The 287401-nt window shown below is 38.2% G+C and overlaps 1 pseudogene across 1 annotated transcript; it reads left to right on the top strand.

The window, feature by feature from the left end:
- The first annotated feature begins 61613 nt into the window (after nucleotides 1-61613).
- Nucleotides 61614-239124, top strand: LOC308632049 (stress-70 protein, mitochondrial-like; annotated as a pseudogene). The gene is made up of 2 exons: nucleotides 61614-61740; nucleotides 237199-239124. The product of its transcript is annotated as a stress-70 protein, mitochondrial-like (transcript).
- The last annotated feature ends 48277 nt before the right edge of the window (nucleotides 239125-287401 follow it).

Genomic DNA, 287401 nt, shown 5'->3' on the forward strand with positions numbered 1-287401 from the left:
CCCCAATGTCCTCCTTCCCCTCCTGCAGGTGCCCTTGGTCTCTCTGCTCTGTCCTGGCCCTCAGCTTGCTCCCCAGGCCTGCCACTATCTAGGCTTCCCTCTGCAAGGTGGGGAGGAGCCTAAGAAAGGGAGGAAGCCAGCTAGGCAAGCAGGACCTCACCACCAGCCCACACTGGCCTCTGGTATCAGAAGCTGAGGGGCTTGGTCCCCTGGCTGGGAGGCAGGGAGCAGGCTGTGCCATCCTTCCACACTCCTCACCCACCACCCACCTGCCACTCACCCACATGCTAGTGCAGCCACCTCTGCTGTCATTAGTAATTGACAAAACTCCACCAGGTGCCTGGCCAGGGGAGTGCAGTGGGAACTGCTGGGCTGCTTGGGTTACTGCTGGGGCAGGTGGGCCAGGTCCATGAGCCCCCATCCCACACAGGCCCCTGGTGGTGCCCCAAGTTCCTCACCTTTCTGAGGGACCAGAGACTGGGCTTCCTTGGGCAAGAGAGGGGTGTCTGCAACTGGGCACTGTACCTGGAGACACTGATCCTACCATCCCACTGATGGGGGAAGAGGCACAGAGAGGTGAAGTGACTTATCCCAGCACACAGAGCAGAAGCCTGAATTAGAACCTGTACACAGCTGTCTCCACCAGGGCCAGGAGCTCCAGGCAAAGGCCTTCAGGTGCTTCTCTGAGGAGGCAGTAGAACAACCCCCTGGGGGAGTGTGCTAGGGATCTAAGGGGAAGATTGGCTCCCCTGCAGCCTGAGCTGGCCTTGAGGCCCTGCAGGGTTGGCTCCAGGAGGCCCATGGCTCTAGTGAGATGTTGAGGAAGGGGCCAAGGGGCCCAGCTTGACCCTCTCAAGCAGCCCAGTGTCTGGGGGTGGGGTAGACAGAAGCTGGCCTTGGGCAGATCATACAGGCCACTCCAGCCCTGGATGGAGTTCCTGAGGTCATAGAAGAGCCCTGAGGGGTTCTAGGTGAAACCCAGAAGCCAGCTAATCCACTGCTGAAAGTCACCCCCTCCCAGTTCCTAGGCAGGTTGGGGGACTGGGAAGAAGCACAGAGGCCAGCAGGTGAACTGGAAAGTCTATTTGGATCTGACTTGAATTAATAAGAGTTTCAATAATATTCTTAGCCCTAAAACCACTTAGCTCATGGTGGCCTATAAGGCTCTGTAGCAAAGAGCTTAGACCCCTGAGTGCTGCTCCCACAGCCCCAGGGGAATGGTCTGCCCTACAGTTCCCACCTGAGGCCTGCTAGCTAGAAAGCCAACACCTGTGGCCTCTGTGAGCCCTGCTTCTCCAAACAGCCTTCCTCACTGTTGGTCACCATGTTTCAGGCCTGAGCCAACCCTTAGATTCCTCCCCTCCTGGAGTCTTTTCAGTCCCAGGGAAGGTGAGACAGTAATCATTCCCACCTGATGTCTGAGTTGTGCCCAGTTTATTAAGAGAAGCCATCAGATCCCTGACAGCTATTCTCAGCTTCAACCCTGTTCTTCCAATTTCCCTGACCCATGGTCCTGATGGAGGTCTGTCCAAATCTGGAAGAAGTTAGGAGGGCAGTTTCTGGGGCCACCTGCAAGCTTTCCAGTCTGGGCTTCCATGGGAGTGCCAGGGAGTACAGTGTTTTTTTTTTTTTTTGGTTTTTTTTTTTTTTTTTTTTTGTGTGTGTGTGTGTGTGTGAAGTTTGTGTGGGGTGTGGTGGGCAGCTGGACAGGGCTGTTCCTCCTGGGGACCTTGATAGCCTGGGGCACTCTGGCAGGGGTTTGGGGCACCAGCTCAGGCCCACCCCAGCAGGTAGGTGGACTGAGATGACAGTTTTCCCACCCAGGGGGAGACAGACAGGAATCTGGACACTGATAGTGTCTTTTGCAATTAGTTGCTCCCTGATCATGTCCCCTGGAACCCCTATACCTCCCCACCTGGCTCTGCCCCATCTGCTGCCAACTTAGGTGCCTTCTCTCCTTAAGGGACAAGCAAGTTTTTCCCATCCTCAATGGGAAGGGGTCTCAAAGCTTGGGTGAGAATGCGACCCTTTCCCTAGCTCTCCCTGTGTGCAATGCCTGCCCAAGCCTATGGCAGTCATGTGTCCCCTGGAGAGCTTTTCTCAGGTCTGCATGAGGAAGTGACATAAAATTTTAGGGGGAGAGCTCTGGGTGCTTTCACTATGGCCCTGTTCTCTTCACACCCTTGAGAGGATTCCAATGGGGGACCTGGATATGGGGCTGACCCATGTTCAGGTGCTCAGTGGGCAGGTGCAACCCTCTGCCTACCATCTTGTTCCTGGGCCCAGCCTTACTGGGAATTTCCTGCATGTCCAAGAGACTTCATATGTATTTGTACATATAATGCCCACCAAAACTGCTGGGGAAAACATGTTCTAAGTGAGAGCTGGTGGTCAGTTTTCTCAGAAGCTGCTGTAAACCCACCCCAAGGGGGTCCTCAACACTCAATGCACACTGGCTTGAGTGAGGGGCCTGGCATCTGGGCTGCATCTAGTCAGGATATGTTGGGCTATCCCTTGGGCTCAGCAGGAACCCATCATTGAGCATGTGGCTGAGTCTCTTTCCCTGATGCCTTTCTGTTTGGTCCACAGCCCAGCTGCACTAGCGTAATGTAACAGGTTGCTGAGAGACCCAAGGAAATATCCACAGATGGCATGCAAGATATTGGTGTACTTTTTCTTTTGGTACCAGGAATTGGACACAGAGATGTCTCATCACTGAACCACATCCCCAGACCTTTTTTTCTATTTTATTTAGAGATAGGGTCTTGCTAAGTTGCTGAGGCTGGCTTTAACTCACAATCCTCCTGCTTCGGCCTCCTGTGCTGCTGGGATCATAGGTGTGTGCCACCATGACCAGTGAAATTGGTGTATTTAAAGCTGCTCATTGAGAAGGCTCAGGGTAACAGATTGGACAGGCAGTGGCTACCCCAGTATACCTACTGCAACTCCATCCCTTTTCATACCTTGTCCAATGGAAGCTGGCTAACAAGAGGAAATTGTCATCTCCATGGCACCCAGGGAGAAGGATTTACTGGTCAGGCCACAGTAGTGACATTATTAGAGTCCTTTATCTGCTTTGATTCTTTCATGACCAGTATCCAAAGAAGAAGCTGTCCTAGTTTGTGTGCAAAAAAGCAGCTCCTACTGATAATGCTGGTCTGCCCTATATACAGGTGTGAGAGTCAGTGTTCCTTAGGATGCCATTTACCTTTACATTCTGGTCTGGGCTTAATGTGTCTTGGGAATAGACTGGGGCACTTCAGGGACATGGTTTGTCACTGTCCTCCATTTCTTTAAAGATGACACACCTCCCTCCTTTTCTCCATTGCTGGCTACCTTCTTCCATCTTGATCTGGAACTAGGGAAATGGGGCCCAGAGGATCTGGCAGCCACCTACCCTCTGCCAACTCCACTCTGGGAGCCTAGAGTCTGGGAGGCAAACTGGCATATGAATGACTGGGAATGAGGCAGGTCACAGCTGGGCCACCCATTGTGTCCTTCCTCTAAATTGCCACTTCATGCCCACACCAAGAGAGGAAGTGGCCAGCTAGGACAGGAAACAAGTTGCCTTTCCACAGTGGAGATGGGGCTTGAGGCTGTTCCTCTGGGTGAGGGTGGCAGGAGTGTCCCTGGCTCTCTGGCAGTGGGCATGGGGCCTCACCTGCTTTCCTGTTTGTTATCCTCTGAACCCCTGGCAGCCCATGCCTTGGCCTCATTCCAAGCTGAGGATAGACTTATGATTGCTGAAGCATAGCCACACCAGCATGGACTCCCTCTGTGGCTCACTGTGGCTGGTGGGGCACCAGTTAAAAATGAACCCTCAAAGAAAAGACAGAACAAGTGGAGGCAGGTTTATATTCAAAGGAGTAGACTGAGCAGGAGAGCTATGATGTTTGCACAGCTTTGGGTCCATTGGGCACATGAACCTGAATCATCTTCACGTGTTCTAGGAGGGCAATTGCAGACACTTTCTGGTCTGGAACTGGCCCTGGGAAGGTCTGTCCTATTGGGGCACTGTGGCCACATCCACCAGACAGTGCTGCATAGGATAGGCTGCCACTGGCCATACTAGGTGTTCCAATGGGCATGTCCAGGATCCTCCTCCATGTTCTAATGGGCCTCTGCTTGTGGTTGGGTGGGTGAGGTCCTCATAGCTGCTGTCCTAAGGCTGGAGTGGGATGTCAGCAATCCAAGTGCTCACAGCACTCAGTTCTCTCCATCTGCCTGTCCCTGCTTCTCCTGGGAGCCTCCAAGCCTGTCCGGGGCCTCTGCTGGGGTACTAAGGAGTCTACAGGCTCTCCCAGGCCTCTTTTGGGTCATGCCGTAGGACTCTGTGCCTTCTGGTTCCTGGTAATGACATGGAGAAAGGGATACCATCAAATGCCAGAGCCAGCCTAGAAGACACTGTGTGGTCCTTGGATGGCCCGAGGATGTGCCTGGCCAGAGCTTGACAGGGCCGCCCTGCACTTATATTGGCCAGCTCCATCTGTGAAGCTGGGCAGTCCCAGTGGCCCATCTCTCAATTCTTAAAGCAGCTTAATAAGGCCTAGGAACAGTCACCAGAAAATGAGAATAGAGAGGAAATGAGCAGAGGGTGCACAGCCCTTGAATGACTTGTGCTGTCCAGGCCTGGGTACCACACCAGCATGGATCCCCACTGTGGCCCACTATGGCTGGCTAAGAACAAGTTAAAAATGATCCCTGAAAGAAAAGACAGAGTCAGGTTTGTATTCAAAGGAGTGGACTGAGCAGGAGAGCTGTGGTGTTCACACAGCTTCCTTCAGGAGAAAGAAGTGCTGGAAATAGGGCCTGGAACCCAGGCTGCCACTGCAGCCTGCACTGCTGCTTATTAACACACTAGGCCTGAACTTCCTCAACTATAAAATCCAATACCTCCCTCCTGGTGAGACTGCCATCAGGCTTTGCTAGCCCATCTACAGTCCTCACAACAGGACTGTGTTGTGACACCTGGGACCAGAACTACTGTGCTGCCTCACAGATGAGGAAAAAAGGACCAGGATGCATGTGATATAGCTAGTTGTGAAGAGCTACCAGAGGCCATATCATTTCTGTGGAACCCAGGCCAGGGTCCCTTGAAGGTAAAGTGGACCAAGAGAAGAAGCTGCAATAACCCTGCTGGGAGACAAGCCTTGGGTCAGTTATTTCCAGAGAGTTCCTACCAATCCAGGAGTCTATCTCACTCTCCTCCCCTTTCAGAGACCTCTCCTGTATTTCTGGCCAATTCAGAGCCACAACACTGCAGCAGAAAGAGGCTGGCCACTGAAAGCAGCCACCTGTGAGTGGCCTGAACTTCTCTGGTGCTCACCTCTCCTGCCTTGGTGCAGATGGCCTGAAGTGACAGAGATCTGCACAAGTGTTCTCAAGAGCAGATGTCAGCCTGAAGGAGACAGAGCTCAGTAAGATGTGATGGGTGATTCTGAGCCAGACTCTGGACACACCCTTCCTGCCCAACAGTCTGGGAAGCCCTCACACCTCAGGCCCAGCTTTCCAGATATTAGGAACAGCAGCAACTGGTGTGTGGGTGACAAAGATGCCAAGAACCTTAGTATTGAGGCTCTGAAACAGAGGAAGGGGGTCCTAGGGTCCTCCCCACATGAGCAGCTCTGCCCGGCTTTTCTGAAGAATTCGCTCACTGTGGCTGGTGGGACACCAGTTAAAAATGAACCCTCAAACCACTGCTCTGTGACCCCAATTGAGCTGACAAATAGTGATAAGTATAGGAGCATGTGCTGGACCCCACCTGTTGCAAGGGCTCTGGGATCTGGAACCTGCAGCAGCATCAGGTTAGGTGCATGGCTGTCTCCATGTTCATCTTTTGGCCCACAGAGATGTAAAAAGGCTTGGTGCTATGGCTGTGACTCTTCAGGGCCTATAGCATGAAAGGTAGGTCAGAGAGGTATGGGACACATGCCCTTGGGTCCAGGCCAGCCACAGGGGCTAAAGGCTCTGATGAGGTCCTGGGTGGCAGCAGGGAACTCTTGGACTCCTGGCCCTTAGGCTCCTTCCCGGTGCCTGTCCCCAGGCACAGTGGGCAAATGCTGACAGCAGAGGGTCTGAGGTGCATGTGTGTGAGTGCATGCACTTCCTCTGACCTGGCAGAGTAGGGTGAAGGTCCAGGAGAGTCACCATTCCCAAGACAGTACCAGAGTCTCCTGAGAGAGGGAATGCATCTCCTCCAGTCCACAGAAGCTGAATCTAGAAAATGGGGAGAAAACTTCCAGAAAACATTTTTTCTTGCTGAAGGGCTGACGTAAGCCTCTTCCTCTTAAAAACCCAGTCACTAGCCAGGAAATAAAAGGGCTCTATCTTGGATGGATGCTGAATCTAAGCAAAACCATCTGCTAAGATAGCCCTGAGTGTGCCTAAGGCCCTCATCTGACCTCACAACAGGGGCTTTGAGATGGACAGCAGCTCACCAGGGAACACAGCACTGGTAAACAGAGGAGTGGACTAGGACCACTGGGCAATAGGCTGTGGCCAGGAATGAGCTTCTACCTTCCTTCTGCTTCCTCTCCTACTAGGAAATTGGGCATGTGTGGGTCACCTCCATACTTTCCTTTGGAGGGGAGATGGTGGGGCCAGAGTGGGTCACATTGGCCTGGGTAGAGTCTGGACCTCCACACCCTCCACTGATGTTTATAGAGTGAGTGCACCACATAGGTGCCTGAGCTGGAGGAAAGGACAGATGGGGTCTCTGCTCTTGGAATTTGCTGCCCAATGGAAGAGCCAGAGTGTTAATGTCACCTCCCCAGTTCTGACTGCAGGGCCAGAGGAGGGAGATGCAGGGGTAAGAAAGGGTGTGGATGCAGTCACAGGCAGGAGCAGAAATCCAAAGCACAGGCAGCCCCATGAGCAGGGTCTGGAGGCTGAGCTATGTGAGCACTCCAGGGGGACAGGCAGCTGGGATGGCATGGGGGTGACTGGAGAACATAACCTACAGTAACCTACAGAGGTGGAGATGGAAGAGATAATCACAACAGGGGGAGGAGTCCAGGAGCCCCAGAGGTTGAAAGCTATAGGCTTGGATGTACCACCCAGGGCCTCATGGAGGGAGGCACCCAGAGAATACCAGGTGTGCTTTACTCCAGGCCGGATCCAGGGACACAGGGGTATGCAGGAGGTAGCTGACCCATCCTTCCCATCCCCAGGGCCATTCCAGGCACATGCTGGCTGAACACAGGCTGTTCAGGCCTCTTTACCTTCCTCTTGTGCAGGTAAATACCATCTTCTCCAGCCCATCTACCTGCAGGAGTTTCTTGGCCACTTCAATGCAGAGCAGTTCTGTGAGAACGCTGAAGTAATAGGCCACCTCAAAGGTTGGCAGTGGGCAGAGGAGGGTGAACTGGGGCAGTGAGGTTGGCCAGCAGTAAGCTATGCTGCCTGCAAATGGGCACAGGTTGAGGGATGAACAGAATCTCACCATCTGCAGAGGAGCAGAACACTCAGAGACCAGACTCCAAGACCCTCTCTGCCCTGACTTCATTGGTGAGGATGGTGCAGAGGAAGCCTTCTGCCTTTACAGGTCCAGTAGCCCAATTAGCAGGATCACAACACTTCACCCTGTTCTTCCTTTCATTTTATGGCAATTTCCTTCTTCCTCTCCCCTTTGCTGCTGCCCTCAGTCCTATGCATTTGTTTCCATGGCCTGGGTGCCCATGCCCAAGAGCAGCCTGCTGGTCCCAGGACTAGCATCCAGGTCAACATGAGTTTACCCTTTGGCTTTGGGGCCATGGGGTCCAAGGGTAGTGGCCAGGATGACCGTCAACCTCAGCACCTTCCTGGGACAAGGTCCCGGCATCCACAGGAAATGGCACTCCTGTCTGATTATGGACAGAGGCCTGACTGTCCAGCTCAGGGATGTTAGTGAGGGTGGGGCCCTGAGCTCAAGCCCTGTGACTCTTCACAGTGGCCAGGTTGGCCCTGGACCATGTAGGTTGGCAGTGTAGGGCTGCTGTGGAGAAGAGAGGGTAAGCAGTAAATGTGGCATAAAAGGGGGGCTCTTCTCTGGGTGGGGGATCTGTCCTGTGTCTCATGGCCTTATGGTGAAAACGAGTCCAGAAAGGAGCCATCAAAGCCCTGCTGGCAGCAGGTGCTCTTTCCATGGGGTTGGAAGTGCCCTCTCTGGTCCTTCTCAGCACCCACCCTGACCCCTTTTGGGAACAAGATTACCTTGGTTGTAGAGCACCAAATTTCCATCCATAAGGAGGACCTACAGAACCACAGGGGAGTCAGTCAGCTAAGCTGATCTTCATTCCTCAGTATGGGCTGTCCTTGGGGCAGCAGGAAGAGGAACTGCCACAGGGATTCAGCTTTTTAGAAAATTCTCTTCTTTTCTGGTTATGGGTGTTGGTGACTCACAGGGGCTTCCCCCTTTGACTATGCAGAAGCAGAGGGGCCACTTTTCTGCTCTGAGATGAGGCACTTGCCTGGGGCATGAGGCCTGGCTCCTTCTCTGTAGCCATTGCACCAAATACACCAGGAAGGGCAACTCTTGAAAGGCCATGAGGCCACCCATTCAGCTCTCTTCATACACCACCTGCCACCAGGCATGCAGGCCAGCAGGTGCCTGAGGCCATCTGCTTCCTGCCTCCATTTTCTCTGCCCTGTTGCTCACTGCCAACAACCAACTTCCCATCTCTGCCCCACCCATGGCTTCCTTCTCTGCCTCACCCATGGGTGGGTCATGCAAGGCAAAACATTTGAAGGAAGTGACAAGATAACCTTCCCCAAAAATGGTGTTGGGGATCGAGTACCATCTCAGTTCAAAGGTGCCCACCTGGGACCTTGTGTGTGTGAGGATCCCTAACCCCTTTTCTTAGGAGCTCTTCTAAAGGTGGTGGTTAGCCTCACCCCTGCTTGCCCCTTCCCTCCTGGCCTTCTTTTAAGTCAACACTGACTCCTCCACCACCTGAACAGGCCACCGGAGGCTCAAAGACAAGGCACAGGAAGGCACTAGCATGAAGGCAACATCATGTGGACACTGAGAGAGATGGGGAAAGCCGGGTCTCCTGGAGACTGTGACAGTGAGGTAACCACACTGGCTTTATGAAGAGACCTCTAATCATTTATAAAGGTGGGCATGACCTCAGAGCTAGGAAATCTGAGAGAATAGGGGTTTCCAGGGACAGAGCACTTAGAGACACTGAGGGAGGAAGGGAGTGCATATTGGTGTGGAGCCACAAGAACAGCAAATTAATTGACTCTGAAGAGTTTGCACATGTTGCTAGGAGGTGTGGATGTGGAGGACAGAGAGTCCAGATGGCCCAGGCTTTCTGGAATAACTGGGAACAACCCAGAGAGCTTTTAAAGTTCAGCTCCTTTTCTTAGGACTTCTCTGGAAAAGAGACTGTTTCAAACCCAAAAGACCCTGCCCCACAGTGGAAGAGGGTGGCTGGTTATAACTGTAGAGCACATAGGTCAACCTCTGCTCTAGAGCATATAGGTCAACCTCTGCCTAGAGCACATGAGGGTGGGGCTCTTAACTCTGTCTTTTCATTATTCTCACTGGCTGGAGCTACTTTGCAGCCTGGTCTGTTTCATTCCCCACAGTGACATCTGTAACAGGCTCCTCTTATGTCATGGGCATGGGAAATGAGAGGGGCTTTCCTTTCTTGCTCTCTGGGTTTTGGAGGTCGTGTGGAGAAATTCTAAGCAGTCACCATCATCCTATGGGGACCCAGGATGCCCCTTGTGTTCCTGTGGAAAGTCATCTGTAGGCTTCAGCAGTCCACCCTGCTTGGGTTCACTAAGAATAAGTTTCTCTGGTCTATCATTAGAGTGGACCCTCCCCACTTTGGGTCATTTGCAGCTAAATTTATTACCAATTTACTGATGAAAAGGGTAAGAGACAAGTCAGCATCCAGGCTAACAGAGAAGTCAGTTCTCTTAGGTGTTTTTTTTTTTTTTTTTCAGTTGCCAATCCAGCCTCCAGAGAGTGATATACCTAGCCTAATTCTCTCTTTAGATCAGGATCAAGCTTGTCACAGTTACAAAGGATTCATTTCTGTTTTCTGAAAAAAATATTAGGATTTCTGTATAAACTGGCCATAATTTAATGTTGTTAAGCTGCTTGGAATGCCTGCCCATGCCTTGAACTCACCCCTGCCTGGTTTTCCCTGACCGGATAACAGCCCTCTCCAAAACTTTAATGGTGTCTCATAAATCTTGGCTTTCCCTGGCCAGATAATGACCCTCTCTGAGGCTCTCATGGCCTTCCTTCATAAATTCTGATGTCAGGGCCAGCAAAAAATATGTACTAGCCTTTGTGTTATGCTTGTCATAATTTTTTTATCTGTAAGATCCTCGAACATCCTTCTGTGTAACTTTCTGGACTATAAAGCTGGGATTCTATAAAGCTTAGCTGCTGTCTTTGGCTCCCATGATTGTTGGGAGAGGCAGCCCAGCTGGTTGAAATAATAAGCTTGCTTTACTTTGATTTTAATTGGTGTCAGTAGTCTTTTCTTGTGTCGTGGTCTAACAAGGGGACTCCTGTCTCAGAGACAGTGATTCTGCCCATCATGGGAAACAGGGAGTTTTTAAAGATGTTATTCAGAGAAAAATGAGATTAGGGAGGAGAGATCAAGGAGGATAAAGGTCAGGGAAAAGAAGTTTTAGAAAAAAAACATAAGTTTCATAGCAACAAGGGATATAGTCAAAAGCATCAAGTGAACCCCTGTTACACCACCATTTGCAAGGAAGTTTATCTTGCAGGCCCCATACATGGGTGAGGCAGAGAAGGGAGCCATGGTTGGGTCAGAGAGAGGAAGTTGGTTATTGGCTGTAAACTGAGCAATAGGGCAGAGAAAATGGAGGCAGGAAGAAGTGGCCTCAGGCTCCTGCTGACCTGCATGCCTGGTGGCAGGTGGTGTTTGAAGAGCGCTGAATGGGTAGCCTGATGTCCTCCTATGCGACAGGCCTTTTTGGCCTTCTGAGAGTTGCCCTTTCTGGTGGATTTGATACAGTTGCTATAGGAGAAGGAGCCAGGCCTCATGCCCCAGACAGGTACTTCCTCCCAGAGGCAGGAAGTGGACCCTCTGCTTCTGCCTGGGGTAGGGAAGGCTCCCTGGAAGCCAATATCACTCAGAGTCAGAAAAGAAGAGGATTTTCTAAAAAGCTGGACCACTGTGGCAGTTCCCCTTTCTTCTGCCCCACAACAGCCCAACCTGAGGAGTGAGGGTCAGCTTAGCTGACTGTGATTCCCCTGTGGCTCTGTGGGTCCTTTTTCTGGGTGAAAATTGGGTGTTCCATCACTGAGGTAATCTTGCTCTCCCAAAAGAGAAGGTCAGAGTGGCCACTGGGAAAGACCAGAAGAGGGCGTGTCTGACCCCATGTAAGAGCATCTGCTGCCAGCCGGGCTTTGTTGGCTCCTTTCTGGACTCATTTTCACCATTGGCAGTAAGACCACAGGACAGACCCCACCGAGAGAAGAGCCCCCCTTTCACCCCACCTTCACTACCTACCCTTCTCTTCCCCATAGCACCCTACATTGAGCCATCTCCAGGACCATGGTCCAGGGCCAACCTGGCCACTGTGAAGAGTCACAGGGCCTGAGCTCAGGGCCCCACCCTCACCACCATCCCTGAGCTGGACAGTCAGGCCTCTGTCCATAATCAGACAGGAGTGCCATTTCCTGAGGATGCAGGGACCTTGTCCCAGGAGGGCTGAGGTTAACGGTCATCCTGGCCACTACCCTTGGACCCCATGGGCCCAAAGCCAAAGGTTAAATTCACGCTGACCTGGATGCTAGTGGTAGGACCAGCAGCATGCTCCTGGGCATGGGCACCCAGGCCATGGAAACATATTAATAGGCCTGAGGGCAGCATCAAAGTGGAGAGGAAGAAGGAAATTGCCAGAAAATGAAGAACAGGGTGACATAGTGTGACTGTGCTGATTAGGCTGCTGGGCCTGCCCCAACCTCACCCATGAAGTCAGGGCACAGAGGGTCTTGGAGTCTGGGCCCTGAGTGCTCTGCTGGTCTGCAGATGGTGAGATTTTGTTCAACCCTCATCCTGGGCTCACCTCCAGGCTGCATGGCTTACTTCGGCCCAACCCCACTGCCCCAGTTCACCCTCCTCTGCCCACTGCCAAGCTTTGGGGTGGCCTGCTACATTGGTGTCCTCACAAAGCTGCCCTGCACTGGAGTGGCCAAGAAACTCCTGCAGGTAGACATGCTGGAGAAGAGTGCCCTGCAAAAGGAGAAGGTAAGGAGGCCTGGACAGCCTGGGCTCAGCCAGCAGCTGCCTGGAAAGGTCCTGGGAGGAAGGACAGGTTAGCTACCTCCTGGACACCTCTGTGTCCCTGGATCCTGGCCTGGAGTAAAGCACATCTGATGTTCTCTGGGTGCCTCTCTCCATGTAGCCCTGGGTGGTGTATCCCAGCCTGTGGCTTGCAACCCCTGGGGCCCCTGACTCCTCCCTGTGCTATGATTGCCTCTTTCATCTCCACCTCTGTGCTGCTGCTGCACTCATGTAGATTACTGTAGGTTATGTCCCCAAGTCACCCCCATGCTATCCCAGGTGTCAGTCTTTGGACCACTTCTCCTGCCTATGACTGCATCCATACCCTTTCTCACCCTGCATCTCCCTCCTCTGGCCCCACAGCATGAACTGGGGAGGTGACATTAACACTTTGGCTCTTCTATTGCACAGCACATTCTGAGAGCAAAGACCCCATCTGTCCTTTCCTCTGGCAGAGGCACCTGTGTGGAGCACTCACTTCATAAACATCTGTGGAGAACATGGGGGTCCAGACCCTTCCCAGGTCAATGAGGCCAATCCTCTCCCCTTCAGAGGAAAGTGTGGAGGTGACCCACACATGTCCAAGTTCCCAGTAGGGAGGAAGCAGAAAGAAGCTAGTAGCTGAGTCCAGGTCACAGCCTGCTGCCAGGGTGGTCCTGTGTGCTCTAATCCACTCCTCTACTTACTAATGCTGTGGTCCCAAGTGAGCTGCTGCTGCCCATCTTAAAGCCCCTGTTGTCAGGTCAGATGGGGGCCTTGGGCACACTTGGCTTTGCTTAGGTACAGTATCATCCAGGATAGGTCCCTTCCCTTTCCTGGCTTGTGACTGGGTTTTAAAGAGGAAGGGGCTTGCCTCAGCCCTTCACCAAGAAAATACAGTTTTTACAAGTTTTCTCCCCATTTTCCAGAATCAGCTCCTGCAGGTTGAGGGAGATGCGTCTTCTGACAGGAGGTTCTGGAACTGTCCTGGGAATGATGACTGGCCTGGGTCTTCACTCTACTCTGCCAGGTCAGAGGCACTGCATGCACTTGCATGCATGCACCTCAGACCCTCTGATGCCAATACACACTCACACTGCCCAGGAACAGGCACCAGGAAGGAGCCTAAGGGATGGGAGTCCAAGAACTCCCTGCTACAACAACCAAGGACCTCGTCAGAGCCTCCCTGTGGCTGGTCTGGACCTAGGGGCATGTGTTCCTGCAGCTCTGACCTCCTTTCCATGCTGTAGGCCCTGAAGAGCCATAGCCACAGCAACAAGCCTCTCTACATCTCCATGGGCCACAAGATGAACCTGGAGGCAGCTGTGTACCTGATCCAATGCTGCTACAGGTTCTGGATCCCAGAATCCTTGTGCCAGGCAGGGTCCAGCACATCTCCTCTAGTTCTCACCATTTGTCAGCTGAGCTGGAGTCACAGAGCAGTGGTTTAAGGACAAGATGGCTCTGGGCTGAGGGTAAGTCCATGAGCCCCTTGCTGGGGAACCTTGTGTGGACATATTAGGCCCTGGAGGCAGGAGGGTAGACAGAAGGATGCAGAGTTCCTAGGATTCTACTTGAGATTTCCTGCCTGTGCCTCAGAAGCTACTTAGCCTAACACTCAACTTCTCCCTTACTTGAGCCTCCGGCACCTGGGTACCAGGTTGTCTGGAGGATCATTTTATGTCAGCTCTAATGGCAGAGTGCTCCACCAGTCCCCAGTCAGGAGCAGCCCTCAGCTGGAGACCCTTGCAGAAACACTGGGGGCGAGTGCTAAGGAAGACCCATGCTGGCATCAGGAACTCCAGGGTGTTGCTATGCCAGGTACCCAGCACCTAAACTGGTGCTCAGGTCAGGGGATCAGCACTCTGGTGAGCCAGTTGGCTCAGCTGTGTTAGAACTCAGCCTGCAGCTGAGCACACAATGCTCACAGCTCACCTTCACATTCATGATGAGAGGACACCAGTCACATACTAGTATGTGTTCCACAGAAGCTGTAAGGTGAAAATCCATGAGAAGCCATCCTGAGGAAGAGAGAAATCCTGGCTCAGGAACAGTATTTGCAAAAGCTCCAGGGCAGGTAGGAGTTTGATGTGCTCAGGCAGCTCAGCCAGAGCAGGGAGGTGTAAAACCAGGAGCCAGTTTGTGTCTTAAGCTTTCAGATTGCAAATATCACTGCAGAGACTCAGAGCCAGTGTGTGGGGCTTCAGATCTGCCTTCTTCAGGCAGCAGCACCCTGTGTGCTACCAGGACCTTGGGCCTTTGGGAGGAGCTAGGGTCATGGTCTGTACCCGAGGCCCTGCCTTCCTCAGCCCAGCCCTGGAAACTGCTGAGGGGTTGGGCAGAGGGTCCAGAAGCCTCCCTGCTGTCTGATGTTTCCTGCTTTCCTATAGCCTGTGCTGGGCTGATGGAGGTAGTCATCCAGCAGAGGGGCCACAGGCTACCCACACTTGAGTGGGTCTCAGTCCTGCTTTGGCCTGGTTGCAGGTGTGCAGAATGGCCTCCAGGTGGCAGCAGCAGCCTGCATACCACCAGGCACAGGCTCCTGGGGCAGATGTGCCAAGAGGTGGTGGATGAGTGGGTTTGTGGGTGTCCACCAGCAAGAGCCTTGCTCTCTCCCCATCCAGGCTGTTGCTGGAGTCTTAAGCATATGGGATGCCAAACCTGAGTGTGTTGTCAGCCCTAAGAGGACTTTCCTCTTCCATTCTGTCCCAGTGGCATAATGAGAAAAAAAAAAAAACAAAAAAAAAAAACAAGGAGATTCTCTCAGAGGCCCTCAGCCCCAGAACTTTGGGCTGTGCTCTCCCAGACCTGCTGGGCAGGCCTCTGTCCTCTTCTTAGCTTACTACAGGGCGGCCTCCTGTTCTTGCAGGTGAGGGGTCAGCCACATGAGATGTCCTTTGACCACCTAGAAATCAGCAGGGTCATGTGCCTTGAGCTGAAGAAGAGCCCACCAAGTCCTGGACCCACACTTCAGAGACAAGCCACCTGCTTGAATGGGTGAGTGTCCTACAGGCTCGACATTTTCTTCCTGGGCCCACTGGCCTCTCAGCCCTCCTAGATAGTGTGAGAGAGGGTCTTGGAGTTGGGTCTCACTCCCGCTTCTCTGGTGGGCCCCTGGTCATAGATGCTGCTCCTCTGCCAGTGCCAGGTGCAAATGCTCCTGCCACGCTGTGCTGCTGCCTGCCAGACACCCACCACCCACCCCAGCTACTTTCTCAGGAGCCATCTGGGGATTAGCTGCTCCTGCCCATGAGTCACGAGGCCCCAGAGGTCAGCTAAACCAATCTGAGCCAGGATCAGGAGGCTTCTTGAGGCCAGGGTCCCACTTGGGACTCTTCCCTGTTTCATATTCCTCCCCATCTGGGTTGTCCCAATCTCCACCTGCAACCCACAAGCCCTCTTTCACTGTGGTAAAAGGTAACCTTGCTAAACTTTCTAGAGATGGCAGGAGGCACAAGCAACACTAGTTGGAAGGTCAGACTAGCTCTGCTGGGAGTCCTTCGAAGAGAGTGAAGTCCCCAGTAAAGCCGGGCAGAGCTGCTCATGTGGGGAGGACCCTAGGACCCTCTTCCTTCATGTCAGGACCTTAACACTGAGATTCTTGGCATCCCTGTCACCCACACACCAGTGGTGGCTGTTCCTAATATCTAGAAGTCTGGGCCTGAGGAGGACTTTCTGTGGGAGGTGTGAGGGCCTCCCCAGGTTGTGGGGCAGGTAGAGTTTGTCCAGAGTCAGGCTCAGAACCAGTCAGTACATGTCACCAAGTTATGTCTCCTCTAGGCTAACATCCACTCTCAAGAACATTTGCAGGACTCTGGGACACTCCAGGCCATCTGTACCAGGGCAAGAGAGGTGAGCACCAGGGGACGTTTAAGATGTCCATAGGTGGCCTGCTTCCAGAGGCCCAGCCTCACCCTGCTGCAGTGTTGTGGCTCATGACTGGCAGAGAACACAGGAGAGGTCCTGATGGGGGAGGAGAGTGAGATGGACTCCTGGCTTGGTGGGAACTCTCTAGAAACATCTGGCCCAAGTCCTGTCCCAAGCAGGGCTACTCCAGCTTCTCATGGCCTATTTTATCTTCAAGGGACTCTATCCTGGGTTCCACAGAAAGGGCATGGCCTCTGGAGACCCTTCACAGCCATCACATGCATGCTGGCCCTCTTTTCCTCACCTGTGAGGCAGCACAATAGTTCTTGTCCTTGGTGTCACAAAGCAGGCCTGTTTAATGACTGTCAATGGGTTAGCAAAGCCTGATGGCAGTTTTACCAGGAGGCAGGTATTGGGTCGCACTTTATGATTGAGGAAGGGGAGGCCCAGGGTGTTGATAAGCAGCAGTGTAGGGCCACAGTGGCAGCCTGGGTTCTAGACCCTGTTTCTGGCACTCCTCACTCCCTGAGGGAAGACTGTGTGAGGTGTCCAGGGATGGATGGCACAAGTCATTCAAGTCCTGTGTATCCTCTGTGCTCATTTCCCCTCTGCCCTCATTTCCTGGTGACTGTTCCTCGGCCTTATTAAGCTGCTTGGAGAACTGCAAGATGGGCCCCTGAGACTGCCCAGCTTCAGTCAGGTCTGGCCAACCCAAGTGCAGGGTGGGCCTATCAAGCTCTAGCCAGACCCATCCTCAGGCCTTCCAGGGACCTCATAAGGTCTCCTGGGCTGGCTCTGGCATTTGATGGTAGCCCTTTCTCCATGCCATTACCAAGAGCCAGAAGGCACAGGGTCTAAAAGCATGCCCCCAAAGAGGCCTAGGAGAGCCTACTGACCCTTAAGGACCACAGCAAAGGCCCCAGGATAGACTTGGAGGCTCCTAGGAGCAATAGGGCTAGGGTAAGAGTAAACTGGGTGCCATGAACACTTGGGATGCTGGATTTCTATCCCAGCTGAGGACCTCACCCACCCAACCTCAGGTAGAGGCCCATTGGAACACAGAGGAAGACCCTGGACATGCCCATTGAAACACCCAACATGGCCAGTGGCAGGCCATCTTCTCCAGAATTGGTTGATGGGTGTGGCCACATTGTCTCAATAATACAGACCTTCCAAAGGCCAGCTCCAGGACCAGAAAGTGCCTGCAATCTCCCTCCTAGAGCACATGAAGAGGATTCGGGTTCACGTGCACCATGGACCCAAAGCTGTGTGAACACCACAGCTCTCTTGCTCAGTCCACTCCTTTGAATATAAACCTGCCTCCACCTACTCTGTCTTTTCTTTCAGGGTTCATTGTTAACTGGTGCCCCACCAACCATAGTGGGCCACAGAGGGGGTTCATGCTGGTGTGGCCATGTTTCAGCACCCACAAGTCTGTCCTCATCCAAGAATGAGGCCAAGGGTAGGGATGGGCAGCTAGGGTTCAGAGGATGCCAAAAGGGAAGGCAGTTGAGGTCCCATGCTCACTGCCAGAGAGCCAGGGATACTCCTGCCACCCTCCCCAGAGACACAGCCTCAAGCCTCGTCTCCACTGTGGGAAGGCAGCCCTTCCCCCACCCCATCTGGCCACTTCCTCTCTTGGCATGGGCTTGAAGAGGCAACTGAGGAAGGGCATAGTGGGTGACCCACCTGCAGCCTGTCTCATCCCCCATCTTTGTTTTCCCCTCAGACTCCAGGCTCCCAGAGTGGACTTGACAGAGGGTAGGCGGGGCTGGCTGCCAGACCTGTGGGCCCTGTTTCCCCAGTTCCAGATCAAGATGGAAGAATGTGGCCAACAATGGAGAAGAGGAGGGAGGTGTGCTGTCCTTAAAGAAATAGAGAATGGTGAGAAACCATATCCCTGAAATGTCCTGGTCTATTCCCAAGCCACATTAAGCCCAGACCAGAATGTCCAGGTAAATGCCATCCCAAGGGACACTGACTGTCACACATGGTAAATAGGGCAGACTAGTGTTATCAGTAGGATCTACTTTCTTGAACACACACCAGGACAGCTGCTTCTTTGGATGCTAGTCATGCAGGAATCAAAGCAGATGAAGCACTCTAATGACATCACTGCTGTGACCTGACCACAAACCCCTCTCCCTGGGTGACTGGCCTGGTGTTGGCACCAGGGAGATGACAAGTTCCTCTTGTCCAGCCACCTGCAACTGGACAAAGTGTGGAAAGGGATGGAATCCCAGGAGGGGTGGGTGCTGCCTGTCCTGCCTTCTGCCCTGAGCCTTCCCCAAGAGCAATTTTCAATACACTGATATCCCTGGGCACAGTGGCACATACCTATAAGGCTCAGGAGGCTGAGGCAGAAGGATTGTGAATTCAAAGACAGCCTCAGCAAACTTAATCAGGCCTTAGCTCTAAATAAAATATGAAAAAGGGCTGGGGATATGGCTGAATGGTATCTGGCTTCAGCCTCTAGCAGGGAAGGGGAAGAGGAAAGGGCCTGAGGGGCCCAGTGGGGTGGGCCTCACTCCTCCCTCTACCACTGCTACAAACCCTGGGCACACACTCTGGCCTATGCTGCCTCAGTCCCTTCATTCATTCCAAATGAAGGGTGGCCAAGAGAGGGGATTGACAAGGGAAGGAGCAGTGCAGAGACAGCTGTGCAGGCAAGTGGTGTTTTTAGCTCTGTAGGAATCAAGGGTGGCAGACAGCATCTTCAGGGCAAGGAGGAGGGCAGAGCAGGAGGAAAGGAGGAGCTGGGCCCAGGGACAGGGTGGCATGGGGCTGGGTAGGCCGTGAGGTGCAGAGAAGTCCTGGCTTGGCTCAGAGACAGGCTACCCCAGGCACTGTGCCTGAACCAGGTGTCACACACTGGCAGACCAGAGCAGGGTCTATCCTCTGCTGCTGTAGGACTGAATCAGCTTCTGAAAATCTTTAAGAGCCTTGTTTTCTCCTCTTAGGATGGGGATGCTAAGCCCAGTTCCAAGAAGTGCTGTGAACATGAACAGGGTACCCCAGCAGGCACTTACTGAACTTGGTTTCCTCTCCGCCTCCCATTGGTGTGGCTTGCCCCCCCCCCACACCTGGTGAAGCTCAGTGGAACATTCCTATGTCAGAACCAGGGACCAGGGTGCATTCCTGTGGGCTGGTGAGCTGGCACTTGGTGGGCAGAGACCAAGTGCCAGGTTTAACCCTGGCACCTTGGACCAGTAACACTCATGCTCTGGGTGCCTCTGCTGGATGTGTCCCCCAGATGAGGACCAGTGACTATATCCTCACATGCCCTACCCCTGACATTGATCATGGTGGAGCTGCTGCATGCCCTCTGGTGCAGTAGATACCCCCACCCTGGTCTACTCAGAAAGTGACTGGCAGCTGCCACTTCCCAATCCTCCAGTCTCATGCCTTTTCATGACACTGACATATGATACCTCCAGGGTGGCAGAACAGAGTTCCGAGGATGCTGCCAATTGCTAATGCAGCGTGTCCCCATTTGTCTCGGGGTAGATGGCTGCCAGTGACTAAGTGTGTGCAGGAGAACGGGTGCCACAGGAACCCCTTCCTGCAAGGAGTGTGGGGAAGGAGGTGCAGGCACCCACTGGTGGAGGAACAGGGACCACATCAGAGGGAGGGGCCTGGGATCACATGGGCTCCATGGTTGGGGCAGGACCCAGGAGCCAGATCCTGAACACGGGGCTCAGGGAGCTTGGGCCCAGCCTCAGAGAGGGTGCAGGACTCTGTAGTTCAGGGTTGGCATGCCCCTGTCATGCCTAGCTGGGTAGCTGTAGGCAAGTCCCTTCCCTCTCAGTTCCTCAGGGCCTGAAAGAGAATGTTTGGTGTCTTCAGTCGCCTTCATTTCCTGAGCCATGAGCTTAGCAGGACGAGGGCTTCCTCAGCACACAAAGGCCTGCTATCTGCAGGGGTCTCTTGCCAGGAGGTGATGGGGAGAGGGGACAGGGATCCACCTGCCATGCTACACCCTACCAGACTCTCCTAGGGTGCATGGGCAGGGACTCCACCCTGCACTCAGAGGTTTAGTCTCCATAGAGTTTGGGATGGCTATCAGTGAGGTCCCCTTGAGGAGCAAGACCTCTTACCAGCTTTCCTCAACCACCTAGATTGCAGCAGGAGCCACACATTGAGGGGTTTGGCCAGGCTCCTGGGCAGGAAGCTGACTGAAGTAAGAGACCCTGCCTGCCTTGGCTGCCCTCAAAACCTAGTCCACTGGACCCAGAACACCTCAGAGACACTGGGCCCCAAGGAAGAAGGTGGTGTGGAATGTCACTGAAGAAATAACCCAGTCACCAAAGCCTTGCTTTGGTTGGGAGGGCCTGGCAATGGAAGGAAGGCCCCATGGGCACCCCCAGAATCTCTGCTCTTGAGTAGTGCTCACCCAGGCCAGGAGGCTTCTCCTTGGTGACAGAATACATAGCAGCATAGCCTGTACTCAGTCCTAGTGTACTGGACTTGGATTCCCAGGCTTTCAGCCTCCTGTAACCAGCAGAGGCATCCTTGGACTCTGGTCCTGGACTAGAGTCCAGGAGCAGCCCCTGTCACATTAAACAGACAGGAGACTGAGGTGAAAAAGGCCTGAGTGGCTGGCCCTGGGGCTGCTTAGTGCTGAGCTGTGCTGTGAACCCAGTTCTGCTCAGCTTCTGGGCAGCTGGAGGTGTGTAGATATGAAACACCTGGTTAGAAGAGCCCACATTCTTTGGAGAGTCTGCTTACTGCCTCCAGAAGTCCAGGGGAGCATGGCAGGAGGGCCCCTTTCCCCACTTCCCATCCTCTTATACTACGGCTGGCTCCCACCCCCAGCCACTGACCATGGGCCACAAGCCTCTGCCTGCTGTGACTCAGCCTCCCGTTTGCTGGTTGTTGTCCTTTTTTAAAAAAAAAAATTTTCCAGAGTATGACATTGCCACAGAGCCATGGCAGGGTAATTTCTGCTGCACTGTCAGGGAACTCCTCTCAGGCCTAAGTTCATGAGTGCCCAGGAGGATCCCTGGCTTGTTCTGGCCAAGTGGTTGATAATTAGATCCTGGGATGAGGCATCCTTGGACTCTGGTCCTGGACAGACTCTGTCACCTCCAGGGCCAGCAGTCTGCACCTCAGTTCCACCTGACTCAGGCATGGTGCTGGGACACCTGACCAAAGTCCCACCCCCCCAACTGCCTCCCAAACCAAGGACCCAGTGTCCTTGATGTTGTAGATTAGGGACCTAGAGGCTAGAAACCCTCCAAGAGAGGGGTGTCCCAGAGCCCTGCTTCTTAAGGAAGGGGTAAGAAATGGAGATTTGTCCTGGGAAGGCCCAGGAGGTGGGTCAGTACTATGCGTGGCTTGGGGGTCAAGTGGAGAAGGGCTCTCCCTGGAGGAAGACAGCTTCCCTCACACTGGGCAGTAGAGGCTTTTGTTTTGTTAGGCACTGAGCCTGGTCCTTAGGAGCAAAACAGGGAAGGACAGCCCTGATGCGGATTGGGCCCAGCATGGGTCAGTTGGTGGAGTGTTAAAAGTGGAGGTTGGCCATGCTGGACTTGAAGCCTGGGTTCAGTCTGTGTGGAGTCATTTAGATTTTCTCTCTCTCCTCATCCTGAAATGGAGTTAGCACCCCCTTTGAGGGCAGTGCTCTGGTGCAAAAGAGACAAAGTGGGAGCCACCAAGTGTAGACCTAGTTCTGACCCCTACATTTGGAAGGTTCTCTGTCTTTGAAAATGTTCGCTACCCACAGGAGCCTGCTTCAAAGCAGTGGCCTATACACCACAGGAAATCTGGGAGGACAAAAATAAGTGCTTCAGTGATAAGCACTGAGGAATTCACTGTCTTTGTTTTAAATACAAAATCCCAATGAGATGCAAATAAAACTGGACATGACAAAAATAAATAAATAAAAGATATTTGTTTTGCAAATATCTTCTCCCATTCTGTGGTTTGTTTCTTCGTTCTCTTAACACTTTCTTTTTCAGATCATAAGTTATTGATGGATTGACTGATGGATTATTTATGATCGGATCTCACTATGTTGCTCAGGCTTGTCTTAAACTCCTGAACTTATGTGCCCAGCCTCCCAGGTTCTTAAAAGTTTTTAATTTTATCAAAGTCCCAACTTACCAGTACTTTCTTTCATGGATTTTGAGATTTAATTAAAAGAACACCATCAAATTTAAGATTATCTAAATACTTTCTCATGTTATTTTATAAATGTCTTATAGAGTTTTAAGCTTAAACTTAGGTCTTCAAGTTTAACTCATAGAAGTAAAGAGTAAAATAATTGTTACCAGATTCTGGCATTAAAACAGACATAGAAGATGCAGAGATAAATCAACACATGTATAATCATCTGGTCCTTGACAAGATGTCAAAAGTGTATGTTAAAGAAAAGACATCCTTTCTAACAAATGCTGTTGAGAAGACTGAGTAACATGTATAAAAGAATAAAATGAGACCCTTATTATATATTTTTATATTTCAAAATAAAAGTAATTTTAAAATGTTTCACCACAAAAATAACATAGATCAGGAAAGGACTAGATAGATATGTTAATGAGCTTGACTTTTTAATATTCCACATTGTATACATATATTAAAAAAATCACATGGTTCTTCATAAATATTCATAATTATAACTGCTCATTCAAACAATGTTAATAAAAAAATGTAATAAAAATTAGATCTAAGATATAGGCTGAGAAAATATTCATTGAAAGGAGAAAGTCTCTATTCTATTCTATAGATCAATTTGCAAGTCTACAACTTTTTTCTTCATCTCAAGTATTGTTGACTAGTATGGGTGTTTTTCCTTTCTATACAAACTTTAGATTAAGTTTGCATCTATACAACACTTCATCCAACAACAGCACAATTCACATTCTTCTTAAGTGCACATAGAATGCCAATCAAGATAGAACACATACTAGGATACAAAACATAACTGAACAAATTAAAAGAACCTATGTGGGTGAAGAAACAAGAAGACTCCTCTAGCCCTTTGTTACGTGAAAACAATAAATAGATTTTCCTGAGCATTACAATGACAGGCAATAGATGCAGTACAAGATTCCTTCCACTGGGGAGACATGCTACAATGGGAGTGGTTAATCAGATGTTTATGGGCTTTGGGATATTAAATGCCACCTACCAGCTCTCCTGCAACCACTCTCTCTACACCTCCAATAACTCCAGAAAAGTGCTACCACCACCCATCTTACAACCTGATCAACACTGGGGATCATACTCAGGGGGAGACTGGAAACAAGATTTCACCCATATGCCCTAGTACACAGGATATAATATCATAATAATCCCCATATATACATGTACAGGGTAGCTACAGATTTTTCTTTTAGGGAGAAAAGGAATAGGAGGTGGAAAAGGTATTCCTAAAGGAAATCATCCCCAGTTTGGCTTCCAAAGATCTCTACAAAGTGACAATGGTCAAGATTTCAGGGCACGATTTACCCAGCTATTTAGCAAAAGCACTGGAGATATAGTATTCTCTACATTACATTAAGCACCATTTTCTTCCAGCAATATAAAAAGGGCCAATCATTCCCTTAAGAGGACTTCAGATAAGTTGTCAGGCAACATTCACAACTGAATAAATTTATAAACCATTGGCCTTAAGAGAGTTAGAAATACTCTGAAAGTTAATCCGATGTTACATCCATATGAGCTATCAGCAAATATAATCATAAACCCAGAAGTGAATCAGATTCTGCACTACCTGATTGATCTGGGATGAGTTCACGCCACAGTCCAAGAATGAGGAAATGCCTGTTGTTCATGCTCAGTAAATCCCATAGAGATCTACAAGAAAGGAAAGCCAGGAGACCAAGTTCTTGTTGAGACCTGGAAGGATGTGATGCCATCAAAACAGCTACAACCTAGATGGAAGGTACCTTACACCATCATCTTAGCTCCCTCTATGGCCATAAAGGTACTCAGCATAACAAGTTGATCAATCTCTCTTGGGAAAACCCCTCCCTCAGGATCCTAAAGATATTCCAGGCTCACACGCAGCTTCACAGAATTTATCCTATGCCCTGTGAACTTCCTGAAGACCTCTACTTACTGATCTGGCATTATAACTCCTCAAAATTATGTAATTCATAATTATTAAGTGAAGTTTGCTTATTCTCTTTGCTACTTCACTTCTGCCTTATTACAACTTCTCCAAGTATGAGCAGTGACTAAAGCCTTTAATTTCTCCTCTTCTTGGCTGTGCCCTTCTGAAACCAGACCAAAAGTAGTTTTTACTGAGTCTCTGAAGACAATGAGTTGAGAAACAACTTTTCAACTTCGTCTCAAGTTATAAAAGTTCCCAAATGAAGCTACAGAAAAAAATTCTATCAACATCACTTGCTTTTATGGAGCAATATTCCATATCCCATCACTAACTTTAGCATCCCAGATCTGGTGTGGTTTTTTTTTTTTTTTCTCACAGCCACCTTCCCAGTGCCTTCCTTACATCCGGGCCTCCCATTCTCATGGATGAGCCCACTGGCCCTTTCTAAGGCAGTGTACTCTCACTTCACTTCACTGACTCCCCCTGCTGTCTACTGGGTGTCTTCTCCAATTCTCTGTTCCTAACAAGAACCTGTAACTACAAACAATCTGGCAAGAACACCTTTTCATGACTAGAAGTCCAAAACAACTATATAAATAAAAGGAAGAAAAATAGCTGGGTGTGCTGGAGCATACCTATAATATCAAGCTATTCAACAACTGTGGCAGAAAAATTACAAGTTCTAGGCCACCCTGGATCCCTTAACCAGACCCTGTCTCAAAATACAATTTACAAAAGACCCGGGATATAGTTCTGTGGTTGGTATAATTATGTCTAGCATGTGTGAGGCCATGGGAGCAACCCTTCATATTGAAAAAGAAAGAAAAAAGAACACACACACACACACACACAAAAAAAAAAATAAAATAAAGACCACAAACTGGAAAAAAAACACAGCTACCCTATGTAACCCTATGTAACCAAGAACCTATATAACCAAGAAGACCAAGGATTTATAAGCTGAAAACTACATAACAATGAAGGAGATATAGAATGACACCAAAAAGTGAAAGACATTAAATACCATGGGCAAGAACACTTAAATGTGTTAAAATAAATTTGTCTTTGTAGTGTCAACACTACCCAAAGCAATCTATAGTTTCATTGCTATCCCTAAGAAAATCCTAACTTCTTTTTTTATGAATACCATATTCATATTATAGTTTCATATTATATTTTATTTTTTCTTTTTAGTTCTACATGACAGGAAAGTATATTTTGACATATTTACACAACTACAGACTACATCTTATTTTAATTAGAATCCCAGTTTTGTGGTTGTACATGAAGTGAAGATTCTTGGCTGCAAAAATTTTAAAATCCATCCTGAAATTAATGTGAAATACAAAAGCTACCAACTACCAAAACAATTCTGAACAAGAACAACATTGGAGGTCTGACACTTCATCATTTCAATATTCTCTGCTGAAAAGCTACAGTCATAACAAATGGTGTAAAAATGAAAGACAGAAATGTAGGTTAATAAAAAATATTAGAAAATCCAGAAACAAACAAAACAACCCTCAGGTCTGGGGCTGTAGCTCAGTGGCAAAGCACTTGCCTTAGCATATGTGAAGCACTGGGTTTTATCCTTAGCACTACATAAAAATAAACAAATAAAATAAAGGCATGTTGTCCATCTACAACTATAAATTTTTTTTTTAAACAACATAAGTTCTCAAGTGATTTCTCACAATACCATTCCATGGAAATGGACAGTCTTCTCAATAAATGTTGTTAAGAAAACTGGATAGACACACAAAAAAACAAGAAAGTTGGACCCTTATCTGACACCATAGAAAAAAATTAACTCAACATGGATAGAAGACCTAAATGTAAGACCTTCAATTATAAAACTTATAACACACAACAGAGACAATCTATTACAATGGATTTCACAGTGATTTTTTTGGACAGAACACCAAAAGCACAGGCACCAAAAGAAAGAACAAACTACATCAAGCCTGAAAGCATGATTCATCATGGGACACAAACATCAGTGAAAGGGCCATACCCTGAATGGAAGAAAGCACTTGAAAATCACATTTCTGATAAGATCTATGATATAAAAAGCCCTTATAGCTCAACAATAAGGAACAACAACCCAGTATTAAAACAGGCAAAGATCTTCCACAGATGTTTCTCCAAAGAAGATATGCAAATAGCTCAGAAGCACACGGGGAAATGTTCAACATCAATAATCTGTGGAGAAATCAAAATCACAATGAGATCCAGCTTCGTACACATCATGAGGGCTATCATCAAAGAAACAGAAAACACCAGTGCTCCTGAGAATGTGAAGAAACCAGAACTCTCATGCACTATGGGTTAGAATGCAAGTGGTGCAGACTCTATGGAAAACTGATTGGTGGTTCCTCAAATTATCAAAAGTAGATTTACATGATCCTTCAATTCTACTTCTCAGCAAACACCTATAAAACATTACAAGAATGAGCTTGGAGAGATATTTATACACACACAATCACTCCAGGTTTGTTTATTATACTCAAGGGTCCACTGAGGAAGAATTTTAAAAAATTTTTAGCTCTGCATCATAGTTATACATATGCATGGAATATAGTTTGTTCCACTTCAGTCTCTAGAACTTGCCCATTCCCTCCCCTGATAACTAGCTCTGTTTCCTTTCTTCTTGTCTTCTGGTTTTCCTTCCATGCACGTATAGTTTTCTTAACTAGTGCTTTACAAACATACATAAAGATAACATTCATTGTGGTCTCTTCATATAAGTGCATTGGATAGTTTGGTCAAATTCATTCCACCACTTCAGCCTTTTCTTAACCCAAGGAAGAATATTTTACTTGTAGCATATGATGGAATATTATTTGGTCTGAAAAACGAAGGAAATTCTGGCCTATGCTAGAACAGGGATGAAACTTGAGAATGCTAACTAAAGGAATATGTACTGCATGATACTACTTCTATGAGGTACAGCACACAGAGAGATTGAAATAAAACACAGAGGAGAACAGTGGTTTTGTAGGGCATGAGGAAAATCGACAATTATAGTCTAATAAATAAGCTTCAGTTTGGCAATATGAAAAAATTTCTATGGCTGCATGCTGGTATCAGAAGAATGGCAAAATACGTGAAATGAACACTACTGATGTGCCTTCCCAAGTAGTTAACTTGGTAAAATTTTGCTGTATTTGATCACATATAAAAAAATTAAATTCCTTTTATTTATTTCAACATAAATAAAAATCAAAGAAGTTCTCCACTAGTAGAACTGATCAGTAAGAGATGTGAAAGGATTGTTCAGGTTGAAAGGATGAATCACTCACTCAGTCCTGCCAAGAAATGATCAATTACAATGAGGGTAGCTCCTCGGGAAAATTTATAGCCAGTATCATTGTACATTTAGTTTTTTTCTTTTATTTTTTTATTTGTTTTAATTAGTTACAAATTACAGTGCAATGATCTTGACATATCATACATTTGAATCAGATGGGATATAGTTTCTCATTTTTCTGAGTGTACAGGTTGCAGAATTGCATTGGTCATGCAGTCATGTATATACCCACAGCAATAATAATGTCTATTTTATTCTACTGTTCTTCCATTCCCCCCTTCCCCTCCCTTCCCCTCCCATTACTTCCCCCTACCCAATCTAATGTGACCCACTTCTTTTTTTCCCTCACATTGTCATACCTGTATTCTATATAACAAAGGGGGTCTCCTTCCCTCTTCCATGCAATTCCCCTTCTCCCTCCTTTTCCCTCCCACCTCTCTTCCCTATTAGAGGTAATTTTTTTTCTCATGCTCTTCATCCCTATCCCATTTTGAGTCACCTCCCTTATATCAGAGAAGACATTCGGCATTTGTTTTTTCTGTGTGTGTGTGGGGGGGGCGCAGGGATTGGCTAACTTCACTTAGCATAATCTGCTCTAATGCCATCCATTTCCCTGGAAATGCCATGATCTTGTTATTTTTTAGTGCTGAGTAATATTCTATTGTGTATAAATGCCACTTTTTTTTATCCATTCATCCATTGAAGGGCATCTAGGTTGGCTCCACAGTCTACCTATTGTGAATTGTGCTGCTATAAACATTGATGTGGCTATGTCCCTGTAGTATGCCAGTTTTAGGTCTTTTGAGTGTAGTCCGAGAAGAGGAATAGCTGGGTCAAATGGTGGTTCCATTCCCAGTTTTCCAAGGAACCTCCATACTACTTTACAAATTGGCTGCACCAATTTTCAGTCCCACCAGCAAGGTATGAGTGTACCTTCCCCCCCACTTCCCCATCCTCACCAGCACTTATTGTTGTTTGACTTCATAATGGCTGCCATTATTACTGGAGTTAGATGGTATCTTAAGAGTAGTTTTAATTTGCATTTCTCTGATTGCTAGTGATAGTGAGCATTTTTTTCATGTATTTGTTGATTGTTTATTCTTCTGAGAAGTGTCTGTTCAGGTCGTTGGCCCATTTGTTGATTGAGTTATTTGTTTTTTGTTGTTTAACTTTTTAGTTCTTTGTATACCTTAGAGATTAGAGTTCTATCTGATGTGTGAGGAGTAAAAATTTGTTCCCAGGATGTAGGCTCCCTATTCACTTCACGTATTATTTCTCTTGCTGAGAAAAAACGTTTTAGTTTGAATTCATCCCATTTATTGATTCTTGATTTTAATTCTTGTGCTATAGGTGTCTTATTAAGGAACTTGGGCCTAATCACACATGATGGAGATTATGGCCTACTTTTTCTTCTATTAAATGCAGAGTCTCTTGTTTGATTCCTAGATCCTTGATCCATTTTGAGTTAACTTTTGTGCATGGTGAGAGATAGGGACTCAATTTCATTTTGTTGCATATGGATTTCCAGTTCTCCCAGCACCATTTGTTGAAGATGCTATCATTTCTCCATTGCATGCTTTTAACATCTTTGTCTAATATAAGGTAGTTGTAATTTTGTGGGTTGGTTTCTGTGTCCTCTATTCTGTACCATTTGTCTACCAGCCTGTTTTGGTGCCAGTACCATGCTGTTTTTGTTACTATTGCTCTGTAGTATAGTTTAAGATCTGGTATAGTGATACCACCTGTTTCACTCTTCCTGCTTAGAATTGCTTTAGCTATTCTGGGTCTCTTATTTTTCCAGATTAATTTCATAACTGCTTTTTCTATTTTATGTTAGGAATGACATTAGGATTTTGATCAGAATCACGTTGAATCTGTAGAGTACATTTAGTTTTTAACTCCTCTCCTAATGTGACTGAGGTGCAACTATTTAATAATTATACAGCTCATGGGTTTGCCAGTGAATGTACACCAAGAGTTCAGACATGTGCACACATAGGCCACCAACAGACCCAGGGTGTGAGGGGCCTGTGGAGACTTATACTTAGGATCTTGGTCTTTGTCTTGGTAGAAGGAAAAACCCAAGGGAGGAAAAAACAGGTGGATACACATAAACAACTCTCTCAGCAATAGTCCTTGGATTTATAAATTTCCCAGTAACTTTCTTCCTGAGTCAGTACCTTTGAACCATTCATAAGAGGAATGGCCATATCTCACATTTTAGATAAAAAGCTACCCCAACCACTCCAGAGGGATCACCCCTCATTGGCTTCCATCCACCAGCCCAGGAACCTGGAAGCCAGCACCACTCAAGCACAAGAGGCACATCCACCCACCAACAACTAATGTAGCCAGATATCAGATAAGGACGAGAAAACAAAAATCACTTTTGGAGCTCCAGATCAACAGGAACAAGGGTCAGTGCACATGAAAAAGGTTTGCCATTATCATTAATGTGCTCCTGCCACCCCTTATAGCCACGGGCACATACATGCCACCTAGCCACAGAGATCACCCAGGTACTGACAGACATGCAGCTACAATCTATATTTTTCCAAATGCAGGCTTATACATTCCCATATACTGTACACTCCCTAAAATATGTGCACATGATATCACCAAACACTGAATTTGCACACATAGACAAACACAAACACAAACACACACACACACACACACACACACACAAACACACACACACAAAATCTACCTGTTAACAAAAGTCCCACAAACCAAGTACTAAATTTTCGGGAAAAATCACACAGACTTGATTCTCAAGAGAAATACACACTCAATAAACATAAGTAATATTGCTTCATCCCCAAAATACACAAAAATCCCTTAAAACCTTACCAAGATTGAATACAACCAGGTACAACTTAATTATAAAAATGTAACATCCATAACCCTAAAGGACATAGGCACAACCCCAACATACACACATAAACATGACTCTACATCCCCCAAATCATTTGATCTGCAAACACTTATTCCCAAACACACATAAAGTTTCCTAGGCCTTCTCCAAGTGTACACATCAATGAGTCAACTACAATCTAGCTATCAGCATTTCCCAAATACAAACGTAACACATGTGTGGCCCGAATACATATATTTTACCAGTGAATTCTCTAATCTCACATCTTCCCAATCAAACAAACAAATAAAATACATATATTCACAAAAACACTCCATTCAAACACTCCTCTTAATAACTAACCACAAGTCCCACCATGCAATAATTACCATATATACTTTCAGTACCTAAGCCTCCTCACTCGTATTCTCATATAAACATAACTCCTATATTCCCACTGTGGAAACAAACACCAGCTACTTCCAGCTCAAGAATGAATATATAGCCATCACATATTCTAAATGCATTCACAGCCCTAGATTACACGAGCTTGAGAACTCAGATGTCTGTCTGAATCTACATATCCACAGTACTCTCACAGACCCAAAAGCACATGCTGCCACTCAGTCACTATGAACAGGTATGTACAGGACTGCTCATATCTCCTAATGTACACAGTCACAAGCCCACAACACTGTGGAACTCTGAAAATCCTCAATTGCATAAACTTCCTATCTGCCAAAATGCTTGACTGTATACCCAGAGTTCTTCATGCCCAAATCTAAAACAAATACACACCAAAACCCAATTAAATCACAATCAATGATCTTTCTTACAAAATCTCATAATTCCAGTCACCCCCAAGAAACACTTAAAATAGATATGAAGTAGAACAGAAGAGGGTGGACATCAGAGGAATTTTCAGGAAGCAGGTTTATTGGCTGTAGTTGACCTATCCAGAGTATGGTTCATGCCTAAAACATTCTCTGGAAAGATATTTTGGAAATATTTTGAACTTTATATCCCATGGCAGGTGTGGGCTTGAAGGTTCACTTGACAAGTGCTTTTCATTCTATCCACTAGTTCAGACACAGGTTTCACAAGTTTTTACCAAGAAAACAGAGACAATATCTTTTGTACAACAAGTTTACCGATTTTAACTTTACCACACCTTTTGTGTGTAAGTCTGGCATTTACAAGAAGGAGGATGCTCCCAAGCACAATAACCTCTTCAGACATGCTGTTGATCTGACAAGAGGAGAGGCTTAATTATGGCAAGAGTCGTTTGGATGAGGGTATTTGGTGTGTTTCAGATACACATAAACTCATACCCTAGAAAAACACATACCAGTCACTATTACCCAAAATTCAATCACACAAACTCTCCCTCAATAACTGAGTAGACTCGGACCAAACAAATATACTTATTAACATATGACATCAATTTCTATTCTCAAATGAAAACATATACAATCACCTGTAGGTTGAAAATATGCACATACACAGAATGCCTCAGAATATGAAGTTCAACAAAAATCTCAGATACACAGACACTGCTAACTCCACCTACATACTCACAAAGGATACCCCTTAATTCCCAAGAACAACACCATCATCTCAAAGCCCTAAATAAGACATACACAGCAGTCCCTCTTAAGACATTATCAACAGAAACTGTACACCTCCATGGGCCACGTACACATAACTTCTAACACCCCAACACCCTTAATCCCATTCTCTCCAAATCTCTGTACACCAAAGAGTATGTCTCAAAATTCTCACCGAGGCATCATAAACATACATATACATTCTAAGATCTGAAAATGCATAGATCCAACACTGAGTGGTAAAATAACATCCTAGCTCTTCTCAAATGCACGCACACGTTCACAATAGGCCACAATGCCCCAAACACCTACAGAACCAGCAATAACACCCAAACACACATTCTTCTAGAAAGGCACTGACCCAAGAAATCACTCAGACACAATCTTTACACATGACAATCAAACACTCACACATAAGATAATTCATGATGTCCTGTTTCATGTTCTTTCATATCTCTACACATGAAACACACAAGAACACAAAGTCCTAGTGCTAGAAGCCCAAGTTCACAAACACACACACAAAGACACAAAGACATACACACACACATACACACACACACACACAAACACACAGGATAGGATACCCCATACACAGTCTGAACACAGACACATCCAATTAGCAATTTGTTCAATGCTATTGATCTTCTAACATTGCAGATAAAAGTGGAGGGATGAAAATGCACATTCCATTCACACACCTTGGTGTTGAAAATATAAGAGAATAGAAAAATGCAAAGCAGAGAGCACATTCCCTCCTATAAAACAAAATGTTCTTAACATTCACTCAATGAGTGCTCAATATGAAGAAAACATTTCAAATAGAAAGAGAGCCTTCTCAGGTAAATATTCTTCAGAGGAAGCTCCTTTGGGACACTGAAGGGGTACCTAAAGGAGAGGATCATCCCAAATAGACCCTTTTGAGTACACACTGTCAGCCCAGACAGATGTCTTCTAGCTGGGAGGCCACACCATTGTGCAATGTGTGTTCCCATGCCAGGCCCAGGCTTGTTCACCTGGGGTCCCTTTAGCCACATCCACTCCTATTTCTGAATGGGGTCTACAGTGCTCTCACACAAGAGGTCATGGGCATCCTTACATGACCCAATTATAAACTGGGTACATTACTGTCATGTTTGTTGCTCAAAAGTTGAGTGAAGGAAGTATCAGCTGCTCCCTGCTATTTAGAAACATTGGAGGTGGGTTTGATTAGAGGATTTTGACAGAAGCTGTCCTAATCACTTTCCAACACTGACAATTTACCTGAGATCAACACTTTCAAAGAACCAGAGATTTATTTTGGCTCATGATTTCAGAGGTTACATTTTATGATTGCTTGGGTCTCTTCCATCTGGACCTGTGGCAAGGCAGAACATCTGGAAGACACTGTGTTCTGCTCACCTCATGAGAGCTGGGAAGCAAAGAGAAACAGAATAGAAAAGAGAATAGAGACAGAAATGCACAGAGGTCCCAGTACCCCTTTAGGTGCACATCCCCAATGAATTAATTTCATCAACTGAGCCCTACTTTCTAAAAGCTTCCCACACCTCCCAATAGTGCCATCAGGTGGGAAACACAGGTATAATAGGTGAATATTTGTGGGAAACTAAAGATCAATACCAGAATATCTACCTCTTGTCCCCAAAAGCTCATGTCTGTCTCCACAGAAAAAAAGAAGCATTCAGTCCATCTAAAAGACTTCACCAATCTCAACAGTGCCTTCCTTTCTCAATTGTCCTCACCCCAAGTTTCCTCTGAGACTCAAGGGATCACAGTGATGCTGAACCCTAAATTAAAAGTTATTTTTTTCCTCCACTCTCTTCTTTTTGATTTACAAACATAGCTTTCTTTCTCCCCACACCCTCACTCTATCATAATGACTAACCATAGAATTAGTTAAAAGTACTAACCCTTGCACTGGGCACTTCTCCTTGATAGTTCACAGGAAATGTCCAAATGAAAAGATATGGGTAGAAGTGTAGAGCAGAGACTGACTAGAAGGGAAACCAGATGCTCACACCTTCAGAATGCAAGCATCTAAACAATCATGTTATTTTAGAGTCACAGATCCAGATGACGCATTGTCCACTGGACCCAGAAAAAGCCCATACAACCCCAGATTGTCTAAAGGACATTCTGTCAACACTAGTGAACTGCCCTTGTGCCCACCTGCCCAAGACTGAGAGAACAATACCTCATGACACACTGTATACATTTCACTCAACAGCACTAAGCACGATGAAACCAGGAGCTAGCCATTCATTTCTGACAAGCTGGATTGTTGAAAAATGAAGCCTTTCTTCTCTCACCTCTCTGGCTGTCCCAGGCAGAGCAAAGCAGCACAAACATTTTATAGTTGTTGTGATGTGTCCCAGATGCCCCACTCACAATGCTTGTGCAATCTGTAAGATATGAACACATTGTTGCCTGAGCATATTTACTTCACGCAAATGCCTGTTCAAAAAAATGGTGCACACACACACAATAGAAATATGCTAGTAAATAATTCAGAGGTAGGTAAGAAAGCCTTGACTTTTAGTGTACAATGTATATCTATCTCAAGACTAACTTCAACCTAACAACCCAATGCTTCTGAACACCAAACTGAAAGGGATGAGCAGCATCAGCTACCATAGCTGGTTACTGGCAGCTCCAGCATACAAAAAATCTGTGCACAAAATTTACCTGCCCTAGGGTACTAACTTGAATTCCAATCCCAAATACACAAACAAAATCGCATTAACACCTCCAGACAAAAATACACCTCATGGCTTCTGAGCAGATGAACATCTGATATATCCATCCCAAACACACAGAAACACCACCTATTACTACATGAATTTTTGGAGAAAAATACCCTATTCAAACTAAATGTTCAAGCACATCCCTACAAGTTTTCATACAGGTACAACATTGGTTGGACACATACCTGTACAACAAATACACTGCTCATATATACCCAATGAATATCTTACAGGCACAGACTCTAGAAAACCAAAAGTATATAACCAGTCATCTCTTGAACTAACAATAGACCCACATGAAATCCCGTAGTTCAAAAATATACACATTCCATAACATCCAAAGATACAATATATTTCCAAGCACACAATGAACCTCTCACATCTGCCAGAGTACACATCACAAGAGCCCAATGAATTCAAAATACACTCAGACACCAACAATTTATACTTCACAAATGCATGAGATTAAACATAATTATATACCAGAACCACACATTCTATGAACATCACCAAAATCATCAAGAATTACATGCCACAATAAACACAAAACACAATTCCTGAGAATCCTGTATACACAAATTCTAAATACACACATCCACAAATCCATGAACATACACCTAATAACTTGGGTGCCTACATATAAAACACAAAAACGCTAGTCTTGCATGCAATCAGACAGGGAGTTCAATACCAGAACACTCGAAAAACCATGCACACATTAATCTCTATCTATGGATCAATATATACATAATTTCTGAACAGGAGAGAGAGACACATAAATATATCCAAATCATGGATATAGACAGTCTTTAAAACACTACACAGTATTCCACATCTCCAGAATGCAACTTGCCAACCTGACCACACCTAGAAATGACACAGCATTCTCCAAAGAAATATACTTTGAATACTCCTAGCAACCTCATTCCCAATGAAGAAATTTATAGAATTCAACCATTCATTTACAAATCCAGAAACCAATTTGCATGCCTGAGACACAAAAAATATCTCAAGAATATCATTTAAAATACACATAAGCTCACTTACAAAATCTAAATTATAATGGGCGAGTAAAACACATTTTGTTTTTACTCAAATACTAACAAATTACTATATCACGTATCCCTAAAACATATATAAACAAAATGCCCATAACCTTCATATATATGCACAATGTCACCTCTTCATCACATACCAGTTACAAATAACTTTCTATTTGAGAAAGTTACAAATAATTTCCTCACCTCCCAGTTACAAATAACTTTCTACTTCATACATATATGGCCCCAGGAAGCAGACATCAACTGCCATGTCCCTTAAGCACACATACTAATCGACACCTAAATATTCTCATTCTCACAACTATTACTGATACATGCAACACAAATACACCCACAAACACCTGAGCTGTGGTAGTTAATACAAACTGAAGACACAAGTAACTCTCCATATGCATCTAATTTCTACAGTTACCCATTACATAAAAATATGCAAATATATGAAATTATACACAAAACATTATACTATCTTCATATACAAGTTCACACTCTCCCAAATATGAATAAATCCTTGTCTATAAAAATGCAGAACCCTACCAACTCCACACCACAGTTGAACATATTCGTCCTACTACTCCACAAAATTAGTAACTGACCAGCCTTCAAGCACACAAGTACATATACATGAATAAAGAAAATAAATTTTTTTATAAAACCCCACATAACCAAGTATATCCCATATCCCAAGTATACAAATACCACTCCTCCATTTCCCAACAATATCAATCACATGGCAAACCCATAGATTTAGACCCAAACACATTCATTAACATAGCCAATAGGCAAACACACATATTACACCCAAACATCCGAAGGTGCGTTCATGAGCCTAAACAAATAAACAACGGCCCTCTAAATACACCAAACCCTTCACAGTCTCACAAAAAACATCATGACTTTCCCTTGGTCTCAAATAGCCACACAGACAACATCACACACACGGGTGAACACATATCAGATTCTCATGGGTAAGTTTAAAACAAAACAAACCCTAAATTTTGAATGCCTATCAACATTTTAGGGAAACCAGCATTCCAAAAAAAAAAAAGACTATAAAAAAACACTGAATCCCTCTGAATTCTTACCATCCCTCCAGGAAAAGCACAGCATCTCATTTTCTCATACAAATAACCACCCCATGATTTTATGCCCATGAAAATGAAAGGAAAACTTCCTGGCATCCAGAAATTCATACAAGGCTGCCCCAACAGCTCACCAATACCACATAAGAGCATATCGCCAATTTCACTGCACAATACATGAGAAACACAAAAAATTGATAAGAAAATATGAATCTTTTTATTGCAAAATGCCTTTTGGTCAAATGGCTCTCTTATAATAATTATAATGAAAGAAACATCATGAAAGAACACATAAGCCTTTCACCCAATGAAAATCCAATTCTCTTAGCTTATACCTACCCTGTCTCTCACAGATTATCTGCACACTATAAACCCATCTAGAAATGCACAAGATGTTCCCCCTTCTTGGAAACTCCTAGTCCAAAGTTATGGGAGAAGGTCAGACCTGAAAAGATGCTTGCCAGAAATGTTGACCATGACAGGCATGGTGGTGCACATCTGTAATCCCAGCACCTTTGGAGGCTGAGGCAGGAGGATCGAGAGTTCAAAGCCAGCCTCAGCAACAATGAGGAAGTAAGCAACTCATTGAGTCTCTGTCTCTAAATAAAAGACAAACTAGAGCTGGGGATGTGGCTCAGTGGCCAAGTGCCCCTGAGTTCAATCCCCAGTAACCATGACCCCCACAATAACAGAAAAAGAAATGTTGACCACAACAAAACCCACAAACCACTCTAATCAAGAATTTTAACAGAGAAACTTTGATCACTTAAGTCTTGTTTAGACCTACTGGACTGGAACTCTTGGTGACATACATGAATAAGATAAGACATACACAGCCCACACTCCATAAGAGGCTACTTTTCTGAAACACTAGACAACTGATGCACCCACCTAGGACCATCATATGTTCCTTTGAGCCTACCATCTTCCGTTCCATCAGGCCAGCTTGTTGCTAATAAAGCTCATTCTCACTACTTCTCGAGTCATTGACTCTATTGGGATACAGTGAGAAAAACACACACATGACATAAAATGCTCAACAAAAACTAGCAAATTTTCTCCTGAAATTCTTTCATTTCAAAAATGTATATGCTAGGGGCTGGGTCTGGGGCTGGGGTTCAGTGGTAGAGAACTTACCTAGCTTATGTAAGGCACTGGATTCTATTCTTAGCACCACACAAAAATAAATAAATAAAGGAATTGTTTGCATCTACAACTGAAAATTTATATATATACTAGCTTTTAACCCTCTTGTACACAGTTCTCACAGCCCCTAAATTGATACATATAAACCTAAACATATAAACCTAAATACTCTGAACATACATAAAACACTCCCACAATCCTGAACACAAATACACATTTGTTTTTTCCTTCCTCAGAATAGAAATGAAAGTAATAAATTTGAGCTGAACAGAAGTAGACTATGTTGGATACTGACATCTGCAACTTGAATCTATTATCAATAAAGGGACTTTTTTACCAATTTCTGGGAATGCTGCTGGAAACTACCTTGACCGTCAGCTCCCTTGACATCTGCATCAGCTATAGAGAGCACCCTCAAGAGCTCTTACAACTTTCTAGGGAGGTTTCATGGATAAATGTGTAATAAAAAGCTGAGCTAATGACAATATTAATCCTCCACTGACACAAGAGGCTAGCTGAGACTGTTTGGGGGCCTGGGTCATATTTTAACTTCTCCTCAGCCTTATTATGCTCTCTTTGAATATTTAAACAAACAAAAATGAACAAACAAAAAAACTTGCTTACAAAGCTGTCTCAGGACTGAACTGCAAGGAACTCAACATAAGACAGCATTCTTTGATTCCTTCAATGATTACTCATTAAGCACCAAGAGACACTGAAAGACCATCTCAAATGGTGAAGAATTATGTTCCTGCTTCAGGAACAGACCTCACTGAATCTATCCACACAAAGAACAGAAATCAAAATTTAGGAGGATTCTGTGGCCCTGAAAAGAAAGTCAACTAACCCAGCTTGGATCAATGCAGTATCTTGGCATAGACACAAGGGTCCATAACCCCTGATGCCCAACTCACAATACATGTAGAGAATCCAAATAGACTGTTGCCTGAATGTGTTTACTTCACACAAACATGTACACATACATACTGAACACACACACACACACACACACACTCACACACACACACTTACTCATGCACACATTAGAGGTGTGCCAGTAAATATTTAGTAAGATATCCACCAGGAGAGGAAAGCAATACTTCACTTTTTAAAAAACAAAATATTTATTTTTGTTGTAGTTGGACACAATACCCCTACTCCATTCATTTATTTCTATTTGGTGTTGAGTATCTAACCCAGGGCCTCACACATGCTAGGCAAGTGCTCTAGTGCTGAGCCACAACTCCAGCCCCCATGCCTTCACATTTAATTTATGTGCTCTAACCACCCTGCCATGAGTAACTTCAGCCTACCAACCTGATGCCACTGAACACAGAACTAGACAGATTTGAGCCATCACAAGCTAGTGCCAGCCAGCTCCAGCCCATATATGAATATGTGCACACAGTCCACCTGTACCCCAAGTAGGAACTTCAACTCCAACCCCAAATGTACAAATGAAACTACATCACATATCTCTAAGATACACTCCTCATTAGACCTGCACAGTCACAGACCTATGAAATAGGGAACAGGATAAGTAGATGTCAGTGGGTCCTGGGTTAGCAGGCTACTTGTGAGCTGCTCTTAGTTAAAAAAGATATCTGCAGTTTCAGGCATCCTACTCAACCATAAATATCCTACTAGCATCTGACTGGAAAAAACAGTATTCTACCTAACTACAAAGCAACTGCAATCTTGAGCAAGCTCAGGCTGGTTCCTCATGCAGATGCTCCAGAGACATTCCTAACCCTAATTTTCACCTTTTTACTTATTGAGGCTTATTACCACATGTACATATACACCCGTTGGTTGCATAAATAGATGCTAATGAAACTAAGCATAGATCCACAAAAGACCTCCCAAATCAAGAGAATCCCCTTCATATACAACCCCTGCTTAAAAATACTATTTCCCCTGAACATTGTAAGCCACCAACCATCTGCCTGGGAGGCTAATTGGCCTCTAAGTATGGCCACACTCAGCCTTTTGAGTGTGTACTTTTGCTTTGCAAACAAGCTCTTTCACTTTCTCTAAAATCTGGGTCTTAAATTCTTCTCTGCCAAGAAACCTGAAGGTTTGAGTAGAGGATCCTACATTTCTGAAGACATTCTCACACCCTTCACTGGTGACACATGCACCATCAACACATAGACAAATTACTAGTTTCTACCTAAAATAGAAAACCCTAGTTAGTACCCTGAATGTTCACGTCATTCCTATAACTATGCACACACATACACATGAGCTAGATACAAACGTACAACAGACACACTGTCCATATGCACACTGTGAAAATACTATGGGCACAGACTCCAGAAAACCACCTAGCATACACAAGTTGTCTCACACACCACCCCCAGCCAAGACTGAAGCAAAAGCTTAAAGCTCTAAAATTCCTGTAATCTGCTATTCACATATACACAGCCAATCCACATGGCTTTTCTATTTCTAAACACACACAACGAACCTCCCACAACCCCAGAATACTTACCAAAAACCCATGAGTTAAATACTCACATGACCTCCAATATCCTACAGGTTTTGAATACATAAGACCAAACACAAACATCAGGACCACTCTTTCAAGCAAAATCACCAATCTCTATAAACATTACATTCCAGAATAAACAGAAACACGACCCTTGAGCCCAAACATACCCAAACACTCTTATGCCTACATACAAAAACATTAATTACACAAGTGTGAGGCCCTGGGCTCAAATAAGAGTACCAAAACAATACAGACAGAAGAGCAAACACATGTACAAAGGTACAATGACTAAAACAAACATAATTCCCACACACTAACACATATACACAAACATTCCCAATACCTGAATATACAGACCTCTCTCAAACACTGCCACATTCCACATCTTCAGAAGACAACATAAACCTTATTCCCAAATATTTCCACACACATATAGACACCCCAGCATTCTCCAAAAATACACTTTGATATAACAACCACATTTCTGAAAATAATCTTACATGATTCATCCACCCCACAGCTCAATATACACAGAGTAGTACACATGCCAAAGACACACAATATTCTCTAGCATACCACTTAAAAATACGCATCAAACCACTCATAAATTTTAAATTTTTTTTAATTTTTAAAAATGGAAACCAGCTCCTACATCCCCCCAATACTAAGAAATACTTGTAGCATATTACCTATCTGTAATACTTACAAACATAATTCCTACTTTTTTGGCATAAATGCACAAGCCCGGCATTCCATCAGAATCAGACAGCCTTACTTCCTAATTACATACTAGTAAGTTCCCACTTAAAACACATTCCCCCAGAAGATATTCATCAAAACTGCCAGACCCCTCAAATACTTGTTACACATGTCCCCTGAACAATCTTACTTCACACAACTCAGATCCTAAAACACCCCACAGACACCTGAGGAATGCTAGTAACTACAAATTCAATACACATGTAAATCTCCACAAGCATCAAATAGCTACATATTAATATGCAAATATCCTATTATCTCACACTACCTGCATATACAAAGTCACACCTTTCCAGATATTCACAAAGATATAAATTTTCCAACTCCCAAAATGGAGAATAACATACACTTCACAATCACACATATTCATTCTGCCACTCAAGATTAGTTATAGACCTGACCTCACACAAGGAAATACAAAAATCCATAAAACAACAACAAGCAAACCCACAACTATGCATGATATCCTGAATAGGCAAACATTCCCATTGCATTTCCCAAAATAGACTATATACCCACCAAAAATACACCCAATGATGTTATTTAACATTGCCCATATGCACATGCACATACACATATCTTTTCCAAATAACCCATGATACAAACAAAAATTGCAGCATTGGGGGGAAGGGGGACTGCAGAGAACCACAGGTGAAATATTCCAAAGCCAAAATACAAACACCTACACCAAACTCCCTGAGTTTATATGTATTATTTCCTACACCCTCCAAATGTAATCAGTCCCACTCTCTCATTAGAAATACAACTTTCTCTCAATAATCCATCCAGACACATACAAATCTCATATTCTCACCAGCCAACTTGAAACATAACAAACCCAAAACTATGAATGCAAATAAACACATTAGGAACACCATCTTCAAAATGGACATGCAACCAAAAATTCTCTGAATTTCCACAATTCCCAAGAAGGAAAAAAGTCTGCAACATAGTCAGATGCAACCATGCACCCCACAATTCTTGCACTGCAGGCAAAGGCAAAATCAAAACGTATTAGCATCCCCAAAACCAAACTTTGACACCCCAGTGGCCAATGAACATTTACAAAAAAGTACACATAACTTTACTCATGTAAAAGACGAGTACCATAAAATTTAATACTAAAACATGACTCTCTTTGTTGCACACGACTTGTGGTCACACGGTTCTCCCATCATCATTCAAGTGCTCTGTCCAGAGGCTCGCACCAACAGCCAATCTATAACAGCATGTCAGTCATAGTGTGACCACATCCCACTCAGCAAATTGGGCTCAGTATATTCCCTTGTGCAAAGCCACTAAGATCATAGGAAAAGAGCGTCCTTCACTAACAAACCGGCCAGCTGACAGTGTCCCCAACATTCACAGCTTTCACAGGGAACAAGAAGATGACCTTCACCACTTTGTCTGACATCGACAGGAGACAAGCCGGAGATTTGCTGACTGGGACCCTGCTTCTCAAGCACCGCACAGGTGCCCTGGAGCCCAGGAGCCACACAGCCTGCAAAGGACACGGATGGACGACGCCTCGACATGGGCGTCGCACTAGACAACACACTCCTCACTTCTGGCCTGGTGCGGGTGTCCGAGGAGTGCGTGGAAGGAAAGGATTAAGGACCACAGAACACATTAATTTACATGCAGAGTCTCCAGACTTTCATCCTGACAACCCAGGGTCTGTGCAAGCCAATCAATATTATATGAAGACATCTCCTGCCAGCATGGAGGGACAGCAGGCAGGGGCTCCAGGCTTCCTTTGCCAAGGAGAGAGTGGGGGGCACAGGCCTGCATGGCCCTGGGCATCTCCGCGCCAATGCCACCTATCCTGAGGGAGGCCCTGTTCCCTCTCACTCCAGGCTAATCTCCCCTCCTCCCTCCAGATGTGAGCTGACAATGGAAGGGAGTTTTCCTACCATCCAGCTCCTCCAGGTCACTGGTACCCACACAGGGAGTCCTGCACACAAAGTGTGCACGGATGGACGCCCAAGTGCATCTTGGTTCCAGCAGGCATGTAGCTCCAGCAGCCCTGAGAGCTCTCCTGGGCAGACATGCCCTGGACAGGGCACAGTGAACTGTGCTGGTGTCTCATGTCCCCAGAGGCCCAGACCCTGCGGTGGAGGCCACATGCCTCTCCTCTGACTGTCTGTGGGCCCCACCTGTCCCCTCCAGAGATGCCTTGGCACTGCACCTCCCTGGCTCTTCACCAGACCTTCAGGGGCAGGGGGAGACCTGCTCAGCCCCTGTCCCTTCCACCACCACCAGCCTGGCCTGCATCCCCCTGTCAAAAAGAAGTCACTGGAACCCAGTGCACAGCCCCCCACTCTGTGAGAAGCACACGAGGCACACGGCCAGCACAGGGCACAGGAGCAGGGGATCCCGGGCACCCTGGAGTGGAGCTGTTCAGCTGAGGCTTCGAGGTGGGTTGAGGTCTTGGAGTGAGAGGGGCAGCCATAGGAAGACCCACCATCTGGGCAAGAAACATGAGACTCTGGGCACATCAGGAAGGGTGGGAACCCTGGACGTGGGGGACAGCCTGGAGTGTGGTGAGGGTCCCAAGAGGGCCAGCTAGTGGGATGAGGAGCTCCTTGTTGGAGTAAGGACCTGTAAGTGTAGTCACCTGAGAGGTAAGTTGCTTTTAAGGAGACCAGGTACCTGAAGCAGGTGAGCTACAAGGGCCCTCAGCCTGAGCTCAAGTCCCTGTTCACCAGCTGCTGCAGGTGGGCCTTGGGGGCAGGGAGAAGGCGGGCCTCCCTGGAAAGACCCTGGGCAGAGACTTGAGAGGGTGCCCCTCAGAATTGGGATCAAGTGGTGTCAGGCTACACACCCCTGAGGATATGTGGGGGCAATGGTTGGGGCTTGCCTAGAATTGGGGTCGGGCCACCAGGTCCCCTGTAGAGCTCGCCCTGTACTATGCTGAGACAGGTCAGGAGCTGGGCCTTCATTTCCCTGGTGGAAGCACATTCACAGACCCTCTGGGCTGTGGCTCTGGGGTGGGGAGGGTGAGAGAGCAGCCCCGGGCCCCAGGTCCTTGGAGCAACCCCCTCCCTTCAATGGCCTACAGAAACTCAGTGCTGGAGGGGTCTTAGTAGGAGCAGGTGGGCACTCCCTCCATCAGGCCCCCGAATGGGCTCCCCAGCTATTGCCTGGCACTGGAGGCCCCACACCTCAGCAGCAGGACCTTCCCAGGGCCTGCCTCATGACCTCTGACCGTCCTGACCATGTGGTCCCCAAATAGCAGCAACCCAAGTTCATTTGCCTAGGCACGTGGTGCAGGAGGCCCTTCAGGACCCTGTGTCTAGTTCTTCCCGGCCCCTTGACCCAGCCCCCTCATCCTGTCCTGTCCTCCTGAAGGGCAGCAGGGGGCAGACAGGGCAGGTCCTCATCCCTGGCCTGTCACCCCTCACTCACTCATTCGTGCCTTCATCCAAGAGCCCTTCTCAGCCCTTCTGGAACATGCAGCTGCCCCATGTGGCCCACAGGGAAGGGTAGACCGAACCCAAACTTGTTTTATGGAGGAAGAAACAGAGGTGGAGGCCTGTATTCCTCTCTGCTCCCAGGACTCACCTGACTCCAGAATATTCCATAGCCCTGGCCTGATCTTCTTTTCACGTGATGCCCAGGGACAGAGAGCTCCCAGAAGGGCTTTGGGGCTTGGCTGGCTGCACTCTGGGCCCTGTATTGTCCTGGGTTCTTCTCCAGATGCTGGGGATACCTGGAGAGGCCAGTCAGTGTCTGGAGGAAGGTGTTGGCTGCAGAGCCCTGCAGGGCTATTGCCAGTTTCCTGCCTGAAGGAAGGGCACCACTCAGCCAAGCCTCATCCAGGTACTGGCTAAAGCCTTGTATTAGTCTGTTTTCTGTTCCTGTACCTGAGGCTGGGGACTTCATGGAAAAAGGGGTTTGTTTAACTTATAGTTCTATTTGTTCTGGGTATGGCACAGGTATTTGTTGACTCTGATGAGGACCCTATGGTGGAAGGCTTCACAAAGCAGGAGCTGGTGCAGGAGGGGACATGACAGGGTGAGCCAGGAGCCAGGGAGAGAGGAGGGGCCAGGCCTGCTCTCTGGCACCCCCTCCCCTGAACTAACAGGTCCCTGGAGAACTCCAGCAGTGCTTCCAGGAAACCCAGTGGCCACATGACTGGTCGCACTCCTGAGCAGTCCCACTACATCCAGATGGCACAATGGGGACCACACTGCCACACACGAAACTTTATGGAGACAGACTGGGGCAAACCAGCGGGCCTGCTCCCCATGGACCCTGCTCCCCCAGGGCCTGCTCCCCCTGGACCTGCTCCCACAGGGACCTACTCCCTTGGCCCTCCTCCCCCTGGCCCCGATTCCCCTGATCCTGCTATCCCTGGGTCCTGCTCCCCCTAGCCCTGCTATCCTTCGGCACTGTTCCCCCTGGCCCTGCCCCCTAAGGCCATGGTCCCCCTGGGGCCTGGACCCCCTGAGACATGCTCCCCCGGGTCTTGCTCCCCCGGGGCACTGCTCTTCCAGAGCCCTGCGACCCCCTGGCCCTGCTCCCTGGACCCTGCTCCCACTGGGTCCTGCTCCCCCTGGGCCCTGCTTCCATGGGCCCTGCTCCCTAGGGCCCTGTTCCCCATGGCACTGCTACCCTGGGCCCTGTTCCTCCTGGGCCCTGATACACCAGGAACTACTCACCTGGGCTCTGCTCCCCCTGGCCCAGCTCTCCCTGGGCCCTGCTTCCCCAGGGCCCTGCTCCCTGGCCCTAATCCCCTGGGCCCTGCCACTCCTGGGCCCTGCTCTCCTGGCCCTGCTTACCCTGGCTTTGCTCTCCCTGGGCCCTGCTTCCCCTGGTCTTTCTCCCCTGGGTCCTGCACGCCCTGGCCTAGCTCACATGGACCCTGCTCCCACTTGGCCCTGCTCCCCCTGACCCTGCTCCTCCTGACCCTGCTCCCCTGGGTCCTATTCCCCCTGGTCCTGCTCCCCATGGTCCATCTTCTTCGGGTCTTGCTCCCCCTGGGCCCTGCTCCCCCTGGCCTTGCTCTCCTGGGCCCTGCTCCCCTGGGCCTTGCTCCCACTGGCCCTTCTCCCCATGGGCCCTGCTCAACCCTGGCCCTGTTTCACCTTGCCCTGGTACCCCTGGGCCCTGGTACCCCTGGGCCCTGGTACCCCTGGGCCCTGCTCCTCATGGCCTTGTTCCCCCTAATTCTGCTACCCCCGGCCCCTGCTCCCCCTGGCCCTGCTGGCCCTGGGTCCTGCTCCCCCTGGCCCCATTTCCCCTAGCCCTGCTACCCATGGGCCTGCTCCCCCTGATCATGCTCCCCATGGGCCTTGCTCCCCCTGGTCTTGCATCCCTGGGCCCTGCTCCACTGGGCTCTGCTCCCCCTTGGCCCTGCTCCCCCTTGCACTGCTACCTCTGGGCCCTGCTCCCCCTGGGCCCTGTCCCCCCTGCTCCATGTGGCCCTGCTCCCCCTGGGTCCTGCTCCCCCTGGGCCATCCTCCCCCTGGCCATGCTCCCAATGGCCCTGCTCCCCTAGGCCCTGTTCCCTCTGGTCCTGCTTCCCCTGGGCCCTGATCTCCCTGGCCCTGCTTCCCCTGGCCCTGCTCCCCTGGCCCTTCTCCCTCTGGTCCTGCTTCTCCTGGGCCCTGATCTCCCTGGTCCTGCATCTTCGGGCCCTGCTCCCTGTGGCCTTGCTCCCCCTTGCCTGTTCCCCTGGGCCCTGCTGCCCTTGGACCCTGCTCTCAATACCCCTGCTCCCCTGGGCTCTGGTCCCCCTGGCCATGTACCCACACGGCCCTGCTCCCCTGTGTTCTGCTCTCCCTGGCCCTGCTCCCCTGAGCTATGCTCTCTCTGGTCCTGTTACCCCTGGACCCTGCTCCCCCTTGACCCTGCTCTTCTGGGCACTGCTCCCCCTGAGTCATGCTCTCCCTGGTCCTGCTTCCCTGGGCTCCGCTCCCCATGGTTATGTTCCCCCTGGGCCCTGCTTTCCCTGGGCCCACTTCACCTTGTCCCTGCTCCCACTGGACCCTGCTCCCCCTGGTCCTGCTCCCCTGGGCCCTGCTCCCCCTAGCCCTGCTCCCCCTACCCCTGTGCCTTGCTCCCCCTACCCCTGCTCGCCCCAGGCCCTGTTCCCCCTGGTCATGCTCTCCTGAACCCTGATGCCCCTGGTACTGCTCTCCCTGGGCCCCTGTACCCATTTCCCCTTTCCCGCTGTCCCTGCTTCACATGTCCCTGCTCCCCTGGACCCTGTTCTACCTGGCCAAGCTCCTCATGGGAACTGCTCCCCCTGGCCCTGCTCCTCTGGGCCCTGCTACCCATGATTGTGTCCCCTGGGACCCCAGCTTCCCTGGGCTTGCTCCCCCTGGGCCGTTCTCCTACTGGGCCCTGCTTCCCCTGGTCCTGCTCCCCATGGTTCTGCTCCCCCTGAGCCCTGGTTATCCTAGGCCCGCTACCCTGGCCCTGCTCACTCTGGCCCTGCTCCCCCTATCCCTTCTCCCCCTACACCTGCACCTCTGTGCCTTGCTCCCCTACCCCTGCTCCCCCTGGGCCCTGCTCCCCCTAGTCCTGCTCTACTGAGCCCTGATCCCCCTGGTAATGTTATTCCTGGGCCCTTGTCATCTTGGCCCTTTTCTGCTGGCCCTGCTTCACATGTCCCTCCCCGGGGTCCTATTCTACCTGGCCAAGCTCCCCATGGGACCTGTTCACTCTGGACCTGTTCACTCTGGACCTGCTCCTCTGGGCCCTGCTCTCCCTGGTTTTGCTTCCCCTGGGACCTGGTTTCCCTGGGCCTGCTCCCCCTGAGCCCTTCTCCCACTGGGCCCTGCTCATCCAGGTCCTGCTCCCCTAGGCTCTGCTTCCTCTGGGCCTCCTCCCCTGGCCCTGATCCCCGTACTCCTGCTCACCCTGGGCCCTGATCCCCCTGGACCTGCTCCCCTGGGGCCCTGCTCCCCCCTGGGCTTCATTCCCCCTGGGCCATGCTCCCCCTGGACTTGCTCTGCCTAGTCCTGTTTCCCTGGGCCCCTCTTTCCCTGGCCCTGCTCCCCCTGTCCCTGTTTCCCCTGGCTCTGTTCCTCTTGGTACTACTCCCCGGGGCCCTACACCCCCTGGGCCCTGCTCTTCCTGGCACTGCTCCTCTGGGCCCTAATCCCCCCGGCTCTGCTGCCAGGGCCCTTCTCCCACTGGTTCTGCTACTCCTGGCGCCCAGTCACCCTGGGACCCGCTGCCACTGGGCCCTGTTCTCCCTGGGCCCTACTACCTCTGGTCTTGCTTCCCTGGGCCCTGTTCCCACTGGCCCTCCTCCCCCTGGCCCTGCTCCCCCTGGCCTTACTCCCCTGGGTTCTGCTGCCCTGGGCACTGCTCCTTCTTTTCCTGCTCTCCCATGGCCCTGCTCCCCCGGGGCCCTGCACCCATTGTTCTTCTCACCCTGGGCCCTGCTCCTCCTGGGCCTTGCTCCACCTGGGCCCTGCTCCTCCTGGGCCCTGCTCCTCCTGGGCCCTGCTCCACCTGGTCCTGCTCCCTCCCAGGCCCTGCTCCCCTGAGCCTGCTCTCCCTGGCCCTGCTCCCCATGGGACCTGCTACCTCTGGCCTTGCTTTGCTTGGCCCTGCTCCCAGTGGGCTCTGTTCCCTTGACTCTGCTCCCTCTGGTCCTGCTCCCCTTGGGCCCTGCACCCCCTGGGCCCTTCTCCCCCTGGCCCTGCTCTACATGGGCTGTGATTCCCTGGCCCTGCTCCCCCTGGCCCTACTCCCTGTGGGCTCTGCACCCCTTAGCCCAGATCTCCTGGGCCCTGCTCCTCATGGTCCTCTTCTCCCTGGGCCCTACTCTCCTAGTCCTGCTACCCCTGGGCCCTGATCCCCTGACCCTGCTCCCCCTAGCCCTACTCCCTTTGGGCTCTGCTCACCCTAGACCTGCTCTTATGTGCCCTGCTCCCTCTGGTCCTCCTCTCCCTGGGCCCTGTTCCCCTGGCCCTGCTCCCCTGGGGCCTACTCCCCTAGTCCTGCTACCCCTGGTCCCTGATCCCCCTGGCCCTGCTCCCCCTAGTCCTGGTCCCCTGGGCCCTGCTTTCCCTGGTTCTGCTCATTCTGGCCCCTGGTCCCCCTGGGCTCCGTGCCCCCTAGGCCCTTCTCCACCTGGTCCTGCTTACCTGGGCCCTGTTTCTCCTGGTCCTCTTCTCCCTGGCACTCCTCTCCCAGCCCTTCTCCCCCGAGTCCTGCTCCCCGGAGTCCTGTTCCCTCTCATCCTGCTCCCCACTGGCCCTGCTCCCCCAGGCCCTGCTCCCCCTGATTCTGTTCCCCCTGGGCTACACTCCTTCTGGGCCCAGCTCTCTCTGGGCCCTTCTCCACCTGGTCTGGCTACCCTGTGCCTAGATCCCCCTGGACCTGTTCCCCTGGCCCTGTTCCCCCTGGCACTGATTTCCTGCACCCTCCTTCCCCTTGCCCTATTCCCTCTGGCCTTGCTTTCCTGGGCCCTACTCTCCCTGGGCCTTTCTACTCCTAGGCCCTGCTCCACCTGGTCTTGCTCCCCATGGGACCTGCTCCCTGGGGCCCTTCTGTCCCTGTTGCCTCCTTCTCCTGGGCCCTGTGCCCCCTGGCCCTGCTCCCCCTTGCCCTGCTTCCCCTTGGCCTGCTCCCCTGGGCCCTGCTCCCATTGGCTCTGCTCCCCTGGCCCTTTTCTCCCTGGCTCTGCTTCCCCTTGCTCTGCTCCCCTGGGCCCTGACCCTCTGGGACCTGCTCTCCATGGCCCTGCTCCCACTGGTCCTGCTTCCCAGAGCCCTACTCCCTGTCACCCAGCTCCCCCTGGCCCTGCTTCCCTGGGCCATACTCCCCCTTTCAATGCTCCCTTTGGGCCTTGCTCCCCCTGGGCCTGCTCCCCAGTCCCTGCTCTCCCTGGTACTTCTTTGTGCCCTTCTCCCCCTGGCCCTATACCCCCTGGCCACGCTCCCCCTGGCCCTGCTCACCTTGGTCCTGCTACCCTGGGATCTACTCTCCCTAGCCCTTCTCCCCATGGACCCTGCTCCCCCTAGCCCTACCCCCTTTGGGCTCTGCTCCCCCTATACCTGCTCTTATGTGCCCTGCTCCCTCTGGTCCTCCTCTCCCTGGGCCCTGCTCCCCCTGGCCCTGCTCCCCTGGGCCCTACTCCCCTAGTCCTGCTACCCTGGGCCCTGTTCTCTCCCTGGCCCTGCTCCCCTGGGCCCTGCTCTCCTAAGCCCTGCTTCCTCTGGACCTGCTCCCCGGGGCCCTGCTCTCCTGTGTCCTGCTCCCTGAGGCCCTGGTCCCCCCAGGCCATGCTCCCCTGGGCCCTGGTCCCTCCAGGGCCTTCTCCCCTGGGCTGTGCTCCTTCTGGTACTGCACCCCCTGGGGCCTGCTCACTCTGGTCCTACTGGCCCTGGGCCCTGTTCCTCCTGGCTCTGTTCCTCTGGGCCCTGCTTCCCCATGGTCTCAGCTCCTTCTGAACCCTGATCCCCCTTGGCCCTGCTGCCCTGGGATCTGCTCTCCTGGGCCCAGCTTTCCCTGGCACTGCTCTCCTGGGCCCTTCTCTCCCTGTCCCCTGATCACCATGGTCTGGCTCCCCATGGGCCCTGCTCCTCCTGGCCTTGTCCCTTGGGCCCTGCTCCCCCATGGGCTCCATTCCTCCTGGCCCTGCTCCCTTGGGCCCTGCTCCCCCTGGGCTCTGCTCACCCTGGGCCCTGATCCCCTTAGCCCTGATCCCCCTGGTCCTGCTTCACCGGGCCCCACTCCCTCTGGCCATGCTCCCACTGGCACTGTTCCCCCTGGCCCTGCTCCCCTGGGTCCTGATCCCCTGGGCCTGGATCCCTCTGGTTCTGCTTTCCAGGGCCCTGCTCCCCCTAGACCTTCTCCTTATCAGCCTTCCTCTTCCTTGCCCTAATCCCTTGGCCATACTCCCCCTGGCACTGCTCTTCTGGGCCCTGCTCTCTTGGGGCCCTGCGTTACCTTGCCGTGCTCCCCTGGGCCTTGCTGCTCCTGGGCCGTGCTTTTCTGCACCCCATTCCCCCTGGGCTCTGCTCTCCCTGGTCTTGCTCCCCATAAGCCCTGCTCCACCGGGAACTGTCCCCTGGATCCATGCTTCTCCGGAGCCCTGCTACCCCTGGCCCTGTTTTCCCTTGGGCCTGCACCACTGGGCCCTGATCCTCCTGGTACTATTCTCCCTGGGCCCTTCTCCACCTGTCCCTCTTTCCCCTGGCCCTTTTCTACTTGGCTCTGCTCCCCCTGTCTCTGCTCCCCTGGGCCCTGCTCCTCTGGGAACTGCTCTCCCTGGACCAGCACCCCTGGTCCTGCTCACCCTGTAACTTGCTCTGTCTGGCCCTGATCCCCTAGCCTTGGCACCCCCTATGTCCTGCTTCCCCTTGCCCTGCTGCCCCTGGGCCTGCTCCCCTGGGCCCTGCTTGCACTAGTACTGCTCTCCCTGGGCCCTTCTCCACCTGGCCCTGCTCCACCTCGCCATTTTCTCCCTAGCTAAGCTCCCCCTGACTCTGCTCCCCTAGGCCCTGCTACCCTGGGCCCTGCTCCCTCTGGTCCTGCTTTCCTGGACCTAGCTCCCCCATGGCCTTGCTCCCCTGGTCCTGTTTCCTGGGCTCTACTCCATATGGAACTGGTCCCCCTGGGCCTCCTCTCCTAGGCCCTGCTTTCCTGTGCCCTGCTACTCCAAACTCTGCTCCTCTGGGCCATGAACCTCCAACCGCTGCTCCCCATGGGACCTGCTTCCCTGGGCCTGCACTCCGGGGCCCTGCACCCCCTGGTACTTCTCTCCCTGGGCCCTTCTCCCCTTGGCCCTTTTCCCCCTGGCCCCACTCCTCATGACCCTGCTCCCCTGGGCCCTGCTCTCCCTGACACTGTTCCCCATTGGCCCTGCTCCCTGGCCATGCTCCCCCTGGCCCTACTACCTGTGGGCTCTGCACTCCCTAGCCCTGTTCTCCTGGGCCCTGCTCCCCCTATTCCTCTTCTCCCTGGGCCCTGCTCCACCTCATCTGGCTCCCCCTGGACCCTGCTCTTCCTGTCCATGCTCCCCTGGGCCCTACTCCCTCCAGTCCTGCTCCATTGTGTCCTGATCCCCCGGGTTCTGCTCCTCCTGGGCCTTGGTTCCCCTGGACCCAGCTCCTCCTGGGCCCTGCTCCCCCTGGCCCTGCTCCCCCTGGCCCTTTTCTCCCTGGCTCTGCTCCCCCTGTTCCATGCTTCTCCTGGGCCCTACTCCCCATGGCTCTGCTTCCCCTGGGCCTGCTTCCCTGGGCCCTGCTACCCCTGGTTCTGCTCTCCCTGGGCCCTTCTCCCCGTGGCCCTGCTCCCCCTGGCCCTTTTCTCCCTGGCTCTGCTCCCCTGGGCCCTGCTCCTCTGGCACCTGCTCTCCCTGGCGCTTTACCCCCTGGCCCTGCTCCCACTGTGTCCTGCTACCCCTGGCCCTTCTCCTCCTGGACCTGCTCCCCTGGGCCCTACCTGGCCATGCTCCCTGGGCCCTGCTCCTCTAGCACCTTCTCTCCCTGGCCGAGCTCCCCTGGGCCCTTCTCCTGTGCCCTGCTCCCCCTGCGCCCTGCTACTCCTGGGCTCTTCTCCCCCTGGGCCCTGCTCTCCATGGTCTTGCTCCACATGGGCCATGCTACCCTGGGCCTAGCTCAACCTGTTCCCTGCTTCTCCTGGGCCCTGCTCCCCCTGGCTCTGCTCCCCCTTTCCCTGCTTCCCTTGTGCTTGCTTCCTCGGGCCCTGCTCCCCCTGGGCCCTTCTCCCCCTGGCCTTGCTCCCCTTGGCCCTTTTCTCCCTGGATCTGCTCCCCTGGGCCCTGCTCCTCTGGCACCTGCTCTCCCTGTCCCTTCTCCCCTTGGCCTTGCTCCCAGTGTCCTGCTCATCCTGGTCCTGCCCTCCTGGGCCCTGCTCCTCCTGGACTTGCTCCCCTGGGCCCTGCTCCCACCTAGCCATGCTCCCTGGGCTTTGATCCCCCTGGTTATGCTCCCCATGGGCCCTGGTTTCCCTTTGCCCCACTTTCCCTGGGCACTGCTTCCCCTGGGCCCTGCTGGCCCTGGTCCTGCTCACCATCGGCCCTGCTCCCGTGGCTCTGCTCTCCCTGGCCCTACTCCCTGTGGGTGCTGTTCCCCCTAGTCTTGCTCTCCTGGGCCCTGCTCTCTGTAGGCCTACTCTCCCTGGGCCCTGCTGCACCTGGTCCTATTCCTCCTGGACCCTGCTCCCCCAGTCCTGCTCCCCTGGCCCTTGCTCTCCCTGGGCTCCACTCCCCCTGGGCCCTGCTGCCCCTTGGCCCTTCTTTCCCTGGCCCTGTTTACACTGGCCTTTTTCTCCTGGCTCTGCTCCCCCTGGCCCTGCTCCCCTTGGCCCTGCTCCTCCTGGACCTAATCCCCTTGCCCTTCTCCTCCTGGCCCTGTCCCTTTGGCCCTGCTCCTCCAGGGGTCTGCTCCCCTTGGTCCTGCTCCTTCTGGGGCCTGCTCCCCTTGCCCCTGCTCCCCCTGGGCTGTGCTACTCCGGGCCATGCTACCCCTGTTCCCTGCTTCTCTTGGGCCCTGCTCCCACTGGCCCTGCTCCTCCTGGCCCTGGTCTCCTGGGCCCTGCTCCACAATGAGCTCCTCTCCCCCTGAGCCCTGCTCCCCCTTATCCCAGCTCCCCCTGGCCATGTTCCCCCAGGCCCAGCTCTTCTGGGTCCTGCTCCCTCTGGTCCTGCTTTCCTGGGCCTTGTTCCCCCTGACCCTGCTCCCTGGGCCCAACTCCCTATCCTGCTTTCCTGGGCCTTGTTCCCCCTGCTCCCCTTGGCCCTGCTCCCTCTGGTCCTGCTTTCCTGGGCCTCGTTCCCCCTGGCCCTGCTCCCCATGGGCCTTGCTCACCTGGCCCTAATCCCCTGGCCTGCTCTCCTTGGGCCCTGCTCCACCTGGTCCTGCTACCCATGGGCTTCACTCCTCCTATCCCTAATCCCCTGGCCCTTCTCCCTTTGGCCCGGCTCCCCCTGGCCCTGCTCCCTGTGGTCCTGTTTCCCATGTGTCCTGCTTTCCCTGGGTCCTCTTCCCCTTGCCCTGCATGCCTGGGTCCTATTCCCTGGGCCCTGCTCCCACCTGTGCTTTTGTCATCCTGGGCGCTGCTCCCCCTTTGAACTTCTCCCCCTGGCCCTGCTCCTCCTGGCCCTTTGCTCCTGGCTCTATACCCCCTGGCTCTGCTCCTCCTTGCCCTGCTCCCCTGGGACCTGCTCTCCCTGGCCCTGCTCCAATGGGCCCTGCTCCTCCTCCATTCTGCTCCCCCTGGACCTGCTCCCCTGGGCCCTGCTCCCCTTGTGTTCTGCTCTCCCTGGGCCTGTTCCCCTTGGGCTCTGCTCCTCCTGGCCTGCTCCCCTGGGGCCTGCTCCCCTGTGGGCTCTGCTCCCCCTTGGCCTTGTTCCCCCTTGGCACTGCTCCCCTTGTCCTCCTTCCCCAGAGCTCGCTTCCCCTGGCCCTGTTTCCCTGGATCTGCTACCCTGGGCACTGCTCCCTCTGGTCCTGTTTCCTTTGGGTCCTACTCTTCCTGGCCATGCTCCCTTGGGCCCTGGTCCCCCCTGGGTTCCGCTGCCCCCTGGACCTGTTCCCCCTTGACCCTGCTCCCCTGGTCCTGCTTCCCTGAGCCCTGCTCCCCCTGGCCCTGCTCCCTGCAGCCCTGTTGCCCATGTGTACTGCTTTCCCTGGACTCTGCTCCTCCTTGCCATGCTCCCCTGGGTCCTGTTCCCTGGGCCCTGCTCCCACCTGTGCTTTGGTCATCCTGGGTGCTGCTTCCCCTTTGCCCTTCTCCCCCTGGCCCCTTCTCCCACTGGTCCTGCTCCTCCTGGCCCTTTTCTCCTGGCTCTGTTCCCCATGGCTCTGCTCCTCCTTGCCCTGCTCCCTTAGGACCTGCTCTCCCTTACCCTAGTCCCCTGGGCCATACTACCATTGGGTCCTTCTCCCCCTGGCCCTCCTCCCCTGGGTCCTGTTCCCCCTGTGTTCTGGTCCATCTGGCCCTGCTCCCCCCTGGGCTCCAATCCCTCTGAGCCCTGATTTCCCTTGTCTCTGCTCCCCCTGGTCCTGCTTCCCCAGGCCCCACTCCCTCTCGCCCTGCTCCCCTTGGCCCTGTTCCCCCTGGCCCTGCTCCCCTGGGCCCTGCACCCCCTCGTTCTTGTCTCCCTGGGCCCTGGTTTCCCTGTGCCCCACTTCCCCTAGGCCCTGCTCCCCCTGGTACTGCTCCCCATGGGCCCTGCTCCTCCTGGCCCTAATGCCCTGGTCCTTCTCCATCTGGCCCTTCTCCTCTGGGCCCTACTCCCCCTGGGAACTGCTCCTCCTTCCCCTGCTCCCTGGGTTCTGCTCCTCCTGGGCCCTCCTCTCCCTACCCCTTCTACCCTGGCCCAATGCCCTCTGGACCTAACTCCCTGTGGGCTCTGCTCCCCCTAGCCCTGCTCTCCTGGGCCCTGCTCCCTTGTACCCAGCTCTCCCTGGGCCCTTCTCCTTCTGAGTCCTGCTCCCCATGGTCTTGCTTCACATGGGCCGTGCTACCCCGGGCCCTGCTCCCCCTGTTCCCTGCTTCTCCTGGGCCCTGCTTCCCCTAGTACTGCTCTCCCTGGCTCTGCTCCCCGTGGCTCTGCTCCCCTGGCTCCTGCTCCCATTGTGTCCTGCTCCCCCTGGACCTACTCCCTTGAGCCCTGCACCCATGTGTCTTGCTCCTCCTGGTCCTGCCTCCCGGGCCCTGCTCTACCTGGCCCTGCTCCCCCATGGCCACACTCCCTGGGCCCTGCTCGCCCTGATTCTGCTCCCCTTCAGCCCTGATTTTCCTGTGCCCTGATTGCCCTGGGCCCTGCTTGATCTGATCCTTCTCCCCATGGGCCCTGCTTTCCAGGCCCTGCTCCACCTGGCCCTAATCTCTGTGGGCTCTGCTCTCCCTAGTCTTTCTCTCCTGGGCCCTGCTCCATCTGGTCCTGCTCCTCCTGGGCCTTGCTCGCCTGGGCCCTGCTCCCCTGGGCCCTGCTTCCCCTGGCCATTCTCCCCTGGTCCATGTTTCCCCTGGCTCTGCTCCCCGTGGCTCTGCTCCCCTGGCTCCTGCTCCCATTGTGTCCTGCTCCCCCTGGACCTACTCCCTTGAGCCCTGCACCCATGTGTCTTGCTCCTCCTGGTCCTGCCTCCCGGGCCCTGCTCCACCTGGCCCTGCTCCCCCATGGCCACACTCCCTGGGCCCTGCACGCCCTGATTCTGCTCCCCTTCGGCCCTGATTTTCCTGTGCCCTGATCCCCCTGGGCCCTGCTTGATCTGATCCTTCTCCCCATGGGCCCTGCTTTCCAGGCCCTGCTCCACCTGGCCCTTCTCTCTGTGGGCTCTGCTCTCCCTAGTCTTGCTCTCCTGGGCCCTGCTCCATCTGGTCCTGCTCCTCCTGGGCCTTGCTCGCCTGGGCCTGCTCCCCTGGCCCTGCTCCCCCGGGCCCTGCTTCCCCTGGCCCTTCTCCCCTGGTCCATGTTTCCCCTGGCCCTGCTCCCCTGGAAACTGCTCTCACTGGCCCTGCTCCTCTAGGCACTGCTCCCCTGGGAACTGCTCTCCCTGGCCCTGCTCCCCTGGTCCCTGATCCCCACTGGGCTACGCTCCCTCCTGAGCCCACCTCCCTCTTGAGCCTGCTCCCCCTGGTCCTGCTTCCCCAGGCCCCGCTCCCTCTGGCCATGTTCTCACTTGGCCCTGCTCCCCTAGGCCCTGCTCCCCCTGTGTCCCACTCTCCCTGGTCCTTCTCCCGCTGGCCCTGCTCCCCTGGGCCCTGCTCCCCCTGTGTCCTGCTCTCTCTGGCCCTGCTCCTCCTGACCCTGCTCCCTCCTGGTCTCCACTCCCCATTGGGCCTGCTTCCCCTTGGCCCTGATCTCCTGGTCCTCTTTCCCCGGGCCCTGCTCCCCCTCGCCCTGCTCCTCCTGGCACTCTTCCCCCTGGCCCTGACCCCTGGGCACTGCTCCTGCTGGCTTTGCTTCCCTTGGGCCCTGCTCCTACTGGCCCTGCTCCCCCCTGGGCTCTGCTCATCGTGGACCTGCTCCCCCTTGGCTCTGCTCCCCTGGTCCTTCTTCCTCAGGCTCTGTTGCCCCTGACCCTGCTCCCCTGGGACCTGTTCTCCCTGTGTCCTGCTCTCCCTGAGACCTGCTCCACCTGATCCTGCTCCCCTGGGCCCTGCTCCTCCTTGCCCTGCTCCCTTGAGCCCTGTTCCCTGCTCCTACCTGTGCTTCACTAACCCTGGGCACTCTTCCCCCTTGAACCTTCTCCCCCTGACCCCTTCTCCCACTGGACCTGCTCCCCATGGCCCTTTTCTCCTGGCTCTGCTCCCTTGGGCCCTGCTCCCTGGGACCAGCTCCCCCTGGCCCTGTTCCCCTGGGCCAATCTCCCTCTGGACCTGCTTGCCCTGGGCCCTGCTCCCCCTAGCCTTGCTTTCATGGGCCCTGCTCCCCCCTGGGCTCCACTCCCCCTGAGCCCTGGTTTCCCTTGTCCCTGCTCCCCCTGATCCTGCTTCCCTAGGCCTCACTCCCTCTGGCCCTGCTCCCCCTGGACCTGTTCCCCTGGCCCTGCTCCCCTGGGGCCTGCACCCTGCACCCTCTAGTTCTTCTGCTCCTGGGCCCTGATTTCCCTGTGCCCCCTTCCCCTGGGCCCTGCTCCTACTGGCCCTGCTCCTACTGGCCATAATACCCTGGCCCTTCTCCCCCTAGCCCTGCTCCCCCTACCTCTGTTCCCCTGGGCCCTGTTCCTCCTGGGCCCTCCTCCCCCTACCCTGCTCCCCTGGGCCCTGCTCCTCCTGGCCATTGTCCCCTTGGGCCCTCTTCACCCTGAGCCTGCTCCCCCTGGTGTTGCACTCCCTTGGCCCTTCTCCCTCTGGCCCTTTTCCCCCTGCCACCCTCCCCCTGGCCTTTCTCCCCTGGGCCCTGCTCTCCTTGGCCTTGCTCCCCTAGCACTGCTCCCTCAGGCCCTATTCCCTGTGGGTCTTCCCCCCACTAGCACTTGTCTCCTGGGCCCTGCCCCCTCTGGTCCTCCACTCCCTTGGCCTTGCTCCACCATATCTTGCTCCACCATATCTTGCTCCACCATATCTTGCTCCCCCTGGGTCCTGTTCCCCCTGGTCCTGCTCCCCTGGGCCCTACTCCCCCCAAACCTGTTCCCATGGGCCCTTCTTCCTCTGGTTCTGCTCCTCCTGGGCCCTGGTGCCCCTGCGTCCTCCTCCCTCTGTACCAGTACCCTTGGCCCTGCTCACACTGGTTCTGCTCCCCCTGGGCTCCACTCCCCCTGGGCCCAGCTCCCGCTGGGCCCTGCTGCCCCTTGGCCCTTCTCTCCTTGGCTCCTTCTCGCCCTGGCCCTGCTCCCCCTGGCCTTTTTATCCTGGATCTGCTCCCCCTGCCTCTGCTCCCCTGGGACCTTCTCCCCTGGGCACTGCTCCCCCTGTGTCCTGCTTCCCCAGGCCCTGATCCCCCTGGCCAAACTCCCTGTGGGCTCTGCTTGCCGTAGCCCTGCTCTCCTGGGCCCTTCTTCCCTTGGTCCTCCACTCCGTGGGCCCTGCTTCATCTGGTCCTAAGCCCCCTGGGTCCTGCTGTCCTGACCCTGCTCCCCTGGGCCCTACTTCCCCCAGTCCTGCTCCCCTGGGCCCTGCTTCCCCTGGTTCTGCTCCTCCTGGGCCCTGGTTCCCCTGGGCCCCACTCCCCATGTACCCTGCTCCACCTGGTCCTGCTTCCCTGGGCCCTCCTCCCCCGGCCCCGCTCCCCCAGGTCCTGCTCCCCCAGGCCTGCTCCTCCTATTTCTGCTCCCCCGGGGCTATGCTCCCCCGGGGCTCTGCTACCCTGGGGCTCTGCTACCCCTGGGCCCAATTCTACCTGGGTCCTCCTCCCCATGGTCCTGCTACCCTGTGCTTCATTCCCCCTGGCTGTGTTCCCCCTGACCCTGCTTTCCTGGGCCCTGCTCCCCTTGGCCCTGGTCCCCATTGGTCCTGCTACCCTTGGCCATTATCCCCTGGTCTTGCTCCCCATGGGCCCTGCTCTCCATGGGTCCTGCTACTCCTGGCTCTGATACCCTAGGCCCTGCTCTCCTGGGCCCTGCTTCCCCTGGCCCTCCTCGCCTGGGTTCTGTTCCACCTGGGCCCTGCTCCCCTGGGCCCAGCTCTCTCTGCCCCTCCTCCCCCTGGGCCCTGATTTCCCTGGTACTTCTTTCCCTGAGTCCTTCTCCCCCTGGCCCTTCTTCCCTGGGCCATGCTTCCCTGGGACCTGCTCTCCCTGGCCCTGCTCCCCCTGTGTCCTGCTCTCCCTGGCCATGCTTCCCTGGGCTCTGTTCCCTCTGGTCCTCTTCCCCTTGGGCCCTGCTCCCACCGGGGCTCCACTCTCCCTCGGCCTTTCTCCCCCTTGGCCCTCCTTCCCCAGGGGCGGCTCCCCCTGGCCCTGTTTCCCCTGGATCTGCTCCCCTGAGCACTGCTTCCTCTGGTCCTGCTTCCCTTGGGCCCTACTACTCTTGGCCCCTGCTCCCCGCTGGGCTCCGCTCCCCCTGAACCTGCTCCCCCTTGACCCTGCTCTCCTGGTCCTGCTTCCCTGGGCCCCGCTCCCCATGGCCCTGTTCCCCTGGGTCCTGTTCCCTGCTCCCACCTGTGCTTTCATCATCCTGGGTGCTGCTCCCACTTTGTGCTTCTCCCCCTGGCCCTGCTCCTCCTGGCCCTTTTCTCCTGACTCTGCTCCCCCTGGCTCTGCTCCTCCTTGACATGCTCCCCTGGGACCTGCTCTCCGTGACCCTGCTCCCTTGGGCCCTACTCCCACTGGGTCCTTCTCCCCCGGCCCTGCTCCCCCTGTGTCCTGTTCCCTCTGGCCCTGTTCCCCTGGGCCATTTTCCATCTGGTCCTTCTTGCCCTGGGCCCTATTCCTCATGGCCCTGCTCCCCCCTGAGCTCCAATCCCTCTGATCCCTGATTTCCCTTGTCCCTGAACCCCATGGGCCCTACTCCTCCTGGCCCTGCTCCCCTGGGCCCTACTTCCCCTGAGACCTGTTCCCCCTACCCCTGCTCCCTGTTCCTCCTGGGCCCTTCTCCCGCTATCCCTGCTACCCTGGCCCTGCTCTCTCTGGATCTACTCCCCGTGTGCTCTGCTCCCCCTAGCCATGTTCTCGAGGGCCATGCTTCCCCTGGTTCTCCACTCCCTGGGCCCTGCTCCATCTGGTCCTGCTCCCCTGGGCCCTACTCAATCCAGTTCTGCCCCCCTGGGCCCTGCTTCCCCTGGTTCTGCATCTCCTGGGCCCTGCTCCCCCTGGGCCCCACTCCCCCTGAGCCCTGCTCCCATTCGGCTCTCTTCTACCTGGTACTGATTTCCTGGCAGTGCTCCCCCAGCTCCTGCTCCCTCTCATCCTGCTCCCTGAGGCCTGCTCCTCCTGTTTCTGCTCCCCCTGGGAACAATTACCCCTGGGTCCTGCCCACCCCTGGTCCCGCTTCCCTGTGCCTCATTCGCCCTGGCCTTGTTCCCCCTGGCACTGCTTTCCTGGGCCCTGCTCCCCATGGGTCCTGCTCCCCCGGCCCTGATCCCCTGGTCTTGCTCTACTTGGGCCCTGCTCCACCTGGTCCTGTTCCCCACCCCCATGCCCTACTCCCCTGGCACTGCTCTCTATGGGCCCTGCTCCTCCTGGCCCTTCTCCTCCTGGCCCTGTTCCTTCTGGACCCTGATTCCCTGCGCCCTGCTCCCTCTGGTCCCTGCTCCCCTGGGCCTGCTCCCCATGGTCTTGCTCCACATGGGTTGTGCTACTCTGGGCCATGCTCCCACTGTTCCCTGCTTCTCCTGGGCCCTGCTCCCACTGTCCCTGCTCCCCTAAGCACTACTCCCATTGGGCTCTCTTCCACCTGGTACTGATTTCCTGGCAGTGCTCCCCCAGGTCCTGCTCCCTCTCATCCTGCTCCCTGACGCCTGCTCCTCCTGTTTCTGCTCCCCCTGAGCCCAATTCCCCCTGGGTCCTGACCCCCTCACTGGTCCCGGTTCCCTGTGCCTCATTCCCCCTGGCCCTGTTCCTCCTGGCCTTGTTCCTCCTGGCACTGCTTTCCTGGGCCCTGCTCCCCACCCCCATGCCCTACTCCCCTAGCACTGCTCTCCATGGGCCCTGTTCCCCTGGGCCCTGCTTCCCCTGCCCTGCTCCCCTGGGTTCTGCTCCACCTGGGCCCTGCTTCCCCGTGCCCTGCTCCTCCTAGGCCCTGCTTCTCCGGGCCCTAATCCCCTGGCCCTTCTCCCCCTGGCCTTCCTCCCCTGAGCCCTGTTCTCCTGGTCCCTGCTTCCCCTTGCCCTGTTCCCGTGGGCCCTGCTCCCGTGGCCCAGCTCCACCTGGTCCTGATAACCATGGCCCTGCTCCTCATGGGCCCTACTCTCCTGGGCCCCGCTTCCTCTGGCCCTGCTCTCCCTGGTCTTGCTCCCCATGGGACCTGCTCCCCACCTCAAACTTAACCATCCACCTACTCCCAGCCAGTGCCCATGACCTGGTCCAACATTGTCTGTGAAGCAGCCTTTCTCATGCCTCCTAACAATGTTGGAAAAAAATATGAAGTTCTCCTAATAGTCTTGGTTGCTGAGGCTTTCACTATGCACTGTGAGATTCTAGGTAAGTCACGGATTCTGCAACTGAGTAAGCAGGGTAGATTCTATTTGGTTAACGAACATAACAATTTCCATCTTTTACTTACCTTCTCTTGAGACACTAATTTGCCTCAGAATATCATTAGCTCAGACAACAAAAATTTGTGACTTACCCTCCTAGATAGAGTCACAAGAGAATCAACCTAAAGGACTTTCTGGGCCTTGGAAAGCAGCACTTAAAAAAACACCAGGGGCATTTTACAGGGGTTGAGTTTTATAAAATAAAACTTCATTCTCTACCTGCAAGTAATAAGTTTTTAAAACACTCTTCAGAAATCTTCAAAATACACTATATTCTTAATTTATTAAAATATCAGTTCACTTATGAAATGTAAAAAAAGAAAAAAAAATAGAAAAATAGTACAAAATTCCTATAAGTTTTGAGTTTACCATATTGAAAAGGCTAAAGTAAAATAAATAAGCAACAATAACAACAAAGCTGACAATAAACAAGAATTGTGATGCTTTTGTACCTGAAATTTGAAGATTCAATGAGAAATCAGAGACAGAAAAAAAAAGTTAACTATCTCTTAAATTGATAGTCACTTGTGAAGAACTGGAACAGAGTGAAACAAGGTTCTTCACTCTAAAGGTAGAACTGACATTTCTTCTCAATTTTTTTATTCCCCAAATGAAGCAATTAGCTCAATGTATAAAACAATTATTTATTCTCAGTAAAGGAGCATCTATTTCATGCCAAAATTAAAACCCAATTACAAACCTTTTTGACTAATGAAGCCTACACAGTTTTCACCTAAACAAATTTGCTCAATAAGTTGACTAAATTCTAAGATGCTTATTGAAAAAAAAAAACCCATAAATTTGAAATGACAGAATTGTCCAAAAGGAAAATAAGACAGTGTACTTATAAAATTTGTTATTCTCACTGTAATACATTTTTAAACTTTTTTTTTTCTTTTTAAATTTCCTTTAATTAATTATACCCAACATTGGAATGCTTTTATGTACTTTGAAATATTATACATGAGATATACTTTCTAATTCTTCTCATTGTTCAAGTTGTAGAATCTCATTGGTCTTGAAATCATATATGTATAAAGTAATGATATCTGCTTCAATCTTCCATTCTTTCTATCCCCATATCCTTTCTCCTTTCTTCACTACCCTCTATCTCATCTAAAGTAACTATATTCTTCCAAGGATGCCTTCCTCCCTTAATGTGAATTAGCCTCCATATATTAGTGAAAACATTTGGCCTTTGTTTTTTTTTTGAGATGGGCTTATTTAATTGAGGATGATGTTATTCACGCCCACCCATATATTAGCAAATATCATAACTTTGTTGCTTTTAAGCAGAGTAAAATTCCATTGAATATATATAACAGATTATCCAGGACAGCTATGTTGGTTGGACCATTTAGCTATGGTGAATTGAGCTCCTAAAAACATTGACATGGTTGCATCACTGCAGTATGTTGATTTTAATTTTTTGGCTTTAAACCCAGAAGTAAAATACCTGGATAAAATGGTGATTTCATTCAAATTTTCTGGAGAATCTCCATATTCCTATCCATAGTGGTTGCACCAATTTGCAGTCCCACCAGCATTGCCTGGTTGTACGTTTTCCCCACATCCTTGCCAACATTTATTGTTGCCTCTATTCTTGATGATTGCCCTTTTGACTAGGAGTGATAGAAAATCTTAGTGTTGTTTTGATTTACATTCCTTTAATTCCTAAAGATGTTGAACCTTTCTTCATGAACTTATTGATCAATTGTATTTCTTCTGTGAAATCAAACTAATTTCTGAATATATTGTCATTAAAACAATTCTTATAGTCCCTGAACAAGTCATAAAATCAGTGTATTATAAACATTAAAAGAGTAATTCATATATTAGGTGTTCCATGAGTTACAAGCAATTAAAAAACACAAAATATAAGTGACAAGATTTTAAATCAGAAAACACATATTTTGGAAAAATTAGTTCAGTGTATCTCAAAGAGAATTTTTAAGATATTTGAGGTTCATGGTATATTAGTAATTCATAAAAAAATTATGGAAATTCTCAGTTAAGAGAGGCATAAGCAAATACATACACACATACAAAACACACATACAATTAAAATATCTATGATACTTAGTGCTAAAATTTAGCATTTATTGGAACATTTGCATATTCAAATACATTTCAATCAAAACCAATGCTTTTCACATTAAGTAGTATCAACACAACAGCCACAAATTTCACAATAAACTTTTGAAGTAGTAATTGAAGATTTAGAAATATGTGTTTATTTTTATCTTCCTGTATATCCCCCAAATCAGTCTTCATTTACAAGTAGGTACAAAAGGGAGAAATGATTAAAATGCAATGTAAGGAAATATTGGACTCCAAGTAATTTTAGTCTAATTACAATGCTTAAAAAAATTAAGATCAATGTTCCACTATTTACCAAACAGTATCCTCTTTTTATCTGTTACCTAAAAATTTCACGAAAATGTAATTCAATACATGGCAATTTTAATATATTGAGAACAACTCACTGTCGTATAGTAACAAAACTCATCCACTACAGAACAAAATGTTTGGGCATGTGACTCAGTGGTATAGCTTTGTATAGCATGGAAGATCTCTGGGTTCAATCTCTCCCAACAACAAGAAAAATGCAGATTAAAAATTATGAGTTCTATAATTTTGATGAAATTATCTAGAGTAAAATGATATTTCATCTACTTTTCAAAAATTGAATGTATTTTTGTTTTTTAATTTGATATTTTATATATATATATATGATTATCTTTTCAGGGCTGAGGTATCTGCACTATGCTGATACTTAAAAATTTCTCTGTTTCTATCACATCAACTAATAATGCCAAGTAAATTTTAAGTAACTCTTAAAAGAATGTCATATTCCCTATGTATACAGAAATTCTCTCTGATGATTCTCACATTCAAAAATATATGGACAGCAATGATGTTGCTGTACTTCTCATATGTTAACATTGTTCTCAATAATAAACGTTTTTCTGATATGTATGGCTAGCATGTTACAGGGTTTTCTACAGATAGTATATGCATAAGGATTGAATACAGTATTTTTTTTAATTTGAATAAAGCTCTGACATATTGTTGGCAAAAGTAGGACTTCTCTTGAATTCTAAATCTGTGGAGATTTGTAACATGTGGGCTTTTATTAACATCATTGTCAATTCTTCACATTTGTAGGATTTAATTGCTACTATAATATTCTTGATGTATTTAAAAGGTTGAGCTTTGATTGAAACCAAAAGATTTCAATCTAAAGGTTTTTTTTCAGTATCAATTTTCCGGAGATAAAAATGAATAAATAATTCTTACATTCTTTAGGTTTGCAAATATTCTGTATATTTGTATGGTTTCTCCCCAGTGTGAATTTTCTGGTGCATAATAAGGCTTTGCCTGAAAGTGCAAGCTTTGCCACATTCTCTCCAGTATTAATTCTCTGGTGAATAGTAAGAGTTGAGTTTTCTTTAAAAACTTTTCCACATTCTTTATATTTGTATGGTTTCTCTTCACTGTGAATTCTCTAATGCACAATAAGGTGTTGTCTAAGAATAAAAACTTTGCCATATTCACTACATTTATATGGGTTCACTTCTGTGTAAATTCTATGGTGAACAAAAAGGGTTGAACTTTTATTAAAAGCTTTGCCACATTCTTTACATTTGTATGACTCTTCTCCACTATGAATCCTCTGATGAATAATAAGTTTTTAGCTTCTATTAAAAGTGTTGCAACATTCTTTAATTTTTATGGTTGCTCACCAATGTGAATTCTCTGGTGCCCAATAAGGCTTCACCTAAAAGGGAAAGCTTTGCCACATTATTTACTATTGTATGGCTTCTCTCCAGTATGAATTCTCTGGTGAATCATAAGTTTTGAACTTACATTAAAAGCTTTCCCACATTCTTGACAGAGGTAAGGTTTCTCTCCAGTGTAAATTCTCTGGTGCACAACAAGGTGCTGACTAACAGTAAAAGCTTTGCCACATTCTTCACACTTGTATGGCTTCTCTCCAGTATGAATTCTCTGGTGAATATTAAGTTTTGACCTTACATTAAAAGATTTACCACATTCATTGCATTTGTACGGTTTCTCTCCAGTGTGAATTCTCTGGTGCACAACAAGGTGCTGACTAACAGTAAAAGCTTTACCACATTTTTTACATTTGTATGGCTTCTCTCCAGTATGAATTCTCTGGTGAATAACAAGTTTTGAATTTACATTAAAAGCTTTGCCACATTCTTCACATTTGTATGGCTTCTCTCCAGTGTGAATTTTCTGGTGCACAATAAGGTTTTGCCTAAAAGTAAAAGCTTTTCCACATTCATTACATTTGTGTGGCTTCTCTCCAATATGAATTTTCTGGTGATCAGTAAGTTTTGAGCTTCTGTTAAACGTTTTGCCACATTTTTTACATTTGTATGGTTTCTCTCTCATGTGAATTCTCTGGTGCACAATCAAGCTTTCTCTACGAGTAAAAGCTTTGACACATTCTGTACATTTGTATGGCTTCTCTCCAGTATGAATTCTCTGGTGAATAATAAGTTTTGAACTTACATTAAAAGCTTTGCCACATTCTTCACATTTGTATGGTTTTTCTCCAGTATGAATTCTCTGGTGCACCACAAGACTTTGCCTAGCCGTAAAACCTTTGGAACATTCTTTACATTTATATGGCTTCTCTCCAATATGAATTCTCTGGTGTTGAGTAAGGTGTGATATTTCATTAAAAGCTTTGCCACATTCTTTGCATTTGTATGATTTCTCTTCAGTGTGAATACTCTGGTTCACAATAAGGTCTTCCCTAAAAGTAAAAGCTTGGCCACATTCTTTACATTTGTATGCCATTTCTCCAGTATAAATTCTCTGGTGTTCAGTAATGCTTGGAGTTTTATTCAAACCTGTTACACATTCCTTACATTTGTAATGCTTGTCTGGAATATGAAAAGTTAGGTGGAAAAATTCAGAGCATGGATTAAGAACTTCCTCAATTTTATCTTTATGAAGCTTTTTAAAATGATCACAAGGATGTTTCCTAGAATTAAAAAGAGGGTAAAATGTTCATGAGTTTCTGAATTTATATTAATTCACACACACACACACACACACACACACACACACACAATTACTTAAGGTAAAGACCTGTCTACAAATCTTGAAATATTTATCATACATGTAGAACTCTCTGCAAGTATCTATATGCATATTTAGATAAAGCAATAGTTGGTAAGTACAAATCTCTCCACATTCATTACAATTCTATGCATTAGCAAAAAGAGTAACTGTTCATTCCAACTTCTTTTGTAAAGTAACAATCAAATTAATCAGTCAGAACTTTTTTTAAAATCTTTTTTCTACAGAAATATTTGTGGATGTTTACTCAATGGTACATTTCAAAGTATTCCAGTAACTTGATGAAGCATATAATAGATGCCAAAGCAAATTCCCCATTCTTTAGAGGAAGGATATGATCCCCAAAATGCTGTGCAGATAATTTAAAAGCCCACAGATTGTCAAAAGTGACTGGCATATGTGCAGTTGTTTCTCCCCAGTTCAGCTGATACCCTGCATCACCACAATGCCACCAAACATCAGATCTGGTAAAAATCTCTGTATGTAACTAGCTCACTGAAATGAGTCATAAGACACTTTGAATTTGTTGGGTGAATATTCCTTAGGATTCACAGATGACTAGGACTAGGACCTGAGAAAAACCTAAGAGCAACAGTATTAAGATTACTGGGAACATCATGTGTAGGATCCAGGAAGTCTCTGGGTCTGACACTTGAAAAAATTATCCTGCTATGTATAATAACAAATCTCATCCTACCACAAACCACAAACACACAAGTATTCTTGGATTTTATCTCGGAGTCCTGTTGCTATGGAAGATGAGACAGTTCATGTCAAGTAGAGATGCTGGAAGACATCTCTAAAATATGTGTGAAACAAGAAAATAAACAATATGGAAGCCATTATGCAGCAAAGCCTTGTATATTGGAACTCATAGTGGCAATTCTGCTTGTTTGAGACTTACCAATACATATGATATCCCACCTACCTATGTTCAGCCCTGCATTGGTGATGGAATGACTCATTGGAGACACATAGTCACCTAGCATCTCAAGATGGGTGTGTCAATCAACCTGGAAGGAAGTCAATCAACCTGTCTGCAGCAAGACTCTTCTCATTAAAGTCTTTTTCCTAACTTTGATATACTCTCCCTCAATTTAAAACAAAAACAAAAACAAAAACAAAAACAAACAAACAAAAAAAACTAGCCATTTTCTAGTCATTGTGTTCCAGCTCCTATGTGGACTTGAGAATCTGTGAGATGCTCCACCTCTTTCAAAAGTAATTTCTGGCTTGGTATCTTTTTTTTTTCATATGCACTCATGTACATGACATTAAAAGCTTTAAAAATAATGATTAATCAGGATTTAACCAATGTTTTCATTTCTTATATTAAAATCTAAATTTCTATTCAAATCATATTTTTTAAAGCTGAGAAAACTGGTTGACTATTTAATTTCCTAAAGGCATTTTTAAGATACAGCTTCATAATAGTCTGTAAGCTTTTCACAATTATGTACTTTGATACATCTTCTTGCCTCTAAAAATCTTCTTTATTGTGACTGGTTTTACACAAAGTACTGGATAGTGAAAATTGTATAATTATCATTATGTAACTGAAAGTATTATTTTTCAAAAAAGTGACTGCCATAAGTAGTCACTCTTCTGATATATTATATGATAACATAACCTGATGAAAGTTTAATTTTCATTATAAATATTGTCATGCATTTTTGTTTTGTTCATTAAAAAAATTTACTGAACTTCTCTCTCTCCCACTATGTATAGTTTCCATACGTTCTCTGAATCAAATTTTGCAAAAAAAACATTTTATTTCCTGCTCTTCTGAAAATTCTGAATTTTGATGAGAAGACATACCTGAAAGAAATTAAAATAATACATTATCCACTTACTACACTATGGTGAATATACTCTGCAAATATATAAAACTCCATCAAATTGAGGGAAATAGCTAGAGAACAGTAAGTACAATGTAAGGTCATTCTTAATCAAGAAACATGTAAAATTTAAAACAGTATGCTGACAAATGTTTGTAAACTTTGAAAATTATCTTGCAATTTCAAAGTGCCACATATGAAGATAAAACTCAAACAGCTAATGTTACCACAAAGATGTCAAATTACAGCATGTTGTTCAAGTTTTTCAGATTTCACATTTGACTCAAAATTTGCAGGAATGGGCTGGGAATATAGCTCAGTTGGTAGAGTGCTTGCTAATTAGTTCATTAAAGTGAGTTTGATTCCCATCAACACACACACACCCACAAATCAATGTTGCATAAAAGTACTTTATCCATTAAATAATTTATTATGTCTCAGTGGGGAGTGTTACTTAGGATTGAACATAGGAGTGTTTTATCATTAAACTACATATATATATATATATATATATATATATATATATATATATATATATATATATATTTATTAATGTTTTGAGACAGGATGTCACAAAGATGCTGAAGGTCATTTTAAACTTACAATCTTACTGTCACAGCTTCCCAAATGATACAGACATTTATTACCCCACCTGACCTATTTTTGTTTATTTAGTAATTTCCATACATTATCCAGAATGACTACAATAATAAATTTAAAGAAGATTTTAAATGGAATAAAAATAATAGCACATGCAAAAAAAAAAAAAAAGGAAAATCAGCTAAAGCAAAGATACAACATAACACTAGCAATTGAGAATTAGAAAACTGACATTTGTTAATTATCTAAGCAATGCCAAAAAAAAAGCTTGAAAGATGTTTATTAAACTAATTTGAAAGAGAAGATTGAATGCAATTCAGAAAAAACTGCAACAGAAAAATTAGAACTATACTAGAAATTTTCTTTAGGAAACAATATCTGATGAATTAGAAATGTGAAGAGAAAATATATCAAATATTAGAAAATCAATTAAAATATTTAAAGTAAGAAATTCATAAAGAAAATTTTAAAACTCTTAAAAATATATGATGAGACTAAGAAATAGAGAGGTTTCATTTATAAAGATACTTCTATATGGTTAACATTTGATTTCTTAGCAGAAGAATTCCAGAAAGAAATTAGAGTATATAGTCAAGTGTACTTAAGGGAAAAAAAATTAATGTAGAATATTATATCCAGCAAGACTATTTTTGAACCTTAAGAAAAATACAGGCTTTCAAGATATATAAATGCTATTTTTTTCACTTCTAGACCTGGTCTTAAAAAAATCAATAAATACTAAATTTAGTCCTTCCAATATAATAAATCTATACAGAAACACAAATCATATAGTATTTGAAAGCATTTGTGAAAAACCAAAATATTTATAAAAATAAATTCCATTTTACTGTCATTATGGTACATAAAATATTTAATTTTGCTATGGAATTTGAAAGAATAAAGCATAAAAACTATCATAAATCTATACTAATAGGTAAAACATATAAAAGCAGATTGACATCAGCTTGACAAGACATGTAAAGACACTGATTATTTTAGAGAATCAAAGTTAGTTCAGTTTAAAAATACAGTGTAAACTAAGTACTTTAATTTTTTGTTGTTATTTTTAGTTATGTATGACAGTAGAATGATCTTGACATAGCATACATACATGAAGTATAACTACCCATTCTTGTGGTTGTATATGATATGAAGTTACATGTGGAGAGTCACCCTGAATGAACACGTTTAAGTCTTGATGAGCAAGGCTTTGACCAACCTCTATTATCTAGTGGCTTCAGCATTGCCCAGCTCAGATATCAAGACATGGCTTCAGAAGTAGGTATATACACTTGAGTTAAGTGTATATACCTATTTCTGAGAACTGGCTATAATTTTTATTTCACCTTCATAATCGGGATCAATTACCCCAGGACTTATCAGAAGTCCTTTTAGAGTAGAAGAGCTGCGTCCCAATAATAAGCCTACTTTTCCTTTGGGAAGAGGTCCTTTTACCCCTGTGGGAATGATTTGAACTCCCATCTCTGGAGTTAGTACTGATCTGGCGGAGGCGCAGATGTCCAACCCTGCACTCCCTCTGGTTTGTCTGATGAGGGATCTGATGGACAATGTGTCCTGGTCACTACCCTGATGGGGTTGCTGGGTTCCTCCAGTGCTCTGTATATTTGTGGTTTGGGGCCCTGGAGCATTGGGGCCCCCTGTCCATTTTTTGGCAACGAAGCCCGATGCCTTTCTCCACGATATCATGGATAAACACTTGGTCCTTGTTCGTTTTTTGATAATGGAGTACCCTCTATGGTGGTTTGAGAATGCAATTCATTAGCCCAATGTAATGGAGTCCCCTCTATGGTGGTTTGAGAACGGCATTCATTAGCCCAATGTCTCCCTCTACGGCATCGTGGGCAAATACCCGGTATTCTACTCCTTTGATACCTAGTTTTGTTAAACCCTCCTCCTATGGGGCAATTCCTTTTAAAATGTCCTGTTTGTTGACAATTGTAGCATGTTCTTGGCCTGGCATATAAAGCCTGTTTTACTGCAGCTGCCACAATTTGCCCTTGTTCATTATTGTCTCTGGCATCTAAAGCCTGTTTTACTGCAGCTGCCATGACTTGCTCTTGTTCATTAATGTCTCTACATAATTTAATATATGTGTTTAAATCTTCCTGTTTCCATGGTCTAATGATATCTCTGCACCAATGATTCGCTTGGTCATAAGCCAGTTGTTTTATTAATGGCATTGCTTGCTCTGTATTCCCAAAAACTCTGGTAGCTGTTTGAATAAGCCTATCTACAAATTCAGCATAAGGTTCATTAGCTCCTTGTATTATCTTAGATAATTGACCTTGTAAACCTCCATGTCCTTGTAAAGTCTTCCATGCCTTAACTGCATCTACAGCAATTTGTAAATATACACCAGGATCATATGCAATTTGTTGCTGCCGATCCTCATAAGGTCCCTTTCCTAACAACATATCTAGATTTCTCTGAGGATAACCAGCTGCTGCATTTTGCCTAGCCGTCTCCTTGCAAAATTCCTCATTGGCAACCTTCCATAACAGGTATTGTCCTCCATTTAGCACAGCTTTACAAATATTAGCCCAACCTGCTGGCGTCATGTTTAAGTTGGTAATGGATTCAACCAAGCTTACAGTGAAGGGTGCTTGAGGACCATAGGTTGTTACAGCCTCTTTTAGCTCCTTCACTGTTTTGAAATTTAAACCCTGGTAAATTAGGTGCCCTCCTACCTCAAATACAGGGCATACTTGAGATCCTGTCTCAGGATCCCAACTATCAACTGCGGGGGTTGGGAGTCTCCTAGCATATGGAGGTGGTGCTATTGATTGGACACTTATGCCCTCTGGTGATAGAATGCTGTTAGTAGCAGTCTCCTGTAGAGGTGGTGCTGTTGGTTGGACACTTACGCTCCCTGATAGAAAGGTGTTATTAGCAGTCTCGTGTTGTAACTTTTCCCCTGATGGCTTTTTCTGCTCTAAACTTCCTTCCTCTGTCTCACTAGCTCGAAAGACCTTCTCTTTTACTTGAATCAATATGTCTTCTCCTTCCTCTACCTTTGTCTGAACTGAAGGCTTTGGACTAAGCAAACCAGAAACGAACGTCCACAATGGCAATGTGCCAACTGGCAGAGTCCCTGGGTTGTTCTTTTCTATTCTTTTTAAATCTTCACCATGATGTTTCCATTGTGATATATCTAACAACTCCTCCTTAAAAAGCCATGGGCTACATTTTTGTATTATATCAACATATGCCCTGACTGCTCTTGATTTTACTGGGAAGCCTCCTTCCTCTAATAATTTACTTAACAGTCTTTCGGTTTGTTTTTTTTACTAATTTCTGATCCCGTATTTCTACTATAATACAACCCAACAAGATGACGCCAAACAAAACCAAGACAGAATGCAATAAAAATGGAACAATAATTCATTATATCAGCCTTTCTATCCTCCTGAAATGTGTATCCGTCCTTTCTCCCTATCTGTTCCTCAAACGCAAATAGTTTTTCCTCAGATGTGAGCGGTTTTTCTTTCATCTCACTCATTTCCAAGGACAGGCAAGTTAAAACAAAAATGAAGCAAAACAAAAGAGGAAACTTAGAATGGCTACCCATCCTCTCGCCCTGCCCTCAGGGGCGAGCAGTTTACTTACCCTCAGTCACTCCCCGTGCGAGCCACCAAATGCCGCAGTCTGGCTGGGCACAATTCAGGAGCCACTTGTCAAAAGAAACTAACTTTATTTTTAGAACTACAAACGCCAAACAAAACAGCTCCTCAGGAAAAAACCCTCAGAGCCAAACTGCCACCACCGGCTTCCCCAAGCCTTTCACCCCCACACAAACCTCACCACCTCCCACAATCCTCCTGCTCTTGAGGCTGATTGGCTGGGTCGCATGGGCAGAGCCAAAGAAGTCCCCTAATGAGCAGCTCCGTGGAGGAGCCAATCAGCTAGATGTTGCTGGGGCCGCTGTGAGCCAATCATCAGCTGGCAGTCTGAAGGGCAGGGAAACAGCCCAATGAACATCACCGCAGAGGAGCCAATCAGCTAAATGTTGCTGGGGCTGCTGTGAACCAATCATCAGCTGGCAGTCTGAAGGGCGGGGAAACAGCCCAATGAACATCACCACAGAGGAGCCAATCAGCTAGATGTTGCTGGGGCTGCTGTGAGCCAATCATCAGCTGGCAGCTGGAAGTTTGCTGGCAGCTGGAAGTTTGCTGGGGCCCCTTTGGCTGTGGCTCTCAACAGTTCCAAGTAACCATGATAGTGAAAATTAGGTGTGTTCCTCACATAGAAATCTTCTAAACACTGGGATACTTGGGTTGTGGGTCTCTGAAAGAAAACAAGGAGAAGACTGCATTTCCACATTTACAAAAATTAAAACTTGTTTCTTACTGTCAAGGGACTGCAGTGCACTTAGTGAATGGAGAAGGGAGGACATCTAGAAGAAGTGTAGATTCTGTGATATTTTGTAAGATGGAGAAAGGTGTAGACAAGAACCACAGAGAATTGATGTCCCACAACCTGTGAGCAAGATCTCTCTGCTGAAGCAGGCAGCAAAAGGCTCTGCAGACCTTGAAGGAGACAGTTGAACAAGGAGCACTGGCATGGCCTGAGGCAAAAGAACATGGACCTTGGCACATATTCCTGCATTTCAATTACTCTCATGTGATCTGTGTAAACCACTTTGTTCAACAGCAACCACACCAATCCACACAGCCCAAAGGATTTGGAAGTAAAGGGTATTTGTTGGCTGTTTATTCAAATGGAACTGGAAAGGAATTTGGTAGACTTACCCCTGATAAATAAAACACCTGATTAAAGATATAGAATTAGCCAAATGTTGGAAACTTTACTGGAAAAGATAAATGCACTATTCACTTCATTTTGAAATCATATAATTTTCTAAGATGAACCAAGCCTTGCTTTATAGAAATTGTACTGGAGAGACATTCATATTCTTATACAAATAGAAGATTGTGTTTTGAACCAGGAGAGATAAACTAGACTCTAATTCTAGTCACAATTGGAGAGAAGCTAAAGACTAAGATTTCCAAAAGAGGAAAGTTTTAAAAAGAGGATTGAGGGATGGAGAGGAGTAATTCCCCTACATATGACAGTATTCTTTGGGATATTGGTTGTGAAGAGAAGTTACAAAGGGAAAGAATCCTTCTGAAAGCACTTATGCTTTTATGAAAACATGTATGCTTTTCATTGTAAATTACTACCATATGACTCATTTTCAAATTCAAAAGATACCTTCTGTTTTCCAAGCTTTGCAGAATGCTGAGAGTCGGGAATTTTGTGTTAACTTGGTAAATTATAGACACTGTGCTTTTAGGATTTGAACAATTGAAGCAGAAGAAAAGTCATACATGACATCTCAGTACACAATGGGGCCCAGACTTCAGTGTTAAGGTAAAAGGTTGGTGAAAGGTACAAGGGAATATAATGGAAAAAACTTGCTTTTGATCTATCAAAAATCTATTGATGATTTCAGTTTTTATTCATTTGTTATCATATAGATATGAGGTGTCCCTCAAAAGCTCATGTGTGAGACAACACAAGAATGTACGGAGGTAAAATGATTAGCTTATGAAAGTTGTAACCAAATCAGTGGATTAATCCACTTCAGTGGATAAACTGGATGATAACTGTATGCCGTTCAGGTATGGCTGGAGGAAATAGGTCACTGGGGGCATAACTTTGAGGCTTATTCATTTTTTGTCCCTGGTGAGTAGAGCTCTCTTTACTTCCTGGTTCCTACATCCTCAGCTGCTTCCCTCTGCCATGTCTTCCTGGCATGGTCTTCTGCCTCACTTTGGTCCCAGAGATATGGAGTCAGCTAACTGTGTACAGAAACTCTGAAATCATGAACCAAAATATTTTTGTTTTCTCTTCTATATTGTGCTTGTCAGATCCTTTTGTCACAGTGATGAAAAAGCTGACTAAAACACCAATAAAGACTCTTCTCCTACATAATCACTTGCAATTGACATCGTGAAATATGCCTTGCATAACCAGAATTTATAAGACTTATAATAGATGTTATGAAATATTAATATGATTAACTCTATTGTAACCCAACTTGGCTTTTAAAACAGAACATGATCAGTGCCTTAGAGGCCCATCCAGTACAACCTCTCAGATCACATCTCCTCTTTCAGTTACCGAACAAGTAAACACTATCTTGAATATTGTGTAAATCTCATCCCTGGTTGTTTTTAATTGTTTCATCATTAATGCATATATACCTAAATAGTGTATTGTGACTGTCTTTTGGTAGGCGTTGAACTTTATTTTTTATAGAATCATTATGTAAGAATATTTCTACAGTAGTTTAATTTAAAAATTAGGTTCATTATGTTTTTTTTGTACAGTTTTAGTTCATTCATTTTTATGACTATATTCTATTGTATAAGTGAACTAGAATGTATCCTTTCTTCTTTTGGACATTAGGCCATTTCTAGCATTTGGATATTATACAAAAATGCTGCCACAAACATATTTGTTCGTATATTCAAGGATGCAGGAACATAGCTATGGTGGTTTATATGCCTAGGCATAAAAATGCAGGGTGTTAATGTTATGTATATGTTCAACTTAGATAATGACAATTTCCTTAAGTGGTCATAACCATTTCTTTTATATTGTAGTTAGCAGTGGATAAGAATTTCCATGGCTGTACATCCTAACTAACACTACCTGTAGTCATTTTAATAATTTGTCAATCTGGTGGAAGTAAAATGGTCTGTTGTAGTTTTCATTTGTTCCTCTGTCTGCTAACATTATAATATAGGTTTTGAAGATACATTTATTTTATCAACACAGTCCTTTGTCCATTTTCCTATTAGATTGCTTGATTTTTTGGGCTATTGATATGTAGAAGTTCTTTTCATGTTATGGATACTACTAATTTATAAATTATATGTGTGTATGTGGATAATATATACTTTCTAGTAGTTTGTATTTTCTTTACATTTTTATGATTATTTTGTAGACCAACCAGCATTGTTAATTTTAACATGTTCCTTTCCTTTCCCTAGTACTGCTCAGTTTTTTTTTATTTTGCTCTTTTTCATTTTATTTTTAAAGATTATTTGAGGTCCGAAGAATAAATTAATCTGTGTCATTTTCTGTATTGCCCGTTTTTTTTTTATTACCAAGGTGATATTACTTTTTAAAATGCACTGCAGATTGGCCTCTCTTTTTTTTTTCTGAAAGAGATATTATACATCAAATTGTCCTTTCCTGGAAAGTTTGGTATAACATAAGTCCAAATATGTATAGGCTCATGTCTAAAAATTGGTAGTGAAAGTTCAAATTGGAACAAATCCTAACATATACACAAGATTATATGTACAGCAAGATAGTGGAAAAGATAAAAATCCCCTTCTAGTAGTCTAATTAGGTAAATTAGGCTACATTCACATAACATCTGTGTTGCTATGTGAGCATACTCCATTGTTTCTAACTGCTACATGATGCTTCACCATATTTATTTATTTCCTCTCTCTTTTATGGACATATCATCTGAGTTCCTACCACTGCTAAGAATGCTGTGATCAGGCTGTAACCAGGCATCATGTAAAAATACTTAGAATTGGTGCATGGTAAGCCCTGCCCAGACAGAACAGACACCAATCTTTGTATCTGGACAGTCTCTAGGAAAACTCTACTGATGGATTCACCAAGCAATATGTTTGTATTTCTATTTTTTAATAACAGATGTGGCATACTGGTACACAAGAACAGACTTATGGCTTTCCTTATATATACTTCCTATGTGATAATTTTTTTTGGAAACATGGAAACAGAATTGCAGTTGTTGTGTCTTTGTTTATGGTATGCTTTCTGGAATGCTGGACCAGTTGACATGCCTCCTGACAGTGGTTTGGGTTATATCCTTACATTCTTTTCAGAACTTGAGAACCTAAAGGTATTCAAGGGTGATCTCACACTGAACTAATGTCTCTGATTTCTAATAAACAGAAGCATCTATGGGTTTCATCTTTTTGTGAATTGAACCTTTTCTTGCTCATGTTCATATTGAAATTCTTGTATTTGATGATTATCAGGAACTCCTTATAACTGAATATTAAAACTTTATTGCTTTTGATATTTAAAATATCTTTTCATTTATCATCTTCATGTTTACTATGTCCTTTTAAATTTTTGATGTAGCTGAAGAGTGATTAAAAATAAAAACTATAGTATTGTATAATTATAAAGTAATTGTATTCCCAGGTCACAAATAATCTCTGAAATTCTTTTTTTTTCTAGGCTTTGAAGCATGTGGTATGAGAATGTTTTATTTTACTTAAAAAGTATCTACTTTGGAACAAACTGTTAATTCACAAAGTCTCTGAAAACTTCACGTGATTTTTTCTAAAATTAATTATGAAAAATTTCAGATATACAAACTAAAGAACTATTACAATAAAAATTCACATACACTCCACATTCAATACTTGCAAACATTTTGAAATATTTGCTTTAACTCTATCATATTTTCATGTGTGAAAAAAGTTTATTTCTTTGAATTCCTATCTCTGCTTAGACTGTACTTCCATTACAATATTTTCAGAGACTTTTGTTTATAACACTTCAAAGAATCTTTCTTTGTGGTCATATTAATATTTTGATTTATAATTAGTCTGGTTGTTTTCCAACTTCTTAACTTGGGATTTGTGTGTGGTTCCAGGGCAAATGACATAAAATAGTACATTAGTGAAGTCTGCAGTCAACCTAGCAGCTGTGCTGCCACATAACCCTTTCTGGTTTTTTGTTCAATGTTCCTACAAAAATAATCAAATAATTTTCTTACAAAAAAAAGCAGTAAGCAAAAATAGCACAGTTCCATCCTCTTTTCTTTCTTACACAAACATGTCATAAAACATAGCATATTATGTATGGAGCGATGAATGTTTTATGACATGTTTGTCATATGTCATGTTTGTCCATATTGTTCATAGAAATCTTTTCATTCTTTTTTATGGTTCAATATTTGTGTAACTAAATAAAAAAGTGGCCTGTTATTATTTATTTTATATATAAATTATTGATAAATGTTTGTATTAGTTTGAATTTTGTGGAGGTATATCTTCAGGATAGATTTCTTAGAGGCAGAATTTTCAGGTTAAATGACATACATAATTATTTAAGATGTCACCAAGTTTGTGGGAATTGTAACTGTTTGTACTCTGATCAGCAATATAGTACACAGCCTCACCAGCAGTGTGTGTTTTCAAACTTTTGAAATTTCCTCAGTCTGACAGAGGGGAAATTATATCTTATTATGAATGAGGATGATTACCTTTTCATGTATTTGACAGTTCATATCTTTTGGGAACTGCTTATCTTGCTTTAAGTCTATATGGTTGTGTTGGGCATTATTAGAGTAAATTAATCTGCATATCCTATTCCTTATCCTATTCCTTTAAGATGGACAATTGGCAATATTTTGAGCCAGTGTCAAGGTTAAAAAAAGGATTCTGCTTTCTCTTACAAGACTGCAGGATTGATTTTCATTTCATTTTTATTCTTTGTCACATGGAACAAAGATTACTTCTTTACAAAAATTACTTTACTTCTTAACATTTATTTTCACAATGAGTGAGTTACTGTAAATTATTGTGTTCCACAGAAAATTTGAACTACATCAAAATCAAATAAGTATATAAAATGTGAAGATTAATCCAGGCAAGGGGATAAAATAAAAATAATTTTCTGTTTTGTTTATATTTTTATTTTAAATGAAAATTATACTAGAGTGATTTAGTGTACAGATGGAAAGATGCATGCAATTTAGGCATTGTGATTAAAATCATTTAGGCATTCTGAAAAACTTTGCATTCAACAGAATTTTCCTTATAGAAATCAAAGAAGAACTGGTAAACCACTGAAAATGCAGACAATTCTGTTTTCAGATCACTGACAACAATCATAATAACTTTGAAAACATACTGTCACACCTTGAAAGACACATTAGACCCCAATATATGAAGTATCAGTGCAACAGAGGACTTTATATTAAAAAAAAGGTGAAGGCAACTTGTTGGAAAGAATTTAAGGAAATTTGAGGCTGAATTCTGGAGATAAATGCAGAATGCTCCAGAATCAGGAAAATGCATGTTTGTAGTCCCACTAAGATGGAGGAGTATGTGGCCATACTGAATGGAATGGAAGGATGCAGAAGGGCTGAGCTGTGGATGCAGCACTGTACTCAGCCTTCACTAGCAGTTCCTCATAGAGTACCTTGCATTAAGCTAATGCTATGTGCAATGTAAAATATCAATGTGACAATAAAAATTACAAATAAACTTATTTGTAACCTTTTCTTTATGCCAACATCATTTTCCTGTTTACCAATCCAACTGTGAGTTAACTTGTGTTAAAGAAACACAAGTTACATGAGAATAGTTATTTAATACTCTGCCTTGAACAAAATAACCACTTAACACCTTGGATTCCACTCACTGTCATGACCATCATTTGGAGTGTTGATAATTTTTATATTTCATCATTCACTAAACTTTAAGTTCCATATATCTAAGAGATTTTCCATACACAGTGCCAAATAGTGATTGAAAATCAATGCAAAGTAAAAGAATACACATTAAATATGCACATTGTTATTACTATTATTATTAACAACTATTTAGGAATCACTGAAGGGTCTGGTTGAGAAAAATTAAAATTAATCCAATATAGAGGTCAATCTTGAAAAAACTTTCAAAGTTTTTCAAATGTTCTTCATAGACAGACATCTAAATTTAGAGTGTCAATCTTTATGCCAAAATTCCCAAAGCAAATCTTCTATGGAAAAAAAAAACTTCAGTATATTTAGTAAGTTTATTCTTCTTAGACATGGCTTACCATGTGGTTAGTTCTGTCAAGTTGAAATATAAGTTGTCTTGCACCTAGAAAAATGTATATGTAAAAACAAAAACAAAAATAAAAAAAAACTTCTTTGCTCTCCCCTCCCTGTTTTTTTTTTAAGATTGCAAACAATTTTTCTTTCCTAAACATAAAGAAATTCAAGAAAATGCCTTGCCCTTGGGGCACATACTACCTATATTTCGGTTTAGACGTGGAGTGGGTAGGGGAGGAATAGAGGGGAAAAGCAAATACTGGGGATTTAATTAGAACAAATTATATTCCATGTTTTATAATGATGTAAACATTGAATCCTAATGTTATGTAAACCTAAAATGAACCAATATAAAAGGAAAAAAAGACAATTGCATATTTTGATCCTGTATGATACACTGCAAGAATTTTCAAAGGTGAAAATTGGGTTATGAGAACCTAAACCTAATCAGTGCATGAATTCTCTGATAAGGATTAATTGGGCAGTAATTGTAGGCAGGTAGGTTGTGGCTGGAGAAGATAGGTCATTGGGAGCATGCTTTTGGGGTTTATATTTTGTCCATGGTGGTGAAGCTGTGTCTGCTTCCTGATTATCATGTCTTGAGCTGCTTCCTCCTCCATGCCTTCCACCTTGATGTTCTGCCTCATCTTGGGCACCGAGCTATGGAGTCAGCCATTCATAGACTAAGACCTCTGAATTCATGAGTCCCAAGTAAACTTTTCCTTCTCTAGGTTGTTCTTGTCAGGTCTTTTTAGTCACAGCAGAAAAAGCTAACCCAAACAGTCTAAGATAGAAGATAAGAGTTTCCATGGTATGTGAAGCATGTTGTGTTAGAGAGAGCACAAAGTGTCATGAGGATAGAGGTTGTGAGTCTCAGTCTGCCTGAGTAGGACATAGCAGGAGGCTTCTCAGAAAAGATGGTGCCAAGAGTAAGAGATAAAGAGAGAATGACAGCCTTGGAGGAGAATATGCCAGACTGGGGGAGATGAGTGAAGTTTGACATGCTACAGCTGGACAATTGTTCTGTAAGGTTGTAATGAAATGAGGGGGTGAGGAGAACAGGAAGAGATGAAGTAGGAGACATAAAATCATACCTCAAAGGATCTGGTATACTAACCCATTTTGAATTAGTTATAATAGATCTTACATAGGGGAGTGGTATGTCAATTGAACCCTTCTGGAAGGCAGATGGGAAAATGGATTATGGGTAAGGGATGGGTGCTGAGAATTTGGGCACTTTCTATTGCTATTATGTAGTTGCAAGTGACAGATAACTTAGAGAAACTAGTAGTGATCTTAGGTTGTTTTTTTATTAAGTGACTTGGTTACACACCTGTACTCTCTTTCTAAGCTGATCTCCCTGAGGGAGACTGTGCCTTATTCATATTTGTGAGTAAAAATGAAGGTGACCATTCAAAAATTGCATTCCATGTTCTAGGCAGCATGGTGTAGGACTTTAAAATGTCATCTGGTTGGATTCTTGCAATGATATTAAGTAACATTAGTAGATATATTTTATTATTATTATTATTATTATTATTATTATTATTATTATTATTTTGTATTTTCAGGAAACTGAAAAAAATTTTCAGGAAACAGAGTTTCAGAAAACTTAAGATAGTAAAAAGAAGAGTTTGTATCAGCCAAGACACTGGCAGAGAACACATGGCACATTCAAAAGGGGGGAACTTAAGAAGAGTTAAATAAAGAAGCTTTCAATAAGAGTGGGCAGGGTGAAGGGAAACAAAAAACAAAACAACAACAAAACAAAACAAAAACAAAAACAAAGGAAGACCTAAGTGCCTAGAGTTAGTGATGCAAAAGCAGCCCCAGGACTCTATTTTATGTTTTCCATAAGTCTTCATATTCTGCTATCAGTATGTTTTTTTTTAAATTTGTATATGTCACCTGTTGTATGTCACCCACTACTTATACAACTAAAATGCAAGCCCTCTAAAGGCAGAGAATTTCAGTTTTGTTCATTCTTATATTCCCAAAAGTTAGTGTTCTGCCTGGTATTTAGTGAGCTCCAAATTAATAATGAACGAATTGGCCAGTGTGAACAGAACACAGCTGAATATTCAAGCAAACTGCATTTTGGGGGGGGGGGATTTTGACATTTAGATACATTGTATGATTGACTGTCCCCTAATTGGATTTGGCCTTTTCTTCATGGCCACATTTTATATTAAGTTCAAAGTGTAAGTTCAGCTCATACCTAGATGGTTAATGCCTCAAAGAAAGAGAGCATAGTCTACCCTTGTACCTTACTGCAATTATTATTATTGAAGGAAATATTGCTCATTGTTGGTAAATATTCTCCTTGTATCAAGTCAAGTGGAATCATCAGGAAGCACCATGCTAGATTTCCACAAAGAATTGTAGAACCCAGTCATGGTGGTACATGCCTGTAATCCCAGCAGTTTGAAAGGCTGAGACAGGAGGATCACAAGTTCAAAGCTAGCCTCAGCAAAGGTGAGGCACTGAACAACTCAGTGAGACCCTGTCTCTAAATGAAATACAAAATAGGGCTGGGAATGTAGGTCAGTTGTTGAGTGCCCCTGAGTTTAATCCCTGGTTAAAAAAACAGAAAAGAATTGTAGAGCTGCAATTTAATATTGTGGACTATGCCTCTAAGTTGCTGCTTATACATCTTATTATTTTGCTACCTTCCTCTTACAATTTTTTACATGATTTCCTAAACTAGTATTTTTGTTTTTGCTTTTTTCAACTTAAGAAAACAATGCAGTGTTCTAGTCACTACAGATGTGGGGAGCTATAGGTTTACTTTACAAGCACAAGACACCATATTTGGAGGCACATGAGACCCACAGAGGTCTAGCCCATCTTTGAGTTTGCAGTTTTAACCTAGGCATCTGGATTTCCATCAAGAATGTAGCTTCCATTAGTTTCTGTTGCTTTCTCTTGGTGATACTCTATTTAAACATTTTAAAACTTTTTCTATTGCAATACAGTATACAAAAAGTTTGTAAATCTTAAGGTAATTTACAAGGAAATACAGCCATATAAGCACCATCCACATTAAGCACTAAAGAAGCATCATGTTGCTCCATCTTTACAAAAGTAAAAAGGCTTCTTCTAGCTACATCAGTACAGATTAATTTTTTGTAGTTAAAATTGATTAAGATGTAAGGTATATACCCCAAGTCCATCCTTTTCATGTATTAGCTTTGCCTCATTTTGAACTTTACATAATTAGGGTCATATCACATGCATTACCTTCTCATTTGTCCTCTTTTGGTAAATGTGATGTCTAAGAAATCCATCCTGTTAATTTTGTAATTATAATTGACATTTTTACTGCTATAAAAAATTGGTTGCATCAATACACTGTGATTTATTTTCCATTCCATTGTTGATGGACTTTTAAGCTGTTCACAAATTTTAGTTAATATGAATAATACTTCTATAAATGTTTTTCTTGTATCTTTGATAAACTATGTTCTTGCATTTTACTTGGTATATATCAGTGGGTGAAATTTCTGAATCATAGAATGTATGTATGCTTAGTTTTAGTAGATATTACCAAACAATGTTCTACAGATGTGCTATCAATGTATGTGCTCATCGTTTGCTTTGCAATTCCACCAAAACTTGCATGGTCATTCTTTAAAATATTAGCCATTCAGGTGGCTGCATGGATGGCTTTAATGTTTGTTTCTCTAATAACTGATAAAATTAGACTCATTTGATATTTGGGTATTTGTTAAAAGTACCCATTTGTGATGTTCTCCTTTTAAAAATTGATTTGATTGTATTTTTATTATTAATTTGTGGGAGTTCCTTATTCATCATGAATATAAATTTTGTGCACATGTAAGCACATATGCATGTGTATATACGAATAGATACATATGTATGTGCATGTGGGTGTATGCATATGTGTTCATATAAGAATGCATGCATAAATACACATACACATATTCTCAGTACCCAAGGACTTTACTAACTCCATTCATTCATTGTAGTTACTCCAATATAAGTAGAAGCAAAATTGTCTCCATTCTTCTAACTTAGCTGTTCTGCATAAATTCTTCTGTGTTACCTTTACTGTGTATTATTTCTATGTATTAATCTTTCATCTAATGACCTTGTGGCAGATTTTTTCAAAGATAGCTTTTGCAATATTTCCCTTTCAACATGGTATTTATATAATGTGATTTTGCTATTCGGTCTACTGGAAAAAATATTTGTTTCCTCTCCTTGAGCCTAGACAAAATTGTGCCTATGGTTTAAGTGATGCTATGTAACTTCCAAGGTTAAATCATGAAAGACAGCATAGTTTTCACCAGATTCTCTTGGAATTATTGCTCTTGAAATGCAACCACCATTCTGGAAGGAAACCCAAACAAGCCCACGACAAAAGCCTTCACATGAAAATGTTTTAGCTGACTATTCAACTGAGATCTCAACTAACAGTCACCAGCAGTCACTAGATATGAGAGTGAATATACCACTAAATGATTCTTACACCTAGCTATTAATTTACTTTCAGTCTTTACACCCTCTGTGTGAGTCCTGAGTCACATAAGAATGGCCTCCATTCTTATGACTGTTCAAATTCTAGATTACATAATCCATGTACCTAATAAAATGATTATTTTATTATTCTAAATTCTGGGGTGATTTGTTAAGATGCAATAGCAACAGAAAATGAAACTTTCTCTAATGCCTTGAACTTTAACTTTGAGTGGGTATCTATCTGAGTAGCATGATAGTTTAGGCTAATTTTTAAATATATGTTAATTTTCTTTCTATGCTAACATCTATTCTTTTCCTTCATTTATCTAAGTGACAAGTTTCTTAGAGGATTTAGCCCATTATATCAATATCCAGTTCACTCAGCTGTGGTCAGTAGAGTGTTATATCAAAAGTCATTTTTTTTCACAGAAGAAGATTAAGGGAATATTTATGTGGCAGATAGCTTAATGTTTGTAGACAGTATGATACAAAATACACATATTTGCTAATAAAATAGTAAAAGTTTATTAGATAATTTTAAAATAAAAATGACCAGTGTAGGTTACTGGTAAGCTAACTGTTGTCATGATGGGATCTCAACATGCAGGTAGATGGTAGACAATCAGTTTTAAGAAGTACAACCCAAATGTATATTGAGGCAAACACAACAGAAACCTATTTCAGGCTCATGAAACTATTCTGGTGAGTAAGTCAGTCAAAATGCAGGCGGTGGGGGGAGAGTGGTCTTTTTCTATGCAGTCATTCAGAGACCTAGACTTCCAAAGACTCTATGATTTTCAACACAGCCTTTCAAGTTGGAACCAAAAAAGATCACGGGCAACAAGTCAAGGGAGGATTTTATGGGCCAAAATGTAGTGCATATTACTTCTGGGCACACTTTATTTTCTCCAACTCAATATGCTACATTTAACTGCAAGGGAGTCAGTAGCATAGCTGTAGACCCAAAAAGAAATGAAAACCCTAAATTTTGATGAGATGCAAATAGCTTCTGTAACAAACATGCACACGCATGCACACACACACACAAAAAAAATTTAAATAGAATTTAATATATTTACTATTAATGATAGTTTAGAAAATTAAAAGTAGAATTTAAGTGTTATATAGTAGTTCTTCTGGTGTTTTTCTTCCTCTATTTGCTCTGTTACAGCCTTTGCTAAAGCCTGAATGATTCCACTCTTAACCACATATTCTTTCAGGATATAAAGCTGAGAACATTTCTCTAATCAGTCTTTCATAGCTTAGAAAGATAACTCAAAATAAGATTGAAATGAAGAGAGGCATAGGTACTCTGGACTTGAGTGGCCATTCTCTGGTTGAATAGTTAGCTAAGAGATTATAGTGACGTGACATTTTATCTCTATCTTCCTCCATTGCTTTCTTTTTTATAGATAGAAAAAGAAATCCCTGCACATTTCTCTTCTGCCTGTATGCTATATTCCAATTCATTGAAATAATTTGGGCTGCATGATATTTGTGATTACAAATTAGCACAGGACACATGCAGGTTGAATGCAAAAAATATGAGTATTAATTCCTAACTTCTCATCCAAGGCAAAATAAAGCACTTTAGTGACTTAAAACAAAACAAAACAAAACAAATTAGAGCTTTTCAGCTTTTTCTATTAAAATGCACTGATTTGCATATATAATGTTCATGGAAAACCACATGCATTTAAAAACATATACTAAATATGTCAAATAGAAACTTAGAGATGTTATGATATCCTACCAAAGTTTTGAAACATTGCTGTGTTATGAATGCCAAAATCTGAGAACTAGCAAAGTACCCCAAAAGGCTGTCCCTGGGCAAGTCCAGGCCTTTTTCTCATTTTTTTTTTATATTACTCACTTATTCTTTTTATTGAGTATATATTACTGAGTCCTTGGTAGAAAAAATTTTAAAACTTTTATCTAAAACATCACAAATTTGAAAGCAAATATATTTTTCATGGTCACGTCTTTTTAATAACATTGCTTTTATACCATCATGAACGATGTTGATGTTTCACAAGAGTTAACACTAAATTACATTCCTTAGTAAAAATTATAAAATATTTTGTTTCTCCTCTAAAATATACATAGTATTATTTATAGTAATTAAAATTTAAAGAATATTTTAAAACAAAAATCTACTATTAATCTGTACACATTTATTTTGAATAGAATTAACACTCAAATTAATGTCAAGGACATCTATTAAAGTTGGAAATACTGGGAGAGTCTCTTTTGATTTGTGATTGTTCAAAGTGCTTTTACCTTTGAGCAAAATAACTGTGTGTTGAATAAAAATCACATTTTGAATGTCTGAATGATACTGGATTCTTTGCAGCTAAGTTCACGTCGGAAGCAACTACACAAATTACTTTTAGTTTAAAAGTTAGCTAAATTCAGAGCTTCTGATGCATATTTTAACAATACAATGTTGCGGTCTTAACGAGGGCTGCATTTGTCTTTAAGTCCACATGATAGTGAAAGCTTAATATTAAAAAAAAAAAAAAAACTTTTGTCTAGCAAAAGTGATTTGAAGATGTTTTGCTCCATGCATGTGAACTCAGCAGGTGATTCTTGCCTATCTTTGATGTCAAACGCACAAAACTTCAGTGAGTAGTAGCTTCAGAAATGCAATAGACATAGCTGAGTCTTCATATGAAGCTCATGCTTGAACTACATCAGAAGAACTGACATCTATTATGGTGAGCAAAGACAAGTGTTTGAAAAGAGATTCAAACAGAAGTGTCAGAATTTACAGTGCATAGTTTTATATAAGTTGATTTTAACCAAGCATATCTCTATGAACTCTGCAGGATAGAAAAGAAATTTCAAAAGGCAGAGAAATTGTTGTCATCTAAGGGCAGGGAATGTTTTAATAGCTTAAGGAAGAACATTTCTGAAAGGTTATATGGTGATCCATTTACTTCGACTGAGTAATAAGGCTTGTCATTGTGATCCTGCAGTTTTTAACCCTTAGAACAATAGATATGTCTGTGAACCAGAGAGCATAAAGGGGCACTTACAAACTAGGAAGAAACTTGAGACCCATTTTAAAGTTTAAAGTTTTAGTCACACATTTACATTATAAATTTTCTGGGTAGTCTGGCTACCAGAAACAAAACAAACAAGAAGCAACAAACGAATAAAGACCCTTTCAGAGACCTATTGATCTAAAGAGAAATAGGCAGAGAAAATGCAGTTGTGCTTTCAAATTGATATTTTTTGAAAAATAAAAAACAAACAAACAACAAACGTGGTTAGTGTTTCCTGTGTTTCTTCATGTGTGCTTACACTTTCCTCAACCATTCACAGGCTTTGTATATATTTTGCAAAAAAAAAAAGTCTGTGTGTGTCTCTGTGGGTTTAGGCACATGACTGTGTGCTTGGGTTGTGGCTGGGCTGGGCTGGGTGCTAGGGACTTGTGTTAGATGAAGGTTTGTTTGAAATTGTGTCCTAAGGGCTTAATCACAGCAGTTCCCTAAAACTCTCCCTAAGGGGTCTAGTGTCACAAACTAATCTAATTGTTTTTCTTTTTTTTTTTTTGGTATGTGGTGCTGAGGATTGAACCCAGGCCATAAGCATGCCGGGCGAGGGCGCTACCGCTTGAGCCACATCCCCAGCCCTAATCTAATTGTTTTTCTAGCAATGCTTCTCTACCCCATACCCAAACAGATTTAAATAAAAGCAAAAACTGCTTGGCTAAGGCACAAAAACTCAATTCCTATGCAGCAATTTCCAGCTTGTAATCAACACTTAGCAGTGTGAGATCTACCTCTTCTTAACCTACAATTAGCACAATTAATTCACCACATGCCAAACCACTTGTTTAGTTATTATATTCTAATGTTTGCTTTTAACAACAAATTTCCCTATCTAGATTAGCTGCTAAAGCCTCCTCCCAGGAAAAACAATCTGGCTAGTCAAATTCCAATTTGTCACTCCCTTGAGTGCCACATCTTGGTTCTTTTAGATTTAATTAATGAATTTACTGCATTTCATTTAAACAAATACTTTCTTTTCTTTTTTTTTTCTATTAAAGTGGCTGAGGCTTTTAGAAGGGAAAGAGTAACACTTGGCCCAAGTTGTAGGTTAGGTCAGTGCAAATTAAATGACAGGAATGTAAATTTAGCAAATGATCATTCTGCATGTACTTTTTACACAGCATGGTTGTATTGCTGTGGGTGTAACTCCATGGGGGCAATTATGATAAACTAATGGCAAAAATAACCACTATTCACTGGGCTGTTATTGAATTAGCTCCTCCTATCCAGTTGTGTCTATTTCCCTTGCTGTTCTCATGAAATTGTTTATTTCTTAACTCAGTTAATATATTTCTTCTCTCTCATTTATAGACTCCAAGAAAGTGGAGAGCTTATAATTCTTACTACTCTGACATTGAGCAGAGTTCCTAATTGATAGTGGGTGATCAATACCATTTTTCGTAGAATAAATGAATAAATGTTAAGTGCTTCACATGCATTATCTCATTTAATCTTCACAATAGGTATATATTATTATGGTGATTTTACAGATATGGAAAATCACCATAATAATATATACCTATTGTGAAGATTAAATGGGTTAAGCAAAATTGTTGGAGCCATAATTCAAATGCAAGTGTGTGTGACTCCAGTGCCATCTATGGTAACTATTTCATGTTATTGTCAATTAAATAGAGATACACATAAGTAACTCATTCAAAACAGCCTGAAAATTGATGTAATAAAGATACAAAGATCACCTATTAATGAGGAGATTAATTTTAAGTAAAGAACAGGGATTTAGTAAAGTTTTCTAGAAGAGCAAGATTGATTTCATACATTTTACTTTGTAGTATAAAATCTTCCTATTTTCCCTTTTCAAAATATTTTCTATTTCAAAGATTTTGAAAAACATTCTAATTCAATTTATGCATTGTTTGTTTTCTTTATGTTGTTACAAGTGCTATAACAGCTGTCAAAATGCTGTCTACTAATTCTAAGATCTGCATTATCTCAGAGTCAGTCTTTGTAAAATGTCTTTTTCTTTTGAGAATGGGTCATGATATCTTATTTCATATTCTGTACATTCTGGGTTTGATTATATTCCTCTTATGACTATCAACATATTTTTCTCAGTTTTTACTTTTTTCTTTTTTTCTTTGCCGGAAATGAACTTGTTTAGATTCAAAACTATAAGCTAATATGCGTGGGCAACAGCTCTGATATCATTTTTTTTTTAAAGCTTTGCTCGGCTGCCTGAGTCTGCAGTGAATGAATTGATTATGATTCAACCAGAGATGCAAATACATTACACATAGAAAATTTGGGGTTCCTCTTCTCTGGCGTTTTCCCCTCCTAGTTCCTCCTCACTTGAGTAGCTATGGTTACTCTGAATTCCATCTTGTGGTTCTTCATACCATAACTACAAATCTTCTATCAGAGTTAATGCTCACATAAGGTACAGACAGAGCCTATGCTCTGGCCAGCTGGTAGCCATGCAAAAAGAAAGTAATGAAGTGCTGTCTCTTTTCCCCTTGGAAAATAAGATTGGCTCAGGAAGTTGCTTGCCACTTACAATCTCCTATTCCTACTCCTCCTATCTGATCTTCCTGCTTTGGGTTCCTCTTGAATGCCATAAGTTTGTGAGATGTTTCTTAAATAGGTTATCTAAAGTTAATGGTGAATAGAGGGTTAGTTTGAGAATTTACTTGATCTTCAACACAAGCGTTCTATGAACAGTAAGATTTCAATAACCCAGAGAAGTTTGTCATGGGCACATAAGGGGTGCTGGTGATGGTGGTATGTGAGTAAAAGAGGACTTGTATACCAGAGGAGCTGTTTGTACAATGATACTGAGAAATAAAGGTTCAGCATGTTGAGTTGGTAGCACAGTGTACCAGGAAGTGTAGGTATCTGGTTATCTATGTAGCTAAGAGGGAGAATGTGAATATAGAGGTAAGTTAGATAGGAACTCAATGGCTAATAATTTTCCAAAATAACAGATGAAGGAGTTGGACTCAATATGTTGGCAGTATATGGCCACTGTAAATGTTTGGGTGCAGTAGAGAGAGGAACCTATATGTTTTAGGATAATTACTGGCTATTGTATAGAGGATGAGTCAAGTGACCCTTTGGGGAGTTTTGCATAGAAATCCAGAAGAAAGGCCAAAACTGAGACTGTTGCAGTAGAAATCCACTTGAACTGAGAAAACATAATTAAAGTTCTAGAATATTTTTCATACACATACTCTATAATAGTTAAAAAGACATCTAAAATAAAATACAGTCACCATGGGAATTTAATTGTTAGAATGTTTTGATTGATATTAAATTAATCATGAAACATTTATGAATTATGATTTCAGCTTGTAGCTGAAAAACATTAAATTCCTTGGCAAATGTAAGCATTAAATGTACTTAATTGTTGTCAGTTGATTAGTATTGGATTTGAGGGGGCGAGAGTGAGAATAAACTGACATATTTAAATTGCTTACTACAAGCCAAGCACACTGCCTATTGAACTCCTGAGGAGTATTCATTTTACTTCCCATTTCACAGATATAGAAACTGGTAAGCACAGAAGTTAGAAGTAGCCTTTCCAAGGTAGTATATCTTGGAGTTAGAAAATTACCATTTAAGTACTGCAATAGCTGATTTTAACATTTATTCTATTTTCACCATACCTTTCTTTTAAAAGTAAGGTCACAAACACAACAGACAAGCTCTAAATCCTTTTCTGCAAAGAACTCCAATACCTCCTCTTCTTCAGTGTGTTCTGATGAATTACATAGGGTATTATTTCAATGACAGACACAAATTCCATGAAAGTACAACAAAAAGAGGCGTTTCTTAGGAAATAGTTGTTCAAAGCATTTTATGTGTAAGAAAATTCTTAGTGTGGTAAAATGTGAAAAAATAAATATGTTGCTTAGTAACAAGAATATTCGAGATAAAATAAGTAATTTACATACAGGTGACCCAATTGCTTTGAATTTTTTATTAAATGATAGAGGTCACTAGGGATTAACTGGAGAAAAGATAACAATTTTAGTATGAGTGTTTGTAAAGTTTTGTTTTCTTATGAAGTAAGCATAAAGTAATAGTTCATTTAGTCCTTAGTAAAGCCTTTAAATATTACAAATACCTCAATGATCCTTGAAGATATACCCAAATTTAAACTTACATCGCTTTTTCATGACTTCAGTCTTATACTGCTCATCATTTTTTTTTTAATCTAACAGTTTCTTAGAAATACTTAAGGAGTGTGGAGGCAAGAGAAAAGATATCCTATGATTCTTGTACAACAGAAGATTCCTGAAGTAGGGGAGAAATCTCAAAAGTACTTAGTGAAGGTACAATGGCTTCGAATACTTAACACCTCATGTTTAATGTCTCACACTTTTGGTAAGATGTTATTTGAACAATAAAATTTTAATAAGGACTAAAACTGGGAAACACTGTTCAGATTCATCATAATGTGTTGTATTATGGGGTAAATGAATCACATAACCTACTCCAGATTTTAGTTAGCTATTACTAGTGACCCATGGGATCTATGAGAAGATGAGTCTCAGGAGATTAGGTTGTAAATGAGGTGAGGAAGAGGTGTAGGTGGTTATAAAATAGCTCATTGCTTGTTGAGAAAATATTTCCAGGGTTACAATGGGTTGAGTCCTGGACATCTGAGAAAAGGGAATCTTTGAATTTGGAACGATTGATCAGTTTTTGGTCAAGAACTGAATACAACCTCTTACTAATAGCTCTTATTTCTATTTTTATACTCAGAATAGTCTTGCTAATCAAGAAGCTTTTTGTGAGGGACTAGAGGTGCTTTTGTGTTTTAAAACTTAAGCACTACCAGTGACTGGTTTCAAAATTTAGAATAAATACTAGAAATTTAAACTTACCATCACAAATATAAATATGATGTTTTCATAGTTTTCAGAAGGTCCTTCTAATTTCATGGAGATAATATCATGTCAGAGTTCCAGTTTCAATAACATTTAGTTAAATTAAATAACTTCCTGAACTTTGTCCACTGAGCTGAGGTAAAATTACAATAAATATTGAACCAAGCATATAAAATATTTTAATTGGTTATTCTTTTGGAAATAGCTGGTAAAAAGTGACTTGTGAACATGTGGTGATATTTAAAGAAATATGTACATAATTTGAGCAGTCTATTTTCACAAAAAGAATACATGGGTGTAATATCTCACTAAGCTCATCCTGAAACTATATGATCTTTTAATTCTGGCTTAATTTCTCAGCAATGTGCTAATTTATATGTTGTCTCTAGTTGTGCTTCAGTGAGACAAGTTCTTTTCATTATAGCATGTTACCACAACTATTTACCACTTCTACAATGACTGCATAAATTTGAGTGATGCTTAGTTCACACGGAAACATAACAGAATCTTTAAATAAAATTAACCTATTTAATGCTCACAAGAATGTTGTACTGGACATTCTTCATAGATGAGAAAACTAATATTCATAAAGTTAGATAAACTCTCTAAAGTCATATTGCAGAAGCATATAATTAGAGGTAGTTCGGTCTAAATTCAGTATCTGTCTTCTTTCTGTCATGTTACTATCCACTACACTAAGTATGGGCAAATAGACCCCTGAAAAGTGGAAGCACATTTTTCATTCTGTATAATCTCTATGCAGATGATAGATAAGTAGAGATAATTTATATCTTTTGATCTACCCATCCATGTATAGAATTAGCCTTCTTGCTTTTTAGACATACCTCATACTGGGTGCTTCTTTTAAAGTTTGAACAACTGAGACCACTGGAACTGACTGGTCACCACAGTTTGGAGAATTCTAGGATGCAGAAGGATAATTCCAACAAAAGGTACCCAGGCTTCTTTCACAGTAATATCACATCCATATCAGCCATTTTGAGTCAGTTTCTGTGGGGCTTACAGAAAAGAAGTAAAAAGCTAGTTCTTTTTCTCTGTGGTGAAATAATACAGTTTTTCTGACAACTGAATATAGTTTTTTTTCTCTGAAACTAGAATTTGGATATACTAAATAATGATAATCCTTTCTTATTCTTCTGGAATACCACTTATACTGAAACTTGTCTCTGCAGCAATGATTAGAGAACTTGATTTTTCCAAATGAAGGAAGGGAGTGAAAGTATTTTGACTTTAAAAACGACATTTATTTGAGAGTGGATTAGCAAATATTTTAAATTACATTTTGTATTTTTCAACAGAAATTGAACACACTTCTTTAACATATGCCAATAACCCCAGACTTAATCTAGTTAGGCCATCTTTAGCACTACACTTAAATCTGCCCACGACAATAGATAACTTTCTTATATGTAAAGAGAATCTCTGCAATGCATTTGGTACTCAGCCAACTGGAAAAGGGCCTTGATTTAAAAACTTGAAAGCCAAATGTGTTCTCTATCAAAATTACACACTACTGTTCTGATATATTATTGGGTCATTTCACCAGCAGTGGACCACAGATATAAGCTTTATTAAAAAATGTTGGCATGTTTTAAATGGTGGCATGTCCATTAATGTATACTTAATTATAATGGAATGACTATAAAAAGTCCATATGACATCTACATGAAGATCAAAACAATTAATTATAATCAGCATTAAATTGATATGGAATGAATTAGGGATGCTCAAAAAAAAAAAAAGACCTAAATGTTGAAAGCTTCAATATGAATAACAATAGTGGCTGATCTTTATTAAAGAAACCAAGAAAATGTTAAAACTGATTATATATGTATATATATGAATATACATTATTATATACATTTATCTATTTGACTTCATTAATGTATGTTTTTAAAGTGCATGTTTTTATCAGTTGCCAAATATTTCAAACTCACTAAAGTACATGAAACCTGAGTATATATTTGTCTTCACTCATTTCATTTACTTAGCTAGTATTTATTTACCTGCTATTAGACACCAGATATTGAAATAGTAAAATATGCTACCTACTTATAAGTTGTTCATAGACTTAGTTCAGAGAGGCACATTATTACATAATTATAATCAGTGAAACAGGGACTATTATAATAAGAATCATGTACCCAGAGAATAGTCAGTTCTGTTGGGCAGGAGGTGGATTGGGGAGACTATGAGCGATATAGAAATGTATTTCAAAGAAATGAAATCCTTAAAGAGGCATAAAAAGTGGAATATTACTTCAGGATGGAAGGTGTATTAGTTAACTTTTCATCACTTTGACCACAATACTTGATAAGAACAATGTAGAGGCGTTGTGTCTCTTCTCTGCTGCCATGATGTTCTGCTGCACCTTGAGCCCAGAGTGAAGGAGTTAGCTGAGCATGGATAGAGACTTTTGAAACCAGCTGGTGATAAAAGGATGTGGAAAAAGTTACACTGAAGACTGTGAATGCTGCCTTGAAAAGATCTTCAAGATATTTTATTAAGTGAAAAATCACCAGGTGCAGAACAACGGTACAGTATGGGTTTGTAAATGTACAAACCTTCTAATAAAAGGTTCCTATGGGATCCATAACTATAACGGCTTCCAAGAGAAGAAGATGTGTGTTCACAAAAGGGGGTGAAAGACCTTTTTTTTGATTTTGAACCAATTATATATATATTACTTTAGGTGAATATTAATAAAAGTAATAAATTTTAAAACTTAAAAAGCAACAACATAGCGGAGGGAAATTTTACTTTTGGCTCACAGTTTCAGAGGTCCAGTCTATAGTTAGCTGACTGAGTTGAAGTGAGGCAGAACATCATGGTGGAGGGGTGTGCTGGAGGAAAGCTGCTCAGCTCATGGAAGCGGAAGGGAGGGAGAATGCACGCTAAGGACAGCTAATGGCCAATACCCCACTTGGAAAATATCTGTTTCTGACTCCTTGTGTGACCTACTTCCTCCAGCTATACCCAATGGCCTATGGTCATCACACAGTAATCCATTCAGATTATTAATCCATAAAATGGATTGACCCACTGATGGTGGGTCATACTGTAATAATTTCACTTATGAACGTTCCTTTATTGCCTAACATAAGCTCTTCAGAGGAAACTACATACAAACCACAACTGAAGGAGAGCATACATAGTGACATGGCACGTGAAAGAGTAGTGTCTTCAGAAAACTCCATATTGACCACTCTGGATGAAAGGCAAAGATTGGGAGATGACCTTAGTGGCATGCAATAGAGGCCACTTAGACCAAGCTGAGAAATTTGAACTTTTAAACCCTGGAAAGGACTGAAGTATTCAAAGTGGGTGAACAATTAAACCAGTTTTATATTTTTATATAGCAACCATGTATACAGATGGAGTAAATATCAGAAAGGATCAGAGTCAAAGATGGGGAGACAATTAACTGAGATCTGATATTACCCAGAATTTGAGGCCCTCAGCTAAGATAGGAAGAGAGCTTAAGAGAGAGGTGGAAACTTCACAATAAACAGTGATTTGAGTTTGCAGGGGCTAGTGGAATATAGCAGGAATGTCCTAACAGTTTTATAGAATAGTTCCTATGTTCTTGATTTGTCAACCTGTCATATTGCAATATCTTTTAATAAAATTTAAAAAATACAGGAAGAAAAGACTGGGATAAAAAAGATGATTTTAGCTTTGAACATGTTGAAATTGATGCACTTCTAAGATATATATGAAAAGATCCAGACACAGTTGCATATTTAATTATGGGGCTCAAAAATTCAGCCCAAATCAGAATTTTGGCATTAATTACATTATATCTGTTTTGTAATGTTTAATCAGTATACATAGACATATTTTGGGTTTTAGTATCTTTAGTATGCAAAATATTGCCCCTGGGGGAAAACTGCAAAAAGCATCTGTGATAAATATTGCAAAGACAGCAGAGATCTATCTATAAGTATGAAAATCAAGCATTTGAGATGATATATGTTAGCAGCCATATGCATGGACAAATGATTCCTTATCTCAGTGCCAATATAAACTAACTTTACCTGTCTGGGAAATAAAAACCAATCAACCCAAAACTCAACCACTTATTTTCCCTACATTCCTTCACATATAAATTCCTTTATTTTGTTGTTTGAGTACTATCTTAGATGCTGGGAAAATAGCATCAGACAAGACAGAAAGTTCAGGGCTTCATGGAGTTTATAGCAGTTGAGATTCACCACAAACACACACACACACACACACACACACACACACAGATAAATATTTCTTAATGTCAGATTGCAGAAAACATAGTAAAGGCAAAGAACAAAGGATGAAGAGAGTATGAAAAATGATTATTTTAAGAATGATTGTCAGTAAAGAATTCTTTGTGGAAGGGATGAAAAATGGGAGTCATGGAAAAATATGGGAGAAAAATACTCAAGTCCAAAGGACCTACAATTTCAAAGACCCAGAGGCAGGAACTGGCTTCCAACATTGAAGGAAAGAAACACAGCACAGGCTCCAAGAGAGTGGAGGATGGAGAAATTATTGGAGATGAACTCAGAGAATATGGCAGAGCTGGATATTTTAGGGGTTTATTGGCCACTGAGAGCAGTGTGGGTTTTTCTCTAGTTTGAGTATAACCTAAATTCATTGGAAGGTTGAGAGTAGACAGTAAAAATATCTGCTGTATTTTTTTAAACCAATTCTATCTGCAGAAGAACTATGCTTATAATGGTGCAAGTTTGAAAGCAGGAAGACCAATGAGGAGGCCAAAAGTATAGTCCTGGTAACCAAAGGTCAGGGCTGCACCAGGATGGAGTGATGGAGTTGATGACCAGCAGTCCTATTGGAGAAAAGCGTTCAGAGTGGAGGCATGAGACTTGCTAATGGACTGGAAAGGCTCAGCCCTAATAAGTTGTGAGACATCATATATCAAATGAAGTTTGTTTAAAAACTGACAAACAATAATTTTCCCTGAGTAATGTTCAAACTGATTTAACCAAAATATTTTGATGAACCAATATATTTAAGCAGGTTCCTGAATCTGGATGTAACCTCAGCATAGAATCATCTTTCCTAAGTTATGCCTGCTCACTTATGAGTGGACAGCATTTAAATAATCAGTGTTTTGAAGAAGATTGACAGAGGACCTGGAAGATAAGACTGAATGCTGATTTCTCTCTCAGATTTTGGCCCTATTCTCATCATGTTTCTAAATATGAGAGAAAGATTCACAATAGTATCCACTCATGGATTTGACAGGTCATTGTGATGTTCCATACAGAAACAAACCTAACAAATATATTACCTTTTAAATAGCAGCATTACAAGCATCCTTTGCAAATTACCAAGATGCAAGATGACAGAAGGGTGTGAAGATTTTCATACACCCACAAACTGGATTTCATCACACTTTGAAATGTAATATTATTACAATTTAGAATGAAGAAGTGTTTTGTTCACTTAGGAAAATAAGTAAGTGTAAAACATTCATTTGAAAGCCAGCAAGTTCCATTCTACACTTACACCAGATGAACCTAAAGGAAAAGATGTTTTGAAGTCATGAAAATCGAGTTTACTTGGGAAATACCACCAGAGTCTTAATAAAAGTACCAGGCAACCACGCAAGCCCCTTCTAAAATTTAACACATGGAATGAACCTCCCCACATCTGTGGCATATGCACACTCTGCTGCCTTAAGGGCTTGGCATTTTCAGATAAAAAGAATCAATGTCATTATACAGTATCTCTCTAGAGCATCGTAATTATTCTGCATGCATACAATATTTATTTAAAACTTGAAATTAAACTTCAAGAGATGGTCATTTGAAAGCTGGCAGTCAGTGAATGGATCCTATATTCATGAAAAAGAGAATATTTCTTCTAAAACTTGAGAAATAGATCAAAACGGTCTTTCCAGTAACTGACACTTTAGTCATATAGATGCTTTTTATGTGTCAGATTTATTAATAAAGAAGGTCCATGGGAACGAGAGGAGGAAATCTTGAGGATGTGACTGTCAGTTTTTGATATGTCAGGTATAATTTTGTAGCTGTGATTTCTGGATCACAGTACACACACAGCATTGTACTGATGTTTGTATACTCTTTGTACTTATCATTTGTGATGACTGGAAAAGAAGATAAGGCGGAGATGTTTTGATACAGGATTGAAACTTGAAACTACAGTCCTTCAATTTGAACAGTATTCCTTTTTCATCTTTCTTTTCATGTTACCTTTTTAACTTTTGCCACTGATGTAAAAGGAAAAAAAAAGAAAAGAAAATTTGAAAAGATGCCAGGTGTTGGTTCTTATCTGGGTGAAGGATCACAGAAGTAGAGGGTAAAATAGAGTTTGTAGTTTGTCACAGCAGCAGACTTATGAAGATCAAACACTTGTCAACAACAACTGTTTGTCCTCCTGTGGCCATCATAGAGTCATTAAGATGGTGACATCTCTTCAGAGTTGATACATTTTGCCAAGATTGTAGCGCATAATGTCCCCATTAGTTTAACAGGCTGTATTCTGCTGTGATGAATACAGTCTTCCCCAATTGCTTTCAGCTCCTTTCTGGAATAAAAGAGTAGGGTAGTGCTGCAAATTCATCAGTCAGTGTGAAATTCAGAAGGATATGCTGCCTTTCAAGTCATTGGAAAGAACACAGAGAATTCCAGAAATTGAGATAAAGTAGTTTATTTTATGATGTCTAAATTGAGAATAAAACAAAGCTGAAAAGCAAAAGAATTGGGCCCTCCCCCACTTTCTTTTTGGTTACTATTTTGCTCTCCATGACAACTTGAATTTTCTAATTTGGTTTGCAAACATTGACCAGCTAATTGTGTGCTTCTTAAATTGTGCCCTGTATCATGCAATTCTTGGTGAAAAATTCTCCTGTTCCATCAAAGAGACCAAGAATGACTGGCTGTTTATTTTCCACCAAATTACGATGTCTTTTACTTTTTGACTCCTGCAGACATCTGTCTAAGGGTCTGGGTCTATGTTCAACTCAGATCATTCCTGGGAAGCTTATCTTCAGGGTGTCTTAAAGGCTTTCTTGCTGGTTGGAATTTGCAGTGAAGTGCACAATCACGTTTCCAGCTGCTACCCCAGTTGGCCTCTGTTAGTGGCAACTTTTCTCGGTAGCTATGTGAGGCCCTAACGTGTCTGAAAGACTGGAAGAAATTTAGAGTCACCATGTGGGCCAAAAGGAGCAGGAATCAAAAATGAGGCAGAAATCTGAAGAAGAAAGTCTTGGGTAGAGATGTGAAGCCATTAAAATATAAAGACATAAAGTTTTACATGAAAAATATACTCTTCTAATACCTCCAGGGATTTGATGTGGTTTTAATTTTTAAGTGGGATTTGTATTTCTATACATGCCAAACAAAACCACTCCAGAGAACCAAGTTAAACATCATAAAATTGTGTGCATATAACTAATAAAATGACATCATATTTATAAAGCATGCTTCACAAATTGTGACCTAATCTATGTACCTATTGTAAATTCAGATAAGTCTAAATTCGTCCAGATGGTTCTAATTAATGACCAGTCTCAGAAATAAGGAAACACTGACTCATCAAAAGATAAGGGTCACAACTTAACCTACCCAGTTATTTTACCTGATTTGAAAAGAAATCAGTATAATCTTCTCAACTGACTTCTTCCTATTAGCATGTATTAGTTTTATTATGGTCAACTCTTGGGAAAATATTCATGACTGTATTACTAAAATGCTTACACCACAATATAGCTTTCTTTACCAAGTCTACTAACCATTCTATTCTGCAAACAACTATTTTAAATATGTCTCTGGTGTTTCTTATGGTGTTTACCCCCACATAAATATGTATGTGTTGCATTTCTTAATTTTATAATCATACAAATTATATATTGACTTTTTGTTTTTGAGGTAAAGAATTATCTCTGTCTTATATTCCGCATCTACTTGCTCTCTTCTGCCCTCTCAATATAATGAAGTTATAATTTTCTAGTTAAAAGACTCATTAGTATTTACCTAAGTACTAATGAATATATTTCACTTCTGGGCCCAAGAATCAGTTATGAAATTTCTTTCTATCAAAGTTTTTTGTTTTCCATTGATTTAATATTGCCTCACTTTTTTTTTCTGGAAGGATTTTTCATTTGTATTTTCTAGATAGTATTTTCAAAATAAATTTATTAAAATAACAATCTGCCTTGGTGTACATGGGCCTCAGTGCATCCTTTCCATTAGAGATAAATGCCCTTATGTTCTGAGAAATGTTCCTAAATTGATTTTATATATATATGTATATTTTGTTTCTTAGGTTTTCTTTGGTCTTCATTTCTGTGTTTTGTATCAATTAAATTTATTCTGCTTTTCCCAAAAGCTTCTTTAGTGTTCAGTTGTCATTTATTTCCTCTATTCTCTGGAACCTCTTGATACTTTCTTCCAAACCTTCTGAAAGTCTTTCTTAGTAATCACATTTTAAATTCTAATTGTTCTCCTGGTGCTCTGCTTATTACATTTTCTAATAACATTCCATTTCTTATAGGTGCAATATCTTTTTTCATCAAGATTGTAATAATTTTTTTAACTTTTTAAGGATGATCTTTTCTTTGTGCCTTATATTGCCTTGGCTTTCTTTCAGTTTTTGTTTTTATTTATTTCACTCTGTGTTTCACCTTGGATGCTTTCCCCAAGTATTGGGTGTTACTTGGTTTTTTCATTCAAACCAAGAGGCACAATTACAAATTAAATATACATACACACAAAGAAAACCACAAATGTGTACATGCATGTGCACACACACACACACACACACACACTCACACACATACACATACACACATACACACACCTGGCTGAAACCTCTTGGTGTATGCTGAAGACTCACAACATGGCTATTTATGCAAGGGGAACTTTATGTGTCAGAGTCTATGAGCTATTTTAATTCTTTCTTTCTTTTTTTCTCTCTCTCTTTCTTCTTCCTCCCTCTTTCTTTCTTTCTTTCTTTCTTTCTTTCCTTCCTTCCTTCCTTCCTTCCTTCCTTCCTTCCTTCCTTCCTTCCTTCCTTCTTTCTTTCTTTCTTTCTTTCTTTCTTTCTTTCTTTCTTTCTTTCTGAATCTTATCTATGTCTTGGGTAGGTAGGCAGGGCAGAGCAGATAGGTATAAGATTGGTTATATGCAACCTGGAGGGAAGTAGGAGGGAACAGGGGCGGTTCTCCACATCCACTGTCCTTCTCCCTCCCATGTACCAGGTGGACAGGACTCTAACATTTTTTGGTGACCCCCTTGCCCCTACCATGCTCAACCAAGAGCATAAATCTCTTATCTTTGAAAGGACAGCCTTTGAAGAGGAGTAGCCAGGAGCTGTGTGGCAGCTGCCCTCCTTTCCATTAACTACTGAAACAAGTTCCCTTTTGTATTTTTTTTTACCTAACATTAAGCTTCAAAATCTTTGGTGGGCACTTTACTGGGCAAAAGTTTTCAGTTGTTATGAAAGTTATACTTACTTTCTCAGAAGATAATTTGAATTGTGCTTTGAGGTAAAACTTTACTAAAATCCTTATAGCTGACCAGGTGCATTAAACTAAATATGTTTTATTCATCTACTAATTTTGTTATAGAAGGCTTTTTGAGTTACTTTGTTCCTTATGAAAATCCCATGCTGCTTATTACTCTTGTTTCCATTATCCCATCGGGCAATCAGGTTATTTTTTTTCTCCCTCTCCAGGGGCCTCACTATAGACTTACTAAATTATAATTATCAAGGCAAATCTTTTTGTTCTGACAAATAAAATTGACATGTTTTATTTTATCCCATTTTTTTGGACCTACCTAGTTTAGCCTAAGTTTTTAATAGTAATCACCAGTCTTTTTTGAATCTTGAGAATATTTCTTTATAACTTGTAATGCACGTAGTGCAAAACCATTTAAAGTTATGTTATTTGTTTTTATTTTTTTAGAAATACTATTTTAAATAACCAAGCAGTAAAAATGAATATTTATATCAACAGAGAACCTCAGTGAGAGCTATTAAGGGATTGATAAACAGGAAAGCTTTAGCAAAAGTACTGGGATTATTTAGCCAAGAGAAAGGTCTAATGGAATCCACAGGCCAAAGACAATCTAGGAAAATAATGATCCCCTGTTTTCTACACTGAAAAAAAAAAAGATTATGCCTTACGTAGGAAACAAAGTGTAAAAATTGGGAAATATATCAGTGCTGAAATGTATCCTGAAGCTGATTTAAAAGGAAAAGAAAGAAAAGTAAAGGAAAAAGAAAAAGAAATTTTGAAATTTGTAAGGAATGGGCTCCTAAAGGTAGAAAAATCTTATTTATTTAGAGATACAAATTCAGATTAAGTAGAAAAGGAAACAATTCTAATAGTTTGGTTGAAGCAGTTAATATTCATCTTCATTTTTACATAATACACAAATTGCATGGAAAACAAACAAAATAACCCCTTCTCCAAATCAAGGTTTTAGTATGGGTGTGTATGTGCCTGCATATATATGCCCACTGTGTAAAGAAGGCAGAATACATGACAGATGTTCAAAGACGTCCATCTCCAGGTGTCTGTTGTCTTCCTGAATCAGCCTCTTTTACCTGCTGACTTCTGTTGGAAGAACACGGGGTGTGCTGTCACTTTAGGTTTCAGTCTAGTTGCCATTGAGCCAGGTGGGTCCTCTCTCAAATACCTGAAGCTTTCTGTTCCAAAAGATGATCAGGTACCAGAGAAAAGGCTGACTTGGAGCTCCTGGTGCACACATTTATCCATAAAATAGGACCCCTATTTTTTGTTGTGTGAAACATTTATGCTCCTTCCTGTTTTCACCAGAACAGCAGGAGCTCAGAATGCTGCTATCTACAGTTGAGCACACATCCTCTGCCAGAAGAGGTAAGGGATAAAACATTTCAAGGCCAAGTCCTTTCAAGAAGTCCTTGGATCAGTGTTACATAGGGATATAAATGTAAACAGTTATATTTTAAGGTAGATACATTATAGCCTTTATAAATTCTTTGAGGGTGGAGAGAGCAAATTTTGCAATATGTTTAGCCATGTGACTCCATTTTCCTATGTTTTTTTTTGACAATTTTATTGACAAGAAATAAGACTAAGCTGATACCTGAATGCATACCTTTGGTATCACATCACACAAATTAAGACCAAAATCAATGTGGCCACAGGTTAGTGTTATGTGAAAGATGAGACTGTGGCTTTTAAGCATTTGCCTATGTGGATTTACTTAGATTAGTATTAAGTAGAGTCAAAGCACATTCAAGAAGAAATTCAGAGAAGAGGATAGACAACCTGTTGAGTTTTTCCTCTTATGAAGACTGCTCCTACCAGAGTTGTGAAGTAAGAGAAAGTTCCTTTTGGATCTCTTTCACCCCTTGCTAATTAAGACAAATAGCCAGAAGCCCTGTGCCTGAGGCACATTTGTCCAAGAGGGCAGCAGTTAAGGGGGGAATGTGCCTGTACTTCAGGAGGTTGCTCAGGGCAGATGACTGCCATCCTAGTGCTCTGCCATTGCCTAAGGTACATCCTCCAAGTCAACTATCATGGACTGAACGGTGTTCCCCACAAGTTCATATGTTCAAATCCTAATCCCCAAAGTGGACAGAGGGCATGTACAGAAGTAATAAAAGTTAAATGGGGTAATAAAGATGGAGCCTTAATTCTATAGGACTAGTGTTCTTATAAAAAGGAGAAGAGAGACTAGAAGTCTCTCCTGCTCTGGGCTTACTCAAAGAGGTCAAGTGAGGACATAGCATACATCTGGCCATCTACACAGCAGGAGGATGGGATTCAGACATTGCAACTTTGATCTCTGCTCACTTTCTATTGGTCAGAATCTGGATGCATGACCACATCTAACCATAAAGAAGGTGGGGAAATGTCTAGTGAGTTGACTTATTCCTGACAAAACTCTGTGGTGTGTGTGTGTGTGTGTGTGTGTGTGTGTGTGTGTGTGTGTGTGTTTGTAACAAAAAGACAGAGGGGGGAAGTGCATGTTACTGGGGACTTATTTCTCTCTAAAATAAGCCAGTTTTTGCACCTACTTTCAGGGGACTTTTGTTTCCTCAGCAGCTATAGACTTGGCCTTTTGATAGTGTCTCCTACTTTGAACTTTGATATTTGACCCAACATTTTTTAAAAATTGCAATCCTGTTTCTTTCCTCTGCTCAGTGTTCTTAGAAAATACTGATCTTAACTAATTTACATGGACTATAAATGGTTCGTAAACCAGTGATTAATAGGTAGTAGTGTTTCCAAATAATTCTAATTATTAATAGAAATTTTAAGAATTACTGTGGTTTAAACAAAATCAGCAAAGTTCTAAGTAATAAAATGTTAGTTTCTCATGCAAATAAATAAATAAAAGTAATTTAAGCTAGTTCTTTTTTCATTCTGACTGAGATAATGTATAAATAATTATTTGCATTTAGGGTCTTCTCCTTAAAGATAGAGCAATGAATAACATTGTCTTGAAGTCCTTTTTTATTGTATTATTTTTAACTTTTGGTTACTCTCCCATTCCTTCTTCCATTAATTTTTCTGGAAGTTTTTTTTTTTTCTAGATACATTTGTACCTATTTATGCATTCAGAAAAATTCCTCAATATCTAGGGACAGTAGAGTATTGATGATGTAAGGAGATCTGACAACCCAGCTACAATCAAAATATCTTTGTTTAGTCAAGAAAAAATATGTTTTGGCTATACACTACATGGAGGTAGCTACCTCCATGTAGTGTATAGCCAAAACATATACAATTCAGCTGGACCCTATACTTATGGTGTTTAGAAATTACTGAGCCTATAAAATGGGCTAGTTGTTGTTTTAATTGCATGCAGAAAAATTAATTCATATTTCTAGCAGATTCTGCTGTGGAGAGAATATGGAGGGAAAGAGAACTCAGAGCATTTAAAGGGATACATACGCTTCTACATCCCTTCATTTGCAATATTGCCCTGGTCTCAGACATCCTCAAACAGTCTAGGCTTCCTGCCTGTCGGCATCGTGTGATTCTTTATAGTTACTGTACTCCTAGTGGACATGTGAAAATAGCTAGTATAAAGTGATGTGAACGTGAAGGGGATTTTTCAAATTGATAATCTTTAATTAAAAGCATAATACTCTCTATGTTATGTCTGAGGACTACATAACACATAAAGTATTTTTTTATAATGAAATTCAGCTGGTAGTTTCTTTTTCTACTGGATCTTCTTGGATAGAAGCCAAATGGATTAAAGTTGTACCAAATTTGATCATGTACCAGGAGGTATTATCATTAAGATTTAAAATATACAATTCATCTTAGGCATTTCTACCAGGAGAGCCAAAATTAATTTAATTTTATGAAGGTCAAGAGACAATTGTTCAGGGGTTGGGGGCTTGGAATGGGAGTCAGCTTCTCTGTCATCAGATATTGTTACCAGTGATGATGTAAAGGCTTCCTAGTTTCGGGGGAAGAGGAGGCAGGGATAATTCCAGTGATAGAGTTGCTGAGGGCAGAGAACAATTGGGCTTCACATAATCTGCTGATAGCCAAATCTCTTTTACTATAATAGCCCAGTCTAGGGGCCAGCTGAATTTTTGTAAATTGCCAGATAGTAAATATTTCAGGCTTTGTGAGCCAAAAGTTGTATGTTACAACTATTGAACTTTTCTGTTCTGGAGAAAGAATAGTCATAGGAAGAATGTAAGTGAAGGAATTGGGGCCTGTAGTAATAAAAAGTTATTTATAGTCACAGGAATTTGAATTTTTTGTAATTTTAGTATGTCATGCAGTTTCATTCGTCCTTTGACTTTTTTTCAGCCATTTGCAAATAGAATATCTATTTTTTGCTCAACAGGCATAATAAACAGGCAGCAGGCCGGATGGCTGCCCGTTAATCTGGTTACTTCTTGTTCAACAAGTAGGTACTGAGTTCCTTGTACCAGGCAATCTTCTCAGCGCTGGGGCCAGCATTGAACAAACAAAACAGTCCCTGCCTATGCAGAGCCTGTCTCCTACATTAGTCTGCAATTACTGCTTGTCTCTACAAAAAAGACTGTAATGATGACACTTTATAGATGCATAATCCTGTTGCAAAAATTTTATGTTCATGTACCAGTTGAGCCACTAATGCAGCTCCCATTCTGCAGTTTCAATTGAAAGTGCATTCTTTGTACATTTCCTTATGTAAATCCTCCTAGTTTCATATCTCATCTTCTCATTTATTCCTCATCACTAACACAGTACCTTGCACAGAAGAGGCATTTTTGATGCTTGAATAATATCTCATAATATTTCATACTATTTAACCAATATTATTTATGATAATAAGCAACAAATAATTATATTTAAGATGTTATTAACATTATTTTAGATACTAAAGGAAAGAAATATTGCCAAATAACTTCAAGACTCTATTATTGTTATGAAAGGCACCCACATTTGGGTTGTGCTGAAATATGAACAAAAAAATATAAGGCTTGTACCCTGAAATACAGTAAAGTTTCCTGAATAAATTGTGTCTGTATTCTCAGTCATTCTGAAAACTGTCTGATAGTACTTTATAATGAAGTACAGGAGAAGTCAAAACCACAAATTAGGGCTGTGTGAAGCAGGTGGGTGTGCTCCACCGAATTCCTGTGACTCTGCTGCATTTGTGTACCAGAGAGGTTCCCTTATAAGAGGCCTTGCTTGCTTTCTGGAAGGCTCCAGAGCTGCCTCTCATGCAGCCTTGCCATTCTCTTGCCAGTCTGGTGGTGAGTGGTGCAGAAACATTTTAATTAATGGTGAACTTCTCAAAGTTGAAGTGCAAACAATTACAGCTCAATTTTACTTTCGGCCTCATTTTCGTCATTTCCATTCTCTCCTCCCTCCCCATTAGATGACTCCGTTTCACAGTCTGTAAAGCTGGCTAATGGCTCTGCTTATAAAAGAGAGGGCTTTGTTTCTCTCTCCTGCAATTAAAAGCAGTGCAGACAAAGACAGAAGCCTCATGTTGAACACCTCTGGAGGTGTCTTTCCAAAAGGTAGACACCTCTCTCTTCTCCAGCTGGGCAATGATTTCTTGTTCTAGAAAGGATCATGTCTCCCCCATAACAACTGTTTGCACACAAGACTCAAAGAAAGTTCATAGCGCACATCACAAGAACATCTGATATGTAAGTGAAGTGATCTGTAGCACTGTTAATTAGACCTAAATTCTTGATTTACTATTTATAAAACAAAATTGATTATTACTTCATCAACAACATTTAAAGCATCATTAAGAGAGGTCTGCTCCAGCAGCCTCAGGTTAAATTTTTTAACAAGCACTTTAGTTGCTAATCTGTGTTATTGCCAACATATGTAAACTTCCTAATGCTAATTGCATTCAGCTGTGAATCAAACAATGTCTAATTCTCTTCAGGATTAATTATGCACATGTGCCGCCTGCATTCCTAAACATGGTTCTCATAAATAATAAGAGATATATCTAAGCAGATGGGATTTTTCCAACTAAATGATCTGTTTATCATGAATAAAACAAATGACACATACTAGACTTCAAATGCAGAGTCACTGCAACTTCACATATTTTTAGCATTAATAATTACACCAACAATTGTTTATGAGGATACATTTTTGAACAGTTGAGCAGCAAACCATGTTTGCTCACATGCTGCATTTATCTCTAACAGCATTCAAAATAACCAAAACAGAAAACCTGAGAACCAGGCAGGGTATAGTTTATTTCATGCACTCACTAGCTAAAGATAATTGTACACAGTAAAGATTCCACTCCACAGTCCCCAGAGAGTTCTTTTAAATGGACTTTGTAATTAAGCTGATAAAACATTATATAGATACCTCACTTTATAGAACAGAATATGTTGGTGAGAATCTACTGTTGCAAGACCAGAAACCTAGAATCATATGTATAACTAGTTCAACAATTGTACAGTTTAATTCTTTGATCCTGTTAAAAAAATAAATTTGAAAGAAAATGCACTTGTGGCTGGGGATATAGCTCAGTTGGCATAGTGTTTGTCTCACATGCACAAGGCCCTGGGTTCAATACCCAGCACCCACCTCCCCCCAAAAGAAAGAAAATGCCCTTGTGTTAAAAAATAGCAAAATGGATAAAATTCATGTATTAGAATAGAAATCTACCCTATTTCTTTGAAGTTATGGGCTTTTATAGTTTTAAATATTATTCCCATTGTAAATGTATGCCACATATGACCCAAAGTTGTTTTGTCATCCCAGATAAAATTATAGGTTTGTTTTTTGTTGTTGTTTTTGTTTTTTTAGGAAGGAAACCTGGAACAGTTTCTCCTGAGAGGGACTGAAAGAATGGAGATCTGGGATAAATCACTCCAACTGTTAAAGTCATATCAGGTTAAAGCAATATCAGAACAGAACATATATGTAGAACTTCAGTGTCCAATATGGAACCACTGACCATTTGTGAATATTGAGTACTTGAGATTGTTGAGATGGACTTAAAAGACTAACTGCAAAAAAAGGTATAAAATATTATTTTTAATACCTTTTGTACATTGACATATATGTATATATTTAAATTAATTTTACCTGTTTCTTTTCCTTTTTCAGTATGGTGGCAAGCAAATTTTAAATTACATTTGGGGCTCATATTATATTAATATTGGACAGTACTGATCTAGAAGGTTCCCAAGCATCCAGTAAATCTACAGTGGGGGACAGTCACTCTACATTTGAATACACACACACACACATATATGTATATATACATATATATTTTCATGATATGTATATATGATACATATATATGATATACATGATATGTATAAAACACATATTTAAAATTCTTTAGGCGAATCTGATTCATATTAGATTGAATACCATTATTATAGAAGCTAAGGAGGGGGGCATGTGCAGAAAATTCATGGCTTTACAAATAGAGATATGAGCTTCGTAGATCAATTCCCAAAATATTTCTGAGACTCAGATAGGTTGAGAAACATGCGTAAGGCCACATAGAAATGGTAGTTGTTCCCATTTTTCCTTTTCCTTCCTCAACATATTATTCATCTTTCAGTTTTTATGCTCAGAACCTTAACAAAAAGGAGAAATATGGAAATCTACAGGAGAGAATGAGCAAGTAGTAACTTTTCTGGTACCTCTAGCCACACTAAAGTCTCTTGTTTTCTACTTGGTCTGTACAAGTCCTTCCTTGTATAATCTACACAACTTTTTCTAAGTTTAATTATAGTAAACACACCACTTAAAAAGTCCAAAACTTGGGCTGGGGTTGTGGCTCAGGGGCAGAGCGCTTGCCTTGTACATGTGGGGCACTGAGTTCCATCCTCAGCACCACATAAAAATAAATAAACAAAATAAAGTTATTGTGTCCATGTATAACTAATATATATATATAAAGCACAGACCTCATGATTCTACTGGTAAAAGAGCACAGCAGCACAACAACAAAGCATGCCATGGCTTTCACAGACACACTAAGCATCACCTATGTCATGTGGTAATACATTAAAATATTGGATCGAATGTTACTTTCAGCAGGGAAACCTGTAAACAAGGACATTTGGCATTGTGGCCAAGATTGTTTCAAACTTACACTCCTTTATTTTTTTGGGTAAAAAAATCAGCCTCAGCGCTTCCTTATCACTTTATGAAGACGTCCTAGGCTTCTGAAAGAATGGCATCTCACATGGCTGCTAGGAGGAGATGGAGCGAATATGGCTGATGGCAGCAACAGGATGAGGGGAAGGTGTTCTTGGACACAAAGTCCTTCATCTCAAGTCTGGCCTGGACCTACATCCCTCACCAAGGGGGCTACCGCTCCTCACCTCCATTCTCCAAGCTTTGTGCCATCTTCTTGCAAAGACCATTTATTTATGTTTATTAAAAGTAAATCATTTATGATATTGGGACATTTTTTAAAAGTGCAATTAAATTCAATGGTTAAATTTCTCAAATCAGGAAAGTACATATTTCAGACAGTATCTCATCAAATCTTAAAACTAAAATGGTTATTGAACTTCACCTTGCTCCCATTCCCTCCTCTGCACAATGTACACAAAACTAATCAATACCTCATAAGATGGTTTGAAAGGTTAAATAAATTAATACTGTAAACTGCTTAGAATAGTACAGTGCCTGAAAAAATAAGTGATTAATAATTGCTTTTCTTCTGTTATTATCATTAATTACTAACAAATTTGACCTACTCAATTGTTCTCACATTTTTTATGACTTTCTATTTAATCACATGGATCTGAACTAATAATCTAAGAAGTAAATAATGCAAATAGATTTTTAAAAAATCTACCTTTCCTAAAAAATTGGAAAGCATCCAAAGATACAAAAGTATAAAAGGAAAGAAACACTAGATTAATGATGGAAATAGTGCTATTGGAGAGTGTGGTAGCTGTGCAGTAGATCACCTGAGGCACAGGGCCTGAGGGCATTTTTATGGCTTTTGCCTTCCGCTTTTTCTCTGGGCTCTTGCCCACATGTATATTCGAGCGTCAGTCCACTCTCTTCCCCATTAGTGTCTTTCCAAACATGATAAGGATATTCATGCCATTCCCAAGGGTATAATAATTGCCAAAAGATGCATTAAATGATAACATTGACTGTGAAGTACTTTATGCTGATAAATTCCTCCTTTTAACAATTAATTTCATGTGCTTCCAAAAACAATCTTAACCACTTAGCACAGAACATATGGCACTTAATATTTTACTGACATTTAAACAAATCTAAATTTGCTAGTTTCACTAAATAGCATTACACTAAAATTCATTTAATTTCTAAAAACGTATGTTTGGCAATAAACATGCCATCTTATGTAATATGGAGGTTACATGGGTACTGGGATATAGTCCCAACTGCAGAGATGCTAGAGAAATTTTCCCCCTTTGGTATCAAGATTTAAGAAGTTCAGGTTTGAAGGTAAAAATGAACTTACGAACTTGATCATGAATAATCAAGCTAATTTCTATAGAGTCTATTTGAAACATAAAGGAGCAAAGCAAATAAAAATTCCTCTACCACTTTGTTGATATTCTCCAACTGCTCATAGATATTACTAAATTTTTAAGTGTGAAGGCCCAACTTAAAATAACAAGTCCAAAACAAAACAAGATGGATACCAATCATAAATTCCTTTTAGAAAAGAACAACTATCTGTTTTGAGTCATCAGAAGAATTTCTTTGATCTTCATTAATGTATAATATTCTATGATTTATAAGACTTTCTTTAGATTAAAATACTATTATATCTTTTTCCAAAAATCTTCAATTTGTATATAAATTTGTATTGTATAATATAGTCAATATGAAATAAAGTTGGCAAACCAGTAAGAAAATAGAGATAGAATAATTTTTTTAAAAAATGTAGAGTTTACATTCCAAATATATTTCATAATGTTCAAAAGTAAAGGCAAAAAAAGAGTCACAAAATTAATGAAAACTTAAAAAGAATATTTATCAAGATAAATTCCAAAGGCTAAAATAACAAAAAGAAATACTTATTATATACCACTACATATAAATTAAAAGTTTCTATTTATCAAACAACACAAATGACTTAGGGAAATAAAGTTTTGGCCAAAGGTTAATATCTTTACTTAAAAAAAAGGCTATTTATAATTCAATAAAAGAGACGAAACAAAGACCCTGATTAAAGAATAAACAAAACAAAAACAAGTAATAAATGAAGAAAGAGAAGAAAGTTGGTTATAGATATAGAAAAAACTTTGTAATCTAAGAAGTATTTAAAGAAAAACAAAATCTGTTTTGAGGATATAAGATCAGAAAGATCAAAAGAACATTAATATTCAATAGCATAACGATATGAAGAAAAAGACATTCTCACATGCTGATATCTTCCATAGAAAATAATAAATTTGGATGCTTATCAATAACCTAAAATAATGTCAAGAATGAGGAGCTGTCCTAAATTAAAGGTGACCAAATAATAACTAATGCCTATGGATTTCCAGTTTTCCCAACACCATTTGTTGAAGATGCTATCCTTCCTCCATTGCATGCTTTTAGCCCCTTTATCAAATACAAGATAGTTGTAACTTTGTGGATTAGTCTCTGTGTCCTCTATTCTATACCATTGGTCCACCCGCCTGTTTTGGTACCAGTACCATGCTGTTTTTGTCACTATTGCTCTGTAATATAGTTTGAAATCTGATATCGCTATACCGCCTGATTCACACTTCCTGTTTAGAATTGCTTTTGCTATTCTGGGTCTTTTATTTTTCCATATGAATTTCATGATTGCATTATCTATTTCTACAAGAAATGCCGTTGGGATTTTGATTGGCATTGCATTAAACCTATAGGGAACTTTTGGTAATGTCGCCATTTTGATGATGTTAGTTCTGCCTATCCATGAACAGGGTATATTTTTCCATCTTCTAAGATCTTCTTCTACTTCTCTCTTTAGGGTTCTGTAGTTTTCATTGTATAAATCTTTCACCTCTTTTGTTAGGTTGATTCCCAAGTATTTTATTTTTTTTTGAGGATATTGTGAATGGAGTGTTTTTCCTCATTTCCGTTTCAGAAGTTTTGTCGCTGATATACAGAAATGCCTTTGATTTATGCGTGTTGATTTTATATCCTGCCACTTTTCTGAATTCATTTATTAGTTCTAGTAGTTTCTTTGTAGACCCTTTTGGGTCTTCTAGGTATAGAATCATGTCATCTGCAAATAGTGATAATTTAAGTTCTTCTTTTCCAATTTTTATGCCTTTCATTTCTTTCGTCTGTCTAATTGCTCTGGCCAGTGTTTCGAGAACTATATTGAATAGAAGTGGAGATAGAGGGCATCCCTGTCTTGTTCCGGATTTTAGAGGGAATGCCTTCAACTTTTGTCCATTCAGAATGATGCTAGCCTGAGGCTTAGCATAGATAGCTTTTACAATGTCAAGGTAAGTTCCTGTTATCCCTAGTTTTTCTAATGTTTTGAACATAAAGGGATGCTGTACTTTGTCGAATGCTTTCTCTGCATCTATCGAGATGATCATATGGTTCTTATCTTTAAGTCTATTGATGTGGTGAATAACATTTATTGATTTCTGTATATTGAACCATCCTTGCATCCCAGGGATGAATCCTACTTGATCATGGTGCACAATTTTTTTGATGTGTTTTTGTATTCGATTCGCCAGAATTTTATTGAGGATTTTTGCATCTAGGTTCATTAGAGATATTGGTCTGTAGTTTTCTTTCTTCTCTCGCCATGCACAAAAGTTAACTCAAAATGGATCAAGGCTCTTGATATCAAATCAGAGACTCTGCGTCTGATAGAAGAAAAAGTTGGCTCCGATCTACATATTGTGGGTTCGGGCTCCAAATTCCTTAATAGGACACCCATAGCACAAGAGTTAGTAACAAGAATCAACAAATGGGACTTACTTAAACTAAAAATTTTTTTCTCAGCAAGAGAAACAATAAGAGAGGTAAATAGGGAGCCTACATCCTGGGAACAAATTTTTACTCCTCACATTTCAGATAGAGCCCTAATATCCAGAGTATACAAAGAACTCAAAAAATTAGACAATAAGATAACAAATAACCCAATCAACAAATGAGCCAAGGACCTGAACAGACACTTCTCAGAGGAGGATATACAATCAATCAACAAGTACATGAAAAAATGCTCACCATCTCTAGCAGTCAGAGAAATGCAAATCAAAACCACCCTAAGATACCATCTCACTCCAGTAAGATTGGCAGCCACTATGAAGTCAAACAACAACAAGTGCTGGCGAGGATGTGGAGAAAAGGGTACACTGGTACATTGCTGGTGGGACTACAAATTGGTGCGGCCAATTTGTAAAGCAATTTGGAGATTCTTGGGAAAGCTGAGAATGGAACCACCATTTGACCCTGCTATTGCCCTTCTCGTACTATTCCCTGAAGACCTTAAAAGAGCATGCTACAGGGATACTGCCACATCGATGTTCATAGCAGCACAATTCACAATAGCTAGACTGTGGAACCAACCCAGATGCCCTTCAATAGATGAATGGATAAAAAAAATGTGGCATCTATACACAATGGAGTACTATGCAGCAATAAAAAATGACAAAATCATAGAATTTGCAGGGAAATGGATGGCACTAGAGCAGATTATGCTTAGTGAAGCTAGCCAATCCCTAAAAAAACAAATACCAAATGTCTTCTTTGATATAATGAGAGCAACTATGAACAGAGCAGGGAGGAAGAGCAGGAAGAAAAGATTAACATTAAACAGAGACATGAGATGGGAGGGAAAGGGAGAGAAAAGGGAAATTGCATGGAAATGAAGGGAGACCCTCATTGCTATACAAAATTACTTAATGTTGTGAACAACCAATATAAAAAAAAAAGAGGTTGTGAGGGGAATGGGAAAATAAACAAGGAGAGAAATGAATTACAGTAGATGGGGTAGAGAGAGAAGATGGGAGGGGAGGGGAGGGGGGATAGTAGGGGATAGGAAAGGTAGCAGAATACAACAATTACTAATAGGGCATTATGTAAAATTGTGGATGTGTAACCGAGGTGATTCTGCAATCTGCATTTGGGGTAAAATTGGGGGTTCATAACCCACTTCAATCTAATGTATGAAATATGATATGTCAAGAGCTTTGTAATGTTGTGAACAACCAATAAAAAAAATAACTAATGCCATGGGAATCCTGGTTTGGGATGACCTGTGGGGAAGTTGGAAGTGGAATTGGGAACTGTAAGAAACATTGTAGGGCAGTTGACATTCAAATATGGCATATGAAACAACTTCAATACTCTGATTTTGATATTATATTGTGGTGTTGTAACAAAACTTGCTCTTAGGAAAAGCACAGCAAAGTACTTGGTGGTAAAGGCTCAGATTTTTATCAACTTAACCTCAAATGATGGAGGAAAAGACAGATGTAAGAAAGAATCAAAAGGAGGGAGATAGATTGATAAAGATGAGAGAAGTGGGGAGGGATAGGGAGGAAGAGGAGAGGAAGAGAGAATGCAGAGCACAGTCTGGTAATGGATCTGGGTAAATGGTATATGATCCCTACAACTCTGGTCCTGACTCACCACCTCTCTTTGGTATACTAAGCTTACCAACCCAGGATGGTTATTCTCACCTTTTAATGCAAACAGGTAGGCATGCTACTAGATAGTATATTGCTAAGATGCAGAATCTGATTCAGTAAGCATGGGGCAGACCCTAATGCTTTGCATTTCTGACAAGCTTCCAGGTAACATTGATGAAAATTGTTCTGTGGACCCTAGAAGAGTATCATGGTGCTAGGAAATAGAATCACCATAACTAGGATCTATGTATTGGATATTCTTTTTCAGTATCCAGGCTTTAATTTAGGTGCTGCCTTGTCAGCACTGTCATTCTTCCTGGGGATGCAAGAATATCTATTACTTCTTGCTGTACACCTATCTATTTACCAACTGAGCTAGACTCACATCCAAGTTCATACCATACCTAACCCTGTGTCTGGAAGAAGGTATGCAATATATGAGCGGAGATCATTTATTCATGGTAGAAGTCAGGATGTTTAATGTTATTTATATATTTCAGTTTACAAACTTCTCTTCATTGAAACTTCAATTTTCTAACTAAAATGTTGTATATTATAAACATTTAAGCTTGATATACTGGTGGAAACCAATAATCACAGGCACTCCAAAGGGTGAATCAGGGAGATTTCAAGTTTGAGGTCAGCCTGGACAATTTAGGGAGACGCTGTCTCAAAATAAAAATAAGAAGGACTGGACTGGGGGTGTAGCTCAGTAATAGAGTGCCTAGTGTTCAATCCCTAGTACCAATAAATAAATAAATAAATAAATAAATAAATAAATAAATAAACAAATAAATAAAAAATAAATGTTTAGAAATTTTTATATAAATTTTTATATAAATATATCCAACCTAGATGCCCTTCAATAGATGAATGGATAAAAAAAATGTGGCATCTATACACAATGGAGTATTATGCAGCACTAAGAAATGACAAAATCATAGAATTTGCAGGGAAATGGATGGCATTAGAGCAGATTATGCTAAGTGAAGCTAGCCAAGCCCTAAAAAACAAATGCCAAATGTCTGCTTTGATATAAAGAGAACAACTAAGAACAGAACAGGAAGGAAGAGCATGTGGAAAAGACTACAGTAAACAAAGACGAATGGGGGGAGAGAAACGGAGAGAGAAGGGAAAGCATATGGAAATGGTAGGAGACCTTCAAGGATACATAAAATTATAAGAGGCTATGAGGGGCAAGGGGGAGGGAAAAAAAGGGAGAGAATTGAACAACAGCAGGGGAGATAGAGAGGGAAGATGGGAGGGGAGGGGAGGGGAGGGGGGATAGTAGGGGATAGGAAAGGTAGCAGAATACAACAGACACTAATATGGCATTATGTAAAAATGTGAATATGTAACAGATGTGATTCTGCAATCTATATTTGGGGTGAAAATGGGAGTTCAAAACACAATTTGAGTCTAATGTATGAAAGATGATATATCATGAGCTATGTAATGCTTTAAATAATCAATAAAAAATTAAAAAAAAAAAAGGAGGAGGGAAAAAATAAATAAATAAATAAATAAATAAATAGGTCAAGTCAGAATTAAAAAAAAAAGTGTCATTTTGATGACGTTGGTTGGAAAAAGTGAGAACAAAAAACCTAGCTATCGAGGAAGCAAAATAATCTTTTAACAAAAGTATTTAAAACAATTCATAATTTTGTGTTTATCACTATAATGAAAACCAACTAATATCTTAAAAACATACTTTTTCCAATAGATGATATGATTCTCAAGAGTATATGATTTAACTTTTCACCTTATACACTGTACATATTTAGTAGGCAAAATTGCTAGGTCATATATGCTTAGTGAATGAATGAATAAATAAATTAAATTTTTATTTAGTATTCTTGGCAACAACCAACATAATCAATAATATTAGTGACCCCGTTAAAATGACTGAAAATTCCAGGTTTATTTTACAGGTTGTTACCATGACCTGAAAGACAACAACATGCTATTCATTCCAACTCCTAAAGATCTTTGGCACATAAACCTACACAATCTGTCTTTGGGGATCTCCAACACTGACCCAAAATTTATTTTTATAATTTTTTTTAAACTTAAAACACTGCTCATGAAATATTCTCAATTTATCTGAAAACATAAAGTAATATTACTCCACTTTTTCCATGAAATCTTAATGGACATTCTTTTTATCACCTCAATTTATTACAGAGTGGTGATATTTTCTCCATTAACTCATATTTTAACTTTCAGTATGTGTATATTTTTTCCTAAGTCTTTATCCGATCATCCATCAGGCTTTGATAGTTATAAATGCTAGCTTAAATCCAAATAATTTGAACAGAAAAGAAAATAAAAATCCATAATTTTAGACCGGACAAATATATTTTGCTTGGCACCCAAGAACACATGTAACTGAATAATATAGTATGTCATCACAACAAAAAATGCTGTGTGTGTATATGTACACACATATATGCATACATATATATAAAACAACTTTGAAGTTTTTGAAGTTTTAATGTTCTCTTTGTGCTATGCCTTTAAAAAATTTATTTATAACCAGTATATGACATATAAACAGCCTAAATTAATTCATATCTGAACCTTTACAGAAAATATTTGCCAAATCCTACTCTAGATTATTCACAATTTATCACTTTTCCTGACCATGGATTTGGCCTCTCATTTTCCAAGTTTTTTGCCATTTTAGGTGATGCTACTGTAAATTCTGTCCTGGTATATATTTTCAAGAATTTCTTTTGTATTGGTCTAGAAATACTGGGTCATAATTTGTTATATTTCTTGGCTTTGTAAGTCACACAATCTCTTTACCATACAATTCAACCATTGTAGCACACAACTAGATATGTGAGTTGGATCTGGAATATTTTTGTTCTAAGATATATATATATGATACACAAGCCTAAATTAATTCATATTAATTCATATTTTTGTTCTAAGATGGTAAAACACATATAGTTCTAAGATAATTGGAATTACATTGACTTATATCTCTATAAATAAATGATTAAAATTTTATCTCATTAAAACTTTTTTTCCAAAAGCAGGAATCAGGCCTTTGAGCACAGTCTGCAGACACTTGCTTTAATCTTTCAAAAAATGCTTTTTGCATTTGTTTTGAGGTATGTTATGATTTGGATATGAAGTATCCCCCAAAGACTCATGTCTCAAAGACTTGGTTCCCAATGCAGCAAGGTTTAATGGTAGGCCTTTGGGGAAATGATTGGGTCATAAGATCTCTGAACTCATCCATGGACTAATCCATTGAGGGATACATAGATGTTAATATGATTGGGAGATGGTAGAAACTATAGGAGGTGGGACCCAGTTAGAGGGAGTGGGATCTTCGGGGTGTTTCCCTGAGACTTTATCTTCTCCTGGACACCCTACTGTCTCTCTTTCTCTTCTTTCTCTCCTTCTCCTTCTCTCCCTCCCCTCCCCATCTTTCTTTCTCATCACTGGCTGTCATGAGGTGAGCATCTTTCTTCTGCCGTGCCCTTCTGCCATGAGTTCTGTCTTATGTCAGGCCCAAAGCAATGGAGTTAAACAACCATGGAGTGAAACCTCTGAAACTGCAAGCAAAAATAAATCTTTTCTCTTCCAAGGTATTTTTATCTGGTATTTTGTCCCTGTGATGAAATACTAATACAAGGTGGAAATATAATTTCATTTTCCTTTATTCTCTTTTAAAATCTTCTAACTATAAATTTGCTTTTCTTTTTCTAAATCACATGCTGTAACTTCCAGTCCCATGCTGAAAGTAGCAGAGATTAATGGTCATCCTGTTCTTGCTTTGCACGTTACAGTATTAAGAAGGATATTTTCTGTAAGGTTTTGAAAATTAACCTTCATTCACATTTTTATACATATTAAACTTTGTAATTTAAATCATTTTATTTTTGCATGTAATATAATTCTTACATTTAATTATTTATTTAGGTACCAGAAATGGAACCACTTTACTCCTGATCCACATTCCCAGCCCTTTTTATTTTTTATTTTGAGACAGGGTGTTACTAAGTTACTCAGAGACTCTAAGTTGCAGAGGCTGGTTTGGACTTTCAATCCTCCTGCCTCAGACATCTGAGCTGCTGGGATTACAGACATGCACCACTGCGCAAAGGTCATTCTTAGAATTTTCTTAAGAAAGATGCTCTTGCTAGAAAATTGGCTATCCCAAGTTTTCTTTGTCTAATGATTGTTTGTGTTTTGCCTTTATTATTGAAGGAATTTTATTGTGAATAGATTTGATGGTTGTTTTCCTTTTGTTACTCTATAGATATCATTGCACTCACTGTCTTTTGGCTTGAGTTGTTGCTATTTAGAAATCTGCTCAGTATTCTGGTTGTTCTTCTGTAGGAGATCATTTTTTTCCTCCATACGATGTCTCTTTGCTTTGGGTGCACTTCAGTGTGGTTAAATGCTGGTAGGCGTAGATTTCTTTAGAGTGGGATTGATATGTGTTGTTATTTGCATTTCTGTGAATTAATATTTCAATTCTGGAAAACATTTGAGGATTGATATCTTCTCTTCCATTTTCCCAGTACTTTTATGTTGAGATGTTAACTTAAACCCATGCAGGGCACTCTCAATTCCAAGTCTATTAGGCAAGGTAAATAAAATAAGGTGCTAGAACAACTCCAAAATATCAGGGGTGTATCTTTATGAAAGTTTTTTTTTTTCCTTAGGCTAAGTCGAGTGTGGACAGCCCTATGTGGTTGCACTACTGGACTGCTTTACTGTAAGTATTGCTTCAGGGATCCAGGCTACCTTCTCTGTGACACCTCAATTTTGTGTCTTTAAGGATGATATCCTGGAATCATCCACTCAAAAGGAAGAGAGAATGTGTAAGTGACACAGAACACTTCTGGACTTCTATCCACATTTATTTGCCATAAAACTGCCATATCCACAGGCCAGAACATATATTCTCATTAAATACAAGGGAGAAAATAAGATGAGGAGGCTAGAAATATAGTTACTGAATGCCTGGGAGGAACGAATTCTCCTTTTGCAAAAAGTTTCTCCTTATTTTTTATTTTCTTAATTCTCTGTGAAGCAATTGGTCAGTTTATTCAGATATGCATTCAAATTCAGAGATTATCTTCATAAGTGTATTTTATATACTGATTAACTCTACCTTAGTCTGTTCATACTACTATAACAGTGCCACACTGGTTAATGCATAAAGAACAAAATCTATCTCTCTGACTTCTAGAAATTGGGAAGTCCAAGATCAGGGAAATGGTATTCTCCTGTCTGAAGAAGGTTTTTTTTTCTTCCTATATCCACGCATGGCATAAAAGTGAATCATAGGAGAATCAACCTATTTTAAAAGTCTTTTTAATAATAGTAACAGCAGAGCCCCCATGCTATACATACCTTCCTAAAGAACTCACTTCCCAACACTGTTATGAAGATTAAGTTTACAGCACATGAATTTGTGGTGGGAGACTTTGAGATCATACCAAATCCAATTTATTTATTTATTTATTATTTTAAAATTATAAATATTATGTTGTTATGTTTTTAGATCAGATTGTTTTTAAAATAAAGTATTTGGCCTTTTTTCTTATTTAATCTATTATTTACTCAAATATTTCATAGAAATACTTTTTAGTTTAAAGATAATCATCCCAGTGTATGAAGGTTTGCTCTCTAAATGTATTGCTAGTTCTTCTACTCTTAGTTATGGTGCCTCACCCCTTGGGTATCATGGCCCACAGTTAAGAGCTCATATTTAATTGATCTTTAGCTATGAAAAATATCATGAGACAATTTTATCAAAAGAGTTCATGATCATTTTTTCTCCTTGGAGTCAAAGGGAGCTGCATAAATAAACATGTCAGTCTCTCTGTGGCTTAGTCTAGGGGTCTCAGTTTTAGCCTCCACCCCTCCTGTCCCTTACAGTTCTCAGTGCTGACATTAACATGGTAGGTTGTGTAAATCCACCTTCAGGGACTTCTTATCACTCACTATTTAGGTTTCAGCTTACAAGGTGATAGTGGTCAAAGGAAAGTGGTGGAAACATCAAGCTTTTCTTTACTGCCTATGAACCAAGAATACCACAAGCATTATATTTTATGCAAGATCTAGTTCTAGTCTGGGAAAGAAGGCTGTCAGAATATCTAGTGTGCCTCACAGTCAGGAACAGGCTCCAATAATTGCTTAAATTATCAGAAACTAGTAATTTGGTAATTATGTCATAAAACTCTAAAGGACTAAAAATGTCTTCTAAATTTTTTTTAAAAAATTTGCTTTAAGGAACATTTATTTTATGAAAGAGTATGTTAAATAAATTAATTCTGTAAAAGAGATTTCCTGGGGAAATTTAAAGTGGTAATTCCCAAATCTTGCTGATCATCAGACTCTTCTAAATTCCTTTAAAAGGAAAAAAAGAAGTTGTTTCAGACTTATTGTCAGTTTCTAGAACAAAATACCATAGACCAGGAACTTCACGTGATAGAATTTGTTTTCTCACAATACTAAAAGCTGGAAAGTTCAAGACTCAAAGTGTAGGTGTGATTGGCATTTAAGTCAGCTTTCTGTTATGATAAATAAATAACTGAGATAATTAAAATTTTAAAAAGGTTTATTTGGGGCTCACTCTTTTGGGGATTTCTGTGCAAGATCCAGTGGCCTGGTTGCATTGGGCCTATAGTGAAGTAGCACATTATAGTGAGATCAGGTGCAAAACACAGCTGTTCACCTCCTGGCCATGTGGTGAAAAAGAGAAAGAGGAAGGAACCAGGATTCTGTATTCTCCTTCAATGGCACACCCCCCAATGACCTAAAGAACCCTCAGGAGGAACCACCTAATACTTTGCTCAACTTCCCAACAGCGCCACCTTGAGGACCAAGCCTTTACTACATGGACCCATGGGGCACATGGTGTTTGGTGAGGGCATTCTTCTTGGTTAATAGACAGCTTCTTTCTCACTGTGTCCTCACATGCTGGAAGAGAGAACAAGCTCTCTGATATCTCTTCTTACTTGGGCACTAGTTCTATCGTGCCCTTACCAAAGGATTTGACATTCCCTCACCTATACCTTATTATCTCTCAAATATCTTGTATACCATATTTTGAAGGGTTAGTGCTTCAATATATGAATTTGGAGGAGAATATTCCCCTCAAAATATAGTGTGCCTAATATATATTTTCCAAAGCAGTGCAATCTATTTGAATATTTTTAACTAATAATCTTATCCTTAGGAGCAAACTGGAAGCCAAAAATAATCACCTTATATCATGAAATGCTTTTCACAATATTTTATTCATGATTAACTCTGCTATGGTGGTGGGGTTGCAGTCATGAAAAATGCCTTTTTCTGTGTCAAGTATTTTTGTTTAATTTAGAAACAGAAGCAATTATCTCTGGGATTCTGTATGTTTATAATAAGTAACTGAGTTTATGTTCCTTTACCCCTTTATCACATCATTTGTCACTTTCCCTACCAAGTAGGGGAATGGCCCTCAATTTTTAAACTCTTTCCTGTATTAATGAATTCAGGAACTTAGTGAAGTTTCCTTTGACCAAATCATTCATCTCATAATAATTTGCCCCATAAACACTAAAAATTGTGTGACATAAATGTTTCTAATTGTCATTTTCACCTATATATTTGACTTACCCTTATCTAATGTACAATTTAATCGATTAACATAAAGGTATTGATGCTCATTTAAAAGTTATGCAAAAAGTAAGGGTGAATTAATTAATGGAATCTAAACATCATCTGTTAAAAAATGAATTTCTTATCTGTACAGGAAAATTTTTTCCCATTTTTACCACCAGAATATGTAATATCATAGAGAAATACATTTTGATGTTCCATCTCCTAAAAAGATTAAACCATCCTAAGAAAATAAAAAGAGTCTATACAAATTTTAATTTCCAAAGCTATTATTGACACAGAACTTTCAGGGAATTTTTAAAAATTCCATTTTTATGTGTCCCTAATATAGTCTCCAACAATATAAACTTTAGTAACTGCTAGAAGCATGACTAGAAGTAAACTCTTTTAACATTTTCTCTCTGGTCACCAAACACTTTAGTTTGCTCATCTGTAATATGAAGATCTTGGATCAAAACCCCAAATATTGAATGTAAGTTTTGATTCATGCAAGAGAAAGCAAAGAATTATATTTTTTTCTTTGAAATGTTTACATGCCAGATAGAACCAGACTTTTTTGTTAAAAATTAATGAGCTAGTTGGTGAAAAAGAGCCTCCCAAGTGTTTCGTACTTTCCTGAACCAACTAAATTCTTAAAGTCATGCTAGCTTTACTCTGGAAGAAACAGTTTGGCTCCTAGACAGTATAGAATTTTACTATATTTCTTCTGATTATTTTGGATTAGAAAACAGGAATAATATGGGAATAAAATTATTCAAGGCACTTAAAATCCGCTGCAAAATCTATTTTTCTATCAGTTTGTAAACCCCACTAGGACGCATGTTAACTGAAGTATAGAAACGCATTAAAATATTAAAGATGGGAGTGGTTCATCTAACAACTGTATCTTGTCTCATTTTCCATTCCTTTTTTTCTAGTTGCTATTGGAAAGCAGAAGTACTACAAAGATACAAGTTGAAAGAAACAGGGAAGAAACCAAACTGTGTGTAGGTCTCCAGTTGGACAAATAGATTTTAATTTATCACAGAAGAATCTGGACCCATTTCCTAATATATACAAAAATCACTCTAAATATTGTGGAAATATTGAATATTGTGGAAAGTTATTTCTAATAAGTTCCCAAGTAATGCTGCTGCTGCTGCTTTGAGGAGGACCACTCTAAAGAACACTTTTTCAAGTCTTCTTGGTTTTTTCATAAACCAAATGATTTCCAGAAAATAATCCAAGTCACAAAAAGGTAACCAAATATTGTGTTTATTGTTGGTGGTGTAGCAGTCATGAAAATGCCTTTTTCTGTGTCAAGTATTTTTGTTTCATCTAGAAACAGAAGCAATTAATCCTGGGATCCCCATATGTTTACTATAAGTAACTGAGCTTATGTCCTTTTACCCCCTTTGTCACTTCCCCTATCAAGTACTTATGCCACCAGGCCATATTGATATATTTTAAGAAAGTAATGGAAAATAAAGAAAAAAAAGAAAAAATAAAGAAAAAATAAATTTAAAAAAGAGAAAAAAATTAAAAAAAGAAAACAAAAAAAAGAAAAAGAAAAAGAAAGAAAAAAAAATAAAAAATAAAAAAATAAGAAAGTAATGGAATCTGTTTTAGATTTATTTTAGGAATGTTGGCGGCACATGATCTGCATTGATAGGCCACATTTCTGTCTATACTACATGGGATCTTTCTGCACATAAGAACATAGCAGAGAAATTTCATTCAATCATTAAGATTGTTTGTATTTTTTATATTGTTTGTTCAGTCACTGACCATGTTTCTCTTTGCACTGGTTCCTAGGAAGCTCAGAGGAAAATTTACAGTCAAATTGCAGCAGAGTATATGAGCGATTATATTGGGTACCTGTGTATTAATTTTACACTTGGCTTTTTCTTATGTTATTTACTTAAAGTTTTCCTACCCATTCCATCAATAATAATAGATACATTTTGATTTATTATCCTTTTGAATCTGTTATTTTTCTATAAAGAAGTTGGGAGTAAAAATAAATGGCTAAGTAAGCAAACAGATATGTACAAAACAGCACCAAGGATTTCAAAATTTTAAAATGAAGTTCTAACAAATTCATTTAGTATAACAGAATAGATTTGGGAATATGTTGTATGCATTTCTTGTGTTACAGTGTTATACTTATGAGCTGGTTATATTGCCATTTATTATTTAACAGGGTCAAGTCAGTTATATGTCACTGTTAACTAAAGTTCAGCATGAGCTTCACACAGCATAAGCAACAATTGTTTAAATATGAAAACATAGCCCACCAGGTCCAGAGCTTATTCTTTGGAAAGAAAATAGGAGAATACTTCATAAATCTACATGATTCTATTTCCTGTTATACATCTGGAAAGTGGTATTTTTTATTGTACAGAAAACCAGAAAAAGTGCGGGGGGGCACTATTTACAGTAGATTTTTTTTTTACTTGTTCAAGTGTACCATGTTTAATTAGCAGAAGGAAAAATTGCCAAGACAAACAATGAAAAGGATTCATTTTTGTCGTTGTTGTTCAAGGTCTTCTTGTTCACCACAGTGTCAGTCCACATATTTCTCCCGTCTTGTTGATTCTTTTAAATAAACATTGAATCCGACAGAGGGAAATCATTTCCATATTTCATGCAGAAAATACATATGTTTTCTATTAAAATTTTGGAAGGTTTTTGTTTTAATTGAGGAGATTAATTTACTAAAATGTTCGATGTTTCTCTACATTGTAATTTGTTTTTAATTACACATGAATACCATATGTAGTTCATTGACACTCTTTATTAATTCTTGAAAGTAAATTTACTCACCACTCATGTCATTTGTATCATGGGGTGTGTGTTCCTTGTTAAGTGATTCCTTTATAATTTCTAAATAATTATCTAATTAAGGGCACGATCCTGGGGTTCTTATGCAAGGATAACACCCACTGGCTTAAAGACAGCAGGGTTTGCTTTTATTGTGGATCACAGGGCTGAGTATCTCCATCATGTTGCTTTTCCTAATTAAAGTAGTATCCGTGTTCATGAATGTTCACCTGTTAATATAATCTTGCTAAACAAGTTTGCTGATTTCTGTATTGCAAAGTGGATAGCTCCATGACGATGGATTCTGGAGCAGCTCTGTGGATTCCAACCAGCTCCACTATGATATGCAGTCATCTCTCTATCCAACAGTGTGGCAAATATCTGTTGCAAAATCACAAGAGGTGCTATGTTAAAGAGCAGTGTCTGACCAGACCAAACATCTCAGCCCAGGGGCCTAACACTACTAATAATAAGAATAATAATGATGATAGCTAATATTTCTCTGGCACTTCATATTTGCCACACACCATTACAAAAAAAAGGGGGGGGCTCCATCAATCATCATTAAAACCTTTCAAAATTTGTTCACATCTTAGTGATAGGGTATTCTACCAACAGCTCCAATTCAAGCAAGCAGTTCCTCATAGGACTGCCATAGCTTTCAAGTGGAGATCCAACGCATTACCGACACGTTCAGACACCTTCCCAGCTTGGATTTCACTGACCCATTTGATTTTTATCTCCCACTCTTCACCTTTACTTACAATTCTTCACCATATTCCCCTTCAATTCATCTGCACAAGAATCTATGGAGTTCACTGAAGTTAACCTGGATAATCCATCTCTTTGACTCTAAATTTGCTTCTGCTCTGAACTTCCTCTTGCTCAGGTCACTGCATGGTGTAGTGCTACCACCTCTACATCTAATACATTGTCCCCACCACCGTGAAGTTCTTCCAGAATACCAGCCTTAGCAAAATTCTTCATGTCTATGATTCTATTGTACTTTTAAAAATGTGTAGTATTTAATTTATTGTTTAAGCTATACACACCTAAGATTAATTAGAAATATTGTTTTTTTCCTAATTCCCCATTTCATAGAATAATTTTATTCCATTACTTTCTTTGATCTTAGTATGCTTATTACCTCTGAAGATGGTTCCTATGTAAACTAGATCACTTTCTGGATCACATAATCTTTATTTTTGTCTCAAATGTTAGTGATATAGCACTTCGTGAGCTTATATGATGCTGTTGCAAGACATTTTATCCATGAGGTCCCTTTTCACTAAATGGTACAGCAGATGGTTTTTCCTTTTGTCCTATAAATTTGTGTTCATGATCACAATACCCTAACATGTAATGTATTATTTATTTATTGACAAATAAAAATTGCATATACTAATGGTGTACATATTGATATTTTCATCTACACATACTTCATAGCATGGCTATATCGAGCTAATTAACATGCATTACTTGGTATACATATTTATTGCACTTTAATTTATTGATCCCAGTACTTATTCTAATCTATGATATTTTTATTTATTTATGTGAATGACTTATTATCAGGTTAGAAATTCTTTGAGGACAGGAAGTGGCCCCCAACCCTCCCATACCCACAGAAGCACATGCCTCTACCTAACTTTACATGGCTTCATCCCAACAGAGGCTCCACAGTCATCTGTGGGTTAGCATCATTGTCTTCCATTTAGACAGGATCTTTTATCTTTATTTTTTCAAAATATTTTTGTCTTCTTTCATCTTCTAACATTACTATTTTACTTATAAGCAATTCTTAAATATTACATTAGTAGTAATGAATTCTTCTGCTTTTAGATAACATCCTCTCAAATATAAACTTCTTAAACATAGAGTCCTTGTCTTTTCTATCATATATTTATTTTGTGTTCTCTGCATACCAGAAGGCTAAAGAGTGCTATGGAGCCAGACTGTCTGGCTTCACGTCTCCACTCCTCTGGCACCTAACTTTGTAGCCCTGGGCAAGTTCTTTAACCTCTGTGGCCTCTTCATGACATCTGTAAACTGAAGAAAATACCCATCTATGCTTCCCAGGGTTGTGAGAATTACATAGTTAGATATGTGCTGCTGTAGAATTATGCCTGGTTCAGAGCGAACCCTTGGTAAGTAGCAATTATTGTTATTATGACTTGTCCCTCCCCCAGAGAGTAACTTGTCTTAGATTCCTTCTGGTCCCAAGGTAATGGAAACCTTGTAAAGATTGGATTAGATGCTCCTCTAAGACAATTCTTGATCAGTTTTGGTGAAATGCATCGGTCTGTTAAATGGACCTGTGTGAATGTTCAAAAGTGATTTTTCTTATAATTATTTCTTAAAATTCCTCTATCCCATCTCACCACAACCCTTCTGTGTTGCTCAGGCTCCAGGGAAAGCCTGAGCAAACAGGTAGGCCTTTCAACTTGTACCCTGAATGCACAACTAAATCCAAAGCTAATGAAGTTCATTCAGATTAAAAGCACTTCATATGCCTACGACAGCTCTTTATATAATGCAGTTAGGGGTAGAAAATTCATGGTATTTCATGCCTACTTATATGCTTTTCATGTGAAAAGATACAGTATAATAAAAGTCGAGGATTATTCATGTTAATTTATTATATTTTGCTGATATAGTCACATCAAGGGCTTAAGAAATATACTTCAACAGCAGTACAAACGCGGAAAGGGTGGTTTAAGACATGGTGCATCAACGCTCTCTTTCCTGCCGCTTTTAATGACACTTCATTTAGAAATACAGCCTCTTTCATTTGGATAACACTCTATTTTAGAGTTAGACTTCTTTAAGTGAAGAAACTATGAAATTCACAAGGCGGATTGTTTAGTAAAAAAAAAAAAATCCAGTAAAATCATTTCCTTCTACATGTATTGAAATGTACTGAAAATGAAAGGTGGGTGCCCCATAATTCTCAGGAGCAGTAACTTTTAGAGAAAATTTATTATGCATACCAATTTCTTTTACCTAATACATTTTGCATAGCATGTGAGTAAGAAGTGCTTTATTTAATTTTAATTGAGTAGGTTTAGTGTTTTTGAAAGTACAATTGGAACAATTTATAATTAAATAAAACAATAAAATCTGTGCCGTCTTTTTAAAATATCTTTTCATTTGTAGATGGAACAATACCTTATTTATTTATTTATTTTTATATGGTGCTGAGGATAGAACCCAATGCCTAACAAGTGCTAGGAAAGCACTCTACTACTGAGCCACAACCCCAGCCACAACCCAGTTGTCTTTTTAATAAAAAAAGATGATGGTAATATCATACTTGATAGAAATCAACAAATAAATACTGTATACTTACATACATAAAACATTCAAATACTCAGGGAATTTGTAATCAAATGAGGCATTTTATAAACTATAGAGGCATGTCAACTTAAGTAATTATATACAAAAATGTAACACAGACTAAGTGAGGTGTGCTAATGATAAGCATTAGAAGAATAAGCAGAGAAAAAGGAAATCATACAGCAAATTCAATGATTTAGAGGGCCGAGGTGAATTTACAGGAATCAAGGAAAGCATAAAGGGCATGGGTTCTTCCAAAACCTATCACTACATTATATTTACAATATTCCATCCTCCCTGATTCCTCCCTTCCTTCTTTTCTTCCAAATGTGCAAGTTGCACTGTGAATTCACACTTAAAGTCACATAAATGTGCAATCCCTCAAAATCTCAATGTTTATCTGGTAAGAAACCAAAATTAATCAAAGGAAATGATTTACTGCTAGGACAATAAATGGATAAGTCTGGATTGAACATAGGGTTCATGATAACATAATCCAGGGGATCCAGTGGAAGGGTAGATCAGGACCAAATTGCACAGGTCATTCCTCTTCACATGAATGTTCTAAATCATTTGAAAATTTAGTCCTATGTATTGTAGAAAAACCACCAACACATTTTAAGTGAGTATTTGTTGAGCTCTTTCTGTATATCCCAGAGACGGGGAATTACATATCACATGTAAGACAGACACAGTATTCTAATTTTAAGGACTTGAGGTTCAAAGAAGCTTCTCCAAGGTCATGAAGTAAGGAAATGATGGATCTGGGAATTTGGAAAGACATCCTTCTGCCTCTAATAATAAGCCTTCTTTCTCTCCATGTAACCGAGGAGTGGGAAGATGAATAAGTTGCATAAGAAAAGAGGAAAGGAGGAAGAAACAAGAAGCACAGAACAAGAATGGGAGCTAGAGAATAGGAATGTCAACAACTATGTGACATTGGTGCTTCACCTGTTGTTTGCAACATGATAAAATAGGAAGAAGAAAGAAAAGCTTTCAGAAAAACAACATTTCATAGTTGTAAAAACCATTCTGGGTTAAAGCTGAACATGTCACTGCAGTACACAACAAAAAGAATCAAAAAGAAAAGAAAAGGAGCAAAAAAAAAGGTGAAGATTAATTTTTATTTCTATCTAATATAGTTACTTCATTTTTCCATGTTTTTAAATATGGAAAATGTGACAGTTTCTTTTTAATAATATAACGTTACTTCCAATTATCATTTGATTTTTTTTTATTGTTGGTCGTTCAAAACATTACATAGTTCTTAATATATCATATTTCACAGTTTGATTCAAGTGGGTTATGAACTCCCATTTTTACCCCATATACAGATTGCTGTATCACATCAGTTACACTTCCATTGATTTACATATTGCCATTCTAGTGTCTGATGTCTTCTGCTGTCTATCCTATTCTCTACTGTCCCCCCTCCTCTCCCCTCCCCTCCCCTCCCCTTTTCTCTCTCTACCCCCTCTACTGTAAATCATTTCTTCCACTTGTATTATTCTTCTCTTACCCCTCCTTTCCTCTTATATGTAATTTTGTATAACCCTGAGGATCACCTTCCATTTCCATGCGATTTCCCTTCTCACTCCCTTTCCCTCCCACCTCTCGTCCCTGTTTAATATTAATCTTCTTCTCAAGCTCTTCGTCCCTACCCTGTCCTTGGTTACTCCCCTTATATCAAAGAAGTCATTTGGCATTTGTTTTTTAGGATTGGCTTGCATCACTTAGCATAATCTGCTCTAATGCCATCCATTTCCCTCCAAATTCTATGATTTTGTCCTTTTTTATGCAGAGTAATACTCCATTGTGTATAAATGCCACAGTTTTTTTTATCCATTCATCTATTGAAGGGCATCTAGGTTGGTTCCACAATCTTGCTATCGTGAATTGTGCTGCTATGAACATCGATGTAGCAGTGTCCCTGTAGCATGCTCTTATTAGGTCTTTAGGGAATAGACCGAGAAGGGGAATACCTGGGTCAAATGGTGGTTCCATTCCCAGCTTTCCAAGAAATCTCCATACTGCTTTCCAAATTGGCTGCACCATTTTGCAGTCCCTCCAACAATGAACAAGTGTACCCTTTTCCCCGCATCCTCTCTAGCACTTGTTGTTGTTGGACTTCATAATGGCTGCCAATCTTACTGGAGTGAGATGGTATCTAAGGGTGGTTTTGATTTGCATTTCTCTGACTGCTAGAGATGGTGAGCATTTTTTCATGTACTTATTGATTGATTGTATGTCTTCCTCTGAGAAGTGTCTGTTCAGGTCCTTGGCCCATTTGTTGATTGGGTTATTTGTTATTTTATTGTCTAATTTTTTGAGTTCTTTGTATACTCTGGATATTAGGGCTCTATCTGAAGTGTGTGGAGTAAAGATTTGTTCCCAGGATGTAGGCTCCCTGTTTATCTCTCTTATTGTTTCTTTTGCTGAGAAAAAACTTTTTAGTTTGAGTAAGTCCCATTCGTTGATTCTAGTTGTTAACTCTTGCGCTATGGGTGTCCTATTGAGGAATTTGGAGCCCGACCCCACAGTATGTAGATCATAGCCAACTTTTTCTTCTATCAGACGCCGTGTCTCTGATTTAATATCAAGCTCCTTGATCCATTTTGAGTTGACTTTTGTGCATGGCGAGAGAAAGGGATTCAGTTTCATTTTGATGCAAATGGATTTCCAGTTTTCCCAGCACCATTTGTTGAAGATGCTATCCTTCCTCCATTGCATGCTTTTAGCCCCTTTATCAAATATAAGATAGTTGTAGTTTTGTGGATTGGTTACTGTGTCCTCTATTCTGTACCATTGGTCCACCCGCCTGTTTTGGTACCAGTACCATGCTGTTTTTGTTACTATTGCTCTGTAGTATAGTTTGAAGTCTGGTATCGCTATACCGCCTGATTCACACTTCCTGCTTAGCATTGTTTTTGCTATTCTGGGTCTTTTATTATTCCATATGAATTTCATGATTGTTTTATCTGTTTCTACAAGAAATGCTGTTGGGATTTTGATTGGCATTGCATTGAACTTATAGAGAACTTTTGGTAATATCGCCATTTTTATGATGTTAGTTCTGCCTATCCATGAACAGGGTATATTTTTCCATCTTCTGAGGTCTTCTATATCTCTCTTTAGGGTTCTGTAGTTTTCATTGTATAAGTCTTTCACCTCTTTTGTTAGGTTGATTCCCATGTATTTTATTTTTTGGGGGGATATTGTGAATGGAGTAGTTGTCCTCATTTCCGTTTCAGAGGATTTGTTGCTGATATACAGGAATGCATTTGATTTATGCGTGTTGATTTTATATCCTGCCACTTTGCTGAATTCATTTATTAGCTCTAATAGTTTCTTTGTAGACCCTTTTGGGTCTTCTAGGTATAGAATCATGTCATCTGCAAATAGTGATAATTTAAGTTCTTCTTTTCCTATTTTTATGCCTTTAATTTCTTTCATCTATCTAATTGCTCTGGCCAGTGTTTTGAGGACTATGTTGAACAGAAGTGGTGAGAGAGGGCATCCCTGTCTTGTACCAGATCTTAGAGGGAATGCCTTCAATTTTTCTCCATTCAGAATGATGCTGGCCTGTGGCTTATCATAGATTGCTTTTACAATGTTGAGGTATGATCCTGTTATCCCTAATTTTTCTAGAGTTTTGAACATAAAGGGATGCTGTACTTTGTCGAATGCTTTTTCTGCATCTATCGAGATGATCATATGGTTCTTATTTTTAAGTCTATTGATGTGGTGAATAACATTTATTGATTTCCGTATATTGAACCAGCCTTGCATCCCAGTGATGAATCCTACTTGATCATGGTGTATAATTTTTTTGATGTTTTTGAATCCGATTCGCCAGAATTTTATTGAGGATTTTTGCATCTAGGTTCATTAGAGATATTGGTCTGTAGTTTTCTTTCTTTGAAGTGTCTTTGTCTGGTTTAGGCATCAGGGTGATGTTGGCCTCGTAGAATGTATTTGGAAGTTCTCCCTCTTTTTCTATTTCCTGAAATAGCTTGAAAAGTATTGGTGTTAGTTCCTCTTTAAAGGTTTTGTAAAACTCTGCTGTATTCCCATCCGGTCCTGGGCTTTTCTTGGTTGGTAGTCTTTTGATGGCTTCTTTTATTTCTTCTTTTGTTATTGGTCTGTTTAAATTGTGTGTGTCTTCCTGTCTCAATCTGGGCAAATCATATGCCTTAAGAAATGTATCGATATCTTCATTATCTTCTATTTTATTGGAATATAGGGTTTCAAAATACTTTCTAATTATCTTCTGTATTTCTGTAGTGTCTGTTGTGATATTTCCTTTTTCATCCCGTATGTTAGTAATTTGAGTTCTCTCTCTTCTTCTTTTCGTTAGCATGGCTAAGGGCTTGTCTATCTTATTTATTTTTTCAAAGAACCAACTTTTAGTTTTGTCAATTTTTTCAATTGTTTCTTTTGTTTCAATTTCATTAATTTCAGCTCTGATTTTAATTATTTCTTGCCTTCTACTTCTTTTGCTGTTGTTTTGCTCTTCTTTTTCTAGGATTTTGAGATGAAGTATGAGATCATTTATTTGTTGTTTTTTTCTTTTTTTAAGGAATGAACTCCAAGCAATGAATTTTCCTCTTAGAATGCTTTCAATGTGTCCCATAGATTCCCATATGTTGTGTCTGTGTTTTCATTTAACTCTAAGAAGTTTTTAATTTCCTCGTTGATGTCTTCTAAAACCCATTGATCATTCGGTAACCTATTGTTCATTCTCCAAGTGATGCATGATTTTTCCTTCCTTCTTTTATTGTTGATTTTCAGTTTCATTCCATTATGATCAGATAAGATGCATGGTATTATCTCTACTCCTTTATATTGTCTAAGAGTTGCCCTGTGACATAATATATGATCTATTTTTGAGAAGGATCCATGTGCTGCTGAGAAAAAAGTGTAACTACTTGATGTTGGGTGGTATATTCTATATATGTCAATTAAGTCTAGGTTGTTAATTGTGTTATTGAGTTCTATAGTTTCCTTATTTAACTTTTGTTTGGAAGATCTGTCCAGTGGTGAGAGAGGTGTGTTGAAGTCTCCCATGATTATTGTATGGTGGTCTATTAGACTCTTGAACTTGAGAAGAGTTTGCTTGATGAACATAGCTGCACCATTGTTTGGGGCATATATATTTATGATTGTTATGTCTTGTTGGTGTATGGTTCCCTTGAGCAGTATGTAGTGTCCCTCTTTATCCCTTTTGATTAACTTTGGCTTGAAATCTATTTTATTAGATATGAGTATGGACACTCCTGCTTGTTTCTGCAGTCCATATGAGTGGTATTATTTTTGCCAACCTTTCACCTTCAGTCTATGTATATCTTTTCCTATCAAATGCTTCTCCTGTAGGCAGCATATTGTTGGGTCTTGTTTTGTGATCCATTCAACTAGCATGTGTCTCTTAATTGGTGAGTTTGAGCCATTAACATTTAGGGTTATTATTGAGATATGGTTTGTTCTTCCAGCCATATTTGTTTATTAATGTTACTAAACCTGATTTGTTTTCCTCTTTGATTGCTTTCCCCCCTTTACTGTCCTACCTCCCACTGTTGGTTTTCAATGTTATTTTCCATTTCCTCTTCCTGTAATGTTTTGCCAAGGATTTTTTGAAGAGATGGTTTTCTAGCTGCAAATTCTTTTAACTTTTGTTTATCATGGAAGGTTTTAATTTCATCTTCCATCCTGAAGCTTAATTTCACCGGATACACGATTCTTGGTTGGAACCCATTTTCTTTCAGTGTTTGAAATATGTTATTCCAGGATCTTCTAGCTTTCAGAGTCTGTGTTGAGAGATTAGCTGTTATCCTGATTGGTTTACCCCTAAATGTAATCTGCTTCCTTTCTCTTGTAGCTTTTAAAATTCTCTCCTTATTCTGTATGTTGGACATCTTCATTATAATGTGTCTAGGTGTGGATCTCTTATGATTTTGCACATTCGGCGTCCTGTAGGCTTCTAGGATTTGGGATTCTGTTTCATTCTTCAAGTCTGGGAAGTTTTCTCGTATTATTTCATTGAATAGATTGTTTATTCCTTTGGTTTGGAGCTCTGTGCCTTCCTGTATCCCAATGACTCTTAAGTTTGGTCTTTTAATGTTATCCCATATTTCTTGGATGTTCTGCTCATGGTTTCTTAGCAGACTTGCTGAACTGTCTATGTTCTTTTCAAGTTGAAATACTTTATCTTCATTGTCTGATGTTCTATCTTCTAAGTGATCTACTCTGCTGGTAGTATTGTCAATTGAGTTTTTAAGTTGATTTATTGCTTCCTGCATTTCTAGGATTTCTATTTGTTTGTTTTTTATTACCTCTATCTCCCTGTGAAATTGATCTTTTACTTCCTGGATTTGTTTATGTAGTTCCTTGTCAAAGTGATCTTTCATTGTCTGATTTTGCTGTCTCATGTCTTCCTTGAGACTCCAGATCATCTGAAGCATGTATATCCTGAACTCTTTATCTGACATTCCATCTGTTGCAGCTATTACCTCTTCTAAAGTTGAGTTGACCTGCATTGCTTGTGGTCCTTTCTTTCCTTGTCTTTTCATACTGCTCGCGTTTCTTTCTGCTTGGTGAAACTGTTGTGTTTTTGAAATTTTCCCCCTATTTATTTATATTGCTCTTGTATAGTTGGAAAATCTCCCTTGCAGGGCGGGTAGTGGCTGTGCTCCTCCTCTAATTAGGGTGATCTGTCTACCACACTGGTCGGTCTAAGGTCTGCCCACCCTGTGGGCGTGGGTGGTGTCTCTGCTCTGCCCCCACTCCAATTGTGGTGACGTAACTACCATGCCCTCGGGTCATTGGTCCTGATCCGGATGTGGGCAGTGGCTCTGCTCGGCCCCTACTCCAATTGGTGTGACATGTCTACCACGCTGGCAGGCCTCTAGTCCTGTTCCGCTGGTGGGTCGCAGGTCTGCCTACCTTGCGAGCTCGGGCGGCAGTTCTGCTCAGCTCCCACTCCCAGTGGGGGTACCTGACTGTCTCTCCAATGGGTCGCTGGGCATTTTCCGGACACGGGCGGCGGCTCTGCTCCACCCCCAACTCCAACCAGTGTGACGTGACTACCTCGGTGCTACTTGTCCACCACGCTGGCAGGCTACCGGGCCTGTCCTGCCAGTGGGTTGCAGGTCTGCCTACCTTGCAGGCTCAGATGGCGGCTCTGCACAGCCCCTACTCCAAATGGGGTGACTTGGCTACCGCGCCGTTGGGTCGCTGGTCCTGTTCCAGGCGTGGGCGGCTACTCTCTTCGGCCCCAGCTGCAGTTGGGGTGTCGTGATACCACGCCGGCAGGTCACTTGGCCTGCTCTGGGCGTAGGCGGCAGCTCCACTCTGCCCCCCTGGCTCCCACAGCACCCAGCAGAACCCGGACTGAGAAGACACCGCAGGTTCCCCAGCCCTGGGCCAAAGCAGCTTCGGGAGCCAGAACCCGGCCTCTCCGATCCCAGCCATGCTCCGCTAGGAGCAGGCTCCAAGGAGCAACCCCCGCGGGTTCCCCAGCCCTGGGCCAAAGCAGCCCGGGGAACCAGAATCCGGCCGCTCAGAGCCTGGCGCACGCCTTGCCAGGAGCGAGCCCCAAGGAGTATTCTCCACTGGTTCTCCAGCCCCGAGCCTGAGCGATCTGTCTGCGAGACGCAGGCAAATACCAGCCTGAAATCACCTGTTCTGTAGCTGAATGAGCTGAGATCAGTAGAAAACAGGGATGATTTCATCAGCTCTCCAACATGGCGGCTGCTGTCCTCCTCCGTGGTCCGACCGGTGTCGAGAATCGAACTGGACCGCTTCTCTCCTCTGTCTCAAAGCCGGAACTCAGCACTAAGCACGGCCATTGCACCACTGGCAGGAGCCCCCAGAATCCGCATCGCTGCACTCCCGCTCCGGCACCTCGCCGCTTCCCAGCGCGCGCCGCAGACTCCAGCTGCGGGGCGGTCCGCAGATCAGGCAATGCGACCCTCCATGCGGAGAAATCGCCCGCGACCGAGCCCCCGCAGCCGAACCTCGCGCGATGGAAATCCGTCCACTAGATTCTGGAGCACCTCAATTTCACTGGAAATTCCCAACAAGATAGCCTTCAGCTGTTTCTCCTTGTCTTTCTCCCGCACAGTGACGCGGCGCACTGGGGTGATGCACTCCCTTCGCCGCCATCTTCAGGAATCCTCATTTGATATTTTTAATATTTACTTGTATTATAATTATTTTGAACATATTTTATTAGATTATAACTTCCTTGAGGGAAAGACCTGTTACTAATATGTTTAATAGACATGAACTCATCACACCATGTTAGCATCTGCTGAAATATCCTCTCTCTCTTATACATACTAATATACACACAACACATACACACACACACACACACTACCGTTAGATATCTTATGTCTAAAAAATTACTTTCTTTCTTTTTTTTTGGGGGGGGGAAGAGGTACCAGGGATTGAACTCAGGGGCATGTGACCACTGAGCCCCATCTCCAGCCCTATTGTTTTTTAAAGAGAGAGTGAGAGAGGAGAGAGAGAGAATTTTTAATATTTATTTTTTAGTTCTCGGCGGACACAACATCTTTGTTGGTATGTGGTGCTGAGGATCGAACCCTGGCCACACTCATGCCAGGCGAGCACGCTACCGCTTGAGCCACATCCCCAGCCCTCCAGCCCTATTTTTAATCTTATTTAGAGACAGGATGTCACTGAGTTGCTTAGAGCCTTGTCTTTGCTGAGGTTGGTTTTGAACTTGTGATCTTCCTGTCTCAGTCTCCAGGGCTGCTGGGATTATAGGCATGCACCACAGCACCTGACCAAAAATAACTTACTTCCATTGTTTTTGAATACTGAAGTGCTAGGAAGAAAATGGAAGAACAAGAAAATAGGATTATATGCAATCATTCATCAAGGAAGATAGTTACAGGGAAACAAAGCTCACTTGTTGGGCTGAAAAGAAGCCATTTGACAGTCAAATGACATGCAGTTGTCAAGTGGCACCATTTGGCTAGAAGGGGTTTGCTCTTATTTATTTTTTAATCAAAATAATTTTAAAAAACTCACTGGTCTCCAAGATATAGCTCATTTTCATGAGGATGTATCTTCCTAATACTAAGATTAAATTTTAGTGTCCCCATTTGGCTATTTTTTATTGGTCCCAGAAACTTTTATTCTAAGCAAGTAGTATAGTGATTAAGAGGGAAGGCCTTGGCATTACACAAAATGAGGATTGATTCACAGCTCAATCTCTATTAACCCTAAGTCAGTCTTAATTTTTATTTTATCTGTTTTGGTTTCTGTCTGTACTTCATTGATATGAATATGATTGTACTGAAGTGATAATGAGGAAAAAGTCAAATGAGCCATGAGAATGTGTTCCGTACAGCTCATACCTGCAATGTGTTAATCTTAGTTATCAGTAAGAGTTTTACAGGGAAACAAACCAGTAGAAGAAGAAGAAGAAGAAGAAGAAGAAGAAGAAGAAGAAGAAGAAGAAGAAGAAGAAGAAGAAGAAGAAGAAGAAGAAGAGGAGGAGAGAGGAACAGATAGAGACAGAATGAAAGAGACAGGCACACTGAAAGAGACATACTTTAAGGAACTGATTATGGAGGCTGAGAAGAAATTTGTAGGACAACAAATTGGAGACCAAGGCAGAATTTCCTAGTGTTGAGGCAGTATTATATTTTCTTTGGGAAGTCTCAGTTTTGGCTCTTAAGGTCTTCATCTGATTGGTTGAAACTCATCACCTTACAGAGAGTAATCAAATGAAAATACTTTCGCAGGAACATTAAGAATAGAATTTGATCAAAAACTGGGCCCCTTAGCCCATCAAAATCAGCACATAAAATTAACTATAACTATACATTACTAAGGAAAAGACCAGACATCCTTATCATTAGTCGAAAGCACACAGATTTTCATGCCTCTGTATCTTCTTCATATGCTATCTCCCTCCTTATTATTGAACAGTCCTCCAATTTCTCTACATGATAAACTGATTTCTAATCTTACTGGTCTTAGGTAGTTCCATAACTTTTCTGCTATATTTTTTACACCACTTCAAGCAAATTTTCATGCATTTCTTATATTCATACAGTGCTTTATACACATCCTCTCGAATATAACTTTATGTTAGGAATACATAAATATATGTGACATTCTGTTTGCATGTTCTTGGTACCTAGAACTGGTATATAGCAGAGATTTGAATGTCTGAATGAAGTTTCCAAAGATAATTTGAATAACAAATGATGAAAAGAACAAAAGAGGGATGGAAGAAAACAAAGAAAGGAGGAAAACGAAGCAAGCAAAGTCATGTTGATTTTCTTCTACAGTTTACTTTGAACATCTTTAGGTGCCTACAATAATATTTATGCTGACTATTAATTTAACTCAAGCTGCTGGACCAAGGTAAAATATTTGCCTATAGTCTTCTTAAACTTGAAAGCCAGGAATATACACTTATGTATACACATATACATGCATATTTATATTTATGTATGTAACATATATACATATATATGATCCATGTTTATATGTACCATAAGCATTTTACATAAAAGTAGATCTCATGATTGTGTGAGAGAATTGGAGATGAGTAAAAAGCTGACTGAGTCTTAAAGGTTTTTTTTAAAACAAGTTTTTATGAAAAATTAGGTGACTCTAATATATTTTATTGGATATCCCATCATGTGTTACATGTCTTTATTATGTTGATGTGAGAATCAAGTGCAGACCACCATTCTATCTTCTCATCAATGCCTTCATGCAGATAATTCCTGCATATCCTACAAAGAAGAGGTCATGAAAACCATTTTCTGGAAGGATGTTATTATTTCTCAAATGAAAAGACATCACTTATGGGTAGATAATTCATGCTACTGCCTTCTGAACAGATTTTTCAGCCTGTTTAAACCTTAGTCACCTCCTCTTCAAAGATGTGATTTTTCTATTCAACCCCACGTAGTTGACAATGACACATGGGAAATCAAAATCACTGATATCATTTATACTTTCAGAGTAGTGGCAATATCTTTTATACTTCCAGAGCAGATAACATGATTTCCATAACAGGGACTGTTCAGTAGGAAAGCTTAGGGTACCTTTGTTTTAAATTGTTATTACACATCTGTAGACAGGCCATGGGCAAAACACTTTAAGATTATATAAATCACAATATAATTCAAGATTTAACCTTGTCCTCAAAACAAGAAATAAATGAGGCTAATCATTAAGTCAAAAAAGAAGTAGAACTCTTTTTTCTTTTTTGAGGAGGGAGATATTCGATTTAGAATTAGACTTTATTTTCAAGCCTTAATTTCATCTCCGTTTGCTATTTCAGAAAAATAATGCCCTCTTTTTTTAGATATTATGGTAAAATATTTGTTATTATTACTGAATTCTGATTAGGTGATATCATAGAATCATTATGTAGAGTTGTGATACATATATAAGAATCCTGAGCAGGACCTTGGAGAACGTGTGATGGTTATTAAGGGTAGGGTAGGGAGAGCAAGACTGAGACAGAGATCATTTTACTTTCTAGGCCTGTGGAATTAGCATAAAAACATGTTGTACTTCATTTTTCAGTCATTTGGGTCCTTTCTATTATTTTTATCGGAAGTGTATTCATGTTTTACTTGTTGATTATTTTGGCTGTCCTTCTTTGCATAAGATTTTCTCATGCATTTTGGATTAAAAGTATGTGGGTCATTTGGAATGAGAACTTTTTGGCTTGGTGGGTTGGTTTGAGTAAGATTTTGCTTTGATTTTTTTTTCCTTTTTCTTGGCTCAGTTCTTGATTACAAGATGTTTCTTTGTCCTTCTGCCTGCCTAAGCTCATAATTTGCATAGAACCATAATTTGGATCCTTGAATAACAACTTCATTCATGAGCCCAGAGGCCTGGCCAACACCTTTTTAAGTGGTGTTAGACCCAGGATCTGGGACTCTACACCTAATTCCATCTTCTGGTTCAAAGTCACATATATTCAGTCACACTTTACAATTTGAATTCATCTTCCTTTTCTAGTCCAAAGAGATATTGGTTTGATTTTTAAGCCTGGTCCTGTGTTGTTCGATTTTTGTTTCTTTTTATATTTTATCTTTCAATGTTAAATGTTTGGAGCAGGATGTGCTTCAAAACAGCTACTAATGGAGACACTGTGACCTCATGTATCCAGGATACTTACATTGTTAAGGGCTCTTTGATATTGAACCACAGATTGCAAATAGTTCAAATATCCTTAAATATCCTTCAGTGAGTCCATATTTCTCAGGTTTTAATATGCCTAAGAGTCAATATGGGCCTTTGTTATAAAACACATACCCAAACTCCACCTCGAGACTGGGATTCTATGGTGGGGGTGGGACAGAGCCCAAACATCCAGTGTTGGAATAATCCATCCAACTGAATAGGTGGTTCCAACAAAAGACAGCTGAGAGTTGCTTAGAAACCAATAGCCAGAACACATTATAATTCTAGCATAAAGAAGGCTGGTCATGGTGGTAGAGATTTCTTTGCTGTGCATTGTTTAACTATTTGAGCGACCTTCCAAGATTCAGGGCATTCAATGAAGAAAAAGCAAAAGTAAAGAAGAGATATAACTGAATGCTGGTCCAGTGTGAGCCATAGAGAGGCAAAGCCAGCCATTCAGTTAAGTTCTATGTAGCACAGGTACCACAAGGAAATCTCAGATCAGAGATGCAACACAAAGGAAAAAAAACTCTGTGGGCTTAATGTAATGTTTCGTATTAATTAAACATCTTAATATAACTTTGTAGTAAGAGTGTTTGTCCTATATTCCAGAAATTCCCATGACTACTGGGAAAGGCCGGAAAGGAATATGCCACTCAAAAATATTCTGAGAAATAATCACCTGTGAGAATTCATTAAAAAATGGATGGATTAAAGTATTAAATTTACACTGAAAAGAACTTGACTAATAAGTGGCTTAATGACAGTGTTATGAAACAATGAAAAAATAGTAGATAACAGGCAGCTGATGAATTCTTAACTGTATTGATGTGGAAGTTCTTAACCATCAAAAAAGAAAAAGCCTTCTTTATCCATTTTCATGTCACTCCATTTTGTACATTATAAAATGAGTAAATAACAAGTGTGTCAGGATGTTGTTTAGAGTGGCTAAATAGATCTGATCCTATATGATGAGATATTAGTACAAAAGAACAGTACTCAACCCTGAGAATCCAAAATTAGATATTTCTGCCTCTCTCTCTCTCTCTCTCTCTCTCTCTCTCTCTCTCTCTCTCTCCTTTCTCTCTTTTCCTCTCTCTCTCCACCCTCCCTGCATATTTTTGCCAAAAGATATACCAAAGAGCTCTAAAACTGAGCAAATTATGATTCTTATGTAAAATAGACATTTATGCTACAAAAATTAATCTATGCTTGCTAATCAAAAATAATTTTAGAATATAAATGAGATAAAAGTCTCAAAATTTGCTTACTGTTTCTGTTGCTGTCTTTAAATGGGCCAGGATTGGTGGGTGGACATTAACTTGTGGAAAAGTAGAGAACTTCTTCCAAAGCTGCAGTTGGAGTCTCCACTGGAGCATAGACACACTCTGAACACATCTGTTATCATTTCCTGAAAATTTTGATAGGAAAAGACAGAATAACAGGTGTTTTAAAACTGGCGTTTATAATTTTTTAGGTTGAGATAATAGCAGCTGAAAAAGAAACTAAGGATGATTATGTATAATAGAATATCTGACCGAATGTAAGGGCCTACATGGGGGAATTTCAATTTCATAGAAGTGTTATATTTAAAAGACTACTTTTCAGAAATGTGTTGTCAAGAAAAAGATACAAAAAGATGTCAAACCTTTTAGTAAAGTCGGCACAGTGCTTGAGACTGAAATTTACCTGCAGTATTAAGAAACACAAATCATCTTTTACGGGCAGAATACTACATATACTCCAGTGCTTCACTCCTTTTTAAAATAGCAATACACATCTGATAACTATTGTCCCCCGATTTTTTTTACAAATGTGGCCAGATATTGTAAAAATATCTGCTGATTAACCAAGGAAGTGAAAAGTCAAGTTAGATAATATTTAATGTCTTTTGATAGATTGGTCTTAAAATTATGGCGCCAATATATGAAAGGTCCCAAGAAAAATATTGATTTTTATGGATGATCATTTGAGTGACTTCGTATGAAGACAATACAGTTCTGTGACTGAGGTATGCAATTTACAGACCTTAGACCATTTGAGTTTAAGCTCAATGTAATTCAAATGGCCAATAGATATATGAAAAAAATGTTCAAAATTATTAATCAGAAAAATAATATGACTTATTAAAAATGGGATGACTTATTAAAAACATGAATGATAATAAGTGTTGAAGAAGGCATGGAGAAAAAGGAACTCTTGTATGCTTTTAACAATAAGACAAATTAGTATGATCATTATGGAAAATAGTATGGAGTTTCCAAAGAAATAAAAATAGAATTACCATATCATCCAACAATCTGGCTATTGGGACTATATCCAAAGAAATTTAAATCAGAAATCTGATTTTTGCACTCACATGTTTGTTTCTATGACTTTCCAATAAACAAGATATAGGATCAAAATAAATGTCTAATAACATACAAATGGATTAAAAATGATATAAGTAGACAATAAAATATTATTATTTTTCAGCCTTTTAAAAAAGGAAGTTCTGCTATCTATAAGGACACAGATGAATCAGAGAACATTTTGTTAAGTGAAATAAACCAGCCATACATGATCTTACTCATTTGCAGAATCTAAATTGAATTCATGGAAGTAAAGAGTAAAATGGTAGATACCAGTGGTCAGTAATAGATAGATTGGAGAGAGGTTGGTCAAAGGACTCAATATTTCAGTAAAAAGTGAAGAATAAATTCAAAAGATCAGTTGGACAAAGTGGTGACTGTAATTATTAACAATATATTATATACTTGAAAATTGCTAAGAGATTAGATTTTAAGTGTTTTCAAGTAAAAAAATATAAGTGTGTGAAATAATCCACCTGTTTATTAGCTTGACTAAGCCTTCTATATTGCACATGTATTTCATAGAAACATATGTATGAAAAATAAATAAAATTTGAATTTTTGATTAGTAGATAAATAAAATTTTAAATGGAAAATAAGCACTGAGAGCACAGTGATGGCACACATGCAAAAGAAGGGCATAAAGGGGTTTATAAATGATATGGTGTACCAAATTCCTGTGAAGGCTTGTCTGTGTGTGGAGCAGAACCACCACAAAGTTATGTCTCTTTAGGCAGCTTATGTAGATAGTGGCTAGGTTCATAAACAAAGGGTCACCATGAAACAAAGATAAATGGGCAATCATTTTGAGAAATCTTTTTCTCAATAGCAGTGATAGATTTGCATCTATTCATTGTGTTCTTTTTCTTTTTTGTCCTCTGAATTGCATTTTTTTTTCTTTTCCTTCTGTTTTCAAGTATAGACACTTGGTAGATTCCATTCTGCATTGGGGCTATAATCTCTGATCAAGGAATTTAGTAACAGTTGATGACCTCCATCAGTCATTGGATGATTATTTTTCTAGGTGGGCTATATGACTCCACTGATCACTTTTTTGGGGAGCTTCTCTGATAGTCCTGTCATAGAATACAGTGAATGTTGTTATTTTATAAATTATAAAAGAGGTAATAAAACATTTGTGTATCCAAATTATAAAGTTAACCAAGAGGATTTGGACTTCTGTTTGTTTAGTACAGCAGAATTAATTGAAGTCAGAGTGTACTATAGAGTCATGGGTATCAAGGTAAATCATCAACTATCAGAAGTGAAGTTGGGGTTTCAGGCTGGCTTTGGCAGACAAAGATCATGTTCTTACTGAACAGAAGATAAATTTAGAAGGAATCAAAGTAATGAAGGTAATAACTAAATAACCAAATTTGGTCAATGAATCTAATTTGAAGTTGGGAAACTAGAGAGAGAAATCAAAGAAGGGTAACTATATTATATGTTCACAGATAGGTCAATCTAGTCATAATGAATAAGACAATGACAATAATGACATTGAATAAGTATTTAGTATGTGCTGTTCACCAGGATAAGCACTGAACATGGATGATATAACTATTATTATTAATGCTGTTTCACTGGGCTTGGAGAGGCTAAGTGATTTGTTCAGTGACCCAACTAATACATGGAAACTGGATTCTAACTGGTGAATATATTCTAGGACCCATATGCACCAGTGCCTCTCCATGGACCACTCTGAGAAATTGTTTACCAGGAGAGTGAAGATGTAAACATCTTAGGGGACTTTCAATAACCAACTCTACGTGGCAGTGATATTTGTTACTCAACAGATTTTCATTACACAAAATTGCTGCTTTCCTGGTCCTACTCCGAATCACTTGCTATATTTCTAGGACTCCATATGCTTCATGAAGATAATAATACATTAGCTATAAATGATTTATCCTACTACATCAAAAAATAACTATTTACCACCCATTTTACAATTACTACAAACAATTGTAATTTAAATTACTTAGTTTAAATCATGTTCTGTGCTGAATCTCCCATACCAAAAGGTATAAAACCACACACCAAATTTAGGTGGTTTTTTTTTTGTTTTGTTTTGTTTTGTTTTGTTTTTAGGAATCCATCCTAGATTCCCAATTCTAGCTCTGGTCCAAATGAATGGTACAACCACCAGCCAACTAAACACTCACATAAAATATAAAAGAACATTCAAAGACCATCTTACCTCAGGTTTATGATGCTCATATGACCCATTCCATTCCACAGACTCTTTGTGTGTGTGTGTATGTGCTCATGTGCCATGTGCAGACACATACAAACATTGGGGGTGGAAATAAACATTGAGCGCTGTGTCCCCTATTCCATTCCATTCAATTCATTCTCTCAACTTCTATTTGGACTTTGAATGTCTGGGTCCCTTTAGTGACTACATCTTGCAATCTCAGACAAACCTCTCCCATTCTTATTTTCCTCCATGGTCTCTGGGTCTGTTTAAACCATGGGCATACTCCCACCCCTATTCCTTATCCCTCTTTCCTCTCACACAGACACACCTTTTTAATTTTTCCTCAGTTACAGCTCTCTTGTCTTCTATTGCCACTGAGCCACAGAGGTTCCAGATCCTGATGGACAGTTCTCTGGGTAAATTAATTAAGACCCAAGCAAATAATGTGGCTTTCATGAGTAGTAGTGAAAGAGTCCCTATCTTACCATCATACCCAGAGCAGGTTCCCAAGTCTCTGCCTGAGCTACAGCAATAACAGGGGCATCTTATGTCTTTTGTTGAGTCTATGCCCTAAGTGGGCTCGCAGAAACATTGGCTCTTGTAACACCTGTTGAAAAACCAATCCAAACAATGAACATCCTCTATGCATATGAAACCTTAGGGAGATCACTGTTTAAACATTTTATAGTCACTCTTTTAAGGAGGGGAAGGTGGATGTGAAGCCAACACTTGTTCTACACAAATTGCTTCAAGCAAACCTTTAAAAAAGATTTTAAAAGTAAAATGATGGGTTTAAAACTTTGTATTAATAGAATTTCTTCTTGTTAAAAAGTATTTTTAATCACTTTCTATGGGTTCACTCATTTGCAAAATGGAGAGGAAAAAGGAAAAGTTGGGACTATGAGGTCATGGTTCTATCTAGTGCTAAGACCCTGTGATAATAAAACACCTTGTGAGTGTTGCTGAAACACTAGCAAAAAATTCAGAACTCAATGAACTTCTTCTATTCACTTTTTAAAATCACTTTACATTTGAACTGTTGAGATTAATTACTAGGTAATACCTTTTTGTATTATGTAATCACTGGCTTTCACTAGCTTTATTAGAAACCACCGTATGGGTTCTGGTGAACATGTGCCCATATTGTGAAGTCATCATACAATCTGGCACAGTGGACACCTTATACTAGAAGAAATTTAGGACTGCAACCATATTTCAGGCCATAACTAATATATTTTGGCAAATATATGTTTAAATATTTAATCTTATTTTATTAAAAAATCACAGATTTACAGTAGGCCAGAAAGGTGCTGAGTCTATATTTGTTTTGTAACAAAAAGTCGTTATACTACCATGCTTTTCTCAAACTAGTATATTAGAGTTCTCTGAATTAGAAAGCTGTATCCAAAGGACTTACATAAATATCTTTTAAGTGATTTCTAGTGGAAATATACATATAGGAAGAATTTTCGTCTTTTGCCTACCAGTATGATACTCTCTCTTGTTACAATCAAATATGGTGAAAAACACTCATGCATTCTCTGTCTATCTCTCTCCCTCTCTCTCTCTCTCTCTCTCTCTCTCTCTCTCTCTCTCTCTCTCTCACACACACACACACACACACACACACACACACGCACACACAGGCCATATCTCCATAGCATCCATTGTAAATTGAGTCTTCTTGCATGCAAGAAGCTAGTGATTGCATGGTTTTGATTAACTGAAAAAGTTCATAAGTATGCTGGTATAAACATGATTATATTTATGTGTCTAGAAATAATATGTGCCATTTTATTACTTATAAGGGGTAGTGACAGAACAATTAGAGATATATTTTGAAAGAGTATATGTGAGGCTAGCAGCATGACTCCCATTAAAGTCAATGAGAATCACACTGTTAAAACACCACACCATTTTGAAAAATTATCTCAGAAGGCTCTAACATGGCTTTTATGAGTTACTCACACAAATCCTTTTATTTTCCAATAGATCTTAGTGGCAGAATAAAGCAGATGAATGTGGAGCATTAATCTTTAAAAAAACAAAACCCACCCCTTTAAGAATCTCTGAGACAGCTGAGTTATGGTGAGACTCTTTTTATCCTGGATTTCTAATATGAGAAAAGTAATTTTTCATATGCTTTAATTAGAACAAAATGCTTCATTCAATTGATGAGAACGGCTAAGGTATTTTAGAAATGTGAATCCTGTTTGTCAATTTAATTCAATCCTGTCTATTCTTTCTGAGCTTCTGCCAAAGTATTGTTTTAATGCTGAATTTGACTGTAAAACAAACTCCCTGCTCTCTTAAGTAGCTTATATTCTAATATAGGGGGTGAGCTATAATAAATGAAGTAAAAAGAAAAATTGTTATTGTTTGAGTATTCTATTTGTCATAAAATCTTGAATTTCCTATTCAAAAGAGAGTTGTTTTTGGCAGTGCCTTGAATTAGATTCAGGGCTTTGTGCATGCTAGGCTAAATCCCTGAGCTACATCCCCAGCCCTTTTTATTTTATTTTGAGATAGAGTCTTGCGAAGTAGCCCAAGTTAGCCTGGAACTTGGAGTTCTCCTGCCTCAGCTTCCCAAATAGCTGGGATTAGAAGCATATGCCCCTGGGCCCAGCTTTCCAAAAGGGAATCGATGGCTACCTTTTTAACAAAATCTATTTTTTAATACTCAAATCTTATTTTAATATTTAGACAAAACATTCTTATTTTATAAAAGAAGCACTATAGTCCAATCAAGTTAACATATTTGACCAGAATCAAATGCAAGTCAGGGCTTATTTTCACCTAATATCACCTAATATGTAGTGTGAGATTGGTGTTTTCAAAGCAATTTTGAGAGAGTACATAATAAAAAGTACAAGTAATTTACATGTAAGAACTTAAAAAAGAAAATTTCATTAATGTTATGGTTAAGGACAAGGTCGAGGTAAATATTAACAAAATTCAACAATGAATATCTGCAATGGGAGAGGAAGAAGTAAAATACAACAGTGGAATATAAGAAACACATACTGGGTAGAAAACAGAATGATTTTATTTAAGTAAAACTTTTGACTAATGATTTTTCCTTGCATTCTTATTGTCCAGAAATTACTTGGGATAGTGAAACTTTCCACATCAGGGCTGTGTTTGTTTAATGCTTTGCATATTCTCATTTTTAGAGGACTTTACATAGAGTCCCTGATGGCAGTTGCTTTCCACAGGGGGGAAAAAAACTGGAAGAATTAAACACCAGCAACAGCTAAAGGAAACAAAAAAATAGATCACAAAAATGTGATCAATCCAATTCAATGGGTGAAGATAAACAACTATTATGAAGAAAATCATAGAGATATTTGGTAATGAATAGGAATTAAAGTAACATATAATTAACAAGCATCATGTTGGTTTACTACTGAATGAGTCAAATTACTGGTCTAAGGCGAACCAAAAACTTTCTAATTTTATTTTTTTATTATTCTCTATAACTGAGGGAAAAATTTGGTAGAGCAAAGAGGTTGTACATTGCATACATTTATCAGGATTTTTTTTTTGGTGTCTTTCTTTTCTTTCTTTCTTTCTTTCTTTCTTTCTTTCTTTCTTTCTTTCTTTCTTTCTTTCTTTTTTTAGTTCATTGCCAATTCTTAAATGATTGATAAAAATTGTTAAATAAGGCAAATACTGTACATGCTGCAGTGTAATGAGGCCTATCAAGCAGGGGAATACTACTCATCATGATATTAAAATTAAATGTAGCATTTTTAAAATCCTTGACATAAATAAAGAAGTTATTTCTCTGGACCAATGCTTTTTCCATAAACTCAATGTTCTGTATAAGTCACTGTCATACGATATATTTTATTTTGAGGCAACCCAGTCATTTTACCCCATAAATAAGTATCAAATCAAGTATCATTTATTTAAAAATGTTTTCTGAGGTCTATGATATGTCAAAGATACTAGTTAGGAGGGCTGAGTAAGGTCGTGGTAAAGTATACATACCTTTTAAGCTGACACTAATTCCTTCAGAAATGCATGTGATATATCCAGTTTGAAGGCTAATTGGGACAGCATATCAGAACATCTGACGAACAACTCAGTTATTGTTTGAAACTCAGGCTCCTGGCTAGGGTTATTTATAAAGTTTTTTTCTTTGGAAATGTGTGAAAAGGGTGAAAATAAATGAGGATTTCAGTCAAGAAATCAGTGAGCAATTATGATAGAGGGAAAACAGTCCTGCATCTTACCAATCAGGTAAAATTCTCTTACGTATGCTTTTAAATGTTGGTGGCTTGTTAAAGAAATGTTTTTAATTGAGTGATGGAGACAAAGTCCAGTCTTAATTCTTCTAGTTCCCTGCCTAGAATGTTTTGGATTGAACTCTCTGGTTGAGGAACTTTGTAATCAGAATGTTTGGTCATGCTAGAATTTAAAACACCAAATATTAAAAATAGCATGATAAAGAGATTTAAAAAAATCAAATCACTATTCTCAGTCATTGAAAAGTATCCAGTGTGTAGAAACCTTGCAGAATCACAGTTACAATTAATTTTGTTCATCTGCCTTTACAAGCTAATTAAAATTGCATTTATTTAGTTTTTCCCAAAGACAAAAGTACTATAAATTCACTGAAAAATTTGGAGAATATAAAAGTATGAAATAAAACATAAAATATAATTCCATTGATGTGAAATTATAATTTAATCTTTGTTACAGGATTTTTCTTTTTTCTACACATCTCTATATATACATGCATACTTTAATACTAGAAAACTTATTATTCAAATACAGGGAAGATAAGACAATTTTAAAAACTTTAATATAGTCTATTATATCAATATTTTATTGTAATACCTTTTTCCTTTAGAAATTCCATTTATAAACTGAAAAATAAAATTTTACCATATATGGTCAAAAATTAATATTTTTACTACACCAAGCCTATTTATGAACCTACGAGAAAAGTGAGAACACAGAAGTTAAAGTATGAGTAAACATCATAGCTAATTCACAGATGAATAAAAATAAATGTTTAATAATGAGATTGAAATATGTTAAATATATTTTGTTAACAAAGGAAGGTTGACTAAAACAACAGTGTTTGATAAAAGCAAAAACAAGAGTGAAGTAAAAGTAATGGCAAGAGCAAGAGAGGAGATCGACCAATGCAAGAAGCATTAATGAGAACATCGTGAAGGACCCAGCTTGATTTGCTGCTAGTTGGAGTTCCTGAGCAATTACATTGGATTGGTGACTGTGAAGATAAATGGGGAAAAATATAAAGCCCAGAGTGATATGATCAAGAAACTCATTCAGGACAGCAGCAGTAGGAGCAGAAAGGAATGACAATATTGTTCATTAATTTCATAGAAAATGCAAGATATTTTATTGCATTTTCCCCATTTATGTTTTCTTATTTAATCTTCATAAGGACTTTTTGAAAATTTTTCATTTTAAATGATAGAAAATTCAGACTCAGAAATAGAAGTTGCCTAATATAATGCTGCTAAAACAAAGCAAAGCCAGGACTGCAGTGATTTTTTTTTTATTTCATATTTATTTTGTACTAACTGTTCTGTTTTATCAGGTAGGATGTAACATATAATAGCATGAAAAATAAACTATATGGGTAGGGATAAACAAAGAAATTGTTTCTTAGAATTAATTTTCTTAAAAATTCTTCTGTTTCTACATCTGTGAACATCAATTTGGGAGCCTGAAAGCCTGGAAGAATAGTAGCTCAAGCAGAATCTAGTGTTTCAGAGGACATTGGAAGCAAATGTACAGTAACTAGTTTGGATTTAGGGTCTTAAATTAAGAAGAGCAGAGAGGTCTGGAAGAGCTTCCCAGTGTTGATAATAAACACATAAGAATATACACGATAGCTAAAGGAAAGAGTAGGAAAAAGGGGCAGAGCAGAGCTTAAAGAATCTGCTTTGTAGAAAGTTCACATTTAAGGAATTGCAATTAAAAAAAATGAAAGAAAACCTTGGTTAAATAGTATAAGGAAGTTTTTCATGACTTTATTGCCACCTCTTCCATCATCACCCAAATCTCACAGTTGCATCCCTTCTAAGGTTCAGGGTGCTGACTCATCTCGCTATTCCTTGCTTTCCTTTTTCAGTTTCATATTGCTTTCATACAACCTGATAGTCATCTTGAATTCTCCTCTGACATGTAGTGCTTATGGGAAGTTAGAGCAGTTATCCTCAAGCAGAAGGGACATATACCATCCAGGAATGCTTCTTAATGTCTAGAGACTGTTTTGGTTGTCACAGTTCAGGAGAGCAAGGTGTCTCCACTGGAACCTGGTGAAAAGAAGCCAGGAATCCTACAAAACATTCTATAATAGACAAAATACCTTCCTAATTTTTCCTATAACAAAGAATTGTGTGTTCAAAGGTAGGAAAAGACCCAAGATTAAGAATTGTTGGTTTAGATTAAGATAGGCCACATAGCTCCCAGCTGGAGTGCTGTTTTCTAGGAACAGAGGAGATGATAGTTTAATAGGTGAGGACATCCCTATGTATAGATTCAGTTCTTAGTTTTAATGGTAGAAGAGCCGGATAGTGAGACCCATTTAGCAAATGCATGAGAACCACAGAAATGCTTGACATAACGATGCATTATCTCATGTCTTCTTGTGAAGCCAACTTGTCCAGGGTTTTCTTTTACTCTTTTTTTTTTTACACATTAAAAAAAAACTAAGCAGGATTGACTTTGAAATAAAACCCACCATGTTTTCGAGTTGATTTTGATTTAAATGAGGCCTTTGGTAGAGTGCCTCCGGGTGTACTGGCTATGGCTATTTATCTTTATCCTGGGTAGTTTATATATTTTAAGAAAATGATGAATGGAAGCTTTAAAAAAACTCATTATGGTAATTGATTATTATAGAAAAACCTTGGGAACTTTACAAAAGAGAACTGTATTCTCTTGGTATCTTAGTTTGAAACCAGACATGTAATTAGAAGAATCCATAAACATTTGTCACAGTAAGAGAAGCCTGGTCACTAAGTTTAGAAGGAAACTCTAGAGTCACTTTATTGTCCTGTATAGAGATGACACACAGTAGTGGCTGTCATGTATAACAGGAGATTAAAATGCCCTGTGAAATAAAAGGCCACCCACATGGAACCAATGTAAAAAGTAGAGCTAGAAAAACTGGGTTCATTTCTACAGAAAGATTCAATGTGAGCCTTCCCTTGCAGTAATTCAGCATTCATGAACCAAGAAAAATATTTAGTCAAAAGACTATTGCCATTTAAAAAATAATTTTTTAATTTTTGTTTTTACTTTCCCCACACCTTAAAGAAACAATAGAAATATTAAATAAGAAAATCATGTAAATAGACCTATTTTCACATGCTCATCTACACACACACACACACACACACACACACACACACACACACAATTGCACCAAGGAAATAGAAATCCATTTACCATCTAAATAGAGAACAAAGTGGATGTTTCTTATTCTTATATATGCAGTACAATGTTAATACTTCTGAAAGATTGACAAATGAGTATAGAAAAGCCCAAGTAAGTTCAACATTAGAAAAGGAAAAGCAAAGCTGCAAACAATGGTTATGATTGTGAAATGTGATTATATAGGAGTGGATCATTTTTAGTCTTTAAAACTTACACTTGGCTAAGGTGGGTGGAAAAACGTGGCTTTTGCTTCTTGACCCTCTTGAGCTAATATGACTTCTAAAGGGAAGGTGCCCAGGTCCCATCCATCAATCCTGCCCCTAAGTCACAGGATGAAATTTTTCACATCTTCAGGAAATCCATTTCTAAGACTCAAAGCCTCAAGTCTTGTCTCCACCACCTGTTCCAGGTAGAAAGCATGTGCAACCTCTACAAGTCTCATCTCTCACCAGTTGAGGAGAACTCCACCCAATGTCCATTTTATCCTGGATCTAAGAAACATCTCGAGTTATAGCCCAGAGCCATATGCTGCCCAGCATATTCTGAGCATGGGGCTAGAGTAGAGCATTATGAAATCCCCATAATCTTCCAAACAGAAAAATCACATGAGGACTCAGCCTCCAAGATTCACAGAAATTATCATGGATTAGGGGAATTGTCTTTAAAAGATGTTAGAAAACTTTCTCAGGAACATGCTTTTCTGAGTGTTGAGCAGCTAATCTGGGACTCATAAATTATTCTTCAACCCAATAGCTTCCAAAAAGTAATCACAGCCACACTCTTAAACCTGTCACTTTGGCTACTTTTCCAAATGCAAAACCTATTGGTTACCTATCATATCAGGTATTGATTAAATTCCTTCTAAAAGTGCCAAATAAAGATAATATGACTCAGTACAGAATGTTAGACAACAGGAGAAATATATAAAAGAAAACATTCACTAAATCCCAGCATCTGGGAAACCCTATTCAGGGTGGTTTTGGTCAATTTTCTTCTCATATTCTTTCCCAATTAATTCTTTAATTTGCTTCCTCTTCTATTGCTTCCTCTTCTATTTCAATGCCTATTTGCACTGACCTTCCTAAATTATCAATTCAATAAAACCAAACTCTCCTATCTCCCATGTCTCTTGTTTCTATTCTCCCATGTCTTTTCTTTTAAAATTAAGATTTGGGTCTAAGTCAGGACACTACTTTCTCTGAAACCTCTCTATTTCTCTCTTTGATAATTCTGTTGTTTAAAATTTAAATGTGTTTTTTAAACTGAAACAGAACAACATGAAAATTGTACATATTTATGGGGGACCATGTGATGCTATGAAATATCTATGTATTGCAAAGTGTGTCTCTTAGAATATTCAAACTCTTTCTTCTAGCTTTTTGAGATATAGCATGCACTGTCATTATCTAAAGTACCCTTCTGGACACTCCAGAACTTCTTACTCCAATCTTGAGCATAGACTGATCATTGCCTCAAAACCTACATTTTGTGGATCTGGTGGGTGCCAAAGAAAATCCCCTAACTTTATTGTCATCAAGCTTGTTGCTGCCTTGTGAATGCCCCAAACCTTCATAAGCTTCAAGAGTTTTAATCAAGGTACAAAATTTGCATTTGCTATTGAGTTTTTTGTTTGCTTTTTGTAATAGCAGTTTCTGTGAGACTTTTGAGAGCCATTAGGATTTGTGGTTTAGTGCATGGTACAACTTTCAATCATTCATACAATTGGTATTGATTAAATGGCTATTATATTTGAGGCAGTGTTATAGGTATTGAGGATATATTGGAAGTAGGAAAAAAAATAAACCTCCTGCCCTCATGTAATTTTTTTTATTGATTATTTAAAGCATTACATAGTTCATGATATATCATCTTTCATACATTTGACTCAAATTGTGTTTTGAACTCCCATTTTCACCCCAAATACAGATTGCAGAATCACATCTGTTACATATTCACATTTTTACATAATGCCATATTAGTGACTGTTGTATTCTGCTACCTTACCTATCCCCTACTATCCCCCTCCCCTCCCCTCCCCTCCCATCTTCCCTCTCTACCTCCCCTGCTGTTGTTCAATTCTCTCCCTTTTTTCCCTCCCCCTTGCCCCTCATAACCTCTTATAATTTTGTGTATCATTGAAGGTCTCCTACCATTTCCATGTGCTTTCCCTTCTCTCCCCGTTTCTCTCCCCCCATTCGTCTTTGTTTACTGTAGTCTTTTCCTCCTGTTCTTCCTTCCTGTTCTGTTCTTAGTTGTTCTCTTTATATCAAAGCAGACATTTGGCATTTGTTTTTTAGGGCTTGGCTGGCTTCACTTAGCATAATCTGTTCTAATGCCATCCATTTCCCTGCAAATTCTATGATTTTGTCATTTCTTAGTGCTGCATAATACTCCATTGTGTATATATGCCACATTTTTTTTTATCCATTCATCTATTGAGGGGCATCTAGATTGGTTCCACAGTCTAGCTATTGTGAATTGTGCCGCTATAATCATTGATGCAGCCGTATCCCTATAGAGCGCTTTTTTAAGGTCCTCTGGGAATAGTCCGAGAAGTGCGATAGATGGGTCAAATGGTGGATCCATTCCCAGCTTTCCCAGGAATCTCCATACTGCTTTCCAAATTGGCCTCACCATTTTGCAGCCCCACCAGCAGTGTACAAGTGTGCCCTTTTCCCCACATCCCCGCCAACACTTATTGTTGTTTGACTTCATAATGGCTGCCAATCTTACTGGAGTGAGATGGTATCTTAGGGTGGTTTTGATTTGCATTTCTCTGATTGCTAGAGATGGTGAGCATTTTTTCATGTACTTGTTGATTGATTGTATGTCCTCCTCTGAGAAGTGTCTGTTCAGGTCCTTGGCCCATTTGTTAATTGGGTTATTTGTTATTTTATTGTTTAATTTTTTGAGTTCTTTGTACATTCTGGATATTAGGGCTCTATCGGAGGTGTGAGGGGTAAAAATTTGTTCCCAGGATGTAGGCTCTCTATTTACCTCTTTTATTGTTTCTCTTGCTGAGAAAAAACTTTTAAGTTTAAGTAAGTCCCATTTGTTTATTCTAGTTGTTAACTCTTGGGCTATGGGTGTCCTATTAAGGAATTTGGAGCCCGACCCCACAATATGTATATCGTATCCAAGTTTTTCTTCTATCAGACGCAGTGTCTCTGATTTGATATCTAGCTCCCTGATCCATTTTGAGTTAATTTTTGTGGATGGCGAGAGAAAGGGATTCAATTTCATTTTGTTGCATATGGATTTCCAATTTTCCCAGCACCATTTGTTGAAGATGCTATCCTTCCTCCATTGCATGCTTTTAGCCCCTTTATCAAATATAAGATAGTTGTAACTTTGTGGATTAGTCTCTGTGTCTTCTATTCTGTACCATTGGTCCACCCGCCTGTTTTGGTACCAGTACCATGCTGTTTTTGTTACTATTGCTTTGTAGTACAGTTTGACCTCCGGTATCGCTATACCTCCAGATTCACACTTCCTGCTTAGAATTGCTTTTGCTATTCTGGGTCTTTGTTTTTCCATATGAATTTCATGATTGCTTTATCTATTTCTACAAGATATGCCATTGGAATTTTGATTGGCATCGCATTAAACCTGTAGAGAACTTTGGGTAATATCGCCATTTTGATGATGTTAGTTCTGCCTATCCATGAACAGGGTACATTTTTCCATCTTCTGAGATCTTCTTCTATCTCTCTCTTTAGGGTTCTGTAGTTTTCATTGTATAAATCTTTCACCTCTTTTGTTAGGTTGATTCCCAAGTATCTTATTTTCTTTGAGGACATTGTGAATGGAGTGGTTTTCCTTATTTCCATTTCAGAGGTTTTGTTGCTGATATACAGGAATGCCTTTGATTTATGCATGTTGATTTTATAACCTGCCACTTTGCTGAATTCATTTATTAACTCTAGCAGCTTCTTTGTAGACTCTTTTGGGTCTGTTAAGTATATTATCATGTCATCCGCAAATAGCGATAGTTTAATTTCTTCTTTTCCTATTTTTATGCCTTTAATTTCTTTTGTCTGTCTAATTGCTCTGGCTAGTACTTCGAGAACTAAATTGAATAGAAGTGGTGATAGAGGGCATCCCTGTCTTGTTCCAGATTTTAGAGGGAATGCCTTCAGTTTTTCTCCGTTTAGGATGATGCTAGCCTGAGGTTTAGCATATATAGCTTTTACAATGTTGAGGTAAGTTCCTGTTATCCCTAGTTTTTCTAATGTTTTGAACATAAAGGGATGCTGTACTTTGTCAAATGCTTTTTCTGCATCCATCGAGATGATCATGTGGTTCTTGTCTTTAAGTCTATTGATGTGGTGAATAGCATTTATTGATTTCCGTATATTGAACCATCCTTGCATCCCAGGAATGAATCCTACTTGATCATGGTGCACAAGTTTTCTGATATGTTTTTGTATTCGATTCGCCAGAATTTTATTGAGAATTTTTGCATCCAAGTTCATTAGAGATATTGGTCTGTAGTTTTCTTTCTTTGAAGTATCTTTGTCTGGTTTTGGGATCAAAGTGATGTTGGCCTCATAGAATGAATTTGGAAGAGCTCCTTCTTTTTCTATTTCTTCAAATAGCTTGAAAAGTATTGGTATTAATTCTTCTTTGAAGGTTTTATAGAACTCCGCTGTATACCCATCCAGTCCAGGGCTTTTCTTGGTTGGTAGTCTTTTGATGGCTTCTTCTATTTCTTCTTTTGTTATTGGTCTGTTTAAATTGTGTGTGTCTTCCTGTCTCAATCTGGGCAAATCATATGCCTTAAGAAATTTATCGATATCTTCATTATCTTCTATTTTATTGGAATATAGGGTTTCAAAATACTTTCTAATTATCTTCTCTATTTCTGTAGTGTCTGTTGTGATATTGCCTTTTTCATCCCGTATGTTAGTAATTTGAGTTCTCTCTCTTCTTCTTTTCGTTAGCATGGCTAAGGGCTTGTCTATCTTATTTATTTTTTCAAAGAACCAACTTTTAGTTTTATCAATTTTTTCAATGGTTTCTTTTGTTTCAATTTCGTTGATTTCTGCTCTAATTTTAATTATTTCTTGTCTTCTACTACATTTGCTGTTGTTTTGCTCTTCCTTTTCTAGGTTTTTGAGGTGTTGCGTGAGTTCATTTATTTGTTGGTTTTTTCTTTTTTTGAGGTAAGAACTCCAAGAAATGAATTTCCCTCTTAAAACTGCTTTCATTATGTCCCACAGATTCCGGTATGTTGTGTCTGTGTTATCATTTGATTCTAAGAATTTTTTCATCTCCTCCTTTATGTCTTCTATAACCCATTGATCATTCAATAACATATTGTTCATTTTCCATGTGATGTAGGATATTTCCTTCCTTCTTTTATCATTGATTTCCAATTTCATTCCATTATGATCAGATATGGTGCATGGTATTATCTCCACACCTTTATATTTACTAAGAGTTGCCTTATGGCATAATATATGGTCTATCTTTGAGTAGGATCCATGTGCTGCTGAGAAGAACGTATACCCACTTGATGATGGTTGATATATTCTATATATGTCGGTTAAGTCTAGGTTATTGATTGTGCTGTTGAGTTCTATAGTTTCTTTATTCAGCTTTTGTCTAGAAGATCTGTCTAATGGCGAGAGCAGTGTGTTGAAGTCACCCATAATTATTGTGTTGTGGTCTATTTGACTCTTGAACTTGAGGAGAGTTTGTTTTATGAACGTTGCAGCTCCATTGTTTGGTGCATACAAATTGATGATTGTTATGTCTTGTTGGTGGATGGTTCCTTTTAACAGTATATAGTGACCTTCTTTATCCTTCTTAATTAACTTAGGTTTGAAGTTGATTTTATTCGATATGAGTATGGCCACTCCTGCTTGCTTCCGAGGGCCATGTGAGTGGTATGATTTTTCCCAACCTTTTACTTTCAGCCTGTGTATGTCTTTTCCTATCATATGAGTCTCCTGAAGGCAGCATATTGTTGGATTTGTTTTTTTGATCCAGGTTACTAGCCTATGTCTCTTGATTGGTGAGTTTAGGCCATTAACATTTAAGGTTACAATTGAGATATGATTTGTACTTCCAGTCATGCTTCTTTATTTATTTATTTTAGTTTGGCTAGTTTTGCTTTTTGGTTATTTTCCTCCCCCTTTACTGAGATACCTCCTGCTGTTAGTTTTGGGCACTATTTTTCAATTCCTCTTCTTGTAGTGTTTTGTTCAAAATGCTTTGCAGAGCTGGTTTTCTTGCTGCAAATTCTTTTAGCTTTTGTTTATCGTGAAAGATTTTAATTTCATTGTCAAATTTGAAGCTCAATTTTGCTGGATATAGTATTCTTGGTTGGAATCCATTATTTTTCAGCGTTTGAAATACATTATTCCAGGATCTTCTCGCTTTCAAAGTTTGTGATGAGAAATCGGTCGTTAACCTAATTGGTTTACCCCTGAATGTAATCTGCCTCTTTTCTCTCGTAGTTTTTAATATTCTCTCCTTGTTCTGTACGTTGGCTATCTTCATAATTATATGTCTTGGAGTTGGTCTATTATGGTTTTGAATGTTTGGGGTCCTGTAGGCTTCTAGGATTTGGCAATCCATTCCATCTTTCATCTCTGGGAAGTTTTCTAGAATTATTTCATTTAATATGCTGTCCATTCCTTTGGTTTGAAACTCTGTGCCTTCTTCTATCCCTATGACTCTCAGATTTGGCTTTTTTATGACATCCCATATCTCTTGAATAGATTGCTCGTGGGGTTTAAGCATCTTTTCTGTGTTGACTATATTCTTTTCAAGTTGATAAACCTTGTCTTCATTATCTGATGTTCTGACTTCTACTTGATCAAGTCTATTTGTAATATTCTCGTTTGAGTTTTTAATTTGGTTTATAGTTTCCTGCAATTCTAGGATTATTGTTTGATTTTTTTTTAAGATCTCTATCTCCTGGTAGAGCTCGTTCTTTGCCATTTGAATTTGTTTGTTTAATTCATTTTCAAAATATACTTTTATTTCTTGGACTTGCTGTCTCATGTCTTCTCTAATATTGCTTTCCATTCGAGTTAGGTATGCCTTGAGTTCTTTCGCTATCCCTGTTTCTGATGTTTCTATGTCCTCCTGGAGAATTGAGTTGTCTTGCATTGTTTGCAATCCTCTTTTCCCTTGTTTTCTCATGTTGTCCACGTTACTTTCTAGCTCTTTTTGATTGTCGTGTTTCTGCTCTCTTCTATAGATTTGTTTTGTTTCTGTATTACTCTGATGTCTCTCCTTTGTGTTGTTAAACTGTGCTTGCTAACGTGGATTCCGCTGGGAAGGAATTCCGACTTCCGAGCTCCAGTGACGACACTACTCTGCTATGACAGGCCCAGTCTCCTTGCCGGGGTGCCCTAATGGGGGGGTGTGACTGGACTGTCTCTGTTTGGTTTCAGCTCCCTGTCGCGGCAGGCGGGCAGTCTCCAGCTGCCCAGTATCACAGGCCGTGGGCAGGTGATCAGTCTCCAGCGGGTAGGCGTTCTCCTACCTCCCAGTTACGCGGGCAGTGGGTGAGCTGTCGCTGGCGGGCCTGCAGTTTACAGCTGCCCAGTTGCGAGGGCCTAGCCTCTAGTCTCCTGGTTTCTCCTGCTATTCTTGGTTTCTCCTGCTAGACCAGATTTCCCCTGAGTGATGGTTCTCGGCAGTTCAAACTGTACTCTGGGCCTGCCGTTTGTTGGGTGTGGAGGGTGGCTATTGGGAACCCTGGCACTCTATTGTTTTGTTTCCCTTGTGGGAAATAGAACTGTACCGCTTCCTTCCCCGTCTGAAATCCCGTACTCAGCCCGGGGGTCAGTGCGGGCTTGGCTGGCGGGATTCCACTTTGTGGCAACCACTTATCTCCCTGCTTGCTAGTTAATCCCTTCTCTGCAGCGCCACGCCTTCTGTAGCCGTGGGGCAGGCCGCCAGAATCAGACAGCCTGGATCTCCGGGGTCACACCGTTGGCTTTTGGGATCCTGGGCACTGTGGCGCCATGCCTTCTGTAGCCGCGGGGCAGGCCGCCAGAATCAGGCAGCCTGGATCTCCGGGGTCACACCGTTGGCTTTTGGGATCCCCGGTACTCTATGGTTTTGATTTTTTCTGCTTGCCCCTCCCCCAGCGCTGGCTAGACAGGTTTTGTTTTGGCTGCTGATGGGAGGGGGAGTTGAAGGTCAGGTGCCTCTCGTTTTCCTTTAGTCTTTATGCAGGCTCACTGTGATACTCCCTTCCCCTGAAAGTCTAGGAAAGATTTTATGCGAAATCCCCCTATGTATGGGGGCTGAACTGAGTGACAGGCACCTGTTTTGCTGCTGCAATCTGTCGGAGAGTGGCGGTGGATACCTCAGCTCTCCAAGATGGTGGCCACTGGTTGCCTTAGTGGAGTGTCCCTTGTGGGGGGAGGGACTGCACCACCTCCTTCCCCGTCTGCAATCCCGAACTCAGCCCGGGGGTCAGTGCCCACTTGGCAGTTGGGACACCACCATGTTGCAGGCACCTATCTCCCTGCTTACCATTTAATCCCTTCTCTGTGGCGCCACGCCTTCTGTAGCCGCGGGGCAGGCCGCCAGGATCAGACAGCCTGGATCTCCGGGGTCACACCGTTGGCTTTTGGGATCCCCAGCACTCTATGGTTTTGATTTTTTCTGCTTGCCCCTCCCCCAGTGCTGGCTAGACAGGTTTTGTTTTGGCTGCTAATGGGAGGGGGAGTTGGAGGTCAGGTGCCTCTCGTTTTCCTTTAGTCTTTATGCAGGCTCACTGTGATACTCCCTTCCCCTGAAAGTCTAGGAAAGATTTTATGCGAAATCCCCCTATGTATGGGGGCTGAACTGAGTGACAGGCACCTGTTTTGCTGCTGCAATCTGTCGGAGAGTGGCGGTGGATACCTCAGCTCTCCAAGATGGTGGCCACTGGTTGCCTTAGTGGAGTGTCCCTTGTGGGGGGAGGGACTGCACCGCCTCCTTCCCCGTCTGCAATCCCGAACTCAGCCCGGGGGTCAGTGCCCGCTTGGCAGTTGGGACACCACCATGTTGCAGGCACCTATCTCCCTGCTTACCATTTAATCTCTTCTCTGTGGCGCCACGCCTTCTGTAGCCGCGGGGCAGGCCGCCAGAATCAGACAGCCTCCCTCATGTAATTTATAGTTTGAGGAACTTGTAGAGAAGTAAGCCTGACATCTATGTTCCCTTCCTCCCTACCTCACATGCAGACTAGAAAAAAACATGCAGAGGGAAGGAAAGGTTTTGTTCCTGTAATAAGGAGTGTTGAAGGGAAAGCAAGGGGGAAGTTTTGTGATTCTGGATGCTTCCATTAGCATTGAGATAAGGCTGTGCAAAAGATAGTCATTTTGTATAATCTCTTAGTCCCTTCAAGTCTGCTGCCAAAACAGTGGGTCAAGAACAAACAAAAAGTTGAGAACCACTACCCTAGCTCATTATTTTTTTTAATTTTTAATACTTGATCATTTTATTTCCACTCAAGAAAGAGCTAAGAAAAATTTGATTTTTCCCTTCCCCTAACTCTGATTCTCCATTATTATCCATCTTAATAAGAGGTGGCATAATCCATATAGCTACTCAGACCAGAAACCTGTGAATCATCCTTGACTCTTCTCTTTTCCTCAGCTATCACTTCAAATCCTTCAACAAAACTTGTTGATCTTCCATTTTAAGTTCCATGTCTGAGAGATTCTCTATTGCTGTCATCCCAGTATCATTCCTTGCCAAGGACTTCTGCAATTTTCACCAAACCAATTTTAACAGGTCTTGTTTTTCCCTGCTTTCACTCATGGGCTTGTACATTAATTAGATATTCAGAACAATCTTTAAATATATATATATATTCACATCCTTCTCCAAAACCTTGTGATGCCTTCCAGTTACACTAAAAAAAAAAAAAAAAAAAAAAAAAAAAAAAAAAAAAAAAAAAAAAAAAAAACCCTAAATACTTGCATAGCTTTTATCTTTCAGAATTTTATTTCTGATAAATTTTAACAAAGTACCTATTAGTGGCAAAAGGTCTTATTCTGAAAACCTCTTTGAATTTGCATTCTCTAATATCACTATGATGTCTATTTATTTTCATCTATTGTCCCTAGGACTTAACACTTCTCAAATCTGATGAGTCATTTTTAATGGGGAAAATATTCTGTTATTATCTCTGAATAGGGATAATATTTTTTAGAGGCACATTTAAGAAAGGACAGAACTACTAATTAGTATCTGTGTTTCAACTCTTTAAGCTTTTTATCTTTTTATTTTTTCTGTATTGCTTTGTGAGTTATTTTTGCTTAGAAACATTTTTTTAGTACATGATCTCTCTCTTCACATGTGCCCAATCTATTGTTAATGCATACTTTAAATTTTAAAATTCTTGTAAATATATTTATTCTTTCTAGAAATTCCAACTGGTTATTTTAAACATCAATGCTCCCTGTTCTTCACCCATAGAGCCTTACTCTTTTCTTGTAGTTTGATTACTTTTATTACTATTTTAAACATATTAGTATTATTTTTGCATTTTCCTACTAGATATACTAAGTTCTTAGAGTCTAATTCTGCTATGGAGTATGTTTTCTGTGCTACATTCACGTGTTTTTTAAATTCAGGTTATGAGTATATATTCAGTGGAGCATTCATGAAGTAATATCATGAATCACTGAAAACTCATTAGGTTGCTTCTGCTAAGGTCACTGGGATTCAGTGGGCCCTTTTTTATACTAGGAGTTGAAGACAATGCAGGTAATACAAAACAAAAGCCATCAGAGGTACAGTTCTATTCTTACACTCTCAGGCCAATATTTTGTGCCAATCTGAGGTCAGTTTAAAACAGAATTCTTGTCTCCCTATGTTGTTGACTACTTTTTCAATATACTATTTTATCATGCAGGTAGAGCTTACTTAGTGTCAGTGGTCTTGGTCATAATGCACTTTGATTTTTGCAGGCCTAAGGTGTTATCACTCATCCTTTTCTGGACGCTAGAACCCAGTCCTCTGGGTCCCCATGTGCAGAATACTCTCCAAAGATGCCTCAGTCACAGGATCATTTCCAGTTTGCTGTACACTCTCACTTTGGGTTCTTGGCAATTTTTCTTTCTTTTGATCTTTCTAGCCATACATTTTTTGTTTGTGATCTATCCAGCATTCAAGGGTCTTTTGTAATAGAGATTATTTCACCAAACAGGTAGTATATCAAAAGTTTGAAATCCATTGTTTACAGATATTCTTTCCCCCACTTACCACAACTATTCCAATCATTTCATTTCTCTCAATTATATAACCTGTGTGATCTTAGGATACGGTTCAGTATATGAGTGCCTGCATATTTCTCTTTTTACCATTATTCAAATTAAAAGAAAAAAATGTTCTCAGGCTTTTCCTTTCTTATTTTTTTTTCATTTTTTGATTATATTATTTAGAAAAGTAGAAGTAAAATGATGATATGTATCTATTTGGATGAAACTAATGCTTTCAACTTTACTACTTGTATTTATAACTTCCCTTTTGTTGAATATAGAGAACTAATCTATATTTTATCATTTCAATATGGTATATAAACTAGAGTTTGTATGGCTCTTCTTATGTTTGTTCTTTGGTCAAAATAAAAGATAACTTAAGGTCAAGAATGTGTATATTGAAAATCTGAACTGTTTCACATGCTTTAGCTCATAAAACTTTATCTTAGATGTAAAAAAAATGCAGGAAGGACTGTTTTATGTTTTGGACTGAAGATTCTTAAGGACAAGAATATACCTTATATTATGGAAACTTATATATATATATATATATATATATATATATATATATATAATTTTACCTTTAAAATAGCCTGCTTATATAGAAGTATAAAATTATGGTCATATTGAGCTGCAGGCTATGTTGGGTTTTAGATTTGCTGGCAGATCTAGATGGCAGATCCCTGATGGTCGGTATTAGGTCTATTTGAGGCCATCTCCATTTACCCTCATACTCCATTCTCCTTTCACTTGAAGTATTAAACTATATTATTTTTCTATTTTATATATTTGGGAGATCTGTCATTCTCAGAAGATAAAACTTATAATATTTTATTTTTAAATAAATTTTATTGAGGTGTAACACAAATAAGTAGGTGCACAAATCATAAATATACAACTCATTTAATTTTCATAAGGAAAACACCTGTGTAATCATCCTCAGTTTAGGAAATGGACTAATATCAGAATCATAGGCACCTCTTTTTGTTCCTTTCCTCATACTTATCCTTCAGAAGGGTAACCACAATCTTGACTTCTGACACCAAAAATTTAACTGGTTGAGCTAAAGCTATAGTTTTCAGTGCTCAAAAATAAATTGTATTTACATTCACATATGTGCCTGCTTTTACTTCTGACAACCATGTGTGAGGTCAACAGCCAAGAATTCTTCCATTTCATTGGGTGAGAAAACTGATGCTTATGAAACTCAGGTAACTGAGGAAAGCTCTCAGGAGTTGTCAGAGGCAGACCAAATAATTAATCCTAGGCATTCAGACTTTAGTTCCAATGTTTCACTCTCTTTTGGTCTTTCAATGCTTTTATCTTTTGTATAAACCACAGAGACTTATGCACTGTGAGCAAGAAAAAAAATATGAGACTCTTCTTGTTAAAGGCAATTTACTAAGTTTCCTGTCTAATTGCAGGATATAGTCTGGACTGATTAAGATTTAAGTAATAATAATATATGTCAATACAGGACATTATGAGTATCAAATCTATAACACAATGAGTACTTGTTTATACAGTCAGCTAAACATTCCCACTTAGATGTCTAATTGGCATCTCAAACCAAATTCAAAACCATTCTCTTTCATTCCATGTCTCACAAACCTCTTTCCCATTTACTCTTTGATATCTCAGCTTGGCTTTTCAACTTTTTAATGGCCAAAACAAATCATTGTCTTTTCGCTTACTGTTATGTTGATATCAAAATCATCACCAAATTCTACTTGTAATATTTTCAAAGTATATTTAGAATTCAACACGCTCACCAACTTACTTCCATTTTTCCAGGGCCCAGTGCATTATTTTTTATTTTTATTTATTTATCTATTTTGGTACCAGAGAATGAACCCAGGGACACTCAACCAGTGAGCCATGCCCCCAGCTTTTTGTGTGTGTTTTTATTTAGAGACAGGGTCTCCCTAAGTTGCTGAGAGAATGGCTTTGAACTCACAATCCTCCTGCCTCAGCCTCCCAAGCCACTGGGATTATAGGTATTTGCCACCGCATCTGGCACCCAGTGCACTTTTAGATCATGAACACTAACAAGTATATCATGACTAAGCTAATGCACAAGTGTAGTTTTCCTTATTACATGATCAGATGTGTATTTAAGTACATTCTATGCTTGTTTATGACTTTCTTTTTGATTACAAAAAGATGGTCTTGAATTTACTTATAAATTTAATAAATTATAGCATATATCTCTTTGATAAACAAAATTTTTTTCTCAATGTAAACTAAAGAGCATATAACATTCAGTGTTCTTGACTTAAAATTACAGAATGTTTTAAACTACTTGATTGAGTTATGATTTATGCATAAAATGCTATATATACTTAATTGATAGAACTTATTTTGGGGATAAGTATACACCCATAAAAGCAAAAGGCATCATTATGTTAACCAGTGAATAAATTTATTAGAAATACATATGTCTTTAAAACTCAGGAGGAAATATGGAGAAACAGGTTCTGAAAATAAGTGGGATTCAGTTCAGCTGCAATATCTAAACTTTGCTCATTATAGTATTAGTGCTATAACTCTATTGAACAAATAAACAGGTTGGGCATTATTTTTTTTCCTTTTCTCTATGATGACTGTATGATTCCTAGAATGTTCTTCCTAACAAGTATTAGTTTTAAGTAGCAACCATTTTGAATGTATCTCATTACTAAATTAGGGAAGGAACACAACCAGTCATAAACAAAATTGCACAAAAGGTAAGTACACATGATTGAGATTTATTAGAACTCATATTTAATAATCTTTTAATGTCTGAAATTTCCATCACATTAAAACAAATGTTGCACTATATTTGCATTTCCTCTTATGTAGAGGTATGTTGATTACAAGGAGAAGCTAAAAATTATATTTGATATTTTTGAATTCTGATTACCACAATATCAAATGTTTTTGAAAATTAAAATGTTAAATATTCAAGTAATTCCCTTTGAAAGACGTGGAAACCAAAGGACAAGACATGGTTCTTAGTTCTTCCCAGTTGAAATGCTCTTCATATGAGATTATGTTTATTCTAAACAGATAAACACAGTGTGGCTCCATCCTAGCTTGCAATGCATGTGACTCACATAGTTAATAGTAGTGGGTCAAACAGTATTGACTAATAAGTCTAATAAGACTTATTCTGTGTTGGCGCTAACAAATCCTTTATCAGTATACTTCAACCACTCTGATCATGTGGCCTCATTGTTAAGATTATGCCTTTCATCTATGGAAACCAATCCCTTTCATATACAATTTCAGCAAGAAGCTTATAAAATGTGTATTAAAGCAGTATCGACTTGTCTAACAATAAAAAGTACAATTAGGCTTCCAACACAGAGCATTTCTAATTTGTATAAAAACCTCTCTAACCTATTCCTTTTACTGCAGAGTATAACCAAAAGGTTATATTCCATTCCATGCACCAGTAATTACTCTAAAATCACTAGATAGATGTACCTATGTAATATTGTTCAGTTCTTTATGCAGATCATTAAAACTGAATTTATATGCAAGATGTATCAATAGGAAAATACTATTAAAATCATTAGAAAAAATGACCAAACACAATGGCTTCCTTTTACTTGATATCACATAATGTAATAATTTAAGGTAGCTTCTTATTGAGAGTCACTTTTGATAAAAATTATCCCAAGGGTAAGGCTAAAGACATACTGTAATCACATCTTTTAATTGGGGCTTCTAATTTACACAATGTATAATTTTAGAAGGCAACTTTGAATTATAAGAAAAAAAGTAATTGGGAACAGTCTTTATGTAAAAAGCAGGTAAACCAATTGGAAAGCTTAAGTGATTATTTTAAGAATATTGGAAACAGTTTTAATAGAAAATTTTTATTTCAGTGTACACTTTGTTTTCCAGCCATGTCTTATTCTTGTCACACAAAATGCATATTTGTCTTGTGTACATGAGAATTTGAATTTAAAAATTTTAAAACAATGAACACTTGTGTGATTCTCATAGTTCTCATGTTCTTTGATTTCTCTGAACGATTCCTAGGAGTAACAGTTCAGAATGTAGCTGGTCTCCACTTCTTTGCAAAGGTGGCATGAAAGTGCATCGTAACTACTGTGGATGGGCCTTCCCCATGGTTGTTTAATAGAGAGCAACACGGCTCCACCAGGGTAACACAGAATGACATTGCCTCAGGTCACTGCAGGGCATGTCACATCATGTAACACAACATAACCTGATCCAACAGGTCAGGTGCCTGTTGCCTATTTGTAGGAAATACCTTTTATTTCTCCCCCAGCAGAGAGGCCATGTCACCATGTATAATGAAATGTCAGTTCTAACTCTGGGTCCAAGGAATACCAATGGAAATAATTTCCTTCCCAATTACAGTGGACTCTGTTCAGCACTGAGTTACTTAGAGTGCATGTCATTAGCAAGAATGTAGTTATGATTATTGAAAGTGAGTTGAAGAAAATCTGCCTTACTTAGCACAAATTTAAGACTGGACATAAGTTGTGGTATAGGCACAATGCCATGTTTTCTCAGCAGTAGGAAAAACAGAAAAGGAAGAAGAAAAATTTATGAAGAAAATGATAGTGAATAAAGCAAATTCTCTTACAAAAGAAAATTATATATTTAAAGAAAAACAAATGTATAAATGGTCAAGCAAGTTTTTTTTTTTATAAAATTCCTAATTACCAATAAAATTGTTTAGGAAGTTACTTGCATTCCTCTCTTCCTGCATTAATCACTTTGGTTATTCACTGTGCTGAATGCATTTAAACATCTGTCAGAGGTGTACTACCTGATTGATGCCTGTCTTCCATGTGCTTAGCTGAATGAAGAATAAAATGGATCTAAACTGTGCATCTATGAATGAGTAAATTCAATCTCCCGTCTGTTCTCTGTGAATTGTAGTAAGAGTAGAGAAAGAATCTCTCACATTGCTTGCAGTAGGAAAGGAGGTCTCAAGGATTTGAACTTAACTATTGTTTGGAGTTTAATTTTTTAATCTCACAAGGAAACTCAAATCTAGGTGAAATCTGAAAGGTGAAAAACATACTAGGAATGGTGAACTCCAAAAGCATCTAATGAGGTTTATCTATAAAGGTAAAGGAAATCTCCTTTAAAATATGTTTTAGGTTGTAAAAGAATTATTCATGAATAAAACTATAAAATTTCTATCAGTAGAAATTTTGACAAAAATTATAAAATGGCAGTATAAAAATTCACACTTAGAAAGTTAACATTTATCTAAAAAATCCTCCATAAAATCAGTTCTCTTTAATTAATTGCCTAGTTGGCATAAACCTTATCTTATTTGACTATAATCTTCTAGGGAAATAATTCAGTAAAAAGAACACCTTAATAAAGATAGGAACCAGCCATTTTGCAAGAAGAAAGTGCTTCAAATTATGTTAACTCACAGGTGATGCTCCTTCTCCCTTGGTCTGGAAAGGGAGATGAGAAAAACATGGAAGAGGGGTAAACAATGGCAGACCTTTATACTTTTACAGCAGAGTTTGCTATTTCATCAGTACTTCCATAGATTTTTCATATTAAAGATAAAATAAACATTACATTTACTAGTATGTTGTAATCTAAGTCAAATATGAGCCATTGCAGAATTTTCCATCACTTCAAATAATTTGCCACATTATTCACAAATTTCCTCCATTACTTCATATAATCAAGATTTGACTGTGCATATATTATAGGTAACAGGCAGAAACTAATATATGCATCAAGAAAGAACCATTAATAAACAGAGTTGTCAGAATTCACTTCATAATTTCTTTTCAAAGGACAATTGGTTTTCAGTTTAACTAAAACCTAGAACTCCAATACAAATGTTATAAGTTTAAAATATTTGAAGTCTCAGATATAACTGAAGTACAGATAGGTTTTCTTGTCTTGCAATGAAAACTAAAAGCCTTAATCCAAATAAGCAAATTTTCAAAACTGAAAAAAAAAGAGCCATTTGAAGTAATGGAATGTTGTAGCTATTAGTTATCTTCTAATTTGTCTCTATTGTTACATGTTCGTAACTATGTGTACAATTTTAAGAAGTTACATAAATAACTCATTTTAAATTGACATGATGAAAATAAAAATAAAATAATGTTCTTCTTCTTTACTGCAAGCAACCTGGCACTCATTGAAGGCTACTGAGCTATCTAAACTTGATTTCTTTTAGCTCAAAACTGAACAGGAAGCTAAATATTACTAGGTGAATTTTGGATGCTCCTGTTTCACTGAGATATTTCAATCCATGTGATACCTTTGTGGTTCACTCCCTCTTTTTTCCTCTTTCCTGTTTTATTTTGTTTCGTTTTGTCTTCCAGAATGTCCAAAGAGGGAGGTGAATCAGAGTGCTTTTAGGGACACCATTAGGACTCCCCTGGTCATTTAATCGTCTAACTTTCCACTGCCATGAAGATTGATAACTCACACTTTTGATTATTTGACAAATTACTAAGCAGGTTGAAACTATAAAATGGCAGCTCCTAAAAATAACTAGCAATTAATATTTGCCAAAATAGAGCCAAAACCATTCTTAGATGATGATCAAGCTAATGAGTCCATGCCCCTCTACTCCACTGTCTTCAGATGGACTAGAGGAAGAATTGCATATTCCCTTCTAAATCACACACACACACACACACACACACACACACACACACACACAAAACTTTTCTTTGGCACAGCAGAACAGTGGAAGAATATGAGGGAGGCTGTTGTATTTTTCTTTGGCTTTTAACTTAGCTTGCAAAGAAAGTTCACACTATGTAAAGATTTTCACAGTTATGTACTAACAAGTCTGCAGGATTTGTTACACTTATACCAGGAAGTCAGATTTGAAAATAAAACTGTGTTTCTGTTTGTGGATGCAACGATGAACATATGGTCAACACCTGGAATTTATAGAGGCTTTTACCTAATAAAACCTTCTGAGACATTCCAAGAATGACAGCAAAGTGATGGCATGGAGCAAAACTGCCAAAAGTAATCTTCTTCACCTCCTGGTTCTTTTAAGGCAGAAAACATAAAACTAACAACTTAGTGCCCCTCAACTGCTTATGAAATGTGCATTAAAGAGGTGGGAACCCAAGTCCCCTGACAAAGGTGCCATTATATCATGGCTGCAAGTGTCTTTCTGGATTGTCTCAAAAAGATCTGGTATATGAGGAAGAGGACAATTGGTAAGCATGCCATTATGAAGTAGAGTAAGACCCAGTGCAAGATCAAGTTCAAAGTTTATAAAGTTCTACTTAGAATGTTCTTATAACGGAATGCATTCTTAAGTGATAAAACCACATACAACAACTTATGATTTTTAAAAAAATATATTAAATTTAGCTGCAACTTAGGGAAATGTCATTTGCAAGGTAATTCAAGTTCAACATAAACTTTAAAACTAAAATATTCAGTAAGAAGAAGAAAAGTTGATGAGATCCAGATTTGGGGGACGGGGATCATTAAAACATCAGGATAAGACAGCTTAAAAGAATATAAAAGCAGTTACAAATGTAAATCAAAATCAAAATATTTTCTATATTTTGCAAAAAAAAACATTTTTCAAGTAATATTTTTTTATTTTCCACCAAAATCATAATTAACCAAAATCCTCAGCTTCTCTTTATGCCGGTACAGGCCTTAGACATTTATAATAACTATAAAGTTTCAGTATATTTTCAACATCTCTCCAAGCCTTTTAGTTCTAACACCCTACTCCTTCTTTCTAAAATTAAAGTCAGGCTGAAGAAAGACATTATTTCCCCAACAAAATATATAAAAACAAATATGTGCTGTACCTACCTTCCAGGCACCAAAAAAAAAAAAAAAAAAAAAAAAGAAGGAAAACTCTCCCCTATTGTGCTTCTTAGAAAATCAGTCAGTTGATTCTGTCTACAACTGTAAGATAATGGACCACCACCAACGTAGTAATGATAATAGTAATAAATGAAATGTTGCTGCAGCATGGAGAAGAGAAAAAAAAAACACAGCCCATTCAGAATGACTTTACTATATTTAAGGTACAGAAAAATTTGAGGATTAGCTGGGGTACAGATGGTAAGGGCAGAAATGCAGAAATGCTTCCTGGTGTTGGAGAAGACTATTGGGGAAGAGACAATGGGAGTGAATACTAACGGTGGTGCATATATCCTTAAGTTACTTTTTCTTAGACTTGTTTTTAAATAATAATCTTAATATTTAGAATAATATCTCAATTCTACCAGACTGTAAAGTAATAGATTTTTATCATGTATTATGGCTTATCCTTATACAAAGAATCTATAAAAATTACTCACTCAGGAAATCACCATTTGAGACCTTCATTTTATTATTAGTCAAATCACAATAGATATTAGCTCACTGATGTTAGAATGATTATTATCAAAAAGTGAACAGATAAAAAGTCTTGTCAAGGGTTTGGAGAAAAGGGAACACTTACACCCTGTTGGGAATTTGAGTTGGTGCAGGCATTATGGAAAAGAGTATGGAAGTTCCTTGAAAGATTGAAATAGGATTACCATATAATTTAGTAACCCCTTGCTAGGAAAATATCCACAAAAAAATGGAATCAGCATCCTGCAGAGATATCTGAATATTTGTTGCAGCATTATTTGTAAAAAATAAGATATGGTAACAGGTTTACTTAGTGTCCACTGATAGATGAATGGATAAAGACAATTTTGTATACATAAACAGTAAAATACTACTTAGCCTTTAAAAAGAAGAAGATGACACTGACATTTGTGATAAAATGAATGAACTTGGAAGACATTCCACTAATGTAATTTATCAGTCATAGAAAAATACCATCTGATTTTACTTCCAGGCAGAGTCTAAAAGCAACGAAAATAATTGGAATCAGAAGGTAGAACAGTGGTTACTAGGGGAAGAGATGAAAAATTTGAAATAGACCTAAAGGTATTGTAGGTTGGTAGGATAAATAATTCTAGAGGTTTAATGTTCAACATGAGGACCACAGTCAAAAATACTGTTTCATACTGAAAATCTGCTAAAAGCATCAACTTCAGGTACCCTCACCACAAAATAGTAATTACAGAAGGTGATGGATATGTAAATTTAACTGTGATAATTATTTCAATATGTATACGTAAAACAAAACATTTTGTAAACATTAAATATGCACAAAAATCAATGAACCCAGATCAAAAAAAAAAGAATATAAATGTTCACTACTAACCCAATTCTATCTCTGACTCCCAGGGAATAAACAAATAGTATAATGACATATAACATTCATTTTAACTCATCAATCATAAATCACTGCCCGATAGCTGGTATCTAATAAATAGCCAATTTAGAACTAGTTCAGAGCTGGAATTTTGTTTATCAAATATTCAGTAGAACTTAAGCCTTGTATTTTTTAATGTCTTTCATTACAAATATTTACTACATTTAGAATTCCTTTGTTGTGCATGTTTTAGTTGATTTGGCTTGAATTTAAATATAATTCTAACTAAAAAAAAATGAAGACTTCGGGGGAAGTGCTGAGCACTATTTGGCAAAATTTTTGAGTTCTAGCTACTCACTAAAATTAAGATAAAATAACAAGAAATAGAACCCAAAGTAAAATCATAGCAAAGAGTGACTGAAGAATTAGGAGGAGAGTTTTTAGCAAATACAGGTCATAGAAAGCACTAAAAATTCTCAGCCCATGCCAATCATTAAAGTTAATGGGAAACTCATAGGAACTGCTAATAATTGAAGTCAATAGAGAATTGATAGCACATGCTGATCAGCAATGTTAATGGAAAAATTCTCACTCCAAACTGCTCGTTTTCAGATGTAATCTCAGAATAGCAAAAAGCTGTAAGTGTGAGTTTTGACTCTTATGTTGACATTTTTCATTTCTTTGTATTAATCACATGTCTGTGATGTGAAATAGGCACAGCCTATTGTGGCAACAGGGGTTTAATTATGACTCCAAATGTATTTGCAAAAGTGTATTTCTTATGACTTTGGTGCCTCGAAAATGGAAGTGATCACCTGCTAATTATGCCCAGGATCCCTGAGAGCTGTCTAGCATGATAATCTGGTCTGCAGATTTGAAATTGTGAAAGGCCCTTTTCTTCTTAGTATCAAATGCCACTGGTTTTCTCAGTGCATAAAGAAATCAACAATCCCACAGATAATAGTAAGAAAATGTAACATTTCCTATCTTCTCTCTAAATAAACAAAGAGCCTTTCTGCACTAGATCATCACCCCCACATTTATTCCTGTTATTTAAACTTTGCCTAGTTCAATTAATAAATAGCATAAACTGCCCAGTGACCGTGATGACCATTCAGGTATTATGCCTTAGATGATCAGGAATCCAGCATGCAAACATGGGACAGAGCTAAGGACATGCAGCCAGTGTACCTTATACTGCAATCGCGAAGCTCTATTTTCCCTAAATATTCTTGTAGCTTCCAGGTTATGTGCTTTTACCTCTCCTGTCCTTCTTCCTGCTGTGCTGTTCTTCATTCTATTTGTGCACCCCAAACTTATATATCCTTCAGTGCCCAATCCTAATTCCACCTCCTTTATGGATCATCATCTAATAATTGGCTGATTTCACTTCTGTGAATAAACAAGCACCCATTGTCTGTGTTGCAGATTTGATAATCACAATAACCTGTATTATTTGACATAGATTATTATTTAAATCCTTATTGGTCTAACCTATATCCCAAGACTAGATAGCAAACTCTTTTTAACAATAGAAGTCTCATATTTCTTTGTCAAGTCCATAGTGCATAAGTCTCTATGATTTCTACAAAGGAAAGAGCATTAAAAAACGAAAAAGGAGAGGAACATTGCAACTAGAGTCTGAATTCCTAAGACTAATTAGTAGATCTGGCATTGACAATCCCTGAAAGCTTTCCCAAGTTTCCTGAGCACCATGAGCATCAGTTTTCTCATCCGGTGAAATGGGAGAGATTTTAGGCTGCTGACCTCACACATGGTCGTCAGAAGTAAATGGAGGCACACATGTGAAGGCAAATACAGTTCATAATTGTAAAAAGTGCCTAATAAAGATTTTTTATTGAAAACTTAACTTTTAGTTTCTTCTGAGGGAAGACAGGTGAGAGCCTGTAGTAGGTAGAACAATGGTCTCTCAAAACCATCTGTGTCCTGATCCTCAGAAATTATAAATATATTAGTTTCCACAGCAAGGGGAAATTGGTGTTGCAGATGGAAGAAAGATTGCTAATTTTCTGACCAAGAATAAGAAAACTGTCCTGGACTACCTGGATGGATCCACTGTAATCACAAAAGTCTATGAATGTAGAACTGGGAGGCATAGGAATGGTCCCTGGATAGCTGCACTGTGAGAAGGACTCCACAAGCCATGGCTGCTTATGAAGAGAAACCCGGGGTAGGGCGTGAGACATAGACTATGGGAGGCTTCAGAAGCTGGAAAAGCCAGGAAAACAAATTCTGTCCTACAGCCACAGGATGGGGAGACAACCAGGGTTGACACCCAGATGTTAGCCCAGCAAGACCCATTTCAGACTTCCATCTTCTAGAACTATAAAACAATTTTGAGTTTTAAGGCATTAAATTCATGACAATTCATGACAGAAGCCATAGAAAACTAGTACAGAGCCAAATGTTTAATTTTAGGAATGTTACAAGCTGGTTGCCAATGTAGGCTTTGTTAAAAATTAAATTATGTAAAGTCACTTTACTAAGTTCCCTTAAAATAAAATTCATAGATAACCAAAACATCACTTTCCAGCTTTTTACTGAATTGAAGTTATTCTATGTCATCTATGAAGGTGAAAACACCACACAATGGTATACTAGTATGTATGTTTTCTCAACCCCACATTGAGCCATGTGACATTTGTAGTTTGAAATTGGCTACCCTGGGAGTATTGACACTATGAATATTAGCACCTACTACAAATAAGAATGTTATCTGGCATTTTGTTGATTGTTTAGACTTTAGGAAATAATAAAAAAAATGTTAGTCATTTATATTAAACTTAAAAGTTTATAATTTCAGTAGCTGTTAAGTTTTGACTACCACAAGGAAACAAAATCAGGAAAATAGGCTTGCAGTATTTTAAAAGTATTTTGATTCAACAAAGAAATTGCTTTCAAAACTGAAGAAGGAATGAAAGTCTGACCCAAGTCTTCATTGCTGTTTTTATTGGGCTTTGCTTCTGTGTTACTCACTAATGTAATCAGAAGCATCCACCAGTGTTCATGTTGCACCTATACTCCATCACCAGTTGCAGCCGTGACTTTAATGTTGACACAAGAATTCAGCAAAATCACTGCAAACATTCAATGAGAATAAATTGGCTGTATGGAATTTAAAATTTAAAATTTGATTATCTTATTATTATCCATGAATTGTGCTACATATATTCTGGATCAGTAAAATGTACAACAAAACTATGTGCATTTATACATGTATATATTTTTTCCTGTGGAAAGTTGATTGACAAACAGAACACTCCTGGATATACAACACTGAAGTTCAGAAAGGAGTTGGAGCTAAGATATACGTGGAAGAGCCCTTACTCTAAAAACTAAATTTAGAAGGGCAGGTTTGAATACAATCAATTAATTAATGATTGAGATAAAGAGAAAGGTGTAAAAACTCAGAGAATTGTATAAAACCTTCTAAAATAAGAAGACTAAGTGAAAAAATCAAGAAATAAGCAAGTTAAAACACTTACTTAGAAATATGAAGACAGCTACAGAATAAAATAACTACATGATTTGAAAGTGATCACTGTGGGAAATGGCACTTTTGTATTTCATTATAGATTTAGGACTACATGTTTTCTTAAAGCTACAATTGTAGCTTTTTTAAAGCTACATTTTTAAAGCTACATTTACAACTAACATTTATATAAAATGAAAATTATTTTTAAAGAGTTTAGTCAAATATAAAGAGGGTAAATAAATATTAGAGTCTGCTGCACTAGAGGGCAAATATTTCCTGGAGATTAATAGAGGCTAAGAAGAGAATATAAAGGCCTCCATAGGGATGGGCTGGGCCAGCCCTAGTTGAAATTATCTAACAAGCCAATATCTAAAATAACACATTGAAACAATATGAACAGTATCTAAATTTTAAATAATTTAATTTGCAACATTCTCATAAAATGACAATGATGGAAATGGTGGAAAACCCTCTTAGAAAGATAATTTATTCTCCATCGTAGATACGAAAGTACATTATCTTATGACATATTTTAAGAAAGTTATTTGTTTTGTACCTAAAAGTAATTGTCTATATCTTTATAAAGAATGAGGTCACTTGATCCCCTTGTTGTAGGGGAGACATTGATTCAAAGAGGGAAAGGTCCTCCTTGAACATGTGCTTTACCAATCAAATAAGGCAGCTGCAGATAGAGTCTCAAAGAGGAGAAAGAGCAAGAAAGAATTAAGGGAGGACATTGGAAATCTGGTCTGCAAATAGTAGCATGAGATGCAGGGGTAAGTTGGGTAAAAGTAACTCACCAATTTATGAATCAGTGCTTCAGCAGCATCAGACTAAATGCAATCTAGACACCTTGCTAAATTAAATTCTCTTGCTCTAGAATTTAATGATTTTCAGAGGCAAGGGCTATTTTGCGTACGATGTTAATATCAACTTCCCACTGCTATAGGCCAAGACCTATGTCTAATTTCATTTGTATAGTGCATGAAAATGCATGACAAATAGGTAGGATGCCCATGCGATTTATTGTAGAAACTGAGATATTTTGAAAGAGAGAAGAGGATGATATAAATAATTATAAGTCTAGATCGTGAGTGGTCAAGAGCAAATGGAATGTATGCTTACCCTACATGGATATGAATTATGGTATGTAACAACACCTCAGCCACTGGAAAGCCAGCAGCTGTGTTGATTTTTAAAGCATCCCTAATTGATAAACATCTGGTGGCAGGTAGCCAGCCTATTAAAAATCAATTATACTCAACGACTTGCATCTGAGCCATACTGCACCAATCTCCTAACACTCATCAGATCCACATGTTCCTAAATAAACACACACACCACTCAGGCCAGTGCCTTTGAACTTTGGGTGGTTAGAAGTGAATTTCATCAGTAGATTGCCCCTGACCCACAGAGAAGAGAAGAGTTCCTGTTGATCCAACCTTGACTGTTGACAGGTCATGAGACCAGGTAGTGGTTGGAAGAAAGTTCTAAATTCAAAGGTAACTGGAGCCAGAGCCTCTGTGTGGCTATTTAAGGTAGTATAAGTCCTACCATGAATAGCAGAAGCTGGATTGTAAAACAATAAGGAGGAATTGTGATCAGGGACTAGATTTAGGGTGTCATAAGGGAATTAGAAATTAATAATTAAGATGAAAATTCAAGTTTAGAATGATGTGTGGAAGTTTTCTACTCAAATTTCACCTCAAATCTAGATAACTGTTTCTATGTTCAGGATTTTAATCTGCAGCATAAATACCAGAGAGTAATAAGTAAAAAAGCCAGCCTCCTCTTAGGAGTCATATAAAACAAAGAGTTATCGCACTAGAGAAAAAATGGGTTGTGGGAGATAGTGGATCTGGTTCCAAAATACACCCGAGGAAAGTCAGAGGCTCCTCATCAGTGTCATCTGTGGACCGTAATGGTCAAAAACATCAGGGATATCTAAAATGAGTTCTTGATCCTTCATGCCAAGAGAACTATCATGTTGGGCTCATTTAAATAGAAGATTTTATATATATAAATGATGCTGGGCATTGAACACAGGATGTCTTGCTTGCTTTGCCACTGAGCTATATCCCCAGCCCATGAAGATAATTAAAAAAAATAATGTTATAATTATCATCAAACAACTATGTCAGTAGCCCAAAACATTCAGTTAATTAAGCATTGAAAGTATAAGAATATGGTTGTGATGGGATCAGGGGCATCTTCTTATCCTTTACCTGCCCAATAGACAATAGGCTGTCAAAAAGATGGTCTTTCTCCTCTCTCTCTCTCTCTCTCTCTCTCTCTCTCTCTCTCTCTCTCTCTCTCTCTTAGGACAGTGAACTACAAATTATGTGATGCCATGAAACTGCTATACCGAAAAAATATTAGATCTGCTCTTCTATGGGTATACTTTGTTTAATACAAATTTCCTATAGTTCAGTGTCTAGTTTTAAACATACAATTTATAAAATAAATGAGTTCCTTAATTATCTTGACTTTGTATTTCAAGCAGCTCCTTCCTCATTTTAAACTGTGGCTTAATGATTGCCTATTTGTAATTAGAATTCAATTCTTAGATTTGGAAAGAATCTTTAAGATCCCTTTGTCCAATCCCCATTCTTTTTGAGGCTCTGAAGAATGACCAAAGTTCAAACTTCCTTTAGGTCATGCACCTTGAAAATGCAGACAGGACACTCAAACCAGTGGTCCTGGCTCCAAGTCCACTGCTGTATTTTTTCAACTGTTTTTAAATGTAAAGTTTATATTTTATATTGATATGTTTATGAAGAACTAAGCCTGATTATGGCACAATATAACTTAAAACCATATTGAATCTTTGGAACTAAAATATAAGCAAACTTTTACTTGTTAAACTAGATAACTATTCTTCCTTCTAATGGGTTTAAGAATCCATTATTTGACCATTGTAATTTCTTGTAATGCTTACTTTTGTAGCACATATATACAAACGTAGAGTTATGTACATAACGGCAATATGTGAGCATGTATATATATTTGTAAATGTATAGTTAGATTCTACAGCATAAAATATAATTCTATATCAGAGTTACAGAAAAATGAGGTCAAACATACTCAGTTTATATTCAGTACAGTTTGGCAAATATATAATTGTATAAATTATAATTTTAAAACATTTATAATTTGAATTGATATTAAATAGCCTGATAGTTTTGTATAGCATAGTAGCAGCATTTCTAGCTCTATTTTAAATACAACCTGCTCACTCATTAGAAGTCACCATTTCAGTTTCATTATAGCCTTAGAAAATAATCATTCAGGCACTTTATTGTATGGCGTGACTTTTTCTGACAACATCTGTTGCTCTGAAACAGAAAAGTACCCAGAGTGACAAAGAGGGTGTTTTCTACTATTTTACCCATGCTGAAAAGATGGGCCAGAAAGCTGTACAGCCCATAACAATGTGAAAATCTTTATATGAAGTTGTTCACCAGAGACTTGTCAATAGGCTGAGCCATATTGGATCTGGCAGTCTTTCTACTGGGACAGTATTTGCCTTGAAGTACTATCTTTTCTCTTTTTCAATGTCAGCCTGAAGGCTCTTAGACAACATATGTTCATTTCATGTCTTAGAGATATTGCTTCTGGTATTGCAAATGCATTACCACATTGAGCTTTTTTGTAAAACAGATGGTACATATTAAGGTCTCTGTTTCTTGTACGATTTCTGTAACAATGGCACTGCATTCTTCACGTTGACAAAAGTATCATCAGCATCATGCAGTGCGCCCTAGATTGTGTCAGGATGGTAAATGAACACTTCAAACAGAAAGATCAATGATGAAGGTGAACCATCCCCCTCAGAGAACTCTAAATTGAAAGTGGTCATTTCTTGAAACTGTTCTCGTAAAACTTTGGCTAAGAAATACCCTGTTCTTCTACTCTTCAGAGACCCTCTGTCAAATGGCTTTTCAAATAAACACAATGGCATATATACAGAAGAGTCGACTTTCAGAAATGAGGTTTTGAAGCAGATGTCCCCGACCTCTCAGCCAGCCTGATGTTTCACTATAAGGGATGTCTTAAGAATTAAACTGTTGTGTGATTCTTAGGAAGGTCACTTTCCACTGACTGTGCAATCGCTCTAAGAACTGAGCTATTATCAGAGTGGAAAATCGGATTTGGATAAACCTAAATAAGCTTATGGCATATGCTTTGATTCACAATCATGTATTTGGAGTATTCCATAATGTTCCCTAAAGGAAAGTACTACTAAAAGAAACTTTTGGATTCAACAAATCTGTGAATTTGGAAATTTATACTCTGCCACCCACTTAACTTGATCTACAAATATGACTTCCAATTTCTGCCTCCTGGTTGGATAACAATGTTAAGAACTGATTCTTCTTATGGATGGCAAGACTTTAAAATACATTTCCTTTTATAGTGTTCTCATTTTTTGTTTCTTTTTATTTTCTGTACTTTTTTTCTAGATAAATTATTTTTAATGTAAAGAATATAACCGCATATACTTAAAGAACACGATCTTTTCAATAATTGGACAGATACTTAATATTTATCAAATCCCTATTTTGACAGTTTTCTAGACACTAGGCATTTAACTGAGAAGGAGACAGAGAGAGCTGGAGGGCAGGGAGAAGGAGAGGGAGATGGAGAGAGAGAAAGGCTATCTCTATGAAATTATATTCTAGTGGAGATAAAAGATAAATGTTTCTTTAACCAGACTGTATTGTTAGAACTTAGTAATGCAAACTATAAAAAGGAAAAGGAGCAACTAATTCTCTTAATCAACATAAAAATAACTTATTCTGCTTTTAAATTTTTATTATTTTTTAATTGAATAAAATTATGTATATCTCATGCTCTACAATGTGGTACTTTTACATATGTATATATTGTGTAATGACTAAATCATGGTATTTATAACATGTATTACTTCTATATTTATTTTTTGGGGGGGTGTGGAGAGAACATTTAAATCTACTTAGGTTCCCACCAAGAAAGTATGGGGCTCCCTTTTGTTCAAATGCTTGCTAGGATTTGTTATTTTTTTCTTCAAAAGATAAGGTGTCAGGTGATTATCTCCTTTATAGATTTAATTTTTATTTCTCTGATGATAAGTGATTGTGAGCATTTTTGTCATATACATGAGAAAATCTGTATGTCTTCATTTGAGAAATTGTCTATTCAGGTTCTTTGCTTATTTTTTAATAGGATTGGTTTTTTTTTGTTGTTGTTGTTGTTGAATTGCTTGAGGTCCTTTCATATTTTAGTACTAATGCCTTATTGGTTGTATGGCTTTTAAACACGTTTATCTCCTCCTTAGATTGCTCTTTACTCTATTGATTATTTTCTTTAGTGTGCATAAACTTTTTAGTTTGATGTAGCTTCATTGGTCTAGTTTTGCATTTATTGCCTGTATATTGAGGTTCATTTCCAAATATTCATCAGCCAGACTAATATCAAAGGCCTTTTCCCTTATGTATTCCTCGATCAGTTTTACAGTTTCAGGTCTTGTGTTTAAGATTATAATCCATTTAGAGCTGATTTTTGTACATGGTATGAGATGACTGTCCATTTCCATTCTTCTACATGTGGGTATCCAGTTTTTTAAGCATCATTTGTTGAAAAGACTATTCTTTCCCCTACTGAGTCTTAGTGGCATCTTTGTTAAAAATCAATTGACTGTAATATGTAAGGATTTATTTATGGGAGCTCTATGATCTATATTCTAGTCCATTGTTCTATGTGAGTGTTTTCATGGCAGTACCCTGTTGTTTTGGATTCTATAACTTTGTTGTAGGTCCTGAAATTGTGCAAAGTGATGCCTCTGACTTTTTCTTCTTGCTTAAGGTTGCTTTAGCTGTTCAGGTCTTTTGTAGTTTCATACCAATTTTAGAGTCATTTTTCCTATTTTTATGGAATGACACTGGAGTTTTGATAGGAACTGCACTGACTCTGTAGATAATTTTGGATATTATGAAGGTTTTAAGAATTCTTCCAATCAATGAACATAAAGTGTTTTTACATTTACTTTCTCAAATTTTTTCATCCACCTTTTGTTTTCCATATACAGATTCTTCACCTCCATGATTAAATTTTTCTTTCATATGTTATTTTTCATACTTATTATAGATGCAGTTGCATTCTTAATTCTTTTTCAGTTCATTATTGGTGTATAGAAAGACTGCTGCTTTGTGTATGTTGATTTTGTATCCTGTAACTTTATGGAATTCAGTTACTTGTTCTCCTGGGTTGTGTGTGTGTGTGTGTGTGTGTGTGTGTGTGTGTGTGTGTTGTAATAGTAGGAGTAGTAGTAGTAGTAGTAGTTAAGGTTGTTAAAATATATGATAATGTTATCTGCAAATGGAGATAATTTAATTACTTCCTTTCCAGTTTGGGTGCCTTTTCATTTATGTCTCTTGACTAATTGCTCTGACTAAAACCTCCAGTACCATATTGCAAAGAAGTAGTGAGAGTTGGCATCTTCTTCTTATTCCTGGCCTTAGCTAAAGGAAAACTTTTAAATTATTCACTGATAAATCTGATGTTAGTTATGGGCTTGCCATACATATATATATATATAAATGTATATTTTACCTATACCTGCTTTGTTGAGAAGCTGAGAGTTTTTTATTATAAAAAGATACTACTTTTTCAAATCCTCCTCTGCATCTGTTCAGATGATCATATGGTTTTGATCCTTCATTCTGTTAATGTGGTATATCACATTTATTGGTGTTCCTATGTTGAAATATCCTTGCATCTGAGGGATAAATCCCACTTAATTATATAGGTGGTCCTTCTGAAGTGATGCTGGATTTGGTTTGCTCATTCTTTTTAGAGAATTTTTGCATCTGTGTCATTAGGGGTGTTAGCCTATCATTTTCTTTACTTGTGTCCTTGTCTGGCTTTATTCATCAGAGTAATGCAAGTCTTATAAAATACTTTTTGAAGCATTCCCTACTCTTCATTTTTTTGAAATAATAAATGCCCACAAAAGAAAAAAAAAAGAATTTGAGAAATATTGGTATTAGTTTTTCTTTAAATTATTGGCAGAAGTAAGAAGTGAAGCCACCAAGTCCCTGACTTTTCTATTATGGGAGCCTTTTTCTTCACTGATTCTACCTCCTTGCTCATCATTAGTCTGTTGATTTTCTATTCCTTCATGATTTAATTCCTTTATTCTTGGCTAAACCATTTGTTGATGTACAATTGGTCATGGTCATCTCTTAGGATTCTTTGTATTTCTATGGTATTAATGTCTATTTTCTGAATACATTTATTTTTGAATTTTTCCTTTTTTTTTTACTCTTGCTGAAGATTTTATCATTTCAGATAATCAACTTTTTTGCCCATTGATTTTTGTAGTCTCTTTTTTATTTTTCTGTTTCTTAAGTTTTTGTGTGATTTTTGCTAGTAGTATGCTTTAATTTCTTACTTTCGAATTTTGTGTATCTTCATTTCCTTCCTCAAATTGTATTTGTATTTATGTTTTTTCTTCTTCTTCTTTTGCCTATTCCTTCAAGTATAATATTTGGTTCTTCATTTGGAATCTTCCTTTAGGATATAACCATTTATTCTTATTAAATTCCCTCTCAGAAGGTTTTTGCTCTATCACACAAGTTGTGGTAAGTTGAGTTCAATTTTCATTTGTTGCAGTATATTTTTAAAATTTCATTTTAATTTTCACTTTGGTCTATTTAGGAATATTTTCTTTTAATGTTCATGTATTTGTGAACTTTTCAAAAATCCTTCTTTGATTTCTAGTTTCATAGCATTGTGATCAGAAAATATAATTGATATTATATTTAGTGTTAGGCTCCATTGCCTAATATCTGGTCTTTCCTACGGAAAGTTCTACATGCACTTGAGAAGAAGAATATGTTCCCTGCTGCTTTAGAAGTTCTACATGCACTTGAGAAGAAGAATATGTTCCCTGCTGCTTTAGGATGGATGTTCTATATGTCCTGCAGGTCTAGATGGTCTAAAGTACAGTTCAGGTCTAAAGTTTCTTTATTGATTTTCTGTCTGGATGAACTATCTATTGTTAAAAATTGGGTATTGAAATATTTACTGTTATTGTATTTCAGTCTGTCTCTCTGTTCATGTTTATTAATATTTGTGTTTTATATTTAAGTGTTCCTATGTTAGATGTATATATAATTTTACAACCTTTTGAATTGATCCTTTCATCATGATATAATGACTTTCTATGTCTCATATGAGATTTTGACCTAAAGACTGCTTTATCTCGTTTAATAATACACACATTGCTCACTTTTTATTTCTATTTGCATGGAATATCTGTTTCTATTCTTTAATTTTCAATGCGTGTGTACCCTGAAATGTAAAGTGGATCTTTGGTAGGCAGCTTCATTCTTTTCCATTCCGTTTCTCTTTTTCTTCAATTACAGAATTTAGTCAATTTACATTCAAGGTAATTTTTGGGTAATTATTGATAGATAAGAACTTACTATTGCCACTATGTTAATTGTTTTCTGATTTTTTTGTAGATCTCTGTTCCTGTCTTTTTTTCTTTTCCTTTTTCTTTTTCTTTCTTTGTTTCTTTTCTTTTTTTTTTTTTTTTGTGTGTGTATATATGTGTGATTATCTTTTTTTCTAGTGGTGTTTTTTCTTACTTGTTACTTTTTGTGCATCCACTATAGGATTTTGTTTTGTGGTTATTAAGAAATTTACATAACACAGCTTGCAGTTATAACAGATTATTTTAATCTGATAATAACAATTTTGATGACATAAATAAACTCTATTTTTATTTCACCTTTTCCAATATTTTATGTTTTGATGTTATAATTAATATCTTTCTTTAGTGTGCATCCTTTAAATTATTGTAGTTATTATTTTTAATAGTCTTTCTTTTAACTTTCATAGTGAAAGTTAACCACCATCAAATATTAGGATATTCTGGGTTTCACTGTGTACTTATTTACCAGTGAGTTTTATATTTTCATATTTTTTTCTTACTAAAAAGCATTCTGTTCTTTCAGTTTGAAGAATTCCCTTTAACATTTCTTGAAATATAGGTATGGTGATGGTGAATTTCTTTAAATTTGATAGTCTTAACTCTCTCTTAGTTCTGAAGGACAGCTTTACTGGTTAAAGTATTCTGGGTTGGTAGTTGTTTTTCTTTTTCTTTTAGAACTTCAATGAACTTCCTTTGATAAGGTTTGATCTGAAATATCCTCCAAATGCTCATGAGTTGAAAGTTTGGTCTCCAGTGTAGCAATGTTAAGGGTGGGGCTTTTAGGAACTCTTTGGATCATGAGGACTCTAACCTCATCAATGGATTAATCCATTGATAGATTCATAACTTGATAGCATTAATGGGCATTGGTAGAATGTAGGAAGAGGGCCTCTTTGAAGGAATTGGGTCACTGGAGGCATGCCCTGAAAAGCTATATCTTATCCCTAGCCTTCATTGCTCTCTCTCTGCTTTCAGCTACCATGAGATAGTACCTCTCCTCCACCACATTCTTCCACTATAGGCCTCAAAACAGGCCTAGATACAATGGAGTGAGAAGACCATAAACTAAAATATCTGAAGTATAATTTCCCATTCCTGTTAATTTTTTTTGTTTCCATTTACTATTGTTTTTCTGACATATTGGATTATGTTTCTGTTTGCTAAACTTTTAAACAATTATTTTGAGTTCTTTGTTAGGAAGTTCATATATCTCCAATTCATCAGGATAAGATTCTGAGAAATTATTATGGTGTTGATATGTCTATTTGACTTTTCAAATTTACTGCTACCTTATATTGACATGTGTATATTTAATAAAGCAGTCACCTCCAGAATTGATAAGCTAGTTATACTATGAAGACCTTTCTCTGTTGTGGATGGTTCAAGCACACTTAATAAGTAGATATAATGGTTTTGGCACAGTGAGGCCATAGCTTTGTATTTTCTGTGCAGCTGTGTCAATGACTTTTCTTCATAATTATCTAAAATTTACAGAAAAGAAAACTGAAGACTGATGGGATCCTCAGCTCCAACAATATGGATATCACACTAGTGGTGAGGGTTGTTGGAATATTTGATAGTGATAAATATTAAGGTAAGTGTGATTTTTTTTCCATCAAAGAAATTGTGGGAGACCTCTTAGTACTGGATCTGACTCACATGGACCTGCCTGAGATGATGCTAATACTGGTGTCTGAGTGGCACTCATTTATCATCTATGGAGTTGAGGCTTGAAGCATAAGTGTAAATGAAGTGACTCTGAGTGTAAGAACTCAGAGGTAGTAACCCTGGTAATGGAGATACAGACACCCCACTGTCATGTTGTTAAAATTTGTGTGGGGTGAGTGCCAGTTAAGCATTCGGAGACATAAGAATTGGAGTACAGGTGTGTGCAGAGTTATTGAAGTTCTGGGTTAGGGAGGGGCTCAGGTTTCTATGAAATGAAGAAGTACTCAAAGAATGAACACATACATTAAGAGCTTGATCCAGAGCTCCATCTGTGAGCTAATTTATAATTATAATGGCTCCAGTGTATGAGATATGGCCAGGTGCTGTACAGTGGCATGACCTGGATCTGGAGTGTGGGCACTTCCAGGGAAATCATGACTCATGTGTAGAGACATGCATGGGGTTGGAAGTGATGGCAGCTCTATCCCAGAAGTGGGTAAATAGCAGCTACTTGTAAGAGCAGAACAGGTATTAAGCCAAATCTCTCTATATAGCATTGTCCAGTGAAAGTGGCTATTATTTATCTCATTGGCAAAAGACACTTATGTCCCCTGTTCAGTAGGCCACAGGGGACTATATGGGTCCACCATGTAGTTTGTAGCAGTAGCCTCCATGTTAGTTCTTTGTTCTTAACCATCTTCTGATGCATCAGTTATGCTGATCTCATTAGTTATCCTTCCTACATGGATATTCCCTAATTTTTTTAAACCACTATGTTGATAGTCTTTAATATATCCTCAAACCCTTGCAGGACTAGGAATATTATAGTTTGTGTGTAGACTTATTTTATAGGGGGAATAAAAGTTGGTATCTATTTGCCTGCATCTTGTTGATGTCATTCCTATTTTTTCAGGTATGGTTATTATTATAATTTAATTTTAATGCAGAAGCAAATGTATATACATAGTATATATGTAAAAATAGACATGCATGTACAAAATATGTAATACATATACCATAAAAATATGTCAGTATTCTACAAGGTATACCATGAAAAGTTCTGTTTCTCATATAAGTATCCAGTTTTTTGTACTTCCCAAGAATTGCTATCTTAAGCTCTTTTAGATATTTTTTCTATTTAGGTACATAATTCCTTCCTGAACACATGCTTATACATTTGTAATTCCTACTTTAAAAAAATAAATATTTCATATATAATTATGCAAGTGATAGGAAAGGTAATATAATAAGATCATATGGGTATCCAAATATGATTGCTGTTATACTGTATTAAGATTTTGGTTGTGAATGAAAGAGATTTTTAATTCATTTCATCCAATTCTATACTTTTCAAAAAACTTTTTGTAAAAAAGATTTGATTGGAAGGCTTGGTGTTTGGAATGACCTTTGGATTTATATGCAGTTTTAGAGCTCTGGAAAAATGATTGTGGCTAATGTTTACCTCATTGGCAAAACACTCTTTCATTATATTTCTTGTACAAAATATTCTTCTGGACCAAGGAAACCAAAGAGATAAAAGATCATACTTAAGAGGTTTAAAATGCAATAGTACAGCAGAAAACACACATAAAAGGCTGTATAATAGAATAATATCGTAAGTGCTAAGATAATTTAAATAGTACCAAAATGAAAATGCTATGAATGCAAAGGAAGTAATAATTATAATAGACAGGTATTAAAGATTTTTTCCTGGAAAAAGTCAGAATTAAGGTGGATCTTAAAGACTATAAATCATATGGTCAACAGTCTACTGTCTTCTTATTTTATGTGAGCATCTTTTTTAAGACAAGTGGCATAGGCTACAATTATAATAATGCATAGGACACTTTAAAGTTTCCATATGCTTATTTGAGAAGACACACAAATATCAGAGAAAAACAATTCAATACCAAATGCAAGTTTACTCTTAAGAAGACGACCCACTTTCAATTTTACCCTGAAAAAAAAAAAAACACAATATATTTAACCTACTATCAGATTCTCATGTATATAATGCCATAATTGGTGTGAAGTGTTAGTCATTGCTCATAAATTCTGTATTTCATGCGCACCACAATGAAGTCATCTTTGCTACAGAATCCCCATATTGTTGACCTGTGTATGATTTTTATTCTGTTTCCTTAAAATGTTTCTTATGAGCTCATTGAGTTAAATAACTTCAAAAAGAAAGTGACCAGTATCCAAAACAGGACCCTCTGGGATATTTTTAATAGAATCTCATACACAATACCAACATCTGTGGACAGTGAATCACTTTGAGTAGGCCATTTATTGATCCTGTCTTAAGTTTTTCTTGATACTAATATTTTAGTTTTTCTCCTTCCAAAGTTGTCATCATCAAGATAGATTATTATTTTTTTAAAGATAGAGTGAGAGAGGAGAGAGAGAGAGAGAGAGAGAGAGAGAGAGAGAGAGAGAGAGAGAATTCTTTAATATTTATATTTTAGTTCTCGGCGGACACAACATCTTTGTTGGTATGTGGTGCTGAGGATTGAACCCGGGCCGCACGCATGCCAGGCGAGCACGCTACCGCTTGAGCCACATCCCCAGCACAAGATAGATTATTATAAAGTAACAAGTAATCTTTGTAGCCCTTGACCTCACAGTATTTCTCTCCTTCTGGGTGGAAAAAAATCTTTTTAAATTTTCGCCCACAGAGAGCATTTACATGTTTTTTATTCAATTGCAACCCAGTTCTAGGTGGAGCTGATATGTGAGGCAACAACTACTATAGATTTTCACCTTCAATCCAATAGTGAATAGAAAAAAAAGCATGATATCAAAAGCATGGCTTGAAAGAATGAGTGATGTCTCTGAAATAGGGACCTTGTGGCAAAACTTTTTTTTAATTAATTGTTCAAAACATTACAGAGCTCATGATATATCATCTTTCATACATTTGACTCAATTGGGTTTTGAACTCCCATTTTTACCACAAATACAAATTGCAGAATCACATCGGTTACACACTCACATTTTTACATAATGTCATATTAGTGACTGTTGTATTCTGCTACCATTCCTATTCCCTACTATCTCCCCTCCCCTCCCCTCCCCTCCCATCTTCCCTCTCTACCTCCTCTGCTGTTGTTCGATTCTCTCCCCTTATTTTTTCCCTCCCCCTTGCCCCTCACAACCTCTTATAATTTTGTGTATCATTGAAGGTCTCCTACCATTTCCATATGCTTTCCCTTCTCTCTCCCTTTCTCTCCCCCCATTCGTCTTTGTTTACTGTTAGTCTTTCCCTCATGCTCTTCCTTCCTGTTCTGTTCTTAGTTGCTCTCTTTATATCAAAGAAGACATTTGGCATTTGTTGGAAACTTTTTGTTTTAATAGGCAGCTGCACAGGTATTTATTCCAAAAGCATTTCTGAGAAAAGCAACAGAACTTTTAAATTACTAAATAATCAAAATTTAGCCCATGAAACACATGGCTACATTATGTCTAAACAAACTTCAATTCTGTTAGAACTGAGTATTGTAAAGGAAACCTATGGTGTACCATAGTATTTATAAATGAGAAATTAGGAAGATAAAAAAATTTGTCTGGCTTCTTTTGCTGAAGTAACTTAAATTTATATCCACAAAATTTCTTCACTTGTTGAATTAAATTACCAAATCTACAATTCTCTATTAAGCATAGTTATTTTATTTTATTATGATTATGCATATACTTTCCAGGGTATGTCAAGTTAAAATTTTAGTCATAACAATATAATGAGTTAGTGCAAATTATTGTCTTCTTTCTGAAAGACACAAGAAAGAACATTTTGGAGAAGCATACAGGTTGGATTTTCAAGTTCCTCATGAATTTTTCTCTTTCTATTTGGATGCCACTTTTACCCTACTCATGTCATTTATGTTATCAACCTGATGAGGGTCAAAATTACTGTTATAACTCAGTAAACCATCAATACATTTTAAATTATTTTTTTCTAACTGCTCCAATCAGTAAAATAGTTTTTCCATGCAATTACATTATGGCTTCTAGTTTTCTTCCATGACTTGAAATATATTTTTGAAATTATAGTCTACTACTTTTCAGTCTAATTAACCAAGATTGGGAGGAAAAATAAAACCTAACAAAAGATTGATGTTACACATTTAATTTTCAGTTAAAAGAGAGGGGATAGTTACCAATTTAAATAATAAACGGATTTAACATCTTTTAGTAAATATTCAGTGCTACTATTTGATCAATTTAAGTGCATTAGAACATGGAGGTGAAGAATATTGGATTAAGAATAAAAGAAATGCATCCAGCATCACCACTTGTTAGAGTTTAACGTTGGACAAGTTATTGAAATAAACAGGTCATTTTCCTCACCTATAAAAACAGGAATAACAAGACTGAATTCAGAATTCAGTGGGGAAAATTAAACATTACTGCATATAAAGTACTTCAAACCGTGCATGGCATATAGTGAAATTGCAATAAATTATTATTATTGTTAACACTATGTTTAATAAATAAGTGAATATGACAATTTAAAATTAATCTCCAAATGAGGCAAACTAAATCTGTTTTCCTATATGTAAGATAAAGAGAATATGAATTACTGATTGAATGCTACTTTTGGGATTTCTTCTAAAATTATTTTTGTAGTGCAGGCCTGCTAGCAATGAATAGCTTAGTTTTCTTTTCTTTGAAAACATCTTTATTTCACCTTCATTCTGAATGGATAATTTTGTTTGATGCAGAAATACTGTGGTGACAGTTTTGACTTTGAGTACTTTCATAATGTTTTCTGGTCCCCATAGTTTCTCAGTCAGCCAGCCTATAAATTGTTGTTCCCTTGTAAATAAAGCATCAGTTTACTCTTACTGCTTTTAAGATGTTTCTCCTTTCTGTTTCAACGGTTTGACTGAGATGTGCCTTCAGGAGATTGTCTTTGTAATTTTCCAGAGTGGATTTGCAGATTCTTGAATGTCTACATTTTTGTCTTCACCAAATTTGGAAAAGTTTCAGCTGTTCTTTCTTTATGTTTATCCATTTTATATTTTTCTTCTCTTTCTGAAATTTCAATATCATGTACATTAAACATGTTGGTAATGTCCCTAAGGATCTAATTCTTTTTTATTTTTTTGCCTATTTCTAGCTTTTCAGATGTTATTTTCTATTGAAATATCTTCTGGTTCACTGTCTCCTACCTTTGCTACAAATGGTCTTAAATTAAAGTCTTAAGTTTCTATGTTTTTATTTTTTGATACAGTATTTTTATTTATCTGCTTAGATGTTGTATCTTTCTCCACATTGTCAACATAATTTCCCTCATGGTCTGGAGCATAATTACAATAATTGCCTGAAAATTCTACTTCAAATTCCAGAATCCAACCATTTGAGAATTGGTTTCCATATTTATTTTTGTTTCTCTTGAGAATATTTCATGTTTTCCTTTTTGTTTCATGTCTAGTAACTTTGGATACTGTACTGGACATTTTGATATTGTATTTTACATATTATGGATTCTGTTATAATCTTTCAAAGGGTGGTGAAGTATGTTTTATGTGGACAATTAACTTGGTTGACCTCAATAAAAGAAATATATATCTCATGGGCAATAACTCAAGTGAAAGTTTAGTTCTTTTATATCAAGTTTTAGTATATTTTGTGCATGCAGGATTTTGTGGTTTAGCCAGACATCTGAGCTGAGTTAAAATCCAGAATGTTGGACTTCTGTATCCTGGCATTCTTCCTTCTGTGATTTCTTCTTCAGTTTCTGGAAGGTTGTTGTCCAAAAATCTGTCTTCTAGTTTTTCAGACAAGAAAAACTGCAAATTTTCTACCAGCCTGCCCTTAGGCTAAAAGTTAAAGAAAATTGCTAACCATCTGTTGTTCCAGTCTTAGAAGAGTCCCTTTATAATATGCCTGCTTTTGATAAGTCTTCAGTGTCTCCTAGTTATTGGCTTTTATATTTTAATACTGTTTATAGTTATTTTTGTGGGGAATATTGAAAGTTAACTGCTTATTGCATGATAGTTAAAGTGAAATTTCTGAGCATAGCGAACTATCTGAGTTTCCCATAGAAATAGAGAAAGGCATAAAAAAATGGACAGAAAATGTAAAACAAAACAAACAACAAAATATTATTTACAAAAATATTTGGTGATAAGTTATTTTTTTGAATAGGGAAATTTGAGCATGTAGAGAAAAATATCAATAGCTCTAAGAATATGGCACCAGTTGTGGCAGAAAGAAAAGCAACAAACTGACCCCAAAGTATTCAAAAGGCATGTATTAGGAAGACAGCAAAAAAAAATTATGAAAAGAACAACTACAACTGAGAAAACTTGGTGCACACTAAATACACTGTGAGAATATGGGATTTACATAGAGTGAGAGAGACGAAGTAATCTTGAGGACAAAAACTTTCCAAACTGAACACACACACACACACACACACACACACACACACACCCCTGAGCTCCTTTACTAGTGAAAGCCCCATTCAAAAGATAACCTACTGCAACTAGAATGCAAGTATTATAGAAAGAATAAGTGCAAACAAAAGAGATTATTCAAATAAAAAGGAGGAAAGAAAGCAGAGGAAGGAAATATTGGAAAATGTTATGATCTTTCTGAACACCAACTTAATTGAGCAAAGTCTCTGTAGATATGAACATGAAAAAAATTATTGTTACTTCTTCTTTCTAAATGTGTACATGGATGAATTTTATGTAAAATGGGCAAAATAAAATAAAAAAAACATAAAACCTTATTATAAAAAAGAGGATAAAGACAAAATTTTTTCTTGGATGATAAAGCTTACCATAAAAACACACCCACAAAATAAAAATTGTAACTAAATATTTTAGAATGAGCTCAATGAAAATAAATAAAAGTAATGAAAGACTACCATGAATGAAACTTTGCAACACAGAGAAAGTTAAAGAACTCTGTAAAAAATCTAAAATAATACCAAGAAAAATATTTTAGAAAGAAAAGTTAAGTGAGAAAGAACACAAGAATGAATAAACAACAGATAATATCTCAAGAGAAATGGAAGCTGAAAAGAAACAAAAATTTTAAAATCCAAAGAAATGATATGAAAGTCTTTGACTGTGGTGGCGTGTAGAAGTGAGAGAATCTATTCTTGGGGAAATAGGTAAACAATATCAAGCTGAACAAAATTTCCCAAAACATTTATTCCAGGACATTATAACTGACCAAAGTTATAAATCAAATAGATGAGTATTGGCTAAGAATAGCAGTAATATGTGTTCCTTCTGTTCATAGGAACCATACCTCCTCAAAACACAAACATACTCCTTTGAGCTTAATTTCTTTTTTTAAAATTTGTTTTTATTAGTAATATATGACAGTAGAACGTATTTTGACCTGCTATACATATAAAGAGTATAATTTCTCATTGATTCTTGATTTCACTTCTTGAAAGATGTAGAATTACATTGCTTGTGCAATCATATATGCACATAGGAAAGTAATGTGCAATCCATTCCACTATGTTTTCTATTCCCATTCCCTTCCCTTCATTCTAATTGGTCTAATTTAAAGTACTTCTACTATTCCTTAACTCTTGTATTGTGAGTTAGCATCCACATATCAGAGAGAGTATTTGGCCTTTGTTTTTTTTTTTTTGGGGGGGGCGGTGGATTGGCCTATTTCAATTAGCATGATATTCCCCAGTTCCATCAATTTACAAGCATTTCATTTCTCTTTATGGCTGAGTAATGTTCCATTGTGTATATATACCACATTTATTTTATCTATTTATCTGTTTAACGGCACCTAGGCTGGTTCCATAGTCTAGCTATTGTGAATTGAGCTGCTATGAACATTGATATGGCTGCATCACTGAAGCATGTTGATTTTAAGTCTTGTAGGTATAAATCGAGTAGTGAAATAGCGGGTCAAATGGTCATTCCATTCATGGAATCTCCATGCTGCTTTCCATAGTGGTTGCACCAATTTGCAGTCCCATCAGCAATGTATGAGTGTATCTTTTTCCCCACATTCCTGCCAACATTTATTGTTGCTTCTATTCTTGATAATTCCCATTCTGCCTGGAGTGAGAGAAAATCTCAGTGTAGTTTTATTTTGCATTTCTCTAATTGCAAGATATGTCAAATATTTTTATGTATTTGTTCACCAATTATATTTATTCTCTGATGTCTGTTTAGTCCCTTTGCCGATTACTGATTGGGTTATTTGTTTTTACAGTGTGAAGTTTCTTGAGTTCTTTATATATCCTGGAGATTAATGCTGTATCTGAAGTTCAGATGGCAAAGATTTTCTCCCATTCTGTAGGCTCTCTCTTCACATTCTTGATTGTTTCCTCTTTTGGGAAGAAGATTTTAGTTTTATTCCATCCCATTTGTTGATTATTGATTTCACTTCTTGCACTTTAAGAGTCTTGTTAAAGAAGATGGTTCCTAAGACAACATGATCCAGATTTAGGCCTATATTTTCTTCTGGTAGGTTCCAGGCTCTGTTCTAATGCCTAAGTCCTTGATCCACTTTGAGTTGAGTTTTGTGCAGAGTCAGAGACAGGGGTTCATTTTCATTCTGCTACATGTGGATTTCCAGTTTTTCCAGTATCATTTGCTGAAGAAGCTATCTTTTCTACAATGTATGTTTTTTGTTTGTTTTTTTTATTTGTCTAGTATGAGATAACTGTATTCATGTGGGGTTTTCTCTGTGTATTCTATTCTGTACCATTGTTCTACAAGTCTGTTTTGGTGTCAATATGATGCTGTTTTTGTTACTATAGCTTTACAATATAATTTAAGGTCTGATATTGTAATACCTTCTGCTTCATTTTTCTTGCTAAGGATTGCTTTGATTATTCTGGGTCTCTTATTTTTACATATGAATTTCATGACTGCCTTTTCTATTTCTATGAAGAACAGAATTGGGACTTTAATAGGAATTGCATTAAATCTGTATAGAACTTTTGGTAGTATGACCATTTTGACAATGTTAATTCTGCCTATCCAAGAACATGGGAGATCTGTCCATCTTCTAAGGTCTTCTTCAATTTCTTTCTTTAGTGTTCTGTAGTTTTCATTGTAGAGGTCTTTCACCTCTTTTGTTAGATAGATTCCCAAATATTTAAAAATTTTTGAGGCTATTATAATTGGAATACTTTTCCTAATTTCACTTTCAGTATATTCATCACTGATGTATAGCAATGCTAATTGATTTGTGGGGGTTCATTTTATATCCTATTATTTTGCGGAATTCATTTATGAGTTCTTGAAGTTTTCTGGTAGAGTTTTTGTTGTTGTTGTTGTTTTGTTTTTTTGTTTTTTTGTTTGTTTTTTTTTTTTTTTTGGTTTTCTACATATAGAACCCTGTCATCAGCAATTAGGGATAGTTTGAGTTCTTATTTTCCTATTCTTATCCCTTTAATTTCTTTATTCTGCCTAATAGCTCTGGTTAGGTTTCAAGGCCATTTTTAATAGAAGTGGTGAAAGAAGGCATTCTTATTTTGTTCCCACTTTTTAGAAGGAATGCTTTTAATTTTTCTCCATTTAGAAAGCATGCAATGGAGGAAGGATAGCATCTTCAACAAATGGTGTTGGGAAAACTGGAAATCCATATGCAACAAAATGAAACTGAATCCCTTTCTCTCGCCATGCACAAAAGTTAACTCAAAATGGATCAGGGAACTTGATATCAAACCAGAGACTCTGCGTCTGATAGAAGAAAAAGTTGGATCCGATCTACAGATTGTGGGGTCGGGCTCCAAATTCCTTAATAGGACACCCATAGCACAAGAGTTAACAACAAGAATCAACAAATGGGACTTAATTAAACTTAAAAGTTTTTTCTCAGCAAGAGAAACAATAAGAGAGGTAAACAGGGAGCCTACATCCTGGGAACAAATCTTTACTCCTCACACTTCAGATAGAGCCCTAATATCCAGAGTATACAAAGAACTCAAAAAATTAGACAATAAGATAACAAATAACCCAATCAACAAATGGGCCAAGGACCTGAACAGACACCTCTCAGAGCAGGATATACAATCAATCAACAAGTACATGAAAAAATGCTCACCATCTCTAGCAGTCAGAGAAATGCAAATCAAAACCACCCTAAGATACCATTTCACTCCAGTAAGATTGGCAGCCACTATGAAGTCAAACAACAACAAGTGCTGGAGAGGTTGTGGAGAAAAGGGTACACTTGTACATTGCTGGTGGGACTGCAAATTGGTGCGGCCAATTTGGAAAGCAGATTGGAGATTCCTGGGAAAGATGGGAATGGAACCACCATTTGACCCTGCTATTGCCCTTCTTGGACTATTCCCTGAAGACCTTAAAAGAGCATGCTACAGGGATACTGCCACATCGATGTTCATAGCAGCACAATTCACAATTGCTAGACTGTGGAACCAACCCAGATGCCCCTCAGTAGATGAATGGATAAAAAAAAATGTGGCATCTATACACAATGGAGTACTATGCAGCAATAAAAAATGACAAAATCATAGAATTTGCAGGGAAATGGACAGCACTAGAGCAGATTATGCTTAGTGAAGCTAGCCAATCCCTAAAAAACAAGTGCCAAATGTCTTCTTTGATATAATGAGAGCAAATATGAACAGAGCAGGGAGGAAGAGTAGGAAGAAAAGAGTAACATTAATCAGTGACATGAGATGGGAGGGAAAGGGAGAGATGAGGAAAATTGCATGGAAATGAAGGGAGACCCTCATTGCTATACAAAATTACATATAAGAGGCTGGGCAGGGAATGGGAAAATAAATAAGGAGGGAGATGGATTACAGTAGATGGGGTAGAGAGAGTAAAAGGGAGGGGAGGGGAGGGGGGATAGTGGGGGATAGGAAAGGGAACAGAGTACAACAATTACCAATAGGGCATTACGTAAAATTGTGGATGTGTAACTGATGTGACTCTGCAATCTGCATTTGGGGTAAAATTGGGAGTTCATAACCCACTTCAGTCTAATGTATGAAGTATGATATGTCAAGAGCTATGTAACGTTGTGAACAACCAATAAAAAAAAGATGTAAACAATAAAAAAACTTAAAATCATAAAAAAAATTAAATAATAATCCATTTTTAACTCTCAAAAAAAAAAAAAGAATGATGTTGGCCTTGGGTTTAGCATAGCTTTTGCAATGTTGAGGTATTTTCCTACTTTCCCATTTATTTCCTAGTGTTTTAAACATGAAGTGTTGCTATATTTTGGCAAGTGCTTTTTCCAAATCTATTGAGATAATCCTGTGATTCTTGTCTTTAAGTCTGTTGATGTGATGAATTGCATTTATTGATTTCCATATTTTGAACCTTGTATCCCTGTGATGAGCCCCACTTGACTATGGTACACTATCTTTTAATTGTGTTTTAGTATGTGATTTACCAGAATTTTATTGAGAATTTTTGTATCTATGTTGATCAGAGACATTGGTCTGGATTTTTTTTCCTTGATTTGTCTTCTCGTCTGATTTTGGAATAAGGGTAATACTAGCTTCATAGAATGAGTTGGAAGTGTGCTCTTCTTTTCTATTTCATGGAATAATTTGAAGAGTATTGATATAAGTTGTTCTTTGAAGGCCTGATAGAACTCCACTGAGAATCCATCTTGGCCTAGGTTTTTTTTAATTGGTTGGCTTTTGATGATGACTTCTATTTTATTGCTTGAAATTGATCTGTTTAAATTGTCTGCATCCTTCTGTTTTAGTTTGAGTAGGTCAGATGTGTCTAGAAATTTGTCATGTCCTCAAGATTTTCTATTTTATTCTATTTTATTTCTATTTTCAAAATTTTCAATATCATTTCTGATTATCATCTGTATTTTAGTAGTGTATTTTGTGATATTTTCTTTTTCATCATAAATTTTAGTTATTTGAGTTTTTGTTCTTTTTCTCTTCATTAGTGTGGCTAAATATTTATCAATTTTATTTATTTTTTCAAATAAACAACTTTTTGGGTTTTTTTATTTTTAAATTTTTATTGTTGTTTCAATTGCATTGATTTAAGCTCTGATTTTATTTCCTGTCTTCTACCGCTTTTGGTGTTGATTTGTTCTTCTTTTTCTAGGGCTTTGAGATGTAATGTTAGGTTAATTATTTGGTGATTTCTATTATTTTAGTAAATGAGCTCAATACAATGAACTTTTACTTAGACCTGCCTTCACGGAGTCCCAGAGATTATTTAAAATTATTTTTATTATTTTTTTAATTGTAGATGAACATACAGTATCTTTATTTATTTTGATGTGATGCTGAGGATTGAACCCAGTGCCTCACACATGTGAGGCAAGCACTTTACTACTGAGCTACAGCCATAGCCCAGTCCCAGAGATTTTGATATATTGTGCTGCTTTTCTCATTGACCTGTAAGTACATTTTTTATTTCATCCCTGAATTCTTCTTTATCCATTGGTCATTCAATAGTATATTATATAGTCTCCAGCTGTTAGAGACAGATTCTATTTTTATTTTATTGTTGATTTCTAAATTTATTCCTTTATAATCTGATAGAATACTAAGTATTATCACTAACTCTTTGTATTTGTTAAGAGTTGCTTTGTGGCCTAAGACTGGTCTATTTTAGAGAAAGATATGTGTGCTGCTGAGAAGAAAGTGTATTTAATCATTGATGGATGAAATTATATATATATATATATATATATATATATATATATATAAAGTTTAAAGTATTCATTTTATTATTTAGTTATATAGTTTCTTTGTTTATTTATTTATTTATTTTTAGAGCATCTATCCAGTGGTGAAAGAGATATGTTAAAGTCACCCATATTATTGTGTTGTGATCTATTTGATTCTTGAAATTGAAAAGGGTTTGTTTGATTTATGTAGAAGCTTCATTGTTTGAGTCATAAGTATTTATAATTGTTATGTCATGTTAATATGTAATTCCTTTAAGCAGTTGAAATGTCCTTCTTTGTTGCTTCTGATTAACTATTGCTTGAATTCCACTTTATCTGCTATGAGGATAGAAACCCCTGCTTGTTTACAAGATCTATGTGAGTAATATAATTTTCCCCATCTTTTAATCTTCAGTCTTGGATGTATTTGTCTATGAGGTGAGTCTCTTGGATATAGCATATTGTTAGGTCTTATTTTTTAATCCAATCTGCTAGTCTATTGTTAATTGATGAGTTTAGGCCATTTACATTTAAAGTTATTATTGAGATATGATTTGTAGTCCCAGTTATTTTGGTTGTACTGATTGTTAGCATTTATCTAATTAATTTTTAGAAACTCTTTATATATTTTTGATTAATGTATATAGTTAATCTTGCATCACTAAAATATTTCTTTATAATGGTTGTTTTGATTTTAGTGCAGATTTTTTTTCTGAGTAATTTTCATTATTATCAAGATTTTTGATTAATTTTTGATTAATGTCTATAGTTAATCTTCGTTATTATCAAGATTTTTTATTAATGTCTATAGTTAATCTTGCATCACTAAAATATTTCTTTATAGTGGTTGTTTTGATTTTAGTGCAGATTATTTTTCTGAGTAATTTTCATTATTATTAAGATTTTTTAAATAAAATTAATTTTGAAATAACTTGAGATTTACAGAAATTTGTGAAGAAACCATAGTCACTTCATATTCTTTATTGAACTTCTTCTAATACAGTATCTTATGTAATTTTTGCTTATTTCTCAAAACTAAGAAGTTGACACTGTTATTTTATTCTGATTTTCCCTATAGAAAACTGTTTCAAGATCCCATCTAGGACACATGTGCATTTGATCATCCTGTTTCCTTTGTCTTTTCTAAAGTTTTTTTTTTTTTTTTTTTTTTTTTACTAATTCTCCATCATTTTGTTTTTCAAGACACAGACACTTTTGAAGAGTACTTATAGGCATTGTGTAGATTGTTCCTCAGTTTGGGTTGATGTGATATTTTCTCACATATAGACTGAAGTTGTGGATTTGGGGGAAGTACACTATAAACATGAAGCATGGTGAAGAACAGAAGACCCAACTTGTCAGGAAGTCAATCAGAGAAACAGTTATAAGCCCCATATTAGTATTCATATGATTTCATCTAGATTTCTAGACCACAGGAAAAACTGAAGTTCAAAGTGAGTAATTAAATGTAAAGCTTAGTTTATGGGCAGAGCAGTTTTTAAATATGTGAAGACTAGCCCATGAATCTTGGGAAACAATAGAAGAGCTCTAATTTCCACATGTTAGTAGATTCTTCCTTTCTTTGTGGACAGTATCAACCTCAATATAAATTACATTTGAAAAACACTGTTTATTCAAACATGTAAATGTTTATATTTTAAATTTCTCACCATTTCAGGGACTACCCAAAGGATTCCAAATAATTTATTTTGATGTGTTTAAAATGCAAGCCAACATACACATTAATGTTGCTAATGAAATTTGGGAATCCTGTGTTTATGCATTTAAAGCTGCACAGATCCTAAATCCTATATTCAAAACTACTTCCAATCCACATCTAGGTTATGTCTCCAGACACGAATCAATTACCCTGCAACTCCCTTGATTACACAAAACCATGTTTACCTAAATGTTTTGCTGCCCCAGAACATTTCTGAAAAACAGCATCATACAGTCTAATGTGTACAAGTGTACCTCAAGTTACATGCATTATGAATCAGAGTAATCTCAAGCACACCTGTCTCCCTCCCATTATCTAGCTGTGATGAGCAGGTAGCATTGACTGGAAATGCAAATAATTGTAGTGTCCAAGACATGATTGTGCAGGTAATATTTTTTATTTCTCATAAGTTCTTTCATACATGAATATAAGAAAAGTTTTATATAGAATCACTTTTTCTATAGGTTGAAACCACTATGATGTTAGAATCCTTTTGAAAAACTATATTTAATCAACTGAATGAAAAGACTGTATCTGTACTTATCCTTCTCTCAGCCATAAAGGAGAGTTTTATGTTTATTTGCTTACTTGTGGTAATAGTACTTTTAATGTCCTTATTCCTAAGGGACAGTTGATTGGTTATAAAGCAGTTGTATTATCACTAGGAAAATTTTTGTGCATCACCACCCCTTTAAAAATATATAAGAATTTTAATTAGTGGAAGAACAGGTTCTGAGTAACTCATATGCCAAGTCTTCACTTCAAAGAGATACTACAGTCAATAGAATGCTCGGAGGATATTGCTATTTCATTATTTACAGCACTAGAGATTTAAAACAAGGGATTCTTAATGGTCTAGGGAGATTTCACCAGGTTCTTCTTCAGCAACTGAGAGAAGATTATAGAAATGTGCCGACTTTTCTACAAATATTACTTTTAAAGGTGTTCTCCTTGTGTATTTCTGAAACAAAGGAAGCTAGTCCAATTTACTCATGAGAGACAATGAATTGTATTTCCTGACAAGATTATTGAAATAGGCATTCAATTTCTGTGCTATGAAGGAGCCTTGTTTATCATTATTGGTGCATTTAAATGTATCATAAAGCTAACAAAATGTTTTATAAGAAATACCAATTTAAATATATATATATATATATATATATATATATATATATATATATGTATATATGAAATAAAATAGTCACATATTCATTAAATTAGAAAACAAAACATTTGCTTTCTTTTGTAGCAGGTATTATATATAAAATATAATACAAATGCAAATAATTGTAGTATTAAATACATGATATTATTTATGTATATAAAGGGATTAATTTATGCAATTGTGGGGACTAGGCTAGGCAAGGCTCCAGTCTGCGAGTGCTATCAGTAAGATGGGACTGAAAGTTCTTAGATAAGAGCTGATATTGCAGTGTAGGGGACAACTGTTAGTCAGCTTTGGCATGTTGTGACCAATGAATCTCACAAGAACAACTTAGAGGAGGAAAACTTTATTTTGACTCATTGTTTTCAGAGGCCAAGTTCATGGTGGCCAGATTCCATGGCTATTGGGCCCAAGGCGAAGCAGCACATCAGGGTGGAAGGACATGGCTGAGAATCACACTTACCTCCTGTCCGACAGGAAGCAGAGAAAGCTTGAGTGCATGGAGCCAGGGATAAAATAAACCCCAGAGGGCACTCCCCCAGTGACCTACTTCCTCCAGTCAAGCTCTACTTGCCTACAGTTGATACATATTAATCCATTAAAATTATTAGTCCATCAAATAATTTGATCCACAGATCAGGTTATACCTCTTATTTTTTTTTTTTTTTGAGAGAGAGAGAGAGAGAGAGAGAGAGAGAGAGAGAGAGAGAGAGATTTTAATTTTTATTTTTTAGTTTTCAGTGGACACCTCATCTTTATTTTTTATTTTTATGTGGTGCTGAGGATCGAACCCAGCGCCCCGTGCATGCCAGGCGAGCACACTACAGCTTGAGCCACATCCCCAGCCCAATACCTCTTATAATCTTATAATTTCAGCTCTGAATACTCCTGCATGTCTCACAGATGAGCTTTAGTGAAGCACCTCATATCCAGAGGATAACAGCAACCTCTTCAGTTCTACTGTTAAACTCTTTTAACTGACTTAGGCAGGGGCACCCACATTATCCAAGGTAATCTTTTTTTTACTTAAAATCATCTGATTATAGATATTTCTATAAAATATCTTCATAGTAACATCTAAGTTCACATTTCATTAAATAACTGTGTTTTCTAGTCTAGCCAAGTGGACCATGCAAGTGACCATCATTCCTGGACATATAAAAAAGAACACATACTGTCAATGGTCTAAGGAGACTTGGATCTTATTAGAAGCAAAATATGTATTCCTTCGTTTATGTGAAGGGATGAAATACATTTTAGATTAATACCAGAACTTCTAAAACTTGACTCATTTAATATGAAGAATGCAGTTTGCCTTTTCATGGCTTAAGAATCAGTTGAGGTGGGAGAAAAAAAAAACACACTAGCAAGGAGCTGAGATTGCTGGGTCCTTCTTTCCTGTATGCCATTAACTCGCTGTAGGATCTTGAGTATCCACTTAACCTCTCTGACCTTCAATTTATCTGTTAAAACAAAGACAGTTTAACAATCAAGAATCCCCAATAGCCACCTCAAATTCATTCTGTGATCACATGGAAAATTATAAACGAGCGATGAAGACTGGGCAGATGAAAATGGAGTAAATATTAAGACAAATTTGTCAAACAAATCACACCAGGGATATCAAGTCACTTGTTTTATATATATATATATATATAATATTATATTATATATATAATATTCTTTCAAGTTCCTTAATCCTATTCTATGAACTACTGAAAGTTATGCCTGCACTTATAGGCATGGAAACAAAACCCCACATCCACAGCAGATATCACCTCAGTGAATGGCAGGTGGGATTAGAGAGGGAGGCATTTCCGTTGTTTTGCTACAGTACGTAGGTCTTATTTTTGTCATTAAAAAAAACACAGTGAAGTGAGAGGAAAAGGATTACCTCGTCAAATAGTTTTTTTTTTTCTGAAAATTCAATTCTGTACAGATAGAATTTAAGCATAAGAGTTAATTGTACTTATCAAATAGTACACATTACAATGAACATATGTGTTAATGACCTAATGCCCTTTCCAGGAAAATTAAATGAAGACATTCTAGTAAAAGGGAGTGGCAGTTGCCTTTCATAGTATACAGTTGAGGTGGAATCAACACGCCTGCATACAGGAGGCACACACTGAGCCTGCTACTGACCTGCCTGGGTGAGGGAAAGCCACTCTGCAACAAGAGACTCTGCTTATTAACCACGGACAGCTGGGAGTCCTCAAGCAGCAGCAAGCAACTATACACCTCACCTATGATCTTTATTGAAATTAAATTTTTGTGGTCTCTTCTCAGACAATCCTTTTACCAAAACCAATTTGCATAATTTGGTATAATTTGAAATGATTGACACAGGTTGCTAATTGTTAGGGTAGAAACCAGACCCTTATAGTTGCTAAGTCTCGAAGGCAAAGGTTAGAATCCAGTAACTGGTAGTGTGGGTCGAATTGATATTAGTTTAATAATCTGTAAACTATGCAAGAAAATGTAATTGTCCTATATTACAAGGGTAGTCCTTCCACTGCACAGTTTATTCAAATGTATAATCTAAATAATTGAGTACCTCTGCATACAATAGAGCATTTCTTCATATGCAAACATTATTTAATAGACACTTAAATCCAAACACATGGATAAAAAAATGCCAGAACATAATTGGTTTGCTTTTGATTATTTCATTGATACCAATTTACTTAAAGAGTAGATCTGAACAAGGTAGGGTTTATTGTCACAGAGTATTCAGTTTAACAGAGAGGTCTTACAGGATTTAGTAATATTCTTCCAACCTCCACACAGGAAAATTTGGGTAGAAATGAAAGCTTGACCAAATGTTTGACTTTGCTTATGCTTAGATATGACCACTACAAAGATTTGGCAAAACTTTAATCTATCACCTTGTTATTTAAGATCTTAAGAATTTCTTGATTTCACAATAGACATCAACCTCCTACAATTCTTTTGAATAGCTAGAGAACATCAACTAAAAAGAAAATGAGAACTGAGCACTGATGACACTTTTTTTTAACGGCTCTTGAATGAGTGTTTTAAAACCATGCTACAAATTCTTGCCTCAGAGTTATTTTTTTAATTTTAAACTGAGGCATAAAAACATAAAAATTTGTACATATTAGTGGAATATCATGTTATACTTTGATACATGTATATATTGTGTAATATTGAAATTTGGTCAAAAATATCTATTTCTACAAACATTTATTCAATTCTTCATGATGAAAACATTCCAAATCCTTCCTGCTAGCTTCTAGAGATACACAGTGCATAACTATCATCCAGTCTCCCTACAGTGAGCTCCAAAGCTTCCTGCTCCTAAATGTAAATTAGTATCCATTCACCAAACTTTCCACATCTCTCCCTCCCCAAAGGTCATTAAAGTCTCTTCAAATACTTCTGATGTTACAGATGCAGATTTTAATTACTTGTGGGTTTTTTTTTTTTAGTTAGTAAACTAGCCTAAGAGGTTAAACCTAAGAGGTTAAACTTAACCATTTTTTAAATGACATATTCATTAATAAGAATATTCTCTGTCCCCCAACCCCCGATTTTGTATAATCTACTTGATCTGATTACGCTTAATTTTATTTTGTATCCAATCAACACAGGAGATTAAACTCGCCAAAAGTTTTCTTAGATTTATTTGTTTGCTTTTAATAGGACTTGTTGCATTTAAATTCAAAAACAAAAGTATAGGAGAGATCAAACAAACAAAAAAACCCCATGAGAATTGTGGTGAGCCGTTTCTTCAGACCGGTCGCCATTACAAGATGGCGCCGGCCTCGTTGTGGTCTGTGACAAACAACTCCTTCTTTGGGAGAGTTGGCACTTGGTTCTTTGACACCCTATGAGAAAGCTCCACGTGGCAGCTTCACATTGGGTGTTCGGATACTTTATTAAGGCTGGGAGGGGCTTCCGGGGGAGGAAAAACTCTGCAGAGCCTGAATAAACAGCTATAAGAAGATTCCCGGTGTTAGGTCTTCCTTGCGGGCAAAGGGGTCGCGACAGAGAATGAAATGAATCTTATGGAAGTTCTCATTGATGATGTGCTAAAGCATTTACTAATCAGGGTGTATAAAGCCATGTAATGCTAATTTTACTTGCAAATTGAGGAAAGATTTACTTACGTAGTTAATATCCATGTACTTCTAAGTACTGCTCTTTGACTTTTTGATACACAAGAAATGAAAGTATTTATAAGCCTACTTTCTGTAGCAGTCTCTAACTACATATTTGTGTTTACCAGAGAAGTATGAACTTCAGGAACTCCTTTCCTATATTGCTATGCAGAGTTTTGGGTTTTATATGTACCTATAGTGAATATGGATGCATGCTCATGTATGTGTGACCTACAAGAACCTTTGCTGGTGGTCTAAGTGTTAAGATAAAATAAGTAGCAGTTTTTTAGTTTTAAAAGTCTACCTTTTTTTAATGACAAAAAATGATATTAATCAAATTCATAAACTTTATTTACATATAGATAAAACAATTTTCTAAGATGATGTTTCCTCTTCTCTCAAGGTGTTTCAGGTTGAGTAAAACCAAAATTAATAATTTCTTTTCCAGCTTTGTTTCTGAAGTTGTTTATGAGCAATTTGTGGGACTTTTTGGTGAAAATGTTCCAGGGGTTTTATTACCATTAATTTTTTTTTTGAGGGTGTGTATAATTCATCTCACCAGCCATCAGAATTCCCGGAGGGTAAATTACTCTAGAGATCCCTGTGCCCTCACACTGTATCAAATTGACCTGCTTCTTGTTTGCCATTTTTGTGTACTACATTGCTTATTTAACAAGAAACAGAATGATTGTAATTCTGAGAAGGTCCTTTGATAGTAGTTTTGACACTCTGCCTGAATAATGACCCTCATTATGGTGCTGGTGACAGGCTCTGAAAGTCCTGATTTATGAATATATCACAGGTTCAGCATTAGAGCTCCCCCTACTCACTTACTTCTGATATAGACTCAGATATGGACAGAGTCCTTTATATAGACAGGCTGAGATAATTACATGATTATGACCACTGAAATCATCTCTTTTCCTTATTTAACAAAGCGCTGCCATTTAATTTTGATGGTCTCTGGAGTTATTAGGAACCTTTGACAACATGTTTATTAGAAGAATGTGTCCCAGTAACTGTGTCCACGACAAAGGTGGAAGTTGTTCTTACTCTTCTGTTCCAAAGCTCCAGCTAAATTTCTACTGCAAATACTCATTAATGGTTGATGTGATAATAGACTGTTAGAAGCAAGATTAGCTAAGAGCAAAAAGCCTGTGTCCTTGATAAAACAAATTACAAGACACTCTGTAAACACTTTTTTTTGTGCAAAATGTTGTTGATTTATTGTTTCCTCTATAGTGATTATTTAAATAAATGTAGCTAATTTAGTTCATTCGCCAAACTGTATAATTTTGTTATTTGTGAAAGGGTTATATGTAAAAGCCTCAAGGAATCAGATCCCCATTAATCTTTTTACAAGTGCAATAAATAAATAAAGAGACATGGTTTCATTTTGCCAGTTAGAAGATATTTAAAAAGCAGTGGTGGTAAACTGATTTCTTTTTCTACTGTTGGAAAAAGCCATGCAAATGCACTTTCTTTTGTTAATAGTTTAATGAAACACAAGGAAAACCATAGCACATGTGTTCTATTGAAGCTTTACGAAACAAAGGTTTTCCAGCATTTGCCCTTCTTTATATTTTTTTTCTAAATGTTGCGTATTTGTGCTTTTCCACTTATTTTGTTAAAAAAAAATCTCAGTGGCCATACAATGTTATCAGAAAATTTTAATTTCTTTCAGGAAAAAAAAAACATGAAATACAGCACTGTTTAATATAAAAAACAAATTCATAATTGCTTTCCTCCAAACCCTCTCCTTGCCAGGAATAAGGAGATACTGTCTCTTAATGGTATCATGGAGGTAGGGAAAAGCTTGACGTTGTCCTTAGATACTCTCAGCTGCTCTCTTCTGAAAGTATCATCATCAGATGACCCTCCAGATTAAAAATACCTAGTGACTAATGGTAGTGGTTGAAAGTTAATTTTAAATGAAGTTTGGTAATGACTTGGAGTAAATTTAATAAGAGCCCTCCATTTCGTAGCAAAAGTAGGCACTTAAAACATAATAAGATGATCTGAAATCTTTAAACAAAGTGATCAGATTGAATTCCTTCTAGCAAACTGAGAATTTTCAAAAGCCTTTTTTACATCTGCAAAGCCTTTATTCTTAATTTATTAACATATTTTTAGAAAGTGTATTTCTAAAGGGGAAAATGTTTGCCACCTCTGCAGCACAGGTGTCATTAATGAAATAGATCACTGAGAAACTTCCACCACCTATTTCATATATATATTTTGTAAAAATTGGGAAGGTGAATTCTCCTTTCTTTGCTTTCCTGCTTACGTAGGCCTCCTACAGAAGTATACTGTGGTTGTGCAGAAGTATTTTAGAGCATGAAAAAAACCTTGTAGGCCTTAATAACTATACATGACTGATCTGTCCTCTCTAGCAAGGTTAACCGTTTCTCCCAAGGAGTTAAGTGGCATATAAACTATTGTTCACACCATTTGTGCTAACAGTATAGGATGACCTCAAATACCTTAGTGGCCATACAGGGTACCTGCACTGTGCATTTATCAACAAAGGGAAGAGGACCACAGGGGCAGATCTGACTTTAAGTGTATTAGGACTCTATAAGGATAAATGCCTAACCTCACTCCACAGCAAAAAGTAATTACAGAGCCATTGTTTCTATAGTGTTAATATTTTTTATGGTTCTTTAGAAATATGTGCTATTTAGTTCCTGAGTTGACATCTGTACTGTATTATATTTTATTCAAAGCACCCAGACTAAAGTGTAGAGCAATCAACTAACAGCAAGATCATTTTGCTTTTACAGGAAATCAACAATCGATATAAAATATAGAATAAAGGAATAGTTTAAATTCAGCAGTTAAATTTCATATTTAAATTATCTAATTAACAATAGTCTGAACAGCCAAATTTTAGAGCATTATTCTTTCAGAAATTGGGTGCTCCATTTAGAGTGCATCATTCTTTCTTAAGTATTCACAGACCGTTCTATTTATGTGTATTTTTATTCTGCATCTATTCTCCTTTTTTTGTATGCCTCCCTTCCTATTTTAAATATTCTTATCTTATTCTTCACATGTCTTTATTCATGTGTTTCTTAGGAAAGCAAGAAAACACTTGTTCACATTCACACAAACACACACTCACACACACTCACACACCACTAGAAAGTTAACATCGATATTAGTGACCACTTCAGTGAATACCACTGAGTAGCACATGAGTGGAAAAATATAAAAGGAAAAATGATATCTGCTAGTTTACACATTTGCATGTTCAGAGCAGAAATGACACTTGATTTAATAGTCATAAATTATTAGTAATTATCAGAAGGATATGAATTTTAGGTCCTTAAGCTAATTGAGCCTATATCTTCCTCTCAAAGAAATCAGATGCACACATTCAGTCTATTTTCCTCTGAAGAGCAAACAGAAGCAGAATTCCATATCTCCATGAGAAAGTGATGCACAATACAGGGGCCTACATCTGCCTTTTAGGGCCCTTAGAAATTTTCATTGTGTTTAATTCACAACAGTCTTCTCTAGTCTTTGAAGCATTTGGCAGCAAAATATACAATTTTCATTACTCTAAATATTATTAATAATTTTCATCAATGATAAAACTCCAGTAAAAGCAAGATGTGAAAAAGAAAATGTGTAATATGCAAATGTCACCATGCGGATTTTGTGGTAACGAGTTTGGAAGAGGTTGGTGACCAAGCCATGCTGTGCTACGTCTTGGTGGATGATTTTTAAAATAATAATGATTATTATGAAAGGGGTAGAAATTTTGTTGAGGAGGAGACAGGAAATCTATGAAAGGAAGTACAGAGTGTTCTCTGAGGAGGTTTAGGTTGATTCTAAATTTTGTACCCTTTGGAGGCACTTTTCTTATGTTTCTGCCTTTTGATTCTTACAAAGGCCTCAGACACTTTGCAGTCCTTTAGGTAGGGTAGGTTAATGTAGGGCTGCTGAGCTGTGTTGGTTTCCAACAGAAGCTTTCTGCAAAAGAAGCCTTCACTGGTTTTCCTTAGAGGCTCCTACCCACCCCTGCTTTTTTTATTTGATATAGTTCAACTCATTTCAATATTTTATTAGGTGCTTTCTATAGGTCAGCACAGTGTTATGCCATGCGGATATAGATAAGTACACATACATACATGCTAGCTTCTGCTTTCAAGAAACTCAGTCTGAAAGAATACAGATTGATAAGAAATATTTATAATACGGTGTGAGAATGAACTGGGAATGTGTAAATAAGCTATTTTAATTTGTAAATTCTAAACATGAATAGCATACAGAGAAAATGCCAATGAAGAGTAGACATGTGGTCTGGGTTTTGAAGGCTGAATAGGAGTTTGCCGTCTCACCACACAAGGCGAGGAAGGCATTCCAGGTGAAGAAAGCAGTATAGACAAGGATGTGGAACTGGGGAGCAGAATGCTTTATTTGGGGAACTTCAGACAGGTGGGCGTTTATGGGATCATATTGCAAATGGTAGAGAGAGTGAGAATAAGTGAAGCTAAGAGTAATTGCCAAGAGTGGGAAGAGTACTTACATTTTATACTGTAATTTGTAGGCGCTAAAAAATTTAAAGAATGTCAAGGATAAGTTTGCATTTTTAAGAATGAAGAATGAAATGGAGAAGGAGAAGACTAAAAGCAGGGAAACCAGAGAGGAGACAATTTCAGGGCTGCGAAAAGTGGCAAAGAATTGACCCTGTCCCCAGGGAACAGAGATTAGAGAGATTCCCTAGGATGTAAGGGGAAAATGAAAACACCCAGTGGAACTGCAGAATCTTGAGACCACCTTTCTTCGGCTGTGTTCTCACAACTCCTAATTTTTTTTTTCCAAAAATGTGTTTGATTTTGATGTGATAAAGTATGAAGTATGTGAAGATCAGCCTGAGATGAACAGACATGCATCTGAGTAGATTTGAACAAAAGAGTATTACAGGAAACCAAGAGGATCCTGTCACCAGGCTCCCATTATTTTGTCCTTATACCTATATTTCACCCGAGACCAACTCTCTGGGTGGTACAATTTAAACTGCATGTTTTTGGTTTTGGAAAGGTCATCTCATTTTTATTGCTTGGCATTCTGTATTCTCTGAGTCTTGCCTTCAACACTATCTTCATTGTAAAAGCTTCTTAGAGGTTTCTGCCATCCTTTTAAATAGACTCCCACCCCCTTTTGGGAGATGCTGTTGTGTCCTATGCACATACCTACTGGGATGTATAAATATAACCTTTTGCAATTGCCCCACTTATGACTAACAGACACATAATATATGATTAATTAAATCGGTTGACTGAATACCTGGAATGAGTGATTAAATCAGAGTAATCACAGATTTGGATCCATGGGTAAACTGAGGACCATGTTTATTCTTTACTGTACCCTTTTTTATATACTGAACTCCATCTTCTTTAGATTTAAATCCATACTATTCAAAGACAGCCCTTGCAAACTGGTCTCAAGAAACAGCCTACTCATTTGTGGATAGAGGCAGAAAGAGTGTGCTAAAGTCTTAAGGAAGAGAACCTGGATGGATGGGAGGTTATGATGGCAAGGAGGGAAAAGATGGTTAGGAGACATTGTAATGAACTTCATGGGGAACAAATATATATATATATATATATATATATATATATATATATATATATATATATATATAGACAGTGACTGCACAATTATCTCAGAATCAGAGTGGAGGCCAATGACCATGACAATTCTCCTATCTTAATGCATTAGACTAGAAGACCAGAAAATCGACTAACAAAGGAGATAAGTTATGATGAGTGTCATGGTGATTTTTGAAATAAATCTTATTTTTATTGTAAAGAAACTAAAAAATTTAAAGACATAGTAGATGATATGAAAGACATTTTGAACACTAGAATATGTTAACTGGGGTCAGAAAAAGTTTCTGAAAGAGTAAGTTTGAGAGGCATGTGGATCCTAGAGAGAGAGATTTAGAAAGTGGATAAAGATGAGAATATGAGGTTCTATAGTGACTCTAGTTGAAGCAAATATTCTCTTGGAATAGAGGAGCAAGGAGATTATGAAGTAGTCCCATGAGTCTTTTACTTAATGACAGAAATCAGAAATTCTAGAATGGAAAAAAATGCACAGAACTAATCAGGTCTCACATTTCCAGCTGATAGTATAGCTGTTAAAACTTTCCATCACTGATCCTATGTTTTGAATACAGGGTCCAGAGTTTTCTAAGTGGGGAGTAAGCAGCACAGGATGTTGGGGCCAAAGTGAAGGGGAACAGTTTAACTGAGTCTTAAAAAGAATTTTCAGGTTGTAATAATTAACAGATTGTGAAAAGCATTCACATAGAAATTTAGTTGATCACTTTATCTACACTTTAACTGGCAACTAATTGCAAGTGGGAATACAATTTGATCATTTTCCCTCTGTGAATACACCTGATCTCTTTAAATCTTGAATTTTGTATCAATTGCACATAAGTTTAAAACCATCTCCTGGTATTTTCTCCTCTTACCAGTGCCATTGATGGAATGCCTCAGTGACTCATCAGTTCGCATTCTCATCTTTCACTTATGTTAAAAGAAAATTGACCTTCGTTCCCTAGAAGATGCTTGGTTGCCAGAAACCATGAGCTAAACAAAGAATTTATTTTCTACCATCAGGAAGTGAGTTTGCTGCTCCTGCTATTGTCTGAACCTTGGATAACTGTTCTGTAACCTTAGTGCTCACTTTGCTGGTGGCAGTGGAACTGCCCCTAGGGCTGCTGTAGGGTCAGCCTGCTGATGGCCTGTCTTTTCCTCCCAGGTGTTACTGATGAAGAATAATCCTCAACTCTGTCTGATTAAAGAGCCAGAGCCCAGATTGCTATATTTTCCTACTTTGTCTCTGGATTCTCCAGTAAACTCTTAAAATAAATCCCCCAATGATCATCTTAAAAGGGGAAAAGTCTTTTGAATGCATTTTTCTTTTTCCTTAACAATAGAATATAAATGTATTTTTTAAAAGATTCTTTAGAAATTCCGTAGTTTGCACAATACAGTACATTCTCTCTCTATTCTTTCTTGGTGTAACTTTTTCCTGCTGTACACATTATTGTTATTGACAGCAGTTCTAAAGCCTTTAAAATAAAAAGAAATTAAACAGTGAATCAATAAAGATTAGCTATTTTCTCCAGATTACTACCTTATCATTCTCATAATTACAGTAATGGTTTCTGTTGGAAATTCTATTTATGTGAATCATTTTATTCTTGTTATTTACTATTATTAATGTTACCATTATTATCTTCTTACCCTTCAGTTCACAAGATGTATCTTCTCAGTGAATTTTAATTCCAATATCTTGCTATTATACTGTACATAATCCTATCAAAGACTGTCCTTCATGCAACATTTTCAGTGATATATTATCATAGAGACCATTAATGAATGAGCCTCATATCTTACTAATACTGTTTTAGATACTATTTTTATTAATTTCCCAAGCTGTAATTCTTCATATACTACCTGTATCTGTCTTCTATTAAAGTTGTGTTTTCAATTTTTACATGGAGGTTTCAAAGGAAAGCATTAACTTTGTGTCTTTAAAAATACATTTTACTTCACAGATTCTCAATGATTACATTATCATAATGCCCATGCTTTGTTCTCTTATACTTGTAACAAGTTAATTTTCACAATTTTCCTTTACTTTGGATTCCAATTTTATGTTAACAATCAAAATTAAAACAGTGACACTGTGATCTTTCCGACATGCAACCGGGATAAGAAGTAACTTGAAAAACAAACCAATTGCACTTTGTCCTTTGACTAAGATCCAGACACTACAGTCAAATAAAGAAAATAATTATGTCGACTTTTGTACATACTATCTCTAAGCATTATTACTTGAAAGTAAATACAGTCATCATACAGAAGGTACTGTGCTCCTTGGCAGTAATTTATTTCATTGAAATGCCTTATTTATTTTATTTTAAAGGGATGGAGAAAGTGAGCAACAAGAAAGCCATTTATTTAGCTTTGTTAATCTCTCTTTCATTGCCATCTGATTCCGATTGCAAGTTGTTGCTACACAAAATGATTGTGGGAGAAATTTTTGTTATTTTTTTTTGTTCTTTTTCCTTCACACTGTGAATTTTGTGGGATGATATGAATTTCTTTTCATATGTTCCTACAGGAAAGGTCAAATGGACAGAATGTAGATTAAATAAGCTTAGACTGTAGCTACATTCTTTTGTAATTACATCAAAACATTCTGACAGTGGAAAATTAGTGACCAATATTAAAATGTCCTTAAAGCTACAGTATGTATAAGACATGTAAATAAGCTTAGATCCCTTTGAAGAAAGATTAAATATACATGTGATACTCTGCGGCTTAGATTAATAGCTAGGGAGAAGTGTATTATTATGGTAATATAAACTTATAATATATTTAGTATATAGCTGTAGCTTTCTTCATAAACAAAACACATTCCTATTACTACTTTGTATTGATATGACTTATTAATCTTTCCAATGCATCTATTCATTTTTTTCACACATCTTCAAATTTACACACACATGCATAAGACACACATACTAGAAGAAATGGACTAGTAGCAATTAGAAAGAACAAAAACTTGAAGGAATAGACAGAGCAAAGAAAGAAAAGATGAAAGAGAAGGAAGAAAGCATTTTATTAGATTTAAATACTGACAAATAAACCTGTCTGCTTGTCTAAACTAAAATCCAAGTACTAAAATAGTTTCCATATTAGGACTACACCTAGTAAGTACAACACAAATAAGACAGTCTTGTCCAAGACGGTAGTGGCTTTGATATTTTGACAGTGGGTTTAGAAATACCTGATGCCTCCACTTCCACACTTGCAGTGTCTCTAGGAAGAAAATAACACTTACTGGTGCTTATTTTATTCTAGACACTGTTTTGGTTGTTTTACAGGTATTATTATCTCACTTAATCTTCTAAATAACTTTACATGTTAAGCAGTATAAATATTTCTTTGCTAAAGTTCTTATAGCCATTGTATGCGGGAGTTTGGAATAGATTGACCCTAGCTACAAACAGAACCACAGAAGTAAACTGATCTCTTCATATCTATTATAGCTTATAACTGATATAGGCAAATTCTGTCAATTTTTTTTTTAATATGGCTCCTCTGTGTGTTGAGGATGGAAAAAGAAAAAAGAAGGGGGAAAAAGCCAAAATATAACTTTCTGTAAGCAGTGTGATGAATTCTTATGATCTGAATTCAAATTTCAGGGGTTCCAAACTCCATTTGTAAAACGAATACTAAAGTTTTACCAGAAAGTTAGTGATTCAAAATGTTCTTTCCTATCTTTCAGAACTTTTTGAAAAGGCCCTAAAACTCTTATAATTTTTTCTAAAGCAGTTTCTAAAGAAACAACTAACCGTGTTAGTGTCCTCAATTGTTCCTTCCGCTTTGGGCTTATCAGTCACGTGGCAGAGAATGTGAGGTACCACAGAGCTGCTCACCTCACTGTGACTGGGGAGCAAAAAATGAGAAAGGAGGCAAGGGTCTCAGCATCCACAGTGCCCTAATTTCCTTCTATGAGGCCCCACCATCAACCCCTAAGAGCCCCATCATCTGGGGTCCAAGTCTTTAATACATGAAGTTTTGGGGGTCACTTATGATCAAACAATCACACTAATACAACATGTATTACACAACAACTTATAGAAATGTCAAATATAAAGTTATTAAATCCCAAATAGCATAAGCATATAATCCTTGCTAAATAATTTTTTGGCAAACAGGTTGACAGTGTCTTTACCAATCATGGCTACATCATAAAAAGTAGATTTATATTTTGTATTTATCACCAGTGATCAACAATGTTTCATGTTGCAGTGTCATGGGACAGCCTGTATTTCAAGTGTCAAAGACAATACCTAGGGAAGAGCAGGTAATCTTGAAATATTCCTTGGACAAATAAATTAGAACTATAATGAGAAAACAAATGATAAAATAGAAGTTTTAAAAAAAAATAGCAATTTAAGATTTTAAAACTCAGGGAAAGTTCAACCTCTGAATCTGAATCCTGGAATAAAACTAATTTAAGGCATACTAAAATGGACAATTTGAAAAGAGCTTAATAAAGAGATTCTTGACAATGTGGACAGAGATTAGGAAAAACAAAAGAGGGCACAGTAACTATCTTGGGCTAGCAACCTTTGGATCAGATATTAAGTGCAGGATTGTGGAGCTCTGAAAAGCCATCAAATTTGTAGGTTTCCCCAAAGACAGTGGCTGCTTTTTAATTTTTCTTTCCCTATGTTTCAAAAGATGACAGTGCTTTAAGGTAGATAGCAAGTCACAAAAAACTACTTGGATGAATGCTCTCATGGAGAATATTTTACAGGTTCATGGTTCAACTTCCTGAAACCGAATAAAGCACAACAAATGTGAGAAATTTGTTGACTCCTGACAACAGAATAATTTCCTTACTATAAGTCTCAATCATTCATTTTAACCACTAAAAATATTTTGAGTGTTATTTTATAAAAAAAACACACTAATGTTTACAGATACATTCATACCTCCCCCCAATATTGTATATATTGGAGCTGTAGCAAATAAGTACAGTTTTATTTATAATTTCAGAACTCTGAAATTCAAAACAAAATAGCTACCAATTATCATGGACCCACTATGTACCAGGCCTAGGTCCATGTACTCTAGAAATAAACACCCATATGAATAAGAGCCTGGTATGATTTGGGCAGAATTCAGGAACAGGCAGTACAAAAAGGAGGGAATCCTTAAAATAATGAAGTCAGTATATTTAGATGGCAAAAATGGGATCAACACAAGTAATGATAAGATACTTCTTTCAAGAAAATAGTTTAAACTTTTTGTGGGAAATATTAATATTTTTCTAAATTCCATGATTTAGAATTGAATAAATAAAATATAATTAAATATTATAGATGACAGGTGGCACATACCTGTCATCCCAGTTAATCAGGAAGCTGAGGCAGAAGGATCACAAGTTTGAAGACAATCTGAGCAACTTAGCAAGATCCTCAACAACTTAGCAAGATCCTGTCTTAAAACAAATAGTAAAAAGTGCTAAGGATTTATATATTGCTCAGTAGTAAAACACCCTTGGGTTCAATCTCTAGTATAAAAGAAAGAAAGAGAGAGAGAGAGAGAGAGAGAGAGAGAGAGAGAGAGAGAGAAAGAAAGAAAGAAAGAAAGAAAGAAAGGAAGGAAGGAAGGAAGGAAGGAAGGAAGGAAGGAAGGAAGAAAAGAAAGAAGAAAGGCAGGCTACATTGTGCATTTGTGCTATAGGAAAAAATAGTACTATCAACACTGTCTCTAAAATTATAATAAATATAAAATCATATAAAATTATATATATATATATATATATATATATATATATATATGTGTGTATATATATATATATATATATATATATATATATATATATATATCAGATCATTTGAATAATTTTCAACTCAACACAGTCTTGTATAACCCAGAAAAGGCCATTCATTAAAATATATTCTGAAAACTAAACTGTTGAGAACAATTTCCAAACTAAAATGCCTGCAATAAATACACTTTTTTTTCATGGCTCACTCATATCATTTAGAATGCAGTCATTAATTTTCTCTAACTGTTTGTCATTTTGTTTAAGAAATGAGAAAGGCTGCTTTAGGCTAACTGGAGGTTATATGTTCACAATAAATGTAGACATGAAAATCAATAGAAACATTTAAACCTGTGATGCTAGAGTGCCTCTCAAAAAGATCAAATGCTAAAAATTGAATCTCACATACACTGTTGCACATTATCACTACAAGTGAAGGCTTGTTGACATGATTCTGTTTCTATTTCAAGGCAACTGCAACACAGTTTGAAAAACATGACACTATTACAGGATCTTCAGGTTTATTAATGGGGTCTCATAGACCTCAGGAGGAATACCAGCAGTCCAAGGATGGGCTTCTTTACTCCCTGAGAGTACCAGGGTTAGTCCTTGAACCCTACTCATGCCGATGTGAGAGGACCAGCAGTAACAAACATGGAGTGACAGAAAGATTAACTTTTTATGTGAAGGAGATAGTGAGAGGAGAATGGAGTAGGAATATACAAATATGATCAGTGAAAAAAAAAAGATACAATGAACTTAGATGAATGCATGTTTTGCAAAGAAACCTTCCTTTTTCTCCATCCTGTCCAAGGTCTCTTGTCTGGTGATAACATATAATGTCTTTAAAGTCCTATTGACATCTGTTTCTCAGACATTCATTGTGTTCTTGTACTTCCATTTCCTTTGATGAGTCTTGGTCTTGGCTCTCGGAACACATTTCATGTTGATTTTCAGTTTTCCTGGATCTTATGGAATATTCCAAATGATATCATCAGCTATGTCAGCTCTCTAGAGATACTGAGCTTTTATCCTAAAGAAATCTGAAGCTTTGGGAAATCTGTCTGTGGGAAATTGTGAGTTTGTGAACTATCTTCTACTCCCAGGAGTAATAGCCGACCTCCATGCTCTTTAAAGCAGCATTAACACGCATATGCACACACATGCACGTGTAGATTTCAGTACACAGCTTTTCACTGTGCCAGACAGTCATTCTCAGTGAAAGGTGATTCTGGCAAGAATAGCAGAAAATAAAACTTAGCATTTAAGGATGCATCTGATATGACAGTTTTGAGGGGAGTGTGTGTGTGTGTGTTTTTTTTTTTTTGTGTGTGTGTGTGTGTGTTTAAGAAATTCTGGAAACTAAGAAGGCAGAAAAATGCTAAAAAGCAACGAAGAGTCATTACATATTACTGAACAGGAAAAAAATGAGTAAAATATATTATTTTTTTCAGAATGTATTTATAGGTTTAATTTACTCTAAATTTCTATTCCAGAATTAATTCAGAAATGCACCATAGTGCAATAGAACACTAGGAAAAACAGGAGCAATAACAGGCTCTGACTCTAAAATATTAAAGTTTATTATATTTAAATAAAACTATGATGATGCCATTAAAATACAATGAGACAGTAAAATAAGCTTGCAGCTTATTTGCTTGAATTTTAAATAAGTTAAAAAGCAGAGAGAAGAAAATAAGGATAGGATAATACAGAACGAGATGTTGAGTTATGTAAGAGCTTACTAGATACTCAAATAGAATTAGAATAGTATAAAATTATCAAATAATAGGGAGGAAATCAGATATGATATTAAAAGATGATAGCTCCACATTTTGAATGGGCTATAACCTTTCTACACAATATAAATTATTTCCTACCTTTAAAAAGAAGATTTGGCAGTTAGAGTCATATTTTTCAGAAGATACTATTAAAGTTCTGATACATTGACAAATCATTGTTTTTTTCTTACAATGCCACAGTGTTTTTCAAATTTAATACCCAATAAATTAAAATGTTTAGTAGTCTTAGACTACATTTTCTCCCTAATAGAGTATATCAGATTCCAGGAGTTTTGTTTTGATTTCTAAAGTCGATATACCTTTGGAAGATAAGCTTATAATCTAAAAACATACAACCCAATATTTTCTTTGTCAATTAAAATTGGTGCAATTAATGTTATAAAAGCTGAAATCAATTTTGCTGATATGCAAAATAACCAAAAATTTAAATGTTATGCAAAATAAAAACCTGAGTATAAGGCTAACATAAGTCATTTATTTACAGAATTTATTTGCATGTGTTATAACCTAGTAATAAAGAAAACCAACAATTCATAAAAGTATATGGATTTCAACATTTTAAAATTTTAAACAGTCCAATGTTTATCACTTACTATACAGAGATAACAACAACAAAGTATTTCACACTGTTCACTTCAATGGCTAAAATCACCAATACAAATTGACCACAGGAAATGTATTACTGAAAAGTGACTTCATTTTTAATATGAAAGTAGAATTTGCTATGCCAAGTTTATTTGTAAAACCTCCTCCTATTTGCCTATGTTACATTTTACTTCCTTGACATAGTCAGAGACTATTTTTTAAAATTTCTTCTTTATAGATTCACATGACAGTAGAGTGTATTTTGACTTATTATACATACATGGAATATAACATATTCTAAATAGACTATTAAGGACTTTATTCCAGCAACCTAGAAAGAGATCCAGGAATATTTTACCAAATTGAATTTAAATGAGAATTCTTTTTTACCTTGGTGAACCTGTCTTGGTAGTTTTTTGTTGTTGTTGTTTGGGTTTTTTTTTTGTTGTTGTTGTTGTTTTTTAGAATAGGGATTTTAAATAAGTTTAGGCAAGCGGATAAGATTTCAGAGATAATAATTAATTTGCAACCATTGTTTAATTAATTATCTTTTAACATTTTCCCAATATTTAAAGATTCAGAATATGAATACCACTTGCCACTAAAGAATGATTTGAAGCTAAATAGTTTTACATTTAAAAAAAACATGATTCTAATTTTTAAAACTAAACGTTAAATTGTTCTATAAGTATACTTGGTCTGTATTTTTCTATTCATTATCTTAATAATGAAAGCATACCTTAAAAATCTATTCGTGAGATATACAGCAACAGTTCATATCAAAGTTGTAGTAACCTTAAATAATAGTTACAAATTACAGTATCTATACCTTTTCCATTTTTCACAAGAAAATGGCTATATTTTCCAGACAGAAAACTAACTCATACATTTTCTTCAATGGTTGTCCAAAGTTTATTACATTATGAAATGGCATTTATATAATGATTAAACTCCTAATATTTCATTGATACCTATGTGACTTTTCTACAAAATTTTAGGGCTAAAATAATAAAGAACATGGGGTATCTTGTTTGGATCAAAGTACAAAATTTCACAGTTGGGAAAACTTAAGGAATCTCCTAGTTAAATCCTCTATCTGCAAGCTTATGAAGGTGGAGGCTAGATGGAGTTTATACTAGAAAACTATTTTTCTGAATTCAAGACACATGCAGTTTCCAGCACATGTCCTCCCTCACTAAGGATGAGGTTGCACAGGATATTAAGAAATTCAAAGCAGTTTTAAAGGAAACTGATCTCATCCAATTGGTCTTTCAAAGACAAAGTTTGGTTCATTTTGATTCTGGAACATGGCAATTAAACAAAAAAAAAGGAAAAAAAAACATTCTGTTATCACTGTATCTTCATGTCACATTTTCCTTTTTGTTCCATTTTTTTACACATACACATGTAAAATAAATAAATAAGCATTAGCCATTGGAAAAAAAACTCTAAAATATGACATCCTCAAAGATGAATTCCTAGAAATTGGAAATTAATAGCAAGCTATTCATTTATTCATCCCTAAGGGTGCCTCTTTCAGTTGGACTGAGGAAAATAGGCTCAGTTTTCCTTTATATAATATAAATAACATTGGAGTAAGATTGCATCTGTCAGAGATGAAAATAACATATTTATGTCTTCTTATAATCCATTCATTGCTTTATGGACCCAAAGTCCTCCAGGGAGTATCACAAATCCACATAATGTTCCTGAGTGTTACGTTTTGCATTTGGATCTATGATTTAGCTGACAGATGTGAATAAACACTTGGAGTCAGGGAGTTCTCTGATAGCTGAACATGTGTGGAGACCAAAGAGTACATATTCCTCTAAGGTGAAACTAGCTTTTGCTTAAAATTCTCTTCTATGGACTCTTCTTTGGTCATGTTAAAATAGGTGTATGCCAATGAATCTATTTATGTTTCCAAAGTATTCTGCTTTGTTTCCATCAAAATTTTAATAAATTCATTAAAATGAAAATGATATAATTTTATAAATAAATAAGACTCTAGAATGCTATACTTTAAAGGTATAATAACAACAACACTGAAAATTCTAATTGTTTCTGTTTGCTTTGGAGAGAGCAACTTTAGGATTTATACAGTAACACTGTCTCAGATGTCATCTTTTAATATATTAAAGTATTAGAATATCTCCTTGAACAATTCTAAAAAAAATGATAATAAAATGAAACTATGCAAGCCATATATCTATATCTATCTATCTATATCTCTATCTTTCTGTGTGTGTGTGTGTGTGTGTGTGTGTGTGTGTGTGTGTATAATCTCTTACTGAAACTTGATATTTCCTCAAGGCCTTTGACTCTCAAAATAAAGCCCCTCCCCCCAGACTTAATGCCTAACAAGGTACAGAGGAAGGACACTGTTGTCATTTCAGCTACTTTTCACCCTCTTTTATTTGAGGTAAATGACAGAACTAGCTCATTTACCATATATTTTTATGCCCTATATTCTATTAAGTTCCTCATTACATTCATTCAATATTTTTAAAACTGTTTTAATATTTCCAAGCCAAAATCATTTATTCTGTGATGAATATTCTACTTCCACATAGGAAATATCTTTACAATCGTAGCCTCACACATTCTTGACTCTCTCAATAATAACAACCTGCACTTCACTTAAATCCTAACATCTCCCCAACAGGAAACATGCCATCAGTGGAAACTTCTCTATCATGAATAAATCTCCAATTCTTCCAATACTTTTAAAGAGTAATAACTGCATTATATTTTTCAGGAGTAGTTTCCTTTGGGATTTTAAGCAAGGAAGTATGACAGGCAGGTTTCAAGGGTGAACTTGATTGAGTATCTTCTGAAATATTTTTGTAACTTCCCAATACCTTTTTAGTTATTGTTGTTCTTATTAGTTATACATGATAGAAGAATGTATTTTGACATACTATACATATGTGGAATATAACTTCTCATTCTTCTGTAAATACTTGAAAAACAAGATATTTAAACTTTAAAGCTTATATCTGAAAATATTGGTACCTCCAAAATTATTGAAGAAAAGTACTGTGTTTTACTTCATTTATCTTTTGTTTCTCTCTATGAAGTATGTAATAGTAAGTAGTAGAATTCATGACAGTATAATTCTAAATAACAGTATACCTCTCCTTACACCAAAAGCTTTCTTATAAAAACACATTAAAATGATCAAGTTTAATAAATTTAACACTGATAAATCATAATTGTCCAAAACATGACCGATTTTCACATTTCTCTGATTGTCATAAGAGCAATTTTTTCTTATCCATTGTCTCATCCAGGATCATGCACTCATTGATATATTTTTTCAAATACTTTGATGCTGTTGATTAAATTGTGTTGTGTCCAAAACACATACCCTGAAGTTGTAAGCCCCCATACCTCTGAATGTGACTGTATTTGGAGACAGGGCCTTTGAGAAGGTAATTACTATACAATAAGTCATACAGGTAGACCTGAATTCAATATGACTGGTGTCTTTATAAGACTGGAACACGACTTTAAGTACAGGAAAGACCATGTGAGGACACAAAGAGAAAGTAATCATTTACAAACCAAGGAGAGACACAAAAAACTGACATGGGTGAATCATTGATCTTGGAATTCCAGCTTTCAGGACTGTGAGAAAATAAAATCTTATTGCCTAAGCCATCCAATCTCTGGTACTGGCAGCTCTAGCAAACAAATACCTCTCCTACATTTGGAACAATATCTACGTCTTATTTCCCCAAAAGGGAATTTGGAATCCAATTTCCCAGTATTCCCTGTGGCTCAAATGCTAGCAAATAATAAACCTTCACCAATTGTGAGATCTGCCATGAGATTCAGCTCAGAAGAGAGCCACGGAGTCCACCATGCTGCAGGAATGGTGACAGAGTCATGTGATTTTACCAGGTGGTGGTGACTGTAAGGCAGTCATGAGTAGCAAGGTTTACGTAGCAGTGGAGTTTGTAGCAAAGTCGTATAGTTTTGGAATCCAATGCTCAGTGATATGTATGAGAAAAATCTTTATGTTAAGTCAGTTCAGAAGTTTGGATCACATTCCTGGAAGCTTCTTTTGAGCCTAGTTCTTGAATATTGTTCTTTTCTCAAGAAATCTGTGAGCTCCTGATATCTACTTAATAAACCCCCTTTCTGGTGAATCAGTCAGAGTCTGCCCCCTTTGCTTTAAATGAAGAACTCTGCTAAGTCAGCCTGGCTCCAAAATTTCTTTTGGCAGTTCTCTGTGGCCTGGGAGCAGAAAAAGAGAAAGAAGATGATTAGGGTGATTTACATAAATTCAATATGTTAATGATTCATTATCATCTGGTTATAAAGAAAAGCTAAGGAAATCCACCTGACAATATCCTAGCAACAATTTTACTTTTAAATTTTTTTTATTTTAGCTATTAAGATAACTAAGCGAATAGCAAATCAACTTTAGGAGGGAAATATGTTCTCCTTTAATTTAATCACCATAGCATAGTATTTCATTGATTCTGTTTTCCCATTTCACCTTTAGCCTTGTGTATTTTATATACTAATGATGGTAGTATATAAAATTATTTTCTACCTATGTACCATCCAAAGTCCCAGGAGAAAATAGATAGCATACTCAAATTAGGTAATTTAGAAATTAGAGTTATATAGGGGGAATAAGTTCAAGAGTTCTATTATACAGCATGGTGACTATGGCTAAAGATGATACATTTTACTCTTGAAATAGGCTGAAAGTCGATAAGTGCTCTCATCACAAATTGATAACAATGTGAAGTGATGCATTTGTTAATTATCTAAATTTAATCACTTTATAATGTGTATATACTTCAAAACACCATATTGTACCTGATAAACACACATGATTTTATCTTTCAGATTTTTAAATAATAATTAAAAAAGAAAAAGAGGACATCTTAATAAAGAAATAAATCCTTAAGATGTGAGCTGGAAATAAAGAGACCAAAGAGGTATTTTAAGACAAATTTTAAGACAAAGAACAGGTACTATTTCCAATCCAAGAACTAACAGGATGAGGGTGAGAACAGTTATTCAACTCAGAGACAGTAAAGTTCTAGTGCTCTGTGCAGATGTCAGTGACAGAAATCTCAGCTTTGGATAGAGAATCCCAGACCAAGTTCAGTGACACTGCAATGAGAGAATATGGAGAGTAAATGCTCATGTTTTATTTTTTTTCCTTCATTCTGATCTCTTTCTCATTGCCATGACCAACTGAAAAAAAAGTGCTGAAAAAAGACCAAGCAGGTCAACTTCTTGTGACACAGACCAGGATAGTTCTGGAAGGTAAGAGAACTATATCAAGGGATGGGGTGTAGCTCAGTGGTAGAACATGTGAAAGGCCCCCAGTTAGATCCTCAGCACTACAAAGAAATAAAAGGCTAAAAACCCCCAATATATCCAAAAGCACCTGCTTGTATAATATTTATAAAAATAGCATATTATTATTTGCTTACTTACTCTTCTATTGTGGAAGCTTTATATTTGTCCTGTTAAAAATAAACAAGTAGCAGTTTTATAAACATTTTAGATATAATAGTTCTTTATCTCAAAAGAATTCATAAGAAATGGCACCAAAAAGTGTATGATTGGTTCTCGAAAATAAAGCTTAACACAAGAAACATCTGTTATTCTAGTTTGTGTTTCTACCTTGTTTGAGTTGTAATTTACTGAAAATGATGTTAAGTTTGTATACAGAAAAAATGTTTCCAGAATTCTTATATTTGTTATATAGAAATCACAAAATCAGAAAAGTAGAAAGAGAGAATTTCTTTTTTTTTTTTTTTTTAGGAGATGAAGAAACTGAGCCTCAATAAAGTTATTGGTTGGCCCACAAGTCATGTGGCCACTTAAAAAGGTTAACTATCTGCTGAAGTACTAATGCTGGGGGTACAGGCTAGTTGCTGCAACAGAGACAAAACCTCAACTTATTCCTTATTTCATACAGATCATGATCTCAACTAGGGGCATGGATCATTATAGGCAAGATGCTTCCTTTCCTTCATTGTAGTGCTGTCCTCTGTCTCTGTGCTCTGTAAGATTTCTACTCCTTCTTTGGTGTTCTCAGATACTCTCCTTTAGTTATTTTGGATAAAATGTTGTTTATTTATTTATTTTTTATTGGTTGTTCACAACATTACAAAGCTCTTGACATAACATACTTCATACATTGGACTGAAGTGGGTTATGAACCCCCAATTTTACCCCAAATGCAGATTGCAGAGTCACATCGGTTACACTTCCACAATTTTACATAATGTCCTATTGGTCATTGTTGTATTCTGCTACCTTTCCTATCCCCTACTATCCCCCCTCCCCTCCCCTCCCAACTTCTCTCTCTACCCCATCTACTGTAATTCATTTCTCTCCTTGTTTATTTTCCCATTCCCTCACAACCTCTTGTATGTAATTTTGTATAGCAATGAGGGTCTCCCTTCATTTCCATGCAATTTCCCTTTTCTCACCCTTCCCCTCCCATCTCATGTCTCTGTTTAATGTTAATCTTTTCTTCCTACTCTTCCTCCCTGCTCTGTTCATAGTTGCTCTCATTATATCAAAGAAGACATTTGGTATTTGTTTTTTAGGGATTGGCTAGCTTCACTAAGCATAATCTGCTCTAGTGCCATCCATTTCCCTGCAAATTCTATGATTTTGTCATTTTTTATTGCTGCATAGTACTCCATTGTGTATAGATGCCACATTTTTTTTATCCATTCATCTACTGAGGGGCATCTGGGTTGGTTCCACAGTCTAGCAATTGTGAATTGTGCTGCTATGAACATCGATGTGGCAGTATCCCTGTAGCATGCTCTTTTAAGGTCTTCAGGGAATAGTCCAAGAAGGGCAATAGCAGGGTCAAATGGTGGTTCCATTCCCATCTTTCCCAGGAATCTCCAATCTGCTTTCCAAATTGGCCGCACCAATTTGCAGTCCCACCAGCAATGTACAAGTGTACCCTTTTCTCCACAACCTCTCCAGCACTTGTTGTTGTTTGACTTCATAGTGGCTGCCAATCTTACTGGAGTGAAATGGTATCTTAGGGTGGTTTTGATTTGCATTTCTCTGACTGCTAGAGATGGTGAGCATTTTTTCATGTACTTATTGATTGATTATATATCCTCCTCTGAGAGGTGTCTGTTCAGGTCCTTGGCCCATTTGTTGATTGGGTTATTTGTTATCTTATTGTCTAATTTTTTGAGTTCTTTGTATACTCTGGATATTAGGGCTCTATCTGAAGTGTGAGGAGTAAAGATTTGTTCCCAGGATGTAGGCTCCCTGTTTACCTCTCTTATTGTTTCTCTTGCTGAGAAAAAACTTTTAAGTTTAATTAAGTCCCATTTGTTGATTCTTGTTGTTAACTCTTGTGCTATGGGTGTCCTATTAAGGAATTTGGAGCCCGACCCCACAATCTGTAGATCGGATCCAACTTTGTCTTCTATCAGACGCAGAGTCTCTGGTTTGATATCAAGTTCCTTGATCCATTTTGAGTTAACTTTTGTGCATGGCGAGAGAAAGGGGTTCAGTTTCATTTTGTTGCATATGGATTTCCAGTTTTCCCAACACCATTTGTTGAAGATGCTATCCTTCCTCCATTGCATGCTTTTAGCCCCTTTATCAAATATAAGATAGTTGTAACTTTGTGGATCAGTCTCTGTGTCCTCTATTCTAAACCATTGGTCTATCCGCCTGTTTTGGTACCAGTACCATGCTGTTTTTGTCACTACTGCTTTGTAATATAGTTTGAAATCTGGTATTGCTATACCGCCTGATTCACACTTCCTGTTTAGAATTGCTTTTGCTATTCTGGGTCTTTTATTTTTCCCTATGAATTTCATGATTGCTTTGTCAATTTCTACAAGATATGCCGTTGGGATTTTGAATGGCATTGCAATAAACCTATAGAGAACTTTTGGTAATATCGCCATTTTGATGATGTTAGTTCTGCCTATCCATGAACAGGGTATGTTTTTCCATCTTCTAAGATCTTCATCAACTTCTCTCTTTAGGGTTCTGTAGTTTTCATTATATAAATCTTTCACCTCTTTTGTTAGGTTAATTCCCAAGTATTTTATTTTTTTTGAGGATATCGTGAATGGAGTGTTTTTCCTCATTTCCGTTTCCGAAGTTTTGTCGCTGATATACAGAAATGCCTTTGATTTATGCATGTTGATTTTATATCCTGCCACTTTGCTGAATTCATTTATTAGTTCTAGTAGTTTCTTTGTAGACCCTTTTGGGTCTTCTAGGTATAGAATCATGTCATCTGCAAATAGTGATAATTTAAGTTCTTCTTTTCCAATTTTTATGCCTTTCATTTCTTTCGTCTGTCTAATTGCTCTGGCCAGTGTTTCGAGAACTATATTGAATAGAAGTGGAGATAGAGGGCATCCCTGTCTTGTTCCGGATTTTAGAGGGAATGCCTTCAACTTTTGTCCATTCAGAATGATGCTAGCCTGAGGCTTAGCATATATAGCTTTTACAATGTCAAGGTAGGTTCCTGTTATCCCTAATTTTTCTAATGTTTTGAACATAAAGGGATGCTGTACTTTGTCAAATGCTTTCTCTGCATCTATCGAGATGATCATATGGTTCTTATCTTTAAGTCTATTGATGTGGTGAATAATATTTATTGATTTCCGTATGTTGAACCATCCTTGCATCCCAGGGATGAATCCTACTTGGTCATGGTGCACAATTTTTTTGATGTGTTTTTGTATTCGATTCGCCAGAATTTTATTGAGGATTTTTGCATCTAGGTTCATTAGAGATATTGGTCTGTAGTTTTCTTTCTTTGAGGCATCTTTGTCTGGTTTCGGAATCAGGGTGATGTTGGCCTCATAGAATGAATTTGGAAGAGCTCCCTCTTTTTCTATTTCCTGAAATAACTTGAAAAGTATTGGTTTTAATTCTTCTTTAAAGGTTTTGTAAAACTCTGCTGTATATCCATCCGGTCCTGGGCTTTTCTTGGTTGGTAGTCTTTTGATGGCTTCTTCAATTTCATCCATTGATATTGGTCTATTCAAATTGTGTGTATCCTCCTGACTCAGTCTGGGCAAATCATATGACTTAAGAAATTTATCGATGTCTTCACTATCTTCTATTTTGTTGGAATATAGGTTTTCAAAATAATTTCTAATTGTCTTCTGTATTTCTGTAGGATCTGTTGTAATATTGCCTTTTTCATCCTGTATGTTAGTAATTTGAGTTCTCTCTCTTCTTCTCTTCGTTAGCATGGCTAAAGGTCTGTCGATCTTATTTATTTTTTCGAAGAACCAACTTTTACTTTTGTTAATTTTTTCAATAGTTTCTTTTGTTTCAATTTCATTGATTTCCGCTCTAATTTTAATTATTTCTGGTCTTCTGCTACATTTGCTGTTGTTTTGCTCTTCCTTTTCTAGGGCTTTGAGATGAAGTGTGAGCTCATTTATTTGTTGGTTTTTTCTTTTTTTGAGGGATGACCACCAGGCGATGAATTTTCCTCTTAAAACTGCTTTCATTGTGTCCCATAGATTCCGATATGTTGTGTCTGTATTTTCATTTATCTCTAAGAATTTTTTAATTTCCTCCTTTATGTCTTCTGTAACCCATTGATCATTCAGTAACATATTGTTCATTTTCCATGTGATGTAGGATTTTTCCTTCCTTCTTTTATCATTGATTTCCAGTTTCATTCCATTATGATCAGATAAAATGCATGGTATTATCTCCACCCCTTTATATTTACTGAGGGTTGCCCTATGGCATAATATATGGTCTATTTTTGAGAAGGATCCATGTGCTGCTGAGAAAAAGGTATATCAATTTGATGATGGTTGATATATTCTATATATGTCAGTTAAGTCTAGGTTGTTGATTGTGATATTGAGTTCTATAGTTTCTTTATTCAATTTTTGTTTGGAGGATCTGTCCAACGGTGAAAGAGGAGTGTTGAAGTCACCCATAATTATTGTGTTGTGGTCTATTTGATTCTTGAACTTGAGGAGAGTTTGTTTTATGAATGTCGCAGCACCATTGTTTGGTGCATAAATATTGATAATTGTTATGTCTTGTTGGTGAATGGATCCTTTTAACAGTATATAATGACCTTCTTTATCCCTTTTGATTAACTTAGTCTTGAAGTCGATTTTATTCGATATGAGGATGGCCACTCCTGCTTGCTTACGAGAACTGTGTGCGTGGTATATTTTTTTCCCATCCTTTCACCTTCAGCCTGTGTATGTCTTTTCCAATCAGATGTGTCTCCTGGAGGCAGCATATTGTTGGATTTGTCTTTTTAATCCATGATACCAGCCTATGTCGCTTTATTGGAGAGTTTAGGCCGTTAACATTCAGAGTTACTATTGATATATGGTTTGAACTTCCATCCATGTTTGAATGCTTATCCTTTTTTTTTTTTTTAAATATTTAGTTTGTTTCTCCGTGATTATCTTTCCCCTCACCCTCTGTCTTTACTGAGGCACTTCCCACTGATGGTTTTGGTTATTGTTTTTCATTTCTTCCTCGTGTAGTGTTTTGCTCAAAATGCTTTGCAATGCAGGTTTTCTGGCTGCAAATTCTTTTAACTTTTGTTTATCATGAAAGATCTTTATTTCGTTGTCATACCTGAAGCTTAATTTTGCTGGATACAGAATTCTTGGTTGGCATCCATTGTCTTTCAGTGTTTGAAATACATTGTTCCATGACCTTCTTGCTTTCAGTGTCTGTGATGAAAAGTCCGTTGTTAACCGTATTGGTTTACCCCTAAATGTAATCTGTCTCCTTTCTCTTGTAGCTTTTAATATTTTCTCTTTGTTCTGTATATTGGATATCTTCATAACAATGTGTCTTGGCGTTGGTCTACTGTGATTTTGTGTGCTCGGTGTCCTGTATGCATCTTCAATTTGTATATCTGTTTCCTTTTTTATTTCTGGAAAGTTTTCTGTAATTATTTCATTCAGCAGGTTTCTCATTCCCTTGGTGTGAATCTCTGTACCTTCCTCTATCCCGATGACTCGTAAGTTTGGTTTCTTTATGTTATCGCATAACTCTTGGATGATATTCTCGTGATTTTTTACCAGCCTTTCTGAGTTGGCTAGACTCTTTTCAAGATGGTATATTTTGTCTTCATTATCTGACGTTCTGGTTTCTACTTGTTCCACTCTGTTAGTGATACTCTCAATTGAGTTTTTAATTTGGTTTATCGTTTCCTTCATTTCTAGAATTATTGTTTGATTATTTTTTATAATCTCTATCTCCTTATAAAGATGCTTGACTTCTTCTTTTAGCTGTTTATATAACTCATTCTCAATGTGTTCTTTCGCTGCTTGAATTTGCTGTCTTGTATCCTCTTTGAGGTTCCATTCCATCTGTCTCAGGTGTTCCTTGAGGTCTTTATATGACCATTTTTCTGATGACTTTAGGTCCTCCTGAATATTTAGGCTGTCCTGCATTGCTTGTACTCCTCTTCTTCCTTGCTTCTTGAAGCTGCTCATGTTGCTTCTTGTTCTGGTTGACTGCTGGGTTACTGTTTATTCCTATAAATTTATTTGATGCTAGGGAGGAAAGGTATTAGAAGGGAAGGGAAGAAGTCACTAAGGAGAATGAGAGTAGGCAGGTAGAATTCAAGGAAGGGGGGATAAGAAAAATGAAAAGACAAAAGAAGAAAGCAATAGGAACTAAAAAAGAACAAAAATTTAAAAAATATATTAATAATAATTTAAAAAAATTAAAATTGAGATTAGAAGAGAAAGAAGAAAAAAAAGAGAAAAGAAAGAAAAAACAAGATAGAAAAATGAAGATGAAAGAAAAACCCCCAATCAGAAAAAAAAAAAAAAACAACAACAACAATAAAAAAGACTAATAAATGCCATCTTAGAGTTTGATTAACTTCTCTTCCACTAGGTGGCGCTGTGCCCCCCAGGTCAAGTCTTTCCCGTCAGTACGCGGGAACCAATCACTGTGCAGCAGCTCCTCCCAGACTGGGCGAGTCTCCAATCCTGAGTGCCTAGGGCCTCCTCTTGTGTCCAAACACTTCCACTTTTCCTCTAGCCAGGCCCCTCTCACCACAATACTGACTACAGGCCAGGTCTGCTGCTCCCGGGAGCCCTGTTTTCATGAACGACTGGGCTCACTCCTCCAGATTGCCATTCCCTCAGACCCTAAGCTTGTAGAGCTTGGTGCTGAGAATCCTCAGCAAATTTTGCTTGCCCTCCGGTAGCCACACCCCCGTAGCTGGTGCAAGAGACCTCAGCAGCCAGCCCTGGCGGGAGCGGCAGTCCCACACCACCTCTGACTCCCTCGGGCTGGCTATAGCACTCTCGGGAGAGCTGGGAGGGGCTCTTAAGGTTTCCCTGATGCGTGGAGAGGGAGAACCAGGAGACCACACACCTGCTGCAGCAGGCTTCAATGAAGTTATCTCCTCCGCCGCAGTCCTGCCACGCCAGCCCTCCGCCTCAGTGGTGTTCTCCGCAAACGGTTACAGTTCGCCTCCCCCTGCCGGGCGACCAACGCCACGGGCGGGTCCCCACTGTCACCCAATCCCCGCCTGGACCCTGCGGCCACTACCCACGAAGGCCCGGCAGGCATCCACCTCCGGGGAATGAGAAGTGCTGACCAGCCGCCTCAGCTGGATAGCTTAATGCTGAGTCGCAGCTGTCTGTCTCAGCTTTTCAGACGCGGTGGTGCGGGGCACGGACCATGGAGGGGCTTACTCACTTCCCGCCGCCATCTTTCTCTAAAATGTTGTTTATTGTTGTCTGTGTGTTTTGGGGAGTTAGGGGATACAGCTAGAGGTTTCTGTTTATGAAACTTCAATTGCATAATTCACTTCTGTTTACATTATTCTGGTGAGAAGAGAGTCCTGATGTCACACTTAACTATTTGGAAAGCAGGGAAATGTGGTTTGACTAGGCAGTATTGTATGCAGGTACTGCTCAAAAGGTGCAAAAAAAAAAAAAAAAAAGGAGAAGGAGAATGGCTAGTAGAGAAAATTGAGAAACTTCTGTAAGTCCCTCGTGTTTTCTTCACTAAAAAACAAAAACCAAAAAAACAAAACCTTAATTAACAGCCTGGCTTTTTAAGAAATATAAATGAAGGGAGAACTGAGTGTCAAGGTTGAAAAAAATAGGCAGCTTCTGGGGGGCAGGGTGTGAGAAGTTATTTTCTTCAAAATTTTTCCTTAGGCCAAAATAGCTGAGAACCAAGATACTGAATTATAGATCTGGAAGGAATTTCAGACATCATCTTGCCTTTAATTTGGAACACATCTAAAGCACCCTGGGAAAATGTTAGCTCAATTTAGCTTTCTTATATCTCTGAAGGAGATATCTAGCTTCTTTTTAGCAATATTTTCCACCATTTAATTTTGAGAACTTGTGCCTCACCCCACACTCACATTTCTCCATAATATAATATAATTCTGCTAGAGAGGGCCAGTGTACAGCCAGTCTGTCTGGGACAAAGCCAAAGAATTCCATCTCTCTTTTTTTGCTAATTTCACTGTCCTAGAGAAATATCCAACCTTTTAAACCTCTGTTTCCTAATCCATAAAAGGGGATTCATACTGGAATTCATTTAATAAGTCTGTTATGTGCATTCTACAGTCTAAACTTGTACAGAGAATTTGTGAAACTGTTGGGACTTCTCAATGTGTAACAGCTATTATTATGTATGTAATGTTTTTTTTTTTTGGTCAAGAGATACTCTCAAAATAAATAATACTATAAACTTTAAATAAGCAGCCAAATTATATTAATTATAACTGAAGTTAATCAGATAATATGAACTACATTATTTGATATTATTAAAAATGCATTATATTAATACAAATTAATTGCATAAATAAGACAAAATGGTAAACTTGAGAGTGAAAGCCCAACCAATCTTTTCAAGTACCACCTTAATGGGAGGTTTTGGATTAGATATAAAATCATACTAATTACAAAACAATTCTTTTCTGTTTGTTAAAGCACTTTAACATTCTCTAAAATTACATCTCAGTTCCAAATTGCAGTGTTCTTTTTCTTACAAACTCTTACAAAATGAAAGTAATAAATGAAATATCTTTTCTGATTATAAAGTTTGCATATAGTCATGTAGAAAAATCAAGATATATAAAAAAATAAAAATAATCTGAAATTCTACCACTATCTCATAACTAATATTTAACATTTCTAGATTTTTTTTTGTAAAGAAATCCAAACAAAAGAAAAACAGACCTGTCTGTTAACAGCAGATATTTCTTCCTATACATAATAATTTTAAATCTGGACAAGATTATGAAAAATAACTATTGGAGTCACTGAAAACTATAAAAGTCATGCAAAATACTGAAAAAAGCTAACTTTTAAAGAGCTGTATTAAAAGGTGTGAGTTAGTTGTTTACTTTCACGCTTCACAAACCACTCCACCTTCTCAAACCAAGAGATGAAGAACCCATTTCAGCAGCTCGAAGTCACAGATGTTAAGAGTAGAAGGAAATGGTAGACCAGCTGGATATTTAGGAAGAAAATCTTGTAAGCAAAACAGCCACAGAAGGTCTGAGATCTGAAAATCTAAATAAGAAGCCTCTAAAAATGTAAATACGAAATGTTTTCTTATAGACACTCAGAGCCTTGGCTGTCTATAAGCTACATGTGATTCTAGCAGACTACATGGAGTCTGATGAAAAGCAGGTAGAAAAAAAGAGATGTCTACCTTTGAAAGGAAGTCAGCTTCAAGTGTGGTTTCTGAGGACACTTTGACCAAGTGAAATTTTCCAAATGTACTCAGGGCTGGAAATGAGACTAGGAAATTTACATGTGCCATATGGCCCAGTCTTTATCCATAAAACATGGAAACATATCCACACAAAGCTTTGAAAAGCATTTTTTTTGCTGTAACAATATACAGAAGAGCCCTAAACAGAAACCAATTCAAATGCCAACAAGTAAAACAAATTGTGTCTGTTTTTAAAAATAACATCATTAAGAAATAAAAAGGTACAAGATGAATATATAGAACATGGATGAAGTTTTAAAATGTTATGCTGAGTGAAAAAAAAAAAAGAAAGCCAAAGACTACATACTGTTTGATTCCAGTTATAGAAACCCTAAGGGGGGGGGGGAATCAGAACTACAGAGACAGAATTCGGGTCAGTGAAGCCTGGAACTGGGATAGGGAAGAGATGAACTTGAAAGTGACACGAGGAGCAACATTCATATTTTGATTTGGTGGAAGGTTCAGTGCTCTACACATTTTGCTAAAACTCATTAAACTGTTTAAAACAAGTGCATTTCATTGTGTGAAAATAAATCCCTAACAAATCTGTTAAAATAATAACACTCGCCCACCCTACATTTTATGTCTCATCCCCCTAATGGCTAATGGTATATTAACTATAATTTCTTGGATGAAAACAGCCCTCTGAAAACCCTTTAGCTTCTCTCTAAACCCTAAGAATCCAAGGATTTTAACTAATGTCACCTCTGAAGAAAGAGAATGGGCTAAGAATAGGTAAAAAGAACAGTAGCAGACTTCACACAATATTAAAAACATCCTTAAGATTCTAGGAGTTGGGGGGAAAGTGGGGCATAGAAACCATCTATAAATACATACCTGCTAATTTTGTCCTTCATTTTTCAAGTTTAGCAAAGTATTCATAGTTATTTGTACTTGTAAATGCATATGTGTGTACACACATACAAATTTATATGCATATTTGTGTGTATATGTAAAGAACACACCTTTCAATTTTTTTTAATGATTCTTAGGACTGTATTGCACTTAACTATGTTGTTTACCATCTTGTATTGATGAATAACTTAGGATGTTTCTGTTTTTTTCCTATTATAAATAATATTACAGTCAGCCTTCTTCTAGATATGACTTTCCAAAGTAATCCAACTCTTCTTATGATGAATTTGTAGCAGTATCATGAGTCTATAAAACTAGGTTAAAGAAACTGTATATTTACATTTTTGATATGTATTTCCTTATGTTTCCACAAAAAGTGCACTATCAAACTCACTTCTTCACATCCTTGATCCTTCATAAGTGATTGATATTCTAGGTCCCTGTCCCAGCACTCTACATTGGAGGGTCCCAGAAGTGCCAGCACTGCTCTGCTGTGCTTCTCCAGGGGCCAAGGGCACCTTTTCTGCCTCTTGTTCCCTGGGTCTAGAGGCTATGATAAGTGCCAACTGAGGTTCCACAATCCATCTTGTGGGCACTGCTGCCTCTGGTGTCCTCACAACTGCCGGCCACCAGGATAGCTGGACTGGTCTTAGCCATGAGGCTTTTTGGTTTGTTTCAAGGAGGAATTTTGCAAAAGAAGCCATCAAGGGTGCAGTTTTTGGCATTGATTTGGATACTTCCATCTTCTGTGTGTTGGTTGTAGAGGGCAAACAACCAAAGGTGCTGGGAAATGTGAAGTATCCAGAACCTTCCCTCCTGTTGTTTCCTTTACAGCAGATGATGAACAACTCTTTGACATGCCAGAAAAGAAACAGGCTATCACCCACCCAAACAATATGTTCTATGTCACCAAGTGTCTCACTGGCCAGAGCTATGATGACTCTGAAGTACAGAACGACATTAGAAATGTTCCCTTCAAAATTGTCTTTACCTCCAATGGTGACGCCTGGGTTGAGACTCATGGAAAACTCTATTCTCCAAGTCAGATCGGAGCATTTGTGTTGATAAAAATGAAAGAAACTGCAGATAATTACTTGGGCTACACAGCAAAAATGTTGTGATTAGAGTAGCTGCTTATTTCAATGACTTACAGAGACAGGCCACTAAGGATGCTGGTTATCTAACTAAACTTAATGGGTGATTAATAAAATTATGAAGACAAAATTTTGCTATGTACAATTTAGGTGGTGGAATTTTTGATATTTCTATCCTGGAAATTCAGAAAGGAATATTTGAGGTGAAATGCTCCAATGGGGACACTTTCTTAGGTGGTAAAGACTTTTTAAAACACATTGTGAAGGAGCTCAAGAGAGAGACAGGGGTTGATTTGAACAAGACAGCATAGCACTTCAAAGGGTACAAGAAGCTAAATGTGAACTCTCCTCATCTGTGCAGACTGACATAAACTTGCTGTATATAACAATAGATGCTTCTGGATCCAAGCATTGAATATGAAGCTGATGAAGAGTCAATTTGAGGGGATTATCACTGATTTAATCAAGAGGATCATTACTCCATGTCAAAAGCTATGCAAGATGCAGAAATCAGCCAGAACAACAGAGGAGACGTGTTTCCTGTTGGTGGTAGGATTAGGATGCCCACGGTTTTGCAAACTGTGCAAGACATTTTTGGCCAAGACCCAAGTAAATTTGGCAATCCTGATGAGTTTGTGGTCATTAGAGCTGTCATTTGGGGAGGTTCATTGGTTGGTGATATCACAGATGTGCTTCTCCTGGATGTCACTTTTCTATCTTTGAGTATCGAAACTCTAGAAAGCACCTTACCAAACTTATGAACAGGAACACTACCCAAACAAAAAGAACCCAGTGGTTTCTACTGCTGCTGCTGGGCAGACCAAAGTGGAGATGAAAATATCTCAAGATGAGAGAGAGCTGGACACAACAAACTGCTTAGTTTACTTTGATTGGAATCCCCCCTTGTGGAGTTCCTCAGATTGAAGGTACATTTGACATGGATGCTAATAGAGTCTTCCATGTTTCTACAAAAGATAAGGGCATCAGACATGAGCAGCAGATTGTAATCTAGTCTTCTGGTGGATTAAGCAAAGATGATATTGAAAATATGGCTAAAAATGCAGAGAAGTATGCTGAAGAACACTGGCAAAAGAAGGAATGAGTTGAAGCTGTTAATTTGTCTGAAGGAATCATTTCATGACACAGAATCCAATATGGAAGAATTCAAGGACCAATCACCTGCTGATAAGTGCAACAAGCTTAAAAAAGAGATTTCCAAAATGAGGGGGTTTCTGGGCTTGATTAGATAGAGAAACAGAGAAAACATTAGGCAGGCAGTGTCCTTCCTTCAGCAAGCATCCTTTAAGCTCTTTAAAATGGAATACAAAAAGATGGCATCTGAGTGAGAAGGCTCTGGAAATTCTGGCACAGGGAAACAAAAAGATGAAAAGGAGGAGAAATAGTAATAGTACACTGGCACCCAAAAGACAATATTCTATGTGAAGCTTAGGAGTGAAGAGACTTCCTGAGCAGAAATGGACAAACTTCAGTCTTTACTGTGTTTTTGTAGTATTCAATATGTATTTTTTTTTGTATATAAATTTAATGACCATTAGCTGATGAACATTTAATGGGTAATAATTCTGCAGAGTATAAAGTTTACAATGTTCAATGTTCTCTCCTTAACTGGTTATTTTTCAGCTACATGTGAAAGGTGGGGCAGAGAACGATTTACTAAACATAAGACTTTATGGTGAAGTGGCAATATTTTCAAGAGGTGAAACCATATCAAACCCAGTGAAGGAGATGAGGCATGGACCTGGAATGAGACCATAATGCAGGTGAAGCTCCTTCTAGTTGGTCAAGAGCACTGTTACAATGACAAATGTGTACATGGGCTCCTCTAGCTGAGGCCTTGCAATGCAACACAGCTAGCTGTGCCATGTTTGTAGTTGGTGGAACAGAGGAAGCTGGGTCAATGGAAAACTAAGCTGTATATGTGAGGTACACCTTTTAAAATCAGGTATTAAATCTCGAATGATCCTAAGGCTTTCTTTTCTAGCTATCCTCTGGCCTGTCTGGTACCTACATTCTTGAGGATTCTTGTTTCATTTTTTTTAACCTTTTTGTATTTTTTTAATTAAAAAACATATGAAAAGAATAAAAAGATTGCCATTCTTAAATGTTATAAAATTATTTCTCTTATTTTAATTATTCATATACATATTTATAGTAGTTATTTTAATTGTTTTCTGGATGTTATTTGGCCATCTGTATTTCCTTTGTAAATTATTCATTATTATTGTTTGTCTATTTATGAATATTTATATTGAATTATTTAAATGTTAACGTATCATGTGTTTATTTTCCAGGTAACTATTTGTCCTTTTACTTTATTTTTTTAGTTTTATATTTTAAAAACTAGTGCAAATGAGTTTTACCTATTTTTGGTGTAACACAGGGGTATGTATGTGTATTCATCATCAAAATAAGGATACAGAACGGTTTCAGCACCCAAAATATTACTCAAGAAATCTTTCTGTAGTAACATCTTCTTTCACCTCCAAGTCTCTGGGAATCCCTGGTCTGTGCTTTTTTAACTATAGTATATCTCTGTGAGATTATCCTATAAACAGAATCAAACTGCATCTAACTTTTGTGACTTTCTTCTTTAATCTCCCTATTATTAATAGAAAAGAACCCAGAGAATCAGCAAGAATATTGAGGTATTCAACAACAGCATCCACCAACAAGATGTAGTTCACTTTTATAGATTATGTGATTAGCTGGCTTTAACCCTTGCACAATGTACCTCTGTTTCAAAACAAGGCTTTATTGCCCTTCTCGGACTATTCCCTGAAGACCTTAAAAGAGCATACTACAGGGATACTGCCACATCGATGTTCATAGCAGCACAATTCACAATAGCTAGACTGTGGAACCAACCCAGATGCCCTTCAATAGATGAATGGATTAAAAAAAATGTGGCATCTATACACAATGGAGTACTACGCAGCAATAAAAAATGACAAAATCATAGAATTTGCAGGGAAATGGATGGCACTAGAGCAGATTATGCTTAGTGAAGCTAGCCAATCCCTAAAAAACAAATACCAAATGTCTTCTTTGATATAATGAGAGCAACTATGATCAGAGCAGGGAAGAAGAGCAGGAAGAAAAAATTAACATTAAACAGAGACATGAGATGGGAGGGAAAGGGAGAGAAAAGGGAAATTGCATGGAAATGAAGGGAGACCCTCATTGCTATACAAAATTACATATAAGAGGTTGTGAGGGGAATGGGAAAATAAACAAGGAGAGAAATGAATTACAGTAGATGGGGTAGAGAGAGAAGATGTGAGGGAAGGGGAGGGGGGATGGTAGGGGATAGGAAAGGTAGCAAAATACAACAGTTACTAATAGGGCATTATGTAAAATTGTGGATGTGTAACCGACGTGATTCTGCAATCTGCATTTGGGGTAAAAATTGGGAGTTCATAACCCACTTCAATCTAATGTATGAAATATGATATGTCAAGAGCTTTGTAATGTTGTGAACAACCAATAAAAAACAGACTGTCTTGTAAAAAAAACAAGGCTTTATGCCACAAATATCTGTTCCATTTTCAATTAAAATAAGGATATACAAACATACAACAAACATTATATTTAATGGTGAACAGGTGTACACTTTTCCTCTGAGATCTAGAACAAAACAATGATGTCCACTTCAATCACTGCTATTCAATATATGTTTAAAGTTCTAACTAGTGCAATAAGGTATCCAGGTTAGATGAAGAAATGAAGTTCTTCCTATTTGCAAATAGCATGGTTATCTATATAGAAAATACAAATAATCTAGAAAAATACCAGTAGAACTAGTAAGTGAATTCATTGCATTTTCAGGCTATAGTATAAACATATCCACCAAACAAAGGGAAACCCCTCTATGTCCATATGCCAACAATAATAATTTAGCCGCAAAATTAAACATATAATACCATTCATGATCACTCAAAAATTAAATATGTAGGTATAAATCTAACAATGCACACAAGGTCTTGTATATTGATACATATGCAATTGTCAGAAAAGATTCAAAAACATTTAAATATAGATAAATAGCATGTTCTTGGGTTGGAAGATTCATTACAGTGAAGGTGTGTAAATTTTCCACAAAGTAACTCACAGATTTAAAATATAAGACAAAATTATTCTACAATTTATGTAGAAAGACAAAGGAGCTATTATAACTAAAATGAAAACTGAAAGAGGAAAATAAGACTGAAAAATAAGGTATGTTAGGTTATTTATTTGGTGACAGAATTTCTATCTTTTAATGAATGAGCTCAATGCATTGAACTTTCCTCTTAAAATTGTATTCATAGTGTCCCAGAGAGTTTGATATGTTGTATCACAATTTTCATTTACCTTTAAGTATTTTTTTTAAATTTTAATCCTGATTTTTTTCTGCCATCTATTGGTTGTCCAATAGCATATTTTTTAGGTTCCAGGTGTTACAGTAACTTCTATTTTTTATTGTTGATTTCCAATTTCTTTCCTTTATGATCTGATAGAATACAAGAAATTATTTCTCTCTTCCTCCTCACCTGCTTTGTTTTTTGTATTTGCTAAGATTTGCTTTATGTCCTAAGATATGGTCTATTGTCAAGGAAAAAAAAGAGACCCTTGAACTTGCCTCAAATAAATATGCCTAACTAGTATTTGATGAAAATTAAAAAACAATTACATGCAAAAATATTTATTTATCTATTTTATAGAAGTATCCATATGCTGCTGAGAATAAAGTATATTCAGTCATTGATGGATGAAATATTCTATATGTGTGTGTTTAGTCAAAATTATTAACTGTAATTTTTTTAGTTCTATAGTTTCTTTATGTAGTATTTGTTTGCAGGACCTATCCAGTGGTAAGAGAAGTCTGTTAAAATTACAAGGTATTATTGAGTTGTGATCTATATGATTCTTAAAATTGAGAAGGTTTTATTTGATGTACATAGATCCTCCATTGTTTGGGACATAAATATTCATAATTGTTATGTTTTCTTGATGTATAATTCCCTTTAAAAATATGAGATGGCCTTGTTTGTCCCTTCTGAGTAATTTGGCTTGAAGTCCACTTCATATGACATGAAGATAGAAATTCCTGCTTGTTTACAAGATCATATGAATGATATGTTTTTCTTACCCTGTCACCTTCAGTTTGGATGTATTTACCTATAAAGTGAGTCTCTTGAAGACAGCATATTGTTGGGTCTTGATTTTTAATCCAATCTCCCAGTCTGTTTTTTGATTGGTGAGTTGAAGGCATTGACATCCAATGTTATTATTGAGAAATGACTTTTATTCCAGGTCATTTTACTTATTTATGTTTTTTAGTTTGAATTAGTTTCCCTTTGATTGACTCTTCTTCAAATATGGTTCCTTCCTTTGCTGGTTTTCAGTTTTAATTCTCATTTCTTCATCATGAAAAATTTTACTGAATATACTTTACAGTGCAGGCTTTGAAGTTGTGAATGCTTTTAACTTTTGTTTTTCATGGAAAATTTTTATTTTGTTGTCAATTATGAAGCTTAATTTTGCTTGGTACTCTTGATTGGCATCAATGTTTTTATGAGCTTATATATATTATTCCAGGAACTCCTCCTAGCTTTGAGGGTGTGGGTTGGGATATTAGGTGAGATCTGTATTGGTTTTCCTCTAAAGGTAACCTGTCATGTTTTTATGGTAGCCTTTAAAATTCTATCCTTATTCAATATGTTAGGCATTTTCATAATAATGTGTGTTGGTGTGGATCTGTTGTAATTTTGCATATTTGGTTCATATAAGCCTCCTGCATTTGATTTTTCATTTCATTCTTTAGGTTAGGGAAATTTTCTGATAACATTTCATTAAAAAGACTGTGCATTTTTTTGGTTTGTATCTATGAGCCTTCATCTATTCCCCCCCCCAAAAAAAAAATCTTAAATTTGATCTTTTCAGGTTATCCCACATTTCTTGGAAGTTATGTTCATGGTCTCTTACCATATTTTCTCCATAGTCAACTTCATTTTCAAATTATATATTTTGTCTTCATTGCCTGAAATTCTGTACTCCAGATGATTTAGGCTATTGGTCAAGTTTCCACTGAATTTTTGTTGGTTTATTGATTCTTTCATTTCAAGGATTTCTGTTTGATTTCTTTTTCAGAATCTTTATCTCTTTATTGAAGTGAGCTTTCACTTCCTATATTTTCTCTCTGATGTGACTCCTTAAATCATCCTTTTTCTCACAGATTAGTTTAACTATATACATTCTAACCTTTTTCTCTGACATTTCTTTCACTATGTTGTCATTGGATTCTATTATTGGAGGATCTTGGTTTGTTTGGGGTGATTTGTTCCTTTGATTTTTTCATGTTGTTTGTGTGTGTACCCATCAAGCAGTATGGATCTAAGGCAGTACAGTTTCTACCCAGTAGACTTGCAGTGTCCTTGAAGGTTTCCAGTAACTCACCATTTATGGGGAGACAAATAATAACAACAACCCATGCAAACAATATGCAGAATTAAACAGAATATTCCCTGCTATGGTGTCTACAATGTTGTCACAATAAACAGAAATGGTATGATTATTTATTGCCTACAATAAAAACTGTAAATTTGCAAAAGGGTTTACAATTTTGAATTGTGGACAGGGAGAGAATTGAAGTGATGTAGGATATGATGAATATGAGAGAGTAGGAGAGAATATTAAAGTAAAAAAATAAAGGAAGAGTAAAATATAGAATGATAGAGAATTTTAGCAAAAGAAAAGCAAGAAAGAGAATCAACGGAAGCAGAAAAATAGGAGAAAAAAAAACATAGAGAATAAAAATTTTAGAAATTAAAATTATAAAAATAAAAGTAAAAGAATATAAAACCAATCTCAAATACACTAGTCAAACATCCTAGTTCTCAAAAAACTGATCCACAAAACATAACTTTTTATGTAAATTCTAAAAAGTGAGAAAAAAATATGAATATGTGTAAATGTCCCTGAACCATTAAGGTCACAATTAAACAGAGAAAAGAAAAAAATCTCTATGAAAAGTTAAAAAGTTATTTCTGTTGAAGTTCAAGAGACTCTCAGTTTCTCTCTCAGCAGTATTAGGTGAGGTTGTATTGTTCTTGCTCCACCCTCAGGGTAGGGTTGCTAATATGAGAAAGGTAATACTGAAGATAGAACTTCTAGAGGTGAGGTTTAGACTTAGGCAGCATCCAGTCTCTTCTCTGAATTCAAGTTAGTTTGGAGATTTTAAATCAATGCACCCTCAAGGCCCAGCAATTTTTCCAGCCAATGCTGGAAGACGATAACCTAGGGATCTCCCCTGAGTTCCACTCATGTGGTGCAGGATCCAATTCTTAGTCCACTACTTACCTGTGGACCATGCATTTTCTGGTCTCAGGTTCAGTCTTCAAATTCAATCTCCCACCCTTGCCCTTCTGAATTCCTGGCCAGGCATATTTCTTCCAGCTGGTCCTGTAATCAGCTAGATTGGAGATGGGAGGAGAGCCTGGTGGGTTTCCATGACCAGTTGTCCCCTGTGTAAACGTCTTCCCATGTTTGATTTTTTCAGGCTCACTTAGGCATACTATATGTCATGCCATATTGGTTTGCCAGGCCTGTATTCCGGGTCAACCTCTGGTTTGCCAGGAATTGGCTCCCTCAGCTGCTGAACCCCACATCTCAGCTGCAGAATTGTTTTTTCCTCTATTCTCCACATGCCTCTTGGAGAGATGCAACATCTTTTCCATACAAGGATCCATACAAGGATACTGTACAGTACACCGTTCGATTTAGTCATGCAGTGTCTTTGATCTCTAAACTCTTCATACATGGACACCCTTCAGGCTTCCTAAAAATGTGGGTTCTTTTAATTTCCTTTTCCCTCTGCTTTGCACATGGAGGGACCACTCTGGGTGGTGCCTCTGGCCATGACATCTGCTGTGGCAATATGGATTTCTTCCTTATTTATATCCAACTTCTTGAGTCCCTGATCTGCTTTGAAGGCTCAGTATTAAATTCCAGAAAATCCCCCCGCCTTCTTTTGTTCACCCACTTTGCCGAGAAGCTGTCTGTCTGCTTTCTTGCTTTCATGCCATGGAACAGCCAGGAAAGCAACTTTCTATGTTCTGCCATCTTAAAACCACTTCCGAATTGTTTTACATTTAGGGTCTCATAATTATAATATCCTTACCTTATTTGAATCTACATCTGATATTTTCCATGCATCTTCAAGTTATGTGTTTTTGTATTTCAGTGTCCCTTATAATTTTTCGACTTGATTGTGAAGCAAATGTGCTGCATAGAGAACTGCAGTAAATTAGCCTTTAGCATTCCATAGTCCTATCATTACATCTCAGTCTTTTAGTGAGTCCATGACTCTGGACTGTGAACATCACAAGTGCTCCTCCCCCTACCACCACCCTAGACTGTACAAAATGACTAGAGTGGGATGGAGTTTGGTATTTCCCTTCCCCCAGGTTAGTTACACTTTTTAAGAAACAAAACAACAACAAAAGCAATAGTTTATATATTCTGGTTTAAAAAAAATGTTTCCCTTAAGGGCAGACCTTATCAAGAACAGTATATTTTCCAGGATTTCAAAAAAATTTCTGCCTGCTCCTGCTGGAAACATGGCGGGGAGTGGGGGTGGGGGATGTCTCCACTGTTCACTGTGTGGACCTGATGACTCTTCTAGGGGTGAAATTCATAAAATATCCAGGGCCCTCCTAAGTCTGCCCACACCTCCAAGATTTATCTCTCACACTTGTCCACTCTGAGTCTCTACCTCCTGTCAATTACTTCAGCATTGGCTCCTGTGGAGGTTTCTACCCATGAGTTTCTGTTCAAATCAGTTGTGATGGTCCATGTGTGTGTCTGTTTCTCCAATTTAAGGGGCACAAGTTTGCTCTGGAATTCATACCCCTGATGTATCTGGGTTGTTGATTTTTCAGATTGTTCATCTTTTTAGTTGCTGCCAGAAGGGAGTGATGCCTTCCAAACTTCCTACATCCCAGACTGAACATCAAAACTCAATTAATATAATTCTAATATTTTTGGCAATATGACCCTTCTAGGTTTTGCCCTTTAAAGATGTCATGGCTTTATTTTCTGCCTTATACCGTTTCTGGGGGAATATCTGCTGCATTCTTAAATGTTAAATGAGGTTGCAATGGTAGGGTTCTAATTTGATAGGATTTGTGACCTTGTAAGATGAGAAAGGTCTCATGTATCAAGGAAAGGCCATGTGAACACACAAGAGAACCATCTGCAAATAGGAAAAGAGTATTCACTGGAATCCAATCATGCTAAAACTCTTATCTCAGACTTTATCATCTGGGTTATAGTTTTTTTGTTATGGCAGCTTGAACTAAAACAGATTACACTGTACCATATTTTGAGCATGCCATTTTCTTAATTATACATTGAAGAAAATATAATTTTACAAAAATTAATATAAAGCTTTTAGTATCATTTCATGAGTAAAAGTGTTATCAGGCAAATATTAAGATAATTTGTTATTTTTTTAAATAAAAAGCAAATTATGTTAACTCCAAGAAAGTGAGATAATTTTCTAGTTAGGAAATGAAATAGTATAGAATACTTAGGACAAGTATTTTTTAAGAAAACTAATATATTTTACAAATTATAACAAATTTCTTAGCACCCTTCTCTCAGCAAAAGGAACAATCTTAGAAATTTTTATTATTAGAGTATATAAGAAGTGAGAGTAACTATGGAGAAATTTGATGAGATTATCCACACAAAATACACTAGCCACAGGCTAAACATGCTCAACTCTTTCAGTTATACTTTATTTGATGTGTGAATGATATTGACACGATGATTATTTACTGAACTAAAGAGACTAAACTAAGTACCTAGTTATTCATTCTCAGAATAAAGAAAATATCATAGAAAATATTTTGCTAATCTGATGTTGGAGTTGTTATTGAATGAACAGAAATTATTATGAACACTTTAATATATAAAATAAAATATTATAAAAAATAATATGGCCTGGGATGTGGCTCAAGTGGTAGTGTGCTTGCCTGGCATGCGCGCTGCCCGGATTCTATCCTCAGCACCACATACAAACAAAGATGTTGTGTCCGCTAAAATACTAAAAAAATAAATATTAAAATTCTCTCTCTCTCTCCTCTCTCTCTCTCTCTCTCTCTCTCTCTCTCTCTCTCTCTCTTTCTCTTTAAAAAAATAATATGATGATGGTTTTCTCTCAAAAATATGTCAGAAAGTAAAGAATTGCAGACTTCTCCATTACTTGTCTGTCTGCAGGTTTGGTTCATATTCAACACAGTTAATTTACAGGAAATGGACATAGGGAAAGACCCTAAATAATTGATATCCTCTTCCATGAGCTAGTTTTCCAAGAAGGGTAAAAGAACAATGTACTTTTATGCCTGGTATTTATGAAATATAAGAAAAGCTCTTTGTTTGAGAAAAGGTGATTTTATATTAAGATTTTCATCTTACTTAACTCATCAGTTTTTACATAAACTAAAACTTTCATGTAAGATTAAATAAAATAATCTAAAATGGGAAAATACTCAGATACAACATATAACTCAGTTAAAAATCGTAATTGTTGTAGCAGGTAAGCTAGGTAGTTTGAGTCTTGTCTCTCCTTGACTTCCATGTTCTTCCTCCAAGTACATCATTTTGTGTAGGAAGATGTCATTATAGTCTTGATGACTATCTTTCAATTTGTAAAAAGGTGACTATAACTTCGGATCACCAGGTGGAATGTTTGGTAGTTGACATATATGTATGATTATTTATTTGCCAATGCTAACTAACGAATGACTTGAAATGAGAAGAAACAGGAAATATTATATATATTATATATTATATTATATATATATATATATATATATATATATATATGTACCATAGAAGAAACAGGAATATAGATATATATACCATAGCAAGTGCATCTAGTGCCATGCCTAGTGTCAAATGCCTATAATCCCAGAGACTAAGGAGGCTGAGGCAGAAGGATTGTAAGTTCACGGCTAGCCTCAGCAAATTAGTGATGCCCCAGGTAACTTAGTGAGACCTTGTCTCTAAATTTTAAAAAAAAGTGGGGGTAGAAAGGAAGTCTTGGGTATCTGGCTCAGTGGCAAAGCACTCATGAGTTCAATTCCCAGTACCCAAGGGAAAAATAAAAGTGTATTTAATGTATGAAGAGCAAGAACTAAAATCCTTATGAATGCTTGAAATAGTCTCTCCTGGTAATATATTTGAGAGTTCTTCCCTCCAGTCTCTTAATTGTTAACATAGTTCTTTTCCCCTTTCCTTTTTTTATTTGTATATTTTTAACATATTCTATTCACAATATAATTGCAGGACCCTAAATATACTTACAAAGCAGTATAATGCATGATTGTTGTCCTAAAGGAACTTTCAGTCTTGCAGGAGAGAATACTATAAGTGCAGTAATAACTTGATAAAGCAAGTCTCTTAAGAGTGGAACAAAGAAAGTATTAACAGAACTCCACTCCTTCTAAGTCTAAGGCCCCAGAGGTATAATTCAACTAATCGGAAGGGCATAAATTCTAACTTTGTTCCACTCCACATTCTCAGATGACAGGGCCAGAAGTCTACTCCCATTGAGATCTATGGCTTTTACTATGTGAATTAAAAAAATGACTTATTCTCTGACGATATGGACTCCTATTTGGCTTGGTTAACCTGCTCTCACTCCCCTTAGGAGGATAATTGAAGTAAAGGAAGTTGCATGGAGTGATTTGGAGGTTTGCAACTAGGAAAATTCTTAGATTTAGGGGCATATATAGCCTTTCATGTACAAAGTTCTCATTTTAACCTACCTCAGGCTACCTGGCTTTACTGATTTGTAGTTAATTAGGATTGAGATTTTCATTGAACATTCGAATACTTACATTCTTTTTTGTATGCATTTCAGATCATGTTGGCTGAAGCAAATAATTGTAACACCAATCAAGAAATGAATGAATACCACAGGGAAGAGTTTCAACCATACCTGCCCCTGACAACCTGTAAGTAAATCCTGCTGTGTTCCCTGTTCACAGAAATATCTTTCTGACATCACTTGAGATAGCTGAAAGATTTCTTTTCCTACCAGCTAACAAAATCCCAATAACATTTCCTCACTTTTTAGCCATGTCTCAAAATCCCTTAAGAAAATTTTTACTATTTGGTGTAATACATTTACAATAATTGGACCATATAAAGATTTAGTTATTATATATGTGTTCAAATCCCATTATGATAAATGAACAGCAATTGGTGATAAGGTTAAGAGAGGAAATCTATATTAATTATGGCAAAGAAGGCAGAATATATTATCCTTAGAATGATTCAATAACATTATCCCATTGTGAATGAGGGTATTTGATAAAAACAGAATTTAAGTAAGAAAGTGAGTCTTCATTCTTATTGTCAGAAAGTAAAAGCCTAAAAGATACATTTGCATCTTTTAAATAACATCTCTGAATTGCTGTCAATGAGGTAAGATTTTCTTCATTACTAAAGGTCAAAAATGCAAAGTATAATTATGTATAAACTCCCTGTAACTATCTTAGTTTATCTGTAAACTATTCCAGTATTCAAAAAGAGAGATATCTTTGGAGAAGAGAACACTGGTCAGGTCCAGAGGTGCTTTTTATAAGCTATCACATCTTTTCTGTTCTTTACTTTGCATCTTACTGCTTATGAGCTCTTTATGAAATATTAGAATACCTGAGTGAAAATTCTTCATTGCAGTTGAATGTACTAAGAAAATATATGAATTCATCAGTTATTCTGGTCATCCAATTTGAATCTGGTAACAAGAAAATGTTCTATCAATCTATAATTAGTACACTAATCTTTTTTTAAAATTTACAAAAATATTATCATTCAGTTTCATTACAAAAAGTAAGCTAGATTTATTGCTTTTCAGAAGATGGGATAGGAACCCCATACAGAATAAAGAGTTTTTTGATTTCTAAACCAAACTTTGGCCTCCTTTTGAAAGTTCATTTTATTTCTAAGGTTTTTTTTTTTGCATGCTACACTAAGCTATTTAATAGTGACCCATTGAGAAATCACAACACAATATACTTTTACTATGTCATACTGCTGTTGTTAAACATATTAATTTGGTTTAATTTTATTAAAAATGTCCAATGTATTCTAGTCACTTAACTCTTTATTTCTCAGTGAGAATCAGCTTCTACACTTACTGAAATAAGCACCTAAATATCACTGAACATTATTAACTTATCAAAGAGAATTTTCCACCCTAGAAAAGATTTTCCTCACTAACTTGACACTTCACCTCTTTAGATTTATAGTTCTTGACAAAAAATGAAAATGATTGCATTGTTAACACCATGAGAAAGATCCTGATTCTATGATTGAATGAGAAGTACAAATGTTTTCATTGTTTATAGTTTCTGACTGAAAAAGAAATCTGAGGATTAAGGTTCTATGTCTGGCCCAACCTCTCCACTGAGGACAATTTAATCATAAGAGCACAGATTACCTTTAATTAGTAGAATATCTAACTCAAATACGCTCATGCAAGCAAATGTATACCTGTGTCTCACACACACACACACACACACACACACACACAAACACGAATATACACATGCATATACACATACATACACAATTGTGAATTAAAAGCCCAAGTCTTGTAATCAGTCATTTCCAAACACTCAGCTGTGTACTTGTGAATAGCAGTTTTAAAACAAAGATTATGATGAAGTAAACACAGTATATTGAATACTTTTAAGTTGCTTTTACTTCTACAGGAGCTCTCAGTTCGAGATTGCCTTGAGTGTCAGAGAAGACTTTGGACTTGAACTTTGAGTAATCTCAGAACTGTTGACTATAGGGACTTTCGGAAATGAGAAAACTGTATTTTGCATTGTGAGATGATTAGAAGCTTTTGGGAGCTGGAGGTGGAATTGTTATGGTTTGGATGTGAGATGTCCTACAGCCACTGTTCCCATTACCCCACCCCACAAGTAAAAGGAAAAAAAATGGATGGCAAATGTGTTTGTATTGAAAAATAAAAATTCACAAAATATTTTTTAAAGTTAAATTTATGCCACAATTCCTTTATTTAATTTCCTGACTGGCTTTATTTGGGGATTTTCAAAATGCTTTCATTAGCAAATAACTCAAAATTAGTTTCAAAACCAGGTTTAAAATAAGTGCAAATCTCACTATGGGGTATATTCTGGGGCATATTCATTAATCAAATAAATTTATCAAAATTCTGTTTAATACAAGTTATTCTGATTTTAAAAGTATAATGACACCTTCAAAACAATTCTTAGAAGTCACCTCTTAGGAATCCTAAACATTGTTTTATAAAGGGGAAAAATATGAACAGGTGGCTTCAGAAATTCTGACTCTCCATATAGAAACACTTCTCAGAGAACTAAAAATATCTACCTGTACAGAACTGAAGATATTTGGTAAGACCCAACCACATTCCAGCATCCATTCTTACCTGAACAACCTTGCAGCAATATTGACAATTGAGAATGATGTAGAATGTTCAGTTGAAGGCTGCTTCAGAAAGGTAAAGTACTACTAGAATAAAAAAGAGTCATAATTGAGTGAAATGAAGGGTAATTTAAGGTATCATAGTTGGAAAGAAAAAAAATCTGAATCCAGTTTAACCTGTCTACCCTCTCTTTTGAAACAAAAATTACATCTTCTAAAACATCATTAATTTATCACCCTTGTTAATAAAGTTTCAATTTGCAGAAAATTTTATACCTTCTATTTTACTTGCTAATACAAGTGATATATGTGAGTTAAGAGTGTATTTGGTATTTTGAAATATCTCTTCATGGATTTAAAATAGATTATGTTACAATTGATTAGATATAATTATCTAAAAAGACACTTGCCATTGTTTTGTATAATTACAAGTAGAAATTTACCAAATTTGAAATTGTTTTAATAGTTGAAAAGTGATTATAATGTACTTTCTTTTCCAAAACTAATTGGAGGTTAACTACACAGCAAATCAAATCCTGATTTTTTTGACAGTACATTTGATAAGGATATTTTTAATGAAGGTATTTTAGAGCCATTACCATGAGTCTGACAGATCTGGATGGCAGCTGCAAAATGATTGAGGCTAGTCAGGTGATGGGAAAACGTGTGAATATGCTGCTTCCATTTTGCAGGAGTTAGGTCAGAATTAGTCTTAATAATGAATGTCCTGGAGTGTAATTTCAAATGTAATAGATGATATGTGAAAAAAGAAAAAAGAAAATACTGCTGCTTCTTTGTTAAAGCTCTTTTTAAAAAATGGAACATCTATGAAACATAAGAATTGTCCATTATTACATAATTTAATTGTTTTTCAACAATATATTCTATTATCTGTACTCAATATCTGGAAACTCAGAAAATTTAAAATCTTTACCTACCTTAATTTCATAGGATTACTCTCATTCACCATGTTCTAATCACCCTGACTCCTACTCTCAGTTTCCCAAATACATCATGCACTCTCTCATAGGCTATGTAGTTTCTTTCACCTGGCTCTCCCTTACCTTGGTCAGTGGAACACCTGATTCACTCCAAAACTTCAGATCTCACCCCAGCTCTCATCTGCTCAGAGAAGCCTCCCTTGATGGTGCTATTGGAATGGCCCACTAGACCACTCTGTTGCTCCTTAGTATCCCAGTAGACACTGCCTTCTGAGCTATTTCTTATTCTGTTATTGGCTTAATTGCTTGTCCCCACCCACACCCCAATTCTTTTGTTCAAGTCCTAACCATTAATACCTCCAAATGTGACTGTACTTGGAACTAGGTCTTTTGAAGAGTTAATTAATGTAAAATTAGGTCAAATGGGTGGGCTGTAAACCAATATGACTGGTTAGGAAGAGTTAGGACACAGACACACCCAGAGGAAAGGCCATATAAAGAGAAGATGGACATCCACAGTCAAGGAGAGAAGCCCTCAGGGGAAAACAAAAAAACAAAAAACAACCCTGCTGACCCCTTCAGCTTGGACTTCTAGACAAGGAAATAAATATCTTTTTTTCTTTTTTAAGTCATCCAGACTTTGGTACTTTGTTAATAGAGTCTCAGCAAACTTACCAACTGTCATTTGTCATTTATTTATTTTCTATTATTTCACTTCTAGAAAACTGAATCATAAAGTTAAGGAACTTTGTCTTCTTTCCAATGATAGTCTCAGTAGCTCACACAGTAGCTGCTATTTACTGAGTTCTTAATAAATTATGTCTGGAAGAAGAAATGACAGTAGATAGCAAAGCCATACCTACAATTTGCCTAATTCTACATTTCGTTTTTTTTTTTTCCTAGTTGTCTTTCCATGATTTGTATGCCTTCTACAAATCATGCTATACCAAGAAAAGGAATCTTAGAGTCAAGAATTCTGACTTCCAGTTATCCAAATAGACACACTTCAGTACAAGAATTGAGGATTCAGGATATGGACAATTTATCCAATACTTCGGAAACAAGAAAGGAGCCAGTCTTCTTTCTTGTGTAGTCTACATGGAAAAAGACACAATGTTAAACTCCACCATAGTGTCAGGTTTAGTCTAAAAAAGCATGCCACTGAAGAATCTGGAATAATTTCTTTTTCCTTTTTATTTATTTATTTATTTGTGTGTGTGTGTGTGTGTGTGTGTGTGTGTGTGTGTGTATGGTTCTGGGAATTGAACCCAAGACCTTGTGCATGCAAGACAAGCAATCTGCCAAATTTTATATATATATATATATATATATATATATATATATATATATATATATATATATATATCCCCATCCCATAGCCCATACCTGGAACAATTTCTATGTTCCTAAACATAGTCACTATGATAATAAGAACTCAGATAATACCATTGGAGAAGAGCATAAGTGGATTCAGTGAAGAAGAATTAGGAAACAGAAATAAAGAAGGGGAGTATAAGATAGTACCTGAAATAGTTAGTTCAGACATCATTTCACCCAGTCTTCCATAACTTCACAGATTAGTTGCTTACAAATGTTTCTGTGCATATTTTTTTTATTTTTTCGTTTTTAGACATATATGACAATACAATGTATTTTGACATATTATACATACATGGAATACAACCCATTCCAATAGGATCCCATTTTTGTGGTAATACATAAAGTGGAGTTAACACGAGTCATATATTCATTTATGAGCAAAAGAAAGTTATGTATGATTCATCTACTATCTTTTCCTATTCCCATTCCTCTCCCTTCCCTTCATTTCCCTTTGTCTCTGCATATTTTTATTATACCAACTACATGATTGCAATGATATTATATGTTATGCATATTTCTACCACCAGGTTGTATTGTGTAGTTATCATGTCTTGTTTATGTTTGTTTCTGGATCACTTACCACGGTGTTTATCATACATTTGTTTTTGTAAAGTGTTCAGTATAATCTGAAATCAATAGAACAGATATTCAGTATCCCTATAAGATGTCAAAAATTAGCCAAAATTTCATAAATCACTATTCACTCAGTTCTTATTCCTTACAAGCCACTTTTTTATGAAAAGAGGGAAATTTTAGTTATGAACTCTTGCACCTTGTCTGTTTGAAAGTAAATCATACTCTACATTAATGTGCTTCATTCCCATTCAACGATCACCTGAATCCCTTAACCATGGGATTGAGAACATGTTTATGCCCAAGTTTCTCATTACTTCCTTTAAAAATAATATCAGATTATAGAAAAGTGTCTCAGATTAATACTTTCCTCAGAAATCAGTTAAGAGTTCAGCTTCATACAAAATAGCCTAAGTGTCCTGGTCTGAGAGTATGGATTTCCTGTTCACTTGGGTTCTCCTTGTTACTCTGGGACTCCTTTTTTATTTCAATAAGGTTTAGAAACAAATGTGTGGTGCTGTCACTGTCAGGACTATTGAAGAAATCCATGCAAGAACTGGGTCAAAATGTAGGAATTTAAGTATACGGAAGTTCACTGACATCTCTTTAGTGATCCTATTGCTCGGGATGGTTTGACCCATCAGACTTCCTCCTAAAGTCTCTGTATGTTCTAAATCTGGGCAAAGGGTCGAAATATATCTCCACCAGGAAATGACATATTGGTATAAGAAACCATTTTTTTGTGTACCAAATATCCAATTATCTGAATTAGAAAGGACTTTATCCTCTCAAAATGATATGTATAAACAAGTGAAGATAAGTAGAACCTGGTGAGCTCAAATTGCAGTGAGAGAAAATAAATCTTGTAGGAAAATTATTCAAGCTAAATTAAGCCTAAAGACACAAAACTTTGAGATGTGATATAAAATGCAACCTAGAGATGAGATCCTTGACCCACACGATCTTCTAGCCATTCTCTACCTCATTAAACCATTTCATTTCCTTCCTAACAAGCTAATATTTGAATTGTTTATATCTGCTTTCCTGTTTATTGTCTGTCTTCACACTTTCTCCATAAGAATAGGGATGTTCATCTTTCTGTGAATACTCAGGGTACCTTCCAAAAAATGGTTTAGGACCAAATGGTATTAACATCTATCATATAGTAAGTGTTCACAAACTTTTCTGAATAAAGGAATTAATTGACTCATGATCTCTTTCCTGTTCTTCTAGTTTTTAAACAATGCAAATTCTGATGATATATGTGCGGTGATTATTATTTTTCTTAATGGACAAATTAAAGTGTATATGTTCATCTTATGTTTTGAAATATACATTGTGAAATAACTACATTGAACTTGTTACATATCATAGCATACTTATTTTTGTTCTGAGAACACCTGAAATGTACTCTGTACTCTTTCAGCAATTTTTAAGAATGTACTTCATTGTTCTAACTATAGTCACCGTGTTGTACAATAGAACACTTGAATTTGTTTGTCATGTCTAACTGAAATTTTCTAACATTTGTTCAACATATTCCCTCCCCATCTTCTTCAATCAGCCCCTGGTAAACACTGTTCTACAGTCTGATCCTATAATTTTGTCTTTTTAGATTTCACATGTGGGTGAGAAGGTGTCAAATTTATCTTTCTAAGCCTGGTTTATTTCAGTTATACATAATGTCCTCCAAGTTCATCCAGGTTATCACAAATAACAAGGTTTCCTTTATTAAAATATGAATGGTATTCCACTGTACATTTCTTGAGACAATTCAGTTGATAGTTTATGTGAGTAGAACTTTGGAAAAGTTCGAGTGCTGTCCAAAGACTAACTGGAATTGTTTTGGTTTGAATCTTTGAAAGATAAGCAAGCATAAGTAGAAGCAATGACTGTAACAGATAGGTTCAAAGTCTCTAATGTTGGGCTTTTCATACTGTTAGTCTGATTAGTGGTTGGACTTTAATTCTGTCATCTCTAGGCTTCGATTAACTATTTTCTCTCTACAAGCAGCAAAGAATTTGTATTTATCAAGCACTTTAACTTTGGTAACGTATGTAAAATGCCTAATATGCTTTCATGTATTCCGGCACTATTATTGCTAATATTCTTATTTATTCCTAGATTTTTTTTTTCACTTTACAGAAATGTCTATAGAGTGTGGTCATTCAAATGGCCGTTAGTAAGTATCTGATTATATGGTATGTGTATTAAAGCATGCTTTTTCCCTTTAAATAAGATAGAAAAATACATAAAAGGAAGCATGGTATAGGTAATTATATACCAGCATTCACATATGCAGCATAAGACCATTATTTATAGGTTTTAGAGAAAAAAATGATGGACTCCACTTTGTCCCAGCTCATTTATTCTGAGGACACTTATGTCAAAACTTGTTAGGTGCTCTTAGCTGTACCAGGAGACCATCCAGTCTTCAATCTGTATTTTGAACTGTAAGAGCAGAGAGAGGTTATCTTCCAAAATGCACCAATATTGCCTGTATGGTGGTAGAGAAAGCTCTACTTTCCCTGAACACCATTTGTATAAAGATAATTCTTGGTTCCTGTCTTCATTTATTCATGTAACAAGTATTTATTATGTACCCACTATATTTGGCACCACCAACATTGTCACAGACTCATCAATGTACAAAGAGCTGTGTCCTCTCAGACTTTACTTGAACAGATAAACAAATAATTGAAAAATGAGCTTAATAAACAAGAAAAGCATATTGTATGTTAAAAGATCAAAATATTCTTATAATAACTCCATCAGAAAAAGAGAGTTCAGAAGTGCTAACGACAGGGACTTGGCAGATTGATATTTAGGAGGTCATCAGTCTGTGCCAAAAAGTAGCAGAGTTTTGACCAAAAAAAAAATTGGAAGCAGTGAGAATTAATAAAGAAGATACACATGAGAAGAAAATTCTAGAGTAGGTGTCTGCCTGCTATGTTTCAGGAATAAAGAATTTTTGTGAAAACCAAATAAAATCATGTCCATCTGGGCAATTTGTCAGCTATAAGTGTCAAAGGTTGTAGGAAAGGATGAAACATGACAAAGGCTGTGGCGTCCTGAATTTGATCTTGAAGTAGAAAAAAACTGGTGGAATACAAATAAAATCTATAACTTAATAAATGTACTACATCTATATTATTATTATTATTATTATTATTATTATTATTATTATTATTATTATTAAAGATACCATGGGTATGTAAAATGTTAGATAATATTAGGGAAAGCAGGGTTAAAGGCCTGCAGGAATCCTCTTTTTTGTCTTTAAAGATTAATCTTTTTCAAGAAAGTATGTAGGAGAACATTGTTTCATGATTTATACTTTCCTTGAATCCCAAGAATTGTTATTTATTTTTAATTTTTAAAGAAAATTATATACACATGAGATTATATAAAGAGTTATAGAAACATACAAAAAAAGAAAATCATAATATTTTCTATGAAATACAATTTTCATTTAATACATTTAGATGGAATACTTCAAAGCACTGCTAAAGGAGGAAAAACACAAATTACCACCCAAAAGCACAGATAATGCTTAACTGAAAAATGTAAGATAGCAAAATGTTAACCTATGTTAAGAAATAAAATCTTCCTAACATGACTTAATATGGAGGCTTGCATATAATTGACAAAAACGGGTGATTGTTTAGTTAATGTAAAATCATAGCCCATTCATATCAGTCATTAAAACCAACATGTACTTCTGATGAAAAGAATACTTTCCTACATAAAGACATACCCAACTACATTTCTAACAGAGCCTGGCATCATCTTCATTCTGTTTGCCAAACCTCCCCCTTGCCAAGAACCCTTCACTTGTAAAATAAAGTTGGCAATGTCTGTCCTTGACCATGAGAAAATATGAAAAGAATGAAGGATATAATCTTTGAATAATGCTCTGGGATCTTGGAGGAAGGTGGCACTATCAATACAATGTATGAAAAATGAAAGTTTGTCTTCTGTAATTTTTTATAGCCTGTGATGAGTATAATGACTAATTTATGTTTTTGTCCCTAGGCTCAGTGTGACCAACTGCATCCAACAAAACAATTGGCACACCTCCAATCAATATATCTTACTCTCCAATAGTACATCACTTCTTGGCAGCAAATTGCCAAGAAAATCAGAAGTAACGGGTGGCCAACAGGAAGACATAAGCACTATCTCATTGTCAGGATGTTCCAAGTCAGGAACAACAGGGCCAAATTTGAACCAGGATGCTATCTCTAGTTTTATCATACTTTTTTGATTTATGCCAGCATAAAATACTTGAACACAAGAGGCAAAGACTAAAGGTAAGCATATTCCAGTGTGATACACAGTCAGGCTATGAAGGAGGAACAGTTCACGGGGTCTGCTTCTTGAAATAGCTCATTGGAGAAAGAGGAAATAATTTTATAAAAAAAGAATAAAATTTAAACTATCAGCTGAGCTTTCAAATAGAAGATTTTCATAAGCAATATTGACATGCACAAGCATCTACATGCAGAGAATGAATAGAGCTATTGGAATTTGAGAAGGATTAGATTCTTTTCATGAAATGGAAAAAAAAAAAAGAATGGAAAATAGAAAGTGTGCAGAGTAAAAGAAGGGAAAACAGACATCATAGCTCTCCTTAATCCTCATTCAGACTTGAAATTCAGAGCACAATGTGAATAGAGAATGCAACGCAGGAGTTCCTGATGACTTGAAATGGTTTTGTCAGGGATGTCAATATGATATTTCAAAAATGTTGTGTTTATCGCCATTTGAAATTGGATCCATGTAATTACATGTGGTGTTTCTAACTGGAAATATCACAAAGAATAGGAGAAAAAGGTTCTATCACATTCTCAAATGAGAATTCTCTCTGAAAGCCTGCTTCCTATAGTACATCCTATTGAATCATTTATGGGCACTCAGTGAGGAGTTTGTGGCTAGCTATGGAGTGGAGAAGAGAGGTACCAACATCCAAATTCAGCAGCTGCATTCACTGCTTGAATAGGGAAAATTTCTTCTGCAGATTCTGCAACTATAAATATGGCCCACTAAGGTCATACTTCAGCTTTACTTCTGCTCTATGGAAACACAGGTTCTCACCAGTGTGTGTGATATATCTGGGGCTTGAATTTACATGAAACAAGATAATTTTATTATTGATAGATCCTAGCGACTAATCTTTTTAGTAAGAAAAAAGGAAAGTGGAAGGGATAGTCGGTCTGGAGGGAGGGAGGGAGAGAGAGAGAGTAGGGGGTAAAAGGAAGGGAAAGGTGGAAGGGAAAAATGAGATGGAAGGAGAGGGGAACAGAAGAAGAAAAAGAGGGAAAGAAAACATGGATTTATAGAGGAAGTGATTTATAGGAATTCTGTCATCTGTAGGCTGATTAGAGTCCATCATCAAAACAACAAGTATTCTTTCCACAGTCTCCTACTTTGTTTCAATACAAACACTAATAGCAACAAAATACAAAAGCATATTTGAAGTCAAAGTCAGGGTTCACTTGCCTTTTCAGTTGCATTGGTTTATAGAATAGGTTATTCTCTTGGTGAGTAATATTTATTCAGAGGACATTATCATATAATTTATTTACAGGTGGAGGTAAGGAGAGTATCTCAATTTAATAAAAAAAATAAAGTATACCAAACTATAAATCATTCGTTTTTAGTGTTATTTATACATTGATTTTTTTTAAATCCATAAAGATTTTTGAAATATTAACTCTCAACCCCATTCTTGAAATATAAACTTGCCATATAGTCCAACTAATTCTGTTTGTTCAAGACAAGAATACTTAAATTATCCAAATCATTCCATTCTGCTGTGTTATGGAATTGATCAAAAAGAGCTAACCAGCTGATTGTCTATTATTTGTAAAATTGCTGGCTTTTAATCGGCACCAAAACAAATAGGACATGTCTTTCAAAAACAAAAACATATAAGCAATTATTATGCCCCATTGTTTTTTCTACTCCAATGCTTATATCATCATGAATCCACAAACTCATTAGAGAGCAATATGATATAATGGAAAGACCAAGAGGTTTAAAGGCAAAAGGCCTTTATTTGAATCTTGGTTCTGAAATTTTCTAAGTTGGTGACCCCAGGCAAAGAATGTAATCCAGCTCAACGTGTTTCTTGCAGTGTGTACCTCTTGTGAGGATGAGATGGGGAGATGTCTGTGAGCATCATTTCACCATATAGTAGGCCTAAAAAGGTCAAAAGGCTTCCTCTGAGCTGCCACAACCAGGAAGATCAGATGACAGCATCACAGTAGAATCCCAGGGTGCCACATGGAGGAGGAATCAGTTTTCAACAGAAGCCTCAAAAGGAAAGTTACTTTTCAGCCCCAAAGAGTACAAAATAACCCCCCCCCCCCATGTCTCAGTGTGGTAGATAGAACTCTATTGAAGAGAGATTGAACAGACATAAACAGGGCACCAAGACTAGAGAAAAAAAAAAAAAAAAAACAAGATACCACTCCCCAAGCAGTAAATGAATACTGCAGACCTCAACAACACACAGGAGAAAGAGTGAATCCACATAGAGTTTGGCCAACAAGAGAAGGGAGCTGGAAGGAAACTGTGAACAATGGCAATAAGCAAATGCTACACTTTTTACAAGCATTAAGGACTGTACATAATAAAAAGAAGCTACATAGTGCAATAATAACATGATCACAGTAGTAAGAATTGGTTGAACTTGAAAGAAAAGAGTTCATACAGTATCATATACAAAAATACTAAAAATAATTTCCCTCGTTTATGTGCATGTTTATGTGCATGTGTATATACATACTATATATATGAATTAAATATATATTGTGAATATTACATTTATAGAACATGTATGTGCATATATATGTAGTAAATTATGTATGTATATCTATGTAATAGATTATACCCAAACTCATTTCAGAATTTAAATGTATCTACTTGTTCCCTGGCACCCCGACCAAGTTCTGACTTACTTAAAGAATTCTCTGGATTGTGATTGACATGTTGTTGTCCTTGAAGGAAAGATCCCACCTTAGAATTTCAGTTGAAACACAGGAGACTCTGCTGCACAGATGTAGCCTCCTTAGTGAATACTCATTGTTTCAGTTTGGGTACGCTCCACGTGAGAGAAAGCTTTTAGGAAATTTAGAAGCCTGCTTGAAGATTTCACTATTCCAAAACTAACTCAGCTACTAAAATATCCTTGACCAAAGAGTGGTCCTTCTCTCAGAATATCTTTGAGCAACACTTCTCAAAGAGATTCCTGTGGAAGAAAAATCAAATTTCACTAATTCTACCTTTGAAGTCAGTTAGCTTCAACATATGAACTTGACAATCAGCAGAATAGACATAACAATAAGAAAAATTTTTACATTTAACTTGAGAAAATGAAAAGCATCCCTCTGTAAACATAAGGAATGATCATTAAAACATGATATAAAATTTAATGTATTTTCACTGACTTATCAGCTCCTTGATTGTTGCTGTCATTGAGTTATAACAATAAAGAAGAAAAAGACCTATGCTGTGTTTTGAGTCTGAATTTGGTAGGCTCTGGCATCTGGGAAGTAAGAACAATAATACATCTATACCATTTCTTTACACTCTACATTAAATTGAAAAGTCTTGCATGCTGGAAAGATATAAACAAAAGTTTAAAAGTTGCAATTAAAAAAAAAATCTTAGTGCTCTCCCATTAGCTTTCATCCTTCATTGTGATCATGGAGATGTATTTGCACATGGGAACTATGAGCCCAATTACCTTTTGCAGCATAAGGAGGTATCTCAAGAAATACCCTATAATGTAGTTTTTCAGGTATAGTTTTTTAGTTGGGTATTTTTATATACAGCATTTTTAAATAACAAATTCATATAGAAGTTATTCAGAAGGCTGTATGAGACAAATTCTTTTATAAGAAATAGTCCATAACAATAACTCCCAAGACTTACTTGGCTGGAATAGTATAGTGATGGCATTCCTTACAAAAAGGAAGAGAGCTCCTCTTCTGTATCCAATGAGGTTCTGTTAGTTTGTGTTTTATCAACAGTGAGCTGTGGAGAATTTAGTTCACAGTATAAGATAAATTACAAATTATTATTTATGACATATGTCTACATAAACGGTACATAAAAAATAATTGTATATGATTCTGGTGCTCCTGATGCTCCAAGCTTTTTATTACTGAGGAGTGATGACATCTGATGCAGAAATGGCCAATGTTCCCTTTCTGTTTCTGGTCTGAATTACCTTTTTAGTTCACATTGTCGATCATTGTTGGTTTTCTTCTGTTTTATAATGATATGGTGGTTTTTCAGAATCTCCACTGATAAATTACTTACAAAGTACACATATTCACTTTGTCTTCAAATGGTCATGATTTCATTAACAGAGAGTAAGAAGACATTTTTATTAGTGTATGTTAATTACATACAATGATGAATTTCATTGTAGCATATGAACCCACATTTGTCTTTACAACATGTCATCTGGTGATTCCCTGTGTTCTCTAACAAGTGCGCTCCAGTGAAATAATCTGAGCTGAAATTTAGCTTAGTTCAATTTTCACTCCTCAATACCTCCCATATTTTTCTTTCCTACCTTCTGATCCCTTTCTTCTATCCCACTGGTTTTCATTCAACTTTATGATGTCATTTTCCCCCTTTCCTTATTTCCCACTAGCTTCTAAATATAAGAGACAACATACAGTACTTGCCTTTCGAAGTGTGGCTTATTTCGCTTATCATGTTTTCCACTTCCATCCATTTTTCTGCAAAGGACATAATTTCATTCTTCTTTATGGCTGAATAAAACTCCATTGGGTATATATATCACATTTTCTTTTAATCTATTCATCTGTTGATAGATGCCTATGCTGATTTTATAACTGGGCTATTGTGAATTATGCTGCAATAAATATGGGTGAGCATGCACCTTTAAAGTATGATAATTCTTTTGGATAAATACCAAGGAGTGATATTGCTGGATCTTCTGGTAGTTTTATTTTTAAATTTTTGAGAAAACTCCATACTAGTTTCTATAATGGCTATACTAGTTTACCTTCTCACCAACAGCGTGTAAGAGTTTCTTTGTCCCCAGAGGTTTATCAGCAGTCATTGTACCTGGCTCATTATTATTTATATTCTTGATGATGCAATGTAGAGAGATGGAATTATTGTGGAGTTTTGACTTGCATTTACTTGATTGCTAAAGGTGTTGTTGAATGCCTTTTTGTGTAAGTGTTGACCATTTGTACTTCTTATTTTGAGAAATATACTTTTAGCTCATTTGACTATTTATTGAATGAACTACCTATTCTTTTAACGGTAAGGGTTTTTTTGTTTGTTTGTTTGTTTGTTTTGTTTTGTTTTGTTTTTAGTTCCTTATATACTCCAGATACTAATCCTCTGTCAGAAGAATAGCTGGCAAATATTTTCTCTAATTCTATAGGATCTCACTTTATGTTGTTTCTTTCCTTTATTGTGCAGAAAAATGATTTTTTTTTAACCTCAAGTACTATTTGCATTTTTACTTCAACTAGTCTTGTTTTTTCCCCCTATTTCTACTCAGAATTGATATTCCATCAATCTGCACAAATTAAAGTTTTCCACAAATGTTATTTCCATGGAACTTCCCTCTAATGTAAATGTTCAGACTTTTGAGTGGTTTAAAAGAGAAATTTTCTTGTCTAAACACTTCCTGGAGAATGTTCTTCTATGAATACAAATGCTTAACACTTATCCCATGCTTACAATGTAAAATAACCTAGACAAGTGTCTACTACTACGTGCAGAGGTTGATTAACTGAAATAGGACTAATTCTTTTCCAGGAAGCATTCTTTGACAAACTTCCAGAACCTACCTTACCGGGTAGCATACCAGTAGAATGATCACCTTTCTCAGAAAGAGAATGTTTTGAAAGCTTTCTTTTCTGAAGAGAGAGACTTTATTTTAGATCTCATAATAGCCTTATGAAGGAAAAAATATTCTTTTTCAGTTTGAAAAACTCGTCCTTGAAAAGATTGACTGACTTGTATAAACCACACCATGTAACCAAGCAACACTGGAAAAAGTTTTGAACCCAGGTGCTCTGACTCTAAAATCCCCACTATGAACCCACATTTGTCTTTAAAACATGTCATCTCGTGATTCCCTATGTTCTCTAACAAGTGCCCTCCAGTGAAATCATCTGCTTCTGGAGCTGAAATTTAGCTTAGCCAGCTGATCCAGGGATTTGCTCTTTAATTGTACTTGCCCACAACATCTACACAGATCTGATAAATATATTGATCACTTAAGGCCCATGAATATCCAACTCCACTTCATGAGACACAAAGTGTAGCATTTCTCTTTTATTTCTGCCTTGTAGAGAAGCCTAACTTGATATTAAAAGGTTGTGGTAGCATGAAACCTGCTTTCAGACGATCAGCTTAAGTCATTGGCTCTTCAGTGTTATCCTATTTATATTGTACTTAATATGAAATTACAATGACTCACTCATAAGTGCAGCTTTCTTAGACTTAATTAGACACTGAAGAATTATTAAACATTTGACAGCATATTGCACATTTGATCTCAGTATTGAATTCTCATTGATATTAATGTACACACAATGTAATATAACATGTTCCTCTGACTGTGGGCTTATGCAGTTTTTCACAATATAACAGCTTTTTGGATGCCCGATTCTCTGGGATGTTTGGCACATAAACGTTTTCTAGTGAGATGTTGTTCTGTAATTAAAGATAAGACCATTTATCAGGTTTAAAAAAAAAGTCAAGGCAATCTCAATTAGGGAAAAGTCATTGGAGTTCTGAAATGTAACTGTGACTACGCAAAATACTTCAGGTATGCTACTTACCTGTAAAAACGAATGCATTCACAATTTTACCGACGTGATTCTGCAATCTGCATTTGGGGTAAAATTGGGGGTTCATAACCCACTTCAATCTAATGTATGAAATATGATACGTCAAGAGCTTTGTAATGTTGTGAACAACCAATAAAAAAAAAAAAAAAAACCTCTAGGGTGGGAGGGAAAGGGAGGGGGCAGGGGAATAGCAAGGGCGGTGGAATGTGATAGACATCATTATCCAAAGTACATGCATGAAGTCTCGAATTGGGTGTCAACATACTTTATATATAAACAGATATGAAAAATTATGGTATATATGTGCAATAAGAATTGTTATGCAAAAAAACAAAGTACACGTATAAAGGCATGAATTGGCGGGAACATACTCTATATATAAAGATATGAAAAATTGTACTCTATATGTTAATAAGAACTGTAATGAATTCTGCTGTTGTGTATTTAAAAAAACTAAAATCAATAAAACTAAAAAAAAGAAAAAAAAATAAATTAAAAAGTTAAAAAGAAAAAAAATGAATGCATTAAGTAAGATGGTTTCCTATCTCATTTTAGCTCTAAATACAATGATTTAACAAATTTTTTGGTTTGGTAGAATACATCATAGAAAGAACATATTATTTAATCAGAGAGATGATTTAACCAAATTCAAGTACCCCATAGCTCTTATCAATTGCTGCTGTTAATAGGCAGAGGATAGGAATTTTACTTGGATTAGTCTTATATTTCTCTCTTAATTATTAAGATGTTGAAAATATCCACCATCTCTGGTCATTTCTGCTTGCTATTTCTCCCATTTTTGACATAATATCATGTTTCATAAGTTTTGAGCTAATGTTTCCTTCCTTCCTTTGATTCTACTGAGTTTTTTTTATTATTTTTTCAAGATTTGTCAGCATCACTGGTGTATCAGGAGTTGTTTTCCAAAATCATTTGGATTTTAGAAGTGTGTATTTTCCCCTCACTTGTATGGATTTGAAGAAGATGAGGGAAGCACTATAATATTTTCCATATATATTATTTAAAAGTCTGTGTGATTATTAATTATATTTTTTCTACTATGTCTAGCAATTATGGTGAAAGTCCCTTTATGTGGGACAAATTTACTTTTAAAATTTCCTTGAAGAACATAGGATGACTTAAATTTATAATAAATCATAAATGCTGATACCATTGGAGCCAAAGGGGACAATTCTGCACTTAATATTTTGACTTCAGCAAATTGTCTTATTACTCTGAGCCCATTTTCCCCATATGTACAATTATAATATTTCCTTTATGTTAACAGTTCCTCCCTGACTTACAGTCTTTCAGAAGCACTCTTCAATTATCTATGGAGAAGGGCTAGTTAGTTGTTGTTGTTGTTTTTGTTAGTTTTTGTATCCTTGAATTTCTTATGTCTCTCAGAGTGATGCCTTTGTGAAGTACAAAGCCATTTACTTGGGTTTCCTATCTTGCAATTCCAAATTACTATAAAAGCTGCTAAATACTTCTTCTCACTTTTCCGATTTACATCATTGAAGATCTGTAAGAGAATTTGCAGACTGGTCTTAGTTCACAGGCCTCCTTTCAGCAGACTGTGCTGTTGGCCTAAGTGCCATCACCTTTCAGCAGAAACATGGAGGGTGTCCTGTTTCTCCTTGCTTCCCTCTTTGCGTTATTCTCTGCTTTATCAGGCTATTCTTGGATCCCAGAAGATGATACAGGCTCTGACATGGCTATGCATATGTATGTATTGCTTAGTATTACTTCTCTTTGCTGAACCAGTGATCTCTCAAGTTCTGAGCTCAAGCACATGTTAAGGACTCCTAGACTTTTTTAGATAGATATGGGTCCTCATAGTTACACTATCCTGTACATATCTCTATTACACCATTTACCTTTCTTATTTTTAATTGTTTACTCATTTATTTTCTACCCAAGATGTACTTTCTCTCTGCTGAGTGTGACCCTATCTCTTTGTATCTTAAGAGTACAATGGCACAAAACCCTGCACATGGAAAACTGCAGGGTTTAGTAATCGCATATTTAAGAGAAAAGGCAAATAAGTATTTACTATGTTTGATATATTACTGGATGCTGTTTTACTTTTCCTACAAGAATCTCAGTATGCATTCAATCAGCTATCTCCTGTTTTATTCAATTCTGAAAAACTCTTGACCATTATTTTGTCAGAAATTATCTCTTCCCTAGTCTCCATTGTCATTCTTTCTGGAACTTCTGCTTGACATGCTTGGACTTGCTCTTCATTAATTCTCTGAGGGTTTTTTAACCCTTTTATTTTCTATTTCTTTATCTTTTGTTCATCAATATGTTTGATTTGCTCAATAATTTAAACTCATTTTCTTATTAACTTACTCTCTCTTTTAAACCTCTTGTGAAATTTCTAATTTCAGTGATGATTTTCTCATATCCAGACATTCTATGTGTAATAAAAACTTATTATAATAAGTGGGATCAAAAAAATTCAATCATATTAAATGTGGAATTGGATTATTTCAAGAGAAATAATGTCATGAATTATTGTCTAACATAGGCACTAAAACTGTCTCCTAGAACAAAGCATATATCTAGTTCCAATATTTTCATAGAACATTCTATTAAACTCTTCTTCATTAATTTGACTTTGAAGTGCTTCTTATTTTTGGTACTCAAGAATTTCCCTTCTATATATTTAAGATTTTTAAAGTAAATACTAAATTATTACATTTTACACACTACTTCTTTGAGTTTAGTACGGGAGCTTATGTCAGTTCAAATTACCAGAAGTTCCATTTTCTTTCTTTCTTTCTTCCTTCCTTCCTTCCTTCCTTCCTTCCTTCCTTCCTTCCTTCCTTCCTTTTTTCTTCTTAATAATAATAATAATAATAATAATAATAACAACAATAATAATTCACTCTCTGCATTCTGCTCAATGTGAGGGGCACAAATTGGCCAGATGATCTGAACAACTACTCTTATTAGTCTTTGACATACTGGCCTAATAATTCAGGACATTAGACATCCACTTGAGGCTTTTATTCCCTCTGCCCTGAATTCCTGCCAAGGGATTATTGAAGTATGAACTTACATGAAGCTCTGGAAAATTCTCTATCCTTTTTAAAACACATTATAGTGAAATGTTTTGAAAACACATTTGCATTGCTGTAAACTTGTTAATAGTTGGAAACTATAAAAATTAAAGTTCCAGTTTAGCAAGCAATCAGTGTAATCTGCAAATTTTGTACTTGAAGGTGCTTACTTGGGTGGTATTTTTTAAATTTATTTTTTTATTCTAATTGGTTATATATGACAGAAGAATACATTAAACTTCATATTACATATATAGAACACAAGTTTTCATATTTCTGGTTGTATATGAAGTATATTCACACCATTCATATCTTCATACATGTACTTATGGTAATTATATGCATTTCATTCCACCATCTTTTTTACCCCCATGCCCTCTCCCTTCCCTCCCACCCCTTTGCCCTATCTAGGATAGTATTTCTAACAAGTGAGTTTCCCATTAGGGAAAAAAAATAAAAGTACATTTACTTCAAAATTTAGTCTCTATTTTAGAGTCAATGGGATTTAATTTATATTGCACATTAAAATGCTACTCAAGGAACTTTGGAGGAAAACAACACTGTAGAAGAAAGACTACAAAAGTTTCTTTCTTTAAAATTTAAGAAGAGTAACAAAGAAGTTATGTAAACAAATAAAATACAGCAGAATTTATATGACAGGGCATATCATACAGTGCAATATGTACTCCTGAAATAGAAAGAAAATAAATATTAAATATCCACACAAAGCTGCCACTTTGCTACCCAGAAGCCATGGAGGGAAAAAGAGTTTAATTACTTTGAAATTTTTGTTGATGCCTTAGAAACAATTCAGAGGGAAACAGACTGAAAGACATGGGTAGAGGATGAAGAGAAACATTTGCCATTGACCTGAAGAACTACAAGACCACTAAAACTAGGAAAGTTGTCTCACTATTCTTCCTGGATGAAAAGCAGAGGAAGAGAAAACTACCAATAATCCAACAGCTCTGATTAGAAGCTCCAACTTTAAATAAGCAATTATAAGAAGAGGGAAGAGTAATGAGCACCTGAGAGAAGGCAAAGAAGGTGTAGGGAGAATCAAGCAGATCTTCGCTTGACATATTACTTCCCCAAAGAGAAGTAATAATGACATGAGCCAAAACATTGAATTCACCTACAAGAAGGAAATGAGAGTTAGGAACTCCTACAGTAGTAGGAATGAAAGGAAAATTTCTTCATTAGATAAAGGTTATGTTAATTGAGCTCCTCAGAGAAGAAAACAGATGCCAACGCAGGCTTGAACATACAAGTATTTTATTCAATGTCTGTATGGAAAGGGAGCCTGGTAGTTAGGAGAACTATCAGACTAGGAGGCAAGTCAGACCCTGAGTAACTGAGAGAAGGAGGAAAGATTGTGTGGAAGCGTCCCAGGCTATTCAACATTTTTAAGGAAAATTCAACCAGCATATCAGAGAGTGCGTAAGCTATAGTCAGCCAATTATGGAGTTTCATGTGTCCTTGGAAAGAGCATAACTTACTATACTGTGTCACTCAGTCACTGATTAGAAGCAACCCAACCTCAGAGTAGGCCTCACAGCAAACACAGCAGTGAATATCAGGGTGCAGTTGTTGGGGCCTTTCATCAATTACCCTTCACTCCCTATAAGTGATAAGTCTGCAAGATACACACACAACACGCCAACATTTTAGCAAAGATTATATTTGGTGGTGGGAAAAATAGAAGAAAATCTTTAAACTTAATTGGAGACAATATTACATGAATGATCTTAGCCAATGCAACATGTTAGGTCAAAGAGACAAAACTGGAAGTAAAAGATACAATTTGTCATCGTTTGCAGACCATATCATTGCTTATAAAACAAAATGAATGTATGCTTAATTCTTAGCACTCATAATTCAGCAAAAGAATTGGGTATAAGATCAACATGAAATAATCTTATATAAAAGTGCAACCAAAATATTTTAATTCTCCAAGTGAATAAGAAAAACCAACCCCCCCCACACACACACAATTCAAGATTATGTCAAAAGGCCCCTATAAGATAAACAACTACTCTAGTCATCATGAAAGGAAAAAGTAAAACACCACAAAGAAATCATCCCACTCCATTCAATTGGGAAAAAAATAAAAGTCTGACATGTTTAACTGTTGGTAAGGGTCTTAGTAAAAGCAAAACTATGGCATGCTAGTGAGAAGCTAAGCTAGTATAATCAGTTTAGAATGTATTCATATTTAGTGCCTTCATCCATTTGCTGCTGCAATGACAAAATACTATAGCCTGGTAATAAAAACAAAGAATAGAAGATAATTTATATCATGGTTCTGAAGGCTGAGAAGCCCAAGGTCAAGGTGCTGGGTCAGCTTAGCTTTTGAGGAGGGCTTTCTTGCTGCATCATTATGTGGAAGAAGGAAAAGAGAAAGCAGGAGGAAGGCCTGCTTTATAAGGACTGCCTCTCACAGAACTAATTCATTGTTTGAGAAAGTCATTAGTCAATTCATGAGGGTGGAGCCATCATGACTTAAACACCTCCCAGTAGGTCCCACCTCCCAATACTGCTAAACTGGGAATTAATGTTCCTAATGTGAATGTAAAATTTAAGGAAAATTGCAATCACTTTATATCACACTACTCAAAGCGCATAGTACTGCTCTGTGGAAAGTTTGTTATATCCATTTATGGATTAATCAGTAATGTTCACTTTTCATTAAAATTTGCAAGTCTTCAGTGTAATCACAAGATACCTCTTCAGACCTGTTGATTATTAAAAATAATAATAACAATGTATAGCAAAACATAGCAAGGGATAATGAGGATGAGGAAAAGGGGGAACTGTTATACTTTGTTATGGAGAATGTAAATTTATGCAGAGTATAAAAGTTACTCAAAAAATTAAAAATGGATCTGCCATATGATCCATCAATCCCACTTCTGGGAATATATCCAAAGGAATTAAAATCAGGATCTCAAAAAGATACCTTCATCACATTTCATCACAGAATTATTCACAATAGCCAAGAAATAAAATCAACTTAAATATCCATTTGATAGATGAATGGATAAAGAAAATATATAAACATTTTAAGGATATTTATTCAGCCTTTAGAAAAAGAAGGAAATCCTGCCATTGTCAACAACATGGATGGATCTGGAGAATATTATGCTAAGTGAAGTATGTCAGACTCAGAAGGATCAATACTATATGATACCACTAAGTGAGGAGTCTAAAATAGTCAATCTCCAAGACGCAGAGAACAGAATAATGATTTCCAGGGGTTGGGGGCGAGAGTAAATGGAGAATATTAGTCAGAGCTTACAGAGTTTCACTTACACAAGACAAATAAATCCCAGAGATATACTGTAGAATATAGTATCTATAGTTTAAAAATACTGTATTATATACTTAAACATTGTCTAGGAGGGTCAATTTTTGGATAAGTGCTCTTATTACACATAAACACAAAGAACCTTAATCATAATAATAAAGAGGACATGAGAAAACTTTTAGAGGTGATGGATGTGGTTATGCAATAGGTTGTGGTGATAGTTTCTGTGGGTGTATACTTATCTCCAAACTCATCAAAATGTACTCATTATGCATGTACAGATTTTTGTATATTAATCATTCCTCACTAGGAATGGTTTAGAAGTCATTAGTAAAAGCAGATTTAATCTTATTAGCATTGTAGATGAATATTTGAAACTATAACAAATATAAATTTAAGATAAAATTTTATATACATAAAAATGTAAAGCATTGCTTTGAGTGTCTAAAAATGTTAATATTTAAAAGCTATAATAAGATGGACTTTTTCATGCTAGAGAGAAAAAATAGTAATATTATGTAAAGTTTCTTTTCTTTTTATAGTTGAAACTACAAAAACCTATGGTTACTCTGAAGCAATAGATATTATCTTTTTTTCAACAGAAATATATATGAACTACTTGATACTTTCCATTATTGTTTTATTTAAATCACATTCAATTAAGTGGTAGATAGCAACCAGAGCTTTGTATTTTAATTAAGTATTATTAAGTTCCCATATAATGAAATTGGCAGATGTTCCGTATTTAGGGGGAGAGTGATTAGGAATTAAAGCAACTGAGAAAACCAATGAGGAATCAAACATAATATGAAATATAAAAGCATCATATGACATCTATTATTAATCCATTGTTTTTCTAATACTGCACTTATAAACCTGAGTACTGACATTAAAGCTAAACTAATAAAAATGAATAGAGTAATTTCTTTTATAAGAAATGCAGTTGGGGGATAATTTTTAATGAAAGAAGCTTTCTTAAAATTCTAAAAATGATATAATGCCACCTTTACAAAGTTATTTCAATTTTCTGGTTTTTAAGAATCCTTAGGGTGCTGCTTTTAAATACTATGTCTGTTCTTTTTGTTCTTTTCCATTAGATAAAGGGATCTATTCTCAAATGCAGGTAAAACAAAATAGAACCTTATCGTTTTTTATATAATAATGCAGATTAGATTTAAATTTACTGCAGAAATCTGTGTAAGTTGATTATTTTCAGAATGGAATGCTACAATTTTCCTGTTTAGCATTATCAGAATATTCTTACTACTAAAATGCTAAAAAGAGCAGTTTTAATTTGCTCTTCTTTTTAGTGTTGGAAAACCTATTTTGATGGTGCATTTTCTAAAAACTGTTATCATAGTCACATTTGTCCTAAAGTACCTCAGTGCATGGCCACACAAAACATGCATTACCACTGGTATAGCTACTTTTTGCCTGAGAAAGGACTACAAGCAGTGTCAACGTCATGTATAATCGTCAAGTTGGTCAATTTCAATTTTTATCATTGTCAATTATTCCCACTCCAAATTTTAAGTATCAAAGATTTAAGTTATTCTTCCTTCTAAAGAAAAGAACAACATTTTCTTTGGACTGACCTTCACTGTAGACTGAATCCAACCAGATTCCAGGAAACAGTCTCCTTCCACCCCGACTCTATTCCTGACCATACCATTCTGAGGGAGTGAGGATGAGTCTGGGTCCTTCATCACCTCACTTAGAGAATATCCTTCAGAAGGATTAGTGATGAGAGGCTTAAAAATGTAAATTCCCAGGACATTCTATAAAAATGAGTTTCAGTCAAAACGCTATTAACAAGCTGGTAGTCATTTTCTGCTGCCTTAAGCTCACAAGCAACCAGGGAAATTAACATGGGTAGAGGGGATCCTTTAGTGGTAAAGGAACCCTCAGGGAGCTGAGGAACAATGGGAATACTGATTTGGAAGACCATGAATGGAGCACAATCATAAAAATAATGATAATTATAAGAATAATAGCTAACACAGAATGCTTAATTTATGCTGGGTATTTTCAAGTGCTTTGTATAAATTCCTTGATATTCCCAACAATTTCTTTAGGTATAAAGTATGATTACCCCCATTGTACAGGTGGGAAACTGAGGCACAGAAGGAAAGATCATTTTGCCAAAGTCATTACTTGTAAGACTATTTCTGTGGAGGACTATTGAGACCAAAGGCACCAGTTATCAGGAAAAAAAATACTCAATAAAGCAATCTTCTATTTTCCTATGTGTATATGTGAAAGTATCAATTTGTGTGGTGTTTATAGATGATAATGATAATCACCAGATAATACATGATTTCTAAATAAATAACAAGATAATAATGGTTATTATTGAGAATGCATTATATGACAGGTGCTGTTTTTAAGTGCACTTTATGTATGATTCAATTCAATTCCCTCAAACATATTTTTAAAAATAGTATTGTTATCTCCTTTTTATATATGAAGGAACAGAGTAGACAGAGGTTAAGTCTCTTGCTTCAGCTAACTAAAAAAGCGAAAGCTCCACTGTAGGAAACCTTGGTAGTCCAACTCCACAACAGTGTGTGGGAGCACCACTATGCTATGGATTGTATATACTGAACACTAAAGATAAAAACTAATTTTTAATTGCATGTGTTCAATAGTTATTATTATTGTCCCTGGAATTTTCTTTAATTGTTAAAAAGAATAATGACTATTTATGCATATTGGTAGAATAATTTTCCTTATATTAATTTAACAACTTAAAACTGTACTCATGAAAACCCCATCTTTATATTTTGTAATTCTTTAATCATGTAAACCTGCTCACAACAAACATTCTAAAATTGGGAACATGGCTTCAATATTATTTTTTTGATATTTTAAAATAACTTGGGTCAATCCTATTCATCTACTATAGCCATCTACTGTTTTTCTATCGAAGTAACTAACAATAATGACTGGATAAGCTAGGTATATTTTACTTGTAAAGCAATCCTTGATTACCCTGCTCCATATTCTTATTTTATACTTGAAGTCATAGAAAAATTTTGAGCATTGCTTGCCATGTATAAACCTAGTTCTTTAGATTTCATTATAAAGAGTAAAAACCATATGTCATACATCAAATATTCCTCCTCTACTATTTTTCATAAATGGATTCTATAGTCAGTATCCATATGTTTTTGTTTTCATTGATCTGTGATTGATGGATTGGTTAAACCATGGATCATAGGCTAAGATGATCAAGGTTTAATTGTTCTATGGTTAAGTAGCATTAACTACAGTTCTCAAACTTAACGAAACATAAAAACCTTATGCAATTAATTTTGGATAGGGTTCCAATGCAGGCATTTTCTTCCAAGTGTCCAGCTTGCAGTAAAGCTAAAGAAATGCAGAGCTAGGGGAACCCAAAAAGCCAAGCCTTGGAGATTGACAGCTGACCTCCCAAATACTGCAAGTAGGTAGTATTCACCTATTCCTTGGTTATTCCACCCCAGATATGTGATCATTTAGGGTTATCAATGCCCAAATGAGATAGTAACTCAAATGTTAGATACTGTATTGTTTCTTGAGATACAAATCAGGGTAGATCAAAATCCAGTACATTTGCAGTGGGATCCATGTATCCACAAATTTCTCTGGGAACTGCAGAGGCCACATGTCTAGCACTTTCCTATTCAGTATTGGCTCCAAACTCCTATTTCTTTCATGGTATTTTCATCTACTATATTGACATCGTCATTTATTATTTTCCATATGAATCTGAGATTTTTTGTTTAATATACACATATCAGCACTATCGTCACTTACTGAAGGCGTTGGACTTTCAGGATAGACTTCACAGGAAATATGGGAAGGTGGAGAGAGAATCCTATCAAGAAAAAACAAATAACTTGGAATTTTTAAAAAATTACTTAGAATTCTTTTTAAAAATTGTAAACCATTTTCCTCCAAAACTCTAGTATCTTGCTATTCTTCTCTATTCCTTTGCATGATAGTAATCATGAAATATATTCTTATTCTTGAGCAGAGTAACATAATCATACCTGATAAATGTTTCTCTATTTCTTCTATCAAATAGTAAAAGTGGGTTTAATCAACTTTTCTATGCAATAAGCCATCTTCTGTGCTCTTACCATTTCTCCCCCTTTTATCCCTCTCTCTATAATAACAAAAGAGAGACAGTATAGGTATATCTTTCCTTAGATTTCAGAAATTTCATGACTTAAAGTACCATTTTAGTTGTATTTGATGTTATCTCTACCCTGAAACAATTATTTAGAATATTTTAGTTAATGATTAATGTTCACTAAATTCCTTATATCCCCAATATTTAAATTTTTAGATTTTCTTAGTTTTATATTTTATCTTTTGTTTTTATGTACTAAAGGCTAATTAAGCCCAGATATAATGTCCTTTTGTTCTTTGAATATCCAACAATATATTTTTGATTCCTGTGCTCAAAAACTACATTTGACTAGGTAATGTTCTACTGATGAATTCCTAAAAATTAGAAAACTCTTATAATAATAGCACATATTATAGCCTTCAAACTACTAGATTATCTAAAAATAAACTTGAACATACAACATATTTTCATACAACATACAACATATTTTTATGATTTACTTAAAGAAGCAAAGAGTAGACTTTAACTTTTTTTCAGTCTACTGTATCTTGAAAATAATTGTGAAAATATAAATTATAAATATTTAAATTTTGTATTTAAATATATATATATGTGTATGTGTGTGTGTGTGTGTGTGTGTGTGTGTATATATATATATATATATATATATATATATATATATAAAATCACAAAAGTGAACATATTCCAACTCTTTCAAGATTAATTTTGAGGTTAAAAAGGATATTCTGCTTTTGCACAATGCTTCATATTCTGAAATCATTTTTGCTTCCACAGTCCCATCTGACTCACGATTACCATTAAGATTTCCCAGAGGTGACTAAATGACAAAGTGAGTAAGTTATTTGGCTATGTCCACAAACCTTTTATGTAGCAGTGTTAGGGCTACCATCCTGGCTTTCAGTCTCAAAAAAGTGTAGCATTCCAATTTTATAGATCACATGTCTTTTTTCATTAGTTTGAGTTATCCAAATACATATTAGGAACTGAGTGTTTTAAACAATGGAAAGCTATTTTCCCACAGTTCTGAAGGCTGGGAAGTCTAGATTTGATTCTAGACTTCTGTCTGATAGATTTGATTCCTGGTAAAGACTCTCTGGTGACTTGCAGAAAGTCACCTTCTGCCTAGGTCCTCACATGGCTATTTTTGGTTGTTGTGTGTGAAAAGAGTGAGATCACTCTTTTTCCTTCATTATAAAGGCAACTGTCAACTGGATGTAGTGATGTTTCTAATCCCATCTACTCAGGAGACTGAGATAGGAGGATCAAAAGTTCAATGCCAACCTGGACAACTAAGCAAGACCATGTCTTAAAATATAATTTTAAAAAGAGGTGAGGATATAATTCAGCAGTAGAGCTCTAACTAGCCTGTGTGAGGCCCTAGGTTCCATTATCAAAAAATTTTAAAAATTTAAACAAATGTTACTAAATACATTGGAGGAAGACCTTACCCCCATAACTTCATTAAACACTAATTAACTTCCTAACAACTCTCCAAACATATCCATGTTGAGATTAGGACTTACTTATGGATTTTTGGGAAACAAAATTCAAACAATAGCCCCCTTCAAAATATTGTGAAAATCTTTCTGAAATGGTGATACTCTTAGTAGAAGGAATGACCCTATCTTATGTCTAGTTAATTAATAAATCCTTGAAAATAAGATAACTTAGATGTGTTGGGAAAAGGGAGGCTATCTTTTGGAATGCTGAATCTAAATATACAAACAAATGAACATTTTTAACTAAAATTATGGCAATAGTTCTATCAATCAGTTGTTTTTTTTCTAAATAAGTAATTCAAAGGAAAATTTACAGTTGGTTTGAAAAAATTTCTATAACTATTAATTGCTCGAATTTGTCAAGCTTAAGGAAAACATTTTAGATTTAATTTCTTTTAAGAATCAAAATCCATTATGAGAGTTGAAGAAAAATATATCTTGAAAATCCAGATAAACTTGAAAGAATTATATGTCATATTTAGAAATTTCCCCAAAATTCATGTAGGACCAATGAAAAGCAAAGGAAAGACAAAGACTGGTAGTGGGTAGGCAAAGACAAACAAGAACAGTGATCCCATAATCTGGTGGGAGAGATAACACTTTATTTTCCTAGTTATAATTAGGCTTCACATTATAAAAGTTAATGTTGCAAAAAATCATTGTAAAAATCATAAAGTCATCACACTAGTGCATCAACCAGTGGAAAATTTAAAATAAAACTTAAAACACAATGTTTTAGTAATTCCAAAGTATATTTTAGGAAGTTTTATTGTAAACTTCAAGTTTTTCCTGAATGCTCTTGTCATGTAAGTATGTATTGAGAAATATATGGTGATAGTGTGATTATAATGCTACTATTTACTTAGTCTGTAGTTCATAGTACTTTAGCCATAATTCCCACTTAAATAAATTTTAAACATTGCAAAGCCAAATATTCTGCAACAATTAACCCTTAACAACTTCCAGTATACAATCTTCAATATTCTGGTAGTTTCTGTTTATTTTGTTCACAGTTTTTGTTTCTATTATAGTGGTCAGTAAATTTACCACCAATTACAGGGAGAAGAATCTAAAAATCTAAAATTCAAAAGGGTTTAAGAGTGATGCTATTATCCTGAGGTTTCTTTCTTTCTTTCTTTCTTTCTTTCTTTCTTTCTTTCTTTCTTTCTTTCTTTTTTGGTGGGGGTGGTGGGGGGCAGGTGCTGGGGATTGAACTCAGGGGCACTGGACCACTGAGCCACATCCCCCAGCCCTATTTTGTATTTTATTTAGAGAAAGGTCTCACTGAGTTGCTTAGCACCTTGCTTTTTACTGTGGCTGGCTTTGAACTTGAGATCCTCCTGTCTAGGGCTCACAAATGGTGGGGATTATGGGCGTGCACCATGGGACCCCGCTATCCTGAACTTTCTTTAAAAATTCTTTCCTACTTAAATTATATTCTCTCAAAATTGAGAAGACTAGCTGATATTCTTTACAATTGATATGATGGAGAAGAAAAAAAAAATCACCACAACATCCATCTTCCATATTTCTATGAAGCTCAGTAGTAGAAAAGCTAAAGTGAATTTTCTCCCCAGGTTCTCCAGGAGCAAGATGGTGCTCTTTAAAAGGCACTCCCTTTTACTCCGTGTTCAAAGACAGGATGGATTGTCTCCTGTACTAAGAAAGTGGCTCAAATTAGTTGACTGTGCAATCAAGGCAACCCACAACTGTTTGGGACTCTTAGTGAACTGTGAGGTGGTCAATGCCGCACTACTTAGGTTTTAAAGCTATTATTATTTTTTGAATGAGGGACTGCATGAATGAATGCATATTGGGTGTTTGGAGTGATTATAAACAATTATGCAGGCACATCAATCTGCATCACCCCCAAACTTAACACCCAACTTCTCTCATAGCCAATCTGACTAATAATGCCTCTTTTACATAGAAGAATATAGAAAGCTGGAGATATTCAGTAATTTCTGGAATCTCCAAAATTTGTGTAGTGGTTAAGGTACATTTTAGAAGCTTGGGCTCCTAGTAAATCACGTTCTCTCCTCTTAATTGCCCCAATGACCTGCTTTTGAGTTTCTGGAGTCAGAAGAGGAGAATTAAAAGAAGAACTGAAAAACTAATAGAACAAAAATGGAATAATATACTTCAAGCAACAAAAGGTTAGGTTTCATTTCTATAAATTTAAAAAGTTCCTTTAACTCTGTTCTATTTCTCTGTAAAGAATTAATAAGGGAATATTTTAGTCAGCTTTCTCACTGCTGTGACTAAAAGACCCAATGAGAACAACTGTAGAAGAGGAAAAGTTTGGGAATGTTTTAGTTAGCTTTCTCACCGCTGTGACAAAAAGACCTACCCAGAACAATTGTAGAAGAGGAAAAGTTTATTGGAGGTCTCCTGAATTCAGAGGTCTTAGTCCATAGAAGGCTGGCTTCATTCCTCAGGGCTTAGGGTGAGGCTGAACATCATGGTAGAAGAATGTGGCAGAGAGGCTCACATGATGATCAGGAAACAGAGAGCCCCACTTTCCAGAAACAAAATATATGTCCCAAAGCCATGGCCTCAATTCCCACCTCCTCCAGTCACACCCTAACTCCTCAGTTACCACTCAGTTAATTCCTATCAGGGAATTAATTCACTGATTTGCTTAAGACTCTTGCAACCCAATCAGTTCCCCCTCTGAACCCTCTCACATTGTCTCACACAGTGAGTTTTTGAGGGACACTTCACATTCAGTCAATCTATAACAGGGAACATGAATTTCCATACAATGAATAAAGTTATTCCTGCTGTTAATCTCCGAATAATAGGCTGTTTTTCTTCTTTCCAGTTTATATATTAGCACCATTAAACTTCTTTTGAGTCCCAAATACTTATTATGATCATTCTATGATCTCCACATACTATGACTTTAGGTCCATTTGGCCTGGAGAGCAGCTCACTTTGCAGTGATTGGCCAAAGATTTACACTTTTTTGAGCATCAGACTGTTTTACGCATGTCTTAGTGAATTCTCTCAGCAGCCATGCTGTTGTAATTAATATGAAATACACATATAATTGTTAATATGACAAATAAACCAATGTAAAAGGAACTGAGTTTGAACTAGTTAGTAATAGAACAAGAGTAGGAACAAACCCAATCTAATACTTAATAATCAGGTCAGGATACTTCCCTGCTTAACCAGTTATTCAAACTTACCTCCTTCTCTACCGTGGGCAATATATTAGTCATATCAAACCAAAAAAAAAAAAGCTATAATATTGTTTATATTAATCTAAGTCTGTAGATTTTTATCTTATAGTATTTATTTTGAAAAGTAAATTCTATATTGTAAGTGGAAAGCTGATATCATTTAATAAAGAAATTATGCCAAAATACGTATATACTTACAAAAATTTAAAAATAAATGTAAACTACTCATATATTGCTTATGGGAATGTAAAATAACATAGCCTCTACGGAAAACAGTTTGGCGGTTTTTATTAAAAGCAAAAATGTACTGACCATAGGCAATTGATACTTATGTTAGGCAAAAACACATATAAAAATTTTGACAGAAGTTTTATTTGCAATAATCAAAAACATGGAAATAAATCCAAGGGTCTTTCTGTGAGTGAAAGTTTAAAAACAGGTTTATTTGTATAATGGTGCAATGGTTTAATGGTTTAATATGTTTTTTTTTTTAACCAAAGTTCATGTTGCAGCTTGTTCCCCATTGTAGCAATCTTGAGAGGTGGTAGAAGTGTAGCAATTCTTTAAGAGGTGGGGCCTAGTGGGAGGTGATTATATCATTAAGGACACCATCATTAGAAGGGATTGATGCCTGTCTCATAAGAATAGGTTAAGTCTCCAGGGACTGCATTGGTTACTGGAAGAGAAGGTTGTTATAAAATGAGTTTGGGGGCTGGGGATGTGGCTCAAGCGGTAGCGTGCTCATCTGGCATGCGTGCGGCCCGGGTTCGATCCCCAGCACCACAAACAACAATGTTGTGTCCGCTGATAACTAAAAAGTAAATATTAAAAATTCTCTCCCTCTCTCACTCTCTCTTTAAAAAGAATAAAATAAAATAAAATAAAATGAGTTTGGTTTTCTGGGCTTATTCTTCCTTCCTCTTGTGGCACGCAACTCTTCTCTCTTTGTTATGTTTTCCCATCATGTAATGACATCTTCCATGTTGTGATGCAGTGAGAGCCCTCACCAGATGCCAGCTCCATGCTTTTTGGACATTCCAGCTGCCAGAATCATGAGCCAAAAAAGCCTCTTTCCTTTACACACCATCCACTGGTAGCAACATGAAATGAACCAAGATACCCAAACTATTTCTCAACTTTTAAGAGGAACAAATTCATGAGACAATCCATAAACCAGATGAATCTCTGGAGAATTATGTTGGGTGGTAAAGGCAAATCTCAGAAAATAGTAGCATTCTCTGTGATCCTTGTAGATAACATTCTGGAGGTCACATAATTATAGAAAGGGAGAGTAGATCATTGGTTGTCATGAATTTGAGTTTGAGGGCAGTTAGAAGGTTGAGAATGGAAGTTTATAACAAAAGTGGACACTTAAGGGAATCTTTCTGTGGTGGCAGTTACATGGTGCTATCTGTGGGATAAAATTGAACAAAAGTACAGACAAGTCTGCAAATGCATGTGTAAATGAGTGTGTGTATAACCAGCAAATCCTGCATAAACTCTGAAGATTATACCAATATCAATTCCATGGTGTTGATAGGCACAATAGTTATATGACACACTAACACTGGGGAGACAGGATGAAGGTTACCTCGAAACTTTGTGGCATTTTTTTTTTTACAATTTCCTGTGAAACTTGTTTTATTTTAAAATAAAAAAAGGTAAAAGCCATTCCTTCAGTTTGTTACCTGAAATCTCATCTGCCACAAGTAGCCTGTGAACCACAGTCTTCTCCAATGAGCATTGTTATACTTCCCTTTTCCTGGTGCACTTTTTAAACACTAGGTCCTAATCCATCTTCCAAATCTCCCTTAAAGTACTACTAAATCCTTCCTTTATATTCCACCACTCTTGATATAGGTTTCCATAGCAGCAGTTACCTCTCTTGTATTTTTCTTTACAGTTCTATATCACCCTTTAAATTATAAGAACCTTTGGGTGTTTCTCCAGTTTATTTCTTCTTTGACATTACTATTTTTCTTAAACTACCAAATTTATTGAATAAAATCTATATCACTTTGATGGGCATTCTTACAACACACAAAGCAATGAAATATTAGTGTCATTTTGCAAAACATGATTATGAGGCTCCTATTGGTTGAAACAAGTTCACTAAAGGTACACATTCAGCATTATTAAAAATGAAAGTTATAACAGGACTCTACTTGGATATAGATGACTGTGTGTGTGCCTGTGTATGCACACAGAGACATGTAAGATCAGGTCAGGCAACTAGATCATATTTATTATAAACACTTTTTGCTGTCTTTCTAGTTTTAAACTTCCTTGAATTAAAAAACATTGCAGGATCACTCAACATGGCAAGTATTATAGGACGATTCTACTCTTCAATTTTTCAAGCTGGTTTTATTACTAAAAAATGAAACAGTGATAAAAGGAATTGCTTTGTTTTAAGCAGAGCTATGAGTCCGTCTTTAAAAGGTAACTTTGTCCTCATCTATTCAGTCTAGAAATTTTTACGCGGTTAGGCACCACTTATCTTGATAAAAAGAAAATAAACAGCTAAATGGAGAGTTATATCAATTGTCCAATCATGCCTTGTATTTAGTGAGTTATGAGGAAGTATTATTGGATTTAATCATATCTAGAGAAAAAGTAAAGTCTTGTTTAGAATTAATCATAATATAATGTATTTCTGGTTTTTTTAAATACTATTAAAGAAATCTGGAAAATATATACAAACTGGAGAAAGAATTATTTTGCAACGCCTTGTCACCTAAAGCCAATCAGTATTTATATTTTAGAGTAATGTTCCTGACCTTTCTCTATAAACACAGCTTTTAAAATAATTGTCAATGCAAATACACACACACACACACACAATACATAGTTTCGGTTAGTATAAACATTGCTCTTAGGGTATAACTTAAGTTTATGTTCTTATTTTGCATGTCCAACACTGGAGAGTCAGTTTATATAAATTATTTCTCCTTCAACCCTTTTAGGAAGTTCTTGTCCTAATTCTGTTCTAATTCAAAAACCAATGCTCAAAAAGTAATAAATATGCCCATGTTCAAAAAGACAGAAAGAAGCTGTGGTGGATGCATGTTGTTTGGCACACATCCTTATGCTGAGAATAGAGTACACAGGTTGGAGGACTCAGTACACAGGAAGCTACTCAATTCTGGTAGCTTCAAAAGTGTAGACCCTGCTCCTTGGTGGCTGAGTGTCCACAGGATCTAGATGTGGGCACTCATTCTAGCTTCCCTTGCTACTCAGTTACTGTTAGAGCTGGTCATGGGACCTGGATGAATTCAGTCCCCACCTTATGCACACATCTTGACTTCATTGTTTATTAATAATCCCAGTTCCAACCCTTAAAACTTGCATTTTCATCTAGACTCTTCAGCTCCAGCTTTCCGTGTGCCTTCGAGGATTTTGGATTTGTTCCAAACTTCCTTAAGGCCAACCCTGAAGCCATTAATAAAGACCCAAATTTTAAATGAGAACTTTGAGCATCTACTTAAATCCTCACTAAAATCTTTCTTCAAATAGTGTTAGTGTTCTTTTAGAAGGAAGGATTGCTTGGTGTGGACAAAAATACAGAAAAGATGAGCAAAATTCAGTAGAGTGCAAATCTGGCTTGCACTAGAATAGAAACCATATATGCACACACAAAAAAAATTGTCTTAAGTTGTAATCAGTTTTTTAATGAGGAGGACATTAGTAGTTAATTAAGAAACACTATTGATTTAATGTGTAAGAAATATGTAAACTGTATAATCAAACTCACATTGTGCAAACAACATGGATTGTTTCAATTTTTTTTTTTTTTTTGAGGGAGGGCTTGTACTGGGTATTGAACCAGTGGATACTCAACCACTGAGCCACATCCCCAGCACTATTTTGTATTTTATTTAGAGACAGGGTCTCACTGAGTTGTTTAGTGCCTCACTTTTGCTGAGGCTGGCTTTGAACTTGTGACCCTCCTACCTCAGCTTCCTGAGCTGCTGGGATTACTGGAGTGTGCCACTGCTCCCAGCTCAATCATTCTTATGAAACTTACATGGCATTTTAAACGAACCAAGTTAAAATAACCATCCCTGATCTTATAAGAAATGGATGTGGCCATGGTTTATTCTTCTTGTTTATGTAAAAGTTCCAGCAGAAATTTGGACAAAACCAGAAAGAGAGAGAGAAATTCAGTTGGAAAAAAAATAGAGTTACTAAAGTTACAAGATTGAATATTTTTGACAATTGCATCCAAACTTTTTGGAGCTGAAAGAGCAGAGATGAGGGACAACATTGGCAAACTCTTTGGAGCAGCACCTATTTAGAAAGTTCTTTCACATATGTACTAACATCAGTTTATTTGCTGGATCCAACCTCAAATTGCCTGTATCTATATTCTTGAAAACTGAGAAATCTTCTTGTAAGATTTTTAATCTCTTGAGATTTTCAGTTGAACTTTTTCCAATGCTGGATTGATTGTTTAGGGAAAGTAGTAGTATCCCACATTTAAATGATGTAACATATTTAAATAAATGCTAAATTGCTATTTTTATAAAAACTACATTTCTAACACATCTGGAGAATGCTATAAGAAGCTGTGTGCAAAAGTGAAAATCTCTCTTTTGATCCAACTTGAACATACTAAGAAAACAGCAATAAGTGATTCTTTTATTAAAGTCCATTTATGTAGATTAGCACTTTAAGCAATGAATGTTGAAAGAATGTATAGTCTACATGTTGTTACATCTTCAACAAGAAGTTTCCTGATTTTTCTGTCTTACAAGTGTGATAGAAGAGCTAGAAAGTCACTAGAATTTTTTTAAGTGCTTGAATTTAAAGACTTTTCGTTCCCTTTGACTATATCATTCTTTATTTTCATTTTTAGGTAGAATACTACAGGGGAGCTTGATCTTTTTCTGAAAGGGTTAACATTTTCTTCTGCTTAAAAGTATATATTTAATATGCAACTATATTTGATGTTCATTGACAGAGTCACAATAGGAATGATCTTGCTTTAAGTACCAGTTACAAGGTTTAATATCATTATACTGCATGCAATATTAGTTTTTATTAGTCGCCATTAACAAGATGCTTTCTACTTGAATTCTCATTTACTTGTTCAATGCAAAAATTATCTTTGTAAAAGAGAAAAACACATCTTCAAGTGTCAGCTATATTAAATTAAAGAACTGTTTACCCTTCCTAAGAAAAGCATATGTATCTAAATAGGCATCTTTTACCGTTTGCATAGTAGATTGGAAATTAGCATTTTTGTTCATTTTCCCATGTATGCACAGTGCCTGGAAGAGTAATACTCCATGCATATCAGATCAGCCAGCCTACAATTTTTGTGCAATATATTATTTGGCAATCTAAAATTTGTAATTTGCATGAAATTGCTTAATTAAAATACAGTCACTCAGGGTATTAATTTCTCTGTCTGGCAGTTCAATGTACTAAAGGCGGGCAACAGAAAATGTGAAATCCTGTCAGATGTAACAGTAAAATATTAACAAAAAAAAATTCCACTTCTGGCAACAAAGTGACAGAGCGATAATGCTTTTGCCCTGATTCCAGGTTCAAATATGAGCTTAGGTTGACATTGAAACCGACTAGGAAATTTACAATAGCAACTCTGGCTTTTTGCCAAGAAACCTGCATGGTCCTTCTTGGTGAAACTCCTTTTGCTATAACTTCTGCATCCATACACCGTTATACACATAATCACACCCACCTACACAGAAGCTTACACACACACACACACCCTCCTCCTCCTCCTCCTCCTCCTCCTCCTCCTCCTCCTCCTCCTCCTCCTCCTCCTCCTCCTCCTCCTCCTCCTCCTCCTCCTCCTCCTCTTCTTCTTCTTCTTCTTCTTCTTCTTCTTCTTCTTCTTCTTCTTTTTAATCTCTCTTCTCTTCCCCCTAAGTTCATTGCTATTTTCTGGTAGCTTTTGCTTTTCAGTATTTGAAATCATCAGCAACCCCACTGATAAAATGATCCAATCAGTCCTTCCCAGTTGTCAAGACAACAGTTCATAATTGTACCAGCTCTTTTCATTGAAGTAAGGCATTTCATAAATAGATAATTCTCTAATTGATCCATCCAATCCTACTTTGCATACTCTGCCAAATAGGTAAAACCAATTCTTTTTTGCCACTGCAGCAACTTTCTCCAAAGACATGCAAATGAGCTTATTTATTGCCTTTAAGAGAGAATAAAAAAATGCTGCTTTTATTTCCTGTTAAACCTAGAATTTAAAAC

Source organism: Spermophilus citellus, assembly GCF_964194105.1.
Source record: "Spermophilus citellus genome assembly, chromosome: 12".
In the NCBI taxonomy this organism is placed as follows: domain Eukaryota; kingdom Metazoa; phylum Chordata; class Mammalia; order Rodentia; family Sciuridae; genus Spermophilus; species Spermophilus citellus.